Source organism: Schistocerca cancellata, chromosome 7 (genome assembly GCF_023864275.1).
Source record: "Schistocerca cancellata isolate TAMUIC-IGC-003103 chromosome 7, iqSchCanc2.1, whole genome shotgun sequence".
Lineage (NCBI taxonomy): Eukaryota > Metazoa > Arthropoda > Insecta > Orthoptera > Acrididae > Schistocerca > Schistocerca cancellata.
In genome coordinates, this window is record NC_064632.1 from 9,670,922 (window position 1) to 9,959,279 (window position 288,358).

The following is a 288,358-nucleotide window of genomic DNA, read 5'->3' on the forward strand; positions in this document are numbered from 1 at the left end:
CTCCAGGCAAATGCTGAGATGGTTCCTTTGAAGAGGCCACGCCGGATTTCCTCCCCCATCCTCCCACAATACGAGAGTGTGCTCCGCCTCTAATGATCTCAATGTCGACGGGGTATTCAGTTTCAATCTACCTGCCTACTTCTGTCAAACAACCTTTTTCATATTTGAGTTGTTGAGTCTGTGCACATCATATGTCATGCTCGAAATCGATTCAGTTCCTTGTCTTCAGTTCCACTGTTATCATCGTCAAAAATCTGCTTTCACGTCCATTAATCTTGAACGCATTTTTTTTTTCCATGTATTAGGGTGGTGGTGGCAATAGTGGTGGTGGTGGTGGTGGTGGTGGTGGTGGTGGTGCGTGTGTGTGTGTGTGTGTGTGTGTGTGTGTGTGTGTGTGCGAAATGAAGTTAAAATGTATGCACTATAATCTCTGTTTGTAAATCACTTATTACTTTACTCCTTACTTCTGAACTGGTAGAAACTGGAAGACTTCTGGCTGCCAATGGTTTGTGTCTGACCACTCTAATAATAGTAGTGGTGCGTACGGCACTGTAGTTACTGTTGTGTAGTGACGTCAGCTATTTCATTTATCCGTTTTGAAGTGAGTTATGAGGCAATTTCTTGTCTTATCTAAACTTATAGATGAAATTTCCATTAGATATTCAGTATTTATTATGCAGATGACTCACTTTTACTGTCATCATGGTACAAAGCACAATATATGTGTGTGTGGTGGGTAGACTATGTGAGTAACCTTTAATCTTACGACACAGTGTCACGCATTTAGTCTAGCAATTAAGGAAAAGTAATTATTGATAGCTTATATAATGAATAATTTGATAAAAAATAATGAGCTTTTAAGAATAATTTAGTTTCATGAACGAAACACAGTCAAATCATTTCGTTTCTTACTCCTAAAAAAAGAAATAAAAGATTTTACCCCTCTGAGGGTTATTTCCCCCCAGGTTAAGAATAACTGGTGTGTACTTAGTATATCCAGAATGCCATGTGTGGTGTGACCGCCAGACACCACACTTGCTAGGTGGTAGCCTTTAAATCGGCCGCGGTCCGCTAGTATACGTCGGACCCGCGTGTCGCCACTATCAGTGATTGCAGACCGAGCGCCGCCACACGGCAGGTCTAGAGAGACTTCCTAGCACTCGTCCCAGTTGTACAGCCGACTTTGCTAGCGATGGTTCACTGACAAATTACGCTCTCATTTGCCGAGACGATAGTTAGCATAGCCTTCAGCTACGTCATTTGCTACGACCTAGCAAGGCGCCATTATCATTTGCTATTTATCTTGTGATGCATGTACCGTCAGACCGATGTTCACCAATTATGGATTGAAGTTAAGTATTCTAGAAGCTACGTACCTTTTTTTTACTAGACTCAACTCCTATAACTGTTCCAGACCTCACGCCAGCCTGCGTGAGCTTAAACGCGTGCCTTTCGGTTACCAATCATAGAAGCTTGGCTGTCTTGCCAAGTCACAACACCATGTTTTTGGGCCGATGACAGTTCTGTTACAATTTGGAGGGTCGGATGCCGTCGTCGAAGCTGTAACGTACTGACAGCTTCAGCTTGTTCTGTTTCTTAACAGCAGGGCGTGCAGGCTCTTATTCATCGTTGATTCAAGTGCATAACGAATGGTTGTCACTCGTACCGCGGAAAAATGACTTTATGTAGCTGAAATCCTGCTGTATGAAACTGCAATAAAGTGCTATCTGTACCACTTTTAGTGCCCATGAAAATATATGATTTGTCTTGTATTTCGCGTAACGATAGCGGGGACAAGATAAGGGAAATTAGGCTTGTATGGTGGCATATAGATAGTCGTTTTTCTCCCACTCCATTTGCGAGTGGCATATGATGACTAGTAATGGTACATGGTACTTTCTGCCATAAGCCATATGGTGGCCTGCAGAGTTTGTATGTAGAAGTGTTAGTTTCAGAATCACCCTGGCGTGTAGCGTCTTGCATTCGTCTTCTCACTACGTGTCATAACAAAACAAGTCAAAAAGTACATTTTTGACTTTCCAGATCTTATTTAGAAATATATCCCATTATTAGTTGCGTCCTTTCATCAAGATCAGGGCTGGCAGCTACGTTATACAGTGTAATAGAAACAGATTTTAATACTGTTACATTCTTGGTATGGATGCTTGGTGTCTATTCTTTCGGAAATGTCCGAAAGAACGGAGGTCCCATGTTCTTACAATTTATTCGCCTTTATGGGCAATGAATACATAACCTTCAGTGCTGACGGACATTTACGTTCGACCTCCAGCAGAAATAAAAAATTTGTGAGCACGATGGACATGGATGGGGGAGTGCGGTTAGGTGGGACTATGTGGAAGTGTGGGTCAGCCAGCGAGCGATAAACACTAGCACGATGGACATGGATGGGGGAGTGCGGTTAGGTGGGACTAGGTGGAAGTGTGGGTCAGCCAGGGAGCGATGAACACTGAGCCCGCGTGGTGCAGCGGTTAACGGAGCTGCCAAGTAGGCAGGAGATCCCAGGTTTGAGTCCCTGTCTGGCACACATTTTCACTCCTCACCGCTGATTCCGAATAAAGTTCGATGCAGCCGATATCATTAGTTTCTTCCCTTCCCTTTCCTTTCTCTCCTCTTCAACTTAAGTGTACATAAATTATACGTGATGGCTCGGCATGTTACTTACAACAGTTGCGATAAATTTTAATCTCTTTATTCATTCTGCCCTTAGTTTTTGTGCGAACGTGATATTCAATGTACGTAGTGGGAGCAGGCCGTAGATCTATCCAGCTGTCGCCTCAGAGGTAACATGGTACATGACACTCTTTACGGTAGCGAATAGTTCGACTTCTTACTGTAGGAGTAGTGTCCGATGTAACTAGGAAGTATGGCCATTTAGCGGTTCGTAGTTATAACATGCACATATGTCGATCTGTGTACTGTAGAATTAACACAGACAGTGGATCCTACCGTGTTCATGTAGGAATGGTTACGTACAGGGCTGTAAGTAAATTTTAAATATTCGCAGGGTTCGACACTATCTGATCAAAAGTAACCGGACATCTGTCAGTGGACGTCAACGTGGAATCTGTCCACCCTTCGTCTTTGTGATGGCTGGAACTCTGCTGTGAACACTTCCAGTGAGGTGTCTGACTGTGTGTGGAGGAATGGCAGTCCATTCTTCTTCAAGAGCCGAAACCAGGGAAGGTAGTGATATTGGACCCTATGATTTGAAGTGATCTTAAGGTGTTCCATTGGGTTCAGATCTGGACTCTGGGCAGGCCAGTCCATTTTATGAATGATATTATCCACAAACAATTTCCTCACGCATTCCGCTTTATAGCATGATGCATTGTCACGGTGATAAAATGACTTAACCTGTCCGAAATTTTCGTCTACTATAGGCAGTACATAATGTTGTAAAACGTGTTTATGTCTTTCCACATTTAGAGTGTTCTTAGGAACAATAAGGGGAGTACACCAGAACCACGAAAAACCTCCCCATGTCGTAGCACCTCCTCCTCCTTTCTTCACTCTGACACAATACATTATGGCATTCTCCAATCCCGAAACCTTGTGTCGGATTGCCAGAAGGTACTGCGTGATTCATCATCGCAAATCAGTCGTCCACTGTCCAGCGGTATCGCTCTTCACACCACGTCAAGCGTCGCTTAGCAGTGACTACAGAGATGTGTGGCTCATGGGGAACTGCTCGACCACTTCACCCCATTCTTCTTAACGCACTGCACACACAGTGCTTGCCGGACTACTCGTAGTGCTCTGGAATCCACGAGCGTTTCCTTCCACTGACTTCAAGCGGTTTTTTGGAACCACCCTCCACCATACTCGAGGGTGCCTGCCCGTCACTACATAAAGTCATGCCTGGTCCTGATTTACCTGTGGTCCATAGAATGAAGGCTTTCACGACCGGATGACGTAGCTAGCTGCTGGTAAACCTTTCGGGATGTGAGATCGGTCGTGGTCCAAGAAACATGACGTCAGACCGGTTTTTAGACCAACAAAGAAAATAAGTCAAGTACTCAGATCTGTGAAAGGTAAACGCCCTCCTCCGTCGACGTGTGGTGTATACAAAATTCCGTGTACGTGTGGTAAAGTTTATATTGGAACTAGCAAGAGGAGCGTAAATACACGGCTAAAAGAGAACAAAAGCCTTGGCCGACTAGGAAAAATAGAGAAATCAGCTGTAGCAGAGGATGCTCTTCACTCAGGAAACCACGAAGTGAAGTTTTCTGAAACAGAAATTTTATCTACAACGTCAAATTATTATCGACGACTATGCAGAGAAACCACTGAATTCTATAAGAATCAGGATAATTTTAACAGAAAAGAGGAGGCAATGAAACTTACCGACATATGGACAGTAGCTCTGCAGAACCGCTAGACAATTTTAAGTTTGACAAGACGACAATCGATAGTTAAGTTTCATCTGTAACAAAGATTATCTCTGCTTATGACGTATTACTTCGACCACGCCTCATTTCCTAGAGTATATACGTCGCTCTCGGACGTCCGACCAGTCAGTCGGCAAGACTCAGCGGCGGAGCGCCTCTGAAGATGTCCAGCGCAGTCCTGGACAAAACGTCGGGGGCGGAAGAGTTTCTTGGACTACGACCTCACATCCCGAAAGGTTTACCAGCAGCTATCTGTGGTTGTTTCTGCGCTTTTCCAGTTCACAGTCAAGTCACCAACAGTGGCCTTGGGAAGCTTTAGAAAGCTGGACTTGTTACTCAGCTAATAACCAATGACTGGTCCACTTTCGAAGTTACTGTTCTCTCCTAACCGATCCATTTCGTAATTCCTGCTTCTCTACTGCCAGTGGACTAAGCCCCGCCTCGTTTTGTATCACGATATTGCGGTGTCTGTGTTATTCTGAATTATGATGTCCTTTGGGCATGCGTACATGTTGACGACATATAGAAGTTTAGGCCGTGAGTCGTGCGCGGATAGCCGAATCGTGAGACGACCGCTCGCAGTAAGTCCGGAAATCCGGGTTCACATCCCGGTCCATCACAAGTTTTCATTGCTGTCATTCCATTCTACAGCCGACGGTTGCCCATATCCGCAATTGCGAATACATTTAATGTATGGCCTTTTACATTGGCTGTTTCGTCTCTCGTGACATCTAGTGTTTATTTCAGCTTCACATTGGACTGTTCCGATACTTTTGTTCAGATCGCAGCTTTTATATACGCACATCACTTTTAATTATCCTAAAGATTTCATACTTGGCAGGCAAGTCGGTTGATACTGAAATGCAAAGTACGCAAGTAGTCATATGTTTCTACTTTAATGTATGTCCTTGTGCTATCGACATCGATATCCATACATTTGTATGTTTATCCTGTGTATCGGACGCTACTGATGGTAGAGTACATCTCGAATAGTGCCGTGACAAATAAATACTTCTGAAGTTAAGCTCACTGTACACAAGAAGTCCCTTATGAAGTAGATAGAAGCTGCGGCGTACCCATCGTAAAAAAATGTTAAGTCTTAACTGCATAGCGACGTTAGCTTAACGCTTCTGTGTGGTGCATTTGTGATCAAAGCGTGGCACCAGTAAGAACCAGTAAATCTGCACTGCCGAAAGAATGCTTGCTCCGAGACGCATGGCGACCTTCACTGCCCTCAGACAGTCGCCAAGATCTAATCCGGGCGCGACGTACGCTCAAGCTGGGAACACTCTGCGGTCGCACTGGTGACCGGCTTCCCTGGGGACCCACATGGGCTGAAGGACGGATGCAGCTCTTACTGACGGCGACTCCTAGTTGTACTGACGGATAAGCACACGAAAAGCCGACGGTCTATTTCATTGCTCTCTCAAGTGTCTAGATTATTTTCCTTCCAACTTCCAGTGGAACCATAAGATTTGTCTGGAAACGAGACTGAACACAAAATGCTTGTACGGCCCGCACTTGAATATTTGTCAAGTGAATGGGAGCCGATCAGGTCGGAGTAACAGGAGACATAAAGCGTATACAAACAAAGGCTGTGCGACTGGTCACGGGTTCGTCTGATTGGCAAGAGAGTGTAGCAGAAGTGTGAAAAACCTTATTTGCTAGACACTTGAAGAAAGACGTTGCGCATCTCTCGAAAAACTGACCGTAAAACTGCAAGTACCGTCTTTCATTAAAGGAACTACTGTTTCCTTCTCCTCTCCGTCGAAGAAGTCGTGAGATCATATAAAGTCTCAATTGTGGCGGAAATCCATATGCTTTTAGAGCACGAGTCAAGTTACAGGAGATTTCGTCTCGAAAGGTTACCTTAAAACATATACTGGTGAGCGTGGACCAACTTTCTGAACTGTTCCACGACCAAAACCAGTCTAAATAAATGTCCAGAATGAGATTTTCACTCTGCAGCGGAGTGTGCGCTGATATGAAACTTCCTGGCAGATTAAAACTGTGTGCCCGACCGAGACTCGAACTCGGGACCTTTGCCTTTCGCGGGCAAGTGCTCTACCAACTGAGCTACCGAAGCACGACTCAGGCCCGGTACTCACAGCTTTACTTCTGCCAGTACCTCGTCTCCTACCTTCCAAACTTTACAGAAGCTCTCCTGCGAACCTTGCAGAACTAGCACTCCTGAAAGAAAGGATATTGCGGAGGCATGGCTTAGCCACAGCCTGGGGGATGTTTCCAGAATGAGATTTTCACTCCGCAATATCCTTTCTTTCAGGAGTGCTAGTTCTGCAAGGTTCGCAGGAGAGCTTCTGTAAAGTTTGGAAGGTAGGAGACGAGGTACTGGCAGAAGTAAAGCTGTGAGTAACGGGCGTGAGTCGTGCTTCGGTAGCTCAGTTGGTAGAGCACTTGCCCGCGAAAGGCAAAGGTCCCGAGTTCGAGTCTCGGTCGGGCACACAGTTTTAATCTGCCAGGAAGTTTTAAATAAATGTCGTTAGCCACATTTTGTCCCGCGAGATACGGTTACATTTGCAAAAAAAGATAAACACCACTCAAGAATCAGACCTGTGGCCTGTTCCGACTGGGTGACTGCTACTTACATGGCAGTACGAGGAGCGATGTATGGTTGTGGGACACGTGATCAGCATGTCGCCTATCCCCCCATCTCTCCAGGATGATGGATCAACCTTCCCTTCTACGTTTTTTTGTGATTGGAGACCACTGCATTGGCTTAAGGGCTAGTGACGTTCCCATGATGACTGCTGTTTTGAAGCACATGTTGAAAACAAACTTGTGAGAATAAATAGCAGAATACAGCACTTTGCATAACGATAATGATGCTGCGGCCTCTTCATTCAAGCAGATTCTCATTTCGCCTCACGAAACTGAGTGTAAGACGTAACAGATCTCAGAAAAACCTGAAGCGGTACTGTAACCGAACCCGGGTCCCTCCACACTAAAAGCAATGAGGCTAACCAATCAGCTGTGGAAGTGGTCCATTAAATTTTTAACTACTGCAGAATCAGTAATTGATCCACGGTAGCTACCTAACTGCATTCGAAGGAAGATTCCTAGATGTGACCACTACACAGAAAAATGAACACCGCAGATAGCAGATAGCAACCTACGCTGATCTCCACAAAGACAAAATGGGATAACAGTTCAAATTCATTAGATAAAAATTCATACAAGTACACTGCACTTCAATTTTCCACAAATGTTATTTACTGGCTGCAGTAGAAGCTCGCCAACATTGTCTGTTTTATTAAGCACCACTATCAGTTTGCTGAAGGCTCCACAGTCTGCTGTGACACCTGTTACCGAGCACATGCATGCTCACTAAGTCACGAAAATCACGTAGAACACAGAAAATGACTTCACTGGATTCCACGTCCACATACCGTAACACATTTCCGATTCTTGTGATCTATCTGTATTTGAAACATATCTTTATAGACAACAAAGCATCTCTAAATCCCAACCTCGGTCACGTTAATTAGTTTAAAACGCCCACTCTGTCTCAGCAGACGTACAACTTTCCTAGTTTTAACATTCAGTACTTTCAGCCAGTAAGCCTCGCCATCAAACACATGCATCTTCATTGGCCACTCACTGCTCCCAGTAACACTACGTTATGCAAAGTGCTGTTTTCTGCTATTGTTTCTCACAAGTTTGTTTTCAACTGGTGCTTCAAAACAGCAGTCATCACTAGCCCTTAAACCAATGCATTGTTCTCCAATCACAATAAAACTTAGAAGGGAAGGTTGATCCATCATCCTAGGCCGGACAGAAGCCACGCTCCGAACGCATAAAGTTAAAACTGCAGCGTCCGGAACTTTTACGTTTATGGGGTAATACACCGCTATGAATGACACCCCTTTCTCGAAAAGCCACACCAAAAAATTGTGCCTAAAAAAACACGAGCTTTTGAGAGTTGATTCATTTCTTGTTCATCCGATCTTCAGATGTTTACATTCATTTGCGCGTGGTGGATATTGTTTCTTTACTAACGTTTTGCAATACGTCTCTTAAAAATTTCAGTTGCAAAATTCTGCAACGCCTTTAGAAAAGGGACGATATTCACGACACGTAAGTAAATGTAATCATACGAAGATGGGAAAGTAGGCTTCTCGAAATGTCATCAAGGAACAACAAATTCCTATAAAAGCAACTAGTTGCTGCTAATTCATTACGCATTACCTTCACTTTTAACGGTTGTAGCACTTTGATACGTCCACAACGAACAAGAATTATTTAATAATGTTAATACGATAAAGAAAAGAATTATGATTAATACTGTGGGACAGGCCGTCTCTGTCGACAAGCAAAGGTGATTTTTCACCACAGGCAGATCATTTGGGTGTTTGAAAATTAGTGCGTTAATATCCATAAGCATTATTTGACAGCAATTTTTAAATATTTGGCAAAAATACTTTTGATTACAGATGGAATAGGCAAGAGTTGTTTCTGTAACACTAAATAAATGAAGGCATCATTTCTTCGTCATTTTAAAAACTTTGTCGAATTCGCTTGAACTTAACGTATGTCGGACGTCTTATGCAGAAGCGAAACTAGAAGTATGCGAGGAACAGAATGGCGAATTGTTAACCGTTAACATACGCGAGCACACGCCCATTACGTATTGGGTGCGCTAAGTACATTTTCGTCGCAATCACTACTATTCGTCATTATTTCTAGTATTGACATTAAAACTGTGGTGTCACCGCCAGACACCACACGTAGCCTTTAAATCGGCCGCGGTCCGTTAGTATACGTCGGACCCGCGTGTCGCCACTATCAGTGATTGCAGACCGAGCGCCGCCACACGGCAGGTCTAGAGAGACTTCCTAGCACTCGCCCCAGTTGTACAGCCGACTTTGCTAGCGATGGTTCACTGACAAATTACGCTCTCATTTGCCGAGACGATAGTTAGCATAGCCTTCAGCTACGTCATTTGCTACGACCTAGCAAGGCGCCATTACCAGTTACTATTGATGCTGTAAGACATGTACCGACAAGAGCTATGTTCACCAATTAAGGATTAAAGTTAAGTATTCCCACAGCTACGACCTTTTTTTGCTAAAGTCGAACTTCCTTAACTGTTCCAGACTTCACGCCAGCCTGCGTGAGCTTAAACGCGTGCCTTTCGGCTTCCTCCTAGTGGATTGGCTGTCTTGCCAGTCCACAACAAAAACAATACTCGCCCTCAGACGGTCATTATACTGAGGTACTGATAATAATACAGAACTTGTGAGGGCCCCTTAACTCGCTGTCTCTCCGACGAATTTCTTCCGCGGGCCTGACTGGAACCAACCGTGGGGCGGATCCTCCCCGCGGGTCCGGCAGTTGCTCATCTGTGCTTTGAGGAACCAAGGCGTGAGGTCACAGCTACTGAATGACGTTCGTAACAGTGACTGAGGCACTGGACCAACATTTCGGAAGCAGGCGTTCAAACCCCTGCCTCGCTATCCAAATTTAAGTTTTCGATAAATCACTTGACGCTCATACCGGTTAATTTGAAACGAATAGAGTTCTAAATTTCTTCAACTGTTATCGAGGACGTTACCCGGTTGCATTCCAGAAGGTTATCTGAAAATCTTTCGCCACCCTTCTTCGCTTCCAGTTCGTGCTCGTATAATGATGTCGTCTACGACACGCTGTTAAACCCTAATACTGTTTGCTGCCTTTGTTTCTTCGTTAAAGTCGACACCAAGTGGCTCTTGTCGCCGGCACTTCCTCATTTTATATTAAACATCTGTCTTACAGTTCCATGGTCACCTCTGGAAAACTCGCCTACTTGGTGTAAGTATTTCAGAGCTGAGTGTAACTTGAAGTTTTCCAGCTTGTTTGGGGACTGGGTGTATATCCATCGCCACGAATCATATTTTGATGATCCATGTGACATCTCTTGACCGTTCGAAGAAACCGATTTTCATTACATATCAGTATTTAATTCAAAAAAGCCTAGCCTTTTCCGTGATAAGGCTGCAGATATGTCTGCACCTGCTCCTTTCTCCGAGTGTTGCTATTTTTCATCGAATTTTGATTACCTTGTATATGCAAAGTTCTTGGTATCCAAGAGTGTTTGAAACAATGCTGGGAAGTGCTGAACTGGAAATTCATTTATGAAGAGAAATCATAAACCTACGTCTGTCTCGACTGCATGATCCATTTGCTTAACCAGGACTGCGACCACCTTCATGATGTTAGTAATATGTTGGTCGTTCTGGGTTGGCTTGAATATGGTAGTTCTACAATTATTAATTAGTGCGGAATTTCTCTCGTGAACAGGGTGTGATGGAAGCTCTGTGTTGATTCGGGTCATTTACAAACGCTTGTAAGGTTTCTTACATATTGACGTAATAACATGCAGCCCGATAGTGGCTGCGACTTGTATTGTTTAAGCCACACCGTGTAATGGCTGGAGATCTCTCCACCGCGTAAAATGTATGCGCGCCTGCACACTTGTTACGTATATCAGATGACAGAGGCCACAGCACTAACGATGTATTTGATCAAATGTTAGAATGTAAAAAGTCTGTGTTATTGAATTTTACATGCTATTAAATCAGCATGTTTGTGACTTAACACGTTTGTCGGTAGCAGTGAAAACCGTACCTGGGTACCCATCCTGTGACCTGACGACAAGTTCCTTGCTGATCTGGAATACGATGACTAAGTTAAAAGTGCTTATGCATGGAATAAAAATAGCCACCATTCGTGGAAGGTCGTAGTCAAAACCTCTTGACCTAGGTTAGTTCTCAAGGGCTTTTCATTACTACCTTCCGCAACTGGTGGCTGTTTTTATTCCATGCATTACATTTCTGCAATTGCTGCTGCAGCCATGCTTAAGCTACTTAACATTAAAAAGTGTTTATCTGCTGCGACCGTCAAGATCGAAGTGTGAAGGCGGAACTATACACGCTGTAGTTCGCATAGTTATTATGGACTAATCTGTCAACAGAAGTTTTCCGTATGACATTGACCCGTGTTAAAAATCCACCCCAATTTTATATCTGCAGCCGTTTACACAGTTTACGTGGAACGGGTCGAAATTCCGCCCAGTTGCGCCTTTATTTTGTAGCAGCAGCGTATCTCGCATAATTGTTCGGATCGGCGGGACTCCGACAGCACTGATTGAATAAATGCGCTTACCTCTTGCAATCTCTTAATCCTCTTGTTGGCAGAGGGAACACTAGGGCACTCGTAATACCGCGGAACCAGACCGCGCCGAAATAATATGGTCGCCATCGTTCGGACGGCGCAAATTGATTGCATTAATTGATATCTGGGGCGGATTAAAAATAGCTCGAATGCGCTGCCAAGCTGCGCGCATATGTTTATGTGGAGGCGCGAGTGTGGGTGCGCCAGTGTGAAAGAGAAGGAGAAAGAGGGGAGGTAGAGCGAGAGAGGCAGCGGAACTGCCCGTGTGGGACTGCGTCTGTTTGGCTGCGGCTATTCTGGGCGCAGGGTCTGCAGATAAGTAAGCACGGCAAGGCAAGGCGGGGCGGGGCGTGGCCGCAGGAAGTGGGTAATGGGCCGGCACTCCACGCAGCCGAGCCGGTGTCACCAACCTCGGGGGCGGGGGGAGGCTGCGGAGACAGAGTGGAGAACGCGACACGCCTGTCCGTTCCGAGACATATCTGGAAATCTAGCATGACGAGCAACTGGTAATCTACTCAGCGCCATGGAATATACACTACTGGCCATTAAAATTGCTACATCAAGAAGAAATGCAGATGATAAACGGGTATTCATTGGATAAATATATTATACTACAACTGACATGTGATTACATTTTCACGCAATGTGGGTGCATAGATCCTGACAAATCAGTACCCAGAACAACCACATCTGGCCGTAATAACGGCCTTGATACGCCTGGGCATTGAGTCAAACAGAGCTTGGATGGCGTGTACAGGTACAGCTGCCCATGCAGCGTCATCACGATACCACAGTTCATCAAGAGTAGTGGCTGGCGTATTGTGACGAGCCAGTTGCTCGGCCACCATTGACCAGATGTTTTCAATTGGTGAGAGATCTGGAGAATGTGCTGGCCAGGGCAGCAGTCGAACATTTTCTGTTTCCAGAAAGGCCCGTAAGGGACCTGCAACATGCGGTCGTGCATTATCCTGCTGAAATGTATGGTTTCGCAGGGATCAAATGAAGGGTAGAGCCACGGGTCGTAACACATCTGAAATGTAACGTCCACTGTTCAAAGTGCCGTCAATGCGAACAAGAGGTGACCGAGACGTGTAACCAATGGCACCCCATACCATCACGCCGGGTGATACGCCAGTATGGCGATGACGACCACACGCTTCCAATGTGCGTTCACCGCGATGTCACCAACCACGGATCCGACCATCATGATGCTGTAAACAGAACCTTGATTCATCCGAAAAAATGACGTTTTGCCGTTCGTGCACGAAGGTTCGCCATTGAGTACACCATCGCTGGCGCTCCTGTCTGTGATGCAGGGTTAAGGGTCTCCGAGCTGATAGTCCATGCTGCTGCAAACGTCGTCAAACTGTTCGTGCAGATGGTTGTTGTCTTGCAAACGTCCCCATCTGTTGACTCAGGGATCGAGACGTGGCTGCACGATCCGTTACAGCCATGAGCATAGGATGCCTGTCATCTCGACTGCTAGAGACACGAGGCCGTTGGGATCCAGCATGGCGTTCCGTATTGCCCTTCTGAACCCACCGATTCCATATTCTGTTAACAGTAATTGGATCTCGACCAACACGAGCAGCAATGTCGCGATACGATAAACCGCAATCGCGATAGGCTACAATCCGACCTTTATCAAAGTCGGAAACGTGATGGTACGCATTTCTCCTCCTTACACGAGGCATCGCAACAACGTTTCACCAGGCAACATCGGTCAACTGCCGTGTGTGTATGAGAAATCGGTTGGAAACTTTTCCCGTGTCAACACGTTGTAGGTGTCGCCACCGGCGCCAACCTTGTGTGAATGCTCTGAAAAGCTAATCATTTGCATGTCACAGCATCATCTTCTTGTCGGTTAAATTTCGCGTCAGTAGCACGCCATCTTCGTGGTGTAGCAATATTAATGGCCAGTAGCGTGTATCATAACTTTGTCATCGCCGTGACATAGAATACTTGCGGCTGGTTATTACCCTTTGTCTTTCACTTGAAACATACCATTCCCCGATCTCACCAGTCGGCAATTGCTGAACTCTGTTATGAAGGCCAGCGCCTGTTTTCCTGTTTTCGGGGCAACACCTGTTCTTTTAGGCTAGAGATAACGGATTGTTTTCCCTTAATGCGCCTGAGTGAGTGGTGGTCTCGACCGATTACGCTGTTTTCAAAGGCGAGTGATTTCCAAAGGATGCTCTCTTCCTACGGCAGCGCGACATCGCCTCCAGCGCCTCTCCTGGGCTCGTGACCGTGCCGGTTGGACACTAGACGACTGGAAAACCGTGGTCTGGTCAGATGAGTCCCGATTTCAGTTGGTAAGAGCTGATCGTAGATTCAGTGTGTGGCACAGACCTCACGAAGCCATGGACTCAGGTCGTCAACAAGGCACTGTGCAAGCCACTGGAATTCTATAATGGTGTGGGCTGTGTTTACACGGAACAGACTGGGTACTCTGGTCCAACTGAAACAATGAGTGATTGTCAGTGGTTACGTTCAGCTAAATGGAGACCTTTTGCAGCCATTCGTCGACTTCATGTTTCCAAACAATCATGGATTTTTGTTTGTGACAATACGCCATGTCACGTGGTAACTGTTTTTCGCGATTTGTTTGAGGAAAATTCTGGACAGTTCGAGTGAATGATATGGTCATCCAGATTGCCCTAAAAGAATCCAATCGAACATTGATTGGACATAATCGAGAGATCAGTTCGTGTACAAAATCCTGTACTGGCAACACTTTTGGTTTTCGTGTATATTTGGTGCCGATCTTACGATCACTCTCACTCTGCTGTTTACGCTGTCATATCGAGAAAGGAGAGAGAAGTAACATTTCTAAGTCAATAGAGGAAAGGTCGCTGTGAAACACCGCGCTCCAATTTCCATGGAAACACATGGAATTCATTGGTTTCCATTGAACCTCCAGAAGTCCACTTCGTTCACTAAATAGCAGCAAAGTGCTTAACCAAGTAAATCTCCGGAACTTTACGCCACGTGATTTATCTCGCGCGCACACATCGATAAAGCTGTCCTCGTACTGGACAATGCAGCTAACGATGACGTAAACGTGGACTCGACGTCTGACATCACTAGAGAGCAGTGTCGGCACACGGGACGAGTTGGTTAATGTGATTTCCGCTGTCAGCGCTCTCCAGCGGCCGTTGTCGGCTTTATTTGGCTCGCAAACCACACAGGTTCTTTACGAAAATGGCCACACGTGGACTCGTCGGCGGTTTGAATAGGGAAATGCCGGCAGAGGAACACTACGTAATGCTGTACACCGATCTGAGATACGTACTAGTACAACTTATTCGTTAACTCTATTAAATTTTCATCTCATTTTCGGTTTTAAATTCAGTATAGTTAAGATATACTGTCTAATGTCTGTTTGCACACGCATAATACACGTATACTCGATGACACTGAAATAACGCACTTCATCACATAGATTTCAAGATAGAGATTCGTTTCTTACTTTCATTCGAATGAAAGATGACATGTTTTTCGAGGTTGCTCTCCAACATTGAAAGAGATATTAGTGGCAAGACAGGCTATAAACCCACAGATAGGTATACACATTGGATAAAAAAAGGTATAATTCCAATATGTTCGTCTCGGGAGAGGACAACCAACGACATCACACAGCCCGCCACCCCGACCTGTGCGTGATCGGCAGGGGTAATTTTGTGATCTCCAGTGACGACGCCCGTTTTTTTGTTGCAGTTTACGATTCTAGGACAAAATGTACATATGCTCTCTCTGAACCATTTCCTTCCTTTCGCCACGGATGTTACTGTAATCGGGGGATTAGGTGGGTACACAGTAGTAATTCATGACATGCTACTCAGTGGCCCTCGAGTATGCCATGGCACGTGGGACCCCACCTCCATGCTGCGAGGGTAAGACAGACCAGTATTTGGTAATTTCTAATTAGAAACTCCATTCGTAATGTTGTATTCCTCCGAATCGCCACTGTGGTCGTGGCTCGAGGCGAACGCTACTCTACATTTCGAATTGGAGTAAGTGTTCAAGTGTAGTACCACCAACTTCAGCACAGTTAGCGATCCGCCTCTCAAACGACCATGTACATGAGAGAAACAGATCTGTGGGAATGTCAGCATAGGCGTTTCTCATGCGGTCGACCATGGCTTCACGGCCTGTTGGCACTTGCTGGTACAACTTATGTTTTAAATACTCCCACAGAAAGAAATCCGGCTGAGTCAAATCCAGTGACCTAGCGGGCCAGTTAATAGAGCCACCTCTGCCGACCCATCGACCACTGTAAGCACGGTCTAATACCTCCCGCGCTTCATTTGCGAATGCGCTGGGCAAACGTCGTTCTGAAACCACATACACTGTCGAACGTCCAGGCTAACATGGTACAGTAGTACCCGTAGTTCCCTTCTTCCAAAACGTTAGCTATCTGCGTCCATTCAGCGTGCCGTCGATAAAATACGGACCAATGAATTTTTCCCCAAGAAACCACAGCATATATTATCCGAACAAGGACGTTGATGGTCACCTTGCCGTAGCCAGTGGGGATTGTTCACGCTCTAGTAACGTATTTCAGTTTTTTTGTTGTGTGTTGTAACATTCATCGTCCACTTGCACGCCTGTTGTCCAAATGATAGATAGGCGTGGAAGCGATAAACACCGCGCAATTATTGTAATGTTTACAGCCACTATCTGTTCTGCGTCTGCACGAGACGTGAACTCCGGTCGCAATGTACTGCCTGTTATCCTCGTCGTAGTTCGCTACACGGTCACGATGCCGCGCCGAGAAGTCCCCTGTTCGATATGTCGGAGGAGCACAGCGTTGCGAATGGGGTCTCCGATTAGGAGTTACGAAATACTGGCCTGCCCTGCCTTGGCAGCATGGAGGTGGAGTCCCACGTGTCACTGAATATTCGAGGGCCATTCAGTAGCATGTCGGAAATTAAGGCTGTGTATCCACTTCCCAGTCCTCCTATTACAGCGCCGTGTCTGGGGAAACGAAGAAAATGTTTCAGATAAAACGTATGTAGATTTTGTCGTAGAATCGTAATTTCCAATAAAAAAAAAAAAAACTGGAGTTCCTGTTGAATTTCGCAGTTGGCCCCCCGACACTCACGGATGTGGTGGTGTGGGGGGACGAATCGAGTGTGGTTTCGTTGGATGTCCCCCCCCCCCCCCCTCCGAGACAAACAAACTGAGATTATGACTTTTTATAATCCGACGTGTAGTTTTCGGGATGTTTCAGTGTCTCCATTTAAAATGAACTCCCTGTATATATCGTATAGAAGGTTTCGTAACAGGCAAAACTTCCGTGTTTAGCTTGGGTTTGCTTTTTGATGCAAAGTGGCAGTCACCTGAAGATCTGTCCACTGCCGAACATTCCATCGTTGGCCTTTGCAACAAGAATTGCAGTCAGTACATTATTTGTAATAAGTGACGTCAACATTCAGATAATGCTCCAATTAAATGAATACGGAAGACACAAAATCTTTTAGAAAACAAAACTGAAAACCAAAATTTAGAAAGAAGTGGACGCAGACTTGCAACTTTTCACAATTCACAACGCCATAAACTACGCTATAATTACGACGTTACAACCGAATATACTTAAACGGCACACAAAATGGTTCAAATGGCTCTGAGCACTATGGGACTTAACATCGATGGTCATCAGTCTCCTAGAACTTAGAACTACTTAAACCTAACTAACCTAAGGACATCACACAACACCCAGCCATCACGAGGCAGAGAAAATCCCTGACCCCGCCGGGAATCGAACCCGGGAACCCGGGCGTGGGAAGCGAGAACGCTACCGCACGACCACGAGATGCGGGCAAACGGCACACACTAAGGACTGCATCTACAGATGGCTTTATTTGATATTTAATATGCAAACTGTACCAAAAAGACGCGCTTTTGATAGATCATCTTTGTGTCGTAGAAATTAAATGACATACTTTCGTAGCAGACAAGTTATAATAGTAAAATATCAACCACAGGAAGACTTTATCTACCGATATGTCATTTTATTATAACAAAACGTAGACAGAACGAGGCGTTTTCGAGAGATCCTAAATTTTCTGATGCTTTTACACACGTTATATTCATACTAGGTACTCTGTGGTAAAGAAAATCTACCAAATACTATGTTTAATGCCATGCAATACGGCGGCTTCTATGTTCTGTTTGTGACGTAAGACAATGTCGCATCCCATTAGCCACCTTCCTCTCTACGAGGCAAAAATGTGACTAACAGATTCTTTATTTCACGCTGCCTAGTGTAGAGGAAGGTGGGATTCTGCTCTGTCACGTCACCAGCTCCTTGTACACGGGCATTTTCACGTCACGTGAGAAGACGCTTTGCGAGTGTGTGGATTACGGTCGCAGCAGGCAGTGGAATTTCATTCCACGCGATGTAAGCTCCGCGAATGGCCGAATGAAAGAAGTAGTAAGAAGATTTACCGTCAACACGATAAAATTATGAAGTCACTGGGAAGTACATTTCCAGCGGCCTGGGGAAAGGTTACTTGTGTGCCGTAGGAAACGCACGTAGCTGTAAAGGTCGCACTCGGACTCGCAAACGCTGTCGGGTGTGTGGGCGAGGCAGGCCTACTTTGCGGCTCTCGCAGCCGCCGCCCCCGCCGCCCCCGCTCAACTATTTCCACAGCGACCGCCGGCGTCGGCCGGGACAAGCAGACCGCCCAGAGACAACTGGCCAGGCAGGCTGGCACGTCGCGCTCCAACACGGCCGATGAATAAGTCGTGGGCTAAGGTAGCCGCGAGTACGTGACAGGCGTAACGAGGAACACGCCCGTTTAGATCACTGCGGAGCGGGACGCATCCGTGGCCTAGCTGGTCACTGTCGGCAGACAACCGAATCGAATGTCAGAGGCAAGCGGACGGCGGGCACTCCGCGACCTCAACTCCTGTGTGTGTGTGGCGGGGGGGGGGGGGGGGGGGGGGTGGGCGGGGGGGCGGGGGGGGGGAAGTGTTCCGAAATGCCAGCTTCACAAGTTTCCTAGACACAAAATTTTCTTCAAATTGTAGTTCGTATTGGAGTAGCTAATAACATTGCTAAACAGAAAGCAAGAAAATACTTCATGCAAGTATTATAATATTTGTCATTTCAATAAAATTATTGTTACCTGTATTCAAGTTCCTGGCTTAACTCCTACTATATTAATCTACTTCTACTGATTTTACGGCACAGAAATGAGGCTGTTTAATGATGTGATATTTTCGCATAAAAAATATTGTGTGGTCAGAGCAAAGACGGAATACTAGGTAGCGTTGTTCTTCAAATGATATTGTTCTGAGCTGGGGAAAATCACGAGGGCTGCAACGGTAGTACAAATCATTCCATTCACACTTAGGTTACTTTTACGTGTCCGAACTTTCAGTTATGATACGATTTGCAAGCTCCCAGTGTTGCTGACTTTGTGCGTGTTACTATTGTTCTTCCCTTTCTGGTACCAGGCGCGGAGATCGCTGTAGGAGAGCGATAAGTTGGGTCATAGTTACCCTCTTAAAAATAAAGCACAGTGCGATGAAATATGTTAGACTGCACAGCAAGAATAATCGGACTTCAAACAAGAAATAATTTAGACTTGCACGTTCTGAGAAAAAGAATGCAAATATGCGTATAATACCGCGCTGATGACACGTAATCGTTACGTGGCCTGTATTTCACTTCCCAGCGGAATCAAGCTAGTGGAACATATAACAAACTTGTACAGACAATCACTGACATTTTAGGTGCATATTAAATAAGAAGTAGGTCATAGCTCAAAAATAATATTATTATTCCGCGCGACCGCTACCGTCGCAGGTTCGAATCCTGCCTCGGGCATGGATGTCTGTGATGTCCTTAGGTTAGCTGGGTTTAAGTAGTTCTAAGTTCTAGGGGACTGATGACCTCAGAAGTTAAGTCCCATAGTGCTCAGAGCCAATATTATTATTCACAGTTAGCTTAAAGACATAAACATGGCATTCCTATGTGTAGCTCAGTAGAGGAAATACTGGGAGAAGTAGGACGCTAAGGAACTTTCTTTCTTTCATATACTCCACCGATTATAATATGTCGAGGTCAAGCATATACGCGTATGTCTGCACAGTGCTTAATTCAACGACAGAAATTAATTTATTACATTACCTAAACGCAAAACGTACTTAACCATTTTATTTTTGTAATTAAAGTCAGTATTTCGATTTTTCTTAGATTTTCATTTCAGATAAGTCGTTGGAAGCGAATCCCCTTCGTCTAGGTTTCCAACATACAATTCAGACGTTTTGTCATGACTTCATGAAGGAGTCGCAGTTGAGGGATGTTACGTTCCTCTGTAAGCGGAATAAAAACGTATGAAGTATCAAAACACTGTTCTTAAAAATATATATGCAGTTAAAATTAACAGTTAATATTAAACTACTTACAGGAATTTCGTTAAGACCACCAGTGATGTATGCAAGTTTGAGCCGAATTAACGATTACTTAACGGTAAAGTTGACTTTTGAAACGCATTTGTACTAAACAGGTCAATATTTAACACTGAAGTCAGAGACACCTCGTAAACATACATTCGCAGTTGTCTCACAGACCGTTTGTTTGCGGATACATATTTAATAGAGTGTTTTTGTCTCTGATTTGATATGGTAAACACGTAAACACATGCCAGATTTCGCTGTTGACACACAGTGTATACCTTTACAAGGTTTGAAAATGAGTCAACGTTACTCCTGCATGGTTGTTCCACTTCCTGGATTGAATAGTGAAGACATCACTAATATTTTGATTTATGTTTGCAGACTCACAGTGATAAAGTTGCTGGAAGGCTGTTAACAGACTGAGATCCTTTGACTGAATCAAGAGAACACGGAAATCATTTGGGAAAGAGGGTGCTTTCAAATCATCTGTATGTCGGTTCTTAACTAATTCTTGTCGTTGTTAAACGTTACCGACGTGAGAAAACGGAAGAAGGAAGAATTTGTTGTCAAGATGTTAATGTCTCATCGAAATAGGAGGCATTAGAGTCGAAGCACTAACTTTTCCTGTCAATCGGAACTATATTAGATAAACGATGAAAATTCTGGTCGTAGGAGACTTCGTAATTTCTTAATAAAAATAGTTCTTAACAGATGACAAGGTGTTGCCACCCTGCCGCACGGGATTAGCCGAGCGGTCTAAGGGCGCTGCAGTCGTGGACTGTGCGGCTGGTCCCGGCGGAGGTTCCAGTCCTCCCTCGGGTATCGGTGTGTGTGTTTGTCCTTTATGATAATTTAGGTTTTGACTGATGACCTTAGCAGTTAAGTCCCATAAGATTTCACACATTTTTGAACATTTCCACCCTTCTGTCTCGGAAGACCCGTCAATCCTGTAAACTACAGCCCAGTAACGACTTGGAGAAAATCATGTTATGTAGTTCATTAGGACTACCTAGTGTTGTAGCAAAAATATGACTTCACATTTGTCATTTTTTTGGTGTCTATAGTATATATACTATACCTTATACAATTTGTCGGAAAAGGTATGGTGAAGAATATGGAAGTGGAAACTAGGAGCTCGACAGCCATTCCAATAGAAACTTAGAGCGAAGTCACGCAGAAGACACTGATCTCGTTTTCAGGATTACGCAGGTTGAGATACCCGTCCGGCCATCCGGATTAGGTTTTTCAATGATTTTCTTAAATCGCTTCATATCAATGCTGGGATGCTTCCTTTGATAAGGAAATGGCCGGCTTGTTTCCACAACATTCTGTTATCTGATCTAGTCCTAAGACTCTAATGTCATCATCGACGAAACTTCAGACCTTAATGTTCCTGCTTTCTTCAGTCATACGGTATGTACACTTAGCATTCTGTTCGTCATATATCTGTAAACAGTATTTAAGCAAGTTAAACGGAAGTTTTTCTGCTTCATTGTTAGTTAACGGACAAATCTAGATGAAGCAAAGACATTTGCATCCTTGATACACTGCTATAATTTTACAAACAATCACATAGTTGATGTAAGAGTTCGTAATATCGTAATGATCTGCTCCGAACGTACTTCTTCAATTTATCGAACTCATGGACTGATAACAGAGACGATTTTCCATTGACGATGAAATCGAAACGAAGCCACTTTATGTCATCAGGAAATGGAAACATCTCGTCGCTCAATATAAAAAAAATGTTCCATTTGAAAATCACGTAAGAAAATTTCCTTTCTAACTTATCTCAGCAACACTTCCGCATCGTTTCCGTTCCGCATCGAGCGGTGAAACCTTCGTTCACTGTGTAGACTTACTCCAGCAGCGACTTTAGTGGCCGGACGTGGTGTCTAATTCAACCAGTGTCTGCAGTTGTGATGAAAGTGGAGAACACCATCTGTCTGAATCTCATAATCTCTGTCACGTGTGCTTTCTTTGTTTAAATATTTGCGTATCATGTCTGTCAATATGCAATAACGACGTTGATGTTTATCGCTGAAGACGGCATTGTATGGAAATTACTATAGCTACCGGTCCTTTATGCATTAGTGGCTGTCAGACGTCTTAACGCCTCTATTTCTTCCGATAATTTGACTTCGCTTATGATAGTAGCGCGTGTCATGCCTTTAAAAGTTACTGTAATGATGAATAAGCTGAGGAGGAAAACATGATCCGCTAGTCGCAAATGAAATGATTCATTACTAATGAGTAATTGTTGTCCGTGTCAGCTCACAAGACAAACGTGGAAGCAACTCACAGACCAGTTTCCTACGACGTACCTCCTCCAGTACTTCTACCGACACTCTATTCACATTACAGCAAATATGAGCCAACAGTTATAAAAACGTATTGATTAGAAAACAAACATGTTTTATGAAGAAAAAAACAATTATACATTCTTTAGCATAATTTTTGTAGTAGAATTTTCGTGATTTGAGTAATGTTAAATACATAACTAATAGCCGGTTTCTGTAGGATAATAATGTTTTCATAAATAACACGAAAATGAAAGAAATGGACTTCCAAAATATAACAAGAAAAATGTAAAAAGATTAAGGAAATTTCAAATAATATTCGCCAAACAACATAATAATCATGAATGCTCTCAAGCTGAAAATAAGATATGCAATTTTCGAAGAAACATCGTCAAAATACGAATGGTATCGAACGGCTCATTAAAAATAGAGTATCGCCACGTACCATTGAACAGGCCACACTGTGGTGCAGATTTGTTTCAAAGCACAGGTTACGGTCTGCTGGAAATTGCGTGATGATTCTACAAATTGTTGCATTTTATGACGCGAACTTAGCGGTCACACTGGTGGAAAATTGGTGCTTCAACTTGCTTGGTCTGGTAATACAAAGCGCCTACTTTCTCACGGAAAGAATATGTTATTTCAATCGCCTTCTGACATTGAGTGGAATGAAGGAGTTCAAAACTCTTTGATGCCTATGCTGCGGAATACACTGTGAAAGTTTCCGTGGTGGAAGGGGATTTCAGCTTACTTACATCGCTAAATGACTTTGTGCACTATTCTCCATGAAAAGTTTGCTTTAGTTCCTTTCCATTCTGGCTCAACCCACATCTGCATTATGTTTGTAAGATGACCGTTGTTGCCTCTCATTATTATTGGGATGTCGGCAGCCAATAGCATACTGAAAGAGACAGCGCTAATCGCGATCTCGTTCAGGTGTAGTAACCTAACGCAATAGAGGGCTTCCGTCATGTTCACTCTATCTGTCGTAAACACAGGCTTATTCTGAGGAAGCAAGTGTGATCGTTTTCATCGATTTTAAGGACGTAAGATAGTGCTATCCGCATGCGAATAATCGGCTATTTTCGATCAGTCACCCAGCATATAAATTTCATCCGACCACTGGGTTTTCACCATCGTTGTAGTGATAAATGTTTCGTACAAAGGAGTTGCAAAGTACTGGTTCGTCCGGTGAAGGGGTAGTAACGAAACGTTGCTTTTCAGCACCGCGCGTTTTGTTCCTGGAGAAAAACTGTTTTTTGTCCTTTGACACTTCCCTAGATCAGCAAATTTCTGACAAGGGCTCCGTAGTCTGAATTATGCTGAACACAGACTTACGTGGCAAGAACCGGAGTCAAATATGGATAAGCGTTTGCGCTCCTCTAAGTATCAGAGGATTGGTCATTATTGAAACCATTTTTTCTATGAAAGTTTTAAATCAGCGGTGCAAGATTTTGCCTAATTTTCTTTAGTGCAACTTAGATATTGGACTGTGGGATAACTGAAGCAGCAGAAAATTGAAGTTGCTGAGAGGTGATCCTACAGAAGGATGCAGAAAAAAGAATTGGTTTTGTTAGACGAGAACTGAGGAGGTTCTCCCTAGAACCGTGAAGAGAGGATATGTGGAAGATACTCTCTAGAAGAAGGGAAATAATGACAGGACCTGTGTTAAGACATCAGGGAATAGCTTCAGTAGTAATAGATGGAGTTGTGAAGGATATAAATTTATTGGGGAAGCATATACAAGGTGTACATTTTAAGTTGACAAACCAGAATAACTCGAAAAATAAGCTTCACACGAAAAACTGTGTAGAATCCAAAGTTAATTATTTTCGAGTGGGACATCTGCTGGTGCTAAAATTAGCCCACCACCCCAGCCCCCTGGTAGTGGGGTAGGAGGCAACTTTAAAATTTCAAATTGGAACACCTATTTTTTATTGCAGGATCTGGTTCTGCATAAAAAAACTAGGTACATTTTGTGTTAAACATTTGTTTTAATTCTTGGTAGTTGGTGCTGTAATTCCAGAAAATCCATGATCTCATTTTTGCGTGGAAAATGGAGACTTTATGATACATCGTTAGTAGAAACACGAGAGTTCTATGTAAAGTCCTACAGTGTTGCGAGGAACATGACAATAAAAACAATGGCATGCAGAACCTTAATGAAACAATTTATTTAATTATTATCTGTTCAGTAAGTTAAAATAAACTAGAATATTACTGCAATCAAATAATTAATCAATATAAGTTCAGTTTTGGAGAAAGTTCATGATTTTTACATGTTTTTTAATTGCGAATGAAAGCTGATAGAAATGTTTCTCCACCGTTGCATTATTTATCTAGAGTTCATTGGTGAAATATAGTTTTGTAAGACAGCAACGATGTGTACTATTCATACACTTCAATAATAGACGTTTCGTGACAGTTTTGTTTTTGTAGATGCTGATTTTTGTGGAAACTGTCCTCAATTACAGAAACATCTGTAAGTTGCCTGTGTCAAATTATCTCAGTGGTGTATGTTTGCCTTCACTGCTATGAGAATCCATCTATAAGCCAAGGTTGTGGTAACCACAACAATGAAACACCGTGTACTGTTATCAAATGGCGCGAAGGTATCTTTACAATAATGAAACCTGCTTATACTTCGGCAATGTGGAACGTGATTCCTGCTGTACCTGATACCTACCAGCCGGCAGATTAGCTTAGGTGTGTGTGTGTGTTTACATTTACCTGTATTTTAGAATGTATGTTACCTACAGGTCAGATTCACCAACTGATACTCATCTACATTAAACCGTAGCGCGCACGGGCGCCATCGCAACCGTTTGTGTGCGTCTGCACCTGATTTTGTTATTTACTTAACCTGTAATCTGCAAATACGTTTAATTATTTTCTGTACGGATTGTCACTGCGTATGCCATCACATATTTTGTTGCATTGCACCCAAGCTGAAACGTCTTCGAAATAATTATAAATAGAGGGTTCGCGGCATTGGGACATGTTGTTACACAGGAAGATACCAATAATTTTCCCAGAACGTATTCTGTTGTATCATTAAATCTGTAGGATTTCTATTTAAAGATATAACGCTTACGTTTCGGGCGTAAATAAAAGTGTTAAAATCTCATTACTTCCGCATCACAATGGCTTACATCAAATTTCAGCTAGTACCCACGAACATTCTTTGGTAGACGGTACGTTGATTTGCACTGCGAGAATGACTGTTATCTGATCTCGAAACTTTCATCGAGTTATCTACGTCCTACCAAGAAATAAGTTTAATAAAACTGCAATTGTAATATTGCACCGGAAGACATTAAAAGCAATGAACTACACAGAAAAGGACAAACGGCTCCGGTGAAGCTCTAAATGCTGTCAACGGTGTTGTCAGCACAGAGCGTAACGTGCAAAACGGTAGGGAATGTACGTGAAAGCCGCAATAGATCACTCAAGATAGGATGCCAGGGAAGCAAGTTACTCCCACATTCACGATGAACAATGACAGACAAACTTGACGTTTCAATTCCCTTTATCGTGTTTTGAAATTGCTCCCGATCTGGAAGTCTGACATTGGCATGCCAGAAGCAAATACATCAGCCCAGAAATAAAAGGGACGCGCTGGTAGCTGCCGTAAAAATGCGGGGACTTGTTCCGTGCCGTACGATCACATCTATAGACGCAGTAGCTCCGCCGCACTGCACTGCTCGATAGTAGTTTACGTCATCTATGTTGCAATCGGTTTTCCCGATGATAAAGGAGAACTTTACATCTACCGGCTGGCAAAAAACATGTCGGTTACCGTCGGAAAACAAACAAATGCCGTCGTTCTCTTTGAGATGTTCCAAAGATATCTACTACGCCAGCGTAAAACGTGGGTTTATCACACATATTTTGAAGTGCTCCTAGTGCTCATTGACATTTTTCGTGATGACAGGTGTCATACTGTGACGACACATATACTGTCTTCACTGATTGCTCTGACGAGTGGAATTTGTGGAAATGAATCTGTTGCCTATAGCCTCGCAGGCATCGCAATCGCACTTGATCCTAAATATATGTATGAATCAAACTATTAATTTTTGCATTAATTACTTATAGGGATTTTGCGGAATAGGGAGGCCGTCACAACAATCTTAATAGCGGGAAGAACACAAATTTTAGTCGATAAATGAAATATTTTGTGTACTAGATATATACACATGTTTTGCTTGGAATAAAATGAAAAGCGTGCATTAGTACTGACCATGATATTCTACAACTTAGACAAGATGGATCTCGAAGGAAGCTTAGTAAATGAATATCCGAGTTCCGTCTCCCACTGAGATCTTATTAGGGACTTCACATCACTTCGGCTGAATATTTTGGGCATTTCCTTACACCAGGTGACACGCCCTCGTTTTGAACTTGGGTAAAATTTAACGGAATCCGGGGGGAACAGATCTTCCCCACAGTTAAATGTTCGTGTGACGTCCAGTGCACTGCATTCTCCGATGCGTCTGTAGATGCCTGTGGCTCAGAGTTATTCGTATGTCGCTCCACTTCAGTCATTTTGCTCCGAGTATCGATTGTACTCAGATCAACAACCGATCTTGGTCCATAATGACTTAATTCGTGTCTGTCCGACGGACCACCAACACTAAGTACTACGATACAGGTAAACACTCCTTCGTGTAGCTAATTGAGTACCAGAAGCTGAACGATGGCATTCGAGGCAGTGCTGTTGAGTTAGACATTTACCAAAATTTTAAATAATCACCAAAGAAAAACCATCATTTCATATTTCCATTAAAAAAAAACGGTTTCCTTAAATAGTCACTGTAAACAAACTATTTGACAAAATTCTCGCCGGCCGGTGTGGCCGTGCGGTTAAAGGCGCTTCAGTCTGGAACCGCGTGACCGCTACGGTCGCAGGTTCGAATCCTGCCTTGGGCATGGATGTGTGTGATGTCCTTAGGTTAGTTAGGTTTAACTAGTTCTAAGTTCTAGGCGACTGATGACCTCAGAAGTTGAGTCGCATAGTGCTCAGAGCCATTTGAACCATTTGAACAAAATTCTCAGCTGTCAAAGTGGTAAATAACAAATCTTAGAACAGCAGTAATGTCATACTTTAACAGCGGTGTATTCATAAAGTTGGGAAGGTTACTGCTTCCGCCGACGATCGTGTACATCATTCTGAACAACCCTTCGAGAAGGGTAGGTCTACCCCGCGAGCATCGCGAACACGGCTCCGTGCGCGAAGCACATTTTATTGGACACTGGCTACACAGTGCGCCCATTATCTGTTGGCTGATAAAGGAAACTGAAGGTAGGAGGCTTCAACAGCCCTGCTCGATCCCAGCAAGAAACGGTTTCCTAGCCGGCACTATTTTCCATTGCCATTCTGTGGCGTCCGCCTTCATACATCTCGTATGCCTTCCGCTTTACATTGTGGATAACAATTGTACTCGTAAAGTTTTTCTAAAAAAATCAAGTAATAAAGCAGCGATTAACCTTATCCTGAAATAACGTTAGCCCATAGAAGATCATGTATGTCTAAAAAGGGGCTTCATCTTGAACGTCCCAAACACGAAGCCGACGGCCGCCGTGCTAGTTGCCCCAAACATTAGCTGCCAGTGGAAGTGTTTTGATCAAAACTGCCACATTGAGTCATTTACGGTTGTACAAACATTCTGATTATAGTCTACAGCTTAAAACTAACACATTTCATTCGTAAGTTGACTCTTTAAAGCGTTGTTTTCTTCTATATATACGAACTTTTGTTCCGCTGTTTACTTTTACAGTAGTGGTTTTATTTCTGTCATTTGACTTTAGATTTCCTTTCAGTTTAACTGGAAAAGCTTTCTGGGTGAACACTTTGCCAAGGAAGGATTGGAAACCGACCAAACATAACAAAATATGTTTGCAGTATTTTCGGCAAGAGAACATTGGCCGAACATCAGGTTGTCAGTCCGTATTAATGAAAATGATGGTTTGCGAAAGTAGCCTTTTTGTATCACATATTTTTCTTCTTGAATATTCGAAACGTATAATGAAAAGAATGTTACAATAACAAGGCGAAATGCACCGTATCACGGACCCAAATATGCATTTACGATCAGAAAAATGTTTGAAAGCGCCTTCCTGACGCTGTGTTATTCACGAAGGCATTGTAATATTTTCTGCTTAAAACAACTGTCGTATGCGCACGATAAAAATGAAGAACAAGAAGGAATCGTATGCAGTGGTCTGCTAATATTTTGGGACATGTAATTTGACGATTCCAGTTTCAAAGCAACGTACAGCTCAAGTCCCCAACGCAGTGTTTTTTTCTATACTTTAGTGGGTAAGATAGAATCCACACCTCTACCTACCTTCTTATGTTTCCCCTTCCGTAGAGCCAGACGTGGATGATTAATTACCACTTTATTTAAGAACCTGTTCTAGTGGCTATGATAACGAAAGACGTGCACTTTTACACGTCGTATACGCGGATGGAAGAATGCATCGAAAGGTGTGTTTGATATATTATTATCATTTTTATTATTACTTATTATCGAATATTAACACCATCCCAGGTCCTGTGCCGACTCTACAGTGAGATCTTCTATTTTTTTCTTTTATCCAGTCAATGATGCATAGTCCATACATAATTAAAATTAAATACTATGCGAGAAGAAATAGGATCTTATAAATCTTGTAAAAGTTATCTGTTAACCGTAACTAACATCTTGCTGACGGTTAATAAGTATAAATTACAAGATAATTAAAACCATCCAAGTGCACTGCTCCAGCTGTAAAATGCATCATCGAACGTCTGTACCTCTTTCCGCTCAAGAACACAGAACGACATTCAGATTTTAATATCTGTCAGTCAGCATAGAGGACATAAAAACTCAGTGAGAAGAAGTTAAAAAAATACTGTTCTACAACGACAGTGTAATTCTGTAAGAGATGCGAAGGTCTGGGAAGATAAGTTGAAGGAACTGTATAGTGTCTTTATAACAGGCTATAAAATGAATACCAACAAAAGTAAACCGTCAGTACCTAACGGAATTTAGTCGAAATAAATCATATGGTGTTCAGGAAATTAAATTAGAAAATGAGGCACCGCTAGTAGTAAATGGGTTTTAGGATACGAGAAACAAAATAACTGACAGTGGTAGAAGAGAAAAGGGTGTAAAATGCAGGCTGCCAATGTCAAGAAAAGATTTTCTGAAAAGGGCAAATATATTAACATCTAATATAAACTAAAGTGTTAGGAGTTTATACAGAACAATCTGGAATGTTTCCATCTGCTATTATTGCACCACTACCAATAAATATTTGTTTTTCTTGATTTCCATCTACATCTAGTGATACACATAATGTATTTATAGTATGTTCCCAAATCTATCCATGCAAATTAAATATTCAGAAGATAATTTACCAAGTACCCATTATAGTAATGTGTTCAGTTTTATGTCATTCTCTCCATACATCGCTTGAACCACTTCAAAACAAATTGGCATACATTGTCCACCAGTAAGGCCTCTGGTTTACTCGCCTGGGGTATTTCATCTTTTTTCAATTTATGGTCGTCGCGTTTACTCTCTTCATCGGATAGAGATTGACAGACTTTGAAAATGTATATAAGGCTGTAATAAAATAACAGCACACTCCTCTGCAAACCTGCAAATGGCCAAACAAATCTACTTCTATTAGTTTTTTAGACACTTTGCATCAAACCTTCAATTGGTATGGTACGTACTCTCACATTCTGCAGCGTACACTGTGTAATCTGTTTCTTATCCTTTCTCCAAAAGTTGTTAAATATGACAATTTCTTAAAGCTTGGAAATACACTCACATGGCCTAAAATATTTATAGGTTCCATGCACTGTGTCATTTAATTTCTCCCCATGATGGTCCAGCAAGCATAGTTCCCATTCTTGCATTTTATCATTCTTCCTCCTAAAAAGGACACCCTTGTACAGTTTATAATAGCCGTTGACCTTTGAATAATTAACTGATATCAAATAATGCTCGACCTAATACACTGGCCCACCTTCCTAATCACGCTCTCATATTTTAGTATTTTTACCTAACTTTTGCCTCCTACTCCTTTTTGATCACTCCCGTTTAGCCTTCACATCTGATACTAAGCACCCCGTATGATATGCCCATCACCTCTTATAAAATGCATCCCATTTAAAATTTCTGCAAATAAGTAATCACTCATCTAATGAGGCTACCGTATCACAACACACAAGTTCTAACAAAACTTAGTGTCCTGTGATCTGTGAGTACAACAGTTTTGTTTCCCAGTAAGTAATGCTAATATTTCTGGAAGCCCATACCACAATGAGGGCTTCCAATTCAGGCACACTACAATTCTTCTCAGATGCTGATTTTACAATGTTCAACCGCCAAATCTAGTTGTCGAATGGTGTGTTGTCCCTCCTGATGTGGGTACAAGGAAAACTAAAATCAGAATGGTGTAGCATGTTTCCATGGTGCAATTCCTCCTTCAGACTTACAAACACTTGTTGGCACCGCTCAGCTCTCACACAAATGGCATTCCTCCTGGTAGCTGCAATAAAAACAGATCGTTGAGCAAAGCGCATTCACAAAACTGCAATTAAAACCAAACAAGTCCATCATATATTTCAATTTGCGGCTGCTACAAATTCTTCTATAGTATTCAGTTTCTCAGAATCTGGCTGTTTTATCCAGTTCACTAATGAGATGTCCCAAAAACTACATTTCCTTCTTCACAAATTGTGACTTTCCTAACACTATCTTCATCCCCTACTTGTCCGAAGTCGATAGCACATAATTCAACAAAGTACAATGCTCTTCAAACATGGGCCAAAATTAAAATATCGTCCACACGAACGTTAATCCTACACAATACAGCCCTGCCCAGCACATCCACTGGCCGTAAAATCATATACAGCCACATCCATTGTGAAGGGCGCCACTCAAAATCGATAGTATTTCCTTTCATGAAGGAAAGAAGTGTACCCTCTTGACTCTTCTGCAAGATTTATATTCCACTTCACACAAATAATGCCAAGCAATTTTAAGCACTTGGTCCCATGGAATTTTTGTATCGTCTCCACATCACCTGCTCTATCATTCTGCTGTGCCACAATTTCATTCAGACGGTGTCATCGATGGCTATTTGCACATTACCTCTGTTGTTCTCCACAACTACCAAAGGGTTTTGGTATCATTCAGTAGGGTTTACCAGAAAAGCTGAAAATGTTATTTCACCTCTGCTTTGCATTCAAACCCTTTCACTAGTCCAGGTCTATTAGAAAAAAAACGTTTTATTTCCACACAGTATTTGTCTTAAGTCTTCCCACTGTTTGTCTGTCAACCCTTATATACCCTTTACTTTCTCTATGATCAATTCCACTGTTCAGACAGCACTGCTGTTTCTCTGGGCCACAGTCCTTTTTTCCTTCACCATCTTTATTGTACTCTCTTTCCGTATGGATACACCTTAAAAGTATGAAACTTCCTGGCAGATTAAAACTGTGTTCCGGACCGAGACTCGAACTCGGGACCTTTGCCTTTCGCGGGCAGGTGCTCTACCAACTGAGCTACCCAAGCACGACTCACGCCCCGTCCTCACAGCTTTACTTCTGCCAGTATCTCGTCTCCTACAATGCAAACTTTACAGAAGCTCTCCTGCGAACCCTGCAGAACTAGCACTCCTGAAAGAAAGGATATTGCTGAGACATGGCTTAGCCACAGCCTGGGGCATGCTTCGAGGATGAGATTTTCACTCTGCAGCGGAGTGTGCGCTGATATGAAACTTCCTGGCACATTAAAACTGTGTGCCGACCCGAGACTCGAACTCGAGACCTTTGCCTTTCGCGAGCAGGTGCTCTACCAATTTTTTAATGTATTTATTTATACTTTTTTCCGTGACTACATTTAGGAAACGTGTACAAATGAGAATTCTAGTAACTAAGTGTTACAAGTAAGTGTTACAACAACAAAGGTGGCATAAAAGAGTAATCAAAAAATAAAAATATAAACCACTGAGGTAATTCTAACTAAAAGGTTCTTCAATAATGTAACTGGTTCCACTTGGTGCTTCGCCATCGTTATCTGATATCTCCAACAGCACCTTTGAAGTGCATCTGTAACGGAGGCATTCTGCTTCGCTAGTGCCTCAAGGAAAACAGCATCCTTGCAGCAGCCTGTCTCTTCCTTCGCTCATGGCTGACAAGACAGAACGTTCAGCCTTTAGTGTGATGCGGCACAGAACATTAACCGCAGCTTGGCACTCCCCAGCTGAGTGGGGGGTTAACGAAAACGCTGCGTAAATAATTTGCGAAGAGCGTACGGTATTTCGCGGTGCGTTCGAGGGCATTGTGAGCATTTTGTAGGAACCACCAGCAATCAAGCTGCTCTTTCTCTCCGTCGCTAAAGAGATAGGCGACGGTAAGTCCTTTGAACCACGTAAGAGCATGATATTTTGCGGCCGGAAAGTAAGTTTCATCTGGACAGAGTAGGGTCTGAGGGTCAATCATATCAGGTGTGACCCGGAGGTAACAAGCCAATATCTTCTGTGTTAGTCGCCAAACTCCGGACGATGATGCGCAAGTAAAACGATGTTCATCGGTATCCAAGAGGTGACAATCTGGGCAATAAGGTGAGTCTGCCAGTCCAATAGTGTGAAGTCGTTGTCGTGTCGCATATTTTTTGTTGGCGATCTGATACCACTTCGAACGCACCGTGGATGACAGAAAGTTGTGGTGTATCGTTTTCCACACTCTTGGCCAGTGAACCGTAGGGTACTTGTTTTCCACCACGTTATGGGGAACAGCCCGCAGAAGGTTGGTATAAAAATCTTTCGCCTTTGGTAGACGTGTGGCGGAGAGGTTCGAACTGACATAGCTGTAATCAAGAATGAAGGTCGACACATGGGAGAGCTGTGGTGCGACGTGCGCAACCGACACCGGCGGGACGTTAGAGGCTGGCATCAGAACCTGTAGTAAACGGCCCGTGAGAGAGGTATGTTGACTCTTCCATCGTTTCCTCATGTTGCTCATGTAAAGGGCAGCTGCTCTCGCCCTGACGTTGACCAATCCCAGCCCCCCTTTGTGCACTGGGAGGGTGAGAATGTCGTATCCTACTTTAAATATATGACCTGCGGAAACGTATTAACTGAAGGTCGCCTGAAGCCGGCGACCTATCTGCAGCGGTAGTGGGAGAACTTGTGCCACGTTGTTGAGTTTTGATGCCACGTAGAGGTTCAGGTATTCAACACGTTGTAGCTGATTCAAGTCCCGGAGCAGGTTCTGTCGCACCATTGCGCGTATGATCTGTAATAACAGTCGGTAGTTTGCTGCAGCTGTTTTACGTACATCTTTCTTGAACGTGATTCCCAAATATCGCAGATCAGAAACTGGTGGGAGGGGAACGAGGGCTTCCGGTCCGAGACCACGCCCAATGTCCAACGCCGCCGACTTGTTGATGTTCAGAAGACTGCCTGCGGCCTGTCCGTATCGCTCAATCCAGGTTAGTACGCTTTGAACTTCGTCATTGGAACGGACCAGCAGTAGCAGGTCGTCAGCGTATGTCCTGTAGCGAAAGGTGACGTCCCGCAGCGTGATGCCAGATAGGCTGTGGTTAAGGCCCTCTAGGAGTGGCTCGAGTGCGATTGCATAAAGGTAGGTAGAAAGGGGACAACCCTGTCGTAGAGACCTCTTAATGGGTACTGGTCCTACCGTCCTTCCATTGACCTGGACGTGTGAGCTGGCTGCGGTCCAAAGGCGCCGTAGGGTGTCGATGAGGCCAGGGTGGAATCCCATACAGTCCATCACTCGTAGGAGGAAGTTGTGGTGCACTCTATCAAAGGCGCGGTTGAAATCGATGGAGACGATCGCCTCTCTCAGACGGCACGCAGAAGCGATCGCTATTAAGTCCCTGCAGTCACCGGTGGCCATGTGTATGTTGGCTTCTCCCCCTGCGACGTCTGTTCTGGAGCGAGGATCATCGGAAAAGTCTTCTTAATACGTCTCGCCATAATCCTGGCGAAAATCTTGTAATCGGCGTTCAGCATTGTAAGCGGCCGATAGTTGTTAATCGATAGCCCTCTACCTGGCTTGTGTACCGGTATGAGAAGTCCTTCTACAAACGCTGGCGGCACAACACAGTCTGGAGACATCAGTTCGCGGAACATTATAACCCAGCGAGGCATCATGATGTCACGGAAAGTCCGGTAGAATTCGATGGGCAATCCATCAGGTCCAGGAGACTTATTGGCCGCACCTTTGTCCACGGCGTCTTCGACTTCTTCGAGTGAGATTTCCTCTGTTAGTGCATTCACGGTAGCCTCGTCGATAGTACGTGTTACCTGCTGTAACACTTCAGTAGTGGCCTCGTCATCGACGGTTCTTTCCTGGTAAAGATGACGAAAATGATCCTCCACCGCCTTTACTGTGGTTGCTTGGGTCGTACATAAGCGACCGTCGTGTGTCCTGAGTTGTGTGATTAAATGTTGGCGTTATCGGCGCTTATCCGCCACAACGTGGTGCATAGTGGGTTCCTCTGCAACCGTTTGGTCGTGCCGTCGCGAGCGGACTACTGCACCTTCTAGTCGGCGCTTCGTCAATGATAGTATGTGAGCCTTGATTCTGCTTTGGTCATGTTGTCTCTCCGGGGAAGGGGGTAAGGCGTCGAGGTCCCTGAGTGCCGCGTAGTAAAAATCGAGGGTCTGTCGATGCCACGCAGTCACGTCCTTGCCATATCGCATAAGTGTCCTACGGATTGCTGGTTTGGCACAGAGGAGCCACCACTCCAGCGTCGAGGTGTATCGTGGGTGGCGGCGTTCATAGTCAGTCCACGTTGCTGCAACTTACCGACGGCAATCCAGGTCCTGGAGGTGAATTATGTTGAGCTTCCAAAAGCCATTGCTGCTCCAGACTTGTTGGGGGCGTAGGTGTATAGTGCAGATATAGGCACTATGATCGGAATAGGCTTGAGGCCATAGTTCTGCGTCCACCACACCTTCTGTGAGATCTTGTGACACATATATGCGATCAAGTCGGCTGGCCGAATGACTGGTATGATGAGTGTGGCCAGAGCGGTTACCGTGGACTTTTCCCACGTGTCGCACAAGTGAAGTTCTTGGATCATCGCACCCAGTTCCGGACAGCGCATGTAATGTGGGATTTGGTCCTTGGGGCGAAGTACGCAATTAAAATCGCCGGCGAAGACGCTGTGGTCGTATCGTCCAAGGAAAAGGGGAGTGACATCTGTGGAGTAGAATCTGGCTCGGTCGTGACGTCTTGTGGTACCCGACGGCGCGTAAACATTAATGAATCGGGTGTTGAGCGCCGTAAATGCTATTCCTCGCGCAGAGGGAAGATACGTGACGTCGGGAACTTCAATACCATCACGCACTAATATTGCCACTCCGGTGTCTGCAGGGCTACCGGGCGTCACATGTGTGGCGTAACCGTAAAAGTTCGGGAGTGCAATCATTTTCACTTGTTGTAGGAAAGCAGTCAACTCCCATGGCTCGTATTGTTTCTTTCAAAAGTTGGATCTTGACAGGAGAACTTATCATGTTGATATTCATTGTCGCCAGGCGGTAAGTCTGGCAACGCGTTGTTTGGGCGAGGTTATCCATGCTGATGTTGGAGAGAAGCGAACATCGGAAGTGATGTCACCCCCCGCCGAACGCGGTCCTCCTTGTGCTGCTTATGCTGCATAATCCGGCAGCGCCTCAGCTGGCTGCGGATCGGGATCTTGTGTCTTGGCGTCCTCGGCCCACGAAGCGGGCGCGGATGTCTATTCGTGTTCCGTAGCCTCGGAATGTTTGATAATAAGGGACCGGGCGACTTCGCTGCCTGCACTAGTACCTTCTAGAGATGGGCAAAACTGTTCTTTTCAGAGATCGGATCAGAACTGTTCACTCCCTGAAATGAATTAGCTCTTTTTCATGACTCACCACTCATTTACAATAGAAAATAAATGGAAGGCACATTGCCCTTTAAACTTGGTTTATTCCAGTACTATACCTGTATTTTGATCTTATTTGATCCTATTTTGAAGTAACACAAATAATGAGTAAGAATTTTGTATTGTTTATTGAAATTTCCACGATATGACAAAGTTTCTGATTATTGATTTATTTTGCACTATCGTGGTTTTTTTGGGTGATTGGAAAATGTTGTAACTTGAGATTTACTTTAACAATATATTTGGCTATAATGTACTAAAATTTCATTAACCTCATACAAATACATCGCAAGCCATATATTTTTAAAGTGAACGTTTCCTTCCAAAGACGCCTAAAATCGCAAAATCCGTACCAGAATAAGAAAAAAAATATAAATTTGACTGTAAAACGAAAGTGCTGCATATAGCCTTACGCAGAATAAAACGAGGAAAATATTGGTGTATTACATTTTGCGATACGTTTATCAGTTTGCTCGTAATTAAAGCATAAATTCGAGTGTCCATAATAAAAATCCTATAGTAAGAGGAGTCGTCAGGAACCTAATCTGATCAGTTTAAACAAATAAAAATAAAATAAAAACAAATGATGTATACATAACATAATAATGTAATATGCATAGCGGTATTACTACAAAGAACAATATCCAGTAGAGACGAACTCTGATGCAGAAGCACTGAGTCGAGCAGGTCGAGCCGCGAGCTGTATTACTGTGTGAGCTAAGACCGCAGAGACCAGAGTGATACCTGAGTTGCTTTGCTCAACGCTCTGGCTAGAGTCGAGAACGGTGGGGTGAGCGTTGAGCGGGCGAGTTCCGAGTGTGGGGAGAGTGGTGAACGGCCACCACTCATCCGCTCCGAGACAAATCGTCCGTTCCCTTGCGAGCAGGTTGTTGCAAGTAGTTCCTATGTTATCCGCTAGGTGGCTCTCTGTCCTGTTGCTCGCATCAACTGCCCAGAGGGCAGGACGTGCGACTGAAACGATCGCCGACAGAGTGCGATGCGAAGTTAAGCTGCGCCAGACACTGCACGCGGCAGACGACGCACAGAGACGGCACGGCATATGTGAAACACAAAATCCAATGGGGCACTGCACAATGCAGGCAGCCAAGGTAGAAGCAGGGCAGAGGCCGGTGCTGGCTGTGTTGTGTGGCGTGCACTGTGCTGCGACCAGCAGAGGCGCCGCTGATATGCTCCGTCTCTGTCTCTCTCTCTCTGCCGTGGGAAACGTTTGGAGCTACCGTTCTTTTTTTCTGAATCACTGATTGTTCGCTCCTTTGAAAGATTCAACTCTATGAATCAGTTCAAGAGCGCAACCCCCATCTCTAGTACCTTCCCGCTGCTCACTGTTTCTGTCAATGGGCTGAACTGCAAGGTGGGAGTCAGTGGAAACAGCCTCAGCTTTGCGGCTGGTTTCTTGAGTGGTCAGTTGTTCTTCCCCAGTCGAATGCGAACCGCTGTGTTCCGACACGGTCTGACGACGGCGCTTTCGGCGTTTCGGTGATCGCTGTTTCCGTACTGGCCTTCATTGTCAGAAGACAGCACTGACTCACGCTCCGCCGGGACAAACGCTTCGGTCGCTACAATAAGGGAATCAATTGCTATCTTGCCGTCGTCAATGTCTGTCGCGTTCGGTAGCTACAGAGTCGTAGTACTATTTTCCACCACTGGCCAGGTCGGCGGATCATCCAGGTTTTTGTCCGTGGAAAGTGATTCCTGTACCGCTGAAGCGGTCGGCTGTGTCTGTTGTGTGGAGAACGTCGTGAGCGCCGCCGCGTAAGTCACGGGCAGAATAGTCTTCGTCGCTGGTGGTGCAACGTCCTTTGGTGGGAGTTGTGTGATCCAACGCTGGAGGCACTCGGAACGAAGGTGACCTTCCTTGCCGCATCCGGAACACGTCTTCGGCTGGCCGTCATAAATAACTATGGTCCGGCATCCTCCTATCTGTAGATAGGATGGTATTTGTCGTTGGAGATCAATGCGCACTTGGTGTACTCCATTGAGTACTGGATACGTCTTAAACTGGGTCCATTTTTCAGCCACGTGTTCGTGTACCGTGCCGTAGGGGCGGAGCGCCGCTACAATTTCTGCCGCCGGGAGTTCAAATGGAAGTTAGAATATGCGTATAGTCCGCAGTCCCATTGCGGCATGGCCGACCTCGACGTTGCCAACATTGCCATCTGCGTGGCAGAAGCGGAGTTGTTGTTTCATCTCACGAAGCTCCTTGTCGCATGTAGTTTCGTTTATGAGCTTTACATAGACCGTGCTACTGACGATCGAAAAGTGAATGCCGACAGTGTCGGCAGCCGGGATCCTGGCTTCCTCTTTTAAAAAGCGTTCGACTTCGAGCGCCTTTGGTAAGGTAAAGTCGTTACGAAATGTGAATTTCAAGGTTGATCTTCTGTATTGGTTTTGCCATGGTCTTGTAGCGCTACGGCGTCACGTTAGTGTCGGCCGAAGAAAGTAAACAAGGCGCGCGGGCCCTCGCTGACGGCGGAGAGCACACACCGCACGTCTGCTTCGCTCGGCTGCGAGAGCCGCACTGGCCAACTGAGCTACCCAAGCACGACTCACGCCCTGTCCTCACAGCTTTACTTCTGCCAGTATCTCGTCTCCTACCTTCCAAACTTTACAGAAGCTCTCCTGCGAACCTTGCAGAATTAGTACTCCTCGAAGAAAGGATATTGCGGACACATGGCTTGGCCACAGCCTAGGGAATGTTTCCAGAATGAGATTTTCACTCTGCAGCGGAGTGTGCGCTGATATGAAACTTCCTGGCAGATTAAAATCTCATTCTGGAAACATCCCCCAGGCTGTCTCCGCAATATCTTTTCTTTCAGGAGTGCTAGTTCTGCAGGGTTCGCAGGAGAGCTTCTGTAAACTTTGCAATGTAGGAGACGAGATACTGGCAGAAGTAAAGCTGTGAGTACCGGGCGTGAGTCGTGCTTGGGTAGCTCAGTTGGTAGAGCACCTGCCCGCGAAAGGCTATGGTCCCGAGTTGGAGTCTCGGTCCGGCACACAGTTTTAATATGCCAGGATGTTTCATATCAGCGCAGACTCCGCTGCAGAGTGAAAATCTCATACCTTAAAAGTAGTTCCACCTGAATTTATCTACCTGGAACCTTCTAAGTGATCCCGCCCAATTCACAGCAAAACACCCCTTTTGCAAAGTCATCCGTTTCAATCTGTACAACAGTTCTTCCCTAGAAAGAGTTCTACCATCAATCCAAGAATTATCACGAACTGAAATTTTATTCGGTGTCCCAGTATTGTAATGTGCAATAATAAGATCTCCCACTTAATTGCTTTCATCAAGTTGCCTGTCACCCCCAACGATCGCTATTCGCATTACTGGTATAGTTATCAACTGAATCTGCTTACCCATCGACTCGCACTATGCCTTAATATCTCACAAAACTCACTTCCACAGTCTAGCAAAACTTTCATTGGAACATCACGTATTTCAGCTTGAATGACAGCGTGGTTTTCTTTTACTTCTCCCACGAAGGACTGCTATGCTTCTAATGGAAGGGCACTAATTTGCTGTGTCTTACCACAGTCCACTGCCTCCAGCTTATCTTCTTCTGTTTCATGCATCATACACAGATTTCCCAATCTGGCCAAAAGATTCAGATTGCACTATTATTTCAGTTGTTCTCCCACTATTACTTTGTCCATGACTGTCTCATCACCAGCATATTCAGATTTACTAACACATCGTCCTCGTCACACGCTAATTCCTGCATAATACCTTGTCCTTCTTGTTTACCCTCACCTCACATTGCTGCTTCTCCTTCAGATATTCTCTCCTCTTCCTTCTTACACTTTTGATTCAATCATACGTACACTGTCATTGGGCCACAATTTCAGTCGACTAATGTCTTTTCATTTGCTGTTTTGTTTTACTTATCCAATGCCATTTCGAAATCCCTGCTGATATACAATCTGTATTGTTCTTTTAGCAAACTGTTCTACTTAATCCACCTGCCTCGCCAAAGGCCCAAACTTCGATCTATCGTCCCCAGAGGAACCTAAAACTACATCTTCAGGTACTTGGCTACACCTATTTTCTAATAGTTCTGATTCTTCGTCCTTTTGGCAACTAAAAGAACTCTCAGCTTCGTCTCTGCCACCTTTCCACACAGTATCCTAGTCCCCATATAGTCCTTCCAATGTCTGCTGTCTTGTGGGTCTCTCCACAATCTTGGTTCTGCTCGAGCCCCATCAGAAGATGATCTTTGTTTCGCAGTTCTACTCTCTCACTTCTGTCTTAGTGTCCAACATGCTTATACATATTTTGTGTCCACCCCCTGGAAGGATTGTTATCCCATCTGTTTGGCACTGTCTGCCCATAATTTATATTATTCATTCCCATACGATTTACCCGTCTTGCTCCTTACATCTAGTCTGATGAATCTGCCATAGTTTCTTGACTCAGTGCTGGGATAAACTCTCTGAATTATTTCTAGGAAATTTATAAGCCCTTCAACATTGTCTGTGGACGCTGCAACTACCATAACCCTTTCAGCGTACAGTTTGTTGTCAAGATACTTAATTTTAATAATCCACTGTTGGAAAACGGCTTTTAAACTATTCCTTTCAGGGTTGTGTTTCTCCTGGCCCCAGAAACCGCTCAGTATAGAAAGCTGTTTATCTTTAAATCAAAATTCGGCCTGTAACTTGTACTCAACCTCTGATTCTGACTTAAAAAACTCCACTTCAGCCGTCCACCTAAAAGCATCACCAACCAAATTAATTTCTATAAATGATCCTATTTCTAAGTTTGACCAGTACCTGGGAAACATGTTTTGAAAATCTTTGAAAAACTGTACAGGATTCGCATTCCTCACGGGACCAAATCTACAAAACTTTTTACAGCTGACAAACGTGATACTGCACGTACTGGATGGTGCGTAGGATCTCAAGATGGCTTCAGTGCTGCGACTCCAGTCGGAATGTTCTGTCCCCACACATGTGCTCTAGGCGCGCTCGGAATGCTGGCAAAAAATCTGAAGATTGCAGAATTTCACCAGCAGCAGCTGCTTTGTTCCACCCCGCACATGTGCAACAGGCACTTATGGAATGCTGGCTGTCAGTATGTAGGGCCACACTCATTACGTCACTGAGTTACATCACTGTTAAGACAATGCTGGTCACATATCCCGTTTTTAAGTAGTTTGTTAAACCAGACAGTTTCTTCCTGATTGTAATGACATGGCCACAGCCACGTGTCATGTTCTAGCACATTAGCAGCTGCCGCCGTCAGTTACAGTCATTGATATGCCAACATGTCGCCCAGTAAGAGTAAAGCACTTCCCGATTCATCCCACTGCCATGAAGCAATAGCCTGGCATAGGACAATGACTTGTCCTGGTGACACAGAAACGCGACCTCTTCTGCATAGTCATCCATAGTCAGTCGCATTTAAACTCATCCTGTCATCATCGAACAGCTGCACTAGCTAAGCCAGACAACGTTGTACCAGTGACGCGGCCGTCACCACCGTCGCCGGGCCTCGAATTTTCGACCACCTGCTGACAATGTGGGCACCTGGTACCTCAGCAGCTCGCTGTCTCCGTGACACTACGGCGCCACGACCCAGCCATCTTCGCATGTGCCGCCTTTCAGACTGGGAACTCGTTTCGTTTCCTCTGTGCTACTGGCGAAAGCCTGAAGCTACTGTATTCTCAGCGAAAGCAGCGGACACCATGACCAGCCAGCTGAAGCTGGGAACTCGAGACTTGCACTGATGCAGCAGTGGTAGGCGCTCGCTACCACTGACAAATCCGGGGTCTGGAGGTCAACGCACAGTAAAATGTGTTTGACACAGTCTCCAGGAGTCAACATTAGCAGCATAGAAGACCGAATTAAAGCAAAGAAAAAAAAACGGTAAAGAGTTTCTCCTAACAGTGAGCTGCCATCTTCAGCTGCTCCAACGTCATCTCCAGTTCGGAATCACAACCCACACCAAGCCATCCCCAAAGCATCATTAGATGGGAGGTCAGCACCTACTGTACAGTAACCGACTATAACTGCAGCTAGCTTACTCCCCTTCGTAATAAAGTCCCAGTTCATCAGCCACTCTGTACAAGACACAACATTGAATAAGCAAGGACAAACTTAAAATTCAACGCCAGTTCTTTATTGTTCACCTTTCGGCACCACAAATTCACTCTACAAACAGCAATAGTAAAATAAATTATCTAATAACATTCGTTTCCGACAGTTCATGCTCGTGATCACATTAGAGATCCCTCTTTCTTTGTTTGAACTCTAAGATTGACGATAATACCTACAAGCCACGCGAAAACCAAAGGCAGTCTAGAAACTTATTGACTACAAATACGTTACAAAACCGCACGTAAAACGTGTTATAATAAGGTAACATGCAAGATTCGTACTAGGACGGTGGGCAACCAGCTAGAATGTTTCACATCGTCGAACGTAACTAGAAGTGTGGTGCGAACAAAGCCACAGTGCCAGCAGTCACCATGTGAACGGCGCTACTGTTCGTAACAAACTCAGTGACAGTTGGCATGCAAGGTAGTGACCTCCACATGATGGCTCTGCTGGCACTGTCTTCTACTTTACATCACATTTATGTCCGACTTGGTATAGCTGATTATGTTTATAGGTCAAGACGATGCCACTCAGGTTTTACTATTTTAGGATGAGTTTTAAACACATCCTAAGGTGGTCACCAATGACCGAAATCGATTGTCTGGGGACAAATTTTTTGCTACCGTAGACTGGAAAAATGAAACAAATCTGTCTAGGTCTAACAAAAAATGCCGACACACATAGATGGTTTGTAGAAGGTATCAGATGGAAGATACTGAGGATAGAAACTCCTGTCTGGGAACGTCACCCAACACCACCTCATAATATCGATGTTACAGGGACCAAGACCGGCTGCCAGACAACCGTGAGTCTGTACTAATTATGTAAATTGAAGGGGAAAGGGGGAGGAAGGGAAGGAAAGGGAAGGAACTGATCATATTGGCTGCCTCGGGACTTCTTGCGAAATCGGAAGCAATGAGTCAAAATGAGTACCGAACTGGAACTCGAACCCGGGATCTGCTGCTTAGTAGGCAGTTGCGTTAACCACTGCGCCATCCGGATACAGTAGTTGTTGTTGTTGTGATCTTCAGTCCTGAGACTGGTTTGATGCAGCTCTCCATGCTACTCTATCCTGTGCAAGCTTCTTCATCTCCCAGTACCTACTGCAGCCTACATCCTTCTGAATCTGCTTAGTGTATTCATCTCTTGGTCTCCCTCTACGAGTTTTACCCTCCACACTTCCCTCCAATGCTAAATTTGTGATCCCTTGATGCCTCAGGACATGTCCTACCAACCTATCCCTTCTTCTAGTCAAGCTGTGCCACAAACTCCTCTTCTCCCCAATCCTATTCAACACCTCCTCATTAGTTACGTGATCTAGTGATCTACCCACCTAATCTTCTGCATTCTTCTGTAGCACCACATTTCGAAAGCTTCTATTCTCTTCTTGTCCAAAGTATTTATCGTCCATGTTTCACTTCCATACATGGCTACACTCCATACAAATACTTTCACAAACGATTTCCTGATACTTAAATTTATACTCGATGTTAACAAATTTCTCTTCTTCAGAAACGGTTTCCTTGCCATTGCCAGTCTACATTTTATATCTTCTCTACTTCAACCATCATCAGTTATTTTGCTCCTCAAATAGCAAAACTCCTTTATTACTTTAAGTGTCTCATTTCCTAATCTAATTCCCTCAGCATCACCCGACTTAATTCGACTACATTCCACTGTCCTCGTTTTGCTTTTGTTGATGTTCATCTTATATCCTCCTTTCAAGACACTGTCCATTTCGTTCAACTGCTCTTCCAAGTCCTTTGCTGTCTCTGACAGAATTACAATGTCATCGGCGAACCTCAAAGTTTTTATTTCTTCTCCATGGATTTTAATTCCGACTACAAATTTTTATTTTGTTTCCTTTACTGCTTGCTCAATATACAGATTGAATAACATCGGGGAGAGGCTACAACCCTGTCTCACACCCTTCCCAACCACTGCTTCCCTTTCATGCCCCTCGACTCTTATAACTGCTATCTGGTTTCTGTACAAATTGTGAATAGCCTTTCGCTCCCTGTATTTAACCCCTGCGTCCTTTAGAATTTGAAAGAGAGTATTCCAGTCAACATTGTCAAAAGCTTTCTCTAAATCCATAAATGCTAGAAACGTAGGTTTGCCTTTCCTTAATTTTTCTTCTAAGATACGTCGTAGGGTCAGTATTGCCTCACGTGTTCCAACATCTCTACGGAATCCAAACTGATCTTCCCCGAGGTCGGCTTCTACCAGTTTTTCCATTCGTCTGTAAATAATTCGCGTCAGTATTTTGCAGCTGTGACTTATTAAACTGATTGTTCGGTAATTTTCGCATCTGTCAACACCTGCTTTCTTTGGGATTGGAATTATTATATCCTTCTTGAAGTCTGAGGGTATTTCGCCTGTGTCATAGACCTTGCTCACCAGATGGTAGAGTTTTGTCAGGACTGGCTCTCCCAAGGCTGTCAGTAGTTCTAATGGAATGTTGTCTACTCCCGGAGCTTTGTTGCGACTCAGGTCTTTCAGTGCTCTGTCAAACTCTTCACGCAGTATCATATCTCCCATTTCATCTTCATCTACATCCTCTTCCATTTCCATAATATTGTCCTCAAGTACATCACCCTTGTATAGATCCTCTATATACTCCTTCCACGTTTCTGCTTTCCCTTCTTTGCTTAGAACTGGGTTTCCATCTGAGCTCTTGATGTTTATACAAGTGGTTCTCTTATCTCCAAAGGTCTCTTTAATTTTCCTGTAGGCAGTATCTATCTTACCCCTAGTGAGATAAGCCTCTACATCCTTACGTTTGTCCTCTAGCCATCCCTGCTTAGCCATTTTGCACTTCCTGTCGATCTCGTTTTTGAGACGTTTGTATTCCTTTTTGCCTGCTTCATTTACTGCATTTTTATATTTTCTCCTTTCATCAATTAAATTCAGTATTTCTTGTGTTAACCAAGGATTTTTACTAGCCCTCGTCTTTTTACCTACTAGGTCCTCTGTTGCCTTCGCTACTTCATCTCTCAAAGCTACCCATTCTTCTTCTTCTGTATTTCTTTCCCCCATTCCTTTCAATTGTTCCCTTATGCTCTCCCTGAAACTCTGTACAACCTCTGGTTCTTTCAGTTTATCCAGGTTCCATCTCCTTAAATTCCCACCTTTCTGCGGTTTCTTCAGTTTTAATCTACAGTTCATAACCAATAGATTGTGATCAGACTCCACAGCTGCCCCTGGAAATGTCCTACAATTTAAAACCTGGTTCCTAAATCTCTGTCTTACCATTATATAATCTATCTGATACCTTTTAGTATCTCCAGGGTTCTTCCATGTATACAACCTTCTTTCATGATTCTTGAACCAAGTGTTAGCTATGATTTAGTTATGCTCTGTGCAAAATTCTACCAGACGGTTTCCTCTTTCATTTCTCTCCCCCAATCCATATTCACCTACTACGTTTCCTTCCCTCCCTTTTCCTACTGTCGAATTCCAGTCATCCATGACTATTAAATTTTCGTCTCCCTTTACTACTTGAATAATTTCTTTTATCTCATCATACATTTCTTCAATTTCTTCGTCATCTGCATGAGCTAGTTGGCATATAAACTTGTACTACTGTAGTAGGCATGGGCTTCGTGTCTATCTTGGCCACTATAATAGGTTCACTATGCTGTTTGTAGTAGCTTACCCGCACTCCTATTTTTTTTTATTCATTATTAAACGTACTCCTGCATTACCCCTATTTGATTTTGTACTTATATCCCTGTATTCACCTGACCAAAAGTCTTGTCCCTCCTGCCACCGAACTTCACTAATTCCCACTATATCTAATTTTAACCTATCCATTTCCCTTTTTAAATTTTCTAACCTACCTATCCGATTAAAGGATCTGACATTCCACGCTCCGATCCGTAGAACGCCAGTTTTCTTTCTCCTGATAACGACGCCGTCTTGAGTAGTCCCCGCCCGGAGATCCGAATGGGGGACTATTTTACCTCCGGAATATTTTACCCAAGAGGACGCCATCATCATTTAATCATACAGAAAGCTGCATGTCCTCGGGAAAAATTACGGCTGTAGTTTCCCCTTGCTTTCAGCCGTTCGCAGTACCAGCACAGCAAGGCCGTTTTGGTTAGTGTTACAAGGGCATATCAGTCAATTATCCAGACTGTTGCCCCTGCAACTACTGAAAAGGCTGCTGCCCCTCTTCAGGAACCACACGTTTGTCTGGCCTCTCAACAGATACCCCTCCGTTGTGGTTGCACCTACGGTACGGCTATCTGTATCGCTGAGGCACGCAAGCCTCCACACCAATGGCAAGGTCCATAGTTCATGGAGGGGGCCGGATACAGTGTGTATCGCAAATGCACGGACTATGTCGGCACTCTCCCCGGCCGCCCCCATATCCACTCCACGCACTCATAATGAGTGAGTCTGTACACCGATGGACGGGAAGCGGGACTTCCCGCAGTGGTCCTGATCGCACCCAGAACGTCAGGTGGCGTCAAACGCGTCCCCACCTGTCAAAACAACACATCAGAGGTCGCTACGCGCACCGTTACCGCACAAACTGTCATTTACTGCAGAACAGGCAGACGCTGGACCCTTATAAATTCAACTATATTCGTAGTCGTTCGATGAATTTTTCGGACATTAGTTCTTACCCTGGTTTTTCCCTCAGACATCCTCTGCAGCCCTGGAAAATTGTCGATACCATTTTTTACCTGTGCATACAGGATAATTCAAAAGGTTGCGCAAGAACTGAAGGAACTCGTAGCGGATTAGAAATACAGCAACCTTGGAACAGGGACTTGTGGATGTGGAAATAATACTGAGTTAGTGAAAGGTTTGTAGTGTCAGAATAAATAAGGACAGTCAATATACAAACATATTAACATTTAGCAATGATACTGTACTGTTTACCCCTCAATGTTGTACATTACACAAAGTGTTCAAAATGATAACTACCACATTCAGTACATGCATGACATCTTCGAAGAGAATTCTAGCTTACTCTATCGAGCACATGAGGCATTGCACGAATCTTATCAGATGTTGTAATTATCGTGTGCGAGAAGTGTTTCTTCATACATGAGGCTTGAGTGAAAGCAATTACAGGTACACAGAAACAGTTCTGCTGTCATAACTTTGGTTTCTGCTAAGTCTTTTTTTTTAACTTCTCTGAACCAACTGATTTGCGTTTTAGGATTTATGTCAAAGTGTTCAAATATTCTTTTGTAAGTCTTTCCGGGATCAATCGAACCAAGTGACTATTAAGCAAATTTTACTTTTCCTTGAGTGCGTCAATCACTTTTTCATTTCGGGTGAAGATTTCGTAATTACTTCCTTCAATCCACACACTCCCCGCTTTTCTTGGACTGGCTATCTTCGGTGGTAGCTTCCTTTTCTTTTTCTCCAGTTCTTCAGTTTCCCTCTTTTTATGGAGGACTAAACAATTCGCAACGTAAAGGTTCTCTGGTGTCAAGACAGTGTTGCAGTGTTGAACCTTTGTTTTTAATGAAAATGATTTTTTGTTGCATATGTCTTTCATTAAGTGATAAGCCATTTCCATTTTCAGGTCTGTTTCTGTTTGCTTCTTTATCTAAACCGTTTGGCTGTATTATTTCCCCTAAGTACTTGAATGTACTCATTTTTTTGATTCTGCTGTACATTCCGCTCAGAAATTTTGTGGCATTTTTAATGTTCGTCATAAATTCTGTCTTCTCGAAAGAAATTTTCTTGTAATTTTTCTAGTTATTCTTTATTAATTTTAATGAGCGATGGCCCTATATTTTCATCATTCGGGAAGTAACGTTTATTATAACGAACACGAAAATTCAAACAAAGACAGTTTCGTAATAACTGGAAATTAATGAGTTACGCATAGTGAGAAATGTCGTGGTGCTTCAAGATAACGCCAAAAAAAAAAAAAAAAAAAAAAAAAGCGAATCAGTATGCATTGCAGATGATGATAGCGTAAACCACGAGCAGCTAAAATTGCAAACGCGAAAAAAATTAAAGTGACAGCTGGAGCTCCCGAGCTAGACAATGGATAAACACGGAATTTCAGGATTGCGAAACGTTCGTGCTGATATACGTGGGACGCTGCACTCGCAGAACGGAACAATGTCGCCAGCAGCGTCGAATTGTTTGAACGAGCGCCACGTGCGCCGCCAACGAACACACGGGACAAACTGTGAACTAGGCTGAAAATTGGAAACAATTCCAACTGCTGTGAACAGCTCTCGCTTTGTCCCTCGACATATCGGACTGAAAACCTAGCTTCCGGCGATGGAAGAGAATCAGCGCTAATGGGTTATCGTAACAGTCTTCAAACGATGTGCACTAAATCCAGAACGCAACTGCTGTCCCTCGTTCACATGTTATCCCGCCGTCCCGTCTCCGACGATTTTTAATTTCCGTCACTGTTCTGCAACATCGAGTACATCCGACAATAAACTTAAGTGCAGTGAATACCTGAAGGGGTCAAAAATTCCGTTATGTTGAATGTTTCTAAATGCAGTACCGAAATTTCAAGCTATTCGATGCAATAGAAAATAGAAATCTCAGATGAACGCCATGGTAGTCTTGATGATCAGAGAAAGAACAGCGGGCATGTTTTCGCATCGAATTTGGTCATCCGTAGAAAATACAGCGATTCTCAGAGACAGTTCCCACAAAATCGCTTATTTCAGTACATCAGTAGAGTATTTGTGTACAACGATATCTGATCGACATACGAGTGAGTAATTTAGAAGAATTATCTCTCCTCAATAATGATGCATAAAGTGGCATTCTATCAAAATAAACCGAAAGCTGAACAAATGTAACTGCAGATATTAGAGGAGACATCCGAAATTTATTACGCTACGCATTTGAAACTGCTTAATTATGCAGCAGAATTTAGCGTAACCTTGGTCCTTTCAGACGTATATTTTAGTCGATAACAACAGTGCCCGCGAAATTCAAGGTTCCTGGTTCGAGAGTCCTGTCCGACAAGTTGTTTTAATCAGTCAGTATGTTTCACGGTTCTTTCTAACATATCACATATTCATAGAGTAAATGCGTTCACGAAGCATCTCCGCCACAGTACTTAGCACGTATTGTTTGTTTTCCACTATCACTGGACTGTTTGTAGATATTCTGCATCGGCAGCAGTTACCATCTAAAAGAGAGTAAAACTATTTAGGTAATTATTCTTTGGTGCCAATGTTCAGAACAGCCATCTCAACGTGTGGGAATAAAGAGATCATCGTGTCGAAACATTATCGAAATGGACCTGCAACTGTGTCCTTAGAGATTTACTGTCGCCCATTAGTTAAAGCACCCGGACGAAATCTCGTGTTATCAGCTCTGCCCATGGTTTCTGAGCGAAGAGGAATCAGAACTTTTGGATCCCCAGTTTTTCTTATCTTCATATGAGGGTTGTTCCAGCTCGTCAGGGTGTATGAACTTACAGAGCGCCATTATGCGTCACAACATCTCCATCAGTACTTCGCAGAGCCGCTGCATAATCTCAAAATTGGTGTTCGGTGCGCAGTGCCTGGTGTCCACGTCGTAACATGACTCTTTCACCGAAGTATTAGTGCTAACACGTATAACCAAGATATCGTTAATCCGCACGTGGATGAGCACACAGAAGATGAACGGCAGTATGGACATTTTCATCAAGACGGAGCAAGAGCACACCGCTTTAACAACCATATCACGAGAACATGAGGTGTTCGGTGAAGAGAGGACAATCAGCAGAGGCAATGCAGTGTCTTAGCCACCTCGACCACCTGATCTCTCCGTGTTGACTGTTAAATGTGGGGAAAATTAAAAGGTCGGGTTGCTCCAATAATCATTACACACTCAAACAGCTACAACAGAAGACAGAAAACACTGTTACTGCTATCCTCAGGCAGCGTTGCTACGCATGTTTCACAATTATGTAAATCGAACAAAACGCTGAGTCAACGTCAACTGCGACCATTTCCAGCATCTTTTGTCGTGTTCGTTAACAGGGGTCTTTATCGCATCGGTCTCATGGTGAACTAGCTGAGAAACAAAGCGTTTCCTGGGCATTTATTTATAGCTGTTGCGAAGAATTCGTATGCCTGCAATTTATTTTTGACTTACAAAGCATCTTTGTTTACAACTTTTGAAGCAGTATGGTAGGGGATAAGAATGAAAACTCACACAGCAGAGAGGTATGTGGAGCTGGGTGTGTGAAAAATAACCGCCACTGCAGTCCACCCCCGTGGCATGCAGCATCTTTTCTTGTGCGTTGTTTATGGTCATGGCATAACAAGCTCAACGGGACTTGTACACCCATAAAGCGAAAAGGAGAACTGTTAGGAGTAAGTGGGATTCTGAGCGCAAAAACTGGCCCGCCCGCTCCACTTCCCAAGAAAATTCCCGCTTCTATGATGTCACTTTGAAGAGAAGTAACTTTTAACCTCTGTGAATGAAGGATTCTGAGAAGAGAGATAATGCACGACGCTCTTGAGCAGAGTAACGATGCGCCTCGCTTTCGGAATGAGTTCACACAGAGCGAGTTAAAGTCTATCTTCTCGAGCTCAGCAAGTCTCGTCTCACAGTCGTCAATGGTTTCTTGAGATCGCATAGTCCTCAGTCATTTAGCTGCTCTGAGGTCATCAAAACGACTCGACCATTTTCTATGCATTCTTACTTGTAAACAAAACGAATTCAAAATGCGATCAGTAGACACCCAAATCACAAAGCAAACTTAATAAATTCGTTTTTTCTAGCAAAGGTAGTAAATAAAACCTATAGAAAGAAGGAATGCAATATCGTTAACTTTTTAATACGAGCGAAATCACTAAATCTGTATATCCTAGACAAGTAAATTCGAGGTCAGTTTGTACGCGTAAAGATAACATTGCGGTGCTTAATTCTGTCACTGACTTCCGCAAATATATCTCTCATTCTGTTAACAAAAAACTAACAGTGCTATCTATTGATTGTTTGGTGTACTACTAAAGTAAAAGCGCCATATATTGGCCCTCTGGTGTACTACGCCATATTAAACATACGAACTACTAAGGTGAGCAGGTGGTTTTGGACAAAACGTAAAATCACGATATGTCTCTTTGTCTGGCATCCGATTTTGATGAAATGAAGCTTATACATTGCCCCAAAACTAGGCTAAGGTTACCTGTGAAAACAACATGAAAATTCGTTTAGCGGTTTTTGGGGATTACTGTGATCAGGCAGACAGACACAAAGGTTTTACGGTTTTATTATTCGTATCCAAAGTATGGATATAGAGAGGAGATATTCTGCGAGCCAGTTTTATTTTATTTTCCTTATATCAGTAAAATAAAGTACTCTATTTATGATGATCTGCATAATAATTAACGTCGAACGGCAGTAATACACAAACACAAGAATACGACACCAACGAACTGCTCCGCCGTCATTTATGTATCATAGCTTTTGCAGTCTCCTGGGGAACGTAGAGTAGTCAGTCGAATTTCGACTGATTAATGTCTTCGTATATATTTTCTTTATTTCAATCAGTCAGGTGATTGTATAGATTTCTTATCCGTGTGGCCGACGTCTGTGAGAAATCATAAAATATTTTCGACGCTAAAAAATTAAATAAGAAAGGCACTACTTGCCCTCCTGGCTGAGTGACTGCATCTATGCGTGCAGTATAGAAAACACGCCACTTGTGTAGGCCTGCATGGAAGAATAAACTTATTTTGGTAAGTTATACATTCGGCGAGGTTGTTATTATCAGACACTATTTAGTTAATACTTGAATTTAAGGAAAAGTACAGAGGATGACGAATTTATGAGAATGTTTTAACATCCTGCCGCTCATAAATTAAGAATGGGTAAGGGGTTTCCGTATTGGCTTTATGTGGTGGATAAGGATGTTAAGCGTGATAGTAACATACGCCTGCAATGGCTCGGGGTTCTCTAGTGGGTAGTCAAGAGCAAATCCAGTTACACTCGGCTCGCAAATATTTGATTTATTTATCAGATTCATCCAACAGTGGAGGTCATATCCTCACATCCAACAGGAGGGGATGTGTGACAGAACCAAGGTCCTCCGCAACGATTCATCGTCGTATAGCCATCTGAGTTGAGAGCAGAGCGACCGTGGATAGTAGCCATTCTTGGCTGCAATTGGAGGCACGAGTGATGGCGGTCGCGTTTAGACTTGTTGGTTGGTTGGTTGGTTTGAGGAAGGAGACCAGACAGAGCAGAGCGACCGTGGATAGTAGCCATTCTTGGCTGCAATTGGAGGCACGAGTGATGGCGGTCGCGTTTAGACTTGTTGGTTGGTTGGTTGGTTTGAGGAAGGAGACCAGACAGCGTGGTCATCGGTCTCATCGGATTAGGAAAGGATTGGGAAGGAAGTCGGCCGTGCCCTTTCAGAGGAACCATCCCGGCATTTGCCTGGAGTGATTTAGGGAAATCACGGAAAACCTAAATCAGGATGGCCGGACGCGGGATTGAACCGTCGTCCTACCGAATGCGAGTCCAGTGTCTAACGACTGCGCCACCCCGCTCGGTTTAGACTTGTTCAGTGAACCTACGTCACGCATAGTTCGACAGCCAAGGAGTGTTCACTAGTGTTGTGAGCGCTCTGCTATGAATGTCGTAGCCAATAAGAGCATTAAACGAGATTGTGGAGAGTTATTTAGTGAATTTTTATTCGGTTTATGGTAGTCGTCGTCGCTGACGGTGATGGTAAGCGACAAATTCTCCATAAGGAAGAGAGGGACATAATTTACAAGATACCTGTATTTTCCAAGCGCAAAGCACGTATATGCACGTACCACAACCATCACTTGGAACCGGTAACAATACAATTGTACCTCGATCTGCGCGAACGCCCATTGTTCATGAATCGGACTATAGTGCAAGCAGCGTCAGGTGTTAGCGCTACAGACTTGCATGGCTATGCTCAGAGCAGGCTGTGCTGGTGTACTTCCACACTGGAAGCGATGCCGCCCAGTTAGCGAACTCCGACCCGCGAGGTGTGGCTGACCGCCTGGCGACGACAGACACCAAACACGTTGGTGGCTGGAACAGTCCTAGCCCTACTTTCGGCCCATCGCAGGTGCTGCTGGACTACTGACAGGGTGTCCTGTAGCTTGACGGATGGCTGCACCAGCGCAGGGTGATAGAGCGACGATGCATCTCTCGGCCACACAGCAGTAGCCGCTCGTCAGTGGTCGCTGATTCAATGCCTCTTGCCGAAAGGGTGGCCGGTACTTACAAACACCAACGTCAGGAGTGTTGACATACTGATGTCCCAGGCATCACGCATCTCTCTTGTGGCAACATTGCTGACGCTCTCTGGATTTTGGTACAACCATTAGCTGCACCAACGTACCGAAGGTGAACACGGTGGAAAATGCTGCACCCGCTAATTACTGAAAGCAGCGCGATTATGGCAATAATCGCTTGCACCGAGCAGCATCACTGCACAACATTTACATCGATTTATTAACATTTTCTCTAATTTAATGAAAACGACGTGTTAACAAGTGGGTCAGGGCCTTGAAAGCAATACAGTCAGTTACACATGAAATGGTTTGCTTTTTGTCTGTTGACAGCTTCGATACACTTGTCAACCGGCAGAAGCAAATGCACCTATCCGAATAACGGTGTCGTAAAAACAACGTACAAGAACGAGATTAATGGCGTCAGACGACATTCCAACACGCAGAGAGATCGCCACATTAATACTTTGTGAATGCGTAACAGGTAGGCGGTGGCAGACAAATGATGCACGGCCGCCGCTAATGAGGCGGTGGGCCGCGTGTCGCCCCGGCTGAGAGATCACCCGGCTTGCCAGCCCAGGCAGAAACGGCCTCCGCGGCCGGCCGTCTCACATTTTTCAGTGCCGTGGCAGGCGCCGCCAGCTACTCCTCCTCTCAGCGTGTCAAGCTGCCGCCCGCGCCGCCGTGTGCCTACCGCGGTAAAGCTGCCGACTGCGGATCATACACTGACGGAAAAATAGTCGCAACACCGTGAAGGAATTGTGCGACTTAAACGAAAGTTGGTACGCGTGTTTTTACATGTGAAAGGTGATGTCTCTTCAAATTTCGCACCAGTCACGTAAGAGTGGTGCGGGGATGCAGATCAGGTTTGAGTGAGATCGGACGTGGTAAGATGATGTTTGTCAAGAATGCAGTTAAGGCGACAAAGACGCCATTATCAAGACCTCACTGAGGTTTAACGTGATCGTGTAACACGGCTACGAGAGGCTGCATGTTCCTTCTGCGATATCACTGAAAGACTTTGTAGGAATGCAGCCACTGTACATAACTGCTGGCGGTAGTGGTCACGAGAATCTACAGTCACAACGAGACCTGACTGTGGGCAGCCATGTGGCACTACTGAGAGAAGAGGCCACGGTTTTTGGTGTACGCCTCTGGTGCAATGTACTGCATCTGTAGCAGCAGTTGGCACCACAGTGACGTAACGAACAGTTGCAAATCGGTTATTTCAATGACAGCTCCATGGCAGAAGCCCTGTAGCGTGCATTCCACTGACACCAGACCACCCGAATTTACGGCTTCAGTGGTGTACAATCAGAGCTCATTGGAGGGCAGGGTGGCAGTCTCTTGTGTTTTCCGTTGAAAGCTGCTTCTACCTCGGTGCAGGTGATGACCGTGTGTTGGTTAGAAGGAGGCCAGTCGAGGGCATGCAACCTTCCTGTCCACCTGCCGGACACATTGGACCTGCACGTGGAGTTGTGTTGTGGGGGGCGATTTGGTATGACAGCAGGAGCAATCCCGTGGTTATCCCAATCACCCTGACTGCTAATTTGTACGTCAGTCTGGTGATTCGATCTGTTACGTTACCATTCATGAAAAGCATTCCGAAGGTTGTTTTCCAACAGGATAACGCTCGTCCACATACCGCAGACAACATGCTCTTAGAGTGTTGACAAGTTGCTCTGGCCTGCTCGATCACCAGATCTGTCTCCAGTCGAGCCCATATGCAACATCACCGAACAACAACACCAGCTTCATCCACAAACCGCATTAACCGACCCAGTATTAACGGACCATGTGCAACAAGCATGGAACTCTACCCTACCAACCGACGTCGGGAACCTGTATAACACAACGCATGGACGTTTGTCTGATTGCATTCAACGTTCTAGCGCTTACACCGGTTATTAAAGTACCAGCATTTTACATTTGCAGTGGTTTATCTCGCGCTTACATTAATCTGTGATACTGCAATGTTATCACTTCGATATGTTACCTAAGCTAATGTATTACCGAAATTTAATTAATCTACGTTAATAATCTTTTGATGCTGCGATGTTTTTTTCCATCAATATATTTCGTTCCCGTCCGTGTCTAGTGCCGAGTTATCATCATTTTGACATGGTTTATTTAAAAAATTATCTGAAACTGTTAGTAGCCGCAGTCGACGAAGATCAGAATCGCTTTCCTAGAAATGAAATGATCGTATGGCATTATTGACCGGGAACTACCATCTTGGTTTATTCGGCCACCTTGTGCCATTCTTTTTATTTTATGCCACTCCGACGACTTTAGCATCGATGAAGACGATGTGAGATGATGAGGGAACCACAGACATCCAGTAAGCGAGCGAAAAAAATCTCCGCACCGGCAGGAAATCGAACACGGGACCCTACGATCCAGAAGCAGTGACGCTAACCATTCGACAATGCGTTGCGAACGGTTCCGAGTATGAACTTGCGGGGAAATACTGACACTATGGTTTACGTGTCTTAGAAGATAACGTACTTCTAATTAGGCTTAGATAGAGATGTTGACAATGTTGATTGAAATACTCTGTTCGAAATTGTGGAAGTATAATGGATAAAACGCCTGGATCAAAGGGTTATCTAAAACTTTTACAGAAACCAGTTTCCAGAGAAACATATGAAGGTCATGAAGTGGAGACCGTAGATGATAAGAGAGCGAATTTTGATCTTTGGGAATCAGAATAAAATGGTTCAAATGGCTCTGAGCACTATGGGACTTAACATCGGTGGTCATCAGTCCCCTAGAACTTACAACTACTTAAACCTAACTAACCTAAGGACATCACGCACATCCATGCCCGAGGCAGGATTCGAGCCTGCGACCGTAGCGGTCACACGGTTCCAGACTGAAGCGCCTAGAACCGCACGGCCACACCGGCCGGCGGAATCAGAATAATTGACGATGACCGAAGTACAGAAGATACAAAACGCAGACTCGCTTTCTGAAGAAAAGTACTACTGAAAAACGTAAATTTATCATCGAACGTAAATTTAATCTTCTGGTTCTGCCTGCTTAGCTGAGTGGTAACGTGTTTGCGTATCGTGCAGCGGGCCCGGGATTAAGTCCCGGGCGGGTTGGAGATTTTCTCTGTTCGTCTCCTCACCACCGACTCGCAAGTCGCCCAATGTGGCCACCTGGTGGCCGAACTACCGCGAATGAGGCCTCCGGGCCAATAATGCCATGCGATGATTTCCTTTTCGTTAATCTTTTGGATGTCTTTTCTGGTGCTAAGTGTCTAGTGTGAAGCCTTGTACGGAAGTGGGCAAAGCAGTTAACTCAAGAACAGAATAGAAACTTTTAAAATGTGGTGCTACAAGAGAATGATGAAGATTACAATCGTAGATCGGATAACTTATGAAGAGATATTCAATCAAATTTGCGAAAAAAGAAATTTGAGGCTCAGACTGAAAAAAAAGGCGCGGTTGACAGACCTAATGTAGAGGCATCAAGGACAAATCAATTTCGTATCAGCACGGGAAAAGAGTGTTATCGAACCTGCCCTGGTTTGATGATACAGTTTTACTGCTTGCCGACTCGAAGTAGTAACCTGGCAGCAACAATGTTGCATCCTTCCCCATATGAGAGCTCTCTCCCCGATATTAATGTTTCTGGTGTTTGCAACACGGCCAGATGATCGTTACTATCCCACTGGGACAAATCGTGGGCCAGTAGTTTGGGATTTGGCAACGGAACGTCTATTGTGTCAGCTGGAAAAAGATAACGACATCAACGCTGTGATAACGTATCTCGACGGTACCTTGGCTGTGGTGTTGAAGACCTCAAGAACTGAACTGGAAGTAACGCAAAAGAGGGTTTTCTCCCGGATGCAGTGATGGTGTGTGGAGAACAAGTTAACCATAACCACCAAACAAAACTGTTTACATACTCCTGAAAGATACTTTCATTGCGTAGTAATCCTCCAGTTAAATTAGAAAACAACTCCATCACCAAACGAACTGTCACACCAGACCTTGGAGCCCAAGTGGAGGAAAGAAGGAATTTCGCACAACATATCCAGACAGTCGTTGACACAGCTAGCAACATCGTGCACAAAAGTACCAACGCGTCCACAGTTAACTACAAGCTACCGCTGCATACGGTAATCATCTCCATGATGTCATTTTTGACTTCGCAGCAAGTGTTTTGGCGCACAGGCAAATCCTGCGACACGCACGGGAGAGTGTGCTCCTCAGTCTTGCGTCTGGCATCACGCCACCTGACGATGTAGTGGTGATGCTCGTCATCTACTCAGTGGACATTACGGTGAGATGTGGTGTGGCCTGCTACTGGTTACGTAAAGGAGACCTCACAGAAGTGTTACATCCCTCGGGACGAAAGATAGCAACACCCAAAATGGAAATTATGTATATAGCAGACCGACTGAGACAACAGTGAAACGGGCCGAAAAGGCTGTCCAATTTTGCATTGCATTTGGAACGCAAGTCAACGCATCGTACATTACTTAATCGTACAGAGTCCATATCTAGTTTATCTGTACAGCTTCAAAAGGAAAGACAATGGTATCTGCGTATTTCCAATATTGTGCCGGTAAAAGGATGAGGAAATCAATAAATCTGTAATTTATTAAGATTTCTGTCAGAGTTGCAATTAATACTCATCAAAATGTTAAGCATACTTCCAAATTACCCCCAATAGTCACTATGGACACGTTATGTAGGAAAGTGGTTGTGTACATAATGCAGACTCGTCCGTCGTTGCCACTCTGCCTCATCAGGGGCCTTGCAATCACGGCTGGTAAACAAACGCAGTGTACCAGAGCTGAGTTCTTGTGAATGCACAGTTGTCCGTGTGCCTCGTGGTACAGCACAATACCTCGAAAAAAGGCTCCCCATGCCAGGCGGTATCAAAATCATCAAATTAATGTGGCAAAACCTGAGGCAACCTCACGTTCTGAATATTGTTCAGGTTAATCAAAATGTTGTCTCTAGAGTGTGGAAAAAGTTCCAGGAACTGCATTAAATAGCGAATCGAGGTCGCGAAGACCGTCCACGCAAAACTGCAGTAGCTCAGGACAGGTCTATAACGATATCGACACGAAGACAGCCTACAAAGACAGCGCAGCGACTACTGTTTGCCACAAACTTCGAGAAGCCACTGGATTACCATAACTACTCAAACTGTGTGCAGCAGATTTCGTGATGGAGGTTGTACAGGCGAAGAGGTCTCAAGACTCCACCACTTCGACCACATCACAGGGGTGCTCGTGTAAGATGGGCTGGAGCACGTGAACATTGGACACGAGACCAGAGGACCAAAACGCTGTTCACAGGCGAAGTCTGAACAGGCTTGTAACCTGACGACAACTCTGCTCGCACCTGGAGGCGAACAGGGGAACACCATGGTCCCACAGTTACTGTGGAATATCACCAACAATCCGATGGTTCAGCCGTATTCTGGGCGTGTATCATGTATGGCAGCCGCAAACCACTCGTATCAGTTGAAGACAACATGACTGCTGCAGTGTATAAGAACAACATTCTCCGACCCATAGACAGTGGTTTTGCAGAGACTGTAGGGGAAGGGTTCACTCTACGTGATGATAACGACCGACCTCTTCGTGCTCGCAGTGTGTGTCGGTATCTGCCAGGACGTGGGATCCGACGAATAGATTGGCCAGCATGCTCAAGGCATATAAATTGAATAGAACATGTGTCGAGTTCGCTCAAAAAAGCGATTTCTAGTCGTCAACACCCCCATTAACAATTGAAGCTCTCTGGAATGCTGCCATTGGGGATTGGGACAAAATGTTTCAAGAAAACTGCAGTTGGTGCTGAGCTTGCCGCATCACATTCAAGAGTGCCTGAGGGTTCATTGATGATCTGCACGATATTGAACAGTGTACTGAACAAACCATTTTATGCGTTTTGATGTCGTGGGACATTACAAATTTTTGTTTTTTTCAAAAAATATTACTTTTTCATTTCAAAATCGATTTAAAGACGACATAGTATAGTTTTCCATTGTGTAATATTCCGTATAATCAAAAAATACGGTATAAGACATTTATCTCATTTCAAGATACAAGTATCGATTATATCTTAACTTTTTTTTAGTGGGCGCATTTTTATTAGTGACTTGTTCCGATCTTTTCGCTCATTCTCAAACAATTGTCTATATTAGAAGATACAATGTTATTAACAAAACATGAAACACAACAGTTTCAAACATTTTGTGTGCACAGATTACAGGAGTTCAATAAATATTTTGTTACTTTTACGTTTCACAAATTCTCAACAAATACAAAAGCGAAAAAAAAAACACACTAGGAACTATTATGACCGTATTAACGAAATGTTATAGAACACGTTTTCTGTAAAGAATAGTATTTCGAACTGCGTGTCAATTACGGTTTAAACTAAAACATGAAATTGGAAAAAATGAAAAATTTATTTTGTGTGTAGTGTGATAGATTACAATGTGGAACATGCGATCGTTTTTACATAGGCCAAACTGGTCGTGATTTTCTAGCTATATGTAAGGAATGTTTGAGCCCAGACAACAAGACTGCTTTTGGCCATCATTTGTGAAACACAAAACATACACGGTGTGGGATCGCAAGTGCTATGAAAATTTTGCTCTTGACACCTAAACGAATAAAGTTAGACATACTTGAAGAATGGGAAATATATAAACGGAGGCAGACAAATTGATACACGAACAGTCCGAATTTAAGTACAATAGTTTTATTGAACTTTTTAAAAATGATTCAAGATTCAGTAAAAATCTATACATTTACTTGTAACATGATTCCTGAAATACATGCCATATGGACACAAAATAAACAACTCAAAACACGTGACAAAATTATATGTCTAAGCAGCTAAAGACACCTGTCGAATTTTGAATGTTTCAAGACAATCGTAATACAATCAAGTAACATTTGTTATGACATCTTGGGTTGTCGGGTGTTCTGCCGGATATCAGCTTCGTACTTGCACGATATTTCGGTCACGTAGCTCCAGACCTTCATCAGGTGCGACCTGAGACTGCTCCTCGAGTGGACCTGGTCCAGTATTTATGCCTTTGGCCTTCCCCCTCCAACAACGGCTGCAGGCGCTTCCTCTGTGGTCCGCGCCCATTCCCTGCGACCTGTTGGAGCATTGCTGCTCCGTTTTCCGTCCGCTGCGGTTCTAGGTGTTCCCTCTGCGGTCCGCGCCCACTAAACCCGCTCCTGGGGCTTTCATCTACGGTCTGGAGTACCAAGCGTTCCCCCTGCGGTCCGCGCCCGCTCAGCACGACCTGTTGGAGCGTTGCCGCTCCGTTTTTCGTCCGCTGCGGCTCTGGATATTCCCTCTGCGGTCCGCGCCCACCAGTCCCACTTCTGGGTGTTCCATCATCGGTCTGGTGCGCCTGGCAGTCCGTCAGGGGCTCGTTTACCATCTCCATCTCTCTGGTTCTTCTGTTTGTGTAGTGTTGCAGCTGGCCCCGTTGCTCCTTTAACAATTCCAGAGCCGGATCCCAGGCTCTGCTTAGCTGGTACCCTGTGTCACGATTCATAAGATCGTCAGCCATTATGATCTCTATCGATTCTCTTATAACACTGTCCCAGAATCTGGGTGTTTGTGCTAGAATCTTGGTATCCTCATACTTCATGGCATGATCTAGTTCTAGGCAGTGTTCAGCAATGGCTGACTTAGTCACCTGTCTTAATCTAGTGTGCCCCTGATGTTCTTTGCACCTGATCTCCACAGTTCTTGTCGTCTGGCCAATGTAGGAAATGCCACATTGACAAGGTATATTGTAAATCCCTGGTTTTCGTAACCCCAGGTCGTCTTTGACACTCCCCAGCAGTCCCCCGATCTTGTTGGATGGACAGAAAACACACTTGATATTGTGTTTACGGAGGATCCTACTGATTCTGGCAGAAATAGAGCCAGCATAGGGCAGATATGCCACCTTCTTTGCTTCATCATGGTCTTCTTCAGGAACCTGTGGTATAGTGGCTGGTCGGAGTGCCCTCTCAATTTGTCTGTCCGTGTATCCATTCTTGGAGAAAACTGTTTTGAGACGTTCTATCTCTATGGGTAGATTCTCTTGGTCTGACAGGGCACGTGCTCTGTGGACCAAAGTCTTCAGAACCCCATTCTTCTGTGCAGGGTGGTGACAACTGCTGGCCTGCAGATATAAATCAGTGTGTGTTGGTTTTCGGTACACACTGTGGTCAATTGATCCATCTGCGTTCCTCTGGACTAGTACATCCAGAAATGGCAGCTGGCCATTCTTCTCCAGTTCCATGGTGAACTTGATATTAGGGTGGCATGAGTTAAGATGTTCAAGAAACTCATTGAGCCTATCCATCCCATGTGGCCAGATCACGAAGGTGTCATCCACATACCTAAAGAAGCATGTGGGTTTAAATGTGGCTGTCTCCAATGCCCTCTCCTCAAAACTCTCCATAAACATGTTGGCAACCACAGGGGACAGTGGGCTGCCCATAGCTACACCTTCAGTTTGCTCGTAATATTGGTTTCTGTACAGGAAATACGTGGATGTCAGTGTATGACTGAACAGGTCCAACAGAGCACCGTCAAATTTCTCTGCAATCAGTTCTAGTGAGTCCTTCAGTGGGACCCTGGTGAACAGCGATACCACATCAAAACTAACCATGATGTCCGAATCTGTGATGTGCAGTTGCTTGAGGCGTTGCAGGAAATCTTCTGAGTTGCGGATGTGGTGAATACATTTCCCCACATAAGGAGACAGGAGACCTTTCAAGTACTTGGCTGTTGTGTACGTGGGTGCCCCAATATTACTGACAATAGGACGTAGGGGCACGCCCTCCTTGTGTATTTTTTAGGCAGACCATACAGTCTAGGTGGCACTGGCGCTTTTTCCCGTAGTTGTCTGATGATCTTATCGGGCATCCCTGTTTCCTTCAAGAGAGCACTAGTCTTCTTGGCCACCTTGTCCGTGGGGTCACACTCCAGAATTCTGTATGCAGGGTCCTCCAGATGTTGGCGTACTTTCTCATCATAATCCACCCGCTGCAAGATGACAGTGGAGTTCCCTTTGTCTGCTGGTAGTACAACAATGCTGTTGTCTTCCCGTAGTTTCTTGAGTGCAAGCCTCTCCTCGGTTGTGATGTTCGATTTCGGCGGCCTGGCCTTGGTGAGGGCCCTGCAGGTCTCTCAGCGGACTTCCTCTGCCACATTAGGTGGAAGTGTGGCTGCAACTTGCTCTACTGCACTGACGAAACCTGAAATGGGTACGTTTCTAGGGGTCGTAGCAAAGTTGAGACCCTTGCTGAGTACCTTTAAGGTTGTATCATCAAACTGTATGCCACTCAGATTCGTCACCGTGCGTGTCTCTTCCATCTGCTGTGCTTTCTTGCTCATGCGGTCAAACTTTGCAGATTGGCAAGATGAGGCATTCCTTCTAGCACACTCAGCTAAAGACCAGGAGGCACGGTCTGCCCAATCCCAATCTTCTCTTGTTAAGGAGGCTGCCATGTGCAGATGAATGTGTAACAGCTCCCTGGCCACAACATCTAACCTGTGGCGCATAATTCGAATCCTCTCTCTCACCAGTGCCATGCTGGCTCTGCGTTTTATCTTGTTCGCCGCTCTGGAATTGATGAGATGTTTAATTCTGGCAAATACTGGTACCACTTCTCCATCTCGACACCTCAGCAAAAAACTGAGAGAACTCAGCATCTTCCCTTTCTTCTGCCGTAGCTTGTCCAGCTTCTTGATATTCTGATACATCTCCTCCCCGTAGAGACTTTTGATGTAACTCTTCAGGCTTTCCCGGCGATCTAATGACATCTTGGGTTGTCGGGTGTTCTGCCGGATATCAGCGTCGTACTTGCACGATATTTCGGTCACGTAGCTCGAGACCTTCATCAGGTGCGACCTGAGACTGCTCCTCGAGTGGACCTGGTCCAGTATTTATGCCTTTGGCCTTCCCCCTCCACCAACTGCTGCAGGCGCTTCCTCTGTGGTCCGCGCCCATTCCCTGCGACCTGTTGGAGCATTGCTGCTCCATTTTCCGTCCGCTGCGGTTCTAGGTGTTCCCTCTGCGGTCCGCGCCCACTAAACCCGCTCCTGGGGCTTTCATCTACGGTCTGGAGTACCAAGCGTTCCCCCTGCGGTCCGCGCCCGCTCAGCACGACCTGTTGGAGCGTTGCCGCTCCGTTTTTCGTCCGCTGCGGCTCTGGATATTCCCTCTGCGGTCCGCGCCCACCAGTCCCACTTCTGGGTGTTCCATCTTCGGTCTGGTGCGCCTGGCAGTCCGTCAGGGGCTCGTTTACCATCTCCATCTCTCTGGTTCTTCTGTTTGTGTAGTGTTGCAGCTGGCCCCGTTGCTCCTTTAACAATTCCAGAGCCGGATCCCAGGCTCTGCTTAGCTGGTACCCTGTGTCACGGTTCATAAGATCGTCAGCCATTTTGATCTCTATCGATTCTCTTATAACACTGTCCCAGAATCTGGGTGTTTGTGCTAGAATCTTGGTATCCTCATACTTCATGGCATGATCTAGTTCTAGGCAGTGTTCAGCAATGGCTGACTTAGTCACCTGTCTTAATCTAGTGTGCCTCTGATGTTCTTTGCACCTGATCTCCACAGTTCTTGTCGTCTGGCCAATGTAGGAAATGCCACATTGACAAGGTATATTGTAAATCCCTGGTTTTCGTAAGCCCAGGTCGTCTTTGACACTCCCCAGCAGTCCCCCGATCTTGTTGGATGGACAGAAAACACACTTGATATTGTGTTTACGGAGGATCCTACTGATTCTGGCAGAAATGGAGCCAGCATAGGGCAGATATGCCACCTTCTTTGCTTCATCATGGTCTTCTTCAGGAACCTGTGGTATAGTGGCTGGTCGGAGTGCCCTCTCAATTTGTCTGTCCGTGTATCCATTCTTGGAGAAAACTGTTTTGAGACGTTCTATCTCTATGGGTAGATTCTCTTGGTCTGACAGGGCACGTGCTCTGTGGACCAAAATCTTCAGAACCCCATTCCTCTGTGCAGGGTGGAGACAACTGCTGGCCTGCAGATATAAATCAGTGTGTGTTGGTTTTCGGTACACACTGTGGCCAATTGATCCATCTGCTTTCCTCTGGACTAGTACATCCAGAAATGGCAGCTGGCCATTCTTCTCCAGTTCCATGGTGAACTTGATATTAGGGTGGCATGAGTTAAGATGTTCAAGAAACTCATTGGGCCTATCCATCCCATGTGGCCAGATCACGAAGGTGTCATCCACATACCTAAAGAAGCATGTGGGTTTAAATGTGGCTGTCTCCAATGCCCTCTCCTCAAAACTCTCCATAAACATGTTGGCAACCACAGGGGACAGTGGGCTGCCCATAGCTACACCTTCAGTTTGCTCGTAATATTGGTTTCTGTACAGGAAATACGTGGATGTCAGTGTATGACTGAACAGGTCCAACAGAGCACTGTCAAATTTCTCTGCAATCAGTTCTAGTGAGTCCTTCAGTGGTACCCTGGTGAACAGCGATACCACATCAAAACTAACCATGATGTCCGAATCTGTGATGTGCAATTGCTTGAGGCGCCAGTGCCACCTAGACTGTATGGTCTGCCTAAAAAATACACAAGGAGGGCGTGCCCCTACGTCCTATTGTCAGTAATATTGGGGCACCCACGTACACAACAGCCAAGTACTTGAAAGGTCTCCTGCCTCCTTACGTGGGGAAATGTATTCACCACATCCGCAACTCAGAAGATTTCCTGCAACGCCTCAAGCAACTGCACATCACAGATTCGGACATCATGGTTAGTTTTGATGTGGTATCGCTGTTCACCAGGGTCCCACTGAAGGACTCACTAGAACTGATTGCAGAGAAATTTGACGGTGCTCTGTTGCACCTGTTCAGTCATACACTGACATCCACGTATTTCCTGTACAGAAACCAATATTACGAGCAAACTGAAGGTGTAGCTATGGGCAGCCCACTGTCCCCTGTGGTTGCCAACATGTTTATGGAGAGTTTTGAGGAGAGGGCATTGGAGACAGCCACATTTAAACCCACATGCTTCTTTAGGTATGTGGATGACACCTTCGTGATCTGGCCACATGGGATGGATAGGCTCAATGAGTATCTTGAACATCTTAACTTATGCCACCCTAATATCAAGTTCACCATGGAACTGGAGAAGAATGGCCAACTGCCATTTCTGGATGTACTAGTCCAGAGGAAAGCAAATGGATCAATTGGCCACAGTGTGTACCGAAAACCAACACACACTGATTTATATCTGCAGGCCAGCAGTTGTCTCCACCCTGCACAGAAGAATGGGGTTCTGAAGACTTTGGTCCACAGAGCACGTGCCCTGTCAGACCAAGAGAATCTACCCATGGAGATAGAACGTCTCAAAACAGTTTTCTCCAAGAATGGATACACGGACAGACAAATTGAGAGGGCACTCCGACCAGCCACTATACCACAGGTTCCTGAAGAAGACCATGATGAAGCAAAGAAGGTGGCATATCTGCCCTATGCTGGCTCTATTTCTGCCAGAATCAGTAGAATCCTCCGTAAACACAATATCAAGTGTGTTTTCTGTCCATCCAACAAGATCGGGGGCTGCTGGGGAGTGTCAAAGACGACCTGGGCTTACGAAAACCAGGGATTTACAATATACCTTGTCAATGTGGCATTTCCTACATTGGCCAGACGACAAGAACTGTGGAGATCAGGTGCAAAGAACATCAGAGGCACACTAGATTAAGACAGGTGACTAAGTCAGCCATTGCTGAACACTGCCTAGAGCTAGATCATGCCATGAAGTATGAGGATACCAAGATTCTAGCACAAACACCCAGATTCTGGGACAGTGTTATAAGAGAATCGATAGAGATCATAATGGCTGACGATCTTATGAATCGTGACACAGGGTACCAGCTAAGCAGAGCCTGGGATCCGGCTCTGGAATTGTTAAAGGAGCAACGGGGCCAGCTGCAACACTACACAAACAGAAGAACCAGAGAGATGGAGATGGTAAACGAGCCCCTGACGGACGGCCAGGCGCACCAGACCGAAGATGGAACACCCAGAAGTGGGACTGGTAGGCGCGGACCGCAGAGGGAACACCTAGAACCGCAGCGGACGGAAAATGGAGCAGCAATGCTCCAACAGATCCCAGGGAATGGGCGCGGACCACAGAGGAAGCGCCTGCAGCAGTTGGTGGAGGGGGAAGGCCAAAGGCATAAATACTGGACCAGGTCCACTCGAGGAGCAGTCTCAGGTCGCACCTGATGAAGGTCTCGAGCTACGTGACCGAAATATCGTGCAAGTACGACGCTGATATCCGGCAGAACACCCGACAACCCAAGATGTCATTAGATCGCCGGGAAAGCCTGAAGAGTTACATCAAAAGTCTCTACGGGGAGGAGATGTATCAGAATATCAAGAAGCTGGACAAGCTACGGCAGAAGAAAGGGAAGATGCTGAGTTCTCTCAGTTTTTTGCCGAGGTGTCGAGATGGAGAAGCGGTACCAGTATTTGCCAGAATTAAACATCACATCAACTCCAGAGCGGCGAACAAGATAAAACGCAGAGCCAGCATGGCACTGGTGAGAGAGAGGATTCGAATTATGCGCCACAGGTTAGATGTTGTGGCCAGGGAGCTGTTACACATTCATCTGCACATGGCAGCCTCCTTAACAAGAGAAGATTGGGATTGGGCAGACCGTGCCTCCTGGTCTTTAGCTGAGTGTGCTAGAAGGAATGCCTCATCTTGCCAATCTGCAAAGTTTGACCGCATGAGCAAGAAAGCACAGCAGATGGAAGAGACACGCACGGTGACGAATCTGAGTGGCATACAGTTTGATGATACAACCTTAAAGGTACTCAGCAAGGGTCTCAACTTTGCTACGACCCCTAGAAACGTACCCATTTCAGGTTTCGTCAGTGCAGTAGAGCAAGTTGCAGCCACACTTCCACCTAATGTGGCAGAGGAAGTCCGCTGAGAGACCTGCAGGGCCCTCACCAAGGCCAGGCCGCCGAAATCGAACATCACAACCGAGGAGAGGCTTGCACTCAAGAAACTACGGGAAGACAACAGCATTGTTGTACTACCAGCAGACAAAGGGAACTCCACTGTCATCTTGCAGCGGGTGGATTATGATGAGAAAGTACGCCAACATCTGGAGGACCCTGCATACAGAATTCTGGAGTGTGACCCCACGGACAAGGTGGCCAAGAAGACTAGTGCTCTCTTGAAGGAAACAGGGATGCCCGATAAGATCATCAGACAACTACGGGAAAAAGCGCCAGTGCCACCTAGACTGTATGGTCTGCCTAAAAAAAATACACAAGGAGGGCGTGCCCCTACGTCCTATTGTCAGTAATATTGGGGCACCCACGTACACAACAGCCAAGTACTTGAAAGGTCTCCTGTCTCCTTATGTGGGGAAATGTATTCACCACATCCGCAACTCAGAAGATTTCCTGCAACGCTTCAAGCAACTGCACATCACAGATTCGGACATCATGGTTAGTTTTGATGTGGTATCGCTGTTCACCAGGGTCCCACTGAAGGACTCACTAGAACTGATTGCAGAGAAATTTGACGGTGCTCTGTTGCACCTGTTCAGTCATACACCGACATCCACGTATTTCCTGTACAGAAACCAATATTACGAGCAAACTGAAGGTGTAGCTATGGGCAGCCCACTGTCCCCTGTGGTTGCCAACATGTTTATGGAGAGTTTTGAGGAGAGGGCATTGGAGACAGCCACATTTAAACCCACATGCTTCTTTAGGTATGTGGATGACACCTTCGTGATCTGGCCACATGGGATGGATAAGCTCAATGATTTTTTTGAACATCTTAACTCATGCCACCCTAATATCAAGTTCACCATGGAACTGGAGAAGAATGGCCAGCTGCCATTTCTGGATGTACTAGTCCAGAGGAAAGCAGATGGATCAATTGGCCACAGTGTGTACCGAAAACCAACACACACTGATTTATATCTGCAGGCCAGCAGTTGTCACCACCCTGCACAGAAGAATGGGGTTCTGAAGACTTTGGTCCACAGAGCACGTGCCCTGTCAGACCAAGAGGATCTACCCATAGAGATAGAACGTCTCAAAACAGTTTTCTCCAAGAATGGATACACGGACAGACAAATTGAGAGGGCACTCTGACCAGCTACTATACCACAGGTTCCTGAAGAAGACCATGATGAAGCAAAGAAGGTGGCATATCTGCCCTATGCTGGCTCTATTTCTGCCAGAATCAGTAGGATCCTCCGTAAACACAATATCAAGTGTGTTTTCTGTCCATCCAACAAGATCGGGGGCTGCTGGGGAGTGTCAAAGACGACCTGGGCTTACGAAAACCAGGGATTTACAATATACCTTGTCAATGTGGCATTTCCTACATTGGCCAGACGACAAGAACTGTGGAGATCAGGTGCAAAGAACATCAGAGGCACACTAGATTAAGACAGGTGACTAAGTCAGCCATTGCTGAACACTGCCTAGAACTAGATCATGCCATGAAGTATGAGGATACCAAGATTCTAGCACAAACACCCAGATTCTGGGACAGTGTTATAAGAGAATCGATAGAGATCATAATGGCTGACGATCTTATGAATCGTGACACAGGGTACCAGCTAAGCAGAGCCTGGGATCCGGCTCTGGAATTGTTAAAGGAGCAACGGGGCCAGCTGCAACACTACACAAACAGAAGAACCAGAGAGATGGAGATGGTAAACGAGCCCCTGACGGACTGCCAGGCGCACCAGACCGAAGATGGAACACCCAGAAGTGGGACTGGTGGGCGCGGACCGCAGAGGGAACATCCAGAGCCGCAGCGGACGAAAAACGGAGCGGCAACGCTCCAACAGGTCGTGCTGAGCGGGCGCGGACCGCAGGGGGAACGCTTGGTGCTCCAGACCGTAGATGAAAGCCCCAGGAGCGGGTTTAGTGGGCGCGGACCGCAGAGGGAACACCTAGAACCGCAGCGGACGGAAAATGGAGCAGCAATGCTCCAACAGGTCGCAGGGAATGGGCGCGGACCACAGAGGAAGCGCCTGCAGCCGTTGTTGGAGGGGGAAGGCCAAAGGCATAAATACTGGACCAGGTCCACTCGAGGAGCAGTCTCAGGTCGCACCTGATGAAGGTCTCGAGCTACGTGACCGAAATATCGTGCAAGTACGACGCTGATATCCGGCAGAACACCCGACAACCCAAGATGTCATTAGATCGCCGGGAAAGCCTGAAGAGTTACAACATTTGTTATATTGATAATATGTAAAAACAAACTTATTCTGTACAGGGAAACATTACAAATGCAGTCACGTCTCAAACGATTTATTGCTCTGCTGTAATCTGTACACACAAAATGTCTAAAAATGTAGTATTTCATGGTCTGTTAGTAACATTGTATCTTCTAACATAGGTAATGTTTTGAGAATGAACGAAAGTTTCGAAATTAGTCAGTAATAAAAATATTATTTGCAGCTCTGACAGAAACCTTAATTAATAAATTACAGTGATCTCCGTCACCTCATCTGACCACAGTTGCCTCTATAAAGTAATTAGGTAACCAATAGAGACTGATCAACAATCACTATACGAACTTAAAGGAAGTGGGAATGATGGATGATAAGAGACTATGTAACGCTACCGCCCGCTCGGACGTACGTTAACTCTACAAAGCCTGTACTGTAATAAGTTCACGGGCTTCACCTTAAAAACAAGGATTTTAGTACATAATGTGACCGCGTGTACCTAATGGAAGCAAGATCGAACCTATACTCAGTCAGTAACTACAGCGATGCGTCAAGCAAATGCAAAGTATAGTTACGCGTTCGCATGGATAAGAAATACACACAGTAGATACTACCAATGATTAATAATACGGTCGCCAGCCTAATTAGGCATTGAGTGAGTTTTTCCTTGTACAAGTGAGTGCATGTACAAGCATAACAACACGTAGTACTGTTGCGTTATATGGCAAAGTTTGGCATAGGAAAAATCCACTGAACTAAAGTTTTCTCCTTTTGTACTAAATTGGACGAGCTATAAATGCACAACACCACACAGCAATGATTACTACGAACTGCATTTTGTATATTGATCAGACTGAAATCGGGCATAGATTACCCTAGAATTAGCAATCTTGGAAGCACACATACAATGTCACTATTAAATTTGGAAAAAACACTAATACACTTAGGTTTAATATAGAACTTAACTTTGCTGTTCAAATCTGATCAGTACACTTCAAAATGTGAAAGAATGGGCAAGAGAAGGGGGGGCCCTGAAACTGTTATGGTCGTTATATTGAAACTATTAAGTCCTGAAGGTAAATTAACACTCAAAATTATCAATCTATGGATTACTACTCTTTTCTCTTTTTTCTGAATTAATTAATTATCATTCTTTCTGTCTCAAATTAATTGTCATTGCTAGCTCAATTCAAAATTTATCTTTCAATTTAATCAAACTGTTGTTCTTTACTAACATTTGCATTAACACACCTAAATTTAAACTTCTTTATAGCATAGATTTGTCTGCAGATAATTTAATACTAACTTTAAACTTTCAATTCGGGATACTCGGGTTGCACAATATGTGGTAAGGACCCTGTCTAGGTCAATGATAAGGATAAGTAATGGCTAAGGCAATTCTGGTAAAAGTCACGTTATTATTGAACAGTTAGAAACAGTTTCGACACTGGTCCACACAGATACAATTCTAAAGATGAATTAAATGTTTGACCTGAGCACGTCGGTGCGGCGGATGGCGGGCAGCGAGATAGCGGGCAGCACAGCACACATACAAGCACGGCTCAGGCTCTCACTGCATCGGCACTTTCCTTATTCTTAGCGTCGTAATCTTTTCACTTTTGTGCATAAAAATATAGCCATGCCAAGTAGTCGTCGGAATCGGCACATCCGAGGCTCAATGGAATTCACTTTTCCTGGATAGCTTCCTCGGTACGGTACATGTTCCTCTGACCGATGCCCAACTCCGACTGTTTTACTGAGCCCGTTGTGCCGAACCGCGCCAGTGTGCGTTTTCCCGCGCTCGCCTACTTCCACCTTTTCCCGCTCCCCTACAGGTAGGGTATTCACCACAGGTTTTCTACTACACATATCCTAATGCATTACCTACGTATGGATCAAGTGTATAAATTACAATTTTCACATCTTACAATAGTTTCAACATTCAATACACTTTCTTTTGATTGTCACATGACTTAAAATCTAACATAAATAATAATATTCATTTCAAAAGTTGCTCACAGTTTCTTTAACATGACACGAAAAGAAAAAACCGAGCGAGGTGGCGCAGTGGTTAGCACACTGGACTCGCATTCGGGAGGACGACGGTTCAATCCCGTCTCCGGCCATCCTGATTTAGGTTTTCCGTGATTTCCCTAAATCGCTTCAGGCACATGCCGGGATGGTTCCTTTGAAAGGGCACGGCCGATTTCCTTCCACATCCTTCCCTCACCCGAGCTTGCGCTCCGTCTCTAATGACCTCGTTGTCGACGGGACGTTAAACACTAATCTCCTCCCCCACGAAAAGAAAAGAAATTCAAAACATTGCTTACATTAATTTACCAAAATTCAGAAAGAAAAAAAAATTTATACTATATACAGTTGTTGTTACAACTACACCGCTAACACCATTTCCTGCCGTGAAAAAAAGAGTTTCACAAGATACGAAAATCCCATCCATCTCGCACAGCGTAACCACAAAAGCGTTGATGTGAATAACGACTTATAGTGATAGTACCTAGTGTTGGGAAGATGTGAATGTGAGTATTGTGTTAGAGAATGTGCATGTTCAACCAAGACCACAACGCTACAGCAGGCAGAACACACAGTATCACATCAGCCTCACACCAGAACAACAGCCAGATCCACCTTTGTAACAGTGATGGGGAGCTGTGCGTTGGAGGGTGGTACATAACATATCATGCAGCACAATACAGTCCCATGAAAAGTTCCGATACTATCGCAAGGATAACGTGCACCACTCCAGGGGACAAACACACAGACGCACACAGACACACACACACACACACACACAAACACACACAAACACTTTGAAAAAAGGGCTTTACAACTTTAGAAATACATAAAAAATTTATTGAAATAAGATATAGAGCTGAATTCAAATGGTTCAAATGGCTCTAAGCACTATGGGACTTAACATGGGAGGTCATCAGTCCCCTAGACTTAGAACTACTTAAACCTAACTAACCTAAGGACATCACACACATCCATGCCCGAGGCAGGATTCGAACCTGCGACCGCAGCAGCAGCAGCGCGGTTCCGGACTGAAGCGCCTAGAACCGCTCGGTCACAACGGCCGGCTAGAGAGCTGAATTAAGTGTTATTTTGCGAATAGATTTTTTTTTACCTTAAACTAAAGATGTATGTGGCTTCCGTTGGTTATCCTGCACACACTCCATCGGAAGTCGATTTCTTCCTAAACTCGATGTAGCATTGCAGGTGTAACTTGCTCAGTGGCAGCGTAAATTCTTGCTCTAAGTTCAGGTAGAGAAGACGGCACAGGAGGCACAAACATGATACCCTTGATGAATCCCCATAAAAAAAAAATCGAGTGGTGTCAGGTCTGGGGAATGAGGGGGCCTTGTAATTGGCAGATCACGGCCAACCCATTCACCTGGAAAGCGGTCACTGAGAAAATCCCGGCCGTCAGCCATTTAGTGGGGTGGAGCATCATAATGCATGAAGTAAATATTTCATTCTTGGTCATCCTCATTGATTTGTGGTATCAAAAATTGTAACATATCCAGGTACACTATTCCATTGATATTATCTGACGGAAAAAAAGGAGCCGTACACTTTGTTCTTGGTCAATGCACAAAAACATTCAGTTTAGGGCTATCACGAACATATGGATTTTCACTGACCCATATCCTACAGTAATGTGTGTTAACCTTGCCACTTAAGTCAAAAGTCGACTCATCAGAAAAGATGACTTTGACCAAGAAATGTTCATCCTCATGTAATTAATTTAACACATCCGAACAGAAGTTCATGCGAGTAGTTTTATCAGTGTCTTTTATTGGTTGTACGATCGTCAATCTGTACGGTTTTGAAATGCAAACGGTTTCTCAACACACTCCAAACAGTCGTATGTGAGATCTGCAGTTCGCGAGATGCACGCCGGGTCTATTTCGTACGGCTGTTGACAAAACGTTGTCTCACTCGGCCAACGACGTTGTCAGATGTGCCTGAACAACTGGATGATTTCCCATTTCTTACCGAGCACCCTGTTTCTACAAAACATTTATGCCACTCATAAACTGTAGGCCTATGAGGAGGATCTCTAGGGTACTTGGTACGGAAATTATGCCGAACTATTGTCGGCAACTTTGATTCTTCAAACCAAAATACACAGCAAGTAAGCTCGGATCCAGGAAAGGCAGCCACCTTTAACGCAACTGCCGCTAGGGGTCCTTACTGTGCGTAAAGATTTGAAATTAAATGTAAAGTTTACTGCAAGTCGCTAACTGCTCCCATTCTCAGATTCTGGATGAACAGAGACTTTTTCACCCCGCTACCTTTGATTAGTAAGTAATTCTTGCCCACACATCGAGTGTTGCATGACAGTGATGTGTATGTGTACCAAGTTGGCTGAAATCAGTACACTTGGTGAGGAGGACATGCGCTGGATACGTAAACCTACACACATACATGCATACGAAGATCCATTTCCATAATATGTATGGATATTTTTTTTCGTCGAACATCGTCACAGGTATGAAACGTGAGGTCATCGCTTCGAACCAGAAACAAAACGGCAAATCCATGCAGTGGCGCCATACTACCTGTCCTCTGAAGAAAAAGTTCAACGCCACACACACAACCAGTGAAGTTATGGCGCCGGTGTTCTGAGACTCTGAAGCGGTTATTCTCTTTGATGTCCTCCCTCGTGGTACAACGATCTACTTTAAAGTGTACTCTTCCACGAAGAAACGACTTTAACGTGGTCGTGTCCACAAAAGTGCAAACGAACTTCTTGTTCTCCATGACAACTCAGTGACTCACACAAGTTTGGGCACGCAAGAGGATCTCAAAAACTTCATTGGACTCTTCTTTCTCATCGATTGTACAGTCCGTAACTCGCACCTTCCGACTTCCACCTGTATGGTCCATGGTAGAATTCACTGCGCGAGAAGCAGTACGCGGATGACTGGGTGGTTACTTCTGCAGCAAGGCGTCTGCTGCGACGACGACCAGTAGAGTGGTATCATGCGGGCGTACAGGCCCTCCCACTACGGTGGCGTAAGGCCTCTGCACCGAACGGACATTATTTTGAAAAATAGCCAAAAGAGTGGGGAATATTGTGGTGTAATGGAATTCTGAATAAAATAAACCTGGTTTGAGAATAAAGTGTAACGCATGACTCATTGAACGCTTCTCGTAAGTTACGTGTATGTTCATAACTGCAACATTATGTGAAATATGAAAACAATTATGTAATTCTGTGTAGAAGACACACTGGCAATGCCAGGTACTTAGTATTATAGAACTCCTGAAATAGTCTTGAGTATTAGCGAAAGGTAAAATCTTTGAAGTAGCACTAAAAGTCTTTGTGGAAGTCGAGTGACACCTGTGAAACTGAGGGAGTGAGAGAGAGAGAGAGAGAGAGAGAGAGAGAGAGAGAGAGAGAGAGACAGAGAGAGAGAGACGAAACAAGAATCGTTCCTTCTAACTCGGCTTTGTCGACAGCAGGTTGTCAGGCTGTTACTGAAGTTGCGAGTTGCACCGCAGGATACAGGGGCCACAGCGTATTTTGGAAGGAAGATAATGATTTATTTATTTATACAGGCTGTAACATGTATAAGTGAAAACGTTTCTCTTGGTGACCGAGCTCGGTGTACTGAACAACATTACGTCAGTTTTTTATGTTATTTGCAGACTAACAATTATAGCAATTACAAGTTGTATATTTTTAAGTTGGTTGGTACCTCGAAGTACTTTGGCAACAGGAAACTATTAACGCTTCCTTTCTCACATGCGGCAGGTCACGTGTTGAAACGTGGACACGTGCACACAAAACGGCTAGTCTGTACTTAGCAGGTGTAGTACACCTAGTGTGCAGTTATGACCAAGCAGAAAACATCAAGTCTTAAAATTTGTGTGTTGTTTCTGGAAAGACAGTTCCACACAGAGCAAAAAACTTAAAAAAAAGACGAACACACAGATGCGTGTACACATTAAGGTACAAGATATAAAAACGTATGCACTTATGCCCGTTACACTCTGTATATTGCCTCCTTTAGACCCACTGTCTCTGTTTATGCAGTAGGTCGTATTTTTAACATTCTTATAAATAGTTACATGTTGTAGTTGATTGCAAAATTATGTTTCAGCATAGTAACAATAATAATGATTAAGTAATGATAAAAATTATTATGTATCGTAGCAATATTAGTTCAGAGGATAAATGCATATGTATTGCCTTAAAAAATAAAAAATATGAAAGTTTAAAAAGAATAAATGTTGAGATGTGTGTGAGTTCCTAAGGGACCAAACTGCTGAGGTCATCTGTCCCTAGGCTTACACACTACTTAAACTAACTTAATCTAACTTATGGTAAGAACGACACACACACCCATGCCCGAGGGAGGATTCCAACGTCCACCGGGAGGGGCCACGCAATTAGTGACATGGTGCCTCTAACCACGCGACCACTCCGCGCGGTGTTTAGAAAGAAGAGTGAATACTTGACACAACAAATTCAGTCGTTAAGAGACATCTTATGCTTGTTACAAATAAGACGGCTGGGGGCAGAGGGGAATACTTAGAGTGAATACCATATCAACTTACACCAGTGATATAAACAATAACTGGGATGAGAATTAAGGGCGTTCAGTAAGTAAAATGCAACATATTTTTTTCTGAAAACAGCTTGGATTTATTCAAAATTCCAATACACAGTGTTATTCCCCAATCCTTTGGCTTTCCAACATAATCTCTGTTCAATGCAGTGACCTTATGCCATCTTAGTGGGAGACACTGCTGTATGCCCGCATGGTGACAGTCTACTGGTCGGCGTCGAGGGTAGCGTCTTGCTGCATCAGTAACCTCCACATCATACACCTACTGCTTCCCAACGAATGTGTCCTTCATTGGGCCAAACAGTTGGAAATCGTAGTGTGGATGAGGAAGAACAGTCCAATGAAATTTTGTGAGCTCCTCTCACGAGCACGGACTTTTGTGAGGCCTTGCGTTGTCATGGTTCAAGAGAAATATGTTTGCATTTTTGTTATGATGAACACGCACGTTCTAACATTGCAGGACTCACAGCTGTGCGCAGTTAGCAGCCGCGCCGGAGGTCGGACAGGTACACGCGACCTCGTTACGGTGATGGTAGACTCCTCGCCCAACGACTCACCGTGCTTTTGTTGACTGACAGGATTCTGCAAGCGCCTTTGAATATCTGCTGTGTTCTGTTTTTCCGCCAAAAGAAACTCGATGACAATTCTGTGCCCGGAACGCATCACCGTTATAGACGCTATTTTGAAGGCTGCGATCAGTGCCGCCACCTGTCGGTACTTCGAGAAATTATAGCTCCTGAAGCGAAAATATTCAGCATTCATACGAAATTTTCCGAGAAAAAACGTGTTGCATTACGTATTGAACGGCCTTATAGGGGGAACCATTTTAATACATAACAAGGAATAAACCTAGATGGAGATGAAATACAGCAAAATGTTTTAGATAAAAGTTGTAAGTGGCAAGAAGGGTCACGCATTACTACTAATGTCATGGACTTGAACGTGATTTTCAAGGCGGTTTGGAGATTAAAGTGATTTTTTAAGCAGGGATCATAATATCTGACTCAAGATTTGAAATAAGCGGCAAAATTTAAGTATAAAGTGGTACATTGTTCAAGGTCACGAGTAGTTTAGTGAAGGTCAAATAAGCAAACCTGTTTTTAGTTCTAGTACGGCTAAATTTAGAATAGAGGAGGGATACAGCAAAGTATAATGTTAGACACAAACTGGAAGGGGTATCCCGAGCGAGAAGAGGCGAGGGCACTCATTCATCGACATATAAATCAATAATCTACATTTTATTTACGTTTATTCACTCTTGCGAATGTCACAATAACATTTACACGGTGTGATGTATCTATTTTTGCCAATAAACACGTGAATTAAAAATCACTGTTTGCTCTTTCTAAATACGGCGTCATAAAAAGGGCTTCCAAGAAATAAAACTCAGCCTTCGAATCACCTTTGATTATTACCTTTAAAATCATGGTTACTGGTAATGATGCGTCACGCCTTATGCCCCTTCACTACTATAACTGGAAACGTTAATTGCTTATTTGACCTTGATTGAAGCTTGCCATGACCTTGGATAATGTATCATTTTGTGCGTAGTATTTGCCGCTACTTTCAAATCTTAAATAAAGTTTTAAGATTCCCATTGACAAAATCACTTTTAACTTCCAAATTACCTTGAAAATCACGTTCAAGGTCAGAGCCATTAGTAGCAATGCGTGATCCCCTGTACCACCTACAACGTTTATCTATAACATTTTACTCTATCTCATTTCCATCCCCAGTTATTCCCTACTATGGATAGAATGGTCCACCCCTTATACAACATTCTATGTTATTTTTGATAATGAATAATAAACATTATCGCATTTGTGATAAAAGAAAGATATATTACTTGAGTAGCGATAACTACGGTGTAGAGTCAAATTACGTAACTCTCCTTAGTTTGCAGCGCGGCTGACTGGCACTTGGCGCCGCTGCGAGGTGCCTTCCGACTCACCGGGCAGCCCCTTTCCCTCCACCTACGTGCCGCCGGTTCCCTTTATCGCCAACTCCGCAAATTCGGCGCCGGAGGTCTGAGGCCCTCGAGTGCCGCCCCCGCAGCCTGCAGGCGGCTCTGCGGCGCCGCCCGCGCTCGTTAATTGCTGGACTTGGACCCGGCCTCCCCTTTTTCGGCAGCAGTAATCAAGAAATTGAAACTCGACTCGAGCCGACTGAGGGCACGTGCACGGCCGAATGGAAGAGCCTGCAGCAGTTCGGCGGCTAATGAACGAATTACTCGTGAAGCAATATTAATTGAGAGCTTGATTGACGCAGGTAGGAAGTTCCGCATAATTATGGGAGTGACTGCCAAAGGGATGGACTGAAGAGCGGAACGCGAGGATGGGGTGGAGGGAACACTCGAGTGGAAAGTGGGCCCCGGCCCGGCGAGAGATTCCGAGCCGCCTTCTGCGACGAGGCCGGCGAGGGAACGCCTGCTGCATTCAGCACCGCCCGAAGCAGTAGAGATCTTAATGCTGTAAACATTTGACCGAGGAGGCAAAATGCTGTTTAGTATAGAGTGAATTGCATTTATTGGCTAACGAAAAATCAATATTTTGAAGACTGCACCGGTAAGACGTTACGTAAGTAGGCGTTTATTAAGTGTTTGGAAGTAAGAATAAGCACACCTCTCGACCTCGTACATAACAGCCAAAACTGAGGAGATGCTTTTACAACTCACACACAGTCTGCACCAAGTTCCTCTGCTCATACATGCTACGAGATTGATTTCCGGGGGTAATCTTGAGGATTTTGCTAGCGGAAAAGGAAGAATCTGATCTGATAGAGTACACTGAACATCTTCTTTAATTTTTAAAAAGATTAATTACCAAAAAACAGAATACTTGACAAATTATTCAGATGAGCTATATATTGAAGGAAAGAAAATCAAAAAGATAAACATTTTCTGTTATTTGGGATCCATTTTATAAATAGAGGGAAAATCAGAGTCAGAAATCAATAAAAGAATTAGTAGCGGACGGAGGGTCATTGGGATGCTTAACTCAGTCTTATGGAGCACGAATGTAATGAGCAGAACTAAAAAATTAATATACAAATCCATATTAGAGAGTGTGGTTCTGTATGGAACGGAGACCTGGACAATTAACATGAAGCACATTATACAATTACAAGCTCTAGAGATGGACTTCTGGAGAAGATCGGCAAGAATCTCCAGGAAAGAAAAGATAAGGAACACCGAAATAATAAGGAGAATGGAAATAAAAGAAAGAATATATGACGTAATGGATAGGAAGAAATTACAGGGGTACGGGCATGTACGACGAATGGAGGAAGCCAGAATACCAAAATTGATACTGGAGTGGGAACCGGAGGGGAGAAGAAGAGGACGAACTATGACCACGTGGCTCCAGAATGTACAGCACACAATGAGGAGAATGGGCGCACAGGAAGAGGACACACAAGATCGAAACACCTGGAGGAATATTTTGAGAATATACTTTAAGAACGTGTATTGTTTGTATTGTAATTTCCAAGTAAATTGTTATGTTGGAGATAAGCCTCTGTAATGAGGAAAAGCTAAAAATAATAATAAATAAATAAATTTTCCGCATAATCAGTGTTCTTACTCGTTTTATGCGACCCGCCACGGCCTTCTCTCCTGGTGTCAACCACTTCACGTCAGAGTAACACTTACACCAATTACGATTTATCGTAGTCTGTGTCTTGCCTACAGTTTTCTGCTATACCGCTCTCTCAAGTACTACGTAAGCTAATTCCTGTTGTTTTAACACGCATCCTGTCAACCTGTCCCTTCTTCTGGTCAGCCCTTTCACATATTCCTTTCCTCGCCGAATCTGCGGAAATCATGATCACTTCTCAAAAAATGGTTCAAATGGCTCTGAGCACTATGGGATTTAACATCTGAGGACATCAGTCCCCTAGAACTTAGAACTACTTGAACCTAACTAACCTAAGGACATCACACACATCCATGCCCGAGGCAGGATTCGAACTTGCGACAGTAGCGGCCGCGCGGTTCCAGACTGTAGCGCCTAGAACCGCTCGGCCACTCCGGCCGGCATCACTTCGTATCTTGCCACTTCAGTTACAGTGAATATTGTAAGGGATGACTGAGAATAGTGAGCATACATAATCGGTTCTTTCTGCCTGTTGACAGCCGATTTGCATATGGTTACCGTAACAGAATTGAAAGAAAATTGGTTCTAATCCCCCTTAGCCCAGTCTAGCGCCCTACATCGCTTCAAGTGGTGAGTAGTTTCTTGAATAGGGAGCCGTTGCTGTCTTTCCTCAACGTCTTCCAATTAATTTACTTGTCTTAAGTTTCTGATAACCTCGATGCTAACAATATGTTAAGTTCTCGTCTTCCTTCCAATCCTTTAACAAACGTATGAAGCAGTTAGTAAAGCGTATTTCCGTTTTTTTTTTTTTTTTTTAAATCATTGTCACACTGTATTACGATAACGTTAGCGCAGCTGGAATAGAAAGAATACATACAGTAGGTGTTTCGGTGAGGTGGAAGGATGCTTTGAATACCATTTAGGAAAATATTCATTCACAAGGTTCGTAATTTATATTACTGTTACCAACGCACCCGAGCCATTCCGTGTCTCTGGAACCTCACTCTATTTGTAGGTACATGACATTAAAGCGTGTATAGCTCTATCACCGTTTTCCCAACATAAAATACAGGTATGAACATGCCACTCTGCAAATAAAACTAAATGTTGCAGTTCATTCATGCGAGAGACTCGATGAAATGCACCTCTACTCAATGTGAACTAAAACAACGGTCCCGAATAAGTTTTAACGATCATACCGAAAAGTTCAGAATTGTGTTACAGTCCAATCTGATAGATGAATGTCATCGAGGTTGTAACACTGACCTCTTGTTCACAGGACTGTAGAAACTAGCTCAACCCTTTGCAATTCAACACGTTCTGTAGCAAAAATAAATAAATATTGAAGGTCCCATATAACTGAACCGAACTATGAGTCATCAGTATTGTTTGTTCATTTTCTCTTTAGCTCACAATGGCCTGAGTCAGAACCCACATAATATGAAAGTCTTCTTGCAAGTAACGTAAATACTCCACATACAGTCAGCCTTTGCGAATGAACAGTTTGGTTTCACATAAATATCGTAAGAACTGTTCGTTGTGTAATTTTGTGCTGTTTCGTGTTGTTGTATTAGAGTGTTGTTTAGAGGAAAAAGACGTTTCAGTTTACAAAAATTTGAATCAGATGGAGACCCATCCACAGTCACCACCATACTAGTCATACCATATCGTAAGACAGAAGAATGTGCTTTTTCCTTGAACCACTTTGTCTGTGATACGTCTGTGCCTTAGTTACAAATCTCGTATGAGTTGTAAACTATTTTCTTGACTTGATTCTTTATCTGGACTATCTCTCGTTTGTCCTCACTGTGTTACCACGAAGGGTAATTTTCGCTTTCTGACGATTGCCTTCCTCATTCGTGTTCCTATTTCACGTGCACCAGCTGGTCTTGTATTCGGGAAGGGGACTGTTAAGTCTCCGTCTGATCATGCGGATTTAGTTTATCATGATTTCTCTAAATCACTGGTTCCTTTGAACGAGCACAGCCGCTTTGCACGTCCGTTTGACCCCAACCCACACTTCAGCTCTGTCACTAATGACTTCTTCGTCGACGGGTCGTTAGACCATAATCATTTAACTTCCACCAAAATTGACAAGTACTGGATTATCCCATCTGTCTCCGTTCAACAGTGATCATCTATTATGTTCTCTTGTATATGAAGTTACTCCAACCATTGCATTTAATTAATTACATTCTACCCGGCTTATTTTACTGCAAGTCAATCAAGTTGGACAGTCGTTATACTTTAGTTATTCCTTCAGCCATTTGTGTTTAGATCTTTCTGACTCTTCAACGTTAAGCATAGTGCGAGTTCTTTGTGAATACAAACTAAATAATAATATTATTAAGAATGATAATTATGATTCGTCAGTGGACATCTAGTGCTGCACAAAGACGTCTCCAGACTTCACTGCCCATCGAGATGCATCAACATTGGTTCTGTAAATTAATACACACATTTCATAAAGGAAAATTTTAGAACCAAAGGAATTTTCCCTTCTGGTAGGGAAAATTGATTATGTTCTTAGTGTAATTTACTCTTCTCGTGAAGACAATTCATGTTTCTTATTTTGTGGATGAGATCTGGAAACTATTTGGAAATTCTCTTCATTATACAGTTCGTATTTTGAACTAAATTCAAAATTAGATAAAGTTACCTGCAGTATTTCTCGAAACAACGTCCTGTAAGTGCTGTACACTGTTTTGAAGAACTTTGAAAACGATGTTGGTTGACAGAATACAAGGATTCTTTATATTCGATGTTTCAGGTGTTCGGCCGCCAGTTTTAAAAAATGTTTCACTAGTACTCCAGACAGGACAGGTTATTTCAGTTTCCACAGTTTTCATTAGTAAAAATACTACCAGTGGCGTACGACAAGAAATACAACACGCTTTTTGTCGGCCAGTTTCGGTTGAAAAAATGAGGAATTTGTCGTGGGATATCGTAGAACGTTCCCCGCCTCAGCCGCTTTAGTTTCAGGGAGTTCCGACAGGTGGCTGTGCTGTACACTGCCCTCAAAATGGCGGCTGTGACAAGAGGTGTGTTCCAAGCACAGAGCTGTCACTGAGTTCCTTTTGGCGGACCACCAGGTCTTAGCAGATATTCATAGGCTCTTGCAGGATGCTTATGGAGACCTGGCAATGAACAAAACAACGGAGAGTCGTTGGACGAGGCGTCTGTCCCATCTCCAGAACACCGGCCGGCCGCACACAGCTGTGGCTCCTGCAATGTGGGAACGTTCGTGTTCGTCGCCACAAAAATTCACCGTGACGACCCAAAGCCTCACAAAAGTCTGTGCATCCTGGAGGAGTTCACAAGACTTCATTGGACTGTGCTTCCTCATTCACACTATAGCCCTGATCTCGAGGCTTCCGACTTCCATTTGTGTGGCCCAATGAAGCATACACTTCGCTGGAAGTAATACGTGGATGGTGGGAGATTACTGGTGCGGCAAGACTCTGGCATGGACGTCCACCAGAAGAGTGTTACCATGCTGGCATGCAGGCGCTCCCACTAAAGTGGCGAAAGGCCGTTGCACTGAACGGAGATTATGCTGAAAAGCCAAAATATTGGGGAACAATACGAGTATAATGTACTCAAGATGGAATTTCGAATGTATCCAAGCTGCTTTTAGAAAAAAAAAAAAACTTGCATTTTACTTACTGAACGCCCTTTGTGCTTATGCCAGTCATTGTTTGAGATCACTGTGTCTTTCTGTATCTTTTTCATTTTTTTTTCAGTCTTATATACATACCAGAAACGAAAAATGCGACTATAGAAGAATTTTGCTTCGCCATTTAAGGCAGTTAATGAATGGTGTAGGGACACCGCCGCTACGTATCATTTTTCCTTTCGTGACAAGTACTTCAACATTGTCCGTGAACGCAGAGAGATATGTATTTAGCAGCGGTAATACTTCACGGAAACCCGTTGTATTTACACACTTCTCTAGAGTCGAGACGGTCAGTAAGGAACTTGTGAAATATTCTGTTTTCATATTCCATCAATGACGGAATCATTAGAGAATGAAACAAAGAGAAGGGCATGAAGGAAATGCTCTGTCTTATCCCCACTGGAACTTTACCGGCATTTGCCTTAGCAATGCAGGTATTCCACGGAAAATCAGAATCTAGCTGTTCGAACAGGGACCTCAACCCTATTCCTCCTGAATGTGAAGCCAGTGTGTGCAACGCAGTTCGTTTCATTCGGTGCATATTTCTAAGATTTTAGCAGCTAGACTGCAACGTATGCTGCACGCATCTATTGTTCACATTCTTCACATAAAGTACTAGATCAAAGAAATGAGAAATATACTGAGGCACATACGTATTTTTAATGAGTTACAGTGAAAGGCTCTAAACGTCACCAACGGACTGGTGCTCATCATAAAATAAGTATGCTTACGGAGGCTACATCAGTCCCATTTCAAAATGTGCAACAAATTCCTAACAATTTTGATGTGTGTTAATACGCTATTAAGAGTTGCACTTGCAGAACAGGTCGCCGTTTCTTGTCACAGAAATGTTCTCAATAGGCAACCCATTTTGTTTCTAACGTTTCAATGAAAGAATGCTGCAGATCTTCTGCAATGAATCAACGAGCAATAGTGATGCATTGGCTATAGGGCCAGGCTTGTGAGATTGTGATTAGGAGCAGCCGCCACTGTGGCCGAGCGCTTCTAGGCGCTTCAGTCTGGAACCGCGTGACTGCTACGGTCGCAGGTTCGAATCCTGCCTCGCGCATGGACGTGTGTGACGTCGTTAGGATAGTGCCCAGAGCCATTTGAACCACTTTTGATTAGGAGCACGGTGCTAATGCCTCTCCTGCTAGCAGATTTCTTAATTCGCTTAAATTGCTTTGCTTCAGACCAGTGCCGGAACAGGCCCTTCAGCGTCTCTGTTGACGACTGATGTCCACACCAGTGTCAAATGTGAGCTTGCGTGACGTTTCCTGTGACCTCGATGTCGACGGGGAGTAAACCTATCAGGTCCCTCCAGTCATGAAGTGAGTCCCTACTGTTAACTTCTGACAAAATTTTCTCCTGGATTAAGAATATACTTTGAGAGTACAATACATTGCCGAACAATAAGTACGTCACAGCTACGCGACACTACAGTGTTAAAAGAACCAAAAGAAACAAGGTTTCTGATTTCAGCGTCAGTAGCGGCGGGCAGTATGAAAAGCGTCAAGCGGTTCCCAGCACGACACTACTGCAAGGCACCCACTGCAGCTTCAGTTTTACACTGTGCGCAACGGATCTGTTTGCAGGACTTTTGCATAAATGCCCTAACTTGAAAGCTATGTGCGTTCTGATTGGCCCAATGATTGAGATTCATAGATTTAGTAACATTATTAAATAAAATTTCTTTTTTTTTTCACTGTTAATAAATCAAAATAATGAAAGGTTTGTCTATTTTTATAGACAGAATGTTCTGACTAAATTTGAATTATTTTGGAACAAATTGGTTTACTGATTAAGCATTTCGGATTATTATAAGAACAAAAATCTCACTTCTTTAGACAAATATTAAAGCTGCCGGTCTGTACACAGCATGAAATTTGCATCAGATTTCACGACGTAATTTACACGGATCTGACTTTCCCATTAACAATGTAAAATTTAACGCATCTGACTTTGTATCTTTATTCATCGTTAACGCATCTGACTTTGTATCTTTATTCGTCGTTAACGCATCTGACTTTTTTACTAAAACTATGGTCTCCTACGGACTGCTTTCTCTTATTACCACAAGTGCCCACAATTGGATCGGAAGAAAAGGATATACCACAACTGTATTCATTAATGAACATGCACCCACAATTACTGCACCAACATATGCACAAGAGGAACGTAAGGATCGTACCGTTAGCAGTTCCGATATTCATCATATAGTAACTATCTCTACTCAAAATTATTCTACCGAAAACCAAAATTATCACATATAACTTCCTCGCCTACTTGCTCATTCACTTTAATAACCACTATTGTACTGCTGCCTACTCCCGACAAAGAATTCACCCACTGAAATATGAAAACCCTTCCAAAATTACGCATACAAAATACACACGCTCCAGATGAACTACTTACTTGGTTGCAGCCAAAATTCATGGCTGCGTTATCAGTTTAATAATCTCTTTCCCCGCTTTGCAGTTTTAATTATTCAGAGAATGTCTCCACGTGGCTCTACATTCCAATAAACATGAATAAGCAAGCAATATCTTCACTTGGTTTGCTAAAATTGGACACACGCTTTCACACGAGATACAACGTGTTCTTAACAAAGGATCCACGTTACTAAATCTTTCAAGATTGCAGATATGTAAGAAAATTGAAAATTTATACCAGTAATTAATTTCACACTTCCTACTTACATGCTATAGGTCCTTAGCACTCGTGGATCCAGTAGTTATAAAATTATTGATCAGCCCTACGTGGTGAGTGCCAGGTGTAAAACTAAATAAATTGCCACACGCACTTAAATATTTCATTTTTCCTAATGAAGTTGCTTGCTCAAACAAATTAGATTAAATTATTCACCGCGAAATTGTTATAAACCCAAAGTTGCAAATTACTACTACAAAGGAAAGCAACAATTTTACATCACCTACTACTGCACATTACCTACATAAACAAATTTCGTTCCCCCAAAATATTAATATTACTTTACGTCTAGCTGCAAAAAAAGGTTGATCACGTAATGTGAAACCATTAATCATGAATACAGCACATTTCCCACACGTAAATCGAGCACGGCTCGACCCATCTCAGAAAAGCGTCCCCTCTCGTCCAAGTCTTCAGCAGCTACTGTTCTGCTCGCCTGACCGCTCACAGTGGGGGCGGCTGCGAACCAATCATCAGCTCAGAATTTCCCAGGTCAAACCTCCCTTCCAACACAGTGGGAAAGATACCGCGCTTTTCCTCCCAAAGACTGAAAAGCAAGTTTTGCAGACTATCCAACCTTCCTATACGTCGCTACAGCCAAAGGCTGAAGTGTCAGAGCTTCTGTATTCGCTGCCTATCGACTATTTGTTCCCTACCGTACACCCACAATCGCTGAATATCGTTCGATCCTTATTGTCTCCCCAACCATTCTTCCTGCAATTACTTTCATACATTCCTTTCTTTCTCTCTCCTGCTGTGGCCTCAACAGGATAAGGAAATGTAGGAAACAGTGGGCGTTCTTAACTTATTCAGTCAATAAAAACAGTTCGATTCCTCTGGTCATTCTTTTATAACTTGGTGTTACTTTGCAGACACCGACAGTAAGTCTGTGCTGAGTAAATTAAATGATATTATTACGCCGGCCGGGGTGGCCAAGCGGTTAAAGGTGCTACAGTCTGGAACCGCGTGACCGCTACGGTCGCAGGTTCGAATCCTGCCTCGGGCATGGATGTGTGTGATGTCCTTAGGCTCGTTAGGTTTAAGTAGTTCTGAGTTCTAGGGGACTGATGACCTTAGAAGTTAAGTCCCATAGTGCTCAGAACCATTTGAACCATTTGATATTATTACGATCAAAAATGATATTATTTTGATGAAACTCGTGTTCTCAGAATAAATGACGGTCAATTGCATCAAATATTGTTACATTATGAGAAATATAAGTGAGAGTTGGTCATTGCCAAAGACAATGGCCACCTCTCAATATTCATTTCTACAATTTGGAAATCACATGTCACGCTTGTTAAACTCGTGTATAAACCGATCAACTCATTATTTTTTATTCACATGACAAGGTTTACGACAGTGGCTGTATCGGTCAAGCCATCTTTAGTTATATCTTTTCTATCTGGTAACTCGGAATCGATATACAAGTATAGTATTCTCGCATAATCCGCCTATTCGGCTGACTCCCCGCGGCTCACAAACGGTCTGCTGTGTGTGGGCACACTGTAAGTGTGTGGCAGACCCTTCGTGCCTGCACTGACCGACTGTGGGAAGGCAGGCAGTCACTGGGTTAAGCAGGTAGAGGTCCGCCAGCAAACTGATGCACCCAGACTATTGACCTGACTGCTATAAAATCACCCACACAAAGTCGAATAGACTGGAGGAAATCCACTTGGCAGAGAGTTTGGCTGACTGGTCAGCACGTGTATGAGACACTTTACAAACTGAGGCCATGAACACCCAGTGTTAACATGATGTGAGAGGCAGAGACCAGCACTCCCTGCCATGCTGCCCCCTCGAGACGCTTGGTGCAACTTAAAAGGCAGGACACCGACTGAGGGCAGAGGTCCATCTGACTGCCCAAGTTTGGTATTCAGAACAGCATTGTCTCCCTGCTGCCATGCTGGTGTATGCAGCAGTCATTTACTAAGAAATCTGGAAAGGTATGAACAACATGTGGCCTCAGTGAACACACCAGAGGTCCCCATAAAAGGTGTCTAATCACAGCCCAACTGGTCTGGCAACCTGCTTGCTGATCTATCAGACTGTGTGTGGGTACCAGCGATTGCTTTCCAGATCCTAAATTCCAGCAGTGACGGAGAATGGGCTGGCAGCTAGCGGTAAGGGATAGCAGGAAGAGTCCTCCTGTTGAACCAATGGACTTAGACCGCAGACCTGACCGCAGATCCATCGCTCACACACTGGAAGATGGGTCGTATTGGCCTGTGGTTCGGTTCATGATCTAGGTCCATTGGTTCGGCTGACGGACCTCTACCTTCTTGTGCCAACTGTTACGTGCTATCCCGCAATCCGTCAGTGCTGGCAAGTACAGTCAAGTCACCAGTATCCACACACATAGTCAGATGGGTTGGCAGGTTGGCACACAGATCGGCAGGCCAGCCAAGCTGTGTAATGTGTGTCATGAAAATGGATATTTTACAATGCTTACCTTCCAGCAATATGCTTTCTGGAAAGGGCATTGTGCACTGGCCAAGGAGTTCACGGAATACAGGTCGAATGAGGGAAACTTTTCCATCCCGTAGTCGTGAAAGCTACGACTTGGGTGTTCTCAAAAAGACAGTTGACAAATGGAGGTTATTGACTGCTGTCCAAAGTCTTTCTCTAGAGGTGACTGTGGACTGATAGTTAAAAACTCTGACGAAGAAGACTGTAATACAGTCTGTAGTGTGTGAATTTGATTACACTACTGGCTAGCACCAGGTGAGGTTTCTGCTCATTGGTGGGCGATGCTTTTTCGATGCACAGGATGCGTGTGCTCTTCGCATTCCACTATTAGCATTTTAGTAGCGACCTTCACTCTGGTAGGAGACTTCATCCCGATGATACTCTGGTTGCAGTCGGCTTTCTGCAGACATCTCTAGTGGCAGACTTAGTTGTAGACAGATGGAGTTCACTTGCAGAGCACGCTGTGGCGAGACATCCATCTGCATCACTCAGTCTGCTCGTCCACGTGGCATCGACTGGTTAGGGCAGACCGAAGTTAAACTCTTTCAGTAAAATTCACGATGGCTTTTCGTGACTAGGCGGACAGGCATAGTTGCATGTAATCTCATTTTCTTTTTCCGGTACGACCATGCAGTCATTGGTTTCATTTCGCGGCTATGTCTGCGGTAGCAGTGCGTCAGGGAATTCGTCTGCATCAAATCTGTTTGTCTGTTAAATTATATTTTCCAACCGTACATTGTCTATTATAACTTAGTTTCATGTCTCACTTTGATGTGCTTCTTTAGAAATCTTGTATGTCTTTTATGAATGCACTAAGAGCCTGTAATAAATATTAGAATTTACCTGGACCAAGCTTTTGATCTGTAATTAGTAAATCCCTTTCATGAAGTTAGTTAACAGTAAATTATGGGGGTACCGCTACCTGGAATTCAATGCTAGGGCCATCATTTCTTCACTAACTTAATTTATTAGATTAGTTACGCAAGCATTTGTGTTTCGGAGAATGATATGCCGCTCAGCACGCTTACTGTTGCAGATCAAATGGAGGGCTCACACCGGTATTTCGCAATTATTACGATATTAATGTCAGCGTAGCACAGTTTCTGTATGAGGCACTGCATGCGTAACTCCCGAAAACGCTTTCCACCCATATGATGTCCTAGAAATTTCAGACGGTTGATCTAAGCTAACTCATTATTTAAACAGGGTCTTGTGGTGATCAAATTACTTACTGTGCAAAAGTATTGTCTCAAAAAATGTGTATACGGCAAGTGGCTGTTGGTTTTGGTAAAGAATAGTCTGATACTGTACGCCATCCTACTTCCCTGCTTACTAAATTATGTCTCTCTTACATTTTTACATCAAACATATTTCACAGTCACGCTTGTGTGTTCTACGTATTTTCAAGACGTATAAATGTCTGAAATAACGGTGCATATTTCTTCAAGAAACGTGTCGTTGAATTCTGGTGCACAAATGTTCCCCTCCTGCCCCCCCCCCACCATGCCCCCCCCCCCCCCCAGAACACGTGCAAGTATGCACACACACACACACACACACGCGCGCGCGCGCGCGCGTACGTTACAATTCTGAAGTCAACTAATCTGCCAACATACGAATATTGGGTCTCGGCACACGATAATATTTTCCACAACAGATAACGTCGAATAACGCCCTGAACACTAACAAACGTAACTAATATATTTTTGGATAGATGACAGCATCGGTTTGAAATATAGAAATCCATTATTTTACAGATCGATTTCGGTCACTGTGTGATCATATCCAGTGCTGTAAATACATCAGAACCATCAGACATGAGAATATCTGGCCCTGTTTATAACCACCATCAAAAAATATAGAAACAGAAAATGTATACAAACATACATATTCTCGTACATACCAATTTATTAGAACCTTGTAACTCCACGTCATAATAGCACAACATTTTCTATGAGTTGTAACATGTACTGTGGTGGCTATCTCCAACAGATATCTTCCTTTTACTGCATATAATAATTTTACATTTGCAGAAGAGCCTATCATGTAAGCTAAGCACTCGTCGATCCATCGTACAGTGAGCCTTTAGCTTACACAGCCAACTAGCTAAGCTCAATAGAGCAAAAACGAGCATCATACTGCCCTCTACGTTCCAAATACAACAAGTACCATTAATAGAAACCACAGCTTATATCTTTTTAAATGTTAAGTATTAAAATCACATGACTTTTATCGTCAGAAGTCATTGCAAAACTTTAAAAAACGCAGTACAGGCATAATAATAAATACAAAATTTACGCTCTCTAACGTAAAGTGCAAGATAAAACTTTTATAGCAATGTATCTGACGTAAAAGAACATAGTAATTTCTTAAAAACAAATACAGAAGAGTTAACATCAAAAATATCCTTCTTAAATTTCTAAAACATCGATTAAGTATAAAAACATTAACGCTTTACAACGGGGCGTTACGCCCTGTCTTATAATACGCGAAATTGACCAACCTAATGGCTGACATTATCAGCGTAAATTCTTAACAGACATTTACGAAAAAAACAATAAAAATATATTAACAAACTATTTGTCATCTGCAAAATAAGGGATTTCAATATTTACGACCGATACTCCCATTTATCCAAAATATATTGACAGTAATACGGTCGAAGTGCACACGGTTCCCAATGGAATTAGACATCAAGAAACATAACTGAGGTCGGACTCAGCCCGTGAGGATTGCGTGTCCTCACATATTCTGTGTGACATAAATTCTGGTAATTATTATTTATTTTCCTACTTTACTCGTCTATTCGGTTACGGCCATCGATTTCTGAAGTTACGATGGTTGGCCACTGGACTTCTGAACGTTGGAAGAAAAAGCAAGCATATCTTTGTTCATCTGAAATGTGAGTTGGCAGTGGTGAGTGCTGCCGCGCTTACAGTCTCTTACAATCTCTCCGTAAATGCTGATGAACGGCGTGACATGTGGACTTCGAGTATATTTCGTATTCAGTGTGATTTCATATTTGCTTCAACTAATGACTCACCTGCGCTCTTATGTTCAGTGTGGAGAGTCCCCTTAATTGATTATAGTGGAATTCTGTATATTTATTTGCAATTTATGTACCATTTTTGACGAATCATTCACTTCAGCGCACTCGATAATAAACGCAGAAAGTCATCACTTTACTCAGTGACATTAATATTAGACAGTTCCAGCGCAGTTCATCCATGTCCCGTGAAACTGAATGTGACATTTAACCAAATTAAAGGTCATCATTATTGGTTAGGGAAGCTGCACTTTACATAGCATCAGACGAGGAATCGTTATAGCAACGGAAACAGAAATCTTTTAAATACTCGAATTGCTTCCCTAACTGTTAGTTTTGCTTCCCAATATGAAGACAGTACACGGTCAGCCGAAGAAAATATCAAGGAATTTAGTACACTGGAAAAACTTAGTTGTTTGTTGTAACGAAGTAAACATACAGAACAGGTGCTTTTCTCCCGCAAATTGCGGGTTTTTCGATACCAAGGCAAACAACTGCTTAACAGCAGTGTTCTACCTGGGTGACTCAGTCGGCAGAAGAAGTTACACATGACGCTCGTGAATAACTGGTTGTTGCTCCTCGAGTTGTAATATTAGCAACCCTTCTCTTTCTCCGCAAGCTTTTAAATATACAACATTCCAAAGCAAAACTATTAGCTTGGGTCACAATTGTAATCAACAACTTTTACGCAACAGTAAACAGTCAGTAAAAAGCAGAAAGGAATTAGCAACTCGAGAACGTAACATTCATTAAATTTCATAAGTACAGCAGACAAGTACTCGGTATAAATGAGTAGTTAAATACATGTTTAGTTTCAGTCAGCTTTCTGTAATAACCCTTTTCAAAGTTGTAAAAAGCATGAAACAGTTTGAAAACCCAACAAAAGCTTCCCGAAACTAGACTGACTGCAATATTTCTGTACCCCTGAGCGTTAATTTCGAAATGAATTGCTGTGCAACAGCTTTACCCCGCCGCTATAGAATGAGAGTTTAATTTGCGTCTCTGAATACGTACGCGTTTGCCGATGACGTCCAAGTCGCGAAGCTCCTGCGGCAGATGGGGAATTAAATTAGTGCAGCATAATATTAAATCCGTTCTTCAGAGCAGCGGGCAGTTTTGTAATTGGCGTAATCCTCTTACGGGAAGAGCCCCTGGCTCCGGCAGTGGACACGCAGGCTCCCCCGGACGAGTCGCCAGCCTCCTGCTTATAAACGCGGTACTTTCTGGGGGCCTGGCTGCCGCGGGTTTGTGGGCGACTGGCGACCCGCTCTGCCCTCCAGCACTGCCACCGCGGTACTTCTCTGACAGCAAGTGGCGCGTGCTCGAGAGGAACTTGTCTGTTGTTGTCTAGCTTCATGCTGCTCTCCTTCATAATCCATCCCGTTCATGTCTCTTCACCTCTGCAGAACCAATGCGAGGTGCATCCCTTTCAATCTGGTTTCTCTATTCTAGCCTTGATCTCTCTCAACAGTTTTTAAGAGCCAGACTTCCTTCTATTACCAATCTGGTGACTTCCTTGATGTCTCAGGACGTGTCCTATCAACCGATTCGCCCTTGTAGCCACTTAGTGCTGTCAACTTCCTGTCTACCAAACACGATTCATTACCCCTTCATTAGAGTTATCTGATACAACCTTGTAAGCATCAACATTCTTCTGTAAAGCAATATCTCAAAAGCTTTTATTCTCCTCTTGTCTGAGCTGTTTATCGCCCACATCCAATCATTGCTACACTCAAGACAAATGCCTTTAGAAAATACTTTCTCAGATTGAAATTTGTATTTGGTATGACTTATTTCATAATCTAACTTCCTTTGCATTGCCTGATTCAACTGACTACATTCCATTACTTGTCTTTTACTTTTCTTCATATTCACCTTATACTCTCTCTTCAAGACACTCTCTATTCCATTAGAAAAGCAGCTATCCATATGGCATGCCCCTTTTCATTTAATACGAGAATCACAATCTACTTAGAGGATAATGTTGCGGTGGAATATGACAAAAATGTTTATAAAAGCGAATTGACCAGCAGTAATTTTAGGTACTTACTTCTAAATTCAAATCTTAACTACATTTAACGTAATTCATGTATTCTTTTCTTTTTACTTTTGATAGTTCTTGGGAAAAGGTCAGACTGCTCGATCTGGGACATGCAGAGCAGTGTCTGACATAACGAAAAAAAAGTGGCTTCTTATAACTGCACAGCAGACAGCTTCAGGTGTTGCCTCCGTGAAAGTCTTCCAGGCGAGCTCCAGGGGCTGGAGCTGTCTGTAGTGCAATTATGAGCTGCGCCCAGACCTCCAGCCGAGCAGCGGCCAGGGAAGGAACTTCGTCAGTGAGAGGTCAGCGCTTTCCTGTGTTGTGAAAGAGTGCCTTCAGCAGATGAAAATCCTACGCGTTCCTAACGAAAATATGGCTTGCGGAAAAAATACGAGCGTAGCCTCGGGAACAGTTCCTTTTTTTTCCAGAGGACCCCTGATGAGAGGCTGGTTGCTAGGCGTGAAAACACATGATCGGTAAAAATGTTTCTGATGTCACGAAAACAGAGCATCAGCAGTAGCTTTCTTGTGAAAGAAGGGCAAATCGTGGAATCATTAACGTTTTAAGGTGATGCAATTCCCTGGCAGTATATTTTCGCAAGAACAAATCACACCATTGGCCAGCTGAGCGTTCTTACTGAGCTGCTGGCAGGCGTGTCGTGTTTGGAAGGGAGGAAAGAGCAGATTGTGCGATTCAGCGAGAGTATAGAGAATTGGTTGTGAGATGAAGATGTGGACAAATTAAAAGAGTGTTCATCCTGAGACAAGGAGGAGCGGATCGGGTGTACGTCTTAACAGCAGATCGTGGTCCAGAGTACGTTGGCAGAAGCACGTCCCTCGCCCTGTACTGTGGAGACACGGGAACGATGGCATCTTTCTGTACATCTCAAGCTCAATATTTACGGTGAGAATTATTACAAGCACCAGCATCGGGGGACAACATTTGGTCTGCATTTGCTCGGATCACTGCGGTTATCTGTCTCAAGTCCAACATTGCCATAACAGTTCCTCAATCTAACTGCCAGTCCAGAAGTGACTGTATTCGGTAGAATAAAAGTTCGTGATTAGTTTTAGATCACCAATTGTGTCTAAAGGGTACACTCTCATTTGTGAATTGAACCGGGGACCCAGAAACGACGCCGTGGCCCTCAGTGGTTCGCAACCCCACAACAGGCCACAGCAGTCCATGCACCCCACCGCCGCTCGACACCGAACCCTGGGTTATTGTTCGGTTCGGCCCCCAGTGGACACCACCTCCCCCCCCCCCCTTCCCGGGAGTGTCTCATACCAGACGAGTGCAGCGCCAAATGTTTGCGTGGTAGAGTAATGGTGGTGTAAGCGTACGTGGAGACAGTGTTTGCGCAGCCGACATAGTGTAACTGAGGTGGAATAAGGAGAACCAGCCCACATTCACTGAGGCAGATGGAAAACAGCCTTAAAAACCGTCCACAGGCTGGCCGACACACCGGACCTTGCACAAATACGCCGGGCGGATTCGCGCCGGGGACCGGCGCGCCTTGCCGCTCGAGAAGCAGCGCGTTAGACCGCGCTGCTAGCCGGGCGGGCGTACATTCTACTTAACCTTCAAGTGCCGCTGAAAACCAGCAGGTCTAGTTGGTATAATTCAAGTAGGGCACATTTTGTTATACAAGTTGAAGTTCTTTCATAATCAAATGAGTTTAATGTGTGTTTTTAATTGAATAAAATAGTGTGTTCATTGAAAACTTGTTTCTATTAAGGGGCTCCGGAAAGGCTCAAAATCATGAAAAGTTCAATTTTTACTTTTTTGCGTTTTCTGAATCTGCAGACTATTACCTTTTAATAGATATATAATTTATTCAATTCCGAAGACTACAACTATTTTTAAATTTTTTTTTTAAATGTGTTCTACATGGGCGTGACCCACTGTGGCGCTGTTAAACTGCTGTCAAATGGTGTTATTATTAACGTCCGTGTTCATCAGGTACATTTTGGTGATGTGAGATAAAGTATGTGTTGTGGCTAACCTGTGATGGTTCAATATATATCGCTGGTGTGATTGTCGATTGTTTCATGTTTAATTACTCTGTCGTTATCTCGAAAATATTCGTAATTAATTCTGTTTCTTGAGTCTCTGTCTTGTTGAAGTATAATAATGAGTAAAAGTAAAGTTATTAGAAATCCTCTGAAGGCTTTTAAGAAAAGGAGAAATGTTGGAAAGCCAAAGGTATGTGGTATTACTGTAAACAATAAAGACGATAGGTTCTAACATGGTACGAGCGATGCTTGCTTTAGACAAGGAACGCCTTCGGGCTGCAGACAGGGCTGTAAAGAGTCTACAAATACAAGCAAGAGTAAACAGGAGGAGGAACAAGAGGAAGCTGGAGGAGGAGTTTGCAGAGGATGAAGATAATCCATCCTATGGACCTGGAATGCACTAAAAAGTTAATCCAATCTTTGTCGCTCTATTCCCAAAACTTTTATTTTCTCATACTAATTACATGTTTTCTAAGAATCTTCCAAACATATTTGTTTCAAACTTTCGGTAAATGTTACACAGTACCTTCTGCATAATTTCACACAGCCTTTTTCCAAAAAACTGTATATTTTTGAATATATAAATAAAAAATTCCAAAAAAATGTTGTGAATTTTCATTACAATTGAAAAAAAAATCATCTTTAATAACTGAACTAAAATTTTGTAAAATCCCTGTGTTAAGTTGTAGCCCATATTCCAATAAATAATCTATAAAAAGTTCAACTTCCTACCTCAAATACTTTGTGAGATGTAATTTATAAGCGTTATTTTAACATTGCAAGTATAGGGCGTTCCGGAGCCCCTTAACACCTACCATTAATATCAAATTTAATACCATGCAGGTCTCCATTTCACAGTCTACAGCTAGTGCCCTAAATTCTTCGTGTTAGTCATTCCTCTGTGCACAATAATTTCATCTTGGGTCGTAAAAGCCGGCCGCGGTGGTCTAGCGGTTCTGGCGCTGCAGTCCGGAACCGCGGGACTGCTACGGTCGCAGGTTCGAATCCTGCCTCGGGCATGGGTGTGTGTGATGTCCTTAGGTTAGTTAGGTTTAAGTAGTTCTAAGTTCTAGGGGACTTCTGACCTAAGATGTTGAGTCCCATAGTGCTCAGAGCCATTTGAAGCCATTTGGGTCGTAAAAGCGTGTCTGGCTCTTCATTAATTTCCTGGCGAGGGAAAACATTTTAAACAAGCACGGGATTCTACCTGTTCAACTCACCATCCATATTCTTAGCTTTCTCTGACATAATCACAACGTCATTGGGAAATGTCTAAGTTCGTTTACGTAGTGAATTTTCCATATTCAGCGGAGTCTGCGATCATTTGAAGTTTTCTCACGCTTTATGATTGTGTACCAGATCGGCACTCCGAACTGGGAAGGAAGTAAAATCAATAGGGAAGCACAGGGCAAAGAAGGGGTCAGAAGCAGAAGTATTCAAGCGAAATCTGCCTTGAACAGGAAGAAGAAAATTAACTCCAAAATCAGGAATTGTTTGCTCAAAGCCTATGTTTGAAATGAGGCATGGGTGTGAAACCTGGTCTCTGGTGATTGACGAAGAGACGGGACTAATCTTTCTCGAGAAGCTGCATTGTAGGCGCATGTTCAAAAATAAAATTGTCTGACATGGTAACGAACGCATACGTCCTTAAACGAGTGAGTGAGAAGAGACACCTGTGGAAGTCAGCTGTCGAAAAAAAGAGCGAAACGTATTGGGACCGTTCTGAGACGTGAGGGACTCAAGTTCAGCGTAAAGAGGAGTATGTTAATGGAGAGACAACTAAAGGATACCACCAAAAAGGTACGTAGAACTGATGGTGAATGGAGAAATGAAGGGTAAACTGGAGAGATGTGAGGAGTGCAGATATACTGCCAAGTTAACTGCTGTCGGCCAATCCTCAGACTGAGCACTACAGAAGAAGTGAAACGTTACTGAATTACGTTCGCTTTAAAATAAAAGAAACTCAATGTTTCTTCGTTAATGAAATAAAAATGTTATAACATGCCCTTTCTTTATAAAGTCGTGATAAGTGAAGCCATGTATAACATGACTAAGTTATTCTGGTATGTGAAGCCAGGTATAACGCTTAGATTTTATTTTTCCTTGCATGGATACCCAGATATAAAATAATGCTACTTTATTACATTGTTTATGAACTTTTGAGTGTTAATTTTTAACTGTTTATTTGCACATTGAATTTGTATATCTTTTGTTCATATGTTACACAATTTTGTTGAGAGAATTTTCCACGCGCAAACTTTTAATTCTCATCACCGAAATTCCGTAGTCCGTATCTTGGAAGAAGTACTTGGTTGCACATGCGTAAAACACGTTTTGGCTTTAACTGATGTTGACCTCAACTTGAATGCGCAAATCTGTTCTTCACTCTATTTTGGATGTAAGTGATTAAACGAAATAATACACCCACAATTCTTTCTCTTGAGTTACCATGTTTCACTTCCTATTTGCTCTTTGTGGTACCACCTTCTACCATACACCCTTACCTTTGATTGAACAACATTGTTCCACTCTGTTCACCACCTTGTAAAAATAAAGCTGGCATGGTAATTTTCTTACTCGTCACTGACTCCTATCTTACACCCTCAGTATTCGCGTATAAAACTGTTTCGTGTCTCAATATTTCTAAAGCACTCTCAGATCGTTCACCATCTTCACACACATATGCATCCCCTTTGACGCACAAGGCTCCTCTCTCCTTGCGTTGTGACGCTATCGACGCTATTGAAGTGTCTACGCCCCAGCGTTTCAGCCACCTGATATCGCACTTTCCGCTTCTCGCCGATTGCACCACATGGCTTCATACAATGTGCGGCGAGTACAATATTCTCCCCAAATCGTTTCCTTTTCTTACAGATGCTTTTTCTTTCCGAACTTGTACCTAAAGCGGAGTTGAGTTTAGAGTGGATTTCTTTACCTGCACCGTAGTTTTAGTTTTTCAACATTTAATGAGAATGTGGGGTGACATCGAGGTTTCCGAATAACGGACCCCTTACTGTGTTTCTTCATTAACGCTAACTAATAGTTTCTAATATAGTGTGATTTTTTTCCACCATATACAAACTCCAGGGATTGATCGACGAAGGTGTAAGGTATAAAAAACGTCTAATGAACTTATCTCCGGAAATGCATGGTTTCCATGCTAGATACAATTTATTCAATCATACGTCGTTACAGGGACTGCGCTGTGCCACGCGTCTACAGTTATAGTATATCCTGAAATGGTTTCTGTGTGCACCAACGCATGCGTGTACGCGCCGTAACATGTTTTGTCTCACACGTTCACATCGGCCAGGCTGCATTCGAATAGTGTCAAAGCCGCATGAATGCACTGATCCAGATTCTCCACATCTGGAATGGGCTCTGCATATACGATACTTTTGAGATGGTTCGTTAACCAGAAATAACACGGGTTGAGATCCGGGGAACGAGCACGCCATGCTACTGGATGGACCCCCTCCTCCGATCCATCGACCAGGGAAGACACGATTGAGAAGCTTCCGGACGTTAACGGTCAAGTGGGCTGGAGCACAATCCTGGAGCAGCCACATAAACCCTTCGAATCATGAATGGCACTTCTTCCAGCTGGGGAGGAAAAGTCAACCGCAAAATACGCTGATAGTTCCGACATTTTAGGCCACGTAGAAGGAACACTGGACCCAAAACACGGTCGCCAGTTATCCCGGTCCACATATTTCGGCTGCACTGACGCTGATGATTCGCTGTCACCGTTCCATGGGGGTTCTGCGTATTATCCCACGGATGACTGTTACGGAAGCTGAAGATACCACTCCGTGTAAAGGTGACATCTGTGAACCGGATGGGTGACACAAATCTAAGAATCGTGGTTGCCTGATGAAGAAACCAGTGACAAAATTGCTCCCGATGTGGGAAGTCTGCAGCTAGTGAGCCCTCCACATGCTGTAGATGATCAGGGTGGTAGCAACTGCCATGGAGAATGTTTCACACGGTAGTCCGGCTTATCCTGTTCTGGCGGGCCAACTGCGGCGGTCACCTTCCACAGTGTTAATCACATTTTCCTCCAAGTTTGGTGTCCGAACATTTCAGGCACGTCCTTCACGATTTCCTGCGGCCTGAAGCGACCCTGTCTCAGACCTACTGCGAAACACTGTTGCAAACGAAGACTGCCTTTGTTGTTGTCGGCGGGGATAGTCTCCTGCAACAAACTTGCTTGCCGCCCCCCGTCGTCATTTGCCTATCCGTAAGTAACATCTTGTCGTTACGCTCTCGAGTCGAATACGGAACCATTGTGTACAACGCTGTATCACATCCACTACAAGGTGAGTCAGCAAGGGAAGTGAATCGGACACAAGATTACCAATTACTATGGCAGGTGAGGGTGCTAGCGCGTGACGTATGAGGAACAGTACCTCCCTCTAGGAGGAAACCTTGCATACTTTAACTGTTGCTGCATGGTATTCGACCTCAGTCTCTCTAACAATGTATGATTGAATAAATGGTCTCTAGCATAGAAATCACGCATTTTCGGACATAAGTTCATTGGACCTTTTTTGTTCCGTATCCTCTCATTTATCAATCTAGGTGGCAAAAATCACCCTCTATATGCGGAATTTCTCGAGTAAGCTCCATACGTTTTCATCTCCTAAAGGTAAGGTTACCGTCAATCCATCCCGTAGAGCACTGGCGAGATGTGCGCTTAACTACACTGCACCACCAATTGGAAAGATTTTGTCAGGAGAGTAGGTTATTTTGTTGCATACCGACGAACTTGGAGGGGTTGTCGTGGGTGTCTTGACGAACAAATTGAGGATGGGAACTTATGTCTTGAAATGTCATCTAACGACGCTAAAGTGTCTCGAAGTTATACAAAGAATAGCCTGCCGCTAAGCCACCCTTGGACAAAAAAACCTGAGTTTTTTCGCTTACAGACAATAGAAAGAGCTTCTCGCAATGGGCTTAGTACCATGCATGACGCCAGACCTGTAAACAAATCTACGTCAGCGTACAAATGTTTTCTGCCTAAATGCTGAGCTAGCGGCAGGCATTGGCCCTTATAACGCCAGCAATGTAGCGTCATTGAATAAATTTTAGGGATATGAGTTACCACCTTAATCCAGACTCTAAAACCCTGCGAAGTTAATCGTTCCTGTTTTGCTGGACTCTTTGTAAGAGTCAGAGATAACTGTACTTTTTTCAGTCTATCCTGCTTTCGCCTATAGAACTTGGTAAATCTGGTATTAATGGGAAGTGCTACTGGTTGTCTATGGATGAACACTTTGTTCGAGATGATCACTGGGTTTTACTGTTGCAGTTACTGCGACTGGATGATTCTCCTTGGAGCTCAGTTATTGCTCAGATAAATAACTCTCCTCCCATCCGCAGCCCGTTTTCTCCTGAGAATATTTTAATCTAATTTAGATATTGAAAAGAAAGAAGTTTTCCTTCTTGCAGTTATATGTACCCAGTACCAGCTCATCCATTCATAGTTTCTTGGTGCCTGGTTCATCGGTGTTTTTTGCAAGAGATCAGTCAGCCACATATTCCTATGGTTCTATTTTACTTTTCCTCTACTCTTAATCAGATTTTTTAATCTGTTTTGGATCACCTTAGCAACCTTAACACCAACCTCCATGACGTGAGCTGATAGGAGGTAATTTTTGGGGGAGAGTGAGTTGGGTTGGCTTGTTTTGAGGGAGGAGACCAGACAGCGTGGTCATCGGTCTAATCAGATTAGGGGAGGACGGGGAAGGAAGTCGGCCGTGCCCTTTCAAAGGAACCATCCCGGCATTTGCCTAGAGCGGTTTAGGGAAATCACGGAAAACCTAAATCAGGATGGCCGGACGCGGGACTGAACCGTCGTCCTCCCGAATGCGAGTCCAGTGTGGTAACTACTGCGCCACATCGCTCGGTTGGGGGGGGGGGGGGGGCGGGAGTGAGTGGGATTTTATCTGAGTTATCTTTTTGTCTCTTTTCTTGCATTTTCTCCGTCTTCACCACGTTCTTTTCTACTGATTTCGAGTGGGCGCTGATAATCTCACCGTTGAGCGCCCCTATACGAAAGACTCACACACATAGTTTCTTGTTAGTGTATACAAGTATAAAACCAGTACATAGACCAATATTATTTATCCTCCATATTCATAATTGTGTATATTTCTGTATTTGTCTTTCTGACGTACTTGTTTTCATTATTAAAGAGATACGATAAGATAAAATAATCTTTTGTTCCAGGTAAGGCAGTATCAGCTCTATTCCGGCTGCTGTTCTGGTCTGCATTCTACCTGGTAAGTAAAACTACGCAGATTGCACCATTTTCTAGAAGTAAAACGACACGACGCTTTTCGTTGATGTATTATTCACTACTGTGTGTATTTTTCAATGGAATCAAAACTATTTAGCTGACGTTTTGCGAAGTAGAGATTTTATGTTTCTGATGAACGAACAACGTTAATCCCTTTCTCATCTTAGAGGTATGTAGAAATTTTAAGGCTACATCACGTGCATTTCACGAATTTTTATAGTAAATATATGTTAAGCTATCATGAAATATCATCGGTATTCTTGTGGCGGCAATTTAGAAAAAAGCTCGAGCTTCTACGGTCATCTACGTCGTATTCGACAAAAACAACTGTCTGTCGTCACGCGTCTCCAAGTCTGCGATGCTAGTGGGGCCCGTTGGGACTCCAAGATCTTTGTACATTTCTGTGTATCCTCTCAACGTTGACAGCCTGCTTCCATGCCCTATTCACATTAGATAGCCGCTGTCTGCGTTTCACCTTCCGATTTTGACGGTTTGAATATGTTGATGTTGCTTCTTTATACCATGTTTTTAATGAGCCATTGTTTTTCTGGACAATGTTCGGAAACTACACAGATTAACTGATCCACAAAGTTGCTTCCCCACTGACAAGGAATTTTGTGGATTCCGTAGACCATGAGGGAAACTGCCCTGAACCGTATGTACTGTTACTCCAAATTCTGATACTGAAACAGTTACGTGGTAGATCATAATCAATACGTAGCAGGTCTAACACACGTTTTCTGTGTCTGTAGAGACAGTTACGCAAAGAAGCATAATATCATTTTTATTTGAGTTAGGGAGAGAATTTTTTAGTCCAACCTGATGGGTGAGTGCACCTTGAAGATGTGGTCGATCTTGTTTGCGGCACATCAGCCAGCTCCGAGCAAAGTTTCCGTGAATTCTGTGGACTGTAGAGAAGACTCACATTCCAGAATGAGATTTTCACTCTGCAGCGGAGTGTGCGCTGATATGAAACTTCCTGGCAGATTAAAACTGTGTGCCCGACCGAGACTCGAACTCGGGACCTTTGCCTTTCGCGGGCAAGTGCTCTACCAACTGAGCTACCGAAGCACGACTCACGCCCGGCCTCACAGCCGTACTTCTGCCAGTATCTCGTCTCCTACCTTCCAAACTTTACAGAAGCTCTCCTGCGAACCACTAGAGCACTTGCCCGCGAAAGGCAAAGGTCCCGAGTTCGAGTCTCGGTCGGGCACACAGTTTTAATCTGCCAGGAAGTTTCATATCAACGCACACTCCGCTGCAGAGTGAAAATCTCATTCTGGAAACATCCCCCAGGCTGTGGCTAAGCCATGCCTCCGCAATATCCTTTCTTTCAGGAGTGCTAGTTCTGCAAGGTTCGCAGGAGAGCTTCTGTAAAGTTTGGAAGGTAGGAGACGAGATACTGGCAGAAGTACGGCTGTGAGGCCGGGCGTGAGTCGTGCTTCGGTAGCTCAGTTGGTAGAGCACTTGCCCGCGAAAGGCAAAGGTCCCGAGTTCGAGTCTCGGTCGGGCACACAGTTTTAATCTGCCAGGAAGTTTCATATCAGCGCACACTCCGCTGCAGAGTGAAAATCTCATTCTGGAAACGTCCCCCATGCCTCCGCAATATCCTTTCTTTCAGGAGTGCTAGTTCTGCAAGGTTCGCAGGAGAGCTTCTGTAAAGTTTGGAAGGTAGGAGACGAGATACTGGCAGAAGTAAGGCTGTGAGGCCGGGCGTGAGTCGTGCTTCGGTAGCTCAGTTGGTAGAGCACTTGCCCGCGAAAGGCAAAGGTCCCGAGTTCGAGTCTCGGTCGGGCACACAGTTTTAATCTGCCAGGAAGTTTCAAGACTCACATTGTTAGCTCAATGTTACGATCCGAGTTTTCTAGCCTCGCTGAAACATTACAGTTTCCTGATGGCAACAGACCTTGTACTTGTACCACTGAGTGCGGTGTAATAATAACCGAATTGTTGCGAGAATATGCTACTTTTAGTAGCAAGAAGGGGATGAGGAATGATAGTGCCAAAAATGAGCCACAAGCAAATAATTCGGCACCTGAGACCTGATGGTAAAAACGCCTCGACGTGTAAACAGTTCGGGCAGTGGCGAAGTCTGAAATTCAGGTGGCAAACATCCTAGGTGCGACAGCCGACTAGTAACGCATAGATGATGTGTAAAATTACTCCGTGTTTATGAAGTTGGGAATAAGTGATTCACAGCGATCATAAAATTTATTCTTCCATTACGGAACGCTTAAAGGAATGCGCAACTGCGTTTCCGTGTGCTAGCGTGTCATTCTGATTAGCCGTTTCCAGTCTTGAAAACTAGTGTTGCAGCTTAGCACGTGTGTACGCAATTAGAGTCGTGTGCTACGAAAGTAGCTTTAGTAGTATGTGTCACAGCCAAGTAACAGAACTCGATCAAACTTGAACGTTATACAGGAAAATCTGCTACAGTATAGTACAGAAGATTAGTGAAAGAAATAGCCATTGAGTCGAAGAGAAAAGACACTTTCATTCAAAAGCAATAATTATATTGAAGTCACCGCAATTCATCATGATTCCCTGGACATTACAAAAGGTGGCACATGGTTCCGAACAGGGTGAGTGGTGGACGGCAGTGCCTGCTCTGCAACGTGCTCAGGTGCCAGACAGAGGGTTGGTGAGACGTTCTCGTGGTAGTGCGTTCCGTTCCTCCGCCGAGGCGGACGGTCGTTGGTGCGTGTGGTCGCGCTGGAACCAAAGCACCAAGTGTTCAAATGTGTGTGAAATCTTATGGGACTTAACTGCTAAGGTCATCAGTCCCTAAGCTTACACACTACTTAACCTAAATTATCCTAGGGACAAACACACACACACCCATGCCCGAGGGAGGACTCGAACCTCCGGCGAGACCAGCCGGACAGTCCATAAGTGCAGCGCCGCCCGAGACCGCTCGGCTAATCCCGCGCGGCCTCAAAGCACCCCACAGGTACTCGATGGGATTTAACACGGGCAAACAGACAGGCAAAGTCAATTTGTCGAATTTTCTCTCGTTTCAAGAGCTGCTCCACCTGCGCTGATCGGTGCAGGCGCGCGTCATCATTCACAAGAATGAAATGAGGACCGAATGCGCCCTGAAATGACGCGGACGGGGAAGGAGAACAGCGCCACAATAACACTGGACAGGGAGTGTACCGTGTTCAAAGATTTGCGGCTTAGTACGCCCAGGAAGCATTATGCCTCCCCCACCCGGATCATAGAGGCGAACATGATAAACAATGTTCGTGAGTTCACTACGTGTTCCCAGCTCTCACCGTTTGAGAGTACGTACGTGCAGCATCGTCGAAAATAATGGTTTTGATCGTCCCGGTTTTATGGAGAAGAGCGGTATAATGCGGCACTGGCGTACTGACCTCCCGATCTTTGAACGCGATACATTCACCGGTCAACGTTATTGTGCCAGTATATTCTTCTCCATGTGGTTCTGTTTAGCGGTGCATTCGACTCCGACTTAAGTTTTACTGATGACAGTGTGTGAGCGCACCGAACGGCGCAGGTGGGGGAGCTCACGGAACGAGAGGATATTCGACGAATGGACGACCAGCCTGCCCGTTGCCCCGACTTGAAGCCCGTAAGGCACGTGTCAGGTGCGTTCAGAAGACGTACTGTAGCACGTCCGCATGCACCAATGACCGTCCAACAAGATGGTCAGACCGCGCTTGTGGAGTAATGGAACTCCCTACGCAAGAACCCAACTTGTGACCAGCATGGGAACGCTTTGCAGAGTATGCACTGGACCACACACCCTATTAAGAACCAGGTCCCACCTTTTTTAAAGTCCAGAGGACAACGGTAAATCTCGGCGACGTAACTAAAAGTTTGGAAATTTGTGGTAAGGTCTTATGGGACCAAACTGCTGAGGCCATCGGTCCTAAGGTTACACACTACTTAATCTAACTTAAAGTAACTTATGCTAAGGACAACACACGCACCCATGCCCCAGGGAGGACTCGAACCTCGGACGGGGGGAGCCGCGCGGACAAGGCGCCCTAGACCGCACGGCTACCCCGCGCGGCTCGGCGACGTAAGCGCAATTATTATATTTCACCAAAACTGTCATTTCCTTTCGTCTCATTGCGTATTCCTTTCAGACGCCTTCACTACTGTACTGTAACAGTTCTTTCTATGTATGGTCGACATTATATCGAGCTGCGTTACTTGGCAGTGACCCATGATGCGAAACCAACTATCGTCTTTTAAGTTTTGCCCACCAGTCTAGTCTTAACATTCGTGGCATTAGATAGTGAACGTATACGTATCTGGAGGAGTTCTTGTAGAAAATTAATTATACTTAAGTAAAGGTAAGAGCTGTCTTTGAAGAAACAAAATCCAGTTCAAAGCACGCAGTAGGAAGGGGCGTGTGCCGGTAAGGAATGAGAGAATTCTGAAAAGTGCGCTCATACAGCCACGTTATTTCTAAATTTGACTCGATTTTGTAATCACTAAAATAAGATCACATACCTTCTCAACCCATAAAGTTACATTCCGTTTCCTCCTCCCGTTCTGATACCTTCACTTCTCTTATCAGGCAGCGTATTACGTAAAAATATACCGTACATATTACTTATACAGATTATCTACCATTAATAAAGATGAATAGCAAATAAAATAAATTATAATACTGATGGAAATGATCTAATCCACGATGTTTGATTAAAGCTAACCAACGTGAAGTGTTTTAATGCGCCACTTGCCATAGGTAACTTAGACTGTTATGCTGTTTTGTCTTTATGAACATTTCCGTGGAAATTAGAAGGAAGCATTTGGAAGAGGTGGTGTTCTGGCTATTTGGCGGTAAACGTTTTACATTCCAGTTTTTGTACTTTCCAGTGCAAATATGTCCCAAGTAATTTTCGTATCGGGTAAGAAAATAATTAATTTTTAATTTCGTCACCTATTACCTCCGATTCTTTTCCAGGGTAACTCAGTAGTCTCCAAATAGCTGAACATAACCATTTCCAGCAAGTTATCGGTTCATTTGGACAGGGAGACCAACTCCTTTCCATGTAAACACAATCCACACCATTATGGAGCCGCCACCAGCTTGCACTGTGCGTTGTTGACAACCTGGCACCAGGGCTTCGTGGGTTCTACTCCACACTGGGACCCTACCATCAGCTCTCATCAAGTGGACCTGCGACACTTCTGACCGGGCCATAGTTTTCCAATCGTTTTGTTACGAGTCCAGAAGAGACGCTGCAGGCGAAGCAAAGGCACTCCTATCTGTCGTCTGTTACCGTAACCCATTAACGCCAAATTTCACCGCACTGATTTCTGCAATTATTTCGCTCAGTGCTGCTTGTCTGTCGGCACTGACAACTCTTCCCAAACGCCGCTGCTCTCGGTCGTTATGGGGAGGTCGCCGGCCGCTGCGCTGTCGGTGGCGAGAGGTGATGCCCCCAGTCTGCTGTTATCGGCAGGCTCTTGACAATGTAAATGTCGCAATACTGGATTCTCTATTGATTTCAGAAATGGAATGTCCTCTGCGTCTAGCTCCATGTACCAGTCCGCATTCAAATCTGTTAATTTCCGTCGTGCGGCCACAATCACGTCGGAAAGCTTTCCACACGCATTACCTGAATGCAAGCGGCAGTTCCGGGGCGGGTACGGTTCAGGGGCTGTCTCGCTGACGGTACAGGTTCAAATTCTTCCCGTAGATTCTTTTTGTTTCGTTTTTTAACTTCATCGTGGTGTAGAATATCACTAAACAGAATAATTATATCATGCAGAATTATTCAAACATAGTCATTTTCGCTGTAGTTATTTAATTGAATATGTCATTACAGCAAACATTGTTCAAATGTTTCTTCCATTCGTGCTGCGTAGTTAAAATGCCATATCTTGGAACAATATTCACCTGATTTCCGGACGGGGAGGGGAGGGGGGTGATCACCGGAAAGATAGTTTACAATCATGTCTTTGCAGATGAAAGAAAAACAAGCATCTGGACTATAAAAATTCTCGCACCCAAATGTATTCCACTTCGCCAATTCTATTATGTTTATTTTTACAGGCACATTAAAATTTTCATGAAAAGAAGTCAAAATGCTCCCAACTTGCTAAAGGCAAGTAGGGAAATCGCTTCGAGCTGAGTTTCCATAAAAATGTATTGTTTTAGTTCTACATCGGTTCCTGCTTACATAGGAATGATCAAATGCGTGTGGTTCGCATGCAAGCTGATCGAAAAAAGAACAATCTTCTTATACGTCAACTAACTGTGTTTTACGGTATCGTCTCTGAAAAATCCGTGTACCAGCAAGGCTTTCCTTAAATGTGCGTAGTTCTCTACGAATTTGTGTTTCGTTTGCTTCTGCAACAAATAGCATACGCAAATTCCAGACGCCTAGCGATGTTCGAGATAGTGAGTTACACGATTCTGTAATCTATTCTGTGACAAATGGAATACATGTCTGAAGAAAGTTTGCTGGAACGATTAATTTATTAAATAAATTGCTACGGTGAAAATGGCTGTTTTTGAATAATTTTCGACGGAATGTCCTATTTCCTGACATTCTGTACTATTAAACTATAAAAAAAGTACACTAATGTATTTGCATGTGTACCGACAGTGCGACAGCAATGAACCTTAGCAGCCGCTGCACTGCTTTTGGTTTGCCGTAACTCGTCTAGCGTTATAGTTATAGGGGGTTGTAGGGGATGTCAAATTAAACACCTTTCAGCCGTCAAATTTCCAACTTTACTTTATTTGGAAACCACTTTCAGCGCTATACTACGCCATCTCCAGGCCCCTGACCGACGTGTGAGAGGAATCTACCCCGGTTGTGATCGAAACAGGGGCCAGCAATACTGGCTGCAGTGATCACTTCAACTGTCACCTGCCGACTGTCAGTCTAACTTGCTGACTGTTAGACTAAGAGATGGCAGGTGATCACTGCAGCCAGTATTGCTGGCCCCTGTTTCGATCACAACCGGGGTAGATTCCTCTCACACGTCGGTCAGGGGCCTGGAGATGGCGTAGTATAGCGCTGAAAGTGGTTTCCAAATAAAGTAAAGTTGGAAATTTGACGGCTGAAAGGTGTTTAATTTGACATCCTCTATCGAACAGCCGAGTCACGGAACCATGTCTAAATAGATGGACATACGGCTACAGTTATAGGTGGTACGCATAAAAATGCAACATAGACTTTTCCGGAAACTAGAGGCCGTCGCATAAAAAATCGCAAGCTAGGTGCGCTTGACATGTTCCTCTACAACATACCTAAGACTCATCAAAGTCCATGATTAAGAGGTCAGATGGTCCCCTTGTCAGAATACTCACCATACTGTGTTTCGTACTGGATATGTGGTCCGGGTGGATTCATAGAAAATCAGATGATGGGGCGCCAGAACACTTCAGTTTTCCCCAAATAACTGAGCTTAGCGAGCCATCGTATCCAAGCGTAGCTAAACGACAAAATAAGTTTGTTTTAAAGTTGGGAAGTCCTTCCCACGAGCGACTGGTGTGAGGTAGCAAGCACCTTGCAGAAAGGTGAGAGACGAAGAGGCCCTAGCCTGCAACTGGGGCAGCCTGGTCACTTTGGTGGAAATGTAGAACGAGACTCCTCATTTAATTTGGCAGAGGGAAGGAGCTGAGCGCTGGCTTCCGGGAAGTCTCATACGTGGAGCCGGTGGACTCGCAGGGAGAATTAGATAGCAGAATGGTGACGTCAGAACACTCGTTCAGAACTGTCCATCGGTTAACATTGCAGACATGGAATTGATTGTTTGTTTACACCCTTGCCACTGGGCAATGCCGAGAACTGACCCAGATCCACCGATAAACGTATCGTTGTGAACTATTGGTGCAATGCGTCGCACAGTTAGTCTGGAACACCGCACATCCCTGGCAGCAGTTCCATCTCGGCCGCAGAACCGTATGACAGTGGCGCTACGGCACGGCATCGCAGAGGACATTGTCAAAGAGCATTTAGATTATGAAATTACACAGGAACGTCCGTGGCTAAATCAAATTTTTCGGTGAAAAGCGTGCTATTAAAGCTCTAACAATATTTTTTCTGACCTATAGCATGCGGGTAATGGAACAGAGCAAGAAATATCCTATCCTCTTTCAGCCACATGCGCCCTTTCCGTTACTTTTCCAAAGAAAATTCCGCACTGCATGTATCAATGATTTTTATTAAATCTGCGACCGGTTTCGCACCACTTATCGGTGCATCCTCAGGCAATCTGTACAGAAAATAATATAATAAGAGCTCATACAAACTATTCGATCCCCCAATTCTGAGGTATAAACTGAACTTTCAAACAACTAGTTTTTTGAATGAGACAAGAAAGTACTCACATACGCTATTTATAACATGGTAACGTTGAACATTGCCCTGTAGCCACTCCCCACCATTCACGTCCAATGCACCGTCATCCGGTGAAAGCTGTAGTTAAAATTTAAAAATCATTTTTTTCCGTTATCCAGTGATTAACATTGCTGTGCTGCAATGTTTAGGCGCGAATGTTATTTCCTATTAAGTAACTCAGAATTGTTTGAAAAAGGGTGACACGTCACACATATCACTAATGATATAGGGAGATAAGTTTCTTAGATCAATAAAACACAGCATTCATATCATGGTTGAATAGATGAATAACCTCGGATACCGGTCAGAGTTACTGATTAATATCATCATGAGCGGCTACAAAACTGAGCAAATTTAGCCAAGGGAAATTACAGCCCTGGAAAAACATCTGCACAGAAAAACATTTACCGTCATTTAGACGTTGAAGGGTATAATCAAGCTATTTGCTCTTTTATCACTTCTTTGTCACCTGCGTGAAGTGCATATTTAGAAGATGAGCGACTCACCGAAAATATTTTCCGATTGTGGGGAATGACAGATATCGCTTTCTAGAACACGGAAATATAGCATTTGGGAAGAACATATAACCTAATGTGTTGATGGACAGATATTGCTGGATCACACAGCGACTGTAGAATACAACAGAGGCGAGAGAGTGTTGTGACTTTGAACAGTAAATTATTTAAATACAAAATATTTACATGTAGCAACTATGAAAACTATGTTCTCTTTTACAATAAATGAAATTGCCTATTGAATTTCATAGTTTCAATACGTTTAGCTATGGCGCGTGTCGCTTTTTATTTAAATAGCGATTTTCGTTAGCGTTCTGTTGAGTGGTTTCTTTATTTTTTTTTAGTACATATAAATCATAGATTTGAAAAAATTCACTTACTGAGGTTCTCGGGAAATAAAGCAGTCTTTGGAAGTAATTTTCGATCGAAGTTCTGCCTATTTCCTAATTTTGTTCTGCTGATGAGCAATTCCGAACCGTTTTCGCAGTATATGTGCAATTTTTAGAAGGAGTTTTTTGAAGGAGAAGAACCGGAAAATTCGCCACAATATCTGAGAGAACTATTGTTACGAATACCGTATTTCATCTCAAGATTCAAAGCATTACTTTAACTAACAGTAACGTTCCCACTAGGTGGTCGTTTTAAAATAGTACTATAATTAAGCTAATTTGAAGCTTTGCTCATTTTCACGTGTTTCGTAGAAGTTCCGAGGATGTTGTATTCATCTGTTATTCATTTGATAATGAGTAAAGTTCTGATGTTCTTAAAATAACAGCGGCATGAGAACGGTACCGTTCATCAAATGTATCGATGTTTTGGTGTCCACCCAGAAAGACACAATCGAGGGATGAATATTTGTAATATGCAAGTAATGTTTGGTAAAACAGAAGTAAATGATATAACGTTAAAAGTTTTCTTCGAAAATAATGCTATATCGGTTCTGCGACAACATTTAAAAAGACGTTTTATTTTACATAAACGAAATATCACAAATCATTGGTTTTCAGTATGTGATTTCAAATTCAAATGCTTAGATCGTATCACTTTCTTCGCTTAATAATTACGACTCGTACTCTTGATAAGAAAGTATCTTACGTGGAGTCAGCGAAGGAAAGATACGTGTGCCTTATCGCCGTGTCTCAAAATCGCTACCAACCTCCTGCTTCTCTCTGCAGCTGCTCCTACACCACGTCGCTCTATCGCTGCCTTTTCTCTTTAAAACAGAGGCCGACGCAGCCCTGTGATGTCCCAAACCGGAAGCTCGCTGTAACTTGGCGCCCCGGCAAAAGCGCCAGCAGCCGCCTCATAATCCCCAAAGCTGCGAGAGGACAGGTTTCGAGCAGCGGAAGCGACGCGCGCGTCGTGCGGCAGGTATTTCGTGGAAGCGGCAATCGACGGCGGCGCCGAGAGAGGGCGAACACCCCCTCCCCTCCACCACCCACCCCAGTGCTGCTCATAATCTGGAGGTGAGGTGAGGCGAGGCGATGTGTCTCAGCCAGCCCCTCGGGGGCCCAAGAATTCTGAGCTTATGGTGCGATGAACACCAAGTCGCAGGGGCGCAGGCGGTGGAAGAATTCCGCAGAGAAAGACGATAGGTAGGGAGCTGACTGCCGCTCCATCGATGACTGCAACTTCTTGGGGAAAGCATACCATCTAGACATTCACAGCAAAAGTAATATAATTGATTCAGCAACTAACGCAAACTAATACAAAATAAGTTCCTTCATTTTCTTTATATTTTATATGACACAATCTGTTCAGAGCTCCGCAATGCCATAACTGGTTTCTGCCAAACAGTGATCATCTTCAGACCGTCAACGGATAAAAAGAGCATACGAAAAATCATTACAGAAGCTATAAAATTTTCCAATAAATTAAGTACGTAACGAAAGCAGGAATAAAAACATATCTAAAGGAACACCTGCAAGCGGCAATTTAACGATCCCGTTACGTTGTCAGCAATACTAAAGGCAGCAGTAGGTACTGGTCGAGGTTTCACACTCGGAATGAAATCCTCACTTCGTCTATCCACACACGAAACATTGTAAACTGCCTCCAAGAAAACGATCTGTTGACACACAGTCAGCAGCAGTTCAGAAAATATCGTCTTTTGAAACATAACTGGCTCTTCATTCACACTAAGTAATGTTGTCGACAGGGAATTGAATCTGATTCCTCACAAATGGCATCTAATCAGGTTGCTTGCCTGTGGTGGTGCAACTGGATTAGTTATTTCGTGTCAAAATGGTCGCAGTTCGTGGTACTTGACGGAGTCGGAGAGTAGAACAAAAGCTATGCCTGGCATTGTGCAAGAAAGCGTTATAGGCCCCTCTCTGTTCTCGACTGTATAAACAATTTTTTGGAGATAATTTGAGCAGCCCTCTTTAATTATTTGCTGGTTATGCTGTCGTTTGCCGTCTATTAAAGTCATCAGGAGATCGAAACCAACTGCAGAATGATTTAGGCAGCATACGTGTGTGGTGCAGTTGACGAAAAGTGTGAAGTCATCCAAGTGAGTAGGCTACTAAAAGTAATCCGGCCAATTTCGGTTGAACGATAAATCTCACAAATCTAAAGGCTGTAAATTCAACTAAATACTTAAGGTATACAATTATGAGTAATTTAAACTGGAGCGATCACATAGACAATGTTGTGGGTAAGGAGAACCAAAGACTGAGCTTTATTTTCAGAACATTTAGAAAATGTAATAGTGCTACGAAAGAAACTGCCCACGCTACGCTTGTCCATCCGCTAGAGTACTACTTAACGCTCTTGTATTCTTACCAGGAATGACGGCGGAAATCGAAAAAGTCCGAAGAGGGCGAGCCCGTTTTATATTATCGTGAAATAAGAAAGATAGTGTCACGGATGTGATACACAAGTTTGCGTGGCAGTCTTTAAACAAAAGAATTTTCCGTTGCGGCGAGTACTTTTCACGAAGTTTCAATAACAAACTTTCTCCGCAGAATGCGAAAATATTTTTTGACTCTTTCCTATGTTTCGACAAATGGCTATCGTAATAAAATAAAAGAAATGGGAACATGCAGTAAAAGAGTTGGGGTATTTAGTTCTTCGACGTGCTATTCGAGAACTGAACGGTCGAGAAATAGTCTGAATGTGGTCCGATGAACCACGTGCCAAGCAATCAAGTGTGAATTGTGGGGTAGTCATGTAGATGTACTTTGGCAGATTTTTTTCTTTTTTCCACGCCGTGTCGACCTGTTGGTATTTACAAGGTGCAATAAAGTTTATAGTTTGAATGTTGAATTCTGGGTTGGATGTTGAGCCACTTTAAAAACAATTTACACTTTTCTTGAAATGTAAGTTAACACATATAAACTATCGAAGAAGAACGCTTATACTCATTAATCGAATCTTAGAAGGGAGACTCAGATATGAGGCTTGTCTCCTAACATTTACATTTTTAAGATTGATCAGATGCGATAAACTTGTGCGTTTCGAATGTTGAGAATCTGAACTATGATGACAATTTTCAGTCTTATCACAGTATGGGTCTACATGCAGCAAACCGTAGAATAACAACGACTCAACAAATTAAGCAAGTCTTAGAAGAAAGAGGTAGTTTGTCTCCCAGCATTTACATTTATACGACTTTTTTGGCAAATAGATACAGTATTACAGATTTGAATCAATTATTTGCATTATTGTGGTTGCAGCATGGTCCAAGGACACCATAAACTGTCTGAATTACAACACTTCGGAACACTGGCAGCCACTGGCTAGACTGAGACACATTTTTATTCTGTTTCAGTTACTGCGCCGTTCCTGATGTGAAATTTTTCGATAGCACAAATTAAAACTGACATTCTTGGGTAAGCGCCCAAGAACTCACTATATCGCAGAAGGTGGACCGTATTACGGGGAATGGAAATTAAAGAAACCGAACATACTTAATATAGTAGTGATTTAGAATACTGCTTTGAGCGTGTGGAGGAACTTGCTAGTAAACAACGGCAGCCCACAGCCAGCTGAAATAGCAACTATCCAGAATCACAATAGATTCAACAACATAAGACTTTTTTCTGTGCGATTTCCACAGTGGACTTTACATCCAAAATACAGCCAAAACACTTTTTGCGCGGGCAGCTCAATATTTTGTAGTCGCTGTCCTGTATTTCGTTGGCAATGTTTGTCTGTGGACAGATTAAATGCTTTATTGTAATCTACTGTAGTCACTCATGTCAAACTTTAAAATTCAAGGTTAGTTCAGTTTTGCATTTAAAGTACAATTTTTTGTGCTGAGAGGCCTCTTTAATCTTAATCTGCTACAAGTACAGCTACAGCTACACAAATACGTAAACGTTCATGGTTCGTCCAAGAAATTTATTGTGATAAACAATAGATTATGTTGATGAATTTTACGTACTTATTTATTTAACTAGGCATGTCTTGATTTTAATCCGAAATGTTGAAGCTGTGAAACGTAACAATTGTTGTTCCCGCAAAGCTCTTGCGAAACTCAGCTCGTTCTGTTCCCCCGTGAGATCCATAGCACTGTAGACAACGGTGCTCAGGATGATGCAGTGTTCCCCGATTCCAGGAAGGCATTTGAAATCGTCCCGAACTGCCGTTAAGTGAAAAACATACGTGCTTACCCGCTATCCCACCATATTTACGACCACGTTCAAGATTTCCCTGCGGAAGTAACTCATCTCTTCACCCTGAACGGAACAAAATCAACGAAGTAAAAGTAATTTCTGGAGTACCCCAAGAAAGTGAGATAGAGCGGTTAATATTCCACGAAGTTTCGTGATTGCAGCAGGATGACGTCGGCTTCTAGCCATGATATTTCCCATCTTAAGGTGAGTGTGTTGCACTGGAGGTTGCTAGCTCACATCCCTAACTTTATACCAACAACTGGGGCGGAGACGCACGCACGAAGTCAACCGTTATATGCGCGCCCTCTGTCGCTTTTCGCGCCCTCTTTAAATGCTTCATCTAAGGCGTGCTCTCTGTCGGAAAGCGGGGTCTCGGGGTTAAAACTCGGATTTGAAATTAGTAAAATTAACTGTAGTCGTGTCAGTAGTCGTAAAATGTGTTTTCTTTCTGAAGATGTAAGGGATCACAGTGTCCAACGCCTTGTCCAGTCGAAAACCGCCATCAAGATAAATAAGATCTTCCGCCAAACGTATTTCCACCGATTCCTTAATAACTGAAGACCAATATTTCAGTGACAGAATAATGCGTGGAATGCCCTGTGGAAATATATTGCTCCACAGTGGCTAACTTACTGGTCTGCTAAAGGTGAGTGACGCGTTCATGCTCAATGGACGTTTCAACCACTGGGAGTGTTGCCTGACCAATGTAGGCTCTGCCACACTGGAACGGTATTCCACACCTCCGCAATCCTAGATTGTTCTTTGCCGAACCGAGAAGAGGAGAAGTCTTCGTAGGTGGGTGGAAGATTACTTCGACGTGATATTTTCGTAAGATTCTACCAAATTTCGACAAAATATTACCGACATATGGGAGGAACGTCATGAACTTGAACTGCTACTTCTTCCCTCGATGTTGTGGGTAGTCACGTTTCTTCCTCCTCAAAGCTGAGCACATCCGAGGAGGAGAATCTCCATTATCTTCCAACACAGAATGTAGGTGTTTCTGTGCCTTTGCAAGGCTCTCTCCATGAGCTACAACATGTACCCGATGCACTTGGTGGTTACAGCTGCTAATACGGGTTTGTATAGTGGGCTTACGGTGAACGTACAACCTTTATATTACGGATTCTATTAGTGCTTTTGAAGAACCTTTCAGACCTCTTCCCAGTGACGCTACAAAAGAAATAAGACGTGAAACACCTCCAACACGTACGAGAGCTCCATCTCAGAAGAGTAACATTTCATGCATGGAAACGACCGCACTACGCAAGTTCCGAGAAGATCCTCACATGGTGGTCCTTCCAGTGAATACGGGAAACGCCCCTGTGCTTTTACGACGTATGATCTATGACCAGAAGATTTATAGCTTCTTGGGTGAACCAACGCACCGGAAGATTGATAAAGAAAGGAAAACGTCAGCGTTGTTGAATTCTTCTTCCCTTCCACGAGAAGTTGAGATTAAGAAGTTGCGAAAGGATAATCTCACTACAGCTCTCTTCAATCGAGGTTATATGGTCTTCCAAAGATTCACAAAGAAGATCTCCTATTACATCCTAATGTGATCAATACGACGCTGCCACGTATAACTTAGCTAGACGTCTTGCATCTATGCTGAGACCTTATGTGGCCTCCTCATATTCGCAACTCTGGTGACTTTGTTAACAAAGTGAAGTCCACTTATTAGTTAGCTTCGATGTCATCTCACTCTTCACTAGGGCCCCTTCATGGATTCATTGTCACTAATCAACAGTAAGTTCAAAGCCGATATAACAACGCTATTTCATCACGCCGTTTCCACAACCTACTTTTTATTTACAGTGTATATTTTGAGTAAATAGACTGTGTTGCCATGGGTAGTCCTCTTTCCCCTCTGACAATGAACTATTTTATGGAATAATTGAGAAGAGGTCACGTGATTCGGCAGAAATTAAACCAAAAGCCTTCTCGCAATATGCAGATGATACTTTTGTAGTGGCCCCATAGTGAAGAAGACCTGTCACGTTTTCTCCAGCACGTGAATTGGATCCACGAAAATATGAAATTTACGATGGAAGCGGAGAAGGGATGTCTTGGTCAGTAGCAAAGTGGATGGATCATTGGGGTTGCGTTTACCGTAAGCCTACAAATAAAGACCTGTATTTGCAGCGTCCAGCTGTTACCTCCCACCGCAAGCTATGGGCGTCCTCCGAACGTTGATGCACTGGACGGGGGTGTTTTAGCTAATGGATACAGGACTGGAACACCTACAGTCTGTGTTGAAATTAATGGATATTTTCTACATCAGCCCTGCACAACTTTAAGGAGGAAGAAACGTGACCAGTGACCACCACAAGATAGGGAGGGTAGGAGCGGTTCAAGTTCATAGAGTTCCTCCCATGTTGCTGTTGTGGTCTTCAGTCCTGAGACTGGTTTGATGCAGCTCTCCATGCTACTCTATCCTGCGCAAGCTTCTTCATCTCCCAGTACCTACTGCAGCCTACATCCTTCTGAATCTGTTTAGTGAATTCATCTCTTGGTCTCCCTCTACGATTTTTACCCTCCACGCTGCCCTCCAATGCTAAATTGGTGATCCCTTGATGCCTCAGAATATGTCCTACCAATCGATCCCTTCTTCTAGTCAAGTTGCGCCACAAATTTCAAATTTCTCTTCTCTCCAACTCTATTCAGTACCTCCTCATTAGTTATGTGATCTACCCATCTAATCTTCAGCATTCTTCTGTAGCACCACATTTCGAAAGCTTCTGTTCTCTTCTTGTCTAAACTCTTTATCATCCAAGTTTCACTTCCATACATGGCTACGCTCCATAGAAATACTTTCAGAAACGACTTCCTTACACTTAAATCTATACTCGATGTTAACAAATTTTTCTTCTTCAGAAACGCTTTCCTTGCCATGGTCAGTCTACATATTATATTCTCTCTGCTTCGACCATCATCAGTTATTTCGCTCCCCTAATAGCAAAACTCATATGCCGGCAATATTTCGTCGAAATTAGGGTGAATCTTAAGGAAATTCCATTCCAAAGTAATCATCTGTCCATCTACGAAGATTTGTGACATACACGGTTTGGTAAAGAACGATCTGGGATTGCGGAGGGGTGGAATCTACAGAATACCTTTCCAGTGTGGCAAGGCCTACATTAGCCAGACAACAGTACGTGAAAAACGCGTTGAAACTGATTGCCATACCCACCTTCCGCAGCCCAGTAAGTCAGCCACTGCCGAGCACTCGACAATCCACTGCCTCGGAAACTTTGGCCTCGACGAGATCCTTCTGGGATTCAGTTATTAAGGAATCAGCGGCAGGATGTCGGTTTTGGACTGAATGAGGCGTGAGATCCGATGATTTCTTTTACATCTTTAAAAAGAAAATATTTTAAGACTAATTACACGTCCAACGACAGTTAATTTTATTAGTGTCACATCTGAATTTTAGCTCCGTGAGCCCGATTTCCGACAGTCTCCACCGGTAGACGCTGCAAGAGGGGTGTTGTGCATCACGGAGAGGATTACTGTCGACATTTCGAATGAGTACTTTCCGGAAAGAGTCGGACAAAATATTACTTTCACATACATCTCGCCAAATGACAACGACCAGAAAATTTCAGGAATTAGTGGCAATAGAGAGGGTTACCGACAAGCATTCTTCCCACTCGTATTCGAGTGTGGAACAGGTAAGTGGGCGTCAGTTAGTGATACCAGACGTTCCCTCCACCATACACCACCAGGTGGCTTGCGGAGTGTTGATGCAGATGAGGAAGAGGCGCCCGCGAAATGCCGGCGCAGGCAGTCTGGGTCCTGGGAGAGGAACGCCGCACTTCGCCGCAGGAGCGCACCTGGCGCTTAATATTCCGGCGGCGTGCGGACTTCTTAACGCTCTCCCCTCGACAAAGTGCCGCGAATGCGAAATAAAATTTCGAATAACTGATTTATCAAGTAATTTGCTTCTACGTGATTCAAGTTCTGACTTCACTTTTCTTGCCGCTCTTTCTGCAACATAGCAGCCCCGACTGTGAAACAAGTGTGACGGCCAGTCGACTGAAGTTCACATGCATACTCCTCGCCATTGTGTCTCATCTTGAGCTGACCAACGTTCTACACGAAAAACGACGACTTTTTTTAGGACACATATGCACATACACACTAGACAAGAAAGGTAAGAAGTAATTTTAACAGGTTCCTCAGATCAACAGAAAAATCTGCGTGACATAGCATCTCTAGGTGATCACTCTTGAAGCGGTCACCGCTTTTTTTGTTTTTCTTGTCTTACCTTCGTTTTTCCTTAACTTGTGTTTCATCTTAAGAACATCTCCTTCGAAATAACTTTCAGCCCAGTCGTCCCTGTCAACCAATTTATGCATCAATTCAGAATCTGAGACTTTCTTCGTTTATCTTTTCCAGCTGACAGTAATCTTCTTTCAAAGTTAGTGTCTCACACATGGCTGCAATTCATTCATGTTGCGTTACTCCCTGTTCGAAAAAATTCTTCGCTTATTCTGAGTTTGAGAAATATAGTCTGTTGTTGCCACAAATCGTAGCGTAATATTACTGATATTTTACTGTGTGTGTGTGTGTTTCTTTTTTTACATGCGATCTATGAAAGATGTCACTTGAAAGATAGATACGGTCTTCTGAACATACACACTGACCCAATGTTTCGGGCCAAAACTATAGAGAAGGTAATGGCTCGTAAAATAATTTAAGATTTTGAACCAATTGTCAGAACTCCAAATTGCAGATGGTATATGGTACGAATGAGAAATGCGTGTGAGGTATTGGTTTCTGTATTGCTTACGTATGTGCACCGACGTTGACAAACAGTATCTAATCGCATGTAATCCACCGCGGGGTGGCTTTCTACCTGTGTTTAAAGAATGTCACTGGAATAAGAAAACCCAGCAGAAACCGAAGAGGCATTGGATGGCAGAGTCTGTAGCTGTTTATATTATTGTGGAATAGGCAACGGTAATACCTGAGAATTTATGCGACATTGTAATACATACATTGACGATAACGGCGGTCATTTTGAACAGATACTAAAGCTATTACAATAAAATCTCATTCGCTTATATTTACCAATCATGAGTTTTACTGAATCAGTCACTAGACAGAAGTAGATCCCCACTCTTTCTACCTACAACAGGAAGCCTTCACCTCTCTAGGTTGTGAACAGTCTCCAAAAGCAATACGAGGTTCTGATTTCACGTTAAACTTTAGGTCAGCTTTCCCCGATTACATAACAGGAATTGTTTAGGGACACGCAGTGGCCAAAGTGGCGTCCAAAAGAGGGACAACACGAAATTATTATTGGTATTATTACGTGTATAGTACGGAAACCTCAGAGCGCAACTGCTACTGGTGCTTTTCCGCGTTTTTTTTTTCGTTCATACTGTCGCTCTCTTGTAGTACAGTTGCTGCTTATCCCACAATTTTTCACCCGAGCGTAACGCCACTTACACTATCTTCCGATTGTCAGTACAGGGGATCAAGGTTTTGCTCTTCACCAAAACGTTACACTGACACGAATGTTAACAACGCTCCTGTAGCACTCCTCCAGGTTAAGCTCCTCGCTAAGGAACCTAAACTAAGGCCTATGTTTCTACTCGAAACAAAAATGTACAGAGTTTTGAAGTTCTTTTCAAGTGTAATCTCAGGCTGTTGTTCTTTCGAAAGTGCCTCCGCGTTAACATCATCATCTCTTCGATGTATGTTCGTCTGCTTAGCTGAGTGGTAACGTGCTTGCCTACGACGCAGCGGGCTCGGGTTCGATCGTCGCCGGGGTTGGAGATTTTCTCCGCTCGTGGAGGGGCTGTTATGTTGTCGTCATCATCATCGACGCGCAAGTTGCTCAATGCGGCGTCAGCTGATACAAGACCTGCAACTTGGAGGCCGAACTGCCCCGGATGGCGCCTCCCAACTATCAATGCCACACGCTCATTTAATTTTTGCTCCCATGTACGATATGGAAATCACATCTCAAGACATCAGACAATATATTTGCGTCAAACATACCGACACGAATGAGATTTTCACTCTGCAACGGAGTGTGCGCCGATACGAAACTTCCTGGCAGATTAAAACTGTGTGTTGGACCGAGACTCGAACTCGGGGCACTTGCCCGCGAAAGGCAAAGGTCCCGACTTCGAGTCTCGGTCCAACACACAGTTTTAATCTGCCAGGAAGTTTTATACTGACATGAGTAGTTTGTCATAGGATGCAAGAAAACAAATACAAAGTAGAGCAGTAGATGACCAGTTCGGTTTTAGGAGAAACAGGAGCATTCTAGAAGCAGTTTCCTCTCTTGTTTATCGCTTATTACATTTTCACTTTTAAAGTTACACTTTCGCTTTTAAAGTTGTAAACCTTCAGCATCAGCGCTTTAATTTATTACTTCTCTGCTACTAACTATTGGCAATACAGATTGCCGACGGTATCCATATAAATCACTGAATGAACCTGGAAAATTATACAATTGTACGACACATACTACAGGAGATGTGACGTCATAACAATTGTTTACCGTTTGACTTTTCATTAGTTTATGTGTGATTAAACTAAAGCTAATGAAACCAACACAATCGGGTCTTCGAGTTTTATGCCAGAAATATTTTACATGCATAAAACGTGAAATATTTAACACAATAACTCATTTCTAATTGGACGTTTGAAACTGTTTTATACAAAGGGATTTGGTGTCTTTGAAGGATCATAGCTGGTGGTTATTGGTGTTGGTAGATTTGGAGAAAATCGTTCTACACTATGTGATCGGAAGTATCCGGACACCTGGCTGAAAATGACTTACAACTTCGTGGCGCCCCCCATAGGTAATGCTGGAATTCAGTATGGTGTTAGCCCACCCTTAGCCCTGATGATAGCTTCCACTCTCGCAGGCATACGATCGATCAGGTGCTGGAAGGTTTCTTGTTGAATGGCAGCCCATTCTTCACGGAGTGCTGCACTGAAGAGAGGTGTCGATGTCTGTCGGTGAGGCCTGCCACGAAGTCGGCGTTCAAGAACATCCCAACGGTGTTTTACAGGATTCAGGCCAGGACTCTGTGCAGGCCAGTCCATTACAGGGATGTTGCTGTCGTGTACCCACTCCGCCACAGGCCCTGCATTATGGACAGGTGCTCGCTCATGCTTAAAGATGCAATCGCCATCCCCGAATTACTCTTCTACAGTGGGAAGCAAGAAGGTGCTTAAAACATCGATATAGGTCTGTGCTGTGATAGTGACAAGCTAAAAATAAGGGATGCAAGTTTCACCCATGAAAAACACGACCACACCATAACACCACCGCCTCCGAATTTTGCTGTTGGTACTACACACACTGACAGATGACGTTCACTGAGCATTCGCCATAACTACCCACTGCCATCGGATCGCCACGTTGTGTACCGTCACTCCACACAACGTTTTTTCCACGGTTCAATCTTCCAATCTTTACGCTCCTTACACCAAGCGAGGCGTCGTTTGGCATTTACCGGCGAAATGTGTGGCCGCTCGACAATGAAATCCAAGTTTTTTCACCTCCAGCGTAACTGTCATAGTACGTGCAGTGGATCCTTATGCAGTTTGGAATTTCTGTGTGATGGTCTGGATAGATGTCTGCCTATTACACATTACGACCCTCTTCAACTATCGGCGGTCTCTGTCAGTCAACAGACGAGGTCGGCCTGTACGCTTTTGTGCTGTACTTGTCACTTCAAGTTTCCACTTCACTGTCACATAGGAAACTGTCGATCTAGGGATGTTTAGGAGTATGTAAATCTCGCGTACAGACGTATCATACGACACCCAATGACCTGACCACGTTCGAAGTCCGTGAGTTCCGCATAGCGCCCCATTCTGCTCTCTCACGATGTCTAATGACTACTGAGGTCGCTGATACGGAGTAACTGGCAGTAGGTGGCACCACTATGCACCTAATACGAAAACGTATGTTTTTGGCGGTGTCCGGATACTTTGATCAGATAGTGTATGTATAGTTAGTGTTTATCAACTACAACCATGGAAAAGTAGTAAAATCATCTTTCTGCAAACGAGACAGAAGTTTTAAGTACTGACAGAATGATAGAAGTGGCCTTAATCAGGAGAATGGTGGTTCCACATTGTTACTACTGTTATTCTATCAGCACACTTAAGAGTACACTGAAGAGTGGATTATCGTTATGTAGAAAATGAACAGGTTTTGAGTGGTAAGTAGGGTGCTTATGGAAAAGAAAAGGTAGTGCATGGTGGCTATAATACGTGCATAAACAAGAGGAGAACTGACATAATGGTGTGTTTTCTAGGTGAACATGCTGGATTACTACGTGCTAAACATAGACAAGAGGCTCTTGAATAGCTGGATGAACTTTGTATCCCTCACGTATAATACATGAAGAAGGAATATGCATGCAAGATATAGCTTCAAGGATTGCGTTGAGCAAAAGGACACTCTCGGTAAATAAACATGAGCTAACAGCCCTGTATGGATGTTCAATGAAGAAAACAGGAGTGAAACGTTTAGAAACAATTTGAAATGTAGTGTAATAGAAGCCTAATGAAGATCAGTCGTCATCCTTCAAGTGAACGAGAAAAAACAGAGGGAGGCAGTCGCAGGAGCTGGCCTAAATATAGATAAGTAAGGCAGAAGTTTTGGTGAACTAAAGATGATAGCTGTAAACGGGCAACAGTGGAGATCTGCATCAAGCCAACCATAGGATTGATAAGCAAAGTCAGCTGCAGTCCGTATTGCTGCATCACGATATTCCCTGTAACGTCTGGCGCAAAAATCTAAAACCAATTTCGAACTCGTTACTATACTCTCTTTCTAACAACTATTTAATGGCTCCAAAATGTAATCGTTATTTCCTTGTACGGCCCATGCAATTTTTTATTGAATATTTGTCGAATTTGTGAAAAATCTATTGAATTTACAGCAATGTAACGTCATTAAGCGGATTTTACTGAATCTCAGATATGAAAACAGAAAAAAAGAAACATCCTACATGTTGACCTTTTGTTCATTTACAGTTTCATTTAGAAGAAACTAATCCTTAATATCACATTATTTGAATATTTGCTGTTCAAGATGCTTATTATTTAGATGAATATAAAATTTCATTGAAATGTCTTAAATAATTCCTGAAAGAAGGGGCCTGTTGTTTCCAAGAGCTGGTCATTAAGGAAATCGAAATGTTTTTAACACTGGCGATTTAAAGCTGTCTGCTGCACATGCACTTTCTCCTTCTGCGTATGGGTGTCCTTCAGCTTTGTTTTACAACATCTAGTCAGCTGCATTAAATTTTTTGCCATGAGTGTCACAGATCCTTCAGCATCTTGCACTCTGGAACTGTCACAGCGGAGAAAATCTAATTTCGTTTTCCCCCCAGATATAAACCTTAATTTTTGTAGCATCCAAAACCTGAGAATATATCCACAGGTATCTGCAAGAGTAGCATCATGGTCTCATAATCTTAATTTCTGCATACGTAAGCACACAGTTTTTCTACGCAATTCGAAAAGAAGCTATTTCAATTCTCAAATAACTTGTTAGAATGCAATTCTAATTGTACAAAGGTAAGAAGGCAGCTTTGGAAAAGTGTTACCCCTCTACATCTAGGAAGGGTTAATTGGGACTGCTTGGACTTTAGAAACAATCAGCAGTTCATCAAGATACGTGACTTGATAGAAACATCCATTTCCCAACAAGCAACATGACTCCAGATAGCTAAATCTGTAAATTATAGTGCTACTGGAACGGAGCTGCACAACACAATGAACAAAAAACCATACTGACAAACACGTTGATTTCAGCAACCAAAAAAACTTCCCGAAAAGTAAACGCAAGTGAAACATTTGCGCAACCCAATCACGATGTCGCAGATTTGGCACAACGGCTTTGGATCGGTACAAAACGACCTAAATTAAGAGACAAAACGACCTAAATTAAGAGTGAGAGCAAATGATAGATATAACGTAACAGTAAAGGTAGGCATTCGCAAATAGAACTCCAAATAAAAGCTCTCAAACAAATTTTTGAGCTTTATTGTTTTCAAATTACGTGGACGAGATCGCAAAGAGTGAAATTTTTCCTAATAACATTTTCGATTTTTTGAACCGACATCACGCACTGGTCCCCTTAAGCGCACCTGCTACGCATCATTTTAATTCACGCTGGCAAATCGCGAGCGCTCTCCTTACGAACGACGTGGCTCTCTCTGTCCTCCGGGTGAACGGCGAGCGCCGGCTGCAGACGGGACGTTACAAAACGACGGCCGCGACTCTTCCGGCCGTGTGTCGGTCACGGGCGAGGCTGTTCACCTGCACTCATTTGCACACTGCCTCGTCCCCTGCACGCCGCCGCTGCTGTGACGCCGATTTTAATTAGTGTGAGTAGCGTCGCAAGCGGTGGCGCCTTGCAGTGGGGGTGGTGGGGGACGGAGAGGGGGGGGGGGAAGGGGGAGGGGGGCGGGGCGACGCGGCGGCCAAGACGCCAGCGCCCTCGCCGGCACTCAGCGTTATTGAGAGCCGGCGTCATCAAGCACAGGGGGTGAGGTGGGGGGGGGGGGGGTTGGGGGATTCCCCCGACTGCCTGGGCCCGCGGCGAGGACGCAGTGTCGCGGGGAGCGGCTAATTAGGAGTTAATCTTCATTAGGCCGCGTCCCAGGGCATTCGGCTGCGCTGCCTCCTGGATTTATACGTTCCAGAACGGCAAACCTCTTTTAAATTGCCGCCGCCGAGCAGACAGATTGGTGTAAGCCATCGCCGCTCTCTCTGTCTTTTCTCTCTCTCTCTCCCTCTCCCTCTTTTCGCTGACGAGTTCCTGCTAACAGAGAGACAATGGTGTACGGAACGTAGCGAAGCATCGCTGTGCCGAGTCCGAATCAGCTCCAATTCTGATACTCGCTAGAAAAGATGTATATTGCACAATAACACAATTTCACTACAATATCATTTATATAACTCGATTTACAGAGTTTCTCCACAAAGTCATTTATGAAACTCGGTTTACTAATCACAAAGACAACATGGGACGACGCAATAAGTTATCGGTATTTCTTGTTTCATTTCTTTCTTCGTAACTTATTAACTTCGCGCCTCAAAGTGACCGCTACAATATACGTTTATAGTTCTTCGCGAAATACGTTTTTGTAATATCAGATTTCCAATTTTTCACTGTCTACTGATACTTCGTTACTCTTCTGCAGCGGAGCGGATAAGAAGTTTGCACGCGTTGGACCATCTGTCGATTTCTGATACAGTACAAAAATGGATCAAATGGCTCTGAGCACTATCGGACTTAACATCTGAGGTCATCAGTCCCCTGGAACTTAGAACTACTTAAACTGAACGAACCTAAGGACATCACACACATGCATGCCCGAGGCGGGATTCGAACCTGCGACCGTAACAGCAGCGTGGTTCCAGACTGTAGCGCCTAGAACCGCTCGGCTACCACGGTCGGCTCTGATACAGTATGGCTAAAATTGTGAAGTAAATGGGACGGGACGGTTAAGAGGCTACATCCACATCTACACTGCGTAATCCACAGTACAATGTGAGGCGGTAAGTACTTAATTACTTATCCGTTCCTCTTCCAGTCACAAGAAGAACGGCTGTCAATAGACTCCTCTATGGGCTGGAATCTCTTTCGCCTTGCCTTCAGGCTCATTTCGTGACATATGCATAGGAGGATGTATTATACTGGTTGACACTTCTAGAAACGTACATTCCCGGAATTTGAACAGCAAACAACGATGCATCTCTTGTAGCGTTTGCCACTGGAGTTTTGTGTTGTTCTCCCAGACTTCTCTGTTTCCTCTGTTACTCGTCCTTCTTTAGTAGACCACACTTCCTGAGGATTCTGCATAAAGTTTCAGTCTTGAATCTGCATTTATTACTATTAGTTTTATGTCCTCTTTCCATTTTAAATCGCATACTACGAGATAATGAATGATGTGATTACTTGCAGTGATCTCTTGACGGTCATGTAATCTTAAGCGCGTTACTGACGTAGTTCCGCCAGTTTATTCGTGATACGTCACGTTAGCTAATGTTTAGTGACAACTGCCAGCCCCTGCACCCAGGCGTTGATCCTCCGTAGATCTTTCACCATTTCATTACAGTTTCTAGCGAAGTGACTTCTCTATATGTCGCATCATTATCCAGAAAAACTCTCACAGAGTTTCCAGTATTATCCACTAGGGCTCTTACAAATACTGTGTAATTAATACCCTTGAAATACGCCCGAAATTCACGTCTAAAGCTAGTCTCCGTTGAGACCAACATGCTGTGTTCTGTTTGCTAGGAACTCTTCAGTCTAGTCACAAAGCTCGTGTGATATCCCCGTATGCTCGTATTTTTTACTGTGTGATAAAGCGGTATTTTATCGAACGTCTTCCGAAAATTTAGGAACACGTTAAAAACGTAGGCTCCAGTGTTTACTACCTTATGGGTCTCGTGGACCGACAGATCAAGATTGGGTCTCATCATCGTTGTTTACGGAATTCACGTTGATTCTTATAGAGGAGATCCTTCAGCCTCCAGAAAGGACGTACTATGCGAGCACGACCTAGACAAACTGAAGTCAGTGATACAGAGCCACTGGTGCGCGGTGTGCTAACCTGGATCAGCGTCGAGTTATTATACTGCTTCACACCCGATAACGAACAGAAACATCGTTGGTGAGAAATAATCACAGGCAATGATGGGCGACATGAAACACAGTACTTACGTAATAGGGCTGGAATGGTATATTTCTATTTGACTACATGGGGAAGCAGGGTAGCAGACATAAATAACGTTCAAGTTTGACACAAGTCAGAACCCCAGCATAAAAGACGATATAGCTCTCTCAGTAAGGAATATGCCGTCCTCGACCACTAATGCAAATTTTACACCGCTTATGCATGCTGGCCAGCAAAATGTTGAGGAGCTCTTTGGGGGGGGGGGGGGGAGGATACTGTCTCTTTCAAGGCGGTTTTCAGTTGTTTCACGATTCCGGGAGGGGGTGTCCGTCGAGAAACAAGTTTCCGAAGAGCATCCGAGGCATGCTCCACACGGTTTATGTCTGGGGAGTACGTAGACCATTCCATGCGTTCAGTATCTTCACTTTCCCTTGTGCCCGAGACCTCAGTGGTCCTGTGTTACAGGGCATTGTCGTCCATAAAGTGAATACAGAGTTCTACCGCACCCCTAAACACACGGACATTATCCACAATAATCTCCCAGCGATACCGCTGTGCTGTAACGGCATCTCGCGCAAAAATACGCAGTTGCGTGCAGCCATTATGCGTAATGTAGTGGGTGAAGACACACAGTTATCTGTAATGCCTCCCCACTCCGTAACAACTAGGCCGTACCAAAGAATTTCATGAACATTCTCTGGTATGCAACATGTTCCCCTCTCTCTCCACACTAACATCACTTGTCATTGAAAGCGGGATTCATCGAAGAACATCACACTCTGGACCACTGTTGCTCACCCTAACCAACAGCCCAACATGCTCACTACCCCAACCAACTGTTTCTCGACAATGGCGTAGATGAAGACGGATGGATTTAACAGGCTTCCGAACAGACAAATTAGTCTGATTTAATTGCAGCAAAATTGTTCTAGCAGACACCCGTAAATCGGTAGCGGTTGCAGGGTCTCCCACGATCTGCCTAAGAGAGAGATGTCTGTTCTTTTTCGGCACTAGGGCTAGGTATCGACCCTCTTGTGGTGTGGTGGTGTGTCAGCCACCACCGGCGTTCTTTCGCGTAGCATTTCCAACTTCAGCGGCATTTTTTAATCGCGAGATGATATTTTCACGACACACCCATTACTGTGCCCATGAAGTGGCATTTTACCTTGCATAGAACCGCCCAACTTCTCGTCCGCGATCGCAAGCACCCAAATGATGTTTTGCAGAAATGTTGCCATACCACACGCAATGAGGTATTAGTCGGTTCCACAACCACCTTCGTCAAATACCGTAATGTATGAACTGTGGAATGCATACAGAGCGTTCATGCACAGACTTCGCTGCAGGTAACACGTCTCTTCACCTACATTTCCTTTTACTATCATTGACTGGCTGTGCTGTAGCAATTATTAGTTTTCCTGAGCAAGTGTCAGTTCTTTTGCAACGGTCGGGCAATGTGTGTTAAACAGAACGCTAGGTGGTTAAGCGGTTAAATGTGGATCTATAGGTCCATGTTTGAATCCGTGGTCAGTAACAGGAATTTCCTCTGTCACTATACTTCCTTTTCCTCTCGCAATTTATTAATGCGAGTAATGTCGAGCTTCGGAGCCCTCTTTAAACTGCTGCTCCCTCCTTATAACTCGCTCGATATGTCATTTCAAAGATGCGGAGAAGGTAAGGGCATACCACCTCTCAAATAGGCGTGCTTATTGAGGCACTGTAATGTCCAGACCAACTATTGGTTTGATGACAGCTTTACTTTACCTTCAAACTACTCTCTGTATAAATTTCCTACAGCGCCACTCTCACTTCATTCGCAGGAAGTTGGGCTTTACTACTTTAGGGGTGACTGATCACCTCACGGGGAACAACTTTTGTTACAGATAAAACATTCACTGACGCTTCCCGACTATGTTGGGGGTCCTTTTGTAATGGTTATGCCCCTGAGAGGCGCCAGGGGTGTAGGTACTCTGTTGCGTGTGCAAGTAAGCATATTGCCTGTCATCCAGTCATCTGCTCTCCATGAAAGGGGCCAGGCCGGACCAAACTGAAATACCTGATTCGTTTCTGAAACATTTTTCTTCATTTACAGACACTCTTACAATTTTACTGTTTTAAATCCCTGTATCAGTTAAATGGTGTGTGTAGTTTGCAGCACATCTGGTTAGTAGACCCTGCTAGTTCTGTGAACTCACGTTGTCCAAGGGTCGGCGAATTCTACAAGAAACTTGAGTCGCTGGGCAACATTTCCATTCTAACAAAAGTTGTTCCCCATGACGCGTTCTATCAGTACTAGACGGTTGATGCAAAGGCGTTGAAACTATATTGTGTAAGATGGAGGGAATTTTCAACAAGTACGACTACTGCCGCCTTTCTATCCTACTCCATTCGCGTGTCGAGCAAGGAGAGTGTACTGCCTGCACGTACCAACACGCATGCTGCTGTCCCCTACCTTCCTGCCACGACTCCTAAGAGCGATATGTCACGGAGACAGCAGAGTAGTTCATCTTCCTCCAGTAATGATTTGGGCAACTTGTTGCCTTGAGGACAACGACGAATTTCTTCCAGAGATTCCCAATCAAATTCCATGTGCATCTCTGTCTAAAATTTGTGTACGCTGTACCAACCTATTACGATCCCAATAAATAAATATGACACCCCCTTAACAAAACTCAATATGCACTGACGCATTTCAAAGTGTATATTACTTAAAAATGAGCCAATAACCGAAATCGCCATAGTAAATAAACAATTTTAACAATAATTATCAAGACGTATCATGTTGTGACTTGTAATATATTAATAGTTTTTTTTCTTAAATTGGTGATATCATACACTGTGTAGAATGTAATAAGCTGGTTCGGAGTTTGGGAAGAATGTAAAAGGAAAAGTGATCTCCAAATACACAAATTCGGGAAAAAACGAGATAGAACAAGAGGAATGGCGCAAGGAATACGGAGACAAGAAATACAAGAAACAACCAATTGACAGCCTGTAAAGAAAAGTAATTTCCAAGTTTTCGAGGATTTTGAGCACAAACTGTGCTGAGACACGTTAATTTTTCTCTAATTTCTACGATCGCTTCCGGGCACGTAACTTATAGCGTGCTTGGTTTTTCTTACGATATGCTTGACATCAAAACGACGTGCAGCCTGTCAGTACGGTAGGTGTAAATAAAGTAGCGCAGTGAGTTTCCTCGTGCGTGCTACAGACGTGGCAGAGGGCCAAATCCACAGCGCAGTTTCAGAGGCGTGACCTAAAAGCTGGGCGCGAGTTGCTGGGTAGTTATCTGTCCACAGGACTAGCACTCTATAAATCCTTCCAGTCGAGTGTTTTACTCACACCTGGCATCGCTGACAGGACACTCCTGCTCAGTCGGCAGCCTGTCACACAGCACTCGCTGCACGCGTCCACGCCGTCTGTTGTTCTGTTGGCTCAGAGTCCGCCGCGAGCAGCGTGCGGCGTGCTCTCCAATCGCGAAAACGCTAAGCTGGATTTCACAGTGCCATCTACTCTAAATCAACTCTATAACGCAGAATAATTGAAAGAAATTGTTATACCGTGCTTACTATACTCTCGTAAAGAAACAGACAATTAAATCTAAGCGCCATTTTACTCTTGCAATAAGTTTTGAAAACAATTCTTTTAGAAAATGATGGCTCAAGAAGGCAATCAGATACCCTTTTAGCACCGTAAGTATTTATTTGTGACCTGTTTCTGGTCTAAAAACATTTACAGACGCTGGTTCAGCTTATGTGAATGTACTGAAGAATTTACCCGTCAGTGCTACAGCTTTTACGGGATTCAGAGTTGGAAAAGGAGCCAGATAAAGATTATCGAAACTCTTCTCACCAACCAATCCTCGTAGGTGTTTGCAGTTACTAAACTCATCAACGAGCGGAGAAACTTCGCAACCAACTTTGGAATCAGGCTTGAAAATCAACTACAATAAGACCAAGTTAGTGTACAACCAAAATACGCAAAAGAAAAATGTACAAATTCAGAATGAATTCGTAGAGTCAGATGACGAGTTTGTATTTAAGTTTGGTGTAGACGACGACTAGACGAACAGCAAAAGAAATAAATAGCATAGTAATAGTAGCATGGAATGCTTTTGGTAAAATAAACAGGATTTTCGAAACTAATCTTCCAGCGTCACCTGAAAGCAAAAGTTTACGATTGTTGTAAATCGACTCACTTAGTCACTTGGTAAACAAATCATATTCACGATAAACGTTACGATGTGGAACGCGTCAACAGAACAGACAAAGGAAACACACACACACACACACACACACACACACACACACACACACACACAAGCCGCAGAGAGAGAGATTGTGGGGGAGGGGGGGGGGAGAGGCGGAGGGAGAGAGGGAGATACATGAAAAAATATTTATGTTGCTATATGCTAATCACGTACAAGTTTTCCGGAAGATTTCCTCTGTGGTACAGAAGGAATTGTTGAGGGCAAAAAAAAAAAAAAAAAGAAAAAAAACTTCTGAGGTCATCAGTCCCCTAGAACTAAGAACTACTTAAACCTAACTAACCTAAAGACATCACACACATCCATGCCCGAGGCAGGATTCGAACCTGCGAGCGTAGCGGTCGCGCGGTTCCAGACCCCGGCCGGCGAGGAAAAACATATTTCACGTACAACTGATTACGTTCTTGCTAGTTTTCAGACATTTTATTGCCATGGCTACATTGGCAAGTTTTACGGATGCCGAAGCAGTATTCGTTACAGGATAATGCAGATTATTTTTCGATCTAGTGTTGTAGTTGTAAAAATTCTCTGTTATTCTAAAATTCTGATGGATTACTGATGACAAATTTCAGGTACTTTGAGGATGTGGTTAATACTGCTAGAAGCTTAAAGAGATGCCCTCAAGATGTACCTGTATCAACCTCGTGCGTCATTCTAATTACTTTCTTTTCTGTAATGAATACTTTTTGCGTAAGTGAAGAGCAACCTACAGTGTATTCCGATAAGACTTCAGTGAATGCAAGTTATGTTAACTTACCGGCTTCTATTATTACCAATGTTAACAGTTGTTCTTATGGCAACAGTAGCCGAACCTAAATGTCTCAGAGGTCTACGATATGGTTTCTTCAGTTTCAGTTTCCACCAATGTGCACACATAAGTTGGAACTTTCTACTTTATTTATTATTTGTTGTTTCTACACTAGTTTAAGAGGAGGTAATATACACACATCAAAAAATATTTTGAATCTCCTCGGTTCCGGAACCTACATAGAAAATTGGAATAGAGATCAACATGAACATTATTTCCACTATTTTTTATTGATCATGAAAACCACACATAGCATCTTGTACCACCATACGGCGACACCTTCAGAGGTGGTGGTCCAGATTGCTGTACACACTGGTACCTCTAATACCCAGTAGCACGTCCACTAGCACTGATGCATGCCTGTATTCGTCATGGCATACTATCCACAAGTTCATCAAGATACTGTTGGTCCAGATTGTCCCACTCCTCAATGGCGATTCGGCGTAGATCCCTGAGAGTCGTTGGTGGGTCACGTCGTCCATAAACAGCCCTTTTCAATCTATGCCAGGCATGATCGATAGGGTTCATGTCTGGAGAACATGCTGGCCACTCTAGTCGAGCGATGTCGTTATCCTGACGGAAGTCATTCACAAGATGTGAACGATGGGGGCGCGAACTGTCGTCCATGAAGACGAATGCCTCGCTAATATGCTGCCGATATGGTTGCACTATCGGTCGGAGGATGGCATTCACGTATCCTACAGCCGTTATGGAACCTTCCATGACCACCAGCGGCTTACGTCGGCTCCACATAACGCCACCCCAAAACAGCAGGGAACCTCCACCTTGCTGCACTCACTGGACAGTGTGTCTAAGGCGTTCAGCCTGACCAGGTTATCTCCAAACGTGTCTCCGACAATTGTCTGCTTGACGGGCTATGCGACACTTATCGGTGCAGAGAACGTGATGCCAATCCTGAGCGGTCCATTCGGCATGTTAGTGAGCCCATTTGTACCGCACTGCATGGTGTCGTGGTTGCAAAGATGGACCTCACCATGGACGTCGGGAGTGAAGTTGCACATCATGCAGCCTATTGCGCACAGTTTGAGTCCTGTGGCTACCCGAAAAGCATCATTCAACATGGCGGCGTTGTTGTCAGAGTTCCTCCGAGCCATAATCTGTAGGTATCGGTCATCTACTGCAGTAGTAGCCCTTGGGCGGCCTGACCGAAGCTTGTCATCGACAGTTCCTGTCTCTCTTTACCTCCTCCATATCCGAACAACATCGCTGTGGTTCATTCCGAGATGCCTGGACACCTCACTTGTTGAGAGCCCTTCCTAGCACAACGTAACAATGCGGACTCGATCGAACCGCGGTATTGACCGTCTAGTCAAGGTTGAACTACAGACAACACGGGCCTTATACCTCCTTCGTGGTGGAATGACTGGAACTGATCGGCTGTGATACCATCTCCGTCTAATAGGCGCCGCTGTTGCATGGTTGTTTACGTCTTTGGGCGGGTTTAGAGACATCTCTGAACAGTCAAAGGGACTGTGACTGTGATACAATGTCCACAGTCAACGTCTATCTTCAGGAGTTCTAGGAACCGGGTGATGCAAAACGTTTTTCGACGTGTGTAGTTTTGACGTACATAGCTTGATGAGTTCTGCTTTTTTTCTTTTTTTTAATTTATAGCTAAAATATTTGTATAAAACCAGTCAATTCCTTCCACAAAAGCATCATTAACTATAGCTCTAACACACAGACGCGAAATACGAAAACCATTCAAAACTGAGGGTCATTGAGAGAAGGAGTTTGGGAAATACTGGAGTCGGAATGGAGTAACACGAATGAATCAGGCAGCAGGTTGGAGTAGGTAATGTAATTACGATTTCAGCGAAACGGAAATTGGGTGAAGGGGGTGGGGGCGGGGAGCGGGGGCAGCGAACAGTGTAGCAATAAGAGAAGATGATACGTAGACCAACTAACTTCTGTGCTGGATTCAGAGACCTAAGGAGATACAGAAATGTCGAGACATTGGAAGATAGGTGATTGACAATGGAAACCACGCTGGAGCAAATTGGATGCGTACGAAGTGACCGCAATAACTCACCATAAACATTTTCACATAGAGGACGTATTCCTTCTCGAATCTAAATTAACGGAGTAGTTGAGAAAGAGTAAAAGTATATTTCAGACTGTGTTGATGTGGTTTTCAGTCCGAACATTGGTTCACTTTCCGCGCTAGATTACCCTGTTCGAGACTCTTCACATCTGCAGATCTACTACAGCCTACAGCCTACATCCTCTTGAACCTGCTTACTTCGTTCATGCTTTTATCATTCTCGACAACTCTTACCAGCCACTTTTCCCTTCATTACCAAATTATTCTTTGTGGCCTTCTATCAAGCTATACCTTCTTTCACTCTTGTTATGCTATAAATTCGTTTTGTTCCCACATCCATTCAATACCTCTTCGTTAGTTATTCAATCTACCCTATTAATCTTCAGGGTTATTCCGTAGCACCACATTTCAAAAACTGCCATTTCTTTCTTAACTGTTTATCGTACACGTTTCACTTCCGTACTAGGCTACAATCCAGACAAGTATCTTAATAAAAGTCTTCATAACATTTACATTCGTATAAGATGTTGACATATGTCACCTTTTAAGGGAAGTTTTTCTTGTTATTACTAGTTTTTACTTTTGCGATCGTCAGTTGTTTTGCTGCAGAAATAACAAAACTTGCCTACTACTTTTAGCATCTCGGTTCCTAATGGAATTCTCTCAGCATCATGTCATCTAATTCGACTACACTCTATTATCCTTAGTTTATTGTTGACGCTGGCGCTCAAACTATTTTTTAAGACGCTGTACAGTCCGTTCAGCTGGTATTCAAAGTTCTTTGCCGTCTCTGACAGTATTACACTGTCGTCGGCAAACCTAAAAATTTTCATTTCTTTTCTCTGAACATTAAACCCATTTGCAAACTTCAATTTAATTTCACTTCTTGCTTGCTCCTTGTACAGATTGGAAAACTTTGAGGTTAGGCTAAAGCCCTGTTTTACTCCCCTTGTACTACAACCTTCTTTCTGATCTTTAACTCCTAGAACTGCATTCTGGATTCTGTATAAGTTGAAGGCAATTTTTCGCTCACTTTATTTTATCGTTCGTATTCAGTCGGGTACAGATAACGGGATGATGCTGACCTAGGAAATAACTGAAAATCATGTACGCGGATCTCAGAAAGGTACGTGTCGCGTTTGGACGAGCGTTGTCCCGTTGAAAAATGGTCGCAGGGCATTGTCTCACAGAAATATCACATGGGGACACAGTATGCTTATGACGTAACTCTCCGCGTATCCGGGAATTGGACGATCCGACAAGCTACCACAGAGCATTGCCTGCTGCGAACCCTTTCGAGTGCTGGAAACGTTATCCCACATGAACATACGTCATTCTGCGTGACGTCACCTAACGCCCCTCACGCCCTATCTATACGGGTCACGAGGTCATAACACTAATGGACTCTGGTGCCCGTTCTTGCTATCGTAGATAATGCCAGTCTGATCATTTGCTTACCCACTGCTGGAGTAGGACTTCTCCGCAGGCACTGTTCGCTCTGGCCAAAATGAGTCCCCGCCTCACAGCTCCGTGTCCTGACTGAGACCCAGTCATTAGCTCGGTCTCATACTCGCAGACGTAATCAACACTGGTGTCTCAGTTAATCACTGTAATTATGCATAGACAACTAACAGAAATGAACGACAGGTATAGAGATCACATAGCGAAGTAAGTGAGAGCCGTAGACAGACACAAATGTATATTATATAAAATCTTAAGATATGGACTCAAAAAGTCACCTAATGAATATTATGGCATTGCAATCGTGGCAAAATGTGCGAAAACTGTTCAACCTTTGTTTGCCATAGGACTGGTAATCACTGCCAAGTGTACAGGTGAAAATCACAAAAAATAATTAATGTAGTACAAGACAAGACAGAAGTAACTGATAGACAGATTTTATCAAATAGTACTACGACGAGAAAGTTTACCGTTGCCCGATCGGCTGCTTCGGTGGCTCCAAAATTTGGATGTGTTCGCATTGTTGAGCTATCATCCAATGGAGCCGTCGCGACGAGCATGTACCAAAATCCTTGACTTGTTTAAAACAGTCCAAGACGTAAGGTTCTTTTCAAAACCCCAGCTCTCAAAGCAATCAGTCGACGAACTGAAGTGATAATACTTTTTATAGCCAACGTTAGTGTCCTTTGCATCAGTTCTCGATGGACCACTCTGGGACGTCAAGGTGACAAGGGCTAGGGCCTCCTAATGGGGAACTTCACCTTGCAGGCGAAACCCCGCGAGTGGAAACGTTTGAATTCCTCCAAATGGTTCAAATGGCTCTGAGCACTATGGGATTTAACATCTGAGGTCATCAGTCCCCTAGAACTAAGAGCTACTTAAACCTAACTAACTTAAGGACACCACATACATCCATGCCCGAGGCAGGATTCGAACCTGCGACCGTAGCAGTCGCGCGGTTCCGGACTGAAGCGCCTTGAACAGCTCGGTCACCACGGCCGGCCAATTCCTCCAAAGACTTTGTTTTAATGGTGACAATGCAACTAGGCAATGACACAAAAAAAATCAGGGAAAATATTCCTGTACACTTATGGGTCTTGATTATCTATTTGCCATCTCTCGTCTGTTCTCACATGACACATCGCACATAAAACTGATATTCAGATTTAGACACGCATTAATTAATGAAATTTCTAAACTAATTTTTAGCTCTAAGTGCTTCATACGGTTTAATCTATGTAACGGTAAAGTTTTATTGACATCTACAGATTGCCTGTTGGCTTGAGAACGAGTGGCTGGCATTGTCAGAGCTTCACCCCCCATCGCTGGTGACAGACTGGAGGGCGAAGCTCTGACTATTCCAGCCACTCGTGCTGGCGCAACATCAGAAAAATTGTGAAACAAATGCTGGGTGAAGAACCCCAGACAGAAACCGGCAGTTACTCTGTCAACAAGTGGTCACGGGAGCTTTAACAAATTTATCGACGTCCACTGAGAATGTGGCAACACCTGGTTTGCAGGTGTAAAAAATGCGCCTACAGCAGACCATTCATTCCAGATGCTTAAATTCTTTGTCAGACATAATATTTTCCGTTGGTTCTCTAAAACAAACATCCTACTCTGAAAGACAAAATTTTGCTCTTAAGAGATGGATGTATGGATTTTCTGCAAACTTTGTTGCCACAGATTTCCTCTGCTCTCTCCGAAGACTTCCCCTTTGAAACGCAGCCGTGAGGGGAGCTGTGGTGCACGCCTTGCTGCCGCAGGTGTAAGCCGAGCAGGCATTCCGAGTCGCCGTGAATAATGAGCGATCCCGCTGCCATTTGGCAGCCGCCGCCGAGGAGCCGGCGCGGCGCGGCGGGTCACGCGTGTTTGGCCTGGCTGCCAGGTGGTTGCAACAAAAGCGCCGCTAATTAGCCAAATATTTTCGTACCACCGACAAGGCAATGTTTTGTTTAGAGTGCCTGTTTTCGGACCGCGCTTCTGTGCCGTGACAATTGAGTGTGCGCCTGCGAAAGATCTGAAGCGGCACTTTTCCTCAGTGTTCGTTCTGACTCGTTCGCACCTGCTTCGAGCTTATAGACGATGCCACCTCCTCGTGTTCGAGTGGTAGGCGTGAAACGGCACTTGTTTGTGTCATTTCTCTGTGATCCCTCTAGTCCGAGAAGGAAATTCAGAGAGGAAAATTAATTCTTGATGTTGAAAAACTACCAATCTGTTTAATAAATTTTGACGTAAACAGAATTAAACATTTTCTTCGTCTCTCTCTCTCTCTCTCCTCTTTCTCTCTCGTTCACTCTTTTGCGTCACTATCTCTTTCCGTCAAACCCTTCTCTCTCTGTATCCCCCCTCCCCCGCCCCCCACTCTCTCTCTGTTCTGTCGTAACCACAAGCGCCGGAACGAAGAGGAAGAACCCAACACCATAGAAGGCGGTGACGCAACGGCAGCCAATAGCCTGCTGACAAGGACCGCGCCGCGGCCGGAACGACCTCTGTAAGAAGTGAATACAACCGCCGCTCCTCCCAGCCTAAGCCGGACATAAGCGCTCAGATGGGCTCAGTGTACGGACATTATTGGACACTTTCGCAGAGCAGAATCAGTGACGTGTGTCAGCTTGCAGGAACTTTCTCTATAGCGAAGAATATTACTGTTTGCATGTTACTTGCGACACCGATGCAACTGCAAAATTAAGTATTGTCAGTTTTCTTTATAGACATAAAACTACTGATGTTATTTGCTTGAATTATTGTATAGCATTCCGAGAACGCTGCATCCCTTAGGCACCATATAAGAGACGAGTGGACGAGACCCAACAACCTCTCTATCTCTTTTTCGCTCCCTCCCTTTCTCACTGTGCAAACTCTTACTCAAGCAGAGAGATTTCCAATCTTAGTGACTCCCTCTGTGAAAGCAATATGTAGAGGAGACTGTTGTATATTGGAATACTTTTCAGGTTTTCACATATAACCAGATCTGAAATAGAAGTTTAATATATTTTCTTATTCCATTTTTAAACGATGGCAATCACTTTTTATGCACTGCAGTCTTTTTCTGAAATTTCAAAAATTACTCCGGGAAAGTGCGGTTTTTCCAACTGCGAAAAAAAGTTGCACGACGCGACATGGTTGTGTACCTAGGTATAAATATTCTATTGAAATTTGAAAGTGTTGCTGTTGAGAAAATAATACCAGTACTCCATTTAAGAGCCGATATACTCTATCTGTTACTGAATTACTGTACTATATACTAATAAACAATAAGTGAGGACAAATTAAGTAGAAATTGTATCAATTACCAGTTAGAAATTACATACATTTTGAAATAAAAGCTATTGAAAACCAACACAAATGTCCATTTTCAAGACAGGTAAAACTGTTGAGACATTAAACAAACTCAGTTCATTTGTAAGAATCACGTATTGCGTGATAGAAGACCTTCTTCGTTTCACGGTACGCGATACTAACGACTGAGGAAGACTGGCTTCTCCATCCATACATTCTACGAGTAGCTTTAAAAATATAATCGGTTTTACTCACTATAAAAATCTGCAACGGAATAATATTAACAATACCTTCCTAATAGCTTTAATACAGAAGGTGCAACTGATATATGTGTAGATATTTCTATTGGTGACTGAGGATGGTGTTACTTCGGTATTAATGTCATTCGCAGGCTAGTAATTATAGCCATTAGTAAAAGTATGTTTTAAGATTTTTTAGTACCTCCAAATACACGTGGCAACGGAGAGCCGTATTTTGCTTATTTTCCCCGGAGCAGCAGATCAGGTGTTGAAGTGTGGATGCAAAACCGTTAGTCTCTGTTGAGAGGCCCAGGTACAGCCATGCAGAAAACATCAGGTCGTAGGGTTTCCGACGTGTTTGTTCGAAGACTGTTCGACGCAGAAGAAAACAGAAAAACAGCCAACACACAGCTGTACGTGCATATTGAGGTACCATACAAAAAGTATCTGCACACTTATATCGATTATAGCCTGTATTATACAGTACTTAAACGTATAGAATAGAACTGAAAGTGTTTGCTAAAGCTGCGCAAAACACAATGTCACGCCGCCCCCCCCCCCCCCCAAAAAAAAAAAAAAAAAAAAGCACAAGATGCTGGTAACAGCGTCTGGCGGTCTGTACAGTGTAATCCTTCATATTATTCTAAAATCAGTCACTACACTGAACTAACCACTATAAACCGTCGTGAGTACAAGGTACAAAAACAACCTACCGAAAAACGACCTAACAGTTAGTTACAATGCAGTCTGTAATGTAGCTAACGGGTCAAGAGTTCATTTCTATGCTGCTCGCAAAAGTACGTTTGGTATGAAAGATTTCCACACTCATTTCATGCATCCCATAGAGTTGAAGGGCTCCTTGCTCAAACTATGTGGTGCTTTTCGTCGTAAGTCCATAAGCGCCATGTATCTAGGTCTCTCTACAAATGGTGGGTGACAGTCATTCCTTGATATTTACGTTCAGTCAAGGTGATTAAAATGAATTACCTCAAGTGGGGGGGGGAGGGGGGAATCTGCCGTCATTAACTCGAAGGCCGGTTTCGACACCACACTCCTTCACTGTGAATAGTACTGTTGAAGCAGGCGGGTCTTTCTATTGCCTCAATCTGTATACATTTTTACATGCAACTGTAATCACGGTGAAACATGAATTTTTCCCACCCACAAACCACACACAGAGGGAAAGCCACTTCGAGAGAAATATCAAAACCTGTAGAATTAATGTCAATCGCATTCATCACTTGTTCGTTGAAATAATTCATGTGGTTTCGGTGATGATATTAGAAACTTTTAGGATTCTTGGAGAAGGGTGAATACACTAGTTTGAAATCTGGTGCGTACCCGACTGAATCCAATATCACGGACGCAAAGGTGTTTTACACATCTCTCTGTGTAATATGAGAACCTAAGGGACGTCGTTTGTGCGATGTAATACGCTCATTTATTTTACATGTAGTTGTTAACGTTGCAGACCTGGCAAATCGAAGCAGCACCGACTGACATGTAGGCGTACTGCATTAACTCCAGTAATGTGTGGGAGATGGCGCGAGATAAACGTCAGGATTACAGTGAAAATTTAGTCGATCAGTCGTAGTGAAATGACGTTCTACTCAGCGACGGAATAAGCAGAAATGATTTTCATGTACGCACAAGCAAATGCAATAGCAGGGATCTTTAGAAATTGTATTGGTACAATTCCTCTTGTGGAAGACGTCTGACTCTCTGGAGAACACAATATTTCAATGACTGTTTCAAGGCTTAAGCGAAACCAGGAAAATGGTACCGTAATACGACTGAGGATGGGAAAAGAAGTGTACGAACTGACTCTTAGAAAAACCAGTGCTTGCTCATTTCGATAAGGAGTCTTCAATCAGTTTCACGTGACCACCATGTGAGAAGTGATATAGCAACAACACCTACTGGGCTGAGGTGGAATTGCAGCCTACGAGTTTCCAAGTAACTAACCCTGTTATATCGTTCAGGCACCAATCCGTCCCCGTAACGAGAAAATCGAGAAAAAAATATAAATTTAATAAAATTGGTAATTACTAGCGGAGAGCTGCAACAGGATTCTGTCCAACATTTCAGAAAAACACAGATTCCTAGAAGCACTACAAGAGCAACTATGTAACCAATAAGTAACCGTATACTTGATCGAATTGGTAATTCTGTCTCCCAGCACTGTAGCTCCACTTATGTTAAATGGATCACCAAAGAGAGCGAACGTACAAGCCAACTCACTACTAACCAAGCGTCTTTTTTGTAAAGAATGTATCACAGGTATACTTAAGTTGTTACATAGCAATATTCCACTATATATCTAAAATATCTCTTCTGTCATTAACACATGACCTTTAATATCATGACAGTAAAGATTGAAAGATTGTAACATTTTATATGATCAGCTACTTACAAATCCCTGGAGTGTTGAAAAGTGTCAGGATTAAAGAATTTTTCGAAGTAGAATCCGACATCCAAATCCAATTGTTCCACTACTAATTAATATAAAAATCCCTACATCACTTTAGCAAATCTTTTAGAAATATTCTGGTCAACTCCTGTTTTACCAACTTGTTATGTCTTAAGCTATAAGGTGGTAGTCTTTCAAAATTACCACCTTTGATTTTAGCTGTTTTCAGTTTCATTGCCTAGAACTCGCTGAGTAGAGCGTGCTTACACTACTTGCTAAATATCAGAACTATAAATTTAACGTTCCTGTATAAATTCTTCCCTTTTCTTTACAATTAGCTGCTGAAAATTCGTCGTGGATAAATCATAATTTGGGGACTAAAATTTACTTTTAACGAATGCAGGTTTGTTTTTCTTGCTTTTTAAAAATAAACGCTATGCAGTGACCAGACATCTGTTGTGCATGAGTGACTGCAGAAAAATAAGAGAAATGAGCAATACATAAAAAAAACTCAAAATAAATCGTAGGAGCCACCACCACTTTATACCTCAACATTAAGTTCAGATTTTCAAAATATCAGCCTCTTCAGGTGTTGTCCTCTTGCATACTCACTAGAAAATCTTAAATGTAATCGTCATTATTATTTTTGCTGTAGAAATAATGGTTGCAGTTGGAATTTCCACCTTGAAATTATTCAACTAGGGCAATATGGTCTCAATGGGTACCTTACTAACAATATATATGGGCAAAATAAGCTGTCTGTAATAATTCACCTCCGATTCGTGTGTTCCTGTGCGTGATTCGCCGATCAAGAAAAGCTTCGGTAACAATATCCGATAAGCAATTACTGCACGTACACAACAGCGCTACCTCATCATACTACTACGACTCTATACTCAGAATTTGCGCAACTACCTTAGAGTGTGCCTTCATAAATCTCCCTTAACCGTCTGCAACCCCGAAATCCACTGGGCTGTGCACCGATCAATATCGCAGGCGACGCGACGAGGTCAACTTCAGATAAAATTACTGAAGTTGAAATTTTACTATCGTCGTATTTTAAAGACTCACAAATTCTGCTATCAAATACCGACACAGTGTACAAGCCACTCTTTTCTAAGCCCGTACCAACTTAAAGTCACATATCTTTCGTCGAATGTCACGACTCCGACAAGATTCATAAAATAATTATACTCATCAAGCCCTAGATGAGTTGCTGCTGCATTCTTCAAACCTTTTATTTCAAATACAATTCAGTCCAAGAACAAATTCCTATATTTTTCAACAAAATTGTGGAAAATTCCACATTGATGAAGTAATCGATACACACTCCAGGTGGTATCAATAACGACTCTTATAAACATGTCCTAACTCACACGTGGTAACATACATGTCGTCTTAGCGGCTCAAGCTCACTATCTCCTCAGCCCCCCCAACATCGACTGACTCAAAACCCCTTTAGTACCATTGTTGAACCAGTAATTCAGACAAACGTAGGGTGGTACAATTATTTTTAACAATTAACCAAAGAACCTCGTAGTGGTCGGTTGCTCTTCTAGCGGCCAGCTCGCTCGGGATGATTTCTTGCGCCCTCAGACTCTGCCAACGACTCGTCGATGATCTTTGTCGCCTCTGTACGAACACTTGCATGGGTGAACACAGTGCGGATTTTTCCGTTATTTATCAATATAGACTGTAGTTACAATGAAATGATAAATATCACAGCCTCCTCCCTGACTTATCTCACTTTTTGACTGCTATTGCAATTGATTCAAACGACAAAACTAAATCTTGACGACAGTAAAACCTATACAACAATTTTGATCCGTCATACTACACTCCTGCTATTGGCAGAAGGTGGAAGATGCTGAGTCTTGCAGATCCAATGGGTACTGTAACGCTGTAGAGTCGATCCCCATTTTGTTGCATACGTTCTTTTCTAGGATAATGCTGTCTTGCCAGAGATGGGCCGCTAGATAGTCCCAGTTCAATAATCGTTGAGAATACGAATACTAAAGTTGTGAACAGACATCAACGGAATTTAAAGTGAGCTTCTGTGCAGGTAAATTCAGTCATTGGCAAATAGGCCTTTACTCCCCTTCCCAAACGCTGAAAAACGTACTTGAAAATCGTGCAAGATAGCGTGCATCGTCTTGTGAGGTAGGTCAAGTGAGTAAAGGCGTTTAATGTCGCACTTTTTCTTCCGTACAGACAGTCCACTAATGGACTTCCACTTAAACGGACCTACTCATCATTGTGTATCGCCCCGCTGACTGAGGGGCAGGAGTCCTGCAACATACACTTGTCGATTTCAAAAAGCACGCCCACGTGATATGCTCTCACCAGAACACAGTTATCGTTTTGGTCGATGGGTCAGTCAGAAGAGGTTATCTTTTCACAGGAAACCATTTAATTTGAAGAATACAAAGAACAGACCACTTCCCCAATTACAACTGTGGCTCTTACCGAAATGGAGAGAGCCAAATGTTAAGGCTTGCCATCAGTGACTTACACTTTATTTCACGACTTACGTGAGACGTGAAGTAAATTGCAAACTTGGGTCGCCATCTCTAATACCAAGGGGTGGTGTTACACCATTTGTTGGAATAAATCGCCTATGTTGAAGCTGCCGTTGGCTTAATACAGCACGATGGAGCGCTCTACAGTCTGGCTGTTTCTCTGGAGCTGTTATTGTGATTCACTACACAATATCTATTTCAGCTACGTTGTTCTTTACAAAGGTTTCCGTCGAGTGCCTGTTCCCAACGCCTTCTATCAGAAAAACCAGATGGCCTTACTTTTAGCCTCTGTTCAGTGAGAAGAAACTATGGGGTTTATGCATAAGTTCGTTGCGTTTTTCCACAAGCTCAATAAACACAGCAGATACACCTATTCAGTGACTTTAATCATCAATAATGTACTCCTCTTCACTGTTTATAGTAGTCTGCCAACGCTGCAATAATTTTTCGATTCCGCAACGGAATAAGTAAATGGTTTTGAGACGACAGATGCCTCATACCGCCGTCGCAGCGCATTTTCATCCGGAAAGCGAGTTCTTTGAACGTCTTTCGATAGAGAATGGAAAAGGTGACAATCTGAAGGCGCAAGATCAGGTGAAAAAGAGGGGAGCAGAACGACTTCCCAACCCAGCACCTGTATAGTGTTTTCTGTCAGTCTAGCAGCATGCGGGTGGGCGTTGCAGCACTTGACGCAGTCTTCCTCATCGTTGTTCTTGGATAGCGTCTTCAAGACGTCTCTCAGTTGTTGACAATAAGTAAGCAGCGATGGTCACACCTCGGGGAAATAGTTCGTAGTATTCCACACCACCACAGTTCCACTATATGCTGCTTTGTTTGGACTCAACCATTCCTTTCCTTTCCTTGTGTTAGCATGAAGAGACAATTTCTCGTCACCAGGTACGATACAGGCTAGGAATAGTTGGGCCCACCAGTACCGATACAAGATATGAATGGTGAGTGTTCTTGATGAGCATATATAGCAAGTAGAGATGCAGCCGCTTATTTTTGTGATTTCTTCTTATAGCATGTGGTTCCCCATTGCATGCTAAAGTCGCACAGTGGTGGAATGGCCACAGTCCACCACATTGGCTGGTTCTCGGGCGCACTGACAAGTACCATCGTGGGTTAAAGCGTTCAAACGAACCTCATTAAACCCCGAAGATCTTCCTGAAGGTCGAGAGCAACCAATGTGAAGACTATTCTCCCTAAAATGAGAAAACCATTTCCCTGCCGCGCTCCGTCCAGTCACATAGCACCAACGTGTCTGGCTGCCTCCCCTGGTGTCAGCTCTCTACTGAACTGAAACAGAAGGATATGTCGGAAATGATCCGATTTGCCCACTTGGCACTCCATTTTCTAGCGTCCGCAGCTCCACTCGCTATCTCCAAATGACAAAATGATAATATATAAATTCAGACGGCAACAGTGCACTACAAATAAAAAATGTCAATCAATAAATAAATCCATAGCGACCGGAATACCAACATGCAACACAAAAACGCCACGAACCTATGCACGAACCTATTACAATTTTGACAATATAGTTTTCTGTAAATTCGTGTGGATCTTCATGAAGTTAATTCCTGCACCTTGCCTCATGATCTTCTCTGCAGGTCTTATAAGAAGGGCGCTTTTAAGGTCTAAAAAAGCTTCGCACAAGTTGGCGTCTTATCCCCCTTCGAATGAAGCGGAACGTCTCGTTCTGGCAGATGCTGGGCGTCTGGCAGGAAATCGGCATCCTAACCTGAAGAACCAGCGGTTTTATTACTCTGGCAACGTGTCTGGAAGGTTCCCGGCAACCGTGCACCCATTTCCGACGAGAATATGTCGTAGAGTCAGCCTTGTCGGCTTTCAGTGCTTTTACAGCAGATACACCCTCCTCTGGTGCATAATTTGAGCTCACATTAGCTCACGAGATCAATCACATTCAAACAAAATATTCAGTGGTCATGAGCAAGAGGAAGCAGAATCGGCTGAGGATCCCATACCGGTGCCACGCTGGAACTGGATGTGCTGTGGGTAGGAAAGTCCACCAGTCTGTGCAGCTAGGTAGACGCATCACAAACTGATGTCTCTCTTCGTACTTTTAAACTAGGTTAACCAAAACAACTGTAAGAGATGTTAGCAGTAAAAGAAGGATCGTAAATGTATACTGCTTTCAACTACAGCGTTAATACAAATGATTGAAGAGATTTCACAGCTCTACAATAACTTTATTATTTGAGATATTTTCACAATGCTTTGCACACACATACAAAAACTCAAAAAGTTTTTTTAGGCATTCACAAATGTTCGATATGTGCCCCTTTAGTGATTCGGCAGACATCAAGCCGATAATCAAGTTCCTCCCATACTCGGCACAGCATGTCCCCATCAATGAGTTCGAAAGCATCGTTGATGCGAGCTCGCAGTTCTGGCACGTTTCTTGGTAGAGGAGTTTTAAACACTAAATCTTTCACATAACCCCACAGAAAGAAATCGCATGGGGTTAACTCAGGAGAGCGTGGAGGCCATGACATGAATTGCTGATCATGATCTCCACCACAATCGATCCATCGGTTTTCCAATCTCCTGTTTAAGAAATGCCGAACATCATGATGGAAGTGCAGTGGAGCACCATCCTGTTGAAAGATGAAGTCGGTGCTATCGGTCTCCAGCTGTGGCATGAGCCAATTTTCCAGCATGTCCAGATACACATGTTCAACCTTTTCTTCGGTCACTGCAGGCCGACCTGTTGATTTCCCCTTACAGAGGCATCCAGAAGCTTTAAACTGCGCATACAATCGCCGAATGGAATTAGCAGTTGGTGGATCTTTGTTGAACTTCGTCCTGAAGTGTCGTTGCACTGTTATGACTGACTGATGTGAGTGCATTTCAAGCACGACATACGCTTTCTCGGCTCCTGTCGCCATTTTGTCTCACTACACTCTCGAGCGCTCTGGCGGCAGAAACCTGAAGTGCGGCTTCAGCCGAACAAAACTTTATGAGTTTTTCTACGTATCTGTAGTGTGTCGTGACCATATGTCAATGAATGGAGCTACAGTGAATTTATGAAATCGCTTCAAGCATTTGTAATAGCCCTGTATTTCCAAAATTAAGAACCTTATTAAACGTGAGTTGGAGTGGCAGGATTCAGACGGTAGATGTAGAAGTAAGCCTCTCCCAAAAAGCCAGCGTATGAGTTTGAGAAGGTACAGATAGTGTACCACGTTTTGAAGTGTGCAGAAATATTTTTAAAAAGTAATGATACAGTCACACTTGTATAAGTTAACAGGCAATATAAAAAAATGTGTGAATAACTTGGAGGATTGATTATAGTAGCAACTGTACATATGAATAGTGAAATATCAAATCTATACTTAAAATGAACTATTACACTTATGGTTCGAGATGTGTTACATAGATTTGCTGTTCCATATTAGTTCCACCGAACGCGAAAGATAATGAATAGCAGTGCCGTACGTCCGTACAGTACGAGTCCGAGGTATTGTGAATGGTTACTGCAATTGCTGTTGCTGATAAAGAAACACTTCCTAAGATTCTTTTATTCCCCTGCCCTCTGTTTCATCACCAGTTCTGGAAATCTTTCATCCCGAGCAGACTTTTGCCGGCAACGCTGAAATGTACTCCGGAGCGATCCATCAGCGCGACGGGCAGCTCCATTAGCTTTGCCGCAGCCAACATTCCCACTCGTGTCTGTTTTTGCCTCCTTTGTTATTGTCGCTGTCGAGGGCGGGCTGGGTTGGCGCAGCCCTCTGGAGGACGGGCGCAACTCTTCTCCTCGCAGTCAACTTGGGCTACGTCTAACGCCAGTCCGTGCCCATGGGACACGAGGACCGCCCCACCTGCCGGCAAAGCAGTACGTAGTGCCCCGTGCTGGTAGAGTTCGAAAGTTTATACCAACTCTTACAGAACTACACATACTTCTGCTACCGCGAATCAACTGTTTCGTGATTTTTCTTCTTGTCTGCATCAAGAGAAGCTCACTGAATAAAAAGACAACAATGTTCGTTCGTGATAATAGAAGTATTGCATTTTTTATCGTATGTAATGTAAACGTTCGATCACTGCATATATCGAACCTTGCGACGGCAGACGAGACAGTTGCCAGATTGAACTCGATGCGGGCCTGGAGATCAACCAACGGGATGTGGACATCTATGTAGCTGGGACAGAATTTGTTAAACAAATTTTTATGTATTGTTACAGTCATACTTTTTACTGACATAATAAAATCAACTACTACCACTACAAAGACTGTTAATCACCTATTAATGCTGCCATTACCACTAACCGAACCTATACGAAACCGTATGAAATTAATAGTAGCAAGAAATTGCTGTTATTAACGCGTAACTTACTATTCATACTTCGTTGAGGATCTCAGCGCATTCAGAAGAGTCTTGTTTATAAGAACCACGCTAAGCAAATATGTACATGTAATTTTCAAATTTATCTGAACACAAATCTCGGCTTTGATAAGTTCAACAGTCATTGTGTTTCTAGCATCAGACCATGACACACTAATAACGCGTTAACACTCGTTCAACGAGCGCTTCACTAACAGGAATTGCGAGGACAAGCTGCAATATTTTGAACAGATTTCGTGCGTCGGCTTTTTGGGTAAAATCACTCTACACTTTAAAATAATTAACACCCTTCTTATCAAGATCTGAAACTACCGACATCAAACGAGAAAACTCGTGATAAACTTCGTTTACATCGAAACTAATATTCAATTTGCTTACGACTTCGGCTAAGTCATTGAATGAAAATAGTTTCGGTTGACATAAAACTACCTCAGACACACTTTCATACGGATTGTCATTCCCACTCCAAGCTGTGACATTTATTAATATAGCTTTATAATGTGTCGTAAGAAAGTGCGGACTTTTGTACTAAAATATTCTTTTCTTCTTCTCTAAGGTGTTCTACAGACGTATTAACTTCAAATACAAAAAACGTATCCTCCTTACGGAAAATAAGTGGATGTAGCTTATAACTACAATCTTGAGAATTGTAAGAATGGTGGTGTTTCACACCATGATAATTAAAAGTTAATTGCGTTGCAGTGATTTCGACGTCTTCTGCAGAAAATTGTTTTGAGAAGAATTGAAGAAGATAACGAATTTTAGTTGGTTTGATGATATTCGCTTCGTGTGTTTCTGGTTACAAATGTTTATTCACGGCCTCAAGGCCGCGGTGGTCTAGCGGTTCTAGGCGCGCAGTCCGGAACCGCACGATTGCTACGGTCGCAGGTTCGAATCTTGCCTCGGGCATGGATGTGTGTGATGTCCTTAGGTTAGTTAGGTTTAAGTAGTTCTAAGTTCTATGGGAGTGATGACCACAGTAGTTAAGTCCCATAGTGCTCAGAGCCATTTGAACCATTTGAACGGCCTCAAGCCGTCAGATTTAACAGAAAAATGAGATAACGCGTGTTCCAGACTCACACATACAATCGTCACTCCGTTCCTTAAAATTTGCGTACTGCAACCATTCTTCACCAAATGAATTCATATATCGTCTCTTTATTTCACTGTAATTACTCACTATTCTGAATTATGAAAGCTAGTCTATTGACTAACGATCTAAGCGTTCCAACAATTACCAGCTGATAATTGATAATGAAATAACGCAAAAAATAGACTTCCGCAGTTGACACGTTGCCGTGACCTATCAGTGTTTCTTTAATAATGTAAAAAGTTATCATCAGAATAAGGACAGAAACGAAATGTTTTGTTACAATAATATTTAAGATTCGAACAAAATTATTCAATATTATTAAAGACTACGGTCATTTTCGAGCCCGTAGATCAAAGTCATTGGCCAGTGTAGCCGGAGAATTCAGTCCAAACGTGGGCACTGCGGGGGGCGCACAGACCAGCTGTACAGGAAACTAAGCAGAGGGAGACCAAGAACAACGACGACCTTCTCATACACCGGGACATCTTAGGCACACTCTCCAGGATCCAGATATGACAGATACATGAAGTTGCGCGGAGTGGCCGCGCGGTTTGAGGCGCAACGTCACGGATTGCGCGGCCCCTCCCGCCGGAGGCTCGAGCGCTCCCTCGGGCGTGGGTGTGTGTGTTGTTATTAGCGTGAGATAGTTTAAGTAGTGTGTAACTCTAGGGACCGACGACCTCAGCAGTTTGGTCCCTAGGAATTCACACACATTTGAACATTTTTAGATACATGAAGCACTACAGAACTTGGATGCAAAAGATGTCTGAAAGAAGATCTAGGCCACATCTAAGCCTAGGAAACAAACACTTGTGGCTTATCAACTTGTAAGATGCGAGGCTTCGACATCATTAGAAAACTATGTATGGCGTTACATCGAGTGAGGATGGAAGTGGCGAGATGATGAAAGCAGACAGCTATCGACTATTCTGAATTTTACAGAAGCTTCTTGTGGATACACGTACACAGAGATCCAATACTACTGATCCATACTTGCTTGAAAGCTCATTCTGGGTCTGTTCTAGGAACCACTATGGTTATTTTCTTACTGGCCTACCTCGTTTGTTGCTTCGTCCATAACACTGATGCAATTAATCATTGAAATGTACGCGGCCTTGGAGAAAAAATAATAAAAATTTTTGCTATACCATCCACTCATTGACTGCGAAGAGGAAAATGACTGTTTATCCGGTTCTGTGTTCTACCTACATACACATCTACATCACTTCTCTGTAGTTCACAATTAAATGCGTAGCAGAGGCTCCGCAGAACAATTTTCAGACTATTTCTCGACCATTACATCCTCGAATAGCACGTGAAAAAAATGAAATGATAAATAAATCCCTCGCATGCTCTGATTTCTCTTACTTTATTACGACGACCATTTTTCCCTTTGTAGGTGGTAGTCAATAAAATATTTCCCAATTCGGAGGAGAAAGTTGGTGACTTATTGGAACTTGGTGAAAGCATTTCGCGCCAACGAAAAACGCGTGGTTTTTTTATCATTGCCTTAACGGCTTTCGTATCGTATTCATGACCCTCTCTCCTCTATTTAACGCTAATCCAAAACAAGCTGCCATTCTTTGAACTTTTTTAATGTCCTCCTTCAGTCCTATCCAGTACGGATCCCAATTGCGCAGCAATACTCGACCACAAAACGGATACCCATAGTATATCCATCCCCTCTAACAGATTAATTGCATCCTGTAAGTGTTCTGCCAGTAAAACGCAGACTTTGGTTACTCTTTCCCACGACGATTTCTGTGTGATGGTTCCAGTTTAAGCTCTTTGTGACTGTAGTACAGAGCTACTTACCGAGCGAGGTGGCGCAGTGGTTAGCACACTGGACTCGAATTCGGAAGGACGACGGGTCAAACACAAGTCCGGCCATCCTGATTTAGGTTTTCTGTGATTTCCCTAAACCGCTTCACGCAAATCCCGGAATGGTTTCTTCAAAAGAGCACGGCCGATTTCTTTCCCCATCCATACCTCATCCGATGGTACCGATGACCCCCCCCCCCCCCCCACATCAACCAACCAACATGGCTGTTTAGTTGAATCGCCAGTTATTAAATTTTTAAAGTTGTATGGGCACGGTGTGCATGGTAATCATTTGTAAGAGACTAAGGGATTTTAACAGATTCTGAACAGACACCTGTTTCTTGCCATTTCTTGAACGGATTTTCGTGAGATTTTACCCGTCTTCGTGACCGTAAATTCAGTTCTCTGAGATACTCCTGGACATTGGACGAATGCGTGCGCATTAGCGATTCTGCATCCACTATGTTTCCTATGTTGGAGCAGGCTAGCGGTTCCATAAAATCGAGCAGTCTTCCGCACTACTCGTATATGGGTTTTGTAAGTCACTTCCGTGCCAAAACGTCGGTTTCCCAGAACAGGCTACGAGCAAGCGGAAGGATGTAACCTACTTCCACACCTGGAAACAGGTTATATTTTGACTTCGTATTCCTATGTATTGCAGCTCTGCGGTATTTTCACTAAATGGTTGCCTACAGATGTGAGTATGTATAGTAGAGCTTACATCTCCGCGACTACTCTGCAATTCACATCTAAGTCCATGTCAGAGGATACATCGAATCACTTTCACTCTCTTTCTCTACCTTTCCATAATTTTAAGAGTGCGCGGCAGAAACGAACACTTACATCTTGCCGTGCGAGCTCTAATTTCCTTTATTTTATTACACTGATCATTTCTCCCTGTTTAAGTGGGTGTCCATAAAATATTTTCCTATTCGTAGGAGAACGTTGGAAATTGAAATATCGTGAGAAGATCTCGCGGCAACGAAAAACGCCTTTGTTTTAATGACATCCACCCCAAATCCTGTATCATGTCTATAATACCCTCTACCCTATTTCACGATAATACAAACGAGCCGCCCTTCTTTGCACTTTTTCAATGTCTTCCGTGAGTCCTATCTGCTAAGCATCTCATAGTGCTCAACATTATCATAACAGAGGAAGCACAAGCGTAGTGCACATCTGTTGCGTATTCCAAGGTTTCATCCAATAAAACATAGCCTTTGGTTCAGTTTCCCACAACATTATCTACGTGATCATTCCAGTTTAAATTGTTTAGTTGCAATGTCAGCTATTAGATGTGGGTGATTTATTGTGTAACCGAAATTTGACGGAATCCTTTTAGTCCGCATGTGGACGACGTAACACGCTTCTTTATTTAGAGCCAATTTTCACTTTTCACACCATACAGATATCTTGTGTAAATAATATTGCAAATGGTTTTGATCTTCTGACGACATTACTAGACGTCTGACAGAATCATCTGCAAACACACTAAGAGGCCTACTCAGATTGTCTCATATCTAATGTTTATAGCTTAAGAACAGCAGAGAACCTATTACACTTCCTTGGGGAACGCCAGACGTCACTTACGTTTTAATCGATGTCTTTCCGTCAGTTACTACGACCTGTGAACTCTCTGACAGGAAATAACGAATCCAGTCGCACAACTGAGACGGTACTTCACAGGCACGCAATTTGATTACAAGGCTCTTGTGAGGAACGGTATGAAAAGCCTTTTGTAAATGTAAAAATACAGGATCAATTTGAGATCCTCTGTCGGTAGCACTTATTACTTCCTGATAATAAAGAGCTACTTGGGCTTCACAAGAACGATATTTTCTAAATCCGGGCTGACTGTGTGGCAACATATGGTTTTCAAATGGTTCAAATGGCTCTAAGCACTATGGGACTTAACATCGGTGGTCATCAGTCCCCTATAAGTGAGAACTACTTAAACCAAACTAACCTAAGGACATCACACACATCCATGCCCGAGGCGGGATTCGAACCTGCGACCGTAGCGGTCACGCGGTTCCAGACTGAAACGCCTAGAACCTATCGGCCACACCTGCCGGCCACATGGTTTTCCTCGAACTAATTCGTAATGTTCGAACACAGTATGTGAATCAAAATTCTATCGACAATCCACGTCAGGTACATGGGTTCGTAATTCATCGGACTACTCCTACTTCCTTTGTTTGGTAGTGATGTGACCTGTTTAATTTTTCAGTCTTTAGGTACGGATCTTCCGCTGAGTGAGCGGTTGTATGTGATCGTTAAATATGGAACTATCGTCTCAGGATACTCTGAAAGGAACGTAATTGGTATACGATAAGGATCGGAGGACTTGCTTTTATTAAGTGATTCAAGCTGCTGCGCTACATTGAGAATACCTCCTTCTAAGTCACTCATGTTAGCAGCATTTCTTGTTTCGAATGCTAGAATATTTATTTCGTCTTCTTGTCTGAAGAAATTTCGGAAGACTGTATTTAGTATTTCGTTTTAGTGGTGCTGCGATCAGAAACATCACCACTGTTTTCGGGCAGTGAAGGTACTGATTTCGTCTTGCCACTGGTGTATTTCACATACGACCAGAATCTCTTTGCATCTTTTGCCAGCTTTGGAGACAGAGTTTGGTTGTGGAAATTATTAAAAACATGTAGCATTCAAGTTCGCGCTAAATTTCGAGTTTCTGTAAAACTTCGCCAATCTTGAGAGTTGTGTTCCTTTAAATTTGACATGCTTTTTCGTTGCTTCTACAACAGTGTCCTGACCTGATTAGTATAGCAAGGAGGATCAGTACGATCTCTTATTAATTTATTTTGTATAAATCTCTCCACTGATACTGACGCTTTTTTTTTTTTTAAACCACATCTGGTCTATATTCTTATAGTTATTTTGGAGGGAATGGTGGCTGTCTCTTGGAAGGCGCCAACCAAATTTTTGTCTGCTTTTTGAAATTAATGTATTTTGCGTTTATTTTTGGTAGATGTGGATGTTACGGTATTCATTCTCGCTACAACGACCTTGTAGTCACTAATCCCTGTATCCGTCATAAGTCTCCCTATTTGTTCGAGATTATTTGTTGCTAGGAGGTCGAATATATTTTCGCAACCATTTACAGTTCGAGTGGACTCCTGAACTAATTGTTCAAAATAAGTTTCGGAGAAAGAATTTAGTGCGATTTCGGAGGATATTTTATCCTACCACCGGCTCTGAACATGACTTTTCGCCAACATAGCGAGGGAAACTACAGAAATTTACTTGACTCTGAAAGCGGCACGCGCTGAAAGAGAGTTGTTAAGAATGAGCTTCCATATTAATTCAGTTTTAAAGCAAATATTATATCTGTCAAGGACTTGGTCTTAGTGAATGTACTCTCCTGTGGGTACTGCCACTGGAGACTGGGAGGCAATGGTGTGTTAATAGGTGGACAGTAGTTTGTTGATAAGCAAGAGACAAAACGAGACCTGCGAACGTCTGTAGGTCAGAGAAATGATAAAAAATTACCTCAACTTCCCGTCTTTTCGATATCCCATCATTTCCTGTATCCTCACTCACTGTCAAAAATTCTCATCCATAGTTTTCGTACCTGAGATATACAGGTCGTAGATTATAATGTAGAATCCTCATTGGTCGCGGATCCATTGTAAGTACACTGTTTAGGTTTTTATATTGGTAACGTCACGTAGCGCCCTGTATGAAAATCACTGGCTGTGCTGTGTGCAGTCTGTGGCTGGTTTGCATTGTTGGAATATATGCCACTGTAGTGTTGGTGATCTGGACGTGTGTCCATCAGAAAGAGTAAATTTGTAAGATTGGATGTCATGAACTGATATACATATATTATGACTTTTGAACACTATTAAGGTAAATACATTGTTTGTTCTTTATTAAAATCTTTCATTTGCTAACTATGCCTATCAGTAGTTAGTGCCTTCAGTAGTTAGAATCTTATTTAGCTGGCAGTAGTGGCGCTCGCTGTATTGCAGTAGTTCGAGTAACGAAGATTTTTGTGAGGTAAGTGATTCATGAAAGGTATAGGTTATTGTTAGTCAGGGCCATTCTTTTGTAGGAATTATTGAAAGTCAGATTGCGTTGCGCTAAAAATATTATGTGTCAGTTTAGTGTTGATCAGAATAAGTAAAGAGAGAAATGTCTGAGTATGTTCAGTTCTGCTAGGCTGTTTGAAAATCAAATAACGTAAGGGGTTTATCAGCACAATCATTCATAAATTTTTCTAAGGGGACGTTTTACCATTATATGCTTTAATGGTGTGTGGCTTGAATTTTATCAGTGAATGTTATGATTTACGAAAAATCTTTTATAAACAGCAAATTGCTATGTTAGGTTTGTGCACGGGAGAGTTTATTTGATTCATGAGGGAATAGGTTACTCGCAGAATATATGACACTGGTTCCTGAGAGGCCGTGTTGGTATAGTCTACTCATTCAGATTTTTTGTAACTCTCCAAACCATGTCAGGGAGTCGAATTTGGGATCTGTTAAGAAAGTGTCTATGAAATACTTCTCTTCACTTGTTCAAGAGAAATACTCACTATCTGTGTAAGAGTTATTTTGAAAATGGGTAGGATGATACGAACATGAGCACTAAGAGGATAAGGCGAGAATAACGCCTAATGAACATACGTCTGGAAACCCAAGTTTTTAATTCTACTGACTGTTTTATCCATACTATACACTGATTAGCCAAAACAATATGACCACTTGCTTAATAGCCTGAGTGCCGTCTTCGGGACGAAATATATCATTGATTCTGTGTATCAGTGATCCGAAAGTTTATTAGTACGTTTGTGGAGGTATGTGGCATTTGATGTCCACGCACAGGTCGTGTAATTCGCGTTAATAACGGGCCGCCGATTTGCGTACGCGTTGACGGCGCCCGACAGCGACGCAGATGGGTACCTTTGGATTTACATCGGGCGAATTTTCTCGCCGAGACATCAGTGTGAGTTCACTGCAGTGCCCTCAAGTCAGTGTAGCGCGGTTATGGCTGCCGGACTCGGACACTTCTACTGCTGAAAGATAAACTCGCCTTCGGTGAAGACATCAAGCATGACCGGATGCAGGTGGTCCGCAGCTGTCAGCGTGTGTTCGACTACTACCACAGGTCCCGTGCAAGCGCAGGAGGGTGTCTCCCCCCAGCCTGAGTCCGTGGCGCGGTGCACGTCTCGAGCCGCCGTTAACCTCGATGACGGCGGTTGTGGAGGCGACCACCGACATAGTGTAGCAAATATCTGATCTACCCGAAGAGCCGCCACGATTCCAGTGATCGACAGCCGAATCCCCATGGTCCCGTGCCCACTGCACTCGTAATTGACGATGCCATTGGGTCAACATGTGAACACGTGGGAGTGGTCTGCTGCGGAGCTCCATGTTCAACGCTGTACCGTGAACAGTACGCTCCGAAACGCTTGTCCGTGCGCCAGCGTTGCGCTCTTTCGGCAGAGTTGCAGCAGATCACCACCCGCCCTACTTTACAGAGCAGACAGGCCTCCGAACCCCACGTTCTGCCGAGGGCCGGGGACGCCCAACCACTCAGCGGCCAGTGGTAGGTCCACTGTACTTCTACCTCTTTCTGTAGATGTTCACTACAGTACCACGTGGACATTCGAGCAGCTTCGCCAGTTTCCGAGGAATATTTATAAATTATACACGACGGTCAGAAAAAGGCTGAAAAGCTCGTGAGAGTGCTGCAGGGCAGGTTGTGCTGAGAAATAAGTGCTAAGAAAGTTGCGCCGTTTCCGAGGTAGTTAGCACTCAAGTCATCCAATCAGGCCATTCCGCTAACAAATTTAATTGGCCCGCCAAAGACGGTGTCACCGAAAGTGTTCTTTGTTTGATTTCCTAAAACGGAACAAGAGAGCGATACAAAAATTGGACGCTAGTAAGGATCGAACCCGAGCCAAAGGCTGAGCAGTCTCGTGCGCTGCTTGAATTTGCGCGCGAAACGGCCTCATTGGCTGAATTAAATGTTAATTGACTCGGAAATGGTGCAACGCATTTTTTCTTATCAGTTGTTTCTCAGAACGACCTGTAACCTCCCCCTCACTTACCGACCTTAATGACAGTGAAAAATGAAACCGCGTGTACCTAATGGAAATTTGGGAAAAGGAATCGTCACCGAAGTTAACCTGTCGGTAAAGAGGGAGGAAAGGGTTACATCTAAATGAAAGGAAATGTGCTAATGAAACTGGTGGAAATTAATTTTGAAAAGGGGTAAAGTTAATAAAGAAAGTAAATGTGCAGCCGTTACGTTAACAATTAACTAGCGGTAATTAGGTATTTGAGATTTGGAGGAAATCACGGTCGCCAGTCCTAAGGACAATTACTATAGTAACTGAAACAGAAAGGTTATTACACATATAATTAGCACTAGAAGCGTGGCAACTGAAGGTTGACACGCGTAGTGTGAAAACTGAAAGTTTGTCTGAAGTAATAAATTTCGCTACACCCTGACTTAATTTAGCAAAAGAATTAATAAAACCGGAAAATCGAAAGTTAATTTAGTGACTGAAGTTAATAGTGAGCTTTCTTTCTGAAGCACATCGAAATTCAGTAAAATACGGTTAGTCTTGGACTACCTCAACAATCATTTCAAAAGCTACTTGAATCTACGCAATTTAGAAATAAGAGATTTAACTTTGAACTTGAATTAAATGATTCTGAACAATTAACAATAGTAAAATTTTGTACGTACCAAGCTGAGCTGCAGTCACAGGTAAGCTAAAATACGATAACAAAACTCGCACTCTTAATTTGTGCTTGTGTAATCTGAATATTGAAGCCAGCTAACTGAACTTTGAAATTAAAGCAGTGAAATAGAATTAGCTATATTACTTTAGTGCTGGCGTTTAAATTTCAACGACACTCGGGTTCATTTCGGAAAAGGAAGGGACCCTGCTTGGTAATGCAATTGGGACAATGAGCAACAAAGGTTCATGCTAAGTTGCTGTAATTTTGCGAGGCAAATGGAACAAGATTAAAAGCTGAGGTCTGCCATACAGTTCTAAAACTTTACGTGCTTCCAGTCTTCCTTGTTGGTTGATTGAAGGTTTGAAGCCGTCGGTCGAGGAGGTGGCGACAGTCACACATTGTCGGCCGTCGCTGTTGCAGAAGCTGGATGTTGGCGCGCCTTCTTCTCGACACGGTCACCAGGCGGAACGGGCTCTTGATGTACGCCAGCTAATGCTTCCCGTCCGCGACACCATGTCAGAAACTATCATCGCAAGTCGAGCGCAATTACATGCTGCCAAACCCCGAAAAGCGCGGCAACTCGCGGGAGCGTCACACAACACACCTGCTCCACTCGCTACTCCCGCCAGACTCCTTCTCTCAGCCCGCGCTCCACGCGGCAGAGTTAACACTACCAAAGATCCTACACACTTTGATTCTTCACACGACCTATCGACGTTATCGTTCGATAGCAGTTTTCCCTAGGCAAGACCCAGCGTAAAAATACAAATAATATTTACGAAACAAACCAACCATACATCGACTTAAATGCATAAATATACAAATAGTAAAACAATTCCAAAATACAAAGAGACAGAAATGTCATATCTTGAGGTAACAAAGCAAGGAAAAAAAATAATAGTACAATAGATGGAAATAGGAGGATATGCGTTTCCGGCGTTACAGACCTACCCTGCAACACTCACACAAGCTTTCCAGACTCTTTCTGACATCCCTGTACACAGAAACCTTACTCGTTCTTCAGTTTGTCTTTTAGTGGAAAACGTATCAGTATTCACACTGTAGATCCCGAGATTAACCCGGGAGACTTGAGTTTGTATACGTATAGAAGATACTTAGAAAGTAGATAGATTTACGTTCCTGAATTAGAGGAGAGCGTTGACAGCGTTCGTATTCCAATTCGTCAACATTTCAATAAAACATGTAAAGACACATAAAGATATATTGATGGAAATGCAAACGATAATCCGAAGCTAAGCGCCTATTGGTCAGGTACCTGGTCTTGAAATATCTGGAGATTATTGTCCTGTGACCTCTTGGTAACAATTTATAGATGGAGGCCTTATACATAGATTCGGTTGGAGAAGAAATGATACAAGAAAGTATGTCAATGAATACTTGTAGAAGTTCAGAGAGGGTCTTACGGTGATAGGAAGCGAGAAGTATTGCAGTTATCGAGGAAACTGTCTCCAGATGTTTGATGTGGAACTTAAAAGGTGGAGTAGATTATTGTTGATAGTATAGGTGCCTCACAGGGATGACCAAAATGAAATGGCGTGTGAGACAAAGACGATTGCAGTATCGGCGAAGTGTACTATGTGGAGATGCGAAGAAGGAAGGTCGTGATGATGTAATTTAGTTTGCAGGAAATGTACCAATGGTAAATTAATATCTGCTGTTCGAGGAGATCTGGCTTTATTAGATGGTATTGTATATGGATGGGATACGAAATAGGAGATGGAATGCGATGATTTGGAAGCGTAGGTAAATGCAACGTCGATATAAACAAGGATTGGACAGGCGACGGTGCAGCAGGTTTGTATGACGTTCATGGGATTTAGCTCCTGTGTTTGGCCGGTTAGTAGTGATAGTCCACTGTGTTCTTTCTTTGTTTTGGATATCTAAAACATGGGGGTTTTTAGTTGGCTTTTGACTGAGAATTTTTAATATTTTACTTATTTATTTTTTAATATTTATTTCACATAATAACATGAAACAGAAAACAAATTCATTTAAAAAATGATTATATACTTTATAAAACATTCACATATCAGTCTTTAGTATGGAAATCTTCAAGAAATTTCTCATTGAGCTGTTTCTTGGACGACAATATATCATAAGCTTTACGTATTGGAATCTAGAGAAAATTTGCCCACGTAAACTTGTATTTAGGATAACGAGTTACTATCTCGTGTTCATCCTATAAGTATGCAGATACCGTAAGTTTCCCCTTAATTTAAGTCCAAAATTTATATGAACTGTGTCCGTCATGATCCAGGTTGTTGCGTGTGGCCTTGCCTTGGGAAACGGTTTCCTTTCGGCTGTCATAGAATTAGAAACCTTTATATTTCGTATCTCCGTTCTATTTATCAGTCGAATCATGTTCCCGGCCGTTTGATATGTCGCGAGAAATTGTGGGCTCTTAAAACGATGTTTGATTGTGTCCTCCGGATTACAGTTACCACATCTGACTGACGGTTTCAACTGGATGGAGTAAAGCTTGGAGTTGGTCGCTATTGTCCGGTTTATCACTTTGTAGCAAGTCGATCTGGTGCATTCTGGTATTATTTTCATCGCTAAATTTTCCCACACAATTTTCCAGTTGTGCTGCGGCAATCTACGCTCCAGCTTATTAGGAACTGGTAGTCTTTTGAGAGCTACGCACATGTTACGGACTTTTCCTTGTTTTAGGGATTCTGTTGGTATATTTCTTTTATTGAGATAATAGCCGGCCGAAGTGGCCGAGCGATTCTAGGCGCTACAGTCTGGAACGGCGCGACCGCTACGGTCGCAGGTTCGAATCCTGCCTCGGGCATGGATGTGTGAGATGTCCTTAGGTTAGTTAGGTTTAAGTTCTAGGGGACTGGTGACCTCAGAAGTTCAGTCCCATAGTGCTCAGAGCCTTTTGAACCTTTTTTTTTCAGGTAATAATTTCGCTGAATGTGTGGGATGTTGACAATATTGACCGGTGCTACCTCTGATGTCGGGTGATATTTGTGAAAACAGTACAGCAGTAGGCGATTGTGATCCCTATTATATTACACAGTTAGTTCCGTTAACAAGTACTGTCGCGCATTTTACGTGGAAGTCCATTAGTCCGAGTCCCCGAGTCCACCATGATTTAAGCTGAGGGTGCGGATCTGCAGAGAAACCTTAAGGATTTCATCCCTCCATAATATTGCTTGCTGTATACTGGAGATGTTAGCCTAGTTTGACTTTTTCTGTCATAGATAAATTTCTGCCTGCATGGATTTTTACGCCCTGTCTTGAGTATGAGATACAATCGTATTCATCTCGTTGACCGGTTAACTTTTTCATTCAGTCTTTGCCTTTTCAGACATTTTCACATATAACCCGCTAATCGACTGACGGACAAAGACTCGTAGTAGCACTCGTGGAGACCACAGAATCACTCGAATGTAACCCCGTGTCACACTCGCAGTAATGACACGTCTCTGCTCGGACGCCAAGCGTCGCAAGACGCCCTCCCCAGCCGCTGCCGCTGGGACAGGTTAATCGCCCCTCCCCATGCGCATGCGCGCCAGGTACTCAGGGCGGCTTTTATGCGCCGCGTGACAACCCGCCACCCCCGCCTCTTTTCCCCGCGCACCGCCCGCGTGAGACACCGGCCGGGCTCAAATATTTGCCGTGGCTCCACTGCTGGCTCTATCTACCGCGAACACTCTTGTTTGCCGGCCGAGGCCCCAGCCTCCCTTCTGTCCCTCCTTGCAGCCCTCTCGAGCCTTGATTAATGATGCTGCGCGCCGCTCACGTCCCTGCGGCACACGCACGCCCGCCCGGAGACATTTCCACCGCGGCACTGTTTTACATTCACCGGTACTACAAAATGCTCACCTTCTGTAAGTGGTCACAGCTAAAATACGCCAGTACAAAATGAAAAATGAGCTCCTAGGCAGGGCAGGGACGCTTGTCTAGCAGGTCACATAGGCACTTGACTCTGTTACATACACTACAGTAAAGCAGTTCTCTACACGGAGGTAGTTCTGATCACGACAGTGTTTCTCTAGGCACGGTGCCACTGGAGATGTTATGCTGAAATGTCTCTGTTAGATTCGTTTCACGCTCTTCACTTGTGTTTCGTGCTGTGACACTGAATCATTTGTAATTTAGCTTTGTACTTCGTGTTTTTCCCCATTCACTGACACAGAATTACCTTAAAATATCAATTTTTCCAATAAGCACCTAACCCTGTGTACATTATCTACATTTTGTGCTCCCAAATTTCCTCTCTCTGTTTATCATCTGTGTGAATGAGAGAGTGAGTGTGTATGTTGAATTCGTCTTTTATGTGGTAGCATCGGGTTGTCTGCTGTAGTAGCAACATTGCAGCCAACGTAGCTTTCTCAGTCAAAGCCAAGAGACTTGTCGCTGGTGAGTGTGTTAATGTGTGATGGTGTGTAGCTATTCCAACTGATGTACACGTTTGACCTGCTAGTTCGTTTTTAAGTTCGGTAGTCGAATTCTTCTATTTTTCAGAGTGTAGTCACGAGTACATTTTTCTGTATGTAATAAGTTTTTCCGGTCCTTCCTCTGTGGAACCATAACACATGGTGCAGAAAGTTCTTGCTGATATAGAAACCAAATATTTGAGTCATGGTCATTTTTTATGTCATTACTGAAACCTCTAGTCCCTTTCTAGTTAAAATCTTTAATGGTGATAGATTGTCATCTACTTCCTCACGAATTAGCTTTGATGGTCTCTCACACAAAGCTTAACCTTTTTTTAGAAATATGATTGATTACATTCTTCTGTCTATTAAGTGTTCTGGCACTTATGTGAGCTCCTTTTGGCATTCCAGTCGCGAAAGTAAGTTTCCGTTGCCTGTGGTGAATAATTTCACGGAGCACCGCGAGCCGTTACTGCATCATCGCCATCCACGTTCTTCAGATCCTAAAACGGTTCTAAAAAGTGTGAAATTATAGCCATAGCAAACTAAATGTACATTACCACGATTATTATAAACAAGTCGCCAAATACGTCTATTTGCCACGAAGTTGTTAGTCGCCGTCTTCAGTGCCCTCTACAGTGACCAATGCCAATATGGTGTTTATATGTCGCATCTGTAGTATTTATTGTGCTTTAGAATATTTGGCAGATTCTAGAAAACTGATGTAGCGGTGTAAAAAGTAGTCACGTATTTTCTGAAAACAGTAATTCAGATTAGTCATTAGGGCAGCACTGTTTCCATCAGGACTGTGCGTTTACTGGAAATGATGTTTATTGAAGTCTCTATTGATCAGATCCACTTTAAAATGTATTTTCCAGTAGGGGTAGTATACCTACGAATGCATGGTGGTTTTTGGTTGGTACTTCAGTCTAATCACTAATTTTAGAACAACGAGAAGGAATGCGCACTAAAGACCGCAATGAACATTGCAGGCGTTTTCTACTGTTTTTATTGTCGCTAGACAGGAGTTTGTGATTTCTGTAGCATTTGTAAATATTTCGATTGTACACATTTAAGTGCTGCATAATGTATTAAACTTGTTTGTAATACATCGTTAATTCTTGAGTTACAGAACTTTATGCCAAGTAAAATTCTATGTTCTTTTAAAATTAGTTTTATAATGTGTGGATAGTCAGTCCTTACATTGTCTGTCGTGCACAATCTTGTACCTTGAAACAGAAGACGGTCTTCTACTATGGAATTGAGTTTGGTTAATGTCTTAATAGTTTTTCCTGTATTGAAAACGGAAATAAGTGTTGGTTCCCTATAGCTTCAGTGTCAAAACGTATTTAACTTGTAACTGGTTTTTGATAATACTTCAACTTAATTTCATTTCACTTATTGATTGTTTTTGCGTAGCGGGATAACAATTTAACGGACAGCCTTCTAAATACAGAACTGACATTTTCTCGATTTCAAAGCGTTTTAATTTCAATATAATGCAACCACGTTGTACCTTGAAACACGTTTTTACATTTGTGTAAACCTTAATTTTACGGAGCGAGTTCTGTAATTTCAGAAAAAATACTGTAGCACGTAAAAATTGAATGTCATCATCTAAAAATGGAATAAATATTACGCAAGTTCTTTAACAGAGTTGGTGGAAATATGAAAAGGGTCCTAAGCCACCAACACTCTCTCCAAGAATACATGAAGATAACTCATTTAACACCAAATATCAAGCCTTTACCTTCATAAGTGATATCGTGCGATACATCACTTAATCGGCGTGGTATTAGTCCTACGATACAAAGCGCAGCACATTTCTCTTACGTGGAAATGATTAAGCAATCGTCGGTAGATATCGAAAACACGGCTGATACCATCATCTACATACATCTTTAGCTATACTGAAGTGTGTTCGCAGTTGGAAATTTCGGGGTCCCGGGTTCGATTCCCGGCGCGGTCAGGGATTTTCACCTGCCTCGAGATGACTGGGTGTTTGTGTTGTCCTCATCATTTCATCATCATCCAGGAAAGTGGCGAAATTGGACTGAGCAAAGGTTGGGAAATTGTACGGGCGCTGATAACCACGCAGTTGAGCGCCCCACAAACCAAACATCATCATCATCATCATCACCCAGTTGGAAATTTCTCGTTGGCTAGATAGCACCCATCGCTGACTAAGAATGTTGAAACACCTTCCAGCTCATAAACGAGCGCTTCTCTCTAAGTCTGGCCGGAACTTGGAGCCAGCTGACAACAGGCCCAGCTTTTTGCGTGTCACAATCCATCTATTCGAGCGCTACCTCCAGTCATTCGCACAGCTAAGCTTCGCAAACGACTTGAGTACTGTCCAAACAGAGAGAGAGTTTCTTAATTGTTGATAATGTGCTATCGGTATTCCCAATGACTATTTACCATCATAATAAATCTATAATTCGTATGTCTCCATAATATATTCAAGCCGCCGGTTTTTACGTATTTTTACGTTTTCATTATCTACAGTCTGAGCAATCAACTTCAGTATGTCCAACCGCCATTAACGTCTACCTGAAGCATTGTCAGTAATGCGACTGAAACGGTGCATCTCAACTTCAGTTCCAAAAGTGTTACTGGATGAGAATATGTATTCACATAACTTCTTCTTAAGGTACGTAATTCAGAAGATTTTCTTGTTGTTTCTTGACGCCTAGTGATCGTTCGTGAGTACTGTGCAATCGCAATTTTCTGATTTAAGATAGAAAAACCTAGCGTAGAGTCGTATTAACGTTAACTGCTTGGGAGAACATGATAATAATATTGATGTATAATAATATTAGAAAGTGTTTGCCTATTTAACGTTACATAATAAATCCACGCTTTTCCATTCCTTTCCTGCCGTAAGTGTGCGACCTCTCAGTTTTCTGTAATTAAGCGCAAGCAGGAGGCTATACACTCAGCAAATACAGACTTTTCTTACTGTTCCCTGATATCTTGACAGCCAAAGTAGACGTTTTTGAATTTATATCATATTTCCAAGCCACGTAAACACCGTCAAAAAAAAAAAAAAAATGGCTCTGAGCACTATGGGACTCAACATCTTAGGTCATAAGTCCCCTAGAACTTAGAACTACTTAAACCTAACTAAACTAAGGACATCACACACACCCATGCCCGAGGCAGGATTCGAACCTGCGACCGTAGCAGTCCCGCGGTTCCGCACTGCAGCGCCAGAACCGCACGGCCACCGCGGCCGGCCAAACACCGTCACTTTGTTCGATATAGCAGTGCCAATTTTAAGGCCACATCCTGAACAAACATTTGTCAGTTAAGTTTTCAAACGGGATGTTTGTGAAAGTTTTACAAACTAGATGCATGTTGTAACTGCAACATCTATCGAAAATGTTCCTTGATGAAGCTCGTGCTCCCACCAGCTAGCGGTAGAATGTCTGTATACTGTCTGATGAGGAACGTTACAAAAGAAGTCTGTCCTGCTGCACTATATTCACACCGGGAGCGTATTAATTGCACCGGCCAGCTCAAATAATCATATGCTGCCCGACGTGTACGAGCACAGCTACAAGTAGATGCATACAAACTGCTATTATTGCACAAATCATGGTTACAGTCTATATACAGCAAAGTTTCTCCGCTCAAGTTTTCAGTTTACGTAAGCTAAATAGTCTGAATCAGTACGATAACTTTTTTTAGAGCGGCAAAGAATATATATATATATATATATATATATATATATATATATATATATATATATAATCACCCAATATTATTTGGTTTGAAATAAATCTCAAACACGGTAAATTCACGTTATTCTGGTTTATTATAGTCTAAGCACATCCTATCGTTGTCTTAAAGAAGTAACCTTTCCCTAACCTGGGTGGAATTAGTTACGTAAATTTCTGTCAAAGATTTTGCAATAAGATCCATATTTCACCAGTTGCTTTAACGAAATATAAGTTTTTTCTCACAATTCGATACGAATTTTCACCTCCTTTTTCGTTAAATTACTAATAGTCTATCTCTTTGGGACCAAGTTCAGTCTTCCATCGATAATAATCAATTTAAGACAAATTTCGGTTCCTTTCCTATTTTGATTTTACGTATAGATTATACTCAAAGTTTCTTATCTGCCTACTTCAAGCTTTGTGATTTCTAGCAGATCGCAAATCTCCAAAATGTAAAAACAATCTCGTATCGTTTACGTACAAGAGCACAAGTTAAATCACGACACGATCAAGCAAGCGGTAGAAGCACATTAACAACGTCTGACTTTATATTCTGTACGGCGCGGTGTCCTGAAAGAGTGCTAACGAGGAGTATTCTTTGAGGTCACTTGTTCTACTCCGTGATCACTACTTTGAGATCCACTTTTACTTTAATTTGATACAAAAGGGATTCTATTTTACTTTCTTTTGGAACAGTACTAAGTTACTTTATACTGGATTTCTTTTCTATTTCTTTTTACATTGTTTCCCTTCAGTACACTTGCTACTATTCAAGTGATGCTATCACAGTGGGACTTTGTTTTCCTTTTTTATGAAATTTGGATCTTGGGTTTGGGGCTTGTATTGGATTTTGGGTAGACCCTACTATTTTTACATTTTCATCTTTGCCTCCAAAGGAAGCGGCGTTACAATGTGGACAATAGTATTGCTTGGACGTGACACAGTCCATAAAAGACGTAGTTTGTACTTGTGACCCACATCCCGTTATTATTAACTTGGAAGTAAATAATGTAAATTCAGTACTTTACCGATCACGCCAAATACACACATCAAAAAAGTTCTGCATCACCCCATTCCCAGAACTCCTGAAGATAGACGTTCACTGTGGATATTTTATCACAGACACAGTCCCTTTGACTGTTCAGAGATGTCACTAAACCCGCCCAAAGATGTAAACAACCATGCATGAGCAGCGCCTATTACACGGAGGGGGTCTGACAGCCGATCAGTTCCAGTCATTCCACCAGAAAGGAGGTACACGGCTCCTGTTTCCTGTACTTCAACCATGCCTAGACGGTCAATACCGCGGTTCGATCGAGTCCGCATTGTTATTTTCTGTTAGGAAGGGTTCTCAACAAGGGAGGTGTCCAGGCATCTCGGAATGAACCACAGCGATGTTGTTCGGATACGGAGGAGATGCAGAGAGACAGGAATTGTCGATGACGTGCCTCACTCAGGCCGCCCAAGGGCTACTACGGCAGTGGATGATCGCTGCCTAAATATTATGGCTCGGAGGAACCGTGACAGCAACGCCATCACGTTGAATAATGCTTTTCGTGCAGCCACAGGACGTCGTGTTACGACTCAAACTGTGCGCAATAGGCTGCGTGATGCTCAACTTCACTCCCGACTTCCATGGCGAGGCCAATCTTTGAAACCACGACACCATGCAGTGCGGTACTGGTGCCCCCAACAACATGCCGAATGGACCTCAGGATTGGCACCACGTTCTCTTCACCGATGAGTGTCGCATATGCCTTCAACCAGACAATCGTCGGAGACGTGATTGGAGGCAACTCGGTCAGGCTGAACGCCTTACACACTGTCCAGCGAGTGCAGCAAGGTGGAGGTTGGCTGCTGTTTTGGGGTGGCATTATGTGGGGCCGACTTACGCCGCTGGTGGTCACGGAAGGCGCCATAGCAGCTGTACCATACGTGGATGCCATTCTCCGACTGATAGTGCAAGCATATCGGCAATATCTTGACGAGCCATTCGTCTTCATAGACGACAACTCGCGCCCCCATCGTCCACATCTTGTGAATGACTTCCTTCTGGATGACGACATCGCTCGACTAGAGTGGCCAGCATGTTCTCCAGGCATGAACCCTATTGAACATGCCTGGGACAGATTGAAAAGGGCTGTCTATGGACGACGTGACCCACCAACCACTCTGAGGACTCTACGCCGAATCTCCGTTGAGGAGTGGGACAATCCGGACCAACAGTGCCTTCATGAACTTGTGGATAGCATGCCACGACGAATACAGGCATGCATCGATGGAAGAGGACGTGCTGTTGGGTATTAGAGTTACCTGTATGTACAGCAGTCTGGGCCACCACTTCTGAACGTCTCGCTGTATGGTGGTACAAGATGCAGTGTGTGGTTTTCATGAGCAATAAAAATGGCGGAAATGATGTTTATGTTGATCTCTATTCCAATTTCCCGTACAGGTTCCCGAGCTCTCGGAACCGAGGTGATGAAAAACTTTTTTGATTTGTGTATATATGGAGTATACACTCAAAATACCGGGTGCCTGTAATTGAACTTCCTCTACTTGAGCCAGTTTAGACAGAAAATTACATACTGTATGGGCACTCAGCTTTACAGGAATGGTCCTGAGACTGTGCGATGCAGTATTTGCGTTGTTACTAGTGTTAGTGCCACGACTTGCCGCTAGGCGCTGCTACCGGTACGACAACCTAGGGTTGAAACGCAAGAATGAGTGGAGAGACAGTCGACACGGGTGTGACCAAGGCGAGCAGGTCTTTACTGGTAGACCTGTTTTCTCAAAATAACAGCAGCAGTGCTGGTGCTCTTCGCGAGTATCGATGCATTAAAGCAGTACGGAGAAGTGCTGTTTCGGCACCAGGGTTGAGGATCGTGATTCGGAATTTCGAATTAACTGCTCTTTTGGGAACTGCTCTTGGGATAGGCCGACGGTCAGTTGCGTCACAAATTGTTGAAGACGTCACTGTTGCCATGGCTGAGAATGCTAGACGCAATGTTGGTCTCCAAGTAGTGCATGCACAGCTTCACGTCAGCTGAACGTTCCATGGTCCGTTCGAAAAGTGGTACGAACAGTTGCGAAAAGGTATCTCTAGCGCGGTTCCAAACAGTCGTGCATGCACCTGGTCATCATATATATCAACATTTGTAACCTGGAATGTGAACATAATTCGCACTTAACAAATGTTTCCGTCTCGTCTGGAAATGAAAATGTGTTTCTTCCAATGGTTTATTCGTCATTTCTCTTCTGCACGTCCTTACAGATGTTCCCAAAAAAGTTTCATTGTTCTAGGATCACTCGTTCTTCATGGGGTCCCACCGAAATAGTGAAATTTTAGTTATAACCACCATGTATAATAAGCACCGCCTTCTGACAAAGGTATAAGTGTTTCATTACATTAACCAGTTGTGTCTTCGTATAGCGATTTCATTGTCTGACTGGCAGATTTATTTTAGATGTAGCCGTAATTCATGCGAAAGCAAACACAAATTCGTATGAATGTTAGTATAATACAATAAAACAGGAATATACATGATCGAATCCGGTGTTTTTTATTCCTACTGTGATATTGCACATGTGGCAAGAATTCTCACTGACAGAATTTTGTTCACTTAGTTTCTGAATCAGTCGTCGCAGAAAATAATACTTAAACTTCAATTAGTATCTTACTTCTACCGCATGTATATACGACTATCCCTATCCAAATCATTATAGACTACGCTACATTGATTTATTTGTTGAAAGACCAGAAAAAAATTCGTCCCACTTCAGTGTTCAGTAGATAAAATAATGAGATCCTAATTGCCTCGACGTCGAGAGGGAGTTCATCTGTAATTTTCCTTTCGTGTTCTTAAGCCCATCCGTTATTAATGCAGCACTGAGTAGTCCGTCCTGATAGATAAATGCTCTATCATATAATAATTCGAATTGTATCGATTGTCAGCACAGATGTGGGTAGAACTAATGTTCATTATGGCAAAATTTAGTGGTATTGTGAACTGAAACGTACTCAGAAAGAAAGCAGCAATTCTGTTAATAATATTTGCCGCACTTTTCACATTGGTCTGTACATAATGTCACTGTAGCGGCTTACCTTCACTGAACTCATTCACTTTCCGCTTAGTCTTGAAATTGCTAGAAAACTTCGGATTATTACGTCAAAATCTCCAGTTTAGCGTATCACACGTTTTCCACCGTCGGAGGCTACTCGCAATTTCTTTTACACGAAATCCCAACAAAAATCTTCAGGCTGATGAAGTAATATATTTGCAACCTATATCATTTTCTATTCACAATTTTTCGCTTTTTTCACCCAACTAAATGTCCACCCCCGGTATCTGGGTGCTCAGCGCAACAGAATGCCAATCCTAAGGGCCCGGGTTCGATTCCCGACTGCGTCGGAGATTTTTCTCCGCTCAGGGACTGCGTGTTGTATTGTCCTAGTCATCAACATTTCACACCCCCTCGACGCGCAAGTCGCCGAAGTGGCTTCAAATCGAAAGGCTTGCACCCGGCGAAACGGTCTACCCGACGGGAGGCCCTAGTCACACGACATTTATTTATTTACCCAACTAAATGACTGAAACTGCCTTATGGTCCACATATAATCCTTTGGCTCGGATGTGTTGCCTGCCCTACGTTAAAACATGAATGTAACGTTACGCCAACCGCATTTAGTGGCATGAAGACCGACCAAAGTGATTAATTTTACGACCATGAAGTTCGGCGGTTCGCCGTGTCTTTTCAAGAGGCTCGTAGAATAAGTACTTATCGTAAAACTATTCTCAGCTCACGACGCAGCTGTTACGGTCGGTGGTGGCTCAGACGCGAAATTTTAAACCACCGCACAAGCCGCACAAGCCAGCACTCTTACGGAGATACATCGTGGCGTCACAGAGGAAATACTGGTCTAATGGCGGGCGGCATTCACTATTAATCCATACGTCACAGGATTGATGCCAGAATAATCTTTTGTGAAACAAATATCTTCCCTTGGTACGCGTTCACATTTTTACATGTAGGCCCTAGCTCCTTTCAGTCTGCATAGGGTTTTGTAATCAGACTGGGAAAATACAACTATAAAGATCATCAGTTCACAACAGCCATTTCAACTGGAAAAAGCTCCTTATCAAAATTAATTCTTCAGTTTTATCTCCACGATGCCTCTCCTAATGGCGGAATCATCGACGGGGAATGACTAAAGCCGAAATATGTGGGACGGCAAGTGAAATGTTATAATTTTTAACATTATCGAGAAACTGCAAAAGTTACTAAAGGAGATGTGCGAGATAAATTCAGATCTAGCGTAGACGCACAAAGATAAATGGAGAAAGAAATGTTACTCGGTCAGTTGTACGTTAAAACTGTGTGATAAGTTAAAGTAGTAGATGATGTTTAAAGTATTAACGAAAGAAACGTCTGACACAAAGTAAACATTATGAGTGGCAGTCATTTACTTGTAATCCAAGAACTGAGCAACATTCACAGCACTAATCAAAGTACAAGTTAAATGCCATCTTTGGACGTTTTTGCTGATGAAATAAAAATGCTGCTTGAGTAAATGGGAGAATTAGTCACATTTGGGAACGCGATGGAAACCTTCAATTAAGGAAGAAAAACATTTTAAATGCCAAGTAATGAAGTTTAGGTAGGTGTTAGATTCATTATACTCATTATAGATGGCGTGTTGTAGAAAGTGTCAATTGGACCAAATTAGCCCACACTTCCTAAAAAATGCATTTGGATGCCCATCATCTACAGGTCTGTTAGTAGTTATTTATTTCTGTTCAGAAATTGTCCAGTAGTACAGGAGTTGTTAAGAAAGAAAGGAAAAACTTTAATCTGCAGTTCTAAACACTTCCGCTACTTGTCACACTTTTAATAACAGAGCTATGTTTTCGATCGTTTCTTTATTAAGGTTAGATTCATTAGACTATAGTTCACATCACTGTCCTTCAAACATTGCATTGTGAATGGCTTGTATTTAAACAGATACCGACAAGGTGTAGGCATGAGAACACCGTACAGATTTCTAATTACTTTTTTGTACATTAGTTACTTTTTATCTAAGTGAGGATTTACTCTAAAATCGTATCCTACGTATCATGAATGGCAGTATGGAAATTATATGAAAGACCTTTAAATGGAAATGAGGGTTTCATCTATGATTCTAAAAGTTTTAGCTGGCTTAGCATATCACTGTTTCACTTTAAGTTTTAATCAGTACGTACCCACACGAACGTATAACTTTCTGCTCTCGTTATTATTTTTTTCAATACCGTACTTTTAACGGAAGTGTCGTATATTTAATTGCAAAAAGTTTAATAATCTGTAATTCGATTTTTGTAAGGAAGTAGACATCAGGATTCAGGTGCTCACTGACGTCGAAGTGGTTAAAGACGGAGCGAAAGCTCGTACAGGACAGGAGGGCTGGCGGAGGGAATAGGCTTCACTGACTACGACCAGAGAGAAGTTCGATTCCCCCCCCCCCCCCTTGCGAAGATACCTCACAGTGACTGCTGAGCAGCTGCTCATATAAACAGCATCCCTTACCAGCAAATCAGTTGCGACTTTGCCTGATGTTGCTCGAACCTTAGGTATTTGGGTTATGCTCGGCTCTGTTTAAAAAGGATAGCTCGATGTGATATAGGGCGAGCTTACATGCATCCCAGCTGATAGGCTGCAAATAATAACCTTTAGCTGTGATCTTGCAGTCAGTCTTTGCACTGGCTACAATGCCGAGTTAATAAAATACATAGAAATACAAAATAAAAGTTATATCCGTAATTTAATAACAAGGCTTCTATTCTAATGTCTGTAATTGATGTAGACGACAGGGAATTGTGCTGAATAATGTTTATTGAAGAAAGGACATCTTAAATAAACGATAAGTGGTCCTACAATATTCAGTTAAAGTACAGACAAAAAAATACCCTTATCAAATACAACGAAGTTATGTTGATAGCATTACGAGAATGATAGCAGAATCCCCAAGCCAAATGGTCATCAAAGATAAGCGAAAAAATGTCCATTTCGTGATCACAATATATAAAATATTCACCGACTCTAAACTGTTCCGAGTTCAACATGATGATCACAGATTAACACACGCGATCCAAAAAACAGTAACTCATAGTCTGTCTATGATATTCTCAGTTCCGTGAATTAAGCGGAATAAGTTGGAGTCCTGTCCTGGGGCTTATTTAGATCTCTTGTGTGTTAGAGTCCTTTCAAAAGTTATTCTAGCGGCCGTTCACTGCCCAGAATGAATCACCTATACGACTCCGTCGCAAAGTGTCCAGAATCGCTCCGTTGAGCTCTTCACTCGAGAAGTCAGAACCCCACTTGACTCCCGTAGAGCTCAACTACTGTCTGCTCCTCCACTGGCCGAAGGCTGTCCCCAACAAAAAATACATCGTCCTTAAGTTCTACAGGCATAATTTGATTCAAGTTGACCACTTCCCAGACTAAACTGATATATTACAACAATATAGAAATAAAGAAATGTCATAAACGTACGGTTAACTCAGATCATTTACAATAAATATAAGTAATATTTGGTTACATAAATAAATCATCCAGCATTCTTGCGCATGTTTCCTCACAATGAATGACAACAGTTTCAAAATCCGAGTTTTGAAACTGTTCACCATGTAGTCCATCTTTCAGGGCCCCAAAGAGATGGAATCTGAAGACGTTAAATCGAGACTGTGCAGTAGAGGTGGTAACACAGTCCAGCCGAATTTTGCAAAAATTTTGCAAAAATTGTGTGGGGCCTGGCGTTATCATGTTGCAGGCGAGAGTTGGTCTTCTTGTCTGGCCTTCTCCTGGAAATTCGGGCTTTCGCTTTAGTCGGTGTTGTCTTGTAGCGTGCTGAAGTGACAGTTTCTCCAGGCTCCAGGACATCCAAAAGAACCACATCCTGGCTATCTCAGAAGACTGAACACATCACTTTGCCTGCAGACGGCTGTATCTTGAATTTCTTCTGTGGCGGAGAATTCGCATGTCGCCATTCCATGGACTGTCTTTTGGGTTCTGGATCGTGGTGGTGACGCCACGTCTCATCTCCGGTGACGATGCTGTTCAGAAAATTGTCACCTTCAGCTTCATATTGGTGCAGCACGTCCCGACAGATTTCCATTAGATGAGTTTCTTGTTCTTCTGTAAGCATCTGCGGAACCCATCTCGCAGAAACTTTACTATAAACAAATGTTCCAACATTGTTTCCAAGGCATTACAGTCGACATTCAGTCTTGCGCACAATTCTCTGGTCGTTATCCGCCGATCAGTACGGATGTGTAGATCAAGGCGCTGTTCATTGCGAGGGATGACAGCTGTGCAGGGTCGACCTGGCAGTGGCTTGTCATGCACATCCTTTTCACCACCTTGAAAATGCCGTACACATCGCCTCACATTGCTCACCTCTACTCTACTGCCTCCATACACCTTTAGCAAGCGATTTCTCCAGCAGTGAGGGATTCAATCACAGAACGATGTTTTATACGCGCGTCCATATCAGACTCCATTTTGGAACATTCCTCTGCTGGAGCCAACTACCACAGATCAACCGAACCACCCACAAATGAAAGAGGAAGCTTCAAGCATTAGCACTACACCAACGACATCTGGCGCGGCCATCCAAAGCTACCCTCGAAAATACAGATACGTAGCTTTCAGGGATGATAGCTGTAGTGCAATGGTTTCATCATAAATACTGTATATTGCAGTCACATGAAACGATTAGAAGTTGTTAAATCCGAGGTTCATTGTATAAATGTTTATCCGCTGTGAAATATTTACTTCTATAGTTTTGAAGATATTGAAATATTGTTGTGTCAATGGATCTGCATCATTTTTATGGGATCTCCGGTGTATTTATACGTGCACTAATATTTGATTGTAAATTATTATAGACTCTCTGGGACCTGTTAGAAGCCGTCTTTCAGTTTGTCTCAAAGCCCTCAATTGCTGGGAGCATAACCGGCCCTATTAAGTGATCGACCCTTACCGGGGTTTTCCAGTTCCCGGCCACGTGCACCTTGCCTCGTCCGCGGCTGGTCTGGAGCGCGCGTCGTCCTCCAGAGCCCCAGGCCCGCTGGCGTTCAGCCGCACACAGCATTCATCTCACCTCGCAGTGATTCCAGGCAGCCGATTAGCTCGCCTACATACTTGCGACGCACCCCTCCCACCTCCCACGCTATTTAATGGTGGTCTAGAGTCTAATCACGGGACCGCTTCACTTTTTGTATTGTTTATGCAGAGGATAAATACAACTGACTTGGTAGATAAATTCTCCTTCCCTATGAGTCCAATCGCAGCTGATATACTTATGTACAGTGAAATGGCAGCTTTAGTAATTTGAAAGAAATGGAGAAAGACTTGCAGCTGGTCAGTTATTACAACAGACAATGGGAATATAACAGAGAGGCAGAGGTGTCTTCATGGTCCTGGTATCAGTTGAAAGGGTGTGTGTGTGTGTGTGTGTGTGTGTGTGTGTGTGTGTGTGTGTGTGTATGTGTGTGTAAGTATCAGAGTACACATTGGTTATGAAAGTAGAACTGTAGTCAGTGCTATGAAAGTAGAAATGTAGTCAGTGCTATTTCTAAATATGTAAATCTGTCAACCTGTAATTGCGCTTTATTGTTAAAACTGTTTATGGATGAGTAATCAATTGCTAAGCATAAAATAAGATCTTGGGCTTCTAGTCGCGTCAAGCACTTACATATCCACTAGCTTTCGGTGGAAAGCTTGTGGATCCATAACCACTTGACATGGCTGCACACCCGGGAAGATTTTACTAAGTCATACCACGGTGAAACCATTTATTCATACATAAGTAGCAGTAGTTTGGGAATGTCAGAAAATTCTTTTAGAAACGACAGAAGTATAATTAACGTGGAAGGTAATTAATCAGCTACAGTGATTTATTTTATTACGGCTGCTGAGGCGCTGCAGTCCCTGGTTCCTATGTATAAATTGAAAGGTGGCTACACTGAGCCACAGCACCAGAAATCGCGCCAGAGAGTATTGTTCCGCCGCCTCCACTGGCAGTGATTATTGAGACGTAGTGGGAAGCAGTTCTTGCCGAGAAGTTGTGGTGGACACTGCTTGTAGCTGAAGTCAGAGTGAGATGCGGTAGTGGAGAGTGTTGTTCCATGTTTATGCAGTTATTTGATGGGAGAGATAGCAGATGTTGTTCCAATGGAGATATTGTAATGATCTGAGTGCTTTTCGTCAATATAAATTAAGGTAACTAACTACTGTTCTTTATTTTCTTATTATTTGTGTGTCCTGAATAATGCTTCATTACAGGTTCAGTCAACAAAGCATCTGGCGTGTGTTCTTGTATTAGAGTGTACTTCTGGATTTCTTGCACAGTTATAGTATTTCTAATTTTCTTTTATCACGTCAGTATAAATGATATTTAAAAATTCTTGTCTTGTTGAAGAAGAACCGTGCCAGATGTGCGTTGAGTCATACTACCACATACAGAACAGCTACACTTGTGCTTGTTGTTTCGTAGGTTTTATAGTTGCTGGGGACTTAATTAATTAATTGTATTAACTGAAATTTTCTTTTCATTCTTTGTTGTTGTTTCATGCAGTCAGATTGCGTAATATTACTAGTCAGGGCCAGCCGTTTACGAAACAGCGTAATCGGACATACAGCGACAGAAAATTAAAAAGTATTTGCATTGCATTCTTATATATCTTTATTATAATTAAGCCCCCATGCTTAACATTCAATGACCGTGTATGTGAGAATAGACATTTTCTGCGAGGAAATTAGACTAGGTGATACAACAGGAAGTCGGTACCAAGACTATTGTTTAGTTTAGAAAATATTTATTTATTAGGGAGTAATACAGGGTGTATCCAAAAGAATTATACTAAATTAAAAAAAAAATATGCCCTTCCTCCACGGGCTAGAATTTGATGGTATTTTTGCCAGCATTGGTGGTGAAAATACCACCAAATTCGTCAAAAAAAATACAGACAAAAATAAAAGATAATACGTAAGTATCATATAACTAGATAAAATTTTGGCTTTGCACTGACCTTACAATAGCCTAATATATAAAATACAGTAAGGAATACAAATTCTTTCATACATATGACTTTACATAATAGTTTACACAAATATCATGTGGTTAAACAATTCAATCGATAGCGTCAGCAATGACGAATATGAGCAGGTAAGAGTCTTATAACTTTTCACAAACAGTAATACACAAAAAATCAGTTTATACAAATATTCACATAAAATGTTTTCATAACAAGTGGTCGACAGTTCCAGCAGTAGCACCCAGCAATGTTGAGTAGGTGCAGACACCATCAGGTGACATCTTTCAGTAGAAGCAGTCCATCAGTGGCACCCAGCATTGTGGAACAGGTGCAGACTCCAACAGGTGACATCATTTCAGTAGAAGCAGTCCATCAGTGGCACCCAGCAATGTTGAGTAGGTGCAGACTCCAACAGGTGATATCATTTCAGTAGAAGCAGTTCATCAGCGGCACCCAGCAATGTTGAGTAGGTGCAGACAGCAAGAAGTAACATCATTTCAGTAGAAGCAGTTCCATTTGTGGTACGCAGCAATGTTGAAGAGGTACACACAGCAACAAGTCACATTTCTCAGTAGAAGCAGTTCATCAATGGCACCCAGCAATGTTGAATAGGTGCAAACAGCAACAGGTGACATCATCTCAGTAGAATCAGTCCATCAGTGACACCCAGCAATGTTGAGTAGGTGCAGACAGCAAGAAGTAACATCATTTCAGTAGAAGCAGTTCCATTTGTGGTACCCAGCAATGTTGAAGAGGTACACACAGCAACAAGTCACATTTCTCAGTAGAAGCAGTTCATCAGTGGCACCCAGCATTGTTGAGTAGGTGCAGACACCGACAAATGACATCATTTCCATAGAAGTAGCTCCATCTGTGCACCTGGTATTGTTGAGTAGGTGCAGAGAGCAACAAGTGACATCATTTCAATAAAAGCAGTTCCATCAGTTGCACCCAGCAATGATGAGCAGGTGCAGAGAGCAGTCCATCATATTCACTATCACTGATCACACTGTTCCTCAGCAGAAATTAAACATGTCCTAGTGGCACCAATCATGTAGAAAAAGTACAAGTAACAGTCCATAATATTTACTATCACTGATCAGACAGTTCAAGCATGAACAATAGTTTGAATACACATACAAATGCTTTTACACTAAACATACAAATGATAACAAACACACAAATGATGTCAGATAATTGTCATATTAACTATTACAAATACACAAACATCAGTAAACCTATAATATTTATGGGTGTCAGTGCAAGCCACTACAAACAAATAAAATAATATTTAGGAGATAGGTGGGTAGGATTAGGAAAGGAAAACACACAAAACACACTCACTCATCTTTCATCCACATTAAGTACTACTGTGTAATTGAATAGTGTTAATTGTGTGAATCCACTTCTGTCAAAATTTCATGTTCATCATGTGTATCAAGTAGTAGTGACAGCAATGTATAACAGTCAATAATAGTTAAGTCAACGTCATAGTCATCATGTCAAGACCAATGTTTGCCAAGCCAGATCAAAATGTACGGTTGCTGAACAACTGTCAGTGTGCCAAGATATGCAACTTCCTCTCTCCAAAAAAAAGTACATACTGCTTAGTGATTTAACAAAGTTAGTGTAGACAATCTTCCTTCCATTTTAGTGTTCTAGTCTGCTATCTTCATCCTCCTTGTTCCATATAGACCAACAACAAAAAAAAATATGCACCTCACTTATTTTACCTCTTATACACCATAACTCCAATCAACTTCATATAATCTCAATACCTCCATAATACCTCTTCAATACGTCGATACATATAAACCTTATTGCCAGTATCATTTCACTTCCATAACAACTCTTTCCTCTAGTCAGTCTCCTCGATCGAGTACAGATAAAATCCTAATGCAAACCTCCTTATCCCATACAATCCGAAGACACACTGTCAACACACAACCTCTGTGTAATCCATCTGACCAAAATCTTCTACTCATTATGAATTATAAACAAAGAATGCATACATGACCTCTAACAGACTTAGTTCGAAAAACTCTCAGTAATTAAGTACGATTACGGAGTGTGAATGATCCTAATATTTCACAGTGTGTACACCACTTCAAGAATTATGGCAAACAGAAGCAAACATGTGGAGTATTACTTGTGTCAAGTGTCACTTCCTATTTCAATTGCTCACGAAAAATGCAGTGTAATAACTGTGTTGGTATGTCATGTCGTTAGCTTCCTTCCTATTGGCATACATTTATACAGCTTTCATAAAACCTCCAGCTCATGTGACTTCTATGATGTTTCTTGTACTAAAGTCGCTCGTCGAATTACTGCAGTTCATTTTCTTATGTTAAAATATAAAGCACTGAGCGTAAGCAAAACAAGCAACAGCGAGTAAATATACCAGTAGTGAACAGAATGTCAACAAGTGGATGCAGCACAATTTCTATAACGAGGCTTCGCCAAGCGAACAATCCGTAACCCATACCACATCGTAACCCACACTCCATGTCCGTACACGGTACATCAGCATTGCTATATACCAAATTAAAGTATAGTTATGACAACAAGCAGAAATGTGTAAATGTGCAATCCATACGCATAGCAGTAAACATATATCTTACGTACTAAACAGGTCATTAGCATCGTATCTTAATAAGTAAACATGAAGGCGCAAGCAGATAAATCACAAAGTATAACTTACATACCTAACCACATCAGCACAATTAATCAGGTGACAATTATAATTTAAATAAATAGGCACAGCAGGCACATAATTAAAAATATGACATCAGTGAAAAAGCAGTGCAGCCAAGCGATGCATAATATACACAAGTAACAATCCAGTTCATTAATAATCATTGTCAAAATCAGTTAACGTACGCAAGCACGTCGCTTCACAAGTAATTTCATTGAACATGTAATTAGCACAAAGTATGAATCACGTAATCGCGAGCAGCAAATTACGTCTAAAGTACGTACCTAAGTGGAAATATGTTACCTGAAAAATAAACTCAATTAATAATTACCTTTTTAGTTTATTACTTTCTTCTTCGAAATGACATTTTTCCTGAAATTTTCTCGATAGCAAGTCGTCTTAACGTCGGACATGCACAGAATTTACCTGAAGTTCTTAAATATTTTATAGAACCGTATCCTGAAAAATACTGAATGTTAATAACAGAATTCATCAAGTCACTATAGCTTTATACTGAATTTAGTCGGAGAAATTAGACTGTGTATTTATTTACGGCTGTCAGTGCATTCGCACTGAGCGTTCGATCAGCTGTAGGCGCGTGACGTAGGAAGTGATTGTTTGCGGTCAACGACTGCCCTGTGCGGCGCGCAGACTTGACTGTTGCTTTGAGTATATGCCGCCGCCAAAACACAGCGCGGTATCCTTGTACTCTCCGTGTGTTTACATACAACTGTTAGTTTCTCAAAAGTATGTCATTCTACAAAAATTTTTCAAAAGTATATCATTCCACAAAAATTTTAACGTTAGATATATGATGTATTCCCTAAGAGCGTCGTGATTTAAGAGTTTCTACTTCTACAGTGTTATCATGAATAATTTTGCGAATTCTATATGGGCCGTTATAAAGCAGAAAAAATTTTCGACACAAGCCTTTACCTTTGTGAGACAAACGATGAGACTTAATTAACACTTTCTGACCAACTGACAAGATTTTTAAACGACCAGGACGCTTAGCTGATTTCTCTCTTCTAGCAGCCGCAGATGCAATATTTCGTGGAGCCAGGTTGACAACTTCAGAATGCCGCAGTTTCCGTGAAGGCGGAAAAGGAACGATTTCAGAAATGCGATTTGTCGGTGCTTTGTTTTTTAATATCAGTATAGGCGGTAAAGAAGTTGAATCATTAGGGAGTTCATTCAGAATGTTTTGAAAAATATGAAGATACTGATCCCACGTTCTGTGATTCTGATGACAATAAAGACGACACAATTTATTGATTTCCTTCATCCATCTCTCTGAAGCGATAGATTGAGGGTGAAAAAGTGAAATGAAAATTGGTTTAATTTTACGACGCTGTAGAGTACGAAGCCAAATTTTAGAACGAAACTGTGATCCATTATCTGATATAACCTTATCAACATGACCCACTTCTTTAAGAAAATGTTTGATGAAAGCATTAGATACTGAACGAGCTGTTGCTTTGCGTAACGGTGTAAAACACACATATTTTGATGTCAACTCCACTGCTACGAAAATGTACGCAAAACCATTAGTAGATCGAACCACTGGACCGAACAAATCAACTGCAGCCATGTCCTTTAATTTCGCTGGAATGATAGGCAACAACGGTGCTCTGTGAGATACTGTTGGCGGCTTAGCCTTTTGACATAATTTGCATTTGGCAAGAACAAATCGAATACGTTTTTCCATATTATTGAAGTAGCAATTTTCTCGTAATTTATGAAAGCATTTTCTGGGACCAAAGTGTGCATAACTGAAATGCGTATACCAAATCAGCTTATTAACCCACTCATCAGGAATACAAACTAACCAAACAGAGTTGTCGAGCGATTTTCGTTTAAAAAGAATGTCATTGCGAACTAAATAATGCTGTCTAATCGCTACGCTTTCCTTTCTCTTCCACTTCTCCTTAATGTCCTTCCAGATTGGATCCTTATTTTGCTCCTTAGCAATGTCCTGGAGCGAAGACGAAATAAAGTTCTCAAACGCAACACCTTGAATATACATCAAACAATAATTGTTATCCTTGCAGTCCTCTTCAGCACTTTGTTTCAAACCCATAGGTGCACGTGATAAAGCATCAGCAACAATATTTGAAGAACCCTGTATGTAAACAATACTAAAATCAAATTCCTGTAGGTACAACGCCCATCGTGACAATCTGCCATGAGTTAATTTTGTCGACATAAGAAACTCCAGAGCTCAATGATCGGTGTAAACCTTAGTATGTCTGCCCAACAAAAATGTGCGAAATTTTGTAAAAGCCCAAACAACAGCCAAAGCTTCAAGTTCCGTAATTGAATAATTCTTTTCTGTTTTAGAGAGAACACGACTTCCAAATGCAATAGTTTTTTGTACTACAACGCCGTTTTCTTCTATCTCTTGAAATAAATGTGCACCTAGTCCTTTGTATGATGAGTCCGTCGCCAAACAAAAATCTTTAGATAAATCCGGGTGTGAAAGAAGTGGAGCAGCAACTAAAGCATCACGGAGTTGTTCAAATTCTGACTGAGCTTCCTCATCCCAACACCAATTAGATTTCTTTCCAGATAGTTCACATAAACGAGGTGTGGCCAAATCGTCCAATCTAACAAAGCGTCTAAGAAAATTACACACACCAAGAAAACTACGAACATCACGTTTTGTGGTAGGAACAGCATAATTACGAATAGCGTCTAATTTTTCTGGATCAGGAAGAATACCTTCTGTAGAAATAATATGACCGAGAAATTTCACCTGAGAACGACCAAATTCAGATTTTTCTAAGTTCACCGTAATGCCAACTCTTGCAAAAATACGTAATAATGAATCCAAAATTTTGTTGTGCTCACTCCAAGAATGTTTAGCAATAAGAATGTCGTCGACATAAGAAGTAATATTGTCACAAAGATAAACAGGTAAAATTTCGTTTAAACTACGAATGAATGCTGCTGAAGATATAGTAAGTCCAAATGGTAATTTCCGAAATTGCTTTTGGGTAAAATAGTCATATCCGGTTATTCTTTACTGACTCTCTAGATAGATTGATAGTCGAAGAGTTGTTTTGATAGATGCAAAGAATAGTAAAAGAGTAGGCAGCAGTGCAGAAAACTAAAAGGGAAATAGTACTACTACAGCTCGGGGCCCTGTGCACGCTACGGCACATATTCACTTAGTGTAGTGACTCCCCTGAGGACTTTAATAGCCGCACATAAATTCCGGTTTGTGACTTAGTGGCAAATTTGGCGGAAGTGCGTACGTAAATTGATCTAACCATGAACATGGATGTATGTCATTCTTAGAATTGCGGAAGATCTTAAATTTCCGAACAGTCAAAAAGTGTTTATAGTCAAAGTTTTCGCCTCGTGGCGACAAAGACCTACCGCGTCTGTCCCTGTCCCAATGTCGATTATTGTCAAGTTCGCGCGCATGGCGCTCTCTTGTTGCATCCCGTAAATGAAACAAATTATTTTCTTCAAACCCTTCTGCTAAACTAACACTTGTCAATTTATCTGAGATCTCCTCAACTCTTTCCGATGAATCACCTATTTGTTCTCTCTGTTTATTTACGTCTTCTGTAAGTGTCGCGACTCGGGTTTCAGTATTGTCACATTTAGTAGTTAACTGTTCATACTGTTGTGTTAGGTTATCTAATCTGTCATTTGGTACGGACTCCCCGATTCTCTCAAATATTTCTTCCTTATCTTTTGCACGTTGTAAATTTAACTCTGAAAATTTCTGTACTATCACGCGATCTTTTTCTTCCTGTTCCCTGCCCTGTTCCTCTTGTCTGATTTCTGTTGAAATTAATCTATTATTGTGAGCCTTCAAAATCGGTTGTACATCTTCTCTAATTTCTTTATTTGATTCGTCTTTCATGTATCTGAAACATGTCCCTGTTCGTGAGCCTAACTGTATTTGCATTGTTCCCATATCAGTTTCTAATTCAGATCGTAACTGTGACCCCACTGCTTTCATCTCGGTTTTAATTGATCCTATTTGTGAGCATAACTGTGTTGTCATTGCTTTCATTTCTGTTTTAATTTCAGATCGTAACTGCTCCATTGTTCCCCTATATGTTTTTAATTCAGATCCCAAATTTAGTATAGCATCCATCAACTGCTCCATTTCTTCTGTCGTTAACCACGCAATCTGAGAATTTTTCGATTGTGAAAAATTTTGAACTGTTTCCGGACTATTTTCCCTGCTTATTAAATTGTTTTCAACACCATTATTCATCATACTGTTGTCCTGTGTTGGCGAGTTCGCCATGTCAACAATTTCGTTATTCTGACTATTCATCATTTTCGCCTGTTTCATTGACCGCATAATCATTTACAAAACATAAAAAATTCGTCACTGTACGAAAATTACACACAATGACTCTTTATCTCCAACAATACCATTTACACGAAATGTTTCCTTCAAACACGATTAACGAACAATTGAAATAATTGCACTAAATTGTCAAACGCGTATGCAAGACAATAAAATTAAATTCTGAAAGACCATTAGAAGAATAACAATTACCAAATCTACACATGCAAAATAGACTACAATTACTAAACTACAAATTACTACAACAATACTACTGTCTACTATTTTTACAATCAGAAGAATTCCAAGGGACGATCCGAAGCAGCGGTCGCCACGTGCATGGGTGCTTAATTAAAATAAAAAATGAAAATGCAAATAATTTTAGTAGCTGTATGTCCGATTACGCTGTTTCGTAAACGGCTGGCCCTGACTAGTTTTTGTACGCAATCTGACTGCATGTAACAACCACAAAGAATGAAAAGAAAATTTCAGTTAATACAATTAATTAATTAAGTCCCCAGCAACTATAAAACCTACGAAACAACAAGCACAAGTGTAGCTTCCCACTACGTCTCAATAAACACTGCCAGTGGAGGCGGCGGAATAATACTCTCTGGCGCGATTTCTGGCGCTGTGGCTCAGTGTAGCCACCTTTCAAAATATAGACATAGCCCTGGTCTCAGTTAAACATTTCATTTAATATTTCTTGAACCTGTTCGGATTTCTGTCGCCCCAAAGTGTAAGAGAAAACAAAATTTTTGAAGTTTTCTGATAAGCAGTTAATAGATTCCAACGTCAGAAAAACTGTATCTGGAGCGAAGACACTTTCAACCGTCCTGGTAAAAATGTTAACTTCACCAAAAATTGTCATTATTAAAGCTTATCTCCGGAATGATTTTCGTAAATCATAAATATCCAATTACCTTCAAATTCCACAGTAATTAGTAATCAATATCGTTAAAACGACTTTCTATTCGATATTGTAAATTATCAGTCACTGTAACTTTCTTGAATGAGAACCAGGACAGGTACATTACATGTCGAAATAAATCTTTTCACCAGTTAACCGTTGGTAAAACCTTTTCCAGACGCCTAGCTTCAGACTGGGACAGTCGTATAATAAATGCTTTCCTTATGGCAGCATATGGTTTGGTTTGCGGAGGCGGTGCAAGAATGTTTTGGACTTCCGTGGCAAGACCTTCCATTAACGGTCAGTGCTATCTCTAAATATGTAACACTGTTAACCTGTAATTGCGCTTTATTGTTTAAACTATTAATGGATGAATAATCAAGTACTAACTAAGCGGAGAGTAAGATATTGGGCTTCTAGTCGCGTCAAGTACTACGTAACCATTTTCCGTTTCATCTGCCGTAATCTGTGCTAAGCTGAACTGGCTCTCTGATAGCGCGAATCAAAGCGAGGTGTTATGCTGCCAAAAAGGCGGTGTTTTGAATGAGAAACAGACGCGGCTGGCGCAGGAGCAACACCCTTTTAGTTCTGACGCGGCACGGAACGTCGAAGCCGGCGCGGAAGTACTGTAATGCTTGCTCACATAGGACGGCACCAGTTGTATGTGGTTAACTCGGGGAAAGGTTAACTGTACTTCCGCACATAAATTAATTACAGAGAAGTAAGCGATGTGCATGACATTCAGTGTCAACGAGACAAAACAAGGAATAACTATATAATCAAAAACAAACAAAATGCGGCACGGAGCCATGGAACGCTCCTATAGTGTACACCCCTGTACCGCGGAATGTGCATAGTGCGAGTCACTGCTGCATTTCACTTCTTATGATCTTTAGTAATTACATACGGGTTCGTAACAGCTCTTGACAGCAAGACGTTTACAAGCACGCTGGCACATAATCTCATTACAGGTTAGTCAGTAACATCAAAACATTTATGTATTTTTCATCTATAGTTGTTTTTCTTTTTCGTAAGTAATTCAGCTGAAGTCAGAGATCAGCATCAATCGCCGGCAGGATGTTGCTCTCCGTGCTGGCCGTTGGTTAGTGCTTGGCAGTGATCAGCTTATTACGTTTGAGGGGAGGACGAAGACGCTGACATCGGCTCTTTGCTGCACTTTTCCTCATGACATGATACCAACAGAGACAAGCATTATGATCAAAAACTACCAGAACAATCTGTTAAAATAAAATAAAAATACAAATTCGGAATCCAGAAACTTAATAGCTATGATACTGTAGGTCAGAAATCAGACACGCATATACTTCGACACATTTACGAGGTCCGTTCAAAAAATTCCGGAACATTCGTAATATCGCGCCAATGGTGTGTTGGTGCGAAACGCGGTTGGCACCCCTGCACACGCCTGTGTTTTATGTGTAACTGCCGGAAGTTTCATTGTTGTATGTCTGTTATTGTTCATGGCTGAAGCAAGTAGAACGTTGTGTGACACACTTCGCGAATTACGAGATGGCAGAGTTAGAGAAGCAACGCTTCTGCATTAAATTTTGCGTGAACCTTAAGGTAACTTCTACAGAGACACACCAAATGATACAGGAAGCCTACGGTCATGAGTGCTTAAGCCCTACTCGGTGTTACGAATGATACACTCCATTTAAAAATGGCCGGACGGACGTTGGAGGTGAACCCCCGTTCAGGACGCGCTTCAACGTCTACCGACGACGCTCATGTCAAAAACGTCAACGAAATTGTGCGTGCCAAACGTAAACTGACTGTCCGAGAGATGTCAGAAGAATGTAACATTTCAGTTGGATCATGTCACGAAATCCTTGCATCGTGAAATCCTTCGAATGCATCGTCTTGCCGACAGGTTCGTCCCACGGCTCATGAGTCAAGACTAGAAAGAACTCCGCCTCGCAATCTGTGAAGAGCTTTTGGATAGCGTGAATGAGAACGAGATGTTCCTTAAGAGAATCATAACTGGAGAGTACGCATGGGTCTACCGTTTCGATGTCGAAAGCAAGGTTTAATCTTCACAATGCGCCGGGAAAGGTTCTCCAAGACCAGAAAAATTTCGTCAGGTCAGGTCAGATGTCAAAGCCACGGTGATAGTTTTCTTTGACTTCGCAGGATTAGTTCATCATGAATTCGTGCCACAGGCACAAACTGTTAATCGATGGTAGGCCTACTGTCGGCGCCTGCGATAAAATGTAAGAAGGAAGCGGCCTGAAATGTGGCAAGACAACTCATAGCTCTTGCATCACAATAAAGCACCCGCACGTTGATACATTTTGGTGCGTGACTATTACACAAATAACAAAATCACCCTGTTGCCTCATCCCCCCTACTCTCCAGACCTGTCCCCTGCGGACTTTTTTTTTAATTCCGTAGTTGAAAACCCCGTTGAATGGACGAAGACTTGCAACGATGGACGAGATAAAAGAAAATTTGCAGACGGCGCTTTGCGCGATGCAGTAAGAGGCGTACCAAGACTGCTTCCGGAAGAAGGAGAGGAATATTTCGAAAGAGAGCATGCACAATAACTACAAGACAAGCGTAACAAAAAATTTAGGCATAAAATTCCGGAATTTCTTGAACATACCTCGTATTTAGTTAACTTATAGTCGGAGGTGACAGCCCTAAAGAAAAACAAAGAATAAACAACCACATCTCAAAAATCAGTTAGTCTTCTAAGGAATAAACAATGAATTTCACTTATCAGTCTCGTGTTCCCACAGTACCATTATCTTTTTCACCTGTACACACTGGATAATTTTGGCCTAACTGCCGTTAATTTCCATTACACCACACTGGCTTCATCCCCTGACTCCATTAACGGACTCTATTATTAAAGGTGACAGTGGAACAGAAAACAATCCGTGGTCGTGTATCTTACCGTAGTATGTATACCATCTGTGCAGTGTTCATCCGGAGGCTGAAGTCTTTAAAATGTATTTATAGCGCGCCGCGCAACCACAAACACACCAGCGAGCACTAAATGTTTGTCTTAGGACGAGTCAGTTATTCCAGGGCTCCCCCCCCCTCCGCCCCCCCTCCCCCCCACCCCCCACCCCCCCCAGGCGGACCGTAAACACATGGCGGCCCAGGGTGTGCCTGCATTGCTGCTGTCATCGAGGCGGGCCTGCGCAGGCAGGGTGGGCCGTCAGTCAGTCACCCGAGGTGCCTGCGGGTGTGGCTGACTTCTAGAGGCAGGTGGGGGGAGGGGAGAGGCGACGCACCAACTGTTCAGCCACCATGTTTATTTCCAGGCAACGAAAATTTTCCATTACTTAACTTCATCACCATCCCACGATAGAGTTAATTAATGATGACGTCATTTCAGGGTGCAGGATAACACACCGAATGGACCGCACTTCTCTAAGTACGTCCCTACTGAAACTCCTGTCAGTGACCATGAGGCAAGTGTACCAGTAGCGATTACTTGAAACGAGTAGTCCGCTATAAAGCATGATAAACAGGTGATTTTCAGTCGGTAAAAACGGAACTCTTGTAAGACCACTTTGTTACCCGACCGCCCGTCTGCCGTTTGTCTGCCCCTTTGTCTCAGGAACGGCCGGACGTATCAAGTTCAAATTTATGTCACATATTGAGGTCTACGGTCCCTCGGCAGGGTAAATCATTGAAGCTTCTAAGTCAGTGGATCAAAAGGTGCGAGCGTTATGTTCCATTTTTTTATAACCCCAATCTCACTCATCAAAACATACGGGGTATTTCCTTTGACCTAAAATCATGAAATTTGCCAAGCATCAAGAGTTCAAACAGCAAAGAAGGAAAAAAAAATCAGAAAACTGTTAATCTGTAATCGTATCACACGATTTTTATTTCATTTGTCATCTTACTCTCTGTCTGACCATCCGTCTGTTAGGTCCTCTCAGGAACAGATTGGCGTAACAAGTTGAAATTTTTGTCACATATTAAGGTCCTATGGTCCCTTGGCAGTGTAAAAAGTGAAGCTTCTAAGACAGTGCAGTGAAAAGACCCAGCCATTTACATCGCATATTTTTATTCTTGAAAACTCATTCATCAAAACCTACAGATTACTTCTTCTTGACGTAGTATCATGAAGTTTGGCAATAATAAATGAAAAAAATCTGAAAACTGATAATTTATAGTTACATCACATGGAAAAATATTTCTTTCATTACTGTCATCCGACTTCAGCATTGAAATTAAAACATCTTCGTAAGTCTTGGTGTTCCTGAAACCGATAACTTGCCAGTATGAAGGTCGAAAACAGGCAGAAGTCGTCGAGATCCTCGATTCGCCGAATAGGTGATACACGTAATTAAGTTCACACGGAACACTCTGTAAGCGAGTCCCACTACCACCTGCCCAATTTTTTTCAGGTAAAGTAAAAAGTAATAGAAAATCTAACGATACACTTGTATTCCTTACACTTTTGCCTTAAAGCAACCGTTTTTGTGTTCACATTGGACCTCCCCGTAGCCGCTGCATCACGTGAGAGGACCCCTTGCAGCCGGAATACTGGTCATCGGCGGGAATTGCCGAATCCTTCCTATTGGCCCTGCAACTAGATAAGTTTCTGGAAAGCCATTTTCAATACGTTTTCTATCAGCATATGTAGGATAACTGAAAAATATTCAGTTCTAACAAAATGGTGACGTGTTGAAACAAAGGTCATGTTTTTCGCCCAAAACATTGAGACAAAACGTGCACCGAAAATAGACTTTTTAAGATATCAAAAACGGCTATGTATACCGATAGAGAATTCAGTTTAGAGAACAGGCATCAAATTACGATCAAAACCGTGAATACCGTTTTCAAGTAAAGTTTCCCGCGAATATGAAAAATACAGTATCGAGAAAAACGCGTTTAAGGTTTTGGGTTACATTTTTTTTTGTAGCTGAGTTAAACGAAGATTTAACACCGGTATCTGGGCGATACAGGAATCCTTCCAGATCCAAAAGGAGGTCCTCGTCCATCTCCTTCGTGGCCCTGCAGCACTCTTTACACGCTTTTCGTCTGATTTTCTGCAGAACATTTAACAGGGTCGACCGATCTCAAGTTCGAGCACGTTCGTAATTTCCATAATGCCTGTTAGACCGCCGCTGACATTGCATGTCTGGCACACTGGCCGCTATTTCGACTATTTTTTCCGCAATGAATGGTTCTCGAAAACACGTTTTCGCAAATCGCCATGTAACTCGATAATGGAGTTTCTCGTGAACTAGGGATGAACACTACAATGAATTACACTTACAGAGAACATTTTAAACAAAAAGAAAATCAATTTTCAGAAATTTTTAAAGAGGGTTACCCCTTAAGTAAGAAACATAATGAAAACAGGTAGAAAGATATATATGTTCAGCAAAATAGACAAAGAGGCAGTCATGTCACATCTCAATGAGGAATGAAAACATTCATTTCTGAGTGGTAACATGTGAAGGACCCGTGGCTCGTGTTTAAAAGGGTAGTTGACCGAGTATTGGATAGAGATGAACCTAGTAGAGCAGTTCGTGATGGGAGGGGCCGTCCATGGTATACAGTCACTTTAAAGGAACATCTAAAGAAACAATGATTCCTGTACTACTGGTGCAAAACAAAGCATACGGCTGTAGGCAGACAAATACTGAATCAAAAGGGTTTGGCTATCAAGCAAGCAATGCGTGCAGCCTTCAACGATTAATGTAACAGAATCTTATCCGAAGATTTGTCACACAACACTGTAATTCTGATTATTCGTAAAAGCTGTCAATGGCAGCAAAGCTAGTGTTCAAACACTTACGGATGACGAAGGACCAAAATCGAGAGCATCAAAGCCAGGTAGAAATGCTGAACTACATTTTCACATGGTTCTGTATTAAGGAAGGTAAAGAGGTCTTTCTAGTTCAATAATCGTACTACTGCAGCAAAGTGTGATACAGATATTAGTGCCTGTGGCGTTGAAAAACACCCGAAATCGTTAAAGTAAAACAAGGCTCCACGGCCAGACCAATCGCAGTCAGATTCTGTAAAGAATTTTCAGCTGAACTTGCTCTCATTTTAATCAAAACGTACCGTAGATTCCTAGAACAAAAAACTGCGTCCAGTGATTGGAGTAAAACGCAGGTCACACCCGGCTACAGGAAAGGTAGTAGAAGTGATTCGTAAAACTGTCGTCCAGTTTCATTGGCATGTTTCTCTTGTAAAAGATTTGAACATATTCTGAGTTCAAAAGTAATCAGGTATCCCTAACACAGACCTTCTACTAAGCACTGGTCATTCTAAACCAGCTCGTGCTTTTCTCATATGATGTATTTGACGCAATGGATCAAGGCAGCAAGGAGAATTCAGCATTTCATGACTTCCTAAACGGATTTCACTCAATATCATTCCAACTCTTATTAACAAAAGTACGATCGCATCATGTATCAAACAAAATTTGTCCCTGGATTGGGGATTTATAGGTAGGGAGGACTCAGCATGGCATGTTGGATGGAGAATCATTAACAAGGGTAAAAACTACTTTAGGCGTGCTCCAGATAAGTGTACTGAGGTCATTTCTGTACAGGTTTTATGTTCTTGAGCCGGAAGACGACATTGACAGTAGCTTCAGGCATTTTGCAGAAGATGCAAGCATGTTTAATGAGCTACTACCGGTAAACGGTTGCTCTATCATCTTTGAAAGAGATGCAAAATTTGGTAACGTGCTTTAAATGTACGAGAATGTAAAACTATGCACTTCACAATACGGGGAAAAGTACTGATCTACGAGTACAATATCAGTAACTCACAAATGGAATCAGTGAACTCATACAGTTATCTGAGAGTAATAATTTATAAAAATATGAAATAAAAGATCTCACATTCTTAGTGCTTGGTAAAGGAGATGACGGACTTCGGTTCACTGGTAGGATTCTGTTGAAAATGCAACAGTACGCAAAGAGGACGGCTCGCAAAACACGTTTTACAATATTGTTCAATTGTATGTATGTGTGTGTGTGTGTGTGTGTGTGTGTGTGTGTCAGTGTGTGAAATTTTATTGAAATATATGCAATTTTCATTAGTTCGTGATACAACTCTTGGGATACTACATCGTTAAAAAACTTACAGTAGCGTTAGACTTTCCCTTTCATCGTAATACGTTATGCCTCTACTGCAAGTTACACAATAGTTGGATAGATCATCACTGAAGCTGACGCACAGATCTAATACTGGGTGTTTATACACTGAGCTGACGAGTCTTGCGATACCTGATACCTCCTAATACCTTGTCGGACCGCCTTCTGCCCGGGGCGGTGCTGCAGCTTGGCGTGGCGCGGACTCAATCAGACGGTGGAAGTGCCCTGCAGAAATATTGGACCCTGCTGTCTCTCTGGCTGTCCATAATTGAGAGAGTGTCGCCGGTGCAGGAACTGACGCCTGGATTATGTTCCCACAAATGCTGCACGGGGTTCATGTCGGGCAATCTGTATGATCACAGCATTCGCTCCAACTGTCCAGAATGTTCCTCAGAGCAATCACGATCTGTTGTGGCCCAGTAACACGAAGCATTGTCATCCATAAAAATGTCATCGTTGTTTGGGAACATGAAGTGGACGAATGGCAGCAAATGGTCCCTAGGTAGCCGCACATAATCATTTTCAGTCAGTGATCGGTTCAGTTGGAACAGCCCACACCATTATGGAGCTACCACCACCTTGTTGACAATTCGGGTCCACGATTTCGTGGGGTCTGCGCCCCACTCGAACACTACCGTCAGCTCTTACCAACTGAACTCTGGAGTTAACTGGCCAGGCCAAGGTTTCACAGTCGTCTAGCCCCAACCAGTAAGTCACGAGCCCTGGAGGGGCACGCGCGCTGTCAGCAGAGGCACTCGCGTCGGTCGCTGCTGCCACAGCCCATTAACTCCAAATTTCGCCGCTCTGTCCTAACGGATACCTTCGTCGTACATTCCAAATTGGTTTCAGCGGTTATTTCAGGCAGCGTTGTTTGTCTGCTAGCACTGGCAACGCCGCTGCACTCGGTCGTTAGGTGAGAGGCAATGCCTGAAATTCGTTATTCTCGGCACAGTTTTGTGGATCTCGGAATACTGAATTCCCTAACGATTTCCGAAAGTGAATGTCCCATGCGAGTAGCTCCAACCGCCATTCCGCATACAAAGTCTGTTACTTCCCACCGTCCGTCTATAATCATTTCGAAAATCTTTTCACAGGAATCATTTGAGTAAATACGAACGATAGCTACACCAATGCGCTGACCTTTTGTACCTCGTGTACACGATACTACCCCCATCTGTATACGTGCATATCGCTATGCCATGGCTTCTGCCACCTCAGCGTAATTCAACTGACGGTGTTCCCATTGTTTCGTTGTGCGCAATGTACATCGCAAGACGCTGAAACATCCTTAGCATGTTCATTAATAGACGGGCTCGCAGAGTAAGATGAAAAATTATAGTTCCATTTTCTGCCACCAGGGGAAAATATGGCACTGTCAGCAGCCAAAATGTGAAGTAGAATGTGAAATGTTTCCTGTTTTGAAGTCAGTATGCTGCTTGTTGCTTTCCGACGCTTGTTGATTTATTTGGTGAAGTGACTGCTTCTGTAAGGCATTAGAAAGGTTTAAGTCTTCCATGCGAAACACAGTGGCTATTGAGAATAATGACCGTGCGTTTCTGGTAAAATATTTCTACCACAACGGCAGCACGAGCATTGCAGGAATATCGCCGACAGAAGGAAGTGCGAAGAGGCCCCATGTCAATAAATGGGGTAAGGAATATGATCGACAAATCTGAAGAGACAGGTGTAATACGCGGTGCAGCAGGAAGACGGGGGCAGGCCACTCCCGTGGCCGTTGTTGACGAAGTTGCTGTGGCTGCAGCCGACCGTGAGCCGCGGCCAGTGCTCCAGCTTCTTCTTCTTCTTCTTCTTCTTCTTCTAGTGTTCAGCTCTGAGGTTGGTTTTCAGCAGAGCGCCATTCCTCTCTTCTGTCTGCCTTCCTCTTCATTTCCATGTATGTGTTACATCCAACGTCGTTCATGATCTGTTGCATGTATGATATCCTCGGTCGCCCCCTCCGATTCCTTCCCTCAGTAGCTCCTTCTCTTATTGATGTTCTTCACGGGTTTGCAGCCGGCTCATGTCGTCGTCCAGACGCAATATTTCGGCGGACCAGCTGGCCGCCATCTTCAGGTTGGTCTAACTTTAACCTGTCCATTTCCCTTTTTAAATTTTCTAATCTACCTGCCCGGTTAAGGGATCTGACGTTCCACGCTCCGATCCCTAGAACGCCAGTTTTCTTTTTCGTGATAACGACGTCCTCTTGAGTAGTCCCCGCCCGGAGATTCGAATGGGGGACTATTTTACCTCCGGAATATTTTACCCAAGAGGACGCCATCATCTTTTATCCATACAGTAAAGCTGCATGCCCTCGGGAAAAATTACGGCCGTAGTTTCCCCTTGCTTTCAGCCGTTCGCAGTTCCAGCACAGCAAGGCCGTTTTGGTTAATGTTGCAAGGCCAGATCAGTCAATCATCCAGACTGTTGCCCCTGCAACTACTGAAGAGGCTGATGCCCCTCTTCAGGAACCACACGTTTGTCTGGCCTCTCAACAGATACCCCCCCCCCCCCCCCCGTTGTGGTTGTACCTACGGTACGGCTATCTGTATCGCTGAGGCACGCAATCCTCCACAGCAACGGCGAGGTCCATGGGTAATGGGGGGGGTTTAGTATCATATTTTCTTAAAATATGATATATCATATTTTCTTAAAATTCTTGAAATTTTGGATGATACACTTTCCGCAGAGGGTAAATAAGCAACAGCTTCAAAAGTATCCTTTATTGGCTCGCGTGACGGACCAAACTCAAGAGCACGGCATATTTGTTGTTCCGTATATTCCTTCTGTTTGAAACCAATCTACAAATGGTCAAGTTCTTCTTTCAAATGTTCCTTATCAGAAATGGCATAAGCTCTTCTCACCAGAGTCCGCAAAACTCCACTGCGTTCGTGTGGTGGATGACAGCTGGTCGCATGAAGATAGCGGTCAGTATGAGAAGGTTTCCGATACACACTGTGTCCAAAAGTCCCATCGTCCTTTCTTTGAACTAAAACATCAAGAAATGGAAGTTTACGATCACTTTCAATTTGCATACTAAATTGAATACTCGGATGTAGATAATTAAAATGATCTAAAAAGCGATTCAAAGCATCAATTCCATGTGGCCAAACCATAAAAATGTCATCATCGTACCTCAAAAAACACTTTGGTTTAAGAAACGAAGTGTCGAGTGCCACGTCCTCAAAGTCTTCCATAAAAAGGTTGGTGACTATGGGGGAGAGTGGACTCCCCATAGCCACTCCGTCAGTTTGTTCAAAATATACACCATTAAAAAGAAAATACGTTGAAGTCAACACATGACGACATAACATGGTGTTTTTTTCATCTAATTTCTCACCGATTAGTAACAGGGTCTCTTTAAGAGGTCTTGCATTGGTACTTCAGGCGACTGGGAAGCCATTGCGTGGGAGAGATCCGTAATCCTATTGCAGTTCGTTTCATGAGCTCAGGAACGTCCGCGGTGCCTTCCTCGAACAGTGGCCTCAACAAAGATGCCAGCGCAAAGAATTCCGGTGAGCCGTCGCTAGTGAAATTGGAGAAGACATGTAAGGTGGCTATAATTTCGCACCTAACAGGAACTCATCCACATACTTTGCCGTGATCTACAAACACAATTACACTCCTGGAAATGGAAAAAAGAACACATTGACACCGGTGTGTCAGACCCACCATACTTGCTCCGGACACTGCGAGAGGGCTGTACAAGCAATGATCACACGCACGGCACAGCGGACACACCAGGAACCGCGGTGTTGGCCGTCGAATGGCGCTAGCTGCGCAGCATTTGTGCACCGCCGCCGTCAGTGTCAGCCAGTTTGCCGTGGCGTACGGAGCTCCATCGCAGTCTTTAACACTGGTAGCATGCCGCGACAGCGTGGACGTGAACCGTATGTGCAGTTGACGGACTTTGAGCGAGGGCGTATAGTGGGCATGCGGGAGGCCAGGTGGACGTACCGCCGAATTGCTCAACACGTGGGGCGTGAGGTCTCAACAGTACATCGATGTTGTCGCCAGTGGGCGGCGGAAGGTGCACGTGCCCGTCGACCTGGGACCGGACCGCAGCGACGCACGGATGCACGCCAAGACCGTAGGATCCTACGCAGTGCCGTAGGGGACCGCACCGTCACTTCCCAGCAAATTAGGGACACTGTTGCTCCTGGGGTATCGGCGAGGACCATTCGCAACCGTCTCCATGAAGCTGGGCTACGGTCCCGCACACCGTTAGGCCGTCTTCCGCTCACGCCCCAACATCGTGCAGCCCGCCTCCAGTGGTGTCGCGACAGGCGTGAATGGAGGGACGAATGGAGACGTGTCGTCTTCAGCGATGAGAGTCGCTTCTGCCTTGGTGCCAATGATGGTCGTATGCGTGTTTGGCGCCGTGCAGGTGAGCGCCACAATCAGGACTGCATACGACCGAGGCACACAGGGCCAACACCCGGCATCATGGTGTGGGGAGCGATCTACTACACTGGCCGTACACCACTGGTGATCGTCGAGGGGACACTGAATAGTGCACGGTACATCCAAACCGTCATCGAACCCATCGTTCTACCATTCCTAGACCGGCAAGGGAACTTGCTGTTCCAACAGGACAATGCACGTCCGCATGTATCCCGTGCCACCCAACGTGCTCTAGAAGGTGTAAGTCAACTACCCTGGCCAGCAAGATCTCCGGATCTGTCCCCTATTGAGCATGTTTGGGACTGGATGGAGCGTCGTCTCACGCGGTCTGCACGTCCAGCACGAACGCTGGTCCAACTGAGGCGCCAGGTGGAAATGGCATGGCAAGCCGTTCCACAGGACTACATCCAGCATCTCTACGATCGTCTCCATGGGAGAATAGCAGCCTGCATTGCTGCGAAAGGTGGATATACACTGTACTAGTGCCGACATTGTGCATGCTCTGTTGCCTGTGTCTATGTGCCTGTGGTTCTGTCAGTGTGATCATGTGATGTATCTGACCCCAGGAATGTGTCAATAAAGTTTCCCCTTCCTGGGACTATGAATTCACGGTGTTCTTATTTCAATTTCCAGGAGTGTATAAAGGAGACTGACATTGTCACGTACGTCTTGCAAATAATTGTTAACGCTTATTGCATGAAAGGCGACGGAGTGGCTTTATTACAAAAACGGCGTAATGAATGATTGCCTACACTGTTAGAGTTAGGAACGCCAGAGGAGATGAAACGGCAGGTAGAACTCAAGCTCTGGGTCGAAGGCCCGCACAGGTGTGTTGGCCCTGCTTAAACACAGGAAGCAGCCAGACAGACGTCGTGGCACCTGAGATCTGGAGCACAATAGGGTGACGGTCGGCCGATATTGTAGTAGGGGCCGGAAGGATAACCGGATAATACTTCCGAATGCTGAAAATCTTGGACGCAGCTGACAGGAACGAAGAAGCGGCACCTCGGAATCAACGCAGGCTGGGTTATTTTCAAGGATTTTTTGCCAGAAGCGTACCATTGTACGAGTATAGGTTTTTCCTCGCAAACTTTCCGTGCTGGACGACAAAAGACTAAAATATGGTTGGTCGGCGTTCGGAAGAATCTGTAGAGAGGGAGAATATTCCGTGGTTTCGGGAATATGATGCGTTTTCGGAATTACGAAGGTGGGGAACCGAGCCTTGCTGGGAATCCAGTGCTGGAGAGACGTGGTCTTCCATTGTGAGCGCCCGTGTGTGACGGTCGCTCGATATCAGGTTTGTTGGTACAGGCGGACTGGCTGTCTTTGTTCTCACGAGAGTTTATAGTTAGAACAGTTAGGCACTGTACTGTTGCGAACCTATAGGATTCTGGACTTGACCTCCGGGTTGGAAGTCGTCGTTGAGTATGCAGCATTCAGTAATTGAGAGCACTTCCTCTGCCTATACTTAGGTTGAGACCTTATCAGAACTGTGCCCTTGCGGTTGGGAGTTCGCATTTCTCCTCTGTAGAACACAGAGAGGAGAAGAGAGTATTAGAGCATATTAGTCAGAGGGCTGCCTTCTGCCGTCCTAGTGTTTGAAAGAGTTTTTATTTTTGTGGCTGGAGTTCTTCCATCGACGCAGACGTGTACGAAACCAGCACTCCGACACACCAGACGCAATACATACGATGATATCGCAAAATGCTTCGGCTTATTAGGGCTATAATGCTAAACAGCTGTGATTACATTAGTTTATTTCCACTGAGGTTCCACACCACCGTAGATCATGTTTGAAAGTATTGTGTTCTAGTGTTTGGTACGTAGATGATGTCATTCATTTCGCGTTATTAATATTAGATAGTGCAGTCATAATAAGGGGCAGAGTTGGTCAATTGATTAGTAATTTTACTTACGAAATGTAAACTTTGTAGTATAAGGTTTTTTTAATCTACAATAAATATTTAAGCAGACACAACGTTTATCATTAAGTCGGATTAGTTGCCTTCATCATTCATTTATGTTTAGATTGTAATTTATAGAATTAAGAGTTCCTAGTATCTGCTTCAGGGGATAGTCAGACAGGGCCAAATCTTCATTTTAGCGTTTATTATCCTCGGTTGCGCACATTCATTTTACACCCGCCTGGATTAGCATCTAGGAAACAAACCTTACTAATCCTAGGGAATCCGAAGCGACACATCCAAGATGATTCCTCTGGGAAATCGGAAGTCAGTTGGCGGAAACTGTTTCAAATGAGTTTATATTTAGAAACATGAATCAAGTTAGAATTACTAAAACAGCGACATTACAGAATTATTTCCGACGAGTTCTATAGCGCTATTCGAGTTTCTATAAGGGGCAGCAAATGAAAACGAGACAGATGGAAAGAAGACTGTAAGCTGTTTATTATTTCAAAACTAATTGCGATAACTGTTAATACATTTGCCCCATTGCGGGACAAGACGGTCAGTGCCTTCATGGAAAAATGTTCCTAGTTACCTAAGGAACCGTGACTCTACCCATGCGTGCGCCTCTTTGTCCGAAGCAAGTCGGCGGCCACGAGTATCTTTATTCACGGCTCCAAAAATACGGAAATCAGATGGGGAGAGATCGCAACTGTATGGAGCAGTGAGGGCTTCCCAGCGGAACACTTGTAGTTTAATCTAACCACTCTTGGCAATAACTGGACGGGCATTATCCTGCAACAGAATGGTGCCTTTTAGGGTACGATGCTCTGCAAAAATTTCGCTAGGAAGCCCTTACACATCCTCCATATAGTCCCGATCTCTCCCTGTTGGATTTCTATATTTTTGAAGCGCTGAAGAATGACATTCGTAGCCGTCGATTTGTTTGGGACGAAGAGGTGCACGGCTGCGTACAATCGTGATACCGTAGGCAATAACAAATATGGTCCCATGAAGGCATTGACCGTCTTGTCTCACAATGGGATAGATGTACCAAAAGTTTTGATGACTGATTTTGAAATAATAAATAGTTTATTTACTTTTTTCAACTGTCTCGTTTTCAGTTCATTTGCCTCTTTAGATAAAAGGGAAAGCCACTGAAGGTGATGGTGTATCAGCAGAAATGACTAGAGACGATGGAGAAGTATTACAATACGAACTTGCAAAATTGTCTACGTTGGTACCTGTTCAGCACGTGTCGCCAAGCACAGACGGCTCTTGGTTCCCCTGAGTTCCGACATTCGGCGAATGACAGAATGCAACATGTGGACAACCCCTAATTTCTGGTGCCCCATTTCCGGTGCCACCAACTGCTGAGCGGATTAAACTGTGTAAAGCTGCAGTTTTACTTGTATATGGAGTTGTGAGAGGTTTGAGGTTTATTTCCAGCGTTTAGTATCGACCGCAACTGGGGGAGGGGTGGAGAATGAACTGTGAATCTGACGGCGGCAGCACATCTGCACTTTGCAGATGGTAAGTTTAGCTCCTACACCCAAATTAAAACTTTATTGAAATTTTCAACTTCTTTCTGACCGTCCAATAAATAGAGCTGTTGTAGCCGCTTTGTCGAGAGGTAAAATTCTTCCTCTTCGTTTTCACTCATTCTCTAATGGTGACATAAACTATTGTCGAAAGCAACTGAATGCAGGGTTCATAATAATTAATAATGTAAAATAACTTGTCTGAAAGGACACGATAATAGAAGGAGAAACGTCCCATTACGCATAGATCCACGAACGAGCATTTTGCGAGATAACTGCGAATACGAGATCGCCATCTCATTAATTTCACTATTAAATATTGCCCTAATTAATAGAAATGTATTCGAAATGTTAACTTTTCGATTATATCCCCATGTATTTGGGCTCTGATTCCACCCATGAATTACCTTAGGGAGAGATACAATACTTTTTAAGCACGTTACCTGGTACAATGTACAGTACATTTTACCTGTTAAAGGAGATATTCCACTGGTCGTTCTCGCATCTGGGTGGATTACTACACTCGTCACTGCACTGCTTTACGAATTCTGTCAAACACACCCAGATGATACGGTAAAGCGTGACAAGACGCTACAATTCATTGCTCCAGTTCTTCAGTTGTATCGACGGGAGGGCTGTACACCACTTTTGAGATGACACTAGGCATTAACATTCAGAGAACTGAGGTCAGGTGATCTTGAAGGCGAAGGTACATACTCGGATACTCGGCAGGACTTTTAAAATTTTAGCATCTACATGACTACTGTGCAGTTTACACTTGAGTGTCTGGCTGTGGGATCATCGAACCACCTTCATACTACTTCTCTATAGTTGCTCTGGAACAGCAAGCGGGAAAAACGACCACTTAAGTCTCTCCGTGGGAGCTCTGATTTATCTTACTTTATTACGATGATCATTTCTCCGTATATACGTGGGCGTCTGTGGTGTATTTTTACATTCGGAGGAGAACGTTGGAAGCTGAAATTTCGTGAAAATATCTCGCCGCGTGGAAAAACGTCTTTGGTTCACTGATCGCAACCCCAGCTCGCATATCGTATCAGTGACACTCTCTCTCCTATTTCGCCATAGTGTAAAACGAACCACCCGTCTTGGGGATTTTTCGGTGTCCTCCGTGAATCTTATCTGGTAAGGAACTCATACCGCAGAGCAACACTCCAGACGAAGACGGACAGGGGTAGTCTCTTTACTAGATTTGTTACATCTTCCTTGGGTTCTGCGAAGAAAACGCAGTCTTCGGCGCGCCTTCCTCACAACATTATCTATGTGATCGTTCCGATTCCAGTATTTTTTTAAACATATTTGCGACATCATCTGTACAATTTCATATTTATTCTCTAGCGGTTTCGTTTCTAACAACCATCTTCACAGGAGACGGTGTACAGCAATGGATCAAGAATACGTTTCCTTCAAATACGACGCAACCAAATGCAGAACAAACATAGCTGTCACGAGACTGCGTCTGAACATAATCCGTATATGGATTATCTTGAGGGGGACTCCTATTAAGTTAATCATGTTCTACATCTGGTTGTGTTGTATTTCACGAAAACTATATGAATGCGTGGTGTCTGGTCTTTCAGACATGCCCGAAAGAACAGACACACAGCAAAATCCACAGCTGTAATACGCATTATGTAAATTGAAGGTAGAGGGGGTGGTTGGTGGTTCGTGTCGACTCAGTATGCACGACGAAGATGTTGTCAAGAACCGTACGTAGAAATGCCACGTCAAAACGTGACACTCATTGGGAATACTATGACAGGCTTACCGTTGTACAGGGTGTCTCAAAAGTCACGCTACAAGTTCATTGTATTACAGTACCTAAACTAATTTAGGTATACAAACTATGTTTGCCTTATGGGACAGACAAGCTACCAAATTTACGATTTCGTTTGTTCCAGGTAGTCGTGAGTAAAGCGTTATCAAAACGGTTCATTATTGAGACCAAATCGGACACACAGGTTCAAAGGGACTTCCAGGTGCAGCGTATGATGCTACTACCCTCGCGGACGTGGATGTGCGGGTGGTACAGGTATTTCATGCAGGCAGGAAGCGTTGAAGTGAAGTATCGTATTGGACGACCTGGAACACGTGAAGCCGACACAGAACGGATACGCCTGGCTCTTCGGCGTTCACCGCCTTGTAGGCCGCCTGAGATTCTAACGATGGACTGGTGGGAGGTTGTCAAGGACAGAGTCCACCTAACGCCTGTCAACCACACCAATGTTTTAAAGAGCCGAATCGTTGCTGGCACTGCCACAGGCGATGTGGGTCTGTTGTACCGAAGTTGGACAGAGCTTGAATTCAGGCTGGATGTTGTGCACGCCCGAAACTGATTGGACAGCATGGAAACTTTGTCAGATAGTGTGTCACATAATCCAAACACAGTGTGAATATCTTAATTGGGTTGCTATAGCACATTACGGTTGTACCATACCTTTTGAGACACCCTGTATATCCACCTGTCTTGTTCAAGATAGCCTATGTGGTATCGAACATTACGAAGGAAGTGGGCCGCTGCCTCATCACGCCTTGGATGTCGCCTAGTGGCGAGTACGTCCGCGTTCGCCATGGAACGTTATCACCTCTGGCGGCAGCGCCCATGTTCTTAGTTTGGCCATCACTACTGTGCCATCACTACTGTGCCAGAGCGAGACAGCATGAGCCAGACAGTGCGCATTTAGTGACACCTGCTACTTGAGACGGTAGGCGTCGTTTGTATTCTGTGGCTGTAGTGATCGTATAATAGCAGCCTTCAAATCGTTTGACCTTTTTTATGAGGACATATGCAGTGTTTTGGTTTCCGTTCCTCAAGCGAACACTGTCCGTCCTCTGCCAAATCGGGTTTCTTATGACTTCCAGAGGTTTCATGATTTGCCTGGAATGTTGGAAGTGTAAGGTAGTCAATAATGAAGCTCATATCGAAATGGGTGAACTGCATTTATAACAGATAGTTTAAAATAATTAGAAGAGGATAGGACATTATTAATAAACAGGACTTTAAGCCTTATGAATACGTAGATATGTTTTCCTCATCGTAGTTCTTCTGATGTTGGAAAAATTATTTAATAGGCAATGAAACTCGTGTGACTATTGTTCACAAAGAGAAGAAACGTGTAGCGAAAGTTTGCAGTCCATTGGATTATGTCAGTGACAGGATGCGTCACTGACAAAAGTCCCTCTTTGAAACGCAAATATTTCTAACAATGCGAGACATCAATTAGCGGATTCAGCAACCGTTAATCCCTGGCGCAGATAAACAACTGAAAGTGTAGAAAGCAAATAAATCAACAGTCCGGATAAAATCCCAATTCGGTTTTACAAAGAGTCCTCTACGGCATTGGCCCCTTAACCTAGCTAGCATTAATCATGACTCTCTCGCCCAGCACAATGTCCCAAGCGACTGGAAAAAAGCACAGGTGACTCCTGTATGTAAGAAAGGTATAAGAGCGGACCCGCAAAATTACAGAGCAATATCCCTAAGTTCGGTTTGCTGCAGAATACTCGAACATATACTCAGTTCGAATATAATAACCTTTCTTGAGACTGAGAAGCTCAAGTCCACGAATCAGCATGGTTTTAGGAAGCATCGCTCGTTAAACCTCATCTTGCCGTTTCCTTATGTGATGTACTCCGAACTATGGATTATGGGCAAGAGGCAGATTATAGATTTCAGATTTCCGGAAAGCGTTTGACATGGTGCTTCGTTGTAGGCTGTTAACGAAGGCACGTGCATATGCAATAAGTTCACAAATATGTCAGTGGCTCGAAGACTTCTTAAATAACAGAACCCAGTATATTGTCCTAGACGACGAGTGCCGGCCGCAGTGGCCGAGCTGTTCTAGGCGCTTCAGTCTGGAACCGCGCGACCGCTACGGTCGCAGGTTCGAATCCTGCCTCGGGCATGGATGTGTGTGATGTCCTTTTAAGCTCTAAGTTCTAGGGGACTGATGACCTCAGATGTTAAGTCCCATAGTGCTCAGAGCCATTTGGACCATTTCATCAGAGACAAGAGTATCGTCAGGAGTGCGCCAGGGAAGTGTGATAGGACCGCAGTTGTTTCGTAATATGTGCTTCTGATGCTGTACAGCGTAAAGTGTCGAAGTCGAGTGACTGTAGGAAGATACAAGACGACCTAGACAAAATTTCTAGTTGATGTGGTGAATGGTAGCTAGCTCTGAATGTGGTGAAATGTAAGTTAATGCGGATGACTAAGAAGAACACACCTGTAATGTTCGGATACTGTATTAGCAGCGTTCTGGTTAACAGAGTCAAGTCGTTTAAATATTTGGGTGTAGCGTTGCAAAGTGGTATGGAATGGGAACGAACACGCGAGAAATGTGGTAGGGAAGGGAGTAGTCGAGTTCCTGTTATTGGGAGAATTTGAGGGAAGTGTGGTTTAGATGTAAAGGAAACCGCATGTAGGACGGCTGGTGTGACCTGCTCTTGAGTACTCCTCGAGTGTTTGGGATCCGCGCCAGGTCGGACTGAGGGAAGACGTCGAAGCAGTTCGGAGGTGGACTGCTAGATTTGTTAGCGGTAGGTTCGAACAACACGTGTTACGGAGAATCCCTGTGGTAAAGGCGACGTTCTTTTCGAGAAACGCTGTGGGAAAATTTAGAGAGCCGGTATCTGAGGCTGACCGCCGAACGAGAAGATAAGATACGAGAAATTATTTCTCATACTGAGGATTACAGACAGTCGTTTTTCCGCCGCTCTGTTTGTGAGTAGGAAAGGAAAGGAAATGGCTAGTAGTGGTACAAGGCACCCTCCGCCACGCTCCGTACGGCGGCTTGCGGATACCTGTGTAGTTGTAGACGTAATCGGTGTATCCAAAGAAAAATTTAAAACTGCATCTGAGTGGCTGTGTTAAAGTCACCATTTAGTGAAATCTCTGTGCAGAATCTGTTGGAGCATCGCAGTGAATACAACGATCTCCAAACGAAATACCAAAACGCTTGTTTCCATTGTCATAGCAGTGTATCGGATTGCTCACAGCGGTATGTAACAATCACAGAAACAAACCGACTGATGGCAAGATCACCGATAGAACCGCGTGAAGTTCTTGTAGTTTCGCACAGTCGAGGAGTTCTCTAGCCATCAACGGTAAAGTAAAACTCAAAACACGCTGATTAACTAACAGTGGGGAGTTTTCTTAAATGAGCTCCTTGTCGTGGTCTACAGTCTGGAGACTGGTATGGCGCAGTCCTCCGTGCCACTTTATAATGCGAAAGCCCCTTCGTCTCCAAATGATTACTGCATTCTACACTAATTTTAACCTGCCTACTTCATTCATCCTTTGGTCTTCCTCTACAATTTTACCCCCACAGTACCCTCCTTTATACCTCAGGATGTGTTCCAGCAACCAATTCTTTCTTTTAGTCAGGTCGTACCATAAAATTTGTTTTTCGCCAGTTCGAATCAGCATCTCCTCTTTAGTAACCTGATCTACTCAACTAACGTTCATAATTCTTCTGCAGCACAACATTTCAAAATCTTCTATTCTACTCTTGTCGTAACTGCGTGTCGTCCACGTTTCACATTCCTACAAGGTTGCGCTCTAGACAAATACCTCCAGAAAACATTTCCTGACATTTAAATTTATGCTAGATATTTTAACCGTATCTGAAGAGACAAGACATGGTGATGATCTTCCATCTGTAATAAATTTATGAAGTTTATTCGTAACTGAGGAATCTTTCTTACATTAACTGCTTTAGCTATGAAGATATTACCTATTGGTAACACACGAAAATTTCTCCCGGCCTAGGATTCGAACCTGAACTTTCCATTTGTCATGAATCGTCGCCTTGACACCTTAGGCTATGTGAGCACGCTTCCGTACGTCGTACTGTCTACGACCCCATTGGTCGTAGCTTCAGTTAGAATCCCGTCACAGGATTTCAAGAGAACAAACGTATTTGGAGTTAGTGTTGCGATCGTCATTTTGACCATCGAGGCTTGTGATACCATTTTTAACAGTTTCTGAAGAGAGAGACATTGGTGACAATCTTCCAACTGTACTAAGTTTTATAGAATTTATTCGTAACTGAGGAATATTTCTGACATTAGCTCCATTAGGTATGAAGGTATTAGCTGCTGGTGACAGAAGAAAATTTGCCACCGATGTCTTAATTATAGAAATGCATTTCTTGCTGTGTTCAGTACACAGTTTACACCGACTTTACTTTCGCCGTCTTCAGTTAATTTGCTCCACAAATAGTGAAACTGATCGACTAATTTCAGTGCCTCATTTCTCAATATAATTCCCACGAGGCGACTCGTTTAATCCTACTCCATTGCCGTACCCATGCTTTACCTTTGACGATATTCATCTTATAAAATCTTTCCAAGTCACTATCTACTCTGATCAATTGCTCCTCCAAGTTCTTTGCTATCTCCGACAGAATTACGATGTCATCACTAACCTCAAAGTTTTTAAATCTTCTTCCTGAAATTTAATTACCTTTCCAAATTTCTCCTTGGTTTCCCTTACTGCTTACTTAATGTGCAGATTGAATAACATCTGAAATAAGGCTACATCCCCGTGTGACTCCCTTCTCAACTACTGCTTCCTTTTCGTGTCCTTTGAAGCTCGATAACTGCCGTCTGGTTTCGCTCACTGTATTCTATCCATGCTACGTCCATAATTTCAGACAGTGTTGACAAAAGCATTCTATTAATCTACAAATGCTATAAACGTAGATTTCCGTTTCTTTAAATTATCTTGTAAGTCGTAGAGTCCCTACGACCTCGTGTGTTTTTACATTTCTACGCAAGCCAAACTGATTGTTCCCGAGTTCAGCTTCTACCATTTTCCATTTTTCTGTAAATACTTCGTTTTTCATTCATCCATCGACTCCCACACGAAAATTCTTTCCAGTAACCAGTTTGTCTATTACTAGAAAGTAGGATGGTCAACAAATGACATTTGAGATGAATTGGAGGTACACAACGAATTTTGTAACCCTGGTCGAATGGTACCTGCAGCTGAATGAAGACTGTCGGGGACTCGTCATCAATATGGCGTCGTCGGCAGCGTCTCTGGCTCACATGCGTGCCCACTGCAAGGCAGGCCCGGTGGAAATATGCAAAACAACACAGACATTAACCCGCTTAGGTCTGAATGGCGGAAAATGAAAACATTAATCCCAGCAAATGGAAATGTTAGCTTTGCGAATGAATACGGTAAGTCTCCGTAAATGGAAATTTTAATGTTTGAAGTGAGCATGTAGGCATTATACCGAAAGCCAAAATAAATTAAAAACAGTCCGCGAAAATATCTGTCGCTCCTTTTCAGCCGCCAGCGCGCTGTTAAGTGAGAGTCACCGTCAAAGGATTCCCGTCCGCGGCGCTTGAATAGACGAATAACTACTGCTCATCCCAGTAACAGGTGGTGTTTAATACTTGCTGTACACCCCGTTACAGATGCTCCTCATCTTCTATCTACTCCTCACAGAGGCATTTTTTTTTTTACTCATACAGAAAAACTTGGACAGAAATAAATTAGAGCGTGCTTGCAAATCTATTTGTGGAGATGTATCACATGAGTCCGGATGAAAGCGGAGAATATTTGTGTGAGAGACTTATCTGAAAGGCTTGATAAAACGAGAGCCAAAATTTGATATGCAAGTAATGAACATTTTGTTCGTAAATTTAACCGTAGTAAATGCCAAATTCTACACTCTCGTATTTATTTATTTATTTCTTTATTTTGTCACATTGTCTTTCAAGTCCGGAACCTGCCTGAGTGACAAGTCAATGCATATTCAGTTTCTGTGGAGTACTGCCTCTACCACATATATAGAACGTGGTTTCAAAAAACATAGGTTCATAACTGAGTATATTGTAAGTACAACAGATAAATTACAGTCTATTGGCGGAGGAAGATTGGACGGGAGGAGAAGGAGGGAGATCGGGGTTAACGTTTCTCTGACGATGGGCTCGTTAGAGACGGCACACCAGCTCAGATTCCACGGTCCTGACGTCTGGCAATGCTCAGGCGGCAGATACCTACGAATCGCGTTATCGCAGTTGCGGATCCCGTCTGTTACCTCTGCACCATCTAAACACTCATTATTTTGTCACAAGCTGTCTCATAGGACTTGTTATACAAAGACAGCGATAGTGTCTTACTTGTGTTGATATTTCCCTCAGAGTTGTCGCTGTCACTAGAAACTAGTGTACCTTCACAAATGTTTTTTCCTTTGTCCTTCTGAAGACTAACTCTTTTACTGTTCGTCGTAAATGAAGTCTTTCACTTGTTCTAGCTGAACCTCTACTGTACCCAGACGTGCAACTCTTTGTCCGAAGAAAATTGGCGGCCACGAATGTATTTCTTCAGGGCTCCAAAATTAGAAAAGTCCGGTGGGGAGAGATCGTGACCGCGTGGAGAATCTGTATAGGTTTCCCAGCGAAACATCTTTTGTGTAGTCGAGACAACCTTCCTGACTCGGGGGCCCGAAGTTGCAGATCGCTGAGGAGGGACTCGTGTGTCCCACGAGCCCAACTGAATCCATGTTTTCAAGTGAACCTAGGATATTCAGTTTTAAATTTTTGTTTGTAAAATGATTTCATCAGGATGGAAAATATTAAAAAAAAATAACAAATCAGTACCAAAGCACATTTACTGACGTGTCAATTAAAAAGTTGTCGCACACAAATTTTCAACAGGAAATTTCAAGATAACTTTGATATATTATATGCAAATGTTTTCTACGTTCAATGAAGTTAGATCGGGCATGTACGTCCCTGTAAATACAAACTGTATACAAACCAATAGGATTACTGAGAAACGTGGTAATATTTCAAAACATTGTGTCCGATGAGTGAGAAAACGCAGTTAACTACTTAAGTCATTCTTAGAAAGGAGGAGGTGGTAATTTGGTCAGATTTTCGTGAAACAGCTACAAACATTCTCCTCCACGTTTGATCGCTCCAGCCGTCTATGCAGGTTGTTTCAAAATTCCTATCACAGGCTTGTTGGGGTTGTAGATGGTACTTAGTAACCAAAGTTTTGGTAACGAACCCGTATCCGGAAACGTGTCGATTTAGCGCAAAATAAGTTTGAAGATAGGCTCACTTTTAAATCTCCCGCTCCGTGCTAGCACACAGTGGACACAGCGGGCTCTGGTGTGTGTGCCCTACAGGAGCTGATGTGAACTTGCTGTGTATCTGCAGCGTTTACTTCCCTACAAATCGTGGCGCGCATCCGTCGAGCACCACAGTCAACTCTCTTAGTAGCAGACACACCAGTTTGTCGCAGCTAGGGAAATGGTATGTTATGGACTGAGACGATTCGGTGAATATTTTCGTTACATGCACTGTGCAGGTCCACCATTAGGCCCTACGTACCGTACTGTGAAGTGGGAAAGTGAGAGATTTCGAAGAGATTAAATCTTCAGATTTATTTTACATTCGAACGTAGACTGTTTCCTTATCACTTTTTTCTACTAAGCCCCGTCTACAACCCATAGAAACCTGTAACAGGAGTTGTGTAACACCTATGTGGTCATCAGTATTTCTCTCCAAGCAGCAGCAGACTGATGTTGGGTATGGACGTCCCACGCTCAAAACTCGTATTCCTTTAGTGTTATATATGAGTCTCACCAACCACGAGAGGCTTAACAGTCCTTGTGGAATATTACATTCACGCTAGACAGTTCCTGCCCGTTTAGATCGAAATGCCTCGACCTATTGACTAGCACGTCTACCGTCGAATGACGAAGCTAGTCTGACATCCGTAAGCTCGTGATTTGTTTATCAGGTGGCACTGCGAAACTGGGTCGAATATGCGGCGTCGATTTAGTTCTCGTTAAGTTGTTCATTTTCGACCTCATGTACGAACAGCTCGACCTGAGTTTCACGATATCGCCGTTAGCGGATTTCATGTTTATTCCTTCAGCAGAGGATTTTATCTTAGGTCATAATACCTCAGTATACAGCGCGTTCCATAATTCTATTACAGATTGTTTCTCCAGCCACTTATGATAAATGGCTGCTAGAACGATATCAAGTTTTTTGCCTAATATTGTAAGGAATTGTGCAGGTATCTACATCATATCCCAATACCTTTCCTCTGGTAAGCAGTTTAGTTGATTTTTCTATTCCACGATCGCTTATATGAAAATTGCAACTTTGGAATTTACACAACGATTGAAAGAAGAAAACGAAGTGTGATCTTCGAAAGTAAGACATTTGTAGTAGACAGAACTCGTTATTTTGATCCTCTATTATCCCCATCCATTTCCGTGTCATATGGTAACTGAGCGGTGAATAGATGGCTTTGATATGTTTATCGACTTCACGTAAGACAGACAGACAGATATAATTTTACTAACGAATACGTAGAAAGCTTCTTACATTGCTGTTGCTTGCCAGAAAGGCTATGGCTTCGCCTAAATCTACAATTAAAGCCTATTTGCTTTTGTTAATCATTTCTGAACATGATTATTGACTCATTAGCGATGTTTACCCTCCCTTACAATATATCATGGCAGAAACCATAACTGCGCTTGCAGCTTTACAGCATATTGGGAACCAAACGGCAAAAGTTTTTCTAATTATTGCGGATTTCAAAAGTTTTCCCAAAGATGTGGAGATCGCAAACCTCATCAAGTTATCTGTTGCTCTACTAATGAGCATTATGAAAGGGAATAAAAGACTCGGTAACAAAGTAAATTTGTACGAATTGAGGGACACACTAACAGTAAATGCAACGAATTGGTCGATGAATTAGCGAAGGCGGCCACACGGAAGAGCACACTTAAAATATACTGACAGAAAATAATCGCAACACTAAAGAAGTATTAATGGATCGTAATGAAATTCTGAAAATACATTTGTCTAGACAACATATATATGTGGTTAACATTGCGGAATCGCAAATTATTGTAAGCGCGAAGTAAGCCATTGCAAATGTGAAATGTTGGTGCATTAATAATAACAGGTGTACGAGAATGTTCAATACAGGCATGTACACGTGCATACATTGTGTTATACAGGTGTCAAAACTACATCTACGTGTACATAGACAACTACGTGGCTACTCTGTAAATCACACGTTAAGTGCCTCGCGGGGGGTTCATCGGACCACCTTCCCAATAGTTATCCATTATTGCACTGCCGAATAGCGTGCGGAAGAAACGAACACCTATATCTTATGTGCGAGCTCTGATTTCCCTAATTTTATATGATGGTCGTTTCTCGCTATGTAGGTCGGTGTCAACAAAATATTTTTGTGTTCAGAGGAGAAAGTTGGTGACTGAAATTTCGTGCGAAGGTCCCGCCACAACGAAAAACACGTTTGTTTTAATTACGTCCACCCCAAATCTTGTATCATGTCGTGACACTTTCTCACCTATTTCTCAATAATACTGAACTTTATCGATGCACTCCGTTAATCTGATATGGCAAGGATAACACACCATGCGACACTACTCCAAACGAGAACGGACAAGCGTAGTGTAGGCAGTCTCTTTAGATCTGTTGCATTTTCTACGTGTTCTGCCAATAAAACACAGTCCTTGGTTCGTCCTCTCGACAAGATTTTCTACGTGTTCTTCCTAATTTAAGTTGATCGTAATTGTAATTCCTAGGTATTTAGTTGAATTACGGTCTTTACATTTCGTAGATTAATCGTGCGCATCGAAGTTTAACGGATTCCTTTTGGCATTCATGTCGATGACTTAACACTTTTCATTAACTACGGTCAGTTGCCAGTTACGCACCATAATCTTATCTAAATCTGCTTGCAATTTGTTTGGATCTTCTGACGACTTTACTAGACGATAAAGGACAGCATCATCTGCAAACAACCAAAGAACGGCTACTCATACTGTCTTCTAAATCTTTTATATGCATAAGCAACAGCAGAGGGCCTGTAACACAACCTTGGGGAACGACAGAAATCACTTTTGACTTTCCGTCAATTACTACGAACTGTGACTTCTCTGGAAGGAAATCACGAATCCAGTAGCATAACTGAGACGATATTCCATAAGCACACAATCTGATTACAAGCCGCTTGCGAGGTATGGTGTCAAAAGTCTTCTGAAAATCTATAAATACGGAATCAATTTCGAATCCCTTGACGATAGTATTCGACACTTCGTGAGATAAAGAGCTAATTGTGTTTCCCAAGGATAATGTTTTCTAAATCCGTGTTGACTTTGTGTCAGTAGACCGTTCTCTTAGAGATAATTCATAATGTTCCAATGTATGTATGTTCCAAAATCCTGCAATATATCGACCTTAATTATATGGGCCGGTAATTTAGTGAATTACTCCTTTCGCCTTTGTTGAATATAGCTGTGACCTATGAAACGTTCCAGTCTTTGGATACGGGTCTTTCGTCGAGCGAGCGGTTCTATATAATTGTTAAATATGGAATTATTGTGTCAGATTACTGTGTAATGAACCTAATTGGTATTCAGTATGGACTGGGAGACTAGCTTTTATCACGTGATTTAAGTTGCTCCGCAACACACTTGTGTACGTATACCTCACCCTTCATGGTAATGTACATGTGCGTCAGTGAAAAAGACCAATAAAAAGGTGTTTGCATGTGGACGTAATGTGCTGTTGCAGTCTATTCTGCACCTAAGGTCCATCACCGTTCCCTTTGGATCCCTACGTAATTCGGTGCTCTCCGACACACACGATCGAACAGCGGAGGAGTGGTACTCAAGCGTCAACTTTAGGTTACAGTATCTCCGGATGTAATTAATATTTTACAATGCAACAAACGGCACTGATCACGTATTTGTTTATATGTTCAGATGTGCTAACAAAACTAACTGGGTTCCATTTAAAAAAACGTAGGTTTGTGTTAAAAAACATACTTCCGTGCATTTTTTTATGGTTTGTATTAACCAATTACACTAGCCCCTCTCCTCACGTTCGGTCTGTGGAATAGATTCGTCAGTATTTGATGTGGTTTACGAAATATATGCAGCGGTAACGTTAGGTGACTCACCCTGTATGCTTTCTAGATACCCGGGTTGTCAGCTGTCCTTCATTCGAATTCTGGAATATTTACTTCGTCTTCTTTGGAGAACGAATTTCGGAAGGCTGTGTTTAATAACTGTGCTTTAACAGCATTGTGATTAATAGCATTTCCATTGATACCGCGGAGAGAAGACATTGCCTGTGACTTGGAGCCAGCATACTTCACGTACGGCCAGAAGTTTCGTTTTAGAAACTGTTATAAGCATCTGGCATTGAAGTCAGCACTAAATTTCGAACTTCTGTAAAAGATCACCGAATTTGGGTGTTACGCGATAGATTAAATTTGGTATGGGTTATTCGTTGTTTTTGCAGCAACAGTTTTATTATCTGTTTTGTGTTCCATGGGGGTAAATTAAAGTCACCAAAAACTGAAAATGAAATGAAATGATCGTCTGGTATTGTTGGCCGGGTGACCCCATTCGGGTTCGGCCACCAAGTGCAAGTCTTACTTCAGTCGGCGCTACGTTGAGCGACTTGCGGCCGATGATGAAGATGAAGTGACGATGAGAAGCACACAACAGCCAGTCCCCGAGCGGAGAAGGTCTCCAACCCGGCCGGCAATCAAACCCGGGCCCGCTTGCATGGGAGGCAAGCACGTTACCACCCAGCTAAGCAGGCGGACACCACGAACTGTAATTGTAGTAGTCGTGTACGTGTTTGAAATTAAACTCAGGTTTTCTTGTATCATCTAAGTTGCGAGGTCGATTAAAGGGTCCAGTTATTATTTTATTCAGGTTGCCCAGAATGACGTCTACCCATACCAACTCGCAGGAACTGCCTAATTCAATTTCCCTCCAAATAAACTATTCTTAACAGCAACAAACATGTCACCGCCAATTGTATTTAGCCTATTGTTTGTGAACACCATAAGGTCCTTCGCGAAAATTTCGGCTGAAATATCTCCACGTTTAGCCAGTTTCCAGTGCCTATAACGATTTGAGCATCAGTGCTTTCTATTAGCGCTTGAAGTTCTGGCACGAACCCAACCCAACTATGACAATTTACAAGTGTTATACAAGTGACCATCTAATCTAAAAGAAAGTCCAGTCCACGCCACACAGCTCCTGCTATCCGTGTATCTGCCACCTGCGTGTAACGAACTCCTGACCTGTTCAGCAGAACCCGATACTCAACCACCCTATGGCTCAAGTCGAGGTATCAGCAGTTTACGCGGTCGCAGAACCGTCTGAGCCTCTGATTCGTGCACTCCACCCGGCCCTGTATCAGAGGTTCACCATTAGTCCTGTCGACTATGCTGCAAACGGTGAGCTCTGCTTTCATCTCGGAAGCACGATCGGCAGGCGTTACCACTTCAGACAGCTACTCGAAACCGGAGACAATTTCGTCCGACACACACCACTTGTACCGATGTGGACCACCTGCAGTTGACCTGGACCCTGTGCTCCTCGTGGCATCTGGAAGGATTCGTTCCACATCTGAAATGACTCACCTGCTATGCACATGGAGTTCACACTGGCTTTCACCCCTCCTTGGCAGCCATGTCTCTCAGGGGCGCCCTAACGCACCTAACAGTGGATCTCCCTACTACCAATAATTCCACCCTCCGTGAGTACCGGATCTTGCAGTCTGAGAGGTTTCCTCTGAAACAGGACAAGCGACTGCATCTGCCTTGGAAGCTGTTTATCAGACTAACCAGGGAGGCCTTACGTTCGGCCCTCCGGGAAGTCTTTGGCAGCCTGCCACGCTCTGGGGCCAACCTAAATCCGATCAGTCACTGGGCTTCAGCTGGTGCCGAGCGACTGGCGGACAAGCGGGCCGCGCCGGACGCCTGCTGGATCCCCGTGACCTGCCCTGCACAGTGATGTCCATCCTCTGCAGTCTCAAGCTGTGGAACTGAATGAAAGCCAGCACAGCCCGGAGCGGAGAGCAAAGTGTCACCAACTCAGCTCGCATCCGCACGCAGATATCACAATTCCTATCCATACCAAAGACGGTGGAAAACTACAAGGAACAGACAAAACAAACAACTATCGAGAAGTGTTGCGGCACTCTACTGTAGACATTAACGAAAGCGCAAGAACTTTATCTAGTAAATTAGATTTAAACGCACACATCCAAAACTAAACTACCAAAGCACGCAGATGAGACTAAATAATTCGTTCCTGGTTTGGAACTTGTAAAATGTCACAAAATCGGTTACTTTCCGACACAAACGAAAACGCCAGAGCTGTGTCTAGTAAAGTTACGTTAATATGCAGAAATTCAAATACTAAATTACCTAAGCACACAGATGAAACTATACAATTCGCATCTGGTTACGAACTCTTCGGCTGGTCCCGGCGGAGGTTCGAGTCCTCGCTTGGGCATGGGTGTGTGTGTTTGTCCTTAGGATAATTTAGGTTAAGTAGTGTGTAAGCTTTTAGCAGTTAAGTCCCATAAGATTTCACACACATTTGAACACAAGAACTCGTAAAATGTCACAATATCGATTACCTCCCTGTTCCTGCTGTTGCTCGAACGGCTGCTGCTCCTTGATTGTCAATCTGTCGGACGGAGTACCATATCTGTTGCATTTGGTCGGTCAACACAGCACGATTAATGCTATTTGTTGATGACGCTAGAATTGTCGTCCGATCGTCTCCCGTGTGCGCTCGATTTGATACAGATTTGCTGATAGGACAGACCAAGGCAATATGTCGACACACTGTAGTGCATGTTGGGCCACAACAGATGTACAGGGTTATTACAAATGATTGAAGCGATTTCACAGCTCTACAGTAACTTTATTATTTGAGATATTTTCACAATGCTTTGCACACACAAACAAAAACTCAAAAAGTTTTTTTAGGCATTCACAAATGTTCGATATGTGCCCCTTTAGTGATTCGGTAGACATCAAGCCGATAATCAAGTTCCTCCCACACTCGGCGCAGCATGTCCCCATCAATGAGTACGAAAGCATCGTTGATGCGAGCTCGAAGTTCTGGCACGTTTCTTGGTAGAGGAGGTTTAAACACTGAATATTTCACATAACTCCACACAAAGAAATCGCATGGGGCTAAGTCGGGAGAGCGTGGAGGCCATGACATGAATTGCTGATCATGATCTCCACCACGACCGATCCATCGGTTTTCCAATGTCCTGTTTAAGAAATGCCGAACATCATGATGGAAGTGCGGTGGGGCACCATCCTGTTGAAAGATAAAGTCGGCGCTGTCGGTCTCCAGTTGTGGCATGAGCCAATTTTCCGCGGGCTACGCGTGAAACTTGCCCGCACGCGTTCAATCGTTTCTCCGCTCACTGCAGGCCGACCCTTTGAATTCCCCTTACAGAGGCATCCAGAAGCTTTAAACTGCGCATACCATCGCCGAATGGAGTTAGCAGTTGGTGGATCTTTGTTGAACTTCGTCCTGAAGTGTCGTTGCACTGTTATGACTGACTGATGTGAGTGCATTTCAAGCACGACATACGCTTTCTCGGCTCCTGTCGCCATTTTGTCTCACTGCGCTCTCGAGCGCTCTGACGGCAGAAACCTGAAGTGCGGCTTCAGCCGAACAAAACTTTATGAGTTTTTCTACGTATCTGTAGTGTGTCGTGACCATATGTCAATGAATGGAGCTACAGTGAATTTATGAAATCGCTTCAATCATTTGTAATAGCCCTGTATGTGGGAGAGTGGAGTCCTGTTAGAAAAAAAAACCCGAAGTGCTGTTCATGAGCGTAAGCACAACTATTCAGCAACTCGAATCACTAGACTGACTTACAGTGTTGCAGTTATGATGCGTGAACCTGCTCTCATACGAAATCGCTCGCCAGACAATAACACCAGGTGTAGTTCCAGTGTGTCTAGCAGGCAGAGAATAAGGCTGAAAGCCCCCAACTGGCCTCCTCCTACCTGATGCACGGCCTTCACTGGCACCGAGGCAGGAGCGGCTTTCATCAGAAGACGCGACAGACCTCCGTACTGCCCTCCAGTCAGCTCTCGCTCGGCACCAGTGAAGTCATTAACAGCGGTGGGTTGGGGGTCAGTGGAATGCACGCTACACGGCGTCTGGCTCCGAGCTGTCCATTAAGTAACCGATTTGTGACAGTTCGTTGCCTCACTGTGGTGCCAACTGCAGGTCAAACTCCTGCTGCGGATGCAGTGCGATGCGGAAGAGCCACACGCCGAACACTATGCCCCCCCCCCCCCCCCCCCCACCGTCTTGGTAGTGCCGCGTCGCCGACCACCGCTGCCAGATATCACGTACAGTTGATACATTCCTGCAAAATCGTTCTGCAATATCGCAGAGGCAACACCAGCTTCCTGTAGCCCTACTACAGGACCTCTTTCAAACTCAGTGCGGTGTTGACAATGGCGTCTCTTTTGCCCTCAAGACATTCTTGACTAACATCACCTCACCATGTCCAGTCTCAAAGACAACTAACGCTTACCACCGTAACAGCGTGCATTTAAAGGAAACCAGACTTCCATCATTATAGTGTCACTACTAGCGCCACTCCTATACGACTGTCGCGAAATCTGAATAAACGTCATTTTTCAGGTGCAGAAATACGCCTACCAACTTGAGTTTACGTCGCACAACTCCTTCTAGGTAATGCGACTTTTTCTGACAGTGTGTTAAACTACAGCCGTCATACAGAAGAGCAAGATGGCAGTAGGAAAGAAAATATCTGCTATCGAAGAAAATGTTACAGACACATAAAGCCAAACAAAAGATCTGATAATCGTAGTTTCCATAGATCACCTGATATTTAATTATGGAGCATTCCCCGAAAATCTCTAATGGCATTCGCCGAAAATCTCTAACGAATAAAACTACGAAAAATCTCTTACTGTTACTCAGACGGAGCACCAGTTTACGAAATAATAATAATAATAAGGTTTTGTCACTTGTATGCTAAATGGAGACGAAAATTTAATAGTCATGGGTGACTGGAATTCGAGTGTAGGAAAAAGGAGAGAAGGAAACGTAATAGGTGAATATGGATTGGGGCTAAGAAATGAAAGAGGAAGCCGCCTGGTAGAATTTTGCACAGAGCACAACTTAATCATAGCTAACACTTGGATCAAGAATCATAAAAGAAGGTTGTATACATGGAAGAATCCTGGAGATACTAAAAGGTATCAGATAGATTATATTATGGTAAGACAGAGATTTAGGAACCAGGTTTTAAATTGTAAGACATTTCCAGGGGCAGATGTGGACACTGACCACAATCTATTGGTTATGAACTGCAGATTAAAATTGAAGAAACTGCAAAAAGGTGGGAATTTAAGGAGATGGGACCTGGATAAACTGACTAAACCAGAGGTTGTACAGAGTTTCAAGGAGAGCATAAGGGAACAATTGTCACAAATGGGGGCAAGAAATACAGTACAAGAAGAATGGGTAGCTCTGAGGGATGAAGTAGTGAAGGCACCAGAGGATGAAATAGGTAAAAAGACGAGGGCTAGTAGAAATCCTTGGGTACCAGAAGAAATATTGAATTTAATTGATGAAAGGAGAAAATATAAAAATGCAGTAAATGAAGCAGGCAAAAAGGAATACAAACGTCTCAAAAATGAGATCGACAGGAAGTGCAAAATGGCTAAGCAGGGATGGCTAGAGGACAAATTTAAGGATGTAGAGGCTTATATCACTAGCGGTAAGATAGATACTGCCTACAGGAAAATTAAAGAGACCTTTGAAGAAAAGAGAACCGCTTGTATGAATATCAAGAGCTCAGATGAAAACCCAGTTCTAACCAAAGAAGGGAAATCAGAAAGATGGAAGGAGTATATAGAGGGCCTATACAAGGGCGATGTACTTCAGGACAATATTATGGAAATGGAAGAGAATGTAGATGAAGATGAAATGGTAGATACGATACTGCGTGAAGAGTTTGACAGAGCACTGAAAGACCTGAGCCGAAACAAGGCCCCGGGAGTAGACAACATTCCATTAGAACTGCTGACGGCCTTGGGAGAGCCATTCCTGACAAAACTCTACCATGTGGTGAGCAAGATGTATGAGACAGGCGAAATACCCTCAGACTTCAAGAAGAATATAATAATTCCAATCCCAAAGAAAGCAGGTGTGGACAGATGTGAAAGTTACCGAACTATCAGTTTAATAAGTCACAGCTGCAAAATACTAACGCGAATTCTTCACAGACGAATGGAAAAACTGGTAGAAGCCGACCTCGGGGAAAATCAGTTTGGATTCCGTAGAAATGTTGGAACACTTGAGGCAATACTGACCCTACGACTTACCTTAGAAGAAAGATTAAGAAAAGGCAAACATACGTTTCTAGCATTTGTAGACTTAGAGAAAGCTTTTGACAATGTTCACTGGAATACTCTCTTCAGAATTCTAAAGGTGGCAGGGGTAAAATACAGGGAGCGAAAGGCTATTTACAATTTGTACACAAACCAGATGGCAGTTATAAGAGTCGAGGAGCATGAAACGGAAGCAGTGGTCGGGAAGGGAGTGAGACAGGGTTGTAGCCTCTCCCCAGTGTTATTCAATCTGTATATTGAGCAAGCAGTAAAGGAAACAAAAGAAAAATTCGGAGTAGGTATTAAAATCCATGGAGAAGAAATCAGAACTTTGAGGTTCTCCGATGACATTGTAATTCTGCCAGAGACACAAAAGGACTTGGAAGAGCAGTTGAACGGAATGGACAGTGTCTTGAAAGGAGGATATAAGATGAATATCAACAAAAGCAAAACGAGGATAATGGAATGTAGTCGAATTAAGTCGGGTGATGCTGAGGGAATTAGATTAGGAAATTAGATACTTAAAGTAGCAAAGGAGTTTTGCTATTTGGGGAGCAAAATAACTGATGATGTCCGAAGTAGAGAGGATATAAAATGTAGACTGGCAATGGCAAGGAAAGCGTTTCTGAAGAAGAGAAATTTGTTAACATCGAGTATAGATTTAAGTGTCAGGAAGTCGTTTCTGAAAGTATTTGTATAGAGTGTAGCCATGTATGGAAGTGAAACATGGACGATAAATAGTTTGGACAGGAAGAGAATAGAAGCTTTCGAAATGTGGTGCTACAGAAGAATGCTGAGGATTAGATGGGTAGATCACATAACTAATGAGGAGGTATTGAACAGAATTGGGGAGAAGAGGAGTTTGTGGCACAACTTGACGAGAAGAAGGGACCAGTTGGTAGGACATGTTCTGAGGCATCAAGGGATCACAAATTTAGCATTGGAGGGCAGCGTGGAGGGTAAAAATCGTAGAGGGAGACCAAGAGATGAATACACTAAGCAGATTCAGAAGGATGTAGGTTGCAGTAGGTACTGGGAGATGAAGAAACTTGCACAGGATAGGGTAGCATGGAGAGCTGCATCAAACCAGTCTCAGGACTGAAGACCACAACAACAGCATGCTATATGCAACCCAGCAAATGGTATTCTCACAACAGGTATTCTGCTATTATTAAAAACTAGTCACAAATATGGCATTCTCCTTCACCAAAATGATGAATTAATTCCAAAAACAATATTAAGTTTTTAAATAAATGCACCCACTTTCTATAAAACAGAAACAGATGACTATATGGTTTATATAACACAAAAGTCAATATAAAACACGTATTATACAATACTCTTAAATTTTATCCATTGGGGGTTCATAATATCAGCGCTAAGCGCTGACGCATACGTGCGTTCGTCCAGTCTCTTGAGAGAAGGGCTCAAATAGCCTCTGGACGCCTGCAGATTGCGGACGTCCTTTCGTACTTCTAGGATGTTAATCAGAAAATCCTTTATGAGCTCGTCAAGTCCATGAAAGCACCAGTTTTTTAAGAATATCTGTCGTGCATGTATCTACAGCAGCATACCAATCATCAGAGGAACTCCAGAAATGGGTATTTTGACGTGAAAGACATCCGAATATACAAAGACAGGAGGAACCAAAGCCGTCAATCATCAGACAGGTTTTGTCTACTTCTTGTAGTATTGCTCTCTCTTCTAATACTTGGCTGATGTTTAGGTGTTTAAAAGTATGGGCAACAAAATAAAAAGAGCAGATAAACTGCCACGGATTTGTTCCATCATTTCTCTCGTTTCTAGCCTCCATCCCTCCCCCCCTCCCTCACCGGTTGTCAGTTCTCCCACCTCTCCTGCTTCCCTAGCTGTTGTCACAGGAAATCCAGCCGACCTCCTTTTATCGCTGGAAACCTCAGAAGCTTGATGTTGTTGAGAATAAGGTTCTTGTACCTCAACAGAGCGCAGTATTGTAACGCAAGGGGTTTTGGCTGTCACGCATACAAATTGAGGAACAGCTGGAGCAGCTGCTTCGCTGCGGTGCTAGACAGTTACTAAGTGGAACACTCACTCACCTCTACATCTTTTACAAGTTCGCTGACATCACCATCTGATATCGAAATGTTTTACTCGTCAAATTTGCTTTAACAGAATCACGAGTCGAGGGGACTACAAACGAGGCCTCGGACACGTCCGTTATATGTCTGTTGGCTGTGAATACGGCAACTTGTGTACAAAAATAGTGCTGTGTATTGCCGACAAAATATATTTTTTTCTTCATTTCAAGATGAGTCCTATTTAATGAAAAAATTTTAACTTTTCCTACGCATTTGTGCTAGTTACTCTGGCCTTCGACTAAACGTTGGTAGAAAGTTACATTCCATCCAACAGAACGAAATATTTGACAGACAGCCCAGGAATAAACTACTCAAAACATGAAAAAGGCATTACAGAAGTAACCTTCGGCCTTGGAAGATTCATTGAGAAGGAAAGACTGCATGCCTGCTATGTCCGTTCAGAAAAAAGATCACAGAAACTAACTTCGTTGACGGTCTAAGGAACTTCACTGTTGAGAGTGTGGATACACAGCTCATTCATTTAGTAGAACGGTGTTCTGGCTTCTCAATTGCCTGACTCTATTTGACACTCCATTAAAACTTCTTCATGCTGTATCTAAACCATAAGGTTGAGGAAATCTTCAGTTACTTGCCAGTGACTGAAAGACCAACAGAAATCATGTTATCAAAGCGTTCAGGCTAACCAATGGGTATATCAGGGGGAAACGGAAATATTTGAACAGGACCGGTCTGATGTGGAAGCGTCTTAAAACACATGCTGTACTTCCAAAGATTTCCGAGTTACATATTGGTATACGTCAGTTACCGGAAAGGCGCTGGTGTATTAACAATTCATTAATTGTTACGTTGCCGCGCGGGATTAGCCGAGCGCTTTAAGGCGCTGCAGTAATGGACTGTGCGGCTGGTCCCGACGAAGGTTCGAGTCCTCCCTCGGGCATGGGGGTGTGTGTTTGTTTGTCCTTAGGATAATTTAGGTTAAGTAGTGTGTAAGCTTAGGGACTGATGACCTTAGCAGTTAAGTCCCACAAGAGTTCACACTCATTTGAACTTTGAATTTTTACGTTGTCTCTTGTTCGAAAACAAAAAGCGTATTGCAGCTCGCGTAGACTCTTGTGTTTGCAAACTGGAGCTGTTGTCGAGACGCTTCCTGGTTCAGTCCAATGCCCAGTGGACAGTCTCGTATAATCTGACGCAAAAAATGGCTCAAATGGCTCTGAGCACTATGCGACTTAACTTCTGAGGTCATCAGTCGCCTAGAACTTAGAACTAATTACACCTAACTAATCTAAAGACATCACACACAGCCATGCCTGAGGCAGGATTCGAACCTGCGACCGTAGCGGTCACGCGGTTCCAGACTGAAGCGCCTTTAACCGCACGGCCACACCGGCCGGCAATCTGACGCAAATCCGTAATGTTTTCAGTTGGGTGACTTTGTTACATTACAATTTTAAGACATTTGACTATGAAGAAACTTTCATTTTAATGCTTACAGCTTACTGTGGCGTGACTGCTACGAAATACATCTTGTTTTGATCCTTACATGAAGAATGTATATCAATATGTATGTCTACTCATGTCTTTAGAAAAAAAAATCTGTCGGAAATCTGAAAACGGAAGTTTTTAGTTACGTATGTCGACAATGCAAAGTTCTGTGTGCAGTGATCAGTCCGCGGTATCAGTCATCCCCCATGGTTACACTTCGTTTTAGATTCACGTGACGCATTGTTAAAAGAAAGAGTGAAGCTTCATTTCAAACGTTTGTAACGTTCGTTGAGCAAGATTTATTTGGATATATGGAATAACTAATAATAGCTGAAAGTTAAAAAAATTCATTATTCCTAAATATCATATGAGAAATCAGCATTCCAAATACCATTATTGGTGTCGAGTCCTTAAAGTCTTTGAGCAATGTACCATTTTTTTGTTAAAATGTGCGTGATCTCCAGGATCGCCTGATTTTTTATTTTTTATTTCCTTATTTTTTATTTTATTTTTTATTATTATTTTTTATTTATTATTTTTTTGCGGCCACCCTGAAAATCACGGTTTACCGTACTCGACCTGCTGCTACCGAAGAACTTAAGGGGACCTGTATGTGAATAACTGTCAAAAAACCGATTTTTAAAATGTTTGTCTTAGAACATTCTGTGTAGTTTTCTCAACGAGAAAAAGTTTACTTCCAGGAAAACGGACCACAGAAAGTACCAAAAATAGAGGAATTTAAAAGTGGCTGCACGCACCGCAACGTCCTCAAGGCACACAGTCAGCTCTGTTAAAATTAAAGTTTTGCTCTCATTTTTCACGACTTCTTGTGACTTTTTAGTCCCTTAAGTTGGCTAACCTGGGAAAGCTTTACAGTTGCTTATCTTATGTTTATATAGAGAGTTTAGTCACTGTTTGCTGTCGTTTCAACAATTGCATATGGCAACGGATATCAAAAACTGTTCTAGTAGGACTAAATACTTTGAAAATAGTTGTGCCAGATGCTGTTCTGTGTTTAAATGACGGTGCAGTGTCAAGGCTCAGTATTGTGCAGCTGACAGGAGAGCCTCGTGGACTAAACATGCACGGAGGTGTCAGTGGCTGTTACATCTCCTTGCATGTTTAGACCACGAGGCCATTGACCGAAGGAGACTCTTCGAAGCAGAAAAATCTGTGTTGGAAGCCACCAAAGAAGCAAGAATGAGAAGGAGTGTGTAAAAGAGAAGGGAGGAAGAACGACACAGGAAACAGGACGAATATGGACCCGAGATGCATTAGTAACATGCAAGTTTAATACAAAGATCAAGTTTTAACTTTAACTTCTATTTCCCGAAACTTAAATTATTTCATGTTCTGGTACACTTTGGCTAAAAACTATTAAAGATAGAGAGCTGAAATTTTGTAAACTGTCAACTGAAAAGTAGACTACTCTTGTGAACTAACTTTGAAAATAAAATGTTTTTTTGAAGAAAAACCCTGAATTCACTTCCTAAATCTTTGATAATCATATTTAAAAATTTTTGTGTCACAGTTTATGACAGCACCATCTTTTCAATAGTCTGCTTTAAAGATAACAGTGTAAAGAAAAAATAAACCTTCTAATTTGTTTGTATTTTGAGTAATGTGTACCTATGATGCACATAAATAATTATTTCACTTGCAAGAAAAAGTACTACAACTAAAGAAAACGTTTGTCAGCTAAAGCTGCGGTTCATACACAAAATGTTCCCAAAAGATGTGTTAAAAGACGGTAAGCATTAAATGCACTTACAAACCTTATCCTTTGAATTATACTGTTCATAAAACTGTCAAAATTTTCAAGGTTTCCTGTGGTATTCACGGACTAGTTCTCTTTAAGCAAAAATACGAGAGAAAGTCTTCGGGATTCCTATCGAAATGTTACGTCAGGCTGCAGGAATGCGTGCACCGAGTGGGAGCTCATCTATCGAAAGTGATAAAGAAATAAAAGTGCTTGTGACATTCAATAGTGGCATACCCTATAATATACAATGACATAAACAAACATGTGTAAAGTAATTGTGCTCATCCGTTAGCCTTCACTCCAAAATTTCCCGTTCTTTTGTCACCCTGTACCTTTTCAGTTTTCCGGCGAGCCCCCACTCGCGATGCGCGGCTCATATTTTTTGACAACACCCACTCGTCCGGCCTGCCTCCTACCTAGAGCCTAAGGCTGGGTCTGCCCACCGTACAGCGCATCGGCGCCCACGTAAGTCTGAGGCGGCCCCTTCCCAGCTTCGGCAAGGTGGGCGCGCGACGCCGCAACCAATATTTATAGCGACGGCGGACGGCGGGCGGCGGGCGGCTGATCGAAGCGAATTAGGGAGCGCCGTTAAAATTAGCCCGTCCAGCTGCGGCCGGCCGCCCCCTCCGCCGCGCCGCGCCTCGGTTCGCTTCGTTTCGCGAAGGACCGGCGCCAGCGCGTCCCTCGCCTCATCTGCATCTGATTGTCACGTGACCAGCTCCGTTTCAGTCCGCACTTTCGCTCAGCGGGGCGAGCGACCACAGCTCTGGAACAGCCGCCCACCGACTCGATCCTCTCACTGCCAAACTAAAATGGAACGATGTGCTACAGGCGGTTAATGAAGCTACTGCAGTTTAACGTCTGCATCAGTACATGCAGTAAGCACACTTTACGAAAAAGATTGTCACTTGCAAGAGACATCAGGCTAATACAGTATAACGTCTGCTTCCTTAGTTGGGTGATAACGTGCTCGGCTCCCATGCAAGCGGGCCTGGGTTCGATTACCGGCCGGGTTGGAAATTTTCTCCGCTCGGGGACCGGTTGTTGTGCTGTCACCATCATCATCATTCCACCTTCATCATCGGCGCGCAATTCGCCCAGTGCGGCGTCGACTGAAATAAGACCTGCACTCGGCGGCCTAACTTCCCCGTATAGGGGCCTCCCGGCCAGCGACGCCACACGCTCATTTCCATGCCCCGTACAACGCTGGCTATGTAATCTGATTAAAGTCGCTCGAAGTTGACACGTCACGCGTCGGAGATGACTTCCTCCAATCAGAGCCCGCTCGCCGTTGCCGAACTGCCACAGCGACTGGTCAGGGCACTTCCAGTATCTTGTCCGGCATTCGTCCCTGATGTTTTCACATCCCAAACCATGGGTCTCGCACTTTTATTTCGTATTTCATCTCACGTGGAAACCACACCAAACACACACACACACACACACACACACACACACACACACACACGCACGCACACACAAACGCGCGAGCGCGCCTGATGCCAATGAAAGTCACACGTCTCATACACACCACTAACCGAACACTAGTGGTTACTTCTACACAAGACGCGATTCAGCGTTAAATATTCAGTTGTTAAATTAAAAGGAAGGTGAGCGTTGGCCGTAATATTGATGTTTTATTGATAGCAGAATCTGAGTTTAATTTGTACAGCACAGAAGATGATCACTATGTGATCGATAATCGATTCTGCTATCAATAAAACATCAATATTACGGCCAACGCTGACCTTCATTTTAATTTAACATATATGGTCGTTATGCACACAGCACTCCATGGACTCGACAATCAATATTCAGTTGTCATAATCCCAGAGATCGGGTAACATCAGATAAGCTTCGCACAACATGGAGTAAAGCCGAATTTCTGAAGGCTGCATTTCATCGTTGCTCCTGAATCACCAGAGTTACAGACGTGAAACCGTGACGCAATGTTGTAGCGTTGCACAATGGTTAGACTATAAACCTGACATGTATAACCCTTTTTTTTGTTCGAAATCTAAACCAAAGAGTTTGATTATTATTTTTATTGAGTAATTTACTTAAATTCCTTTTTTATTTGTAATTCGTTGCCGCGTCACTTTCATCACCCAATCGACTATTATTATGTGTTATTTCTCGACCACTCATTCTTTTTTTTTCGTTTGGAACGAAGTGCCAACGAGGACGGCTCATCGGTTGGTAACGCAGCAGCTCGTGTAGCCATTGTGAGGATAGTTTCAGGGCCGCGCGGGACTAGCCGAGCGGTGTGCCGGCACGGTTGCTCAGCGTGTTCGGTCAGGGGGCTGCGTGCTCTCTGTAATAAAAAGAACTGAGTAAAGGCGTCAACGATCAACTTCAACGGATGTCTTGTGACGTCCGCCCAGACCAAATGCGACGAACTATATCGAACAAAATGAAAAAATAAAAAGCAGTCTAGGGCGCTGCAGTCATCGAGTGAGCAGCTGATCCCGGCGGAGGTTCGAGACCTCCCTGTGGCATGGGTGTGTGTGTGTTTGTCCTTAGGATAGCCCCATAAGATTTCACACATATTTTAACATTAGATAGTTTCAGGCAACCAATGATGCACGAAATTACGATTTGCTTTTAGCACTGAAACAGCATTTTTTCTGTCTTGAATTTTCTCGTAGAGGTTAGCTTTAATTGCCGTGAACAAAGCAATCGTGATTTTAGTTCTGCCACAGATTGTTAACCACCGTTTCCTCCGATACGCCGCATATCACAAACTTGTTATTGGGTTAGGACGTTAGTTTAAATTCAGCGCTACGAAATGCGTCGTCTGCCGCAGTTCAACCGTTGTGCACTTAAAATCTGCTATCGTCATATGAGCATCTCGTATTTCCGAGATACCCTGTGGAGGCCACTCAACAGTGCCCCGCGTTACACACTAACAGCATTTGTGAAGTGACCAACTGTGTTTGTTGCCGACTATAAACGAGCATTAGCCGAAATCCTATGTACAAACACCGTAGTGGCAAGTGACAGGCGTCAACTATCGGAGTCTAGTCCTGACAAGGTCAGTTCGACGCGTAGAAGTGTCCATATTTAGCTGAAGCCATTTGTCGATGTTTAGATCCTTTAGAGCTACTAGTAAAGTATTTCACTTCTTATCCTTTTTACGTTAAAAACTGTCTCTACTGATTCTGTCTGTTCAAATGCTGACCTGTGAAGCCAGACGCAATGTGACGTTATTTTACTGAAGTACTTATGAACTTTTAACTGCTAATTTTTAATGTTTATTTGCGCAACGGGTTTTCAGATTTTTTCGTATGGTGTTATCTGACTGCTATAAAAATGTTATTGAAATAATCTGCTTCATGGAACCTTTCCTGAGTCCATATTTTGGAATAAATACTCTGCTACACATGCTTAACATTTATTCTGTTTTAAGTTTAAAATTGTAGTGATTCAGTGTGTCAGTTTCTCTTGAACTTAATTCGGATGAAGTGGTTCAGCAAAATAATACACCTACAACTCTTTGTTTTCGACTTGTCACTTATTACTCTCCATTTGTTGTCTTTGCTACCAACTATTGTCATACACGCTTGTCGTCAACAGCACCACATCATTGATCTGTTCAACACTTTGTAAAAGTAAAACTTGTTCAGTAATTTCCTTATTTACTCGTCACTCCATTCTTATGCCCTCAGTATTCTTCCTAAAACTGTCAAGTATCTCAATATTGCTATATCACTCTTATGACCTTGCTCGCCTGCATAGCTGGGTTGCCAGCGCGACTCACAGTGATGTGGGGGAGCCGGGTTCGATTCCCGGTACTGCTAGGGATTTTTCCTTGATGGGAGGACTGAGACGGACAGCATTCTGCCTCGTGAGGGCGACTGAGTATCTGCTCGACCAAACAGTAGCGGGGAGAGCTGTGTGCTAGCCACGTGCCCCTCCTCACAGCATGCAGTAGTGCCACTGGTGAAGGACGACACTGCGGTCGGTCGGACCCGACTGGCCCTTCTAGGAGCAGAACGCAGAACTGTGGCCTCACTTTGAACTGCCCGCATCTCGTGGTCGTGCGGTAGCGTTCTCGCTTCCCACGCTCGGGTTCCCGGGTTCGATTCCCGGCGGGGTCAGGGATTTTCTCTGCCTCGTGATGGCTGGGTGTTGTGTGCTGTCCTTAGGTTAGTTAGGTTTAAGTAGTTCTAAGTTCTAGGGGACTTATGACCATAGCTGTTAAGTCTCATAGTGCTCAGAGCCATCGCCTTGAACTCGTGACCTTCACAGAATTCATTTTTATGTCCAACACCCCCGTAGTCTGCGGCTGCTCTCCCCGTTTTCGTCCACCCTTCCCGTGTCTCTGTTCCACCTGACACTGAGACGGCCCCGCCTCGCGTCACTCCATGTCACTGTTTCATCCTCTTGTCGGTGGAACGTCTGATTTCGCCACCTGTGCTCACATGTTGCGCAAATGAGTACACTACTCTTTTAGAGTGTTCGCTTTTCATACGTCTACTTTTTCTTAGAAACATACAGAAACTTGTATAGGTTGTAACAGGTACAAGTGCAGATATTGTTATATACGGTACGTTAATATGTGTTAGTTGTTTTTTCCCCGCGTCTTACAGTCTTCCCACAAACACGTCATGATCTTTACGATCTGATGGTTTCTGCACAGTCGTTATAGATTAAGTGGTTTGCGTCCACGTACTCCACACTTCAACACCTGCCCAGTGGAAAATAAGCACTAATGGCTTGCTCTTGCCACATGTACTTGGAGGTACTAACCAAACTAAAAACATACTACTCCTAATAGCTATAATTATAAGACTGCTTATGACGTAAATACTGATGTAATGTTGTTTAGTACGTCGTCCTCAGTCACTGGCAGAAATATCCACATGTATACCTCTTATATTCTGTATATACAAATGGAGTCGATTTCCGGGTGGCTTTCTTTAAGTATGGCACATTTTTAATTATTCAGTAATTTATCAAATGTGAGGTGACATTGATACTTCCGAAGATATGGTAACCTCACACTAACAGATTTCGAAAACCTTGATTACCTCGTATCACACGCTGTTCTAAATAGTCCCACATACACTCCTGGAAATTGAAATAAGAACACCGTGAATTCATTGTCCCAGGAAGGGGAAACTTTATTGACACATTCCTGGGGTCAGATACATCACATGATCACACTGACAGAACCACAGGCAAATAGACGGAGGCAACAGAGCATGCACAATGTCGGCACTAGTACAGTGTATATTCACCTTTCGCAGCAATGCAGGCTGCTATTCTCCCATGGAGACGATCGTAGAGATGCTGGATGTAGTCCTGTGGAACGGCTTGCCATGCCATTTCCACCTGGCGCCTCAGTTGGACCAGCGTTCGTGCTGGACGTGCAGACCGCGTGAGACGACGCTTCATCCAGTCCCAAACATGCTCAATGGGGGACAGATCCGGAGATCTTGCTGGCCAGGGTAGTTGACTTACACCTTCTAGAGCACGTTGGGTGGCACGGGATACATGCGGACGTGCATTGTCCTGTTGGAACAGCAAGTTCCCTTGCCGGTCTAGGAATGGTAGAACGATGGGTTCGATGACGGTTTGGATGTACCGTGCACTATTCAGTGTCCCCTCGACGATCACCAGTGGTGTACGGCCAGTGTAGTAGATCGCTCCCCACACCATGATGCCGGGTGTTGGCCCTGTGTGCCTCGGTCGTATGCAGTCCTGATTGTGGCGCTCACCTGCACGGCGCCAAACACGCATACGACCATCATTGGCACCAAGGCAGAAGCGACTCTCATCGCTGAAGACGACACGTCTCCATTCGTCCCTCCATTCACGCCTGTCGCGACACCACTGGAGGCGGGCTACACGATGTTGGGGCGTGAGCGGAAGACGGCCTAACGGTGTGCGGGACCGTAGCCCAGCTTCATGGAGACGGTTGCGAATGGTCCTCGCCGATACCCCAGGAGCAACAGTGTCCCTAATTTGCTGGGAAGTAGCGGTGCGGTCCCCTACGGCACTGCGTAGGATCCTACGGTCTTGGCGTGCATCCGTGCGTCGCTGCGGTCCGGTCCCAGGTCGACGGGCACGTGCACCTTCCGCCGACCACTGGCGACAACATCGATGTACTGTGGAGACCTCACGCCCCACGTGTTGAGCAATTCGGCGGTACGTCCACCCGGCCTCCCGCATGCCCAGTATACGCCCTCGTTCAAAGTCCGTCAACTGCACATACGGTTCACGTCCACGCTGTCGCGGCATGCTACCAGTGTTAAAGACTGCGATGGAGCTCCGTATGCCACGGCAAACTGGCTGACACTGACGGCGGCGGTGCACAAATGCTGCGCAGCTAGCGCCATTCGACGGCCAACACCGCGGTTCCTGGTGTGTCCGCTGTGCCGTGCGTGTGATCATTGCTTGTACAGCCCTCTCGCAGTGTCCGGAGCAAGTATGGTGGGTCTGACACACCGGTGTCAATATGTTCTTTTTTCCATTTCCAGGAGTGTATTTTTGTGGAGTAACACCGAGTATATTAGTAGGTCAGATGAGATGCCTGAATGTTCATATGTGTGCAGCCATGAATAATGGTTATTTTCGTCTTGGAAGATGGGAGTGGCCACAGTATATTCTTCATGAATATGTAAAAGAAAGTTCAGCATTTGGTTCCCGAAAATGGTGAAATAACCTTCCTGGTTCATGTTCACGGCAACCTGAATAAGTAGGCCGAAGTCATGGTGCGGAAACATCCCCAGAACATCAAAACACCATCTTCATGTAGTACCGATGACACTTTCAGCTGCGTTAATAGGCTTTATTTGCAGTCGATTTCGATGTTACGTTACACTACGCTCAGGCTTCTTCTGAGGTGCACTGCTTATTGACGTTGATTCCCGGTGTCGTCTTCGTATTCTTGGTCTTGTTTAATGTGAATTCGAGTATTTGTCGCATTGCCTGGGATGGCATATCCAATCTCCGTACCTCCAAATGACAGAAAATGACAGCTGTTACTATATCTTTATGTGGTGGAAATGACACCTTCAGTTGTATTCATAGGCCTTATTTTATTTACTATCAATTTCGACAGCCAACCTCAACAAGCAGAGCGTCTCAGAAGGGGTCTGAAGATGATGTCACGTAACACTTAAATCATGTGGAAACAAATTAAGACATATAAATATGGCTGAAGGTGTCATTCTCACAACATAATAATATACAGTCAGTTCCACAAGAAAGTGTACACCGTTATGTGTATGAAATAAAAAACACTATTATAAATATATGTTTGTATGAACATACGTGTTATTACTAATTGCACAAGTACCTGATAGTTAATCCAGTCGTCGCCATTATCGATTATAGCTTGGCACGTTAGCGCTCTCTCCGGTAAATCATCCACGTTTCCTCCCTCTACATATCGGTAGACCCACTTCTCAAAGAATGTCTTTGACTTTCTAAGAATTTCAGCAGCAGCTCCAAGTGAAAGCCTTGGTCCTTTTGGACGACTTACAAGCAACGCTGCCTCGTGACGCTTCAGATATTCTGCACTCATTTTAAAAGTGCAATCGACAAAACAAAACATTCAACTCTCACTCTTTTTATCGGTACACAGTGCAAAAGCGCACAGAAACAAGATCGTAAAAAAGATCATGAGTGGTGGCCCAGTTAAACATGAAAGTATCGATTCTGCACGTCACATGCACCCGTTGATAATGGGAACCATCAAACTATGAAAGGAAACCAATGTTTACTGTAACAATATGGTTTATGGCCAAAAGACAACAAAAATGCATACAAAGAATATAAACATTTAACTAATGGTCAAGAGACTTCAAATACGGACAATAGCCTTGGCCCGGATGGAGGGATGGTAACAGAACGATATAAAACTATGTCACGAATATGGCCAGTGATTGCAGAGAAGGTTAATGACTGAAGTAAAAGTGCTTGGAAAAGCGTGAACAGACACCAGTACCCTCGCCTAAGTGCGTCATGGGTGCAACTAGTTCGCTGTGAAAATTAGATCTGCGAAACGAAACCCTGATTTACATTAAATGACTTCATGACGTCCCACACTTACCACTCGTAAGCTACGCTAGGGCAGAGGACAACTGCAGTAGTGGCTGCAAATTCTAAGTTCCGCTCAGCCTCTGTATTCACCTTTAAGTCGGAGACATCTCTCTGTGCAAGTCTCTGGAGAAAATATCTTACACGCCATCCGTCCAGCGAGTGTGTTCAAACTCTTCTCTACAAAACTTAGCTGGGTCTGCCAGTGTTGGGATCTTCTCAGCCAATGACAGTACACCTTGTGTGTCCCGACAAATGATAGTTTAATAAACTACTACTCTTCTGGATTTTGGCGTGGTTAATCAGTAAGGTATATTTCTCCCATGGTGTAGAAATGAAGGCAGAAAATCTCTCCTACCATGTGACAGATTTTCAGCCATGGCCAACTACAAGACGTGCATGTCCTAACAAACAGAACTCACCCCACTTCTCTTCCGAAGTAGTTACTATGAGCCAACCAAAGAACCTCTTACCAAAATATTAATAAACTTTCCAGCTGCCTGTATTGGGTTTAGCAGCTGCTCTCACACTCTGTCACTTTGTGTTCTCTCGTGTCTTTCAGATTTTTGTCTGAGCTAAAATGATTCATCTTGCTTCTGACACAACGCAGTTTTACCGCAGCCGGCTCGTCTCACTTGAGGGCCTGCTCCGCTGGGACAGCAGATTGCCCCCTTCTGCTCTACACTTGTGCGAAGAACGTCCTTCTGCAGGAAACAACTTGACTATTCCATTCCCCTTAGTGAAACTTATGTTTAGCAAGCCACGTACAAGCCCCTAGGCTGCCGTAATTACAAGACTGCCTCACGGTACCAAGAGGAAAGCAGAAAGAGAAATAATTAGAAATGCAATCATTAGCCATAGTGAATACAGCTTGCTGTTTTCATGCGGTGTTAGTGATTTGACTTGAGCGACTGTCGGGTTACTGGACTGTTTGGGTATAAAATGCAACGTAACAATAGCAGACCCTTTATAAACCTTCAGAAACTCGGGGTAAACGTCCGCTGGCAAGAAATCGCCCAAAACAAAAAGAAAAAAAATGTTGTGGCGCAGTACTTCAGTGTATCCAATGGAAGGAAACAGTGCTATATAGATACTCTAAAAATCAGTTTAAGTGAAACTAATCCATGGATCAAGTTGATACTTGATTTACTTTATTTTACTATACCAAGCAAGGTGACAAATGGGTTAAGAAATTGGGTTCGCTCTTTAAGGAGTGCGGCGGTTCAAATCCCCGTCTAGCCATCCAGAGTTATCTTCTCCGTTGGTTTTATGGAGAATTCCGGAATGGTTCGTTTGAAAAGGACACGGCCAATTTCCTCCACTGTCTTATCCCAGTACCTCGTAGTCAATGGTATGTTAACATGTAATATTTCATGCTTCCTGCAATTCTTGCTTACAGTATTCTGTATCTTCTATCAGGAGAAAGAGGCAGCTTTTCATTTGCCCTTATAATGGATACATAGATTTATTACAAACAGTTGGCCATTGTTCTATGACTACATCAGGAAACGCTGTTTTTTTTTAATATATACGAAGAGTGGCATGGGAAAACGATGAAAATGCGGAACCTCACAATTGCTCGGAGAATCAAAAGATAATATACAGGGTGTTTCAAAAATGACCGGTATATTTGAAACGGCAATAAAAACTAAACGAGCAGCGATAGAAATACACCGTTTGTTGCAATATGCTTGGGACAACAGTACATTTTCAGGCAGACAAACTTTCGAAATTACAGTAGTTACAATTTTCAACAACAGATGGCGCTACGGTCTGGGAAACTCTATAGTACGATATTTTCCACGTATCCACCATGCGTAGCAATAATATGGCGTAGTCTCTGAATGAAATTACCCTAAACCTTTGACAATGTGTCTGGCGGAATGGCTTCACTTGCAGATGAGATGTACTGCTTCAGCAGTTCAATTGTTTCTGGATTCTGGCGGTACACCTGGTCTTTCAAGTGCCCCACAGAAAGAAGTCACAGGGGTTCATGTCTGGCGAATAGGGAGGCCAATCCACGCCGCCTCCTGTATGTTTCGGATAGCCCAAAGCAATCACACGATCATCGAAATATTCATTCAGGAAATTAAAGACGTCGGCCGTGCGATGTGGCCGGGCACCATCTTGCATAAACCACGAGGTGTTCGCAGTGTCGTCTAAGGCAGTTTGTACCGCCACAAATTCACGAAGAATGTCCAGATAGCGTGATGCAGTACTCGTTTCGGATCTGAAAAATGGGCCAATGATTCTTTTGGAAGAAATGGCGGCCCAGACCAGTACTTTTTGAGGATGCAGGGACGATGGGACTGCAACATGGGACTTTTCGGTTCCCCATATGCGCCAGTTCTGTTTATTGACGAAGCCGTCCACGTGCAGCAATGGTAGCGGCGCTGAGGGGTTGCCGCGTTTGAATTTTGTAGGGATAGAGGTGTAAACTCTGGCGCACGAGACGATACGTGGACGTTGGCGTCATTTGGACCGCAGCTGCAACACGGCGAACGGAAACCCGAGGCCGCTGTCGGATCACCTGCTGCACTAGCTGCGCGTTGTCCTCTGTGGTTGCCGTACGCGGTCGCCCTACCTTTCCAGCACGTTCGTCCGTCACGTTCTCAGTCCGTTGAAGTTTTTCAAACAGATCCTTTATTGTATCGCTTTTTGGTCCTTTGGTTACATTAAACCTCCGTTGAAAACTTCGTCTTGTTGCAACAACACTGTGTTCTAGGCGGTGGAATTCCAACACCAGAAAAATCCTCTGTTCTAAGGAATAAACCATGTTGTCTACAGCACACGTGCATGTTGTGAACAGCACACGCTTACAGCAGAAAGACGACGTACAGAATGGCGCACCCACAGACTGCGTTGTCTTCTATATCGTTCACATCGCTTGCAGCGCCATCTGTTGTTGAAAATTGTAACTACTGTAATTTCGAAAGTTTGTCCGCCTGAAAATGTACTGTTGTCCCAAGCATATTGCAACAAACGGTGTATTTCTATCGCTGCTCGTTTAGTTTTTATTGCCGTTTCAAATATACCGGTCATTTTTGAAACACCCTGTATCTATTTATTTGAATGTATTATTTTTATCTACAGAAAGTGAGAAGATATTCTGACACTAAAGAATTATACTAACCATTTAATAAGTACAAGAAATAATGAGATAAATTAGACAATAAATAGTTAATTAAGAACGTTCTTAACGCGATACCAGAAAACCGACTGATTCTTAGTGCCAATAAGGAAGATTTTGTTCTGAGAACCATTAGTACACAAGCACTACATTGTATGTGTGATAATACGAGTAGAGAAATAGTGCAGAAATATTTTAACCAGTAGATCTGCAGTCAACAAAAAATTTGTCATTCTTTTTTCACAAGAGAATAGCAAAAGTAATTCTTGAAAAAAATCTCTCAGTATTGGCTTCTGTTCCCTACAGAACTCGATTCTGGGGATGAGACGTTGCATATTTTTTGTAAAACTGCCTGTGCTCATGAGGAAGAAATGTTTTTCTGATATTGCAGCTGATAAAGGTTGTTGGTCTTTCACGTTAATCACGGCATGGTAAATATCTGCGATGGTCTTTCCTCTTTTGACATTTTTCGTATCTTCTGTTTCAGAGTAAGAGTTTTAATACCTGTCTGAGATGCACGAGTGTGGGACACTTCGGTGATGTATTTGGAGACGTTACACACACACGCCTGCATTGACGTTGACGTTTCAGCAGCATCTTTAGAATCAAAGAAAGTTCTGCACATTAGAGTGGCATTTGGAACTCATCAGGAAAGCAGGAGAGCAGCGCTTGGCACAAAGACCGTGCACCTTCCAGTAGTGAATGTCTGAAATATTTTCTCCATGATTTCACGTCTGGAACGAGTCTAAAGACATGTAACAGAGTACCGAGAACACAACAGCACTGAACACGCTTTTTACGGAAAAATTACGTTTAGAAAGCTTTCCATTCCCACTCTTCATACAAATTTTTCATGTCGTTCGTAATGTTTTCGATAATAAAAGTTTGAGAACTGTACAAAACGTGAGACCACACTAACTATAGTACAGAAACTTCATCTCCTCACCAAATACACAGATACAGTGTGTTGTTCTGATTTTCAAAAAGGAGCTCTCAGCGTATAAATACGCTATCAGATGCATGGCTCAACAAAGGCTGAAGAACAGCATGCAGGCGGCACGCTACCAGAAAACAGCACCAATGTGATTCTACAACAGCCGCCCCGAGTCGCAAAGGACGCATATAAAGGCCTGTCTGCCGCGTATAAAATTTCCAGTAGATGGGTTTGGCCGCGCCAGCCGACGCTCCCACCATTGTTGTCTCTCGCAGAAGAGGAAGCGTCGACAATAGCCTAACAATAGGGCTTCGCATATCGATTGCAGATAGCGGATAACCTATCGCTCGGTATACGAACACGGAGTGGCTGGAGGTGAGGACAAGGGGGGGGGGGATTCTTGAAGGCGGGGACTGCGAATAAAGCCGAGGAAAAACGGCGAGGAGCGGCCCATGGGCGGACGTTCGATACAAGGCGAGGAAAGTGCCTGGTACCTGCTCCCACACAACGGAGGCCACATTCTGACCGCCGTTGTGCCTCAGGGCTGCAGTTCTAGGAAACTGCCGCAACGCCTGTAACTATCAGCTGCACCACAATTACTGTACACAAAGCATCACACTTAAAGTTTCTTTTAAGGACGTTGGATCGTTGTACGGAATGTAGAATAAGGTTCTGTTAGTTTCTCGCAATTGTCGTAGAAACTACGAAACACTATTCATAAAGATGTGACTATATGAGAGAGGTTTCATCAGATTCATGCTTTCAATTGCTATTTTTATTACAGCAGAAATGCCCAACCGCTCTGTGGTTTTTACAGCTTGTTTTTTGAGTCATCAGTCTTCTGACTGGTTTGATGCGGACCATCGCGAATTCCTCTCGTGTGCTAACCTCTTCATCCCATACTAGTACTTGCCGCCTACGTCCTCAGTTATTTGCTGGATGTATTCCAATCTCTGTCTTCCTATACAGTTTTTGCTTTCTGCAACTCCCTCTAATAACATGGAAGTCATTCCCTCACGTCTTAACAGATGCCTTATCATCCTGTCCCTTCTCCCTGTCAGCCTACTCTTCATCACTACTATATTGTGATCTGAGTCTAAATCTGCTCCTGGGTAAACCTTACAATCCAGTATCTGATTTCGGAATCCTGTGGGACCATGATGTAATCCAATTGAAATCTTCCCAAATCAGCGCTCTTTTCCAAGTATACCTCCTCCTCTTGTGATTCTTGAACAGAGTATTCGCTATTACTAGCTGAAACATGATACAGAACTCAATTAGTCTTTCTCCCCTTTATTCCTTGTCCCAAGCTGATATTTTTCTGTAAGCTTTTCTTCTACTCCTTCCCCTACAACTGCATTCCAGTCTGCCATGACTACTAGATTTTCATTTCCCTTTACGAATTGTATTACCCTTTCAATATCCTCGTATACTTGCTCTGTCTCTTCATTTACAGCCTACGACGTCGGCATGTATACCTGAACTATCGTTGTCGGTGTCTGTTTGCTGACGATTCTGATAAGAACATCCCTATCACTGGACTGTTCACGGTAACACACTCTCTGCCCTACCCTCCTATTGATAATGCATCCTACTCCTGTTGTACTATTTTCTGCTGCTGTTGATATTACCCTATACTCATCTGACCAGAAAGTCTTGTCTTCTTTCCGTTACATTTCAGTGACTCGTATTTTATCTAGACTGAGCCTTTGCATTTCCACTTTCAGATTTTCTAGCTTCCCTACCACGTTCAAGCTTCTGACATTCCACGCCCCGATTCGTAGAACTTTATCCTTTCGTTGATTATTCAATCTTTTTCTCATGTTCATCTCCCCCTTGGCAGTCCTCTCCCAGAAATCCGAATGGTGGCTGTTCCGGAGTCTTTTGGCAATGGAGAGATCATCATGACAGTTTTTTTCAGTTGCAGGCCTCATGTCCTTAATAGTGAAAGCTTACATGAATTGTTTTCGTAAAACTGTACTTAGTCGTGGTCAAAGAAAGTCGTAGGCTTAGATTTATTTGTCGGATACAAGGAAGCTGCAATTTGTTTGCGAAAGAATTTTGCTTGTAGCATCATTGTATGTTCTATACAGAAATGCTGCTCAAGTATGCGATATCCACTGCTGACGGACAATGTCGAATGTGTAAAGTAAAGGACGACTTGTTGGTTTCGATTGCGAGTATAAAAGACACGCTGAAAAATCTCAGCTGGCACGAACTTGGAACCGAACGCTAAATATCAGCCGCAACTCTATTTCTAAAATCTTAAGAACGCGATTTTTAGCCAAAAACAGTGAACATTCTTCAGTCCTCCATGGAATGTTCGCTGAAAAATCGTGAAGATAAATTAGGTCAGTAGCAGCACACAAGGAGGCGTATAAGCAACTTTTATTCCAGTGCTACATCTTCAGGTAAAACGGACTGGTTCCTAATACACTGTACAAAAGAAAAGTACCCTATACCATGTTCTTATAATGATTCGAAAGGCGAAGATATATATAGAGATGTGGATTCTTGGGGTGTGTCACTCTTTCCGTAATTATTCAAGATAACAAGGAAAGTCAAATTAAGAGGAGCAGGATAATATGTATTGGAAACATAGTAGATTTTGGTGCTTCGAACAGTAGCCCGGTAGTTTAATTTAGCTGAAATAAAACGGAGACAAATTTATACCCAGGTCTGCACGTCGGGTTTTAATTTGAACTTTTACCGAAGTATTCTTTCAAGTACATGACTGCAGAAACGGAGCTTCTGTCCAGGGAACAAACTAGATTTAACTTGGCATACGACACACTACAATTAATTATTCAGAATTCATTATATTTGAGAATATTTTCTGACTTGACTAAAACCTTTAATTTGAGTGAACCTTGATGGTCTGAGGGAACATAATCATATCCGCGTAACAGAAAGGCGTGTGGGTCACTTCTAACTTTATGACAAAGCAATTGGCACTCGGAATTTTAAGCAATCAGACAGTCTTTATCACAGGAGTCTATTTTTTAACCTTAACTGAGCGAGCACTATTACCACAGAACAGTAATTAAGGAGAAGAAGAACAGATAACGTTGATTAAGGGCAAAAGTGTTGTTTCTTTGATCTTCAGTCTGAATGCTGTACTGATGTAGACTTTAGAGCTACGTGAAATTATCTTCATCTCTGAATAACTGCCGTAACCAACACACATTGCAATCTGCGTTCTGTATTCAAACATTGGTTTTGCTTTATAATTTTAACCGAACACACACCTTCCTTCGTTACCAAATAAACAATTTCCTTATGCCTTAGAATGTATCTTATCAACAGATTCTCTCTTTTAGGTAAGCTGTGCCACGTAGCTAATTTCTCCATGATCTGCCTCGCTACCATTCCAGTAGTTACTCCCTTCTCAACTACATTTGTAACTGCAGTCTGGTTTGTGGAGAAGTTGTACAGTGTATTTATTTCAGATAACTCCAAAATTTCAGGAAGATTGTAAGCTATTATTACGTTTTACGTTATCTAATTTGATTAATCTTAGAAGAGTAAGCCAGTTCAAGGATTACCGTTTGGATGTTACTGAATTTTAAGTTGAAATATCCTGGCGGAATAAGTTAATTGATTGGTTACTGCGCTGATAATATATCACAATGCACCTGAGAACGTTAATGCAACTTAATTCTTTCTTACAGGAATCACACCTGAAATGCACATGTGAGTGTTTTCTGTAACCTGTATTAATATACCGAAAAGCAAAGAAAAGAGAATACGCCAATGACTCAAATTATAGGCATATTAATTCAGTATTTGAAGAGATGTAACTTGACTTCCACACAAATAAATGTACTGCACGGATCGTTGGCTGCACCGTTCAACGACTTTCTTTGTGGAACTTAAAATTTGAGGTGATTAAATACTTAGCTGAGACATATGGAGAGGAATATACAGTTAAATAGTATCATACACATAAACCACGTGTTGGCGACCTCTGAAAGCGTGGCCAGGTGATATATTATGAAAATGGGAATGAATCTTGGTGAAAATCATTCACAACGGGACGAGATCGGTTTTAGTTTCCGTGTACTTAGTCGATGACATTTTACAAACAAGTCTGACATGCAAGGTGGCCTCGCAAGTTACCAATACACAAAACCTATCAGGATATCAGCATAATGTGTAGGACAACTGTAACGTTGGGGGTATTATGAGGCAACAGTGTACGTATTTCATGAAACATTAGTGCAAGGGACAAGGAAGTAATTGAAGCCCATAATGAAATGTGCGATCTTCAGTTGCACGAAGAAAGACAATTATCCAACAACATTTTCACAACACTCGCAGATAATGTTCGACTGACGAGAACGTATGTCACTTCCCTCCAGCTGAGAGAGGCTACGCAAGCATTCATTATACAAGAACGGGTGATGAAATGGGTAGATATCCTTTGCCGCGAGGATACGAAGGTCAGTCCGCAGCTCGTTATCTAGCGGCTAGCGTTGCTGCCTCTGGATCACGGGTTGGGGACTTCCTCTGCCCGGGGAACTGGGTGTTTGTGTCGTCCTCATCATTTCACCATCATCAACATTCGTGGTAGTGGCTAGATTGGATTGCGAAAAAAATGGAGTGTGTAAAAACTGGGACTTTGTATGGGCGCTGATGACCGCGCAGTTGAGCGCTCCACAAACCAAACATCATCATAGGGAAGTCAGAAGAAACGTCAGAAGGTGAACGTGGCTAATGCGGAAAATTATAATAGCAATGCGTTCCCCACAAGCGAGAGCACCGTATGATCAGACCATTTGAAGCATACTGCGGCTCCGTCTGTTACTGCGTCCGCTCTCCTACGAAATTCCATCACCTGTGTTAAATCTGAAACGGGCCCCTGTAAACTTTCGTGGAGCTAGCCCTGATTTGTCGCTGGTCTAAAGAATTCCAGCAAATGCTGCTGTCGCCCTGCCGCATGTCATTCATCTCAAAGAGAGGATGAGCAGCAGTCCGACACATTTTGCAGGTGGCGCTACAGCGTACGGGAAAGCGACGTCGACGAGGGACTATAAGATGACACAAGGTTACTCAGATTTTCTACTCAGTGCGATGAATGGCAACTTGCTCTAAATGCAGAAACATTTAAGTTAATGCAGATGATTAGGAGAAACACTTCTCTAATTTCCGAATACTGTATCAGTGGTATGATGCTTCCCACAGTCACGTGGATTACATATCTGGGCTTGAGGTAACAAAGCGATGTGAAGTGGAAAGAGTACGTAAGGTCGGTGGTAGGGAAGACGAATGGTCGACAACGGTTTATCGGAAGAATTTTAGGAAAGTATAACTGATATGCAAAGGAGATGGCATTCTTGAGTATTGCTAGAGTGTTCGGAATCCCCACCAGGTCGGATTAAAGGAAGACATCGAAGCTATTCAGAGGCGCGTACTGCTACATTTGTTGCCGGTAGATTCGACCAACACGGGAGTGTCACGGAGGTGCTTTGCGGCCGACTGCACAAATACTCTACTGCCGCAAAGGTACAGGGATCGAGAAATGAGGATATGAGACATTGGAATAAATATGGTCGTTTCTTCCTCGCTCCATTTACGCGTGACTAGCAGTGGCACAAGGCAGCCTCTACCATGCAACGATCGATGGATTACGGTGCATGTATGTAGACGAAGATGCAGATGTAGAAAGACAGTCACACATGGCGTGTAATCAATCGGCACATGCTCGCATCATTGGAAGTCCTCGCTTAAAGATCTTAGTCCAGCCACGAAACGCCGCGAAATAGCAACCACGTTTCGAGATAAAGCGTGAAAACATGCGTCAGGATATCAGGATGGGGATATGAACCCTGTTACTTCTAAATACTAGTAGTAAACTCTACACTAACTCCCTCCGTCATTAATCAGCATTTTCTTCCTCTCAAACAGTTCTTTTTATTCAACTACACTGCCTCATAAAAGAAAAAGAAGTATCCAGAAACGTGATCCACTGTTACTGTGACTTTGTGCACTTACACCAACGGCGGATATTTAAGTGATTACAGTTGGAGTCCTCTGTTTAAGGTAGAACGGTCACCAGAGAATGTGTTTCTCATGATTAGTATTGTTACACGTCTGGCAAGGGTGAACAGCGTCAGATGTTGTGTGATAACTGTGAAAGACGCGGAGACGCCGGTGAGACAGCCTTAGCACCATCTTATAGAGTTTGAAAGCTTCATTGTGGGTCTCCATTTGAGGAACTCGTCGAATCGTGTCGTATCCAAATTGTGGTGCATTCGGATGTGACAGTGGCCCGATGTTGGCGTGAATAGCAACGTAAGGGCAGGCACTCTCATCGGCAAGCTTCCAGTCGGTCACGTCTGACCACCGCAAGGGAAAATCGCCGCATTATGCGCCAAGCGTATCGTAACCCCTTCACATATGCTCCCGCCATCCGCGAACGACCAACGGACACCCTACAAAATGTCGTGTCAACCTGCACTATTGTTCGGAGACTAGTAGTGTCCAGACTAGGGAGCTATTCTTCCTCGCGTGGGTGCATTACCTAGACAATACAGACGGCCGCACTGGAGTGCTGTCGTGACCGGGAAGGGTGGACTGTGAATGAACGGCGTCGCACTGTCTGCAGCGACGAATCGCAGTTCTGTACTGTCCCGGAAGAACATCGTCTGCGAACGTGACGACGATCTGGAGAGAGGTCGAAGCATTCCAATACCATGGAGGCGCGCTGTGGCGTTACTCGTGGCGTCGAGGTCTTTGGCGCCGTGGGGTTTGACTTGAGGTCATGGCCAGTAGTGACTGAGATGACACTGACGACACAGCTGAACCTCGCGGACGCCCTGCTCCCCCTGCGTTACCTCTCAGTTAACACTACCGTGGTGCCATTTTTCAACAGAACGATGCCTGTTCATACATGCCTCGTGTCTCTATGAACTATCTGAATGATAGTGAGGCAATCCGATCGAAAGGGGTTTGCAATTTTCGTGATCTCTTCATAATTTTATTTTTCCATCCCTTGATACTGTCTCGTTCAATATTTCTGTCAGGTACTTATTTACCTGTCACATGCCGTTGCTTGGAGTGGGATTTTCTGATAGACATTTGAATTTATTGCATTTTCCATTTTGTTATTATGATGAGCAGCGCCATCCCCTTCAACATGCCTCAAGTTGGAGGTAATCCATTTCTTTGCTCTTCTGGCAGCCGTTGGCTTTCTTTGTGCTTGCCTGTTAGGAACACGTTTCAGTGGCAGAAGCTAGCCTTTCCGCCGTTTTGGAAATCGCATCCTTGCACTGGCCCTGCGTAATTCCGTGCAGAGCTTTCTAAAACCTTTCTCTCTGCAGAAGGAAGCTAGGGTCGACGGTCTCCCATTGTTTTCATTCCCTTCTGGTTTGCTTAGCGCACCACGCTTTTTACGTGGCGCAGGGGATTGGTCAGTTGTCTCCCGTCCATAAGGAACTGATTCTGAACACGGCGTCCTGGGGACGTTTGTGAATTTTTGTTACAAACGGACTTTGATCCGAGAAGTAAGTGAGTACACGCGTTCTGATGGGAGGTGGAGTCAGGTATTAAGTGAGGTTGGGATTCTGTGAGTAAGACCGAGTTCAGACCCACTGGTATCAACACCCTCGGGAGTAAGGATTGATTCACTTTACTTTTTCTTGCTTTGTGTGTGAAGTATAATCACTTCACGTGGACCTTAAAATGGTATCAAGTTGTTGCTTTAGGTTGTACAGTTCCCCACAGTCGTTTAATGAACAAAGTAAGAGCATATGGACTATCAGACCAATTGTGTGATTGGACTGAGGAGTTCCTAGATAACAGGACGCAGCATGTTATTCTCAATGGAGAGAAGTCTTCCGAAGTAAGAGTGATTTCAGGTGTGCCGCAGGGGAGTGTCATAGGACCGTTGCTATTCACAATATACATAAATGACCTGGTGGATGACATCGGAAGTTCGCTGAGGCTTTTTGCAGATGATGCTGTGGTGTATCGAGAGGTTGTAACAAAGCAAAATTATACTGAAATGCAGGAGGATCTGCAGCGAATTGACGCATGGTGCAGGGAATGGCAATTTAATCTCAATGTAGACTAGTGTAATGTACTGCGAATACACAGAAAGATAGATCCTTTATCATTTAGCTACAAAATAGCAGGTCAGCAACTGGAAGCAGTTAATACCATAAATTATCTGGGAGTACGCATTAGGAGTGATTTAAAATGGAATGATCATATAATGTTGATCGTCGGTAAAGCAGATGCCAGACTGAGATTCATTGGAAGAATATTAAGGAAATGCAATCCGAAAACAAAGGAAGTAGGTTACAGTACGCTTGTTCGCCCACTGCTTGAATACTGCTCAGCAGTGTGGGATCCGCACCAGTTAGGGTTGATAGAAGATATAGAGAAGATCCAACGGAGAGCAGCGCGCTTCGTTACAGGATCATTTAGTAATCGCGAAAGCGTTACGGAGATGATAGATAAACTCCAGTGGAAGACTCTGCAGGAGAGACGCTCAGTAGCTCGGTACGGGCTTTTGTCAAAGTTTCGAGAACATACCTTCACCGAGGAGTCGGGCGGTGTGTTGCTCCCTCCTACGTATATCTCGCGAAGAGACCATGAGGATAAAATCAGAGAGATTAGAGTCCACACAGAGGCATACCGACAATCCTTCTTTCCACGAACAACACGAGACTGAAATAGAAGGGAGAACCGATAGAGGTACCCAAGGTACCCTCCGCCACACACCGTCAGGTGGCTTGCGGAGTATGGATGTAGATGTAGATGTAGATGTACTAACTTGCATGATCGCGCTATAGAATGAGTTACTAGTTTTGCGTTAGTTCTCCACTGGGATTCTCACATGCAGCCAGATGGCTGAAGTGTTAATTCTATTTGTTCTAAATTCAGTGTTTAGCTATTCCTATTACTATTGTTACCATGGCACGGACGCTACGTGGTCATTGGCCATTAAAACTTCGACTGAAACCTCCTTTACTGGAGATAACTAAGGCCCGCGAGTCTATCGTGCACCAACAGTCATTGCACCACGTATGTAATCCATGGCTCCCTAGAATTTATTGTAGTTTCGAACGACGGATATTTCCCTCTTCCAAATTTCCGCCTCTCTGTGTTCCCTATGTGAGTGTATGTTCGTAGATCAGTTATAAAGTAGATCACCAACCGAAACGTATGAAGAGGCTTTCCGTGCTGAATTCCCATGCTAAATTAACGAAATCCAACTGTCCTTTGTGCGTACGCAAGTGACTAAATTGGTACAAGACTAACTGAATTTTATTCATAGTGGATGCTGTTCAACTCTGTGACGGTTGCTTTATATGGTGTAGAAGAATTTCCGCTACCAGTCACAATAAAAGATTATTTATTCGCCGCACGACCAGTTAAGGGCTTATGAACAGTGTTACGATAATTCTGCTTCATCTTCGTTGATCTCCAGCAATACAAACATGTACTTGAAAGTATAAGCACCTGACGATGGGCACAAGCCCTTAACTGGTCGTGTGGCGAATAAATAATCTTTTATTGTGACTGGTAGCGGAAATTTTTCTACACCCCATGGTATAACACTGTCTATTTTCTGCATATCTCCATCCAGGTGTAAAGCTTTGTCATAAATCAACAAATTTCAATATTCAGGTTAATTGTCATTTAAGATTATTCCAGCTTCCTTTTCCCTCAGGTAGTACAGGATCGACATCAGCAATCTAAGAAAGAAGTTGCGTCCTGCATCGAAGTAAATACCTTCGTCACTGCGTCACTGCATGGTCGTTACGGACCTTAGCGCATCCATTACGTTTGTTTGATAGGACAAACGGGAACAACAATTGAAAAGTGTAAGGCCTAGATGTTTTACTCAACAAATCAGGACACCGTGCGACAGTTGGACATGCAGTGGACGATTAATCCGTCCACGTCCCACGAGATACGGCAGATATGTTGTTCTCTGGATTCTCAATAGATTACGCAAGTTAGTGCAGTGTGGTGCCACGACCTGTTGACCTTGGCCGCTGATAAGAACTCGGCTGCGGCCGCTCGGGCCGTGCCGGCTAGATAGGCTACAGTCTCTGGCAAGCCGGCTCCGCGCAACTCACCGGAATTTGAGAAATTTTTTCGCCACTCGCGTCATGTACGTCATGCTACTTGCATACTTGTATATAGCTAATGTATCTTTTAAGATGGCATACAGACGTCGTGTCTACAGATGGCGCCGTACTATCTACAAGACTGTTTTACATGTTGAGATGGAATATAATATGAATGTTGTTGCTGCTAAACTGCTCCATGTTTTGCATGATCAGACAGTTCTTCTTGGTCGATGTTTTGACTTTGCTTTGACAGGTGTTGAGGTGCGTCCTGGACAAGCTTCGTTAACTGTAGCTATCGTTTCTGTTGATTCCGCTTTACAACCTACTGCTACAGGACCGGAGAGTTTTCCACCGTGTGATGTGTTAGCATACAGGAAATTATGACTACCCAGTCTAAAGTTATGATTCATAGCGATACATCCAGTAGCTTCTTTGACAAACGATTGTGGGTAAGGACCCAGCACATGTGCAAGTTTTCCAAGGATGGTACTGTTTCTGTATTCATTAAGGGACAAAATTATAACGCTTCCCTTTCACATAGCGAGTTTGCTTATAGCAGGAAATGCAGAGCCGTACGACAGGTCAAATTAAGATACCCCACTTTGACTTTGGCCAGCGGGATCGCCACATCTGTCCCCCGTCGAACATGTGTGAGTTCAACTCCGTCCTGGTACCAGAGTCCAGGATACGACGGAATAGCTTCAAGATTTGTGGAGGAGATTGCCTCAGAAGAGGATATAAAGGAATTCATGACACCCTCACCAACGCAATCGTACAACCAAGTTCTTTTTAAATTTGACTCGTTTTTGCAATAACCGAAGCTGCATCACGCACCCTCTCAACCTGTGAAGTTTCATTTCTGCATCTACATCTACATCTACATGGATACTCTGCAAATCACATTTAAGTGCCTAGCAAAGGGTTCATCGAACCACCTTAACAATCCTCAATTATTCCAATCTCGTATAGCGCGCGAAAAGAATGAGCACCTATATCTTTCCGTACGAGCTCTGATTTCCCTTATTTTATCGTGGTGATCGTTCCTCCCTATGTAGATAGGTGTCGACAAAATATCTTCGCATTCGGAGGAGAAAGATGGTGATTGGAATTTCGTGAGGAGATTCCGTCGCAACGGAAAACGCTTTTCATTTAATAATTTCCAGCCCAAATCCTGTATCATTTCTGTGACACTCTCTCCCATATTTCGCTTCTGGGTGCGCTTCTTTTCTCAAGCAGTGTAATTATAATGCGGAGCAAGGCTTCTTCCCGTTGTTATTCATTCGCATTTATTCCTCTCGAACAATGTCAGCGCTGAAATCGAAAAAACTAAAACTTTCCGCCTACAAGTGCTAACATAGTCTCAGAAAACTTCTTAAGTCTAAGCTGCTGTTCAATAAAACTGAAGTTATGATGTACCAAGTTTCAGTAAGGCCGGTGCGGAACATGCACGTTCACAAAATTCGATGAAAAGCAACTGGGTATATTTGAAAGAACTATCCTGAGACACATTCTTGGGACAGTGGAAGAAAATAGTGTCTGGACATATAGAAATGCGGTAATATCGCGTACAGGAGGTATAAAAGAGTGGTGCATTAGCGGAGCGGACGTTTGTACTCGGGTGATTCACGTGGAAATGCTTCAACGTGGTTGTGGCCGCGCGGCGGGCAGTAACAGGCTCGGGACGCAGAATCTGAGTTGCAGCTACGCGCCTCGGACATTCTGTTTTGGAAATCAGAGAGTTCAATGCTCTGAGACACACAGTGTCGAGAGTGTGTCGATAATATAAAATTTCCGGCATTACCTCTAGCCACGGACAACGCAAGGGTGGACAGCCTTCACTTAACGACCGAGATCACGGGATCTGCGTAGAGTTATCAAAATGAATGTGGGACGTGCAATGAACGCATCCGTTAGGAGAGCGCGGCGCAGTTTAGCGTTATTGGGCTCTGGCAGCAGACGACCGACTCCGGTGGCGGTGCTGAGGGCACACCACCTGCGGCGCCTCTCAGCGGCTGGATGACTGGAGAACCGTGGTCCTGTCAGATGAGTCCCGATGTGGCGCGAAGCCCTAGAGCCAAGTTGTCAACAAGGCACTGTGCAAGCTGGGGTCGGCTGTGTTTACATACAGTGGGTTGGGTCCTCTGCTCTAGCTGTACCGATCGTTGACTGGCAATGGTTATGTTCGGATACTTGAAGACAATTTGCAGCCAATGGTAGATTTAATTTTCCCAGACAACGAAGTCATGTCATCGGGCCACAACTGTACGCGATTAGTTTGAAGAACATTCTGGAGAATTCGAGCGAATGATTTGGCCTCACAGATGGCCCAACATGAATCCCATCGAACAGTTGTGGGACATAATCGAGAGGTCGGTTCGTGCGCAACATTCTGCACTTCTTTCGCAATTATGGAGCGCCATTTCTGTAGGGGACTTATTTAGTCCGTGCCACGTCGAGTTGGTGGTCTGGCTGCGTTAGAGAACTACGCCGGGCGAAAGGAGATCCAACACGATATTAGGACGTATCCCATGACTTTCGTCACCTCAGTGTAGTCTGTGTAATGAACCAGACATTGTCAACAACTTGAAGATTAAAAGGATGCAATGGGGAAGACACGTACTGACAGCAGACGACACAATGGTTAAGAAGATATTCAGCGGAGTGCCCCAACTAACGAGGAGAGCTAAAAGACCAAAGCTAAGGTGGGAGGAAGGTCTCAGAGAAAACGTACGGAAAATCGGAATTCAAAATTGGAAGGGTTCCGCACTGAACGGGGACGAATAGAACAATCTCCTACAGACGGCCGAGGCCCGCAGAGGGCGGTTGCGCTAATGATAATGATGGTGACGTTCTCTCGGATTGCTTTGCTTTGCCGTTGTTGGGGAGACAGCGGGAGGCTGTTTTACGAGACGCCTCACGGAGAGGTGTCCTCGGAGGCGGCCAGTATCACTTTCCCCGGAGCGGCGCCGGGCGAACAGAGGCGGCCGTGTTCTGGGGGAGGCAGTGGGAGGGGCGGCGACAACGGACGCCGTGCCGTGTGTGGCCCGCCTGTGCTGTGTGCGCCGCGCCGCCGGCCTGACAGCCGGAAATTAAGAGCCCCGAGCCGTGCGCGCCAGATAACGGCCCGCCAGCGACGACACCGCGCCGCGTTTCCGCGACTTTCGCCGCCATTCGGCCGTTTACCGCCGCCGCTCCGAGCCGCTCCACATTTCGCCGCTCCACAGCAGGCACACTGCGACGCGAACACACTGCCGGCGGAGATGCGCGGTCTCACCTGCTACCTTGCAGGTAGCGCTCCGTAACTCTCTGCCTTCTCTCTGAGTGCCAGTCTGAATAGTACTTTTCTCTCGTACTCTGGAAAAGCTCATAAACACATGAAATGTCATTGTTGGTATTATACAGAGCGATTTAAAAAGAAAGAATAGATTTTAATTGTTTATTACAGACGAAGTATCAAAGATGGAACGACATTGCGCATGTCACTGGGCAGAGGAAGTAAACACGGTTGTCGTTCTTATTGCAGAAGTTTATGCGCCCAGATCGCACAAAAATAGACAATGATTCCTAGTTTCAGCAAAATTAAATCGCCATCTTCAGATCATTTGCATACAAAAATTTCTATCAGATATCAACAACGACACAACATGAAAACCTTTTATACACGTCTTGCGTACTTCATTTCCAACTGTTCTGCACACTTCGCACAGCTATTCTCTTATTATGTGACGTGAGGCGACACTACGAAATATACAGACGATCTGAAGATGGTGGTTTCATTTCACTGAAACCAGTAATCATTGTGTATTTTTGTGCGATCTGGGCGAGTAAACACCTCTAATGAGAAGAACAACCGTGCTTTTACTCTCAGATCGCCTCCAACACAGCTGACAATGTCAGGTAATCATCACAGGATAGGAGAAGATTCAAAGTTTTACGTTTTGATGACGCTATACCATGTAGTCAACATGAGCACCAGGCGTTTCTCGAGAAACATCGAAACGGTAGTCCATTTCATGCTACACGCGTATCAATAGGTCACCGTTTACTACAGGCTGTTCCAACCGAGCTCCAGGGAGCCGGAGCGCTCCGGAGCGCTTACTGCGGCAGCTCGGAGCCCGCGTGGAGGGGGAAAGCGAACTCACTGCCCCCTGGCCGCATGCAGCCGCAACTGACGCAATAATCCGTGTTCAATGACAGCTATGATTAGCCGCGGGAGCCCTGTACCTCTATTCGAGGATACCTTTCTATTCATTGAGAGGGATGGTCGTCCGCAGTGTCTTGTATGTCATAAAGTAATTAATTCTGCGAAGAGGTACAATATACAACGACATTATACACGTCTTCACGCAGCGCACTACGATCAGGTAGAAGGCGTTGCACGCAGAGAACTGGTGGCCAGGCTTAAGAACGACATACCAGGAGACGTTAAGTTTAAAAACGGTTTCGTAATACGGAGGGTATCAAAACATGCAACATAGTTCGTGATCTGTAATGCGTTTATAATTTTCAGGTGAATGAGAGCGGAGAAAACACTACTGAGTCTGCAATACGAGCAAGCTGCAGGGTGGCTCACATCATTGCGACGAGTGGCAAGCCGTTTTCGGTGGGACCACTCGTAAAATCGTGCATGGTAGCCGTTGCAGAATGTTTGTTTCCAAGGGAGGTGCAGGCAATTGAAGGGGTTTGCCTGTCGAAGCAAACAATGTCTCGTCGAATCCTAGACATGGCAGCGGATTTAGAGACACAGTTCAGGAAAAAGGCGGAGAGCTTTGTTGCATTTTCGCTAGTGCTTGACGAAAGCACCGACATATCGGACTGTGCTCAGCTTGCAGTTTTTGTGCGTGGAGCTGCAAGTAACTGAAGAACTCTTGGATGTGGTACCACTCGATTACACCGCAACAGGACGTGACATTTTTGAAGCTGTTTGTGAATCAGTGGACAATATGAATTTGCCGTGGGATAAGCTCCATTCTGTAGCGACAGACGGTGCACCACAAACGATCGGGTGTCACCATGGTTATGCTTCTCGTTTGAAAAATAAACTCAGGGCCGAATTCGGGAAAGACATTTTGACTCTTCATTGTTTTATTCACCAAGAGGCACTGTGCACTGAAACAATAGAGCTAGGTGGCGTAATGAAAGATGTCGTGAAGTGTGTGAATTATGTGCGGCGTCACGGTATGAATCATCGCCAATTCAAAGGATTCCTGAAAGATATGGAAGCGGAGTATGGGGATATACCTTACCACAGTACAGTTCGTTGACTGAGTCGGGGAAAATTTCTTGATGTTTTCTTTGCCATTCGTGAGGAAATAACCCTTTTTCTCGAAATGAAAGGGGAAGAAATGCGTTTTCTGAAAGATATAAAATGGATATCAGAGCTGGCGTTCCTAGCTGACATAACTATGCATCTAAATAATGTAAATCTGTCATTGCAGGGCAAAGGGCAGCTAATAGTTGACATGCACGACCAGATCAAAGCGTTCATGCAAAAGTTACGTTTATTTGAGAGGCATATGAATAATGGACATTTAACGTTCTTCAATCGTCTTGCTTCTTTAAAACTACCTGAAGGTACTACTTTCGGCGATTACCAAGCAAAGTTAAAGCAGCTCATCACGTCATTTGAAACACGATTCCGAGACCTCACTAGTTTGGAAATGGAACTTAAGGTGTTCAGCATTCCTTTTTCAGTTTCCCCCGATGACTTGTCATCATCACTTCATTTGGAGATTATTGATTAGCAAAATTCAACTTTGTTGAAAGACAGGTGCTACAACACGTTGGATTTGTCATGATGGTATCGTTCGTTACAGCAAAAAACATTTCCCAAGCTTCACAACAATGCTGCTCAGATCATGGGCATGTTTGGATCTACGTATTGTTGTGAGCAGCTTTTCTCAGCAATGAAAAGAGTAAAAAGTAAGGAACGATCGTTTCTTCAGGATGCAACAATGAAGGCCATCCTCTGCATTACCGCTGTGAACACTTTGACGCCTGATATTTTCGATCTTGTAATGAAAAGAAAAGTCAAGCTACAGAGGCCCAATAAATTTAGTATGCAATTTCTTATAAAACAGTTGTTTCTTATTTATTTCCTGAATATCGTATTTCCTGGTGTAGCATGTCACCACGTCTTAGGAGCTAAAAGGATATGGGTTTTAAGGGAGAGGGTAAGGAGTCATAACAATCCCGGGAGCGGAAAGACTTACCTTAGGGGGAAAAAAGGACAGGTATACACTCGCACACACACACATATCCATCCGCATATACCTGTATATGCGATTGGCTGCCTCCGTTCGAATTCACTGTTCGCTCCTAATGAGGTCTAGTAATAGGACGTACAGTTTTCTGACCAATTCTTAGATTTAGATCACGACAAATTATCGAATTGATATTTTTTGCTGTATCCTTTAACGTTCCCAGAAGCTGATCATAAAACACACCAGTTTCTTCCTTCAGTCCCTCTGTCGATGCATATACTCCATGACGTTTGAATAGGATCTTCCGGTTTTAAACATTAAAGTTATTATTCTGTCTCTGATCTAAAAGTATCCTAAGACCCTTGGCTTTAATCTCTTATGTAGTATCATACCTACTACAGACGTAGCACTCTTATTCTTTCCTACCTCACAGTGAAGAAAGACAGTCTCCTACCTCCTTTGAAGCTTTTTCTTCCTTCCTAGTTTTTGAGACCACCAATACATCAACATTCCTTTGCACCATTTCCTTTTACCGTATATGGTAATTAATGATTTGATTCCCCTGATGTTCCATGTGGCAACTGTTGTGGATTGGCAAGACAGCCAATCCACTATGAGGAAGCCGAAAGGCACGCGTTTAGCTCACGCAGGCTGCCGTGAGGTCTGGAACAGGACACGGATTTTAGACTTCAGAAAAAAGGAGGTAACTGCTTGAATACTTAACTTTAATCCATAATACGTGAACATCGCTCTTGACGGTACATGTTTTACAGCATCAATAGTAACTGGTAATGGCGCCTTGCTAGGTCGTAGCAAATGACGTAGCTGAAGGCTATGCTAACTATCGTCTCGGCAAATGAGAGCGTAATTTGTCAGTAAACCATCGCTAGCAAAGCCGGCTGTACAACTGGGGCGAGTGCTAGGAAGTCTCTCTAGACCTGCCGTGTGGCGGCGCTCGGTCTGCAATCACTGATAGTGGCGACACGCGGGTCCGACGTATACTAACGGACCGCGGCCGATTTAAAGGCTACCACCTAGCAAGTGTGGTGTCTGGCGGTGACACCACAGCAACTATCATAGTTTACTGTAAGCTTGTCCACTATTCATTGCCCATGTTGTCGTCAAATACATATCTCGGACATTTCTCCTTGGTTTTTTGAGTGAATTAAATTTTCTCCACAAGAGCACACCATTCTCTTGCTACGGTAGTCAGTTTGTGGAGCTGCCACCTTAAAGTCTCCTGACCCGCATGATTTTTCTGGTGGGATTTCCTCCGTTCGCCGAGAAGTACCAGTTAAGCCGTAGGGAACTCACTTTTCACCCTCTCCCATCTGCTACACTCCTGATGAGGGACTACTCCCCAGTGACTGCAGTTTTCACCTTGGTGCATCGCCGAGGCATTATCTGAAGCTTTAGTATCACAGCCTATTCGGCAGTTGACTGTGGCCTTCGGGACCATACCAGCTTTTAGCCGACATCCTTCTCTACAGACAATGCAATATCCCCCCCCCCCCTCCTTTTATACTGGTGGCTCCAACTCTCGTCACATCTAGTGGTCATTTCCGCATTATACAGGGGTATCTGCATACTTTCGATTCAATAGTGTATCTGATTTAATTTAATTGATGAAATGAGAAAATATAAAAATGCAATAAATGAAGCAGGCGAACGGCAACAAAACGTCTAAAAATTAGACTGACGGGAAATGCACAATGGCTACGCAGGAATGGCTAAAGGACAAATGTAAGGCTTCAGAACAATAAATTAATAGGGGAAAGATAAATACCGCCAACAGGAAAAGGGAAGCAACTGTAGGAATATCAAGAGCTCAGATGGAAAACCTGTACTCACCAAAGAAGGTAAAGCTGAAAAGTGGAGGAAGTATGTAGAGGGTGTATACAAAGGAGATGTCCTTGAGGGCAATACTACAGAATTGTAGGTGGACGTAGCTGAAGATGAGGTGAGAGATAGATGTTGCGGAAGCAATTTGGCAATGCATTGAAAGACCAAAGTCGAAACAAGGCCCCTAGAGTAGAACTACTGATAGCCTTGGGAGAACCAACCACGACAAAACTCTTCCATCTCGTCTGCAAGATGTATGAGACAGGCGAAAGACCCTCAGGCTTCAAGAAGAATACAATAATTCCAATTCCCAGAAAAGCAGGTGCTGACAGATGTGAATAATGCCGAACTGTCAATTTAATAAGTCACAGCTGCAAAATAGTAATAAGAGTTCTTTGCAGAAGAATGGAAAAAGTGGTAGAAGTCGATCTCGGGGAAGATTAGTTTGGATTCCGGAGAAATGTTGGAACACACGAGGAAATACTGAGCCAACAACTTTCTTGGAAGTGAAATCTGTTTTTTCTTTTGTTTTTATTTTTGTTTTTTTGTTTTTTAAGCTTTTCTAGCCTTAGAGGATGCTTTTGACAATATTGACGGGAATACTGTCTTCGAAATTCTCAAGGTTGCAGGAGTAAAATAGATGGAGCCAAAGGGTACTTACAACTTGTAGTGGAACCAGACGGCGGTTATAAGAGTCAAGGAGCATAGAGGGAAGCAGTGGTTGAGGAGAGAGACAGAGTTGTAGTCTGTCCGCGATACTATTTAATCTGTAGACTGAGAAAGCAGTAAAAGAAACGTTAGGAAAATCCGGAGTAGGAATTGAAGCGCAATGAGAACAAATAAAAACTCCTGAGGTTTGTCGATGACGTTTTAATTCTGTCAGAGACAGAGAAGGGCTTGGATGAACATTTGAAGGGAGTGGACAACGTCTTGAAAGGAGGATACAACATGAATATCAATAAAAGCAAAACAAGGTTAACTGGAATGTAGACTAATTGAATTACGTGATGCTGAGGGAATTATATTAGGAAACGAGAAAGTCGAAGCGGTATATGAGTTTTGCTATTTGGGAAACAAAATAACTGATGATGGCCGAAATACGGAGGATATAAAATGTTAATTGGGAATGAAAGAAAATCATTTTTCAAGAATAGAAACTTGTTAACATGAAAATATGAACTTAAACGTTAGGAAACCTTTTCTGAAGATATTTTTCTGAGGTGTAGCCACGTATGGAAGTGAAACTTGGTCTTGAAATGTGGTGCTACAGAAGAATGCTGACGATTAGATGGGTAGGTCCGTAACTAACGAGGAGGTATAGAATAGGATTAAGGAGAAAAGAAATTCTTGACCTATCTGAGTAGAAGAAGGGGTCCGTTGATAGGACACTTCCTGAGAAATGATGGGATCACCAATTTGCCATTGGAGGGAAGTGTGCAAGGATCTTAGAGGGAAGACAAGAGATGAATACAGTAAGGAGATTCATAAGGATGTAGGTTTCAGTACTTATTCGGAGATGGAGAAGCTTGCACGGGATGGAGCAGTATGAAGAGCTGCATCAAACCAGTCTTCGTACTGAATACCACAACAACAATAGTTTATCTGTGGAGATACTCCGTAAGACGGTATGTTTGGTACTAGTCGAAATTAGTGTAGAGTTTAGAAAGTCCGAGCAGACGGAATCTACCTGTTCAATTGCATTTTCTTTTGTCAAAATTTGCGTGTGGAGAAATCAAACTGCTTTCCAAACGAGTGGTATCTCACGAATCCGTGCTGATATTTTAATAGAAGCCTCTTTTTCTCCAGGAATGTTATAAAGTTCGAGCTTAAAGCATGCAATATTTGGTTTTCTCTCTTACGGTCTCTTGGATGACAGCTATTGCGTTGGCGAGTCTGCGGAGTAGGTAGCCGCGACGGAAGGAGGAAAGGAATTTGCAACTGTTGGGTGGAAGGCGAGACGCAAACGCTCAACAGGCAGCGTGCGTGGGTAACGCGCCACGCACTTCCCGCGTGTCCTTCGCATTCGCGTCACGCAGCCACGCGGCGAACAAACGCGCCGTGCTGCGGGTAGAGACTCTGCGGGCGGTGGGAGTGCAGTGGGCGCTCTTCAGGGTGCCCGGCCTCCGCCGCCGGTTGCTGGGAAGAAATTGGGAAGTTGTCTTCCTGTAGCTACCGCTACCTCGCCCGAATTCTTATTCCGCAGGAAGGACAACCTGCCACCGGTCATGCTGGTCCAAAAGCACAAAAAGTGAGAGTGACCCAGTAAGGAAAATTTTTTTCCAGACCACTTCAAGCAGAACCGAACTTGAAACTTCCTGGCAGATTAAAACTGTGTGCCGGACCGAGACTCGAACTCGGGACCTTTGCCTTTCGCGGGCAACTGCTAAGGTAGGAGACGAGGTTCTGGCAGAAGTGAAGCTGTGAGGGCGGGGCGTGAGTCGTGCTTGGGTAGCTCAGTCAGTAGAGCACTTTCCCGCGAAAGGCAAAGGTCCCGAGTTCGAGTCTCGGTCCGGCACACAGTTTTAATCTGCCAGTAAGCTTCATATCAATGCACACTCCGCTGCAGAGTCAAAATCTAGAACCGAACTTGGTTACCTTACCCGGAGAAAATGAGATCTTCCACCTCTTTAATTGCAGTTATAATTACTTCTATGTAGAATACTGTATACATGCGTTCTGCTCTGCCATCGTATCAGTTACCGAGATTTTTATGGGTGTGTTACGGTTCTATGCATTTAACTACTGAATACCGTATACAGCTTACATTGCACGTGACCAACACGTGCGCTACTCAGATACGAGCTGTACAGGGTGGTCAGAGACCGTCTGTAAAGCTTGTAAGCGTGTTGCAGGGCAGTGAGTGCTGAGAAATAATTCTCAAGAAAAACTTCTATACATTACACCATTCGCTAGTTAATAAGCATCTGAGTTACCCTGTCAGGCGGTTTCGCACGCAGATACATGTGGCCCACTGGGGGCGGTGCCACAGAACGTGTTCTTCGTTTGGTTTCCTAAAACCGAAAAAGAAAGCAATACAAAAACTGGAAGTGGGATGGTAATAAGGATCGAACCTGAAGCAAAGGCCGAGCAGTCACGTGCGCCGTCGTCTACGCTATGAGAACAGTTGGCACTAATTCCATCTGGTAGGCCGCTTGAATTTGCGCGCGCAAAGGCCTGACTGTCCAACTTCGATCCTAATTACACTCGTAGAAACGGTGCTATTGTCGATTTTTTTCTTCAGCTCAACCTATCCTGCAAATCCCCTACACACTTTTCAGACTTTTTCTCACCACTCTGTAGAAACTGGATGCAAATTCCGCATTTCACACTCTTTGGAAGCTACGTTTAGATACTCTGTTTAGTTAATCTAATTCTCTCCGAGTCTTTTTTTCAGTTTTCTGTTCGTTTGTTGCCCTATACACTCAGTTGTCGTATTCAGCTTCCTAAATGCTACATCATATTACTAGAAATTATTTGTTCGCCATTCATGCGTACTATTTTGTTGATCTAAATAATAAAACATTCTCCCAGTACCAACGGCCTAGCCTCGTTAAACACAATGGTTCTCGTCAGATGATCGACACTAACCAACCTCAAGCGTTGCCTGTACTTGGATGTGTGACCGCCTGGGTACGCCACGTGTAGTTGGCTATTTTCCTTTGCCGTAAACAAGGGATGGCCTTGCGTGTCATCCCCTCCATACCCTGAACACTATCCAACACAAACATGGCACCACAATACGCACATACACACACACACACACACACACACACACACAAACACACATTACAGTCACCCACACGTTCCAGATACACTTAAACACACTTCGCGAAGGCAAGGTGTCATTGTGTGCAAAGAATAGGAAAAACTTTCCAAGCAACCATATCATATAATTTCACTTTACTGTACCAGTCACTTTTGTTTCCTCAAAACATAGCACAAAGAGTTTCGAGTATCTTCACTATCAAGAACAAATATTCACTTTGGCGCTTTTTGTGACATTTGCGTGTGTTTTTCTGTCTATCACATCCTGCAATCGTCTTTTTATGGCTTTACGGCATTTGTAAAATATATATCTGGTGATTTTTGACGTGCTAATATTAAATAATCGGAAATTTTGGCTGTGTACTTACAGGTACTATACCCATTTTATTGAGCAAAAATCCGCACATACGAAAAACAATAAATCACAGTGTTTATGTGAAACCGCAATATGGCACAACTATATTACAACATTTGTACCATGTTCTAATTTCACATAAACACTGTGAGTGATAGTTCGCGCGTGTATTTCTGCACAATGAAGGAGGCACAGCACCTGTAAACAGACAGACAAAAAAGATTATTTTGTAACATTAGCATGTAGAGACTCAGAACATTTTTATTTTCCGATTTTTCGATTGCGTTAAAACGGTACAAAGACGACTGCAGGGGGAAGAGAGAACAATACACACGAAAATGTCACATAAAATACCAATGTAAAATATTTGCACTTGGTAAAGGGAATAAATTCCTCAAACTTGTCGCACTGCGCATGAAAAAACGCAGCTAGCGCAGTGGTTTATAAGTTAAAATATGGGAGACACACTTGCAGGCTTTCTTAAAACACCGTTTATGATTAATGAAATTAAGTGCTGTTCCCTTTTCGTTTAACTATCGATTCTTTTGATTTTACCATATTCGTTGTTGAACGGCAAAGAGAGCAATACCTTAAGAGAAATAAAATGATTTACACATATTCTGTGCCGTATTCCTTCTTCGTTTTTCCACTTCACGTATATGAAAACTCCTGAAGTGAGATCTCCTAGCCTGACTCCCCTTTCAGTGCTACGTTCTTCTTAGCCTTCTTCGAAGTCCATTAATACAAACGTTTTTGAAACTGAATCAGAAGCTACAATCAAAATTATTCTGGAAATCTCTTAACTTCAAATTCATTGCTCCATTCCTTGATTTTATTCACAATTTATAAGTGATTCCTTGTGCCATACCTACTTCTAAAGGTAGCTTGTATATGTGCCTCATTAAAAGCCATTGTTCTTTTTTTTTCTTTTTGGTTGATGATAACCTCCGTGAAAAGTTGGATCTTACGGGCAGGACGGTGGTGAGTCCATACCATTTCATGTCTTTTCCCTCTCAATCCTACTGAACTAGAATAATTACGCCGTTATTCCAGTTTTGGATAACTGTCTGCTTCCGCAGGCATTCTGTAAATAATTTTCCGAAGCACAATTGTATTACGTTGCATCCAGCTACAATCATTTAAATTGAAACACGACCCGCTTTAGACTTCTTTCCTTTATTTATAGCTCGAATGGAAATTACAGAAACACTGCAACTAGTTGTTTTCAAAAAAATGGTTCAAATGGCTCTGAGCACTATGGGACTCAACTGCTGAGGTCATTAGTCCCCTAGAACTTAGAACTAGTTAAACCTAACCAACCTAAGGACATCACAAACATCCATGCCCAAGGCAGGATTCGAACCTGCGACCGTAGCGGTCTTGCGGTTCCAGACTGCAGCGCCTTTAACCGCACGACCACTGCGGCCGGCTAGTTGTTTTCTTTAACCTTCTAAATATAAAGTAGTAAAATCAATAGCGCTTGCCTGGGCAACCAATATTCATCAGTCTACTCCTAATACAAAGGAAAGACTGACTTCATACAATATTATTTATTATAATATTCGTAATAAAAAATCAATTGCTCGCTGTAAAGATAGCCGCATCCTATTCCATTCCCATTCTTCGTAGCTTCTGCAGCATCCACAACATTCACAACGTTCTCAGTCCCGCCTTGGGTGACGGCTGAGACGTTCTTTGCCAGACTGACGAAACATGTTTTTAAGACACAGCTTGATGAAAGAAAATTCTTCGCTCGTTCCCGTTTTTCTTTCTTTCAGCAACGAATTACTTTATTTACACTGTTGTTGTTGTTGTTGTTGTTGTGCTCTTCAGTCCTGAGACTGGTTTGATGCAGCTCTCCATGCTACTCTATCCTGTGCAAGCTTCTTCATCTCCCAGTACCTACTGCAACCTACATCCTTCTGAATCTGCTTAGTGAATTCATCTCTTGGTCTCCCTCTATGATTTTTACCCTCCACGCTGCCCTCCAATTCTAAATTGGTGATCCCTCGATGCTTCAGGACATGTCCTCCCAACCGATCCCTTCTTCTAGTCAAGTTGTGCCACAAACTTCTCTTCTCCCCAATCCTATTCAATACCTCCTCATTAGCTATGTGATCTATCCATCTAATCTTCAGCATTCTTCTGTAGCACCACATTTCGAAAGCTTCTATTCTCTTCTTGTCCAAACTATTTATTGTCCACTTTCCACTTCCATACATGGCTACACTCCATAAAATACTTCCAGAAACGACTTCCTTACTTTTAAATCTATACTCGATGTTAACAAACTTTTCTTCTTCATAAACGCTTTGCTTGCCATTGACAGTCTATATTTTATATTCTCCCTACTTCTACCATCATCCGTTATTTTGCTCCCCAAATAGCAAAACTCCTTTACTACTTTAAGTGTCTCATTTCTTAATCTAATTCCCTCAGCATCACCCGACTTAATTCGACTACATTCCATTATCCTCGTTTTCCTTTTGTTGATGTTCATCTTATATCCTCCTTTCAAGACACTGTCCATTCCTTTCAACTGCTCTTCCAAGTCCTTTGCTGTCTCTGACAGAATTACAATGTCATCGGCGAACCTCAAAGTTTTTATTTCTTCTCCATGGATTTTAATACCTACTCCGAACTTTTCTTTTGTTTCCTTTATTGCTTGCTCAATATACAGATTGAATACCATCGGGGAGAGGCTACAACCCTGTCTCACTCCCTTCCCAACCACTGCTACCCTTTCATACCCCTCGACTCTTATAACTGTCATCTGCTTTCCGTACAAATTGTGAATAGCCTTTCGCTCCCTGTATTTTACCCCTGCCACCTTCAGAATTTGAAAGAGAGTATTCGAATCAACATTGTCAAAAGATTTCTCTAAGTCTACAAATGCTAGAAACTTGGTTTGCCTTTCCTTAATCTTTCTTCTAAGATACGTCGTAGGGTCAGTATTGCCTCACGTGTTCCAAAATTTCTACGAAATCCAAACTGATCTTCCCCGAGGTCGGCTTCTACCAGTTTTTCCATTAGTCTGTAACGAATTCGCGTTAGTGTTTTGCAGCTGTGACTTATTAAACTGATAGTTCGGTAATTTTCACATCTGTCAACACCTGCTTTCTTTGGGATTGGAAGTATTATATTCTTCTTAAGTCTGATGGTACTTCGCCTGTCTCATACATCTTGCCCACCAGATGGTAGAGTTTTGTCAGGACTGGCTCTCCCAAGGCTGTCAGTAGTCCTAATGGAATGTTGTGTACTCCGGTGGCCTTGTTTCGACTGAGGACTTTCAGTGCTCTGTCAAACTCTTCACGCAGTATCATATCTTCCATTTCATCTTCAGCTACATCCTCTTCCATTTTCATAATATTGTCCTCAAGTACATCGCCCTTGTATAGACCCTCTATATACTCCTTCCACCTTTCTGCTTTCCCTTCTTTGCTTAGAAATGGGTTTTCATCAAAGCTCTTGATATTCATGCAAATGGTTCTCCTTTCTCCAAATGTCTCTTTGATTTTCCTGTAGGCAGTATCTATCTTACCCCTAATGAGATAAGCCTCTACATCCTTACATTTGCCCTCTATCCATCCCTGCTTAGCCATTTTGAACTTACTGTCCATCTCATATTTGAGTCGTTTGTATTCCTTTTTGCCTGCTTCATTTACTGCATTTTTATATTTTCTCCTTTAATCAATTAAATTCAATATTTCTTCTGTTACCCAAGGGTTTCTACTAGCCCTCGTCTTTTTACCTATTTCATCCTCTGCTGCCTTCACTATTTCATCCTTCAAAGCTACCCATTCTTTTTCTACTGTATTTCTTTCCCCCATTCCTGTCAACTGTTCCCTTATGCTCTCTCTGAAACTCTGAACAACCTCTGGTTTAGTCAGTTTATCCAGGTCCCATCTCCTTAAATTCCCACCTTTTTTTTGTTATTTACACTACTTAACAAAAAAAAACACAAAAAACATCCAGATGATTTTGTTGGGTGAAAAACTAGAAGGGTCGTTCCGAAAGTAATTCGTCCTATTTTTTGTGGTGGCTTTGGGTGTCCGCCCCAGATGTCGTTGGTGTAGTGCTAATGCTTGAAGCTTCCTCTTTCATTTGCAGGTGGTTCCGTTGTTCAGCGGTAGTTGGGGCGGATAACGACCAGATAATTGTGTGGAAAGCTGAATGTCGGCTGTTATGCCTAGGAAGCAATGTTGGAACATTTTGGTTATCGCAGAGTATGTGCGAGATGGGTCCCGCGGACGATTACGAAAGAACAAAAAAGTTTCGGAAAGAAGTTTGTTGTTACGTGCTCGACCAATATGGAGGTGACAATTTTCTGAATAGCATCGTCATAGGAGATGAGAGCGTGGTGTCACCTCTACGAGCCGGAATCCAAAGAACTGTCCGTGGAATGGCGAAATGCGGATTCTCCGTCAAAGAAGAAATTCAAGACGCAACGGTCTGCAGGTCAAGTGATATTCACAATCTTCGGGGATAGCCATTATGTGGTTCTTTTGGATGTCCTGGAGCCTGGAGAAACTGTCAGTTCAGCACGGTACAAGACAACACCGAGTAAAGTGAAAGCCCGAATTTCCAGAGGAAGGCAAGACAGGAAGACCAACTCTCGCTTGCATCATGATAACGCCAGGCCCCACACTATTTCTGCGACCACGCAACTCATTGCAAAATTCTGCTGGACTGTGTTACCACATCTACCGTACAGTCTCGATTTAACGTCTTTAGATTTCCATCTCCTTGGGGCTCTGAAAGATGGGGTACATGGTGAACATTTTCAAGACTCGGATGGTGTTGCCAAAGCTGTAAGGAAGTGGTTAGCCTCAAGTGGTTCCGATTTTTCCAAGCGCGGCATGCGGGCTCTGGTTCGTCGTTGGCAAAAGTGCATAACGGATGGCGGTGACTGTGTGAAAAAAATGGCAGTTTGTACATGAAATATTGCTCTGTGTAGCTGCTCTGTTGTGATTTATGCATTTTCTGTAGCTTCCATGAATAAAAGTAGGGGCATTACTTTCGGAACTACCCTCGTAATATTCGCAAGAAAAAATCAACTGCTCGCTGTAAGGGTAGCCGTATCGAACTTCGTTGCAATTCTTCGTGGCTTCTGCGGCATCAGCATCAATTCTGGGGGTACTCCGTCCCCTTGTATCTCGTCTTGGGTGACAGCTTTGATGTTCGTTGCCAACCAGAGTTATGAAACATATTTTTGAGGCACAGATCAATAAAAGGAAATTCTTCACTTGTTCCTCTTTTTCTGTGACTCAGTTTCGCATTACATTATTTACACTTGTTATTTTAAAAAAAAAAAAGCCATCTGGAATGTTTGGTTGGGTGTCAACCTCGCATACGGTCACATCATTGGCGGGTATGTAAATGATTATAGAGCTGTAATTCTCTGTGAGAGGTAGAATGCCCACCAGAGTGAATTAGTGTTGTTCCTGTTGAGCGTTTCTACCGGGCCTAGTAGGACGAATACGGGGCGTGAACAGCATCAGGTGTTGAGTGGTCACCGTGGAGGACACGGAGAGGGGGTCTAATTGTGGGCGCCCGTCTGGCCGGGGCGTGTGTGGGGCACCCGGATGTGGCCGTGTGTGGGTGGGAACGTGAGGGCACGCATACTCGTCCTCGAGGTTGCAGTCGGCACCACCAGGGAGAATCGCCGTGTCGCGCACCGAGTACATCGTGACACCGTCACACGTGCGCTTGCCATCCGGGAACAAATAGTGCACTGCCCGCAGCATCCTGTGTCAGCCCGCAACATAGGTCGAATACTAGCAGTGGCCAGGCTGGGGAATTATTTTTTCACGCGTGTGTTGCCGTTGAAAGTTTTATTACCAAAAATTATTATTGTTATTATTATTAGCCTGGCGAAAGTTTTATTATCAAAAATTATTATTATGGAAACAGACGTACGGAAATGTGTAAAGACAATATTATCCTTACTTATACATTTTCTCTAAAAATTACTAAGCTATCTAGTGAAACTTTATTATCGTTACCGTATAATCTGATACGTTACCGCACATCTTGTATCATCAGAACACTTAATTGTGACATGTGCGTATTCAAACATTTTCTGGGACTTCGTACTATCGGACAAAAAATGAAAAAAATTACACTTCCTATAAATCTCTTTTTATCTGACTGCGATTTTTAAAATACTCTCTAACGTCTCCAAACAATTTCCCTGCAATGCTCTGCACACAACAGAGCACTTACCTCGTCTGGCCGCTGCAACTGCACGAATATTCTGCGCCCAGCAACATCCTAAAATAATTCAAAAGAAATACTGCGATCCACGCAGAGTGCAATGAATGCATGGTCACAACTACTGATGCAACTACTCCTCTTTTTGTTTTTTTACAGAAATTAAATGATCACGAGGGGTTTAGTCAACTAGCCTTAATCGGTGTAAAAACATGAAAGGAATCAATAAAAACTTTTAATTTACTATATTCTGAAATTGACGATTCACAACACTGACAAACTTAACTGAGACCTTTCTTTTCTTTGGACACTATTATTAGCAAAAACTTTAATTATACCCCAATGTGTTTCTTAAATAATCACATATCTGGTCACGACAATGATATGAATATTACTCTCAGTGTATGGATACGAAAATTTGAGCCAGCCGGAGTGGCCGAGCGGTTCTAGGCGCTACAGTCTGGAACCGCGAGACGGCTACGGTCGCAGGCTCGAATCCTGCCTCGGGCATGGATGTGTGTGATGTCCTTAGATTAGTTAGGTTTAAGTAGTTCTAAGTTCTAGGGGACTGATGACCTCAAAAGTTAAGTCCCATAGTGCTCAGAGGCATTTGAACGAAAATCTGACAAAATCCCTGCAGTGCGCAAGCCACAACAACTACGTGCAGCGAAGTGGCAAATTACCAAAAAATCCTCGATTAATACAAAGAGCTCGTCTGGCGCAACTATGACGACCTCTCGTGACCCGCGCGGCTTGTCTCCACGCCAGGCCGCGTTCCGCTACCCTCGACAACTGTTCGCTTGCTACGACTCCCGATAACAGCATCTCAGACTCAGAGTTTGTGTATGCACGCAACAGGAGAATCAGTAGCTAACTTTCCAAAAAAAAAAAAAAAAAAAAAAAAAAAAAAAAGATATGAACGGCCAACTTTCATCGTAAACAAAGAAACACAAACGGCCGCATTTGGAACGGTGCCGTGACCGAGAATCATGGACTGCTGGTGAATAGAGTCGCGTTGCGTTCAGCGGTGAATCGCGGCTTTGCACTGCATGTGATGACCGTCGTTGGCATAAATGGTGGTAACCCAAGTAGAAGTCCCATTCTTCCAATATTTTGGACGGGCATAGCAATAATACTGTTGGCGTCATGTTGCAGGGAGCCATGGTGTATCATTTCAGGTCACGGTCGGTAGTGAATCCGACCGCATAACAATACGTAGCGGACATCCTCCGTCCTTATATGTTACGTTCCATGAGCCTGCTGTAATTTTTAGCAGTCCCTTGCTTGTACACACGTGGTACGTGTTTCCGTTAAATGTCTGCGTCATGTTGAGGTACTCCCGTGACCAACAAGAACCTTACATCGCTCCCCAATAGAGCATGGGTGTGGGACCAGGTCGAATGTGAATTTCGTCCCAGTGTCATTACCCAGGATGTTAAGGACCATTTACAACAGTTGTGGGCCATATTGCCTCAGGGCAGCATACAACGGCTTTATTACTCCGTTCCCATCCGAATCAGTGCATACATCTGATGTCGGGAAGGATGTAACGTGATAACGACAAGTGGGCGCTTACCGACAAGTTCTTTCTAGGTTCGACTTGATTCAGTAATCATTCAAATTGCATCACACACTTCGTCAATCCGAGAAGTTTGATTTTGTTCCTTCCTCTCCTTCTAGGTGCTTCACTTTTTGTCGGGCACTGTATAATTCCCTCTTCCGTTTTAAATTAATATTTTATAGAAAATAAAAGAAGCGGATATAACTCGACCGATACAACCAAGCAAATATGAGTACTATGTGTTATATTATCGTCACAGTCAGAAAAATAAATACAGACAAAAACATAACCAATAATAAATTGACAGTGTAGGTCAATAGAAAGAAGTCCTACACTACTGTTCTCCAGAAAGTCCAATGCCCGATATCTCAACAAGTACTTGTATCCGGACTTTGGTTTCTGGTACCTTTTTTTTCTAAATTTGACCAGTACTGTGTCCTGTTAGAGTATGGAACATTTTGTTTAGCATGCTGTATAAGATGAACCTTTATAGCCCCGTTACACTTCTCTGGTGCACACCTCATGTCAATTCTTTCTGTGTGGAAGATTTAATCGGAGATAATTTATTGATCTTACCAGTCGTCGGTCTGTCATATTAACCCTACAATGAAACCTAGGTCGACCACCAGCAAGCCTCGTTGACAACGAAATAGTGAAGCTGCTGAAAACTGTGATGCTCCACATAGCCTGCGACCGAACCGCTGAATCTTTCCATCAGTAAATGGGGTATGTTCTCCCCTGACTCGGTTGTTTTAACCCCCTCCACTGACGGAATGACCCACTTCCCAATTCCGTATGTATAAAACCAATACGGACTTGTAGCTGTCACGCCTTTGCGCTTACTGCTACGTATTTTAACTGTAAATAGCTCAGTCCCAATGGTAAGAGGCAGTAGTGAATTCACGTAGTTAATATTTGAATCCAGCACAGCTGGATTCAAGCTCAGCTCACTTTTACTCCACTCCTACCCTCGCCATTGCACCACATTAACTAGGTGCTACGTGGACCTTGCTAAATTCACTTGCGTATACATTTTTGACCGTTACTCGCCAGTATTTACCTAATGATTAGTACACTCCTAACTGGACTATTTCCCTAAGAGCTGTGATGATTGAACGGGTTTGATCCACGGCCTACAGTGCCCTACAGTTCACACGGTAACACTGCCTACCTGACCCACTTAACTTGGTAGTGAGCTTATGTATCCAATCACCACTGCTAGCAGCAGTGGATAATCCTATCAGCACGACGAGAGCAGCAGACTTACCGTCGAATCCTCCTGAAAATACTTATAACTACGGTCGCCAGCTCTGAAGGAGCAAAAGAATAAATCAATTTTTTGGGCTCGTTTCAAAGTGAAATGGCTTGAGTTGAATTTAAACTTAATTCTGAATATTACTATTTCTGATCATTCTAGATGATTCTACAAAGCAAATACTCTCTCAATTTCTGTGAGTTGGCTTGGTAATTACTACCAAGACAGGTTATGCAACTTCGGTTAACAAAATTCTATCCTTCAACTTATTTAATGATTTTGGATATTACTCTTTGGACCATTGATACAGAATTAGTTAAGTGACTTTACTTGAAAGGTTGCTCAGAAAAATTTAAGTAACTATAAATAGGCGACTCATTCTGGTGTGACCATTGCTCTTTTCAACATTCTTATACGCTAAAGTATTCTACAACCAAAAGAATTGTAAATGAAAGAGGCGATGGTGGCCTCAGTCTGATTTCACTATACTATGTTTGAGGTTACTACACTTTACAATGAACAACATGCGTCGTAATTTTACTCATTACTATATTCTGTCCTCTGCACTTGCATAAAAGAAAACTGGTATTCTCCTTTTACATGTATACAAAGTTCGACTTAACAATTGCAAGTAGTCTTGCCTTGGGTAGACGTGTCGGTGCTGGTGGTGAGATGCATGTGGCTAACGCAGCTCTTCACGCCTCATGCCCTTAATGGCGGCTGGAACTACGAGCTGTAGCACTCGTATAAGCTACTGCACGTCCGCCATAAAATCTGGGCGCAGGAACTCTTACAATCAGCCCCAGTGGCATAGAGGCGGCTTCAACAACCATTCGTCGCGTTTTACTTCAAATACGGCGACGATATTCGCCTCTTCTCTGTTGCACAATCACTTTTGCGTGAGCACAGTTACGCACGTCCGATCACGTCAACACTCCCCAGGCCATTCCATTGTTCAGTCCCTGTGTCTCCAGCTACCCCTAGCTACGCTCGTATCACCAAGAGTGGGGGCGTTCCCCTACCACCTTTTTACCGAAATCATTTAGTATTTAAGAATATTTATATTTACTACTCTGGAGTCCATACCAGTCATAATAATTTACTACTAGCGCTTTACAACATTAAATTATACAGTAATAACTTATAATTACCAAGAAAAAGAATACATTTGACTCTGAGAGCTTAGTGCATTGTCTGACAGGCAGCGCTAATTCCCAGTTTCGCCAATAGATGGCATCAGGGTGCACTCCCTGGCAGTCTCACACAAGCGCGCCCGTTTCCGACGCGCGGGCTCCAAATTACTGTCAGCCCACCATCATTTCAGTTCCGTTACACATGCCCCACTTCTTATTGAAGTATCTTACAGTGATAATTCAATAAGAAGTCTCTCCTATAATGAATCTGAAATGTTCGATAAGCTTTTTACCAAGGGTTTTCCCTTTCTTACTGATACACCTCGATACTTATATTACATATTTAAAATGAAACACCAATTCTTTCTCTCTTTCCTGCTAAACATTACATAAATAATTTACATATATTCTTTCCAGTTTTCTTACTTCTAAACACAGTACACTTTAAACATCTTTTTTTTTTTACAAAGTTTTAAATACACTTCTTTTATCTCAGGCAAGTAAAACACACGTTATGCGCCTATTACTTTGTAGCCCGTCCTTTTCACTTTACCTCCTCACTTTTCTACCTCTTCCACAACACTTATTTACACATCTATTAAGGCTTTCTTAGAAGCTCAGTCTTTCCCAGTCCGTTTAGTCTCTACTTAAACTAGACGTTTCATTAGAATACTGCAATATATTTTAGTGAGCATTTACCTTTCACATAGAGCAAAAGAAACACAACTATTTACATATTGGTTTACTTTAATATTTAATTATATATTTATTTTCAATCTGGTAGAATTCGTGGTTCATACCTTTTGAGTTCCACTATGTTTCTTACTCCCAGGCGTTTGCCTGTTAATGGGTACTCTAAATAATAAGCATTCACATTGGGTATGGACACTATTTTAAATGGTCCATTATATATATATATATTTAAATTAGCTGATCTCGTTATTAATTTCACTTGACTTTTCATGTGTTTTTACAAGAACGAAATCACCTATTTTGATTTTGGGATTCCTTACTTTTTCGTCATGACGACGAATTCTCGCATCTGCTTGTTTTCTCATCTTGTCTTTTACTAAGTTCTTTTTACTATCATAATCTAATTCAACTCTATTTGGAAATTCTAGTAGGTCTTCTACTAGACTTTTACTTCTTGTCTTTTTCAGGATTTCTTCTGCAGTAAATCCAGTGCTCTCGTTTGTTAATGAATTCATGATTTCTTCGAATTCACTCACATACATGCCCCACTTCTTGTGGTTACTATGGCAGTACGTCCTAAACAACCGACCTATCTCACGCATATATCTTTCTGCTGGATTGCTTGATGGGTGATAAGCTGAGATATGTACCACTTCTACCTGTTTCTCAGTTATCCCAGCCTTCCACATTTTTGAGCAAAACTGAGCACCATTATCTGATAGTATTCTCTTTGGCTTCCCTACTTTCACAAAATAATCACACACCATTTTATCATACACAGCTCTGGCAGTAGCTTTTCTCAAGGGATATAGCTTTATATACTTTGAGAAAAGTTCAACTGCTACAAATATGTACACAAAACCCCCCATGGTTTTCGGTAATGGTCCAAAGATATCTACTGCTACTATTTCTAATACTTCATCAGGTTTTATTGATTGCATGGGCCCTTGACTAGTTGCATTTGTTACTTTCGCCGATCACAAGATCTTATCCTCTGTGCTACCCTTCGTGCCATGTTGTTAAAGGTAATGCATTCATCTAACTTATCGGTACACTTCCGTGCACCACAATGGCCATATGCCAAGTGAACATAATCTATCAGCACTTCAGTGTGTTGTTCCGGCCAACATACTCTCCACTTCCCTGGATTATTTAATCTTTGAAGATACAGTACACCTTTATGTATTTTATATGAAGCCCTTATGTTAGTTGCGTCCGGATTGTCAAACTTGACCTTTACCGACTTAAGTGCATCATCATCACTTTGATATCTTCGCATATTCCGACATATTTCCCTAATTTTTTCTCTTCCTTCCGCTTTTTTTGAAGTAATTCACCTCAAAAACATCTTCCCTATTCTTTACACTTTCTAGTGTCTCACATCCTTCCGGTAATCTCGACAAAGCAGCCGGTACTGCATGTTCTTTCCCTTTAACATACTTGATCTCTATGTCAAATTGTTGTAAAAACAGCGCCCATCTGGTCAACCTGTTATGTAACAATCTGCAGTCCTTCAAAAATATTAAAGCTTTGTGGTCTGTATGGACCACAGTCTTATGTCCCCATAAGAAAAGTTGAAATTTCCTAAAACCCCATACTATAGCTAAGGCCTCCTTCTCTGAAACTGTATAGTTTCTTTCGTACTTAGACATGGTTCTACTCGCAAATGCTATTTGGCTATGAGTTTTTTCCCCATCTATCATTACCTCCTGAAATATGGATACTCCCAATCCATAATCTGAACTATCTGTTGCCATGTGGAATGGTTCACACAGGTCAGGGTGCCATAACTTTATGTTTTTAGCCAAATTGTCTTTTAGCCGGTTGAATGCTGTTTCACATTCCTCAGTCCATATGTACACACTGTTCTTCTTAAGTAGGTTGTTCTGATGTGGGCTATTGAACACCTGATCATCCACATACTTACGATAAAAGGAACAAAGTCCTATAAACGACTTTAGTTGTTTTTTATTCTTGGGAGCCGGACAATTTCTTATTGCTTTGACTTTATTGGGATCCTTTTCAATTCCCTCTGGTGTTACTATGTGACCTAAAAACTTTATTTCTTTCTTCACAAACTCGCATTTTTTCAGGTTCAGGGTCATTCCTCCTTTAATTAAAGCTTTGATCACCGTGTCGCATAACTCCATGTGCTCTTCCCATGTCCTTGTAGCAATTAACAGATCATCTACATAAACCGTGATTAGCGAACTAAGTTCACTCCCTAAAATTTTGTCTAAAGCCCGAATGAACACTGAAACGGAAGTATTTAGGCCAAATGGTACCACTGTGTAATGGTAGCATTTGCCATTGAATAAAAATGCCGTGTACTTCCTAGACTCCTCACTTAATGGGATTTGCCAGTATCCTGCCGTTAGGTCTAAACTAGTCATGTATTTTACACCATTAAACTTCTGCAATAAATTATCTATGTTCTCTGGACGATCCAACTCCCTCTTCACTACTTTATTCAGCGTACGAGCATCTATCACTATTCGTACACTTCCATCCTTCTTACCTACTATCACCAATGGGTTATTATATGGGCTAGAACTCCGTTCAATGACCCCACATGAAACCATTTTATCTATTTCTTTTTGAACTGCTTCTTTCTTAGACAAGGGTACATTATATGGTGGTTTAAAGAAAGGTTCATGCTCCTCTACCTCCATGCAGTACTCATAATTTATCACTCGTCCCGGTTTGTCCGAAAATACCTCCTGATTTTCTTTCAGAATTTGCCATAGATCCTCCCTTTGGGCATCAGATAGTCCTTCCGTTTCATCCACTACATTTCGAAGGAGTGTCTCCTTATTTCCATCTTCAACTATCTGCCTCACCAGAAACCAATCGAATTTTTGACCTATTCCTGAATCATGATCATCTCTAAATTCTACCCATCTCAGCTGGTTCTCTTCCATTACTCTAGATGATTTAAATGGTATTTCTAATACCGCACTATCAACTTTACAAACTATTATCCCTTTGTCACAATCTATAATTACTTTTTGTTTTATTAACCAGTCAATGCCTAAAATGATCTCGGCACTGAGCTCTGGAACTACTAAAAATGCATTAGAAAATAGCTTGTTTTTTATTTTAAATTCCATCATCACTTGATGTTTAACAGGTTTACTACATTTCCCTGTCGCCCCTATCACTTTAACACCTGTTACTGGCATCATCACTACTCCTCGTTGCTCTTTGATCATCTCAAAAAATGCGTGCGAAATAGCACTTATTTGAGCACCCGTATCCAACAATACATATAAATCGTACCCACATACATTAATAGGTAGGATTGTTTTCATCCTATTGTCCTCTTTCATACTTTCTTTATCTTCCCATAATAAATCCTTTTCCACCGCCAAGTCTTGCCATATTATTTTTCCGGTTTTTATACTGACCATTCCATCCGGAGGTTTCTTTCTCCTTTTCATCCTAAATTCTTTCACCACTTTTTCCAATAGTCCTTCGTCTAGGCTCTTTAATGCCATCGCGTTCTCATTCGAATCTGTCATGCCTGAACTCTCGGTTGCGGAATCGGAAACTTCCTCTATTTCTTTTTCTCCCTGGATGCTTTCTGATGATTCTGACGATAATTCCTCCTCCTTAGAAATATGACCTTCTTCGGGTTCAAATAATTCTCGCAAATTATAATCCATTTCAATACTTTCCCTTTGTTGGATAGTGCATTCGCCACTCTTACTTTCATTATTTTCCCCTACTAATGGAATTCCAGTCTCACTCAACTCATTTGCTTCAGTACTACAGGGATCACAACACTCTTTCTCTTGGTTAGATACACTTTCTCTAATTTCTTTAAAAGAATCTTCATCACAGTCATGTACTCTTGCTGTCACTAGGTACACATCATAATCGGTATGGCTCTCTAACGCCGTCATATTCGGGTCCAAATTAATCACTTGAGTGGAAGATCTTTCTAATTGTGCTGGCTGGCTTTTGAGCTGATGTATATATTCTGCATACGAGGCAATTTCTGAATCGGCATGCGTCTCTGCACTATGCCCCTTTTTCTTATCCACCCTTTCCTCTTTAATTACTTCTCGATGCGATTCGTCGACTATTCGTACGAACCTTTTACCATAAGTCACATCACTCCTCCCTTGCCCCTGCCTCTCTGCACAGTTGCCATCCCTACCGACCAACAACGCCTTCTCTGACTCTTCCTTCATCAATTCGTCACTCTGACCTCGAATTGTACTTCTTTCATTCACGTGAGCCTTCACATCCGACCGATATTCTTTTCCTACTTCATTTCCCTTAATAATTCCTCCCTGCTCTCTCTCCTCTGTTTGTATCCCTGCATTATACTTCGCAAAGTTTCGTTTATGTAACTGCTCTTCAGGCGAACGACGCACTATCCTACTATAGTACTGCCTACTCCGATCTTCCCTATATTTGGGCCATTTCTTTCTTTCCGCGCGCGTTAGGCCCTTGACCTGCGCGGTATTTAGTTTTCCTGATTTTGATAATGCATCCTGTTTCCCTGATAGTGTCCTCTCCCTCGCTGAGAGTTACCTTCTTGACCTCTTCCTCTCATCATGTTAATTTGCGGTTCATTCCTACCACCTTTTACTATTCCATTCTGATTTCTGAAACCTCGAAACTCTCTAGTTTCACGCCACCTATCTTCATTCTCGATTTTTTCTAAAAATTCATCGAATGTTCGATGAGTGCCTCTTACATAACGCTTTGAATCGTCAGGTAGCTTTTTCCACAACTCCCACACTATCTCCGATTCTGATCTACGATCTTTAAGATACTCCAAACGCTTGAACCATCCTTCACAGTATTCTTTCATGAGCCCACGCCCATGTTCTGGCATTCTGGCGACAATGAATTCTCTCTCTTCTGTCAGCCCACCATCATTTCAGTTCCGTTACAAGCCCCTCTACAATTTATGGTGACACTCTGCCCAGGAGCGCTAAACAGTATTCCATGTATCTTTTTTTCGTTAATGTTAAAGCATGTGTTCATTGCATAATTTAAACTACCTCTTCCCATAACTATAATTTTATCTTGGAACTCTTGCATTGGTCTGTGTTTACATACGAAAACAACAATATGAGAATTATGGGTCCGCCTTGATGAAAAACACTTTTATTATTTATTTCCCAAACTAGTTTTAGCGAGAAACATCGACATCACCAGTGGCTTCTTTAATTCTGAAACTGCAGAAAATAGCTTGGTTATTAAACACTGTAAACATTATTAAATAAGTGTCGTTTGTTTTTTAAATATTGTTTTCTATGAATACATTCATAATACCTTATTTACTATACGTTACCGCATAGTTTTAAGATTGTTGTCGCTGTTTGGGGCATCTTTTCTGCGTTTTTCTGTTCCCGTTTTCTCGGCATGCACCGTGTCATCTGCAACTGTGTCAGCAGCTGTTAGTAAACGAAAACAAAACCGTGAACGGAAGTATGTCAGTGTTATACAGTTGGGATTGCGGTAGTGTTATGGTTACAGTTTTGGAGTGTACTAAGTTTTTACTTAGTTTGTCGTGTTCTCACGTTCATTGGACGGCTTGCAGCTACTTTTATACCTAGAAAAACATAACTTTCTTACTTCGTTCATAATCCAAAACATTACGCCATCTTGCTGTTCGCATACCTCGCGAGAAATGTATCGCATGTAGCGAGAAGGCTATGAAAGTTGTATTGGGTGTTCTGAAGACTTCTGTTCCTTATTTATATCTGTATGTGATGGGGGAGTGGTTCTTTTGTATGTGTGTGTTTCCTGTTCAGTGTTCTGCGTCAGTTCTATCAGAGAGGTAAAGAGTTTGTTGTTGAAAAGTGCTGTGTTTTCATTTATTACGATTTTCCCTTCACTATTGCCTTTTGTATGTAATAATTTTCTTCTGTTGTTAGTTGTCGGTGTGAACTGTCGCTGCATTCTAGAATGTGTAGATCACTTTCGATATTATTGGGGTTATGGTTTTTGTTCATTAGGTGTTCGCCGGCCGGGGTGGCCGAGAGGTTGTAGGCGCTTCAGTCTGGACCGCGCGACCACTACGGTCACAGGTTCGAATCTTGCCTCGAGCATGGATGTGTGTGATGTCCTTAGGTTAGTTAGGTTTAAGTAGTTCTAACAAGGGAACCTCCCCATCGCACCCCCCTCAGATTTAGTTATAAGTTGACACAGTGGATAGGCCTTGAAAAACTGAACACAGATCGATCGAGAAAACAGAAATAAGTTGTGTGGAACTATGAAAAAATAAGCAAAATGTACAAACTGAGTAGTCCATGTGCAAGATAGGCAATATGAAGGACAATGTGAGCTCAGGGGCACCATGGTCCCGTGGTTAGCGTGAGCAGCCGTAGAATGAGAGGTTCTCGGTTCAAGTCTTCCCTTGAGTGAAAAGTTTAACATTTTATTTTCAGTTTATGTGACAAACTCTTATGTTTTCATCACTTTTTTGGGAGTGATTGTCACATCCACAAGAAAACCTAAATTGGGCAAGGTAGAAGAATCTTTTTACCCATTCGCCAAGTGTACTAGTTAGGTGGGTCGACAACATATTCAACGCATATGCTGTCACCAGTGTCGTATAGAATATATCAGACGTGTTTTCCTGTGGAGGAATCGGTTGACCTATGACATTGCGATCAAATATTTTCGGTTCCCATTGGAGAGGCACGTCCTTTCGTCAACTAATCGCACGGTTTTGCGGTGCGGTCGCAAAACACAGGTACTAAACTTGAGACGTCAATGAACGAACGGACAGATCATAACTTTGCGAAAATAAAGAAAGTAAAATTTTCAGTCGAGGGAAGATTTGAACTAAAGACCTCTCGTTCTGCAGCTGCTCACGCAAACCACGGGACCACGGCGCCCCTGAGCTCAGAACGTTCTTCATATTGCCTATCTTGCGTATGGACTACTCAGTTTGTATATTTTGTTTATTTTTTCATAGTTCCACACAACTTCTTCCTGTTTTCTAGATTGACCTGTGTTCAGTTTTTCAAGGCCTATCCACTGTGCCAACTTATAACTAAATCTGAGGGGGGTGCGATGGGGATGTTCCCTTGTAAGTTCTAGGGGACTGATGCCCTTAGCAGTTAAGTCCCATAGTGCTCAGAGCCATTTGAACCATTAGGTGCTCTACGAAAGTGGAATGTGTGCTGTCACTCTTTAGAGCTCTCATGTGCTCTGTGTACCTCGTTGGAAATTTCTGTTTGTCCTATGCACTGGGACTGACAAGAATACGTGTTAGTTGGTACATTCCAGCATTGCTGAATTTTTCGGAGGTTCTTCTGTCTGGTCGTAGCCTTTTCTGAACCGTGTTGTTTGTTCTGGATGTTACTGGTATCTCTTGCTTTTTCAAGATGTTTACAATTTTATGTGATGTTTTATTATTGTATGTTAGTGTGTACCATCTGTTTCTTTCTCCTGATGTGATGTGGTCTGCTGTTTTGTCTGTGTGTTCTGCAACTGGGTTTTCAGATACTTTGGTTGTGTTCTTGAGTGGGTGGCCACTATTTTTGTATTTTAGTTTTACCCTGCTGTTGAGCGTGTCTATGATGTCTGCTCTGTAAGCGTTTTCAACAGCAATTTGTTTGATTAAATTAAGTTCCTGTGCGCAGTTTTCTGGTTTAAGAGGTCCTCTGTTTATCCTGTGGAGAATGTGTGTGGAACTGGCATATTTATGCAATGTTGGGTGGTGGGATGAGCTATGGATAACAGTGCTTGTGGATGTTGGTTTTCTGAAGATGGAAAATTCATTTCGGTGGTTGTTTCTTGTAATTGTGAGAACCAAAAAATTTAGTATTTCGTTTTTTTCTGTTTCCTTTGTGAAGTAGATTTGTGGGTGAACTGTGTTGATGTTACTGGATAGCTTCTTTTTCCTATTTTGTGTTTCATCTACGAGGCAGATTATGTAATCCACATATCAGCACCAGTAAATTACTTAGCGGCCTTCTTCTTGTTTTACAATGTTGGTGAATACTGTGTTCTCTCTATGAGCCAAGAAAATGTTGGCTAAAGTTTCACTCATGGGGGACCCCATGTATGGCCCCTCTTGTTACTAATAATAGTTGTTGTTGATAGTGAAGTGATTTTGGTCTGTGATTGGCCTAAGAATGGATGAGATTTCATTTATTTCTGTGTCTGGGAATTTCTTCCGTTTTAGCTGTTGTCCTATAACGCTTGTAGTTCCTTCTGTGGATATATGTGTTCGTGGGTGTAATACCAAAATATACCAGTCTTGCTGTTGTGAGGATGTGGACGTTCTGAATTTTCTCTATTATGTCTCCCTTCGAGGCTTGTGTTGTTTTTGTATGTGTATGTTTTCTGTAGGAATGTGTGCATGTGTCTCCGTGGTACGTAAGGTGGGGCTTTCTTAAGTTCACCACCGGCCTGACCGGGACAAGAGGTTTGTGGACCTTTGGGAGGCTTGTTAAGAGTGGAGCTTTAGGGTTGTTTTCCCTCATTCTTTTTGTCTGACTCTGTGTGAGGGTGTGTCTGATGCGTTTTAAGAGCGTCTTTAGATTCCTTTGGTATCTTAATGTTGGGTCACTGATTAGCTCGCTTATTTTATTTCCTTCTAGAAATTTTTCTGTTTTCTCAATGTATTCTGCCTCCTTTCTTAAGACTAGAAAGTTCACTTTGTCCGCCTTGGTGATGAATGCATTGTGTTGTTTCAGTTCTATGCGTATACTGTTTATGGTTTTTGCATCAGAAGTTCTTGTATTTGTGTTTATGTGTGGTTTGTTCTGTCGCTAGTTCTCATGTCAGGCTGGGTTGAAGTCTGGTGTGTTAGTTCTTTGATCTTGCCCTATGATGTACTCAGTCTCAGTAATAAGATTTTCTGTGGTGTTATGTGCGGGTTCAAATTGTATTTGGGCCTTTATCGAGTAGGTGCTGTTCTTGTTTTGTGAATGTTATGTCAGCAAAATTAATCAAGCTTTCATGGAATGTGTGTTGTGTGTGTGTCTCAGTTCAGGACTGTATATGTTCATCAGTTTATTTAATTTCTGTTCCTGTATCTGCCATTTCTTTCGCATTAGCGAATGTGTGTGACGATTTATTATTTCCATTTCGTCATACAGTGTTGATGACCTTGTGATTTGGTTTTGCTAATTCTAGGTGTAATTTCTACATGCTGACATTCTTTTTTTTAATAGTATAGGGAGTAAATTTGATATTTGAGCCAAGCTGAAAAATAGCAAGATGGCGTAATGTTTTGGATTATGAACGAAGTGCGAAAGTTATGTTTTTACGTGTCTACCTGTACCTCTTTCTTCAGAGGTGATGCAAATTTTGTGTAGAGCTTCCCTTTTACAATTACGTCCGTTGTACCTCGAAATAACCTTTTTCTTCGTTTCCTTCTTTTTTTCCTTTAATTTTTTTTACCTTAGCTCAAATTTACCGTCAGCACCTTTGTCGTTTATATTTAAACTTTATTTCACATGGAGACTTTAAATCCGATGTTAGACAAAAAATAATGACGTTTTCTCTGCAGAACTGGGACCGATGTAGTACCATGTTCAGCTTCGCTCAAACCGTGCCCGTATTTCGCTTATCTCTGTTAAACTACACTACAGTAAATTCATAAATATTTATACATGTTCCAAATTTACTTTGCTGGTGGAAACACTTTTTCCTGAAATTCTCTCTTGAATTCCTAACACGCCAGCGCAAGCGAGTCCGTCACGCATTGTGCTGTATTTCATTCAAAGTGCTCCAGCTGGCAGCGGAAGAAACTTGAAGGGCCTACTACTCCGTACGCGAGTGCCTCTCAATGTCATTTCACGAAATAAATATAGTTGCAGGAGCTGACTCAAGAGAGGCATAAAGTATTCTGATTCAGAAAAAGGCTCTAGATAAACCGAATTTTACGGCATGTACCTCCAAATTTAATGTTTCCACTCCGGGGAGGTTGGTGAAGTCTGTCCAGCGGAAAACAAACATACTAAATAGCAACCACGCACTTTGAACTTGTTGCCTTTATTTGATCTTGCCGCGTAAGATGACGAAGTGACGTGTGGGCAACGTTAAACCTAAACTGCGATAATGATACTTACGATGAGTCGTTTTATTAAGCTATTGGCTACAGTTGTCCAGCATTTTTCTAATTGTCGCGAAAGGCAGAATAATGGTTTAGGAACACCATTCGAAAAAAACATGTGACATTCAAAAGAACGTAAAATCTCGAAGACTGACGATGATTTACTGAAGCTCGAAACTTAGCTAGGACCTCAGTGTGAGGTAGATATCCTCTGTGTAGCGAAGCAGCTTAGATCAATTACCAAAGTCAAGGTTTCCGGTCCAGACTATATACCAGTTAGTTTCCCTTCAGAGTATGCTGATATGATAGCTGCATACTTAGCAATAATATACAGCCCCTCGATCTGTGAAAGATCCGTCCGTAAAGACTGGAAAATTGCACAGCTCGTCACACCAGAAAAGGCAATAGAAGTAATCCGCTGAATTACAAACCCATATCACTAACTTAGATCCACTGAATTACAAACCCATATTAGTAACTTAGATTTTGGAACACATACTGTGTTGGAACATTACGAATTACCTGGAAGAAAACAGCGTATTTACACACAGTCAGCACGAATCCAGAAAATATTGCTATTGTGCAACACAACTAGTTTTTTATTCGCACTAAGTAATGAGTGCTATCGACAGGGGATATCAAGGTGACTGCATATTTCTAGATTTCCAGAAAGGTTTCGACGCCGTTCCTCAGAAGACACTTTTAATAAAATTACGTGCATAGGGAGTATTGCCTCAGTTCTGCAGCTGGATTCGTGATTTCCTGTCAGAAAGGTCACAGTTCGCAATAACCGACACAAAGTCATCGAGTAAAACAGGAGTGATATCTGATGTTCCAAAAGGAAGTGTTAGTGGCTCTCTGCTGTTTCTAACCAATATAACCGATTTTGGAGACAATCTGTGCATTCGTCTTCTATTGGTTGCAGAAGATTAAAAAAATGCAAAATGTATCACAGGATCTGCGTGATTGCGCAGTTGAATCAAACACTGCGCTTTATAAGCAGAACACTTAGAGGATCCAGCATGTCTACTGAAGACATTGCCTGCACTATACTTGTCCGTTCGCTGCTACAGTAGTGTTATACGTTACGGGACGCTTAGCATATAGGAGGACATCGAAAAAGTACACAGGAGGGCAGCTCGCTTTGAACTATCGTGAAATAGGACAGAGAGGGTCAAGACTATAGTAAGGAAGGTGGGGTGGCGATCATCAAAACAAAAGCGTTTTTAGCTGCAGCGAGATCTTTTCAAGAAGTTTATATCAGCTACTTCCCCCTGTGGAGGCCAAAACGTGTTATTGACGCCAACATACTTAGGAAGAAATGATCATCATAATAAAATAAAATAAATCAGAACTCATACGGAAAGATTTAAGTATTCATTTCTCCCACATGCTGTTCAAGAGTGAACTGTAGAGAAATTGCCTGAAACTGGTTCGAAGATCCCTCTGACAGGCACATTAGTATGAACTGCAGAGTAGTCATGTAGATACAAAGGGAACGGTACTGAAACCCGATCTGATTATCCGGATTTATGATAGAATATATACAATACATATAGCTTAACTTATCGTGAAAGTATAGGTATGCATTTTGCATACCTACGCATTTTGCGTACGGGTTGAGTTGTGGAGCACGTATGTAGACGCAGAGGTTCTTATGTAACAGCTCCAAACTAGAATATCCGCCTCTGTAGCCGATGTCGCTAAAGCAGCCCTAGCGCTGTACTCGTGGGCAGCTGTTTCAAATCCTGCTGGCGGAAGAAATTTTCACAGTCCCTCTTTGGTCAACAAGAGAATGATAGGTGGTGGTGTAAAATTCCTGATCGACTTTCCGCCAGTGTCCTGTATTAAACTCCAATTTTTCTGCAGTGTCAGTTGAAGTGAGGGCATGTGTAACTATTTATGGTAATCTGACCGCGGGATGGGGACTTGGAAACCAGCAGTCCCCCTAGGTGCTGTTCCGGAAGAGAGAGTTCTGTCACGGTATCACCCTTCCCTTCTGTCATCATTACAGAACACAAACATGATACCACACTACAGACAGCCACATTACAGTGAACTATACCCAAAAGGTACTCCTCAAGATGCACCACACACGCACCGCGAGGCATGGGGCCATGGTGGGTGCAGGAAGAAAAGCCTTTCCGATTATGCAACAGAAACAATCACACGGGGGCCTCCTGGTCAACAACGGCATATGGATGGCTCTTTGTTTTAGTTTCCAAATTCTGATGCAAATGTAAAAATTGTTTGGGACTTCCGTCAAATGATGGGACAGCTGTAACGATTTTTCGTTAGGACAATCAGTATTTTCTTCTCTTTATGCCTCCTAGAAGACAGGGTGCAATTGCGAGGGTCGTTCAATAAATAATGCCCCACATTCTTTTAAGAAGCGATTAATATGCATAGACAAACGTCCTTGTTCGTGCTTCGCATTTGATGTTTGTTCTGTGCGCCGGTGAAGTTTCGAACCGTTCTGGCAGATGGCAGAGCCATAGTACACGTACAGCGTCAAAATGGCGTCAACATACAACCCACGTTACAAGCAGCGTGCTGTTATTGAATTATTATGTGCAGACAAAGAAACCGTAGTAAATAAATGTCGTGTGACTAGGGCCTCCCGTCGGGTAGACCGTTCGCCAGGTGCAAGTCTTTTGATTTTACGCCACTTCGGCGACTTTTGCGTCGATGGGGATGAAAAGATGATGATTAGGACAACACAACACCCAGTCCCTGAGCGGAGAAAATCTCCGACCCAGCCGGGAATCGAACCCGGGCTTTTAGGATTGACATTTTGTCACGCTGACCACTTTATTTATTTATTTTTTTTTATCGTTGTGTTTGGTCGTTGCAGACGTCTCATGACATCCGTTCAAGTTCGTTTTGTTGATCCTTCCACTCAGTTTTTTATTACAGAGGCCAACCAGCTCTCTGAACACGCTGAGCTACCGTGCCGTGCTGGCACGAAAGTAAGTAAATTTTTTTTTGAAACTTCCTAGAAGATTAAAACTGTGACCACTCAGCTACCGGGGGCGGACAGAAACCGTGGTGAACAGCCATAAACGTTTGCGTGCAGCGTATGGCGATGGTGCAGTTAATAGGAGTACAGTTGGGCGATCGGCAGAGAAAGTTACAGCCTCAGGAATTGCAGAAACTGATCTTCATGATGAGCCACGCTCGAGACGTCCCGTCACAGCCACTGCTCCAGACATGCTGAATCGTGCGGATGCCAACCGGCGCATCGCAACAAGATTCCGTACGGGAGATCTTGAAGATGACGAGAGTGTTAGTCATGCAGTGAAAACATGGCTACTCCCACAGAAAAGAGCTTTTACCAGCAGAGAATACATGCTCTTCCACAACGTTGGCGTACGGCCAGAGAATGTGATGGAGACTACGTAGAAAAATAGGACATGGACAAGACATATTGATGTATATCGTCAGAAAATTCTGACTCTTATCAATAAATATGTTTTGAGAAAAAAATGTGGGGCATTATTTATCGAACGACCCTCGTATTAGTCGTTACCCGCTTCACGTCGATGAAATACGAGACGTGTGACGCGTTTTCTCATTCGTAGAATGATAAGTATGCGCTTTGGCAATAAATTTATTCTTGGAAAATCCTTTTTTAAGGACTTGAAATACTCACTAAACTTGTAAATATGGTTTAAAAATTCTTGATGAAAGCGCTGCATGACAACAGTTTCAAATTTGAGTGGGAACATAATTTTGTGGAATGACTTTATTGTAAAGGAGGCGCCGTCTGAATCAGAAAAAATTTTAAGTCTTCACCTGTTCCCATTCAGCTAAGGCTCGTTTACAGGTCTGAAGGGCAACTACTGCGAAAAGAAGTCCACCAGTTCGTAATGTTAATTGTGCAGCGTTTATAGCTGTAACGAAAACGGAAGATAGGAAATATGTGTAGACTTCTGCGACCATGACGCTTTTATACAAAATTAGCGAACCCGGCAATGCTTTGCAACTCCCTCTCCCCCTCTTTGTCTCTCTCCTCATTTCTCCTTTGTTTGCCCGTTTACTATACCCCTTTCTCTGTCCTTCTCCTCTCCATCCCCCCCCCCCCTGATCTTCAGCCTTGTTTACTGCTGCTGTAAACAAACCGAGCGATGTGGCGCAGTGCTTGGCACACTGGACTCGCAATCGGGAGGACGACGGTTCAAGCCCGCGTCCGACCGTCGTGATTTAGGTTTCCCGTGATTTCCCTACGCCGCTTCAGGCGTGGTTTCTTTGAAAGTGCTCGGCCGACTTGCTCCCCCATCCTTCCCTAATCCGATGGGACCGATGACCTCCTTGTTTCGTCCCCTCCCCCAAATCAACCAACCAACCATCTTGTTGTAAACAAAACCTCGATTGGAAACTGAAGTCCCTTAAAACGAGTGGGTAAATCGGCATTAGTCCCGAGTGACACCACTCCAGCCGCTGGATCTACAAGGACAGTAGCTTCAGTGACACTATTTCATGTACTTTTAATCTGTGAACGGGTGGGATTACGAAGTTTTCGTCGAGTCAGATTCCGTAGTAGTATTCTAATCTCAAGCCAGAAAGCCATAAATAAAACGTGCCTGTTTTCTGTTAAAATTGACTGCGAAGAAGAAAGCGAACAGCACATTGGTCTGTACACAATTTTTATTAAAAACTATGTATAAGAAAAAAGAAGATACGTGGGTGAATCAATTTGTTGGAATACTTTCAACTGCCCACCTATAGTTCTTTGTGAGAATCAAAACGAGACTGCAGATGTTCACAGCACAGCACACCATTTTCCTAGTCTCATCGGTTGTGACAAAAAACCTATATATTTCGGTTTTAAACAATTAGCGGTTACCGTATGTCCATCTCAATGTTTATCAAAGTAACATATATGAATTTTGATATACATCGGTGAAGAATTTTTCGAGATCCTTGATAATAATATTTATTAGAGTATTGTGTAACTATTTGAGGTAAATCGGTCGTGAACCTTTCAAGATTTTTGGTACTAATGTTACCCCTTCATAAGTTACGCACATATTTATGTATTATGTATATTAAATAAAAGCATAGCCTATGTCCTTGGAGAAAAATTTGAAGTACATCGGTCAAGAACTGTTCGAGATTTTGTTGATAACAACGTCTTGTCTTTGTATTGTAGTACAGGTTATCTGTCTAAAGCGCATCCAATGGATAATGCGTTTCGGATAGGTGTCGTCATCACAAAAAACTTAAAAAGAAATACATGGTGCCCCGGCATTTAGTACGTGATTGTACCATTATAAGAACATACTCGACAATATTTTGCGCTATGTGACGTAATAACGTGCATTCGTTCTCTAAGTTTTTTATCTCACGATGGCATCACGTTATCAATTTGAAGAAATAAAGTGTGATCTAGACGGACAGTTTTTGTATAAATTAGTAGTTACTTTTAACATTACACCACAGTTTAAATTTACGTGCTGCGCTGTTAACAGTACCCATTCACAAACTGCTTTTGGGAGTAGCTTTGCAGCTATATGAGGAGCAAAATATATGACACTGGATAAAAACATAGTTCTTTCCTCATTTCTGCGCTCTTCTTCCCACTTGTGGCGGGCAACTGTGGTGAAGTGTAACACTGCGTAACTAACATCGTTCTTATTTCAGGCCATGTTATCTCACCCTGATTACTCTCTAGATGCCAGTAATAAAAGAAAAACGAGAAGGAAAGACATAAAAATAGAAACGAAGGGGAACAGCATGGAATGGTCGGGTCTCACCATTAAGTTGAAATTGGATCCCAACAAAGAAATCTTAAGAACCCCCATTATTTCGCCCCGCGCCTCGGTCCCCTTGTCCCCTGCTCGTTCAGAGAAATATTAAATTATCCCAGCCGGGGGCGAATGCGCCCTCACTCGCGATAAAGGCGCTGCGCGTTCCTGCTGGACCGACGAGGGCGGTGGGTGTCTGCGGGCGCATACCGGAGGCAACTGGAGGATAGTGCGGTGCGCGCATGGACTCGCCAGCAAAAGCGATCGCGGATGTGAGGACGTAACATTGGAAGAGGATGTAGATGAAGATGAAATGGTAGATACGATACTGCGTGAAGAGTTTGACAGAGCACTGAAAGACCTTAGTCGAAAAAAGGCCCCCGGAGTACACAACATTCCATTAGAACTACTGACGGCCTCGGGAGAGCCAGTCCTGACAAAACTCTTCCATCTGGTGAGCAAGATGTATGAGACAGGTGAAATACCCTCAGACTTCAAGAAGAATATAATAATTCCAATCCCAAAGAAAGCAGGTGCTGACAGATGTGAAAATTACCGAACTATCAGTTTAATAAGTCACGGCTGCAAAATACTAACGCGAATTCTTTACAGACGAATGGAAAAACTGGTAGAAGCTGACCTCGGGGAGGATCAGTTTGGATTCCGTAGAAATGTTGGAACCCGTGAGGCAATACTGACTCTGCAACTTATCTTAGAAGAAAGATTAAGGAAAGGCAAACCTACGTTTCTAGCATTTGTAGACTTAGAGAAAGCTTTTGACAATGTTGACTGTAATACTCTCTTTGAAATTCTAAAGGTGGCAGGGGTAAAATACAGGGAGCGAAAGGCTATTTACAATTTGTACAGAAACCAGATGGCAGTCATAAGAGTCGAGGGACATGAAAGGGAAGGAGTGGTTGGGAAGGGAGTGAGACAGGGTTGTAGCCTGTCCCCGATGTTATTCGATTTGTATATTGAGCAAGCAGTAAAGGAAACAAAAGAAAAGTTCGGAGTAGGTATTAAAATCCATGGAGAAGAAATAAAAGCTTTGAGGTTCGCCGATGACATTGTAATTCTGTCAGAGACAGCAAAGGACTTGGAAGAGCAGTTGAACGGAATGGACAGTGTCTTGAAAGGAGGATATAAGATGAACATCAACAAAAGCAAAACGAGGATAATGGAATGTAGTCGAATTAAGTCGGGTGATGCTGAAGGAATTAGATTAGGAAATGA